Source organism: Excalfactoria chinensis, chromosome 5 (genome assembly GCF_039878825.1).
Source record: "Excalfactoria chinensis isolate bCotChi1 chromosome 5, bCotChi1.hap2, whole genome shotgun sequence".
NCBI lineage: Eukaryota > Metazoa > Chordata > Aves > Galliformes > Phasianidae > Excalfactoria > Excalfactoria chinensis.
In genome coordinates this window covers 31,762,416-32,023,601 of record NC_092829.1, presented here as the reverse complement: position 1 = coordinate 32,023,601, position 261,186 = coordinate 31,762,416, and the positions used below count along the sequence as shown (strand labels likewise).

At 42.0% G+C, this 261,186-nt stretch overlaps 9 protein-coding genes across 27 annotated transcripts; 1 reads left to right on the top strand and 8 right to left on the bottom strand.

The window, feature by feature from the left end:
* Positions 1 to 1,428: 1,428 nt before the first annotated feature.
* Positions 1,429 to 14,085, bottom strand: DNAL1 (dynein axonemal light chain 1). 3 transcript variants are annotated; one of them, XM_072339047.1, is made up of 8 exons: positions 13,953 to 14,085; positions 12,052 to 12,090; positions 9,698 to 9,807; positions 9,197 to 9,252; positions 7,228 to 7,283; positions 6,224 to 6,350; positions 5,675 to 5,821; positions 1,429 to 5,233 (listed from the first exon to the last, which is right to left on the bottom strand). In XM_072339047.1, the coding sequence occupies exons 1-8, from the start codon at positions 13,953 to 13,955 to the stop codon at positions 5,181 to 5,183; spliced, it is 591 nt and encodes a 196-aa protein (XP_072195148.1). In that variant the 5' UTR covers positions 13,956 to 14,085; the 3' UTR covers positions 1,429 to 5,180. The 3 variants fall into 3 exon arrangements, with proteins under 3 accessions (XP_072195148.1, XP_072195150.1, XP_072195149.1); XM_072339049.1 differs by lacking the exon at positions 13,953 to 14,085 and adding an exon at positions 13,413 to 13,936 and having other exon boundaries at positions 1,686 to 5,233; XM_072339048.1 differs by having other exon boundaries at positions 1,692 to 5,233; positions 5,675 to 5,818.
* Positions 14,086 to 16,803: 2,718 nt separating this feature from the next.
* LOC140253450 (acyl-coenzyme A thioesterase 5-like) lies at positions 16,804 to 21,517 on the bottom strand. The gene is made up of 3 exons (XM_072339046.1): positions 20,944 to 21,517; positions 18,208 to 18,410; positions 16,804 to 17,379 (listed from the first exon to the last, which is right to left on the bottom strand). The coding sequence occupies exons 1-3, from the start codon at positions 21,476 to 21,478 to the stop codon at positions 16,804 to 16,806; spliced, it is 1,314 nt and encodes a 437-aa protein (XP_072195147.1). The 5' UTR covers positions 21,479 to 21,517.
* Positions 21,518 to 21,759: 242 nt separating this feature from the next.
* Positions 21,760 to 26,859, bottom strand: LOC140253448 (acyl-coenzyme A thioesterase 1-like). Its single transcript, XM_072339043.1, has 3 exons — positions 26,182 to 26,859; positions 24,432 to 24,634; positions 21,760 to 23,231 (listed from the first exon to the last, which is right to left on the bottom strand). The coding sequence occupies exons 1-3, from the start codon at positions 26,771 to 26,773 to the stop codon at positions 22,626 to 22,628; spliced, it is 1,401 nt and encodes a 466-aa protein (XP_072195144.1). The 5' UTR covers positions 26,774 to 26,859; the 3' UTR covers positions 21,760 to 22,625.
* A 3,663-nt stretch (positions 26,860 to 30,522) lies between these two features.
* Positions 30,523 to 35,510, bottom strand: LOC140253449 (acyl-coenzyme A thioesterase 5-like). The gene is made up of 3 exons (XM_072339044.1): positions 34,845 to 35,510; positions 33,244 to 33,446; positions 30,523 to 32,790 (listed from the first exon to the last, which is right to left on the bottom strand). The coding sequence occupies exons 1-3, from the start codon at positions 35,446 to 35,448 to the stop codon at positions 32,209 to 32,211; spliced, it is 1,389 nt and encodes a 462-aa protein (XP_072195145.1). The 5' UTR covers positions 35,449 to 35,510; the 3' UTR covers positions 30,523 to 32,208.
* Positions 35,511 to 37,068: 1,558 nt separating this feature from the next.
* Positions 37,069 to 42,572, bottom strand: RIOX1 (ribosomal oxygenase 1). Its single transcript, XM_072339042.1, has one exon. The coding sequence runs from the start codon at positions 42,202 to 42,204 to the stop codon at positions 40,399 to 40,401; it is 1,806 nt and encodes a 601-aa protein (XP_072195143.1). The 5' UTR covers positions 42,205 to 42,572; the 3' UTR covers positions 37,069 to 40,398.
* Positions 42,573 to 48,707: 6,135 nt separating this feature from the next.
* NUMB (NUMB endocytic adaptor protein) lies at positions 48,708 to 142,599 on the top strand. Of its 9 annotated transcripts, none has more exons than XM_072339032.1 (13): positions 48,708 to 48,800; positions 56,306 to 56,606; positions 94,754 to 94,869; positions 104,525 to 104,668; positions 115,980 to 116,054; positions 121,182 to 121,214; positions 128,570 to 128,644; positions 130,505 to 130,645; positions 132,110 to 132,311; positions 134,203 to 134,502; positions 136,124 to 136,273; positions 137,117 to 137,260; positions 138,072 to 142,599. In XM_072339032.1, exons 4-13 carry the CDS (start codon positions 104,543 to 104,545, stop codon positions 138,779 to 138,781), a joined length of 1,956 nt encoding a protein of 651 aa, XP_072195133.1. In that variant the 5' UTR covers positions 48,708 to 48,800; positions 56,306 to 56,606; positions 94,754 to 94,869; positions 104,525 to 104,542; the 3' UTR covers positions 138,782 to 142,599. The 9 variants fall into 9 exon arrangements, with proteins under 9 accessions (XP_072195133.1, XP_072195139.1, XP_072195140.1 ...); XM_072339033.1 differs by lacking the exon at positions 48,708 to 48,800 and adding an exon at positions 48,844 to 48,960; XM_072339034.1 differs by lacking the exon at positions 48,708 to 48,800 and adding an exon at positions 49,271 to 49,378.
* Positions 142,600 to 142,791: 192 nt separating this feature from the next.
* On the bottom strand, positions 142,792 to 186,324 carry PAPLN (papilin, proteoglycan like sulfated glycoprotein). 6 transcript variants are annotated; one of them, XM_072339026.1, is made up of 28 exons: positions 186,133 to 186,324; positions 177,589 to 177,651; positions 169,383 to 169,498; positions 168,058 to 168,118; positions 167,657 to 167,759; positions 166,686 to 166,816; positions 166,232 to 166,355; positions 165,487 to 165,567; positions 164,880 to 165,052; positions 164,174 to 164,297; positions 163,153 to 163,279; positions 162,410 to 162,475; positions 160,207 to 160,414; positions 158,414 to 158,590; positions 156,949 to 157,105; positions 156,247 to 156,333; positions 155,445 to 155,733; positions 155,197 to 155,314; positions 154,382 to 154,511; positions 151,475 to 152,129; positions 150,756 to 150,893; positions 149,247 to 149,374; positions 148,200 to 148,338; positions 146,642 to 146,779; positions 146,136 to 146,263; positions 145,501 to 145,609; positions 143,980 to 144,155; positions 142,792 to 143,627 (listed from the first exon to the last, which is right to left on the bottom strand). In XM_072339026.1, exons 1-28 carry the CDS (start codon positions 186,139 to 186,141, stop codon positions 143,452 to 143,454), a joined length of 4,131 nt encoding a protein of 1,376 aa, XP_072195127.1. In that variant the 5' UTR covers positions 186,142 to 186,324; the 3' UTR covers positions 142,792 to 143,451. The 6 variants fall into 6 exon arrangements, with proteins under 6 accessions (XP_072195127.1, XP_072195128.1, XP_072195129.1 ...); XM_072339027.1 differs by lacking the exon at positions 186,133 to 186,324 and adding an exon at positions 185,378 to 185,562; XM_072339028.1 differs by lacking the exon at positions 186,133 to 186,324 and adding an exon at positions 185,400 to 185,562.
* An 18,547-nt stretch (positions 186,325 to 204,871) lies between these two features.
* PSEN1 (presenilin 1) lies at positions 204,872 to 228,803 on the bottom strand. Of its 3 annotated transcripts, XM_072338459.1 has the most exons (12): positions 228,699 to 228,803; positions 225,934 to 226,068; positions 224,111 to 224,149; positions 221,139 to 221,395; positions 219,784 to 219,925; positions 217,058 to 217,125; positions 216,152 to 216,372; positions 213,867 to 213,965; positions 211,855 to 211,941; positions 210,912 to 211,085; positions 209,236 to 209,354; positions 204,872 to 208,960 (listed from the first exon to the last, which is right to left on the bottom strand). In XM_072338459.1, the coding sequence occupies exons 2-12, from the start codon at positions 226,015 to 226,017 to the stop codon at positions 208,805 to 208,807; spliced, it is 1,446 nt and encodes a 481-aa protein (XP_072194560.1). In that variant the 5' UTR covers positions 226,018 to 226,068; positions 228,699 to 228,803; the 3' UTR covers positions 204,872 to 208,804. The 3 variants fall into 3 exon arrangements, with proteins under 3 accessions (XP_072194560.1, XP_072194558.1, XP_072194559.1); XM_072338457.1 differs by lacking the exon at positions 224,111 to 224,149; XM_072338458.1 differs by lacking the exon at positions 224,111 to 224,149 and having other exon boundaries at positions 221,238 to 221,395.
* Positions 228,804 to 230,607: 1,804 nt separating this feature from the next.
* Positions 230,608 to 260,958, bottom strand: RBM25 (RNA binding motif protein 25). Of its 2 annotated transcripts, XM_072337846.1 has the most exons (19): positions 260,760 to 260,958; positions 254,858 to 254,978; positions 252,725 to 252,774; positions 251,589 to 251,759; positions 251,228 to 251,285; positions 250,087 to 250,247; positions 247,605 to 247,787; positions 245,384 to 245,437; positions 245,040 to 245,123; positions 241,218 to 241,504; positions 240,134 to 240,332; positions 239,736 to 239,825; positions 239,029 to 239,102; positions 237,835 to 237,985; positions 237,187 to 237,511; positions 235,965 to 236,239; positions 234,949 to 235,047; positions 232,727 to 232,774; positions 230,608 to 232,118 (listed from the first exon to the last, which is right to left on the bottom strand). In XM_072337846.1, exons 2-19 carry the CDS (start codon positions 254,961 to 254,963, stop codon positions 232,026 to 232,028), a joined length of 2,508 nt encoding a protein of 835 aa, XP_072193947.1. In that variant the 5' UTR covers positions 254,964 to 254,978; positions 260,760 to 260,958; the 3' UTR covers positions 230,608 to 232,025. The 2 variants fall into 2 exon arrangements, with proteins under 2 accessions (XP_072193947.1, XP_072193948.1); XM_072337847.1 differs by lacking the exon at positions 245,384 to 245,437.
* Between the last annotated feature and the right edge of the window lie 228 nt (positions 260,959 to 261,186).

The window sequence follows — 261,186 nt, the reverse complement described above, 5'->3', positions numbered from 1 at the left end:
TTCTGCTTCTGATGCTACGGAAACAGCTGCAGAGCTGAGGCAGCATGAAGTCAGTTGGTGCTTGAAGGGTGTGCATCAGATCTGAACTTCTGAGCAGCTCTAGGTGGGACAGAGGGCAGTATGTCCAGGTGAAACACATCTGGAACTGCTGGGAAAAGATGCAGCACTTCTTGCTTGAATTGGCTGCATGTAGAAACAGCAGTGGGTTATAACTCAAAACCAGTTGTAATTCATATTTTATCATATTTCTCGTTTCTAATGTTTAAATAGACATGTTAGTGAATACTGTCTTAAAGGCATGTGTCTGTTACCTGGGTCTATTTCTATTTTTTATATAGATTTGGTAACATATCACTGATCTAACTTGTTTCTCTGGCAGTAGCTGGAACTCTCGCTGTGGGTTTTTAAATATCAATATCCTTCCCTCAGTCCTCAAAGCAGAGGTTCCTTTGTTTTGGAAGCTCACTGGTTATGCTGTTTACCCATTGCTTCTAACACCTGTGGGTGCAAAGGTTTCTAAAAGATGCTACCTTACAGAGAGTGTAGAAACGTGCATCGATAGCTCGCTGATCTCCTGCAGGCTCTCAGTTAGGAGCTAAGAAGGGCTTACCTCAGGGAAATTTCTTCTTGGTTGTTTGTTTATGCTGACAAACTTGTATTTCCAGGATGCTGGCAAGGATGACAGAAGGATGTATTCGAGCAGTGCAGGAGCCCCTGCTTCAATTGACTTCTGCAGATATGGATGTTGATCAGCAATATCACGTGAGAAAGTAAGTGGTATTTACTTAGGTGGCAAAGAAAATAATGCACTTGCCTCACTATCACAGCCTATGGGCAAAAGAGTTACAGGCTGACTGCACTAAAGCTGTGCAAACAAAATTTGGATGATGGAAAATTAACAATAATAAGCTTAGGACAGTTTGCTTTTCATCTTTTTTCAGTGGGTGGATCCAAGGTTATTTCAGCTACTGGGAGACCTTATAAAGCACTTCTGTGATTTCTGAGCTCAACCTCATTTCGAGGGAGCAACATTATGAGGAATCTTGCAGTAACTCCCAGAATGTTTGTTTTTCAATAGCCCTACAGCTGTCGGTGCAGGATGATATTCTTATTTCTCCTGAGGGTGACTACTGCAGGGTAGGAAGCTTTCTCATTTACATCTGAGTTTTGAAACTACTTTTTGCTGACACTGCTTATTAAAGGCTGAAGTTCCTATTACAGAAGTTCATTAACCAGCAACCTTCTCCTGAGCTGGCTGAATGGAGCTGATTGTGTACTGCTATTCCCAGAGCTTACATTCAAAGCAGAACAGGGGTTTTGTACTGAAATAAGACTTACCCTTATATAATGTACTTGTGGTCTTTTTACCCCAAATAAAAAGAGCAGACTTTTCTCTTAGGACCTAACAACAAATCTGACAAGCAATGTCTCTATTAAAAGACTGGAAAAATCTTTATGTATCAGATGACAACAATCACAATTAGATCAACATTTGTAAAGCCTACATTATTTTCTATTCTAAAATATAGGGGCAATAAGGGACAGTGTTTCTGTGCTATAAATACATTGTTCCCGGAGCACCTAGGAGAAGTTAGCGAGAACCAAAATTAATTTCCGGACGCTATTCCATTGCACGATAGCCAAATACTTTTTTTTTTTTTTTTTTTTTTTTTTTTTTTTTTTTAAATATAAAATAGCATTGTTATTTTTAAACAAGTTTCACAGAGGTTCACTTACAAACATCAGCCTAAATAATTTAAACACAGCAACTTTAACAGTTTGGTCATGCTACAAAATTACATTACGGTATACAAAAGGTAATCAAAAGTAGATGTTAAAAGTGCTCTCTTGCTTGAAGGCATTCCTAGATGGGTCTGTTTCTGTTGTAATCTGAATCAGCTGCTGGTTCTCAGGTCTCCTCTCACGTTTTTCCAGCCGTTTGAAATATAACCACTGCATGCATCAGCTCTTTGAAGAGAGGTCGGTGTGGTAACAAGCAAGTAAAATACCTATTTTCTATCTCTAATTCAATTGTAGGATATTTCTCTATGTAATTAAGTGGATGCTACTCCTCCATCATTTCTGTGGGAAAAGCAGAGTTCCACATGGCTTGCAAGTTTTACATGGGTGCTCTTCTCATCCATGAATAATAATGTGCTTCGGACGTTATTAGATGTGGTGAGATGTGGAAGCGTAAAGGATAATACAGAAGGAATTCTTTCAGGATCTTACTCTGCTGCTCAGCAACTACCGTGGGCACGCAATCCGATCTCTGATAGTGTATCAGTGACACAGCGCGGCTCCATCGGCATGCAAATCAGCTGCTTTAATTCTATCATCTGTCTCTTCCACCACATCTAGTGCATAATTTTAAAGTGCAAATTTTAGAAATTTATTAAAACTTCATTTATTTGGGGCTAGCAAAGTTCATGGGGGTTTGATTTGTTTGGGGCAGTAACCCGCAATTCATCATGTATAACAACGTTAAGCAAAAACTTAGAAAGGGGTTAACTTACATGCAAAGGTTCTGCAGTATGGAGGGGGAAAGGCAAAGGAAAAGCTTCTAAGTGTACTTCACTGCTGCTACAATAATGCTGAGACTGGATGCCCTGTTCCCTTCAGTAATGATTGTTTTTATTCTCATATTTATAACACAGATGCAAAAAAGAGAATTTATGCTGTTAATTGCTGTGAAAAGAGCTGATGCCAATAGGCATGTGCTATACACAGCTCTACCGGTGAGCAACTGCATTAGTTACTGCTGGACTGATTAATGGTAATTAATCCACGGAGCCTCAACTTGTCACTTACAAGAGCCAGGAACTGCTCTTTTGTGCTCCTCAAGCCTTGACAATGGAACTATCTCCACCTAGAACGCTAAGATGCTATTTTGTTCTCAGACTGTCCCCAAATAGAGTCTCTGCTGTATCTAATGCTGCCTTCATAAATGTATGGACTTAGACCATATTTAGATCTTACTAAATTAACCAGTGGGATTATGTAACACTGGACAACATTCTCATCTCCATCTCATTTCTTTTGAGGAGCTAATTAAGCTATATGTACCGTAACTGTACACACTGGTACAGGGATTTGAACACACTGCCTCTTGGCCAGATTTCATGCCAAGAGCACTGTGTATTCTGTCCTGAAAACAGCTCCACACACAGATGAAATTGACTTTTCTATTTGTTGCTAATATTTGGAAGTTCTTGTGGCAAGCACACATTAATTACTGTAGGCAAGGGCCCAAGCCTATTCCCTGTTGCCCTAATACAAAAGCTGGAGTTAGTAAAGACCATGTGTGCCATAAGCTAGGTACTCTTTCAAGTCACATCTGCTTTTCCAAAGCTGATTGGCTGCAAGTGAACTGAATTGGTTTTAAGAGGCCACCATGAAATGGTTGTTGGCTGTATATGTACTCTCCCTTCGTGCTTCTTAGTCAGTGATGCCTTTCCTAACGATAAAGCATAATACTAGGAGATATTACATGAGAATGCATCGTCTGTAAAATACACCCAGCTTTTGGCATTGTTCTTCTGATCTTAATTTAAGAGAAAGATCCAAGTCAAACTCTAGACTTATCTGTAACTGCCAGTTTAAGTTGGAATGCTTAGGAATTACTCTAAAAATCAAAGCATAACAAGAAAGAATATATTGAAACCAGGCTCTGATTTCCTTGTAATCTTCACACCCGTCACTTAGATATTGATGAGCAATAGAGTTATCTTATACTAAAATTATACCTGGAGTTTGAGATCAATTCCACTGCAGCCTGGGCCATTTCCACCCTTTTTATCCCTGACCATGGCGCTCCAGGATATCAACCCCTGCCACTCTTTCACAAACAAATTAAAAGCAGTGTTCTGCCTTCATCCCTTATGTGTCTGTTCTAAAACCTGCAAGTACACTTTTCTAGTTTAAACAAAGATAATGCATCGAATTAGAAGAAAAGCTTAAAAACAATAAAAATAAGCTGCCAAAAAATCTACTTAGATGACTTCTAAAGGAAGTAGGGAGGGAGGAACGTCATTTGCATCCAGTGGTGCAGCTATGCCTGTCTTTAGCATTACATAATGCTTTTTGCTAAAAATAGTTACCTGCCATCTAAGGAGGTTTACTCAGAATGGTTAACGTGCAACAGAGCATGTTTAGTACCTCTTCAACGCTTGTTTTCCAATGCCCGTTTCTTGCCTTATCCCACCTTCCTCAGTAATCACATACACATTTCACTCCCTGCTTACATCTGTGCTTTAGAAAAACATTAGTATTGCAAACCCAGAATTTTACATCTCAAGCCCAGGTCTCTTGTTCACTGCTTGTTTCTGAGTTAGTATCAGCCTACTTAGTTACAGGAAAATTCCAGAGCTGAGAAAGATTACGTCCATCAGTGAGCCAAAATAAGACTAGGAGCAGGAACCAGCTGTAGGCTAATAGTCTACATATTCCAATCAAAATAATTCATTAAAAAAAAACAAAAACAAAAACAGATATTTTGGTCTCACTGAAACCATGCAAAAAAACTCCCACTGCCTCTTTAAAATAAATAACATCATATAAGTTACACATGGCCTTCTAAGCAATGGAGTTAAGAGGCCCAATTCAAAACTTACAGTCCATAACAAGAGATCACAAGCCCGTTACCTTTCTTGTGCATATGTCCACAACTTCTGGGTCTATTTGGCATAAAATACTTAAGGGCAAGAAAAGGCAAATTCACATACTTAAAATATTAAGGGATTCCCATAACATAATTAAACACAACAAAGTCCATAACGTAGTTCTAAAATGTAACATTGTTCCTTTAGCCATGGTGGTTCAACTGAATGTTAGCCAGCTGCATCTAACAAGCTAAAATTGCTCCGTTGTAACACAAGAGCAAACAATAAGCACCACTAATCAGGAATTAGGGATAGCTGGGTATTAGATCAGGTAAAGATCTCTCGCTAACCAAACAGTAGATGAACTCAACTCCACTGGTCTCTGCAGAAGGTGGCAGAAGCTTGAGAAAACCGGCGTGCCTGAAGTTTGGTAAATAACTCTTTGGGTAAGAGACTGTGGAGATAAGCTGGTCTTTTAAAAATTGCCCAAAGCTTTTCTTCAAAACAAACATTTATATCAAAGTTCTGTGTGCTGAGCAATCTGGAGATACTTATTAAACACCCAACACAGAAGTCTCATCAGTTTCCTCCTCCTTCTTCTTCTTCTTCTTGCTGTTTAATAACAAGGGTACCTACAAGGAAAAAAAAGAAAAAAAGAGAGAAAATCTACTCATTTATGAAGAGATTATGCAGAGAAAGGTACAGATAATGCTCATCTGCTTGAAAACTGATCTGGACTATCAAAACTAGGAAAGAGTCAAGCTGTCAGAAAGAGGAAATAATTCTATTTCCTGCCACTGGCACCACACAGGACCACCCTAAAATCAGAACATGTCTGAGAGCGTAGTCCAGATGCTGCTTTGCATTTCTTTCTCAGTGTGGGGAATACAGTGATGTGCTAAAACTATTTGGTTGTGTAACCTGTGGGCTGCACACCACATGGACAGCTTTTCAGAAGATCCTGCAGCTGGTGCAAGGTCACACAGATGAGTTTTTGAGGTTACAATTTGTTTCCCTGATCTTTTTTCTACTAAGCTTCTCACTTAGATCAATTGCCTCTTGCTCGGACTCACCATCCAGCTTTTTCAGCTTGGGCACTCGTTTGGTTGCTTCTTCAATCCAATTGTTCTTCTGCTCAGAGGCGTATTTCTCTTGCAGTGGATTGCCTACAAACACCAGATCCTCCAATAATGGCAGCTCTGCCAGTCTCGCAAACTCTGCTGCAACCATAAACATGAAAACACCAACTAGATTGTTGAGCAAGGAAAGTACATCCACACCAAACCTTTCCTTTCAAACTCTGCACATGTAAGTAGCTTGGGATACAAACGGATAGCGATGGTTTGTGCTTGAACTGGTAGCAGGTTAAAGAACAGGTACACATTTTCAGAGAAGTCCAAGCAAGGTGATTCAAAGAGGTGATTCAGCTCCATTGAGCTTAGAATTTAAATTCAATTTCCCATTTTTAATTTCTTGCATGAAATATTTCAGGATTCTGTGTACTTCTGCAGGCTTAGCAGTAAAAGGTAGGCCCCAGGACACAGATAACTACTTTTTGACTTGCTAACTCACGCATTCACCATAATCCATAGGAAGCTGCAGAACAGACAGGAATGGCTTACCCCAGTCTTTCACCAAATTATTGGACATATAAAGAACCTTCAGCTTCTTCATTACGCGGATACCCCTCAGTTTCTCAATGAAGTTGTATGAGATCCACAGCTCTTCTAATGTATCTCCAACTGCTTCCTGGAAAACGACAGAGCTACACAGGTAAGTGAAAGTAAGTCCTTATTCTTCAGACTCTCTCTTCTTCAGCCCTGCAGGTCACCTCACGCAAGAAAATACTAAGATATATTGGTCTTCATTTCCTTTTAAGCAGGTTTCTAATTAAGCATTACAAATACTCACGGGAATCAGAGCAAAGGATATGAAATATATTTAGAAGGTCAAAACCCACAGTATTAGAATACAAGAAGGAACAGCAGTGGGGACGGCATAGGGACAGAGAAGACAAAAGTGGCTGTTTGTGCACAAAGTGGCTGCTATTCAGCAATTCTTTCATAAGGGTTTTTATGCAGTATTAGGGAATGGTCTGTCTCAGGTACATGCATGTTTGGATCTGGAGGACGGAAGTTACAACTCCCTCAAAAAGGAGTGCTTTTATAAACCAGTCATTAAAAATTGATTTCATTTTACGCTTAAGAGATAATGGAATCTCTGAGGGTGGAAACAGTTTTAAACAGGAATATTCTGCAGGAGAAACAGGTGATATCTGTCGAGGAAGAAAATAATATCTATATTCATTTTTAATGAAGTTGGTTGAAAAAATATTCTGCTTTAACACAGATAAAATAAAACTGATCGCATTTCTTCCCCAATAATTTTTCCTATGCCTGGTACATTCAGTTTTGCCACCATTTTCCCCCCAAAAGCAAACAAACAAACAAAAACTACCTGAAAATTCGGAAGCAATATGAAAGAGAGTAAACAAACCATTGTGACGGAATAGAATGGAAGTTTGGGAAATAAGGTAAAATTCAGCCAAAACTTATAGGGAAATTATCCCATGTCTTGGGTAGAGCTCCATTTTGTTAGTAGAGGGTTGAGATTAAGGTGCACGTACCAATCCATTCAAGTTCTTAATGTTATTTCTTCCCAAAGACAGAATCCTCAGATTTTCTGAAATAGATGACAGAAAGTTGCTCATTCGTGATTTCTTACGTGTAAGAAGATGCTGTAATTCAGGTAAAACTCCATACTCCCAAAAAACCTACGTTCCAAAAAGCCTGCCTTAAGAAAGGATGACATGACAGAAATAAAAACTGACAGTGAGTGGGAGCTGATGCAGAGGACAGCTCAGAAACGTGCTCACAAGTACAAATCTGTTCATTTGTAGGTTACCTCACTGAAATTCAGGCCACATAAATACTGAAAACAGCCTAGAATTTCATCTTGCACCTGAGCTCTAACTGCTAGCTTGCTAGCTTTGATTTCACACAGTTCTTACCCCTTGCTTCTCCAGCTAAAATAAATAAATAAACTGATCCGACTTCTAAAATAGAGGTAGCATAGAAAGCTGCCATACAGAAGCCCGATGAAAAATATTTCAGCTTACTGTAGCACCCAGACAAATATGCTTTTGAAGTGAGCTACTCTTGCTGGAATTTAGTGTAATATTAGTGTAACTCAAAGCTAAGACAAAACAGCAGTCTTTCCAGAAAACTCCTTTTCAGTATCCACATGAGCTTTGTTGCAGGTATAAACAAGCAAATAACTAATAACTACAGTAACTTATGGTGAGGCTAATAAAGTCTAGTAGCAACAGGCTGCATAGATAGCAGTGTAGTGGCTGGAGACTGCTATGGATAAAAATTCGAGGCTGATCTAAAACAGGTAGTTGTGTGTTCTATCTATAGGAACACAGGGACAAAACCACAACTGGTAGATGTTCTAAAACAGAAGGACTAGTTAGGATTAAACATTTCAGGCACAAACGGAATTCTTTTTCTCTTTAAATGCAACAGCTTAACACCTGACCATGGCTCAAAATATGAAAACTCATCCTCAGTAAGTCTAAAGTCAGCTACAGCTAATATTCTCCAGACTATCCCTACAGTTCCCCATCCACAGCACGGAGACTAGCCGGCTGCCCTCATTCTCTCTGTACTGCGTGTTCAGGAATTACAAGTCTGCACTAGCTTTAGAAATTCCCAAGGGTTGAGAGGAGAGTTACAAACACAAAAATGAAAGACTGTAGGAAACGTCACACCTTCGAGCCATTTCTAACTGCTGTTACTGTTCTTTAGTCCTCCTGTTCAGAGATATTATATATTTTGGAAGCAATAAGTTACTCAACCTGTTGCTATCATCTACGTTCTCTCACATGCATGGATGCTGAGGTGTGGTCCTACACAGAATTATCTACTCAGCATGATTACAGTATCACATATGCAACACTAATATTAATCTTTTCTATCTGAAAATAGAGCTGGACGCATAAGAGGATTTCTCAGCATCCTCTTTGCAATGAAAAAAGGCAAATATTTGATTGTTTTTCATTGCTGTAAGCATTGATTTCTCTCATGGAAGACAACAGAAACTGTAAGTTCCTTGCATTCTGTACCTTAAAGAGACATACCATGAAGTTCTCTTTTGTCTCACCTCCAGATTCCATCCAGGCCCACAACACTCTGACCTCAGCAACACACTACGCCACAACTAAGTTGTTGAACTGCAGACTCTCTCCATCATCAATGTGGAAATCAGTTGTTAAATCATTCTAGAATCACTTACTGTTGAGTATCATAACTCAAACCCACTGGAGATTACAAAGCTACTTCTGGATGGATTTTTTTTTACTATTCTTGCACAGCAAAACAACTGCCAAGACTGCCCAGAGACACATGCTTTAGTGCGACTTTACTGCTAACATGTGTTCTCCAGGAAGACTGATAATTTTAAAGTCAATTGCAATCTCCTAAGAGTAAGAAGTTAAAAAGGATTAGAAAAGGTATAAAGCTAGACACACATTATAAACTGTAGTATATTTCCTATCCACACGATGAGGAAACAATCACTGGTTTGTCACTTACTTAGGCTGTTCAAGTTGGCAATTCTTTCAATGCAGTTTGTAGACAGCGAAAGCTTCCTTTAAAAGCAAGAACAATCAACTCTCAGAACACAAGGGATCACTGTATCAGAAGAGTTCTACATCTGAACACTAATGCACTAGAAATACTTGTCTATTCTCTCAAAACATCATGATTTCTGCAACTTTGTTTAACTTCCAGGAAAGTACCGTGTGTTACTGACACCATGTACGGAATGACCTTTTTAAGCATAGCCTTAACAAATGCACGGAAACTTATTTCTGAAATGGTTCTAATTTCTTTTGGGAAGCCTTTTTTTTCTCTGTCCCATCACCCACAAAGACAACACTTCATTTTCCTCAGCTAAACAGCAGCTGAACTGACTTGTTACCCAGAGCTAATTAGATAAACTGCATGCCACTCCAAGTTGCCACTTGGGCACGTTAACCAAATTAGTACAAATAGAGAATGCTTGATTTCCAATTTGTCTTTAGCGTAACTTACTCGCAGTTAACAAGAGTGGAGAGAGATTCATCCATCTTCTCTACAGGAGGAATCTGGCCATACAGTTTCACTTCTTTTGCCTCTGAAGCCTTCTGGCCATTTTTTTCTTCCTAAGGGAAAGAGATGGTAAAGAATACGCTCACTGCACAAAATCACTAAGAACTGCTATACTGGAACATTCCCATAAAAGTAATTAATATGGAGGTAATTCCAATATACTACTAAAAGAAAATACTGGAAAGAGAAAGCATTTTGAATACCACGCTTCAAAAGCCTTTTTTTTTTCTTTTTCTTTTTGGATTTGAGTTACACTTAAACTATTAATTCAGGTGTCTTCTCCTGAAAAGAAATGGAGGATAACGGGAGGTCTGAAACTCTGAATCAAGGTGAAGACTGACATGTGGGAGCTTCAATTAGGGTCAGAAGCTTATGTAGCAGAAGCACACTCTTAAAATCTCACACGTAAATCTCCTTTCCTCTTCACCCAGACAACTCAGAATGCCCAGCACAAACTCAGAAGGCAGAGGAGTACACTGTGGGGGAAAACCTCAACAGCGCTTTCCTCAAATCTTGCCTCAGCTTTAACCATTCTGTATAGCTCCCATGTATTCCTCCTCCTGCAATGGGAGCTGTGACTGCTAGTCCCCTGAGGTGGAGCTGGTGCCCAGCCTCAAGCCTGTAACTCAGCTCTAGCTCCTCCAGAATGCACATGAAAAGAGAAACTGATTACACTCTTCATAAAAAAATGGAAATGAAACTCAACCACTGGAGGACAGAGAGCAGGGAGCTCTGAGTCTGGACTGGTAATATTCCACCTCTGAATCAAAGGCCAATTAGAAATCAGAGAAGTTGTAAAGAAAGTAATAAATCCTTATTGTTCGCAGAATTCACTAAACAACAACAAAATCACTTCTAGTTAGTCATTAGGAAGGAGTGGAAGATTTCACACTTCAGAGGGTACATTAGAAAACAGCTTTTCTATTTACAACCTAAGTTGATGATTTCCTAGATTAAATACTTTATAAAGTTCAGAGATTTGGAAGACTTGTCCTAACAGCAGCATTTGGGTGTGTTTATTAAAGAAATACACCCCATGAAATGGTTTCACATTCTGAGGTAATGGTAATTATCCACTCAACACTTGGACCGAGTATCTTTTTCAGCAGCAACGCCAGTTGTGACAGCTGCTTCCCCGACAGCACAAAGGGAATGTTCTGTCGACTCACTCGGCATTCAGTGCGGGGACTGGAGCTCTGTTAACAAAGGAGAAATCTGTTCTGTGTTTTCAAAACAAGGACTCTTGTTTTCTCCTCCATTTTTATGCAGCTATTAAAAAGTGAGAGAACTGAGGTCGGTTCTATATCTTTACTTGAGAAGAAAATGAATTGCATCCCAGAAACATGTAAGGATAGCACAGCACAATATCACACATCATTTTGTCTTGCGTGCCCAAAATACTTCAGGCAACTTAATTTAATAGAGCATTATTATGTTGCCACGAGCATTCACTTATATTCCAATTTCCGTCCAAATTGAGTATGATAGGATTTTTATTCATTATCAGCCATTTAGGAAACGAGTGTGACCCACGTTTTGCTAGAATATGGTGAACTGTTCAAACTGAGTCACTACACAAACCTGAAACTTCAATTTCCTTTTCTAACAACAAGGATAACCCTGTATCTACCTGCATTTCAACTTAGCTTAGAATCTGATTGATAGTCACTTTAAGCCAACAGACAAAATGACATTATCTCTTAAAACAGGACAGAGAGGGAGCTCCAAACATGGCCTGTGGTGGGGAGTGAGCAGTTGAAAGAAGATTCCTGCAGCCTGCGACCCACCTCTGGAACAAACCTCAGATGGAACGCCACCATACGCATAGAGAAACCACAGGTACAACAGCACTTTTGTTAAGATCAGGCTACCCGATTGCCAAGTTAAACGTTGCTTTGATTTAATATACTCCATTCTGACTGTAGAGCACAGGTAAACCCTTATGCCAAAGGGAAGAAATACATCTGGAATGCAACACAACAGCAGATCCAATGTTACAAGTCATGTGGATACAGATTAGCAGCAGTGCAGGGAAAATTTACCTCCTCTCAAACAACATGAACAGAACAGCGCAGTCAGCACTTTGTAATTAACAGAAATGGAAACTCGCTGACATGGATCTGTTACTTCTGAGGGACATGTGACAAACCGAACACATGAAGTTCGGGGTTTGGAGGGCAGGAGGAGTGAGAGGGGAAAAGGAAAAACACTTCTTAAAAAAAAAATGTATATTAAATATAGTAAAAATCCACAGCACTGAGTACTGCAAAGCAGCTGGATACTCTTTTATTACTTACCCATCTGGCTAGAGCTTCTCTGATAGTCGTTGCTTTCGCCTAAAACAAACAGACAAGTTCAAATGAACGCTCACTGCAAATTTTCAGCTGGCTTCTGCATTTCTCCCCTTTTTCTTTTCCTGTCCTGCTTTTCTCCTCCCCTCCACCACTTTCCTGCAGGATCTTCCTCCAGCTGACACTAAGAAGCCAGGACTCCTGGAGTGGCTCTTCATTTTATTTTCTGGGGAACTCGGAAGTATTTTCAGAAGGAATAAGCTGGATTTATGAGAGCACATCATTCTCCTGACTTTTTTCTCTTGTCCAGCTTGGAGCACAATCTGGGCACCGTCAGCTCTGACAGTGAAATTCAGCTGAACTCAAGGGTATTAGAAATTACTGCACTGAGAAATGTGGCCTGACACTCTTATGAAAACACACAATTACTGTGCACTAGTAATTTCCTGCCTGTCCGTGAGTAGACAGAATGATAAAGCCTGTTAGAATTCACCAGGGAAATGAAGGTACCGCCTCCCAAAAAATCAAGAGCAATCTGAAATGCGTGTATTTCCTTTTTCCTAACAATGCTGTCATCAGATCACACAGCATGACCACATACGTTATCAGCTAAAAACAATCTGAGTGCTCCTGAAGGAGGCCTTTCAAGGACTGGCTCGCTGAGCAACCTTTAGGTGCTACAGGCACAGAATGCCCAGCAGCAGCTTAGACCTGCCCAGAAGAAGGACTTTGAGCGTCATCTTCTCTGTCCCACACAACAGCCAGCTCCAGGCCCAGCTGCAGTCAGGGGGTAAACTTCTGCTACGGCACAGCCTCCTTGGTGCCCAGCTGAAGCGATCGCCTCCTGCTCAGAACACAACCCAGCTCCTGCTCCAGCAGCCTCCTTGAGACTCCAGTTAGCAGCCATAGCAGTGTGACGGCCAATCCAACTGGCTTCCAGTTGCTTCTTTTTTCAGATGGGAAGTTTCCATCACTTTTCCACAATCCTGCTAGCCAACTACCTGGGGGCACGAGCTCATTCCCTCACAGAGCCTCCTCCTGCCCCAAATCCATGCCTAAATCCAGCCTAGATTTGAAGCTGAGAACCGGGTGTGCATGGAAACAATCAGCACAGGGCTTATCAAGAGAACGCATGCCAATGACTTTGTTTTGTGCAGAAAGCACTGTGGCTTATGGGGAAGCATCCCTGAGAAAGCTGTTTTTGGGGTCCCCAGGCAGACACTGAACAACCTCCTGCAGGGATGGAGATTTAACGAAGTCACAGACACACTTCAAGAGCCACCAAAGGCTGAAGCGGCCACCCTGAGACATGGCCATCAGAGCTCCAGGCACAAGGAATACAACATCTTAGCAGAAAGCAAACGTACTTAAGCTATAATCACTGGAATATTTTCCTTCCCAAAAAGAGGGCGTTTGGGTCCGGGGCGTGATGACACCGAGCATTTACAAACTTCACTCCCTCCAAGACACCAGTGAGGCGCTGCCTTCGTTCGCATACATTTATTGGTACATCAGGAGCGGGTCGGAGCCTCCCGGCAGGAGGAAGCAGGCCGTGCGCTACGGCAGCCGCTGCCGCCCCGCAGCCGCGTGCTGGGAGCGCCTCTCACACGGCGGCATCGCGGCAGCCGCGGGCGGGATTCTTCTGCTCCCGCCGCCGCGACCCTCCCGGAGCCCCGCTCCCCCGGGCACGGTGAGGCCGCGCCGCCCGCCCCCGGCAAGCACCGCTCGGGGACGGCGCTAAAGGAGCCCCGCCGCCGCCCTCCCTCACTCGCTCTCGGCCCGGAGCTGGCTCCCCCGCCGCCGCATCTCGGGGCCGCCCCCCGAGCCACAGGCCTCCCGCGCGGCCGGCGTCGCGGGCCGCCCTCCCTGAGCGTCCGCCCCCCCCGCCCGGCGCTGACAGGACCCACCATCGCCGTTGCTACCGTTGACGCTCCGGTTGCTATGGCACGGCCGCCTCCCGCGCATGCGCGGCACCGCAGACGCGTCGGGGCCGGGGGGGCCGAGCACGGCGGCAGCCACACCTGGCGACCATGGGGCTCCGCCGCGCGCAGGCCCGGCCCGGAAGTCGCGTAGGGGGCGCTCCGCGACGCATTGTGGGACGCGGCGCAGGGGCTGCCGCGCTTTCCCGCTCGGTCCCCCTGAGCGGCCCGGTCCCAGGGCTCCCTTCCCCCCCCGTTCCGGCTCCGGTACCGCTAACAGAAAGGCCACGCCCCGCCTCCGTCACTGTGCGCTTTTTATTGAATTAAATCACTCGGTGAAAGTTACGGCGATCGGCAGGTGACAACCCGTGCCCGGGCCGCCCCTCACAGGGACCGGCTCCCCCCGGTTGCTGCCCGCGCTCCTTCAGGCGCGGCCCCTAAAGCGGGTCCGGAACCCCACGGCTGACTTCACCTCCACGCTGAGCTCAGCAAGGGAATCCAGCCGCCGGAGAAACGCTACGGGCCGGCTGCCGCGGAAGGCGTGCGGAACGATGTAAGTAATGCGAGAGCCGAGGCCAGAGGCAGGCACCCAGCCTAATGTTCGCTTCGGGCCGTAGCTGCGCCTGTCTTTGCAGTGTCTGTAAGGTAGTTTTGGTCTCCCAGCAGCAGTGTAAAATACAAAACACTAGTACAAAATCTGGTCGGTTTCCCACAAGCCATCTGGTGAAGGGGTATGTTCACAAGTATCCTGACCTGTCCACCAAAGTATCTCCACAGTAAAATAAGCCAATTTATTTAAACGAGGGAGGAGAAATAAGAAGATACCTCATTGCCTACTACTCAAAACAGGGTCTAATTCTCACACTGTCTTTCTTTAAATAAGTGCTTTACTTGTCTTTCAAATCACAGATCCCTGATGATCTCTAACATTGAATTATTTTAAGGGTTTGAAATTTTGAGACAAAGTTTGGAGGCTTTTGAGCTACCTGTTGTGATTTGGGTTTATTTTTGACCATTTCATTTCCAAGCCACTAGCTTGCAGTGCTGCACTGCGACTGATGGACCATGGTCAGACTGCAGTATGGACACAGGTATCAGCGGGTCAGGAGGGTTAAAGGGGGTCATTTATACTGGGAGCTCCAGTTGCTGAAGATACACTTGGCGGGGACAGACAGAACAAGAAACCTATACTTAACACTCTTCTCAGTAGCTGCAACTTGGAAGCAAGGGCAGGCAGTAAGGATGAGCAGCACCTCAAGGTGCGCTGAGGGACTCCTGGGGCAGCCAGGATGAGTGGAGGTTTGAGCACCAGATAAGACTCTGCAAAGGCTCTTCAGCCAGAGAGCTGAGGAAGGCTGGGTGCGAGGACACCTTCCTGGGAGTTACGTGGATGGAGTTTATCTTGTAAGGAGTGTATGGCAGTGATCGTTGGCAGTGATGGTGCGTGGAGAACAAGCGACTTCACTCAGATTATAAGGTGTAATATGCATTGCAAAAAGTTCATCAGGCCTGAGAATAATGATAGTTAACTGGAGAGAAAAGATCCCTGAGAGCAAAGCAAAATTCACTATCATATATGAGGGTTTTGTTTCTTTCTGGGCAATTCTGAAACATTGACAAAGCAACCTTGAAAGGCGAATTTTATCACTTGAAGCCCTTATTAAATAGGCCTTCAGCATTGGCAAGACCCTTGTAAACAGACAAGAATCATTTAGGAAGAAATTGTTTCTTTCTGTCTATATGGTAGAGAACAATAAGGTACTAGCTACAAATTAATTAGGATGAAAAACAATCTCAGTCAGCCTGGGTCAGAAATCCTAGATTGCTCTTTTTTAGTGTTATTTTGTATTATGATCATTGCTGCAAGAGGACAGCTTTTTACAACCTTAGTCTTCTACTTGCCAGCTCTTCTGTCTCTCCCCTTCCTTCCTAGTAACAGCTGCCAGCATCTGTTGACATCATTAACAAAGAGTTCCACACGTAATTAAAATCTAGCTTAACAACAAGCGTCAGTTATTTAAAACAAGTAATGAGAGAATTTAGATTTGCAGATGGTATAACTGCATTTAACTGTGCTATGTAACAGAATTTCAGTGCTCCTAAGGGTCAACTGCCAATCCAAGGCACTATAGGAACAAGATGGTTACATTCCCATTACAGAACAGCTCTGGTGCTGCCTTTCTCCATAAATGAAAGTACTCTTCACTTTCTCAATGTAAGCATAGCTGTTGGTGGAAAGAGACAAGACTGTTTCCAATGGAAGACCACTGTCTCTGGCCAATGTATAAGAAAGTTATTACACGTAAAGATCCCCATCTTTGTGCAAGTAGAAAACATGTGCAAAGTACCAAAGTGTATGGCTATATAAATCAGAAAGTTCTAGGCTAAAATAACTTAAGACCCAAAGCCAGAATCATTCATCATTTTGATATCAAAGTTCATGGCCCACAGGTTGCCATTCTTCTCCCAGGAGAAGAACTATCTGTCATTTCTAAGGGCACGGGCTGGCAGTGAAGTTCTTTGATTCATAAATACTGCAAGCAAGAAAGCACCTATCGGAAAGCACTTTCTTCAGACGCTTGTTTCTTGATAGCATGACCAATTCAGACTCAAATTTGTACTATAGTGCAGCCTACTTATTATCGCTCCACTTTTCTTCTGTGTACCTACTTAAAATAACTCGGGCTCGTGCAAATCAATCCCTTTCTGTCTTGATTTCTATATGTAACTATCATTTGGCTATTTCATATTGCAGACCTTCTCTCAGTCAATACTTCCAATTCTCCAGTCCTTTTGGCGGCTCAAGCTCAGCAGCAGCAACTTACAGGTGCTGAAGTGTTCATCCCAGATGCAAGTGTAGAAACTCCTGAATCTTTCCCCAGGAGTGTTCCTGGGCGTATGCGTGTGCTTTGCTTTCCCCACCCCCCAGAACGGGCACCCCCAGAACACGGTCCAAAGCTACCTGACAAAATGGAGTAGAAGGAGGATCGATTCTGTGGCCTGCTCCTGGATAACTCAACAGTTCGAAGTTTTCTTTCCCATGCTGGCGGAGGCGCCCTATTGCTAGCTCAGCATATAAGGAACTCTTCCACATACGATCAGCTTCCCCTACTACTAGGAGAAAGTGACCTTCTGCTTTTTCTATGGGGATTGTGCAAGAGGAATTAGCAGGATTCGCTGGGTCATCCAGAGCTTCAAAAGTGTCAAAAACACCAGTGTCAGAAACGCTGACCTTATTCATATCAAAACGCAGCCCGGGCAGAGTTATCTCACCATAATGGAGGTCTGCAACTGTGTTCGAACTACAGCCGGAGATACAGACAGCAGCCACTACTTCTGGTAGGAAGGTGATCATGGAGAGTGCTAATTCTGCACCTTTCCCAGTCCCAATCACTCCAACTCCTGGCCCTTTCACCTTCAGATTAAGATGGGGGCATGGGGAAGAGAGGAAGAAAGGAATAAGTATATGTTATAATAGGGTTAGCCGTTAAATGTCTTTGAAGTTGTGTTATTAAAAACAAACAAAAAAATTAATTCTCAATGTGACCTGTTGGAAAGCTGTAGCCTGGGGCCAGACTTCTCCCAGGTGTCTTATTCTTCAGAGCCAATTACAAATGTCAAACACTGTGAAATAACACTGGTCTCACATTTGTGTTAGGCACAACTAGTACCGTCACTTGGAACTGTATATTTTCTTGCAAATATTTTCCCCCAAACAGGCAAATTCAAATACAGTCAATGGCAAAATATGTCCTAGGCATATAAAGTCATCTCACAAATGACATTTGAGAATTCCATATGTATTCAGCCTCTTCCTTTTCTAGCCAGGAAAGTAAAACAAAGTAAAAACTTAGGTTATCAAATCACTTCATCTGTGGCACTGAGCAGTGCTGTGCCATCCTCTTGTAAGCTAATTGCTTTCATTAAAACAAACAGAACCTCACAAACAACACCACATATGCACTTTGCCACTGCTCCTCTCTGGAGGCTGTTCCAGCACTTCACTGTCCTTGTGATCAGGAACTGTCAGTTTTCCAATGTGAAGTTACTTAATGGCCTGCTTGTAGCAGAAGAAACAAGCTCTGCAGTGATGCACATAGCTACCTATGTAGAACCTACATTTTTTCCATGATGAGCCCTAAATCTGCCCAAAGACACTCCAAGAAAATCACTGCCACCACATGAGCGTGACTACCAAATCTTCCCTAGTGCCTTGTCTGGAGAGGTCTCTCCTTACACTCACCTTTGGGTGACGCTGTAGAAATCTAGCTGCCTCCTCAAAGTACTCAAGCTTAAATTCTTTCATGACCTTAGGCAGATCTTCAAAGTCAAAATATGGCAGAGAAAGAGCAGCAAAACCACGGGTAGCCAGGAGACTGGATCGAAATTCAATCAAACCTCCTTCATCACCATACATGTCAATCACTCCTGGAAAGGGACCATCCCCTGGATTGAGAAGAGGCACAGAGCACAAGTTATCAAACAGGTCTCTAAGGAATATCTAGCTAAGTCTGAAAATCAAAATATAGAAAGCATTAGATGTTCTCTATAACTACTCATCAGTTTTCCATTTGCACAGCTGAGACTAGAGATTGGTGCAGTACCTGACTTCAGCTATTTCAGGTTCTGAGCCGAACGGGTTCTGAGCTTCCTATGAAAATATGTGAACAGCTAAACACGCTTTTGTTTAAAAAACTGTTTTCTCAGTGTATGATCTTAACCTCCCACCCTCAGAACAATCATACTCCAGATCAGCTCTTTTCCCCACAAAGAAGCGATTCCTTAATTAGCAAAGTGAAAACACATTACTAATGAGACACTAGCATCAAGGCAAAGGACATTCAAACCCCTAAATAAGGCACACCAAGAAAAGCACAGCAGAGACACTCACTGCAGGATGAAATCAGCTCAACTTACTCCCTCTATCTCGGCATCAGTGCTGTCACAGCCAGCTGCCAAATCGCTATTGCAAGTGTGAAAAGACAGAATAAAACAGAGCTGTGTGGGTGCAGTTAGGTGTGTGCGACCGATGCGCAGATAAACATGCACACGCATGCATGGCCTGTAAAACCACAGGAACTTTCAGAACCACAACTTCAAGCAACTGTGTTTTTGCAGTGAAGGCTGCGTTGTTACATTTCAATCTGATATGCCAGAATATTTAGTGTTAAAGGCTGTCGTAACCATAAAGAGCCCAAGTATTTTTTGTTTGTTTATTTTGGGGAGGTGTGAAGTCTGCCCACCAGGTGTCACCACTGACGTATTCAGAGCCGGATGACAGCTCTCAGCAGATAAAAGTACCTATTGGTGCAAATGTGCATCGAGCCTCTGGCATCGTTTATATGCTACAAAGACAAGAGCTCTGATGTTTCAAGGTGCTTGAGAAAGGAAGCTGCGGACAAGACATGTTAGATGGTAGAAACCTCCTAACGAAACGCAAAAAAAGAAAGGTCAGAAAAGTGCTGAAACGTGCTTTGGGGCTCTTTCTCAGTTTTAAAACTCCTTATTAAAGAGGAGAGGAAAAACAGTAGCATTCTTTTATTTCTCATCCCTACACATTCTAATGAGAATGTATGACCTGAAGGCAGTCAAGAAGGGCTGCATTTCTCTCTTTCATGAAGATAACCAGCTTACACAAGGTCACCCAACTGCCTTCCTGAATGCCTGCAAAGCCCAAGTGTAGTCACAGCTCACAAAAAAGCAGGATAACTTTCTAGACAGCTTTATTACTGCTTGAAAGGATTACAGCCTGTAACGTTATACCCGAAATGAGAAATATCTTTCATAGCACAATTGCAGCATGAATCCATTTGCGTAATCTCACTTTTACTAAGGATGGTTGACCTTTAAGGTTCCTTTCTTAACAATCCCTGAAGCAAGGAACGATGTGGTAATCTTGGAACTGGATCCTTTATCTAAAAGGATGCCAGCATCATTTAAGCAACGATCTCTGGCTTTTCCATAATGTTACAACACCAGACTTCCTAAAGGGAAAAATACAGTTCCAACTTGCAGGTCTCTGGATTTCCACTGAGCTCAGCAGAAATTCTGCTCGTTCTCTAAGGCAGACTGTATCAACCACATCGCAGGTATTTCAGAATGCTGACTACACATTTGATCCAAAATTCAAAGTCCAATCTAGCTCAGGTTGTTTTTGTTTGGTTGGTTTTTTTCCTTCTTTAGCAGACTTTGGATCCGTATCTAAACGGTTAATAAAGATTATTGGTTTGGAAATCATTCACCAAGATTTTAATCCCTGATAATTGTAGCAGCACTTAAAGGATTTGCAGAACCAACCTCTTAGGGAGGCAGTACAGATGGCAGTTCTCGCAGTACAACAGCCAGTGAAATACGGAAGTTTAAATCATGGCTGAAGCGTTCCAACACCGCCAGCAGTGTAAGGTTTCAGCTTTCAGCAGCAGCAGCAGCCCATCGGAATGTCACACCTCACAGAGCACAGCCATCCCACGAGAACAGGCAGAGCTTCTTGCAATAACTATTTTGTACTTATACGCAGAACAGAACTTGCTAAACTAGCAGCTTAGCTTGAGCTCTGGTGTAACAGAACTGTAATACATTATTATAGAGTCTCCTGCACCTCTGCTTATCAGGGAGAAAAAATGCCTGTTAAACTTAATCCTCAGGCTAAAATCCCAAGCAGAGGCTCACACTGTGAAGCCTATCACCTTTTCTGATCGTTACGGGTTCTGGCAGCTCAGGAAATAAAAATAGTCCACAGAAACTCCAAACCTGAGAGCAGCAACGTGGAAAACTACCAGCCTTTGTCTCGCTTAGCTTCCACCCAGGCCAGAGAGGCACCTGCCCACGCCCGTGCTGCTGACCAGAACGGAGCAGCATCCCCAGAAGACAGAAGACGCCCCAGGGAGGCGACCTGTCCGTGGGCGGCCTTCAGTTTTGCCGTGGCACACGGATGCCCCGGGCGTCCCCCGCTCCGGGCAGAGGTCGAGCCCCGACTCACCCGGCGGCAGGAAGAGGGAGCCCCTCACGCCGCCCTCCTTCAGCCGGATCCTCCTTACGCCGGGGGCCGTGAACCACCTCTCCACCTCGGCCTTGGCCATCACCGGCCCGTGGATGGCGCCGGGCTGGCTGTGGCCCTGGTGAACCAGCATCTCCACCTTCATCGGGGTGCCGGTGCTGCGGGGAACGAGCCGCTGGTACGGGCTCTCCATGCCCGCGGGGGCCAAGCTCCAGAAGAGCCCCATGGGCTCCACGCCGGTGTAGTTCCCGCCGTGCGAGGCGTCCGTGCCCAGGTGCAGCTCGCCGCGGCCGTCCGCCCGGTAGTGCGCGCATGATTGGAAAAGGCAGCCCCGCTCGTCGGACACCACCGCCCGCAGCGTCACCGGCTGCCCCGGGCCCAGCCCCGCCACCCGCGTGTCCACCCGCTCGTCCGCCAGTCCGGCTGCGGGGGTCACGGCCACGCTGACCGCCCGGCGCGCCGGGGCACGGCACAGCGCCCGCGCGGGGGCCTTGGCGGCGACCGCCGCCCTCCACATGACTGCGGCGCGGGGCCGAGGGCCGCAGAGCAGTCGGCGACGACGGCGATAACGGCCGCCCACGCCAGGCAGCCTCAATCGAGAGCGGAGCCCGCCCGGCGGGCGTTTCTGCGGCGACGACGCGGCGCCGGGCGGGGAGGCCTCGCTCACCGCCCGCCTCCACGCCGCGTCCCGCCCGCCCGGCTCCGCTCTGGGACCTCGGGTGAGGGTGCGAGGCAGAGCGGCTCCCGGAGCCCTGCCCTCCCACTGAGTCCCGTCCCGCGTGCAAACCAGGCTCTGCTCGAGTTAACGTTTCACTTTAATGAATTAGAAAAGCGCGGAGAGCGCAAGGAGCACCGTGGAACTGACGCGCAAGTCGCTCGCTGAATACAGGCAGCTAGCTGCGTGCGCTCCGCCTGCCTTTGTAAGGCACCGAAGGGTTCTTCAGGGAACCGAAGAGTCGCCGGCACTTCCCAAGTAACAGTCAGTGCTTTCTCTGTCGAGTGCGTGCTCGGGAGCCAAAAACTGCTCAGCATCTCCAGAACAGAACCCTGCTGCTCCCCACTCCTCCCAGAAAGCCAGAGAGGAAGCCTGTTTTCTCAGTTCTACCAGGTGTGCTCAGAAGGCAGTTTCAGGCTATGGGCTGCTGTCATCTCTCCACGGGAGACTTGCTAAGTGCTAGATCTCAAAATGGACAGTTAAGGCAGACATACAATTTAGTGATGTGAGATAAGATTACTGGACGTAGGTAGAGAGAACAGCTGCTTCCAGATGGAAAAAAACAAAAGTGCACTTTCTCCATTAAGGACAGTGGCATCCAACACGCTTCCTCTGAGGAAGACTTACAAGGTAAATTAATTTTCATCCCACATCTCAGATGATTTACCTTCCACTTAAACTCACATTCGAAACAGACCCAGCCTTGCCATCATCACGTTTCCACATCTTTCCCGTACAACGCACAATGGGAGGCCAAGATATCGCTGATTGTTAGAGGAAGGTGTGGAAAGGGTGCAGCTCTCACCCACCATCTGCTCAGAGAAAAACAACTTTATTCTCTGATGTTCTTTGCTCTCATTCAAAGCCATTTAACAAAACAAATGTGAAACACAGAATGTGAAAAAACATGAAACACTAGAATCTTCTCTGTACAGTAACCCAAATCACATCACAGCCTATTGGCTGTCCTGGAAGGCTCACCATTGAGGTGTCTGTGGAAGAAGGCCTGGATCTGCTGCCAGGAATCTATCTGTGCCTCACAGTGTGCCTTGGGCTCCCCACCCCATATAACAGGCATGCCAACCAGGAGGTGCACTGAGGCAGAACACATTGGGAAGAAAGGGGGTTCAATATAATGCCCTGCCCCAGGATAACAGATTATCTCGGGTTTTTCCTTCCCATGAGCTTGCAAACGTTTGCTCCCCTCAGTTGCAAAGAATTCACTTTTCCAGTTGTGATCATCCTGGCCTACAATAAACAAGAAGCGGCACTCAGCTTTCTCCAAAGGGATAAAGCTTTGGCGGTCAGGCCCTTCTAATGGATTGTTAAGTGCATCAATGATATCACCAATCCCGGATTTATTGACCTTGATACGTTTTATGTTGTAACCAAGGGGTGGAATGGTGATATCCTTATAGCGGAGCACTGCACCCACGTTCGCCACCGAGCCATTGATCACAGCGGTGGCTGTGATGCCTTTCAGGAAGGAGGCCATTGAGATACATAAGTCACCCCCCTTGGAGAAGCCAAGCAACCCAATTCCGGGACCTTTAACCTGGAGGGTAAAGAAACAGAAATCATAATCAACAAAAAATGCAAACCATTTCTTGGAAGTGCTGCTGTATTAGCACAGCCTGTCCTGATCTGCACTCCAGGTATACGCATCTGAGGTCCTAACAAAACTACAAGGCCTTGTACAGGTTAACTGTTCTTTTACAGTCAAACTATAATAGGAAAGCTAAATGACCTTACAGGGTGCTGAAATTCAGGTTGCCAATGTCACAATGGCTCCAATGTTCAAAGACTCTCAGGGCTCAAAAAGGCTCTGAGAAAGTGCTGAAATGTAACATCTTTTGTGCCTCGTCACCAGCATGACAAGCTCCACACCCACCGAGGCTGAAGCACAGAAAGGGGGAAATTTGAAAACACGGCTAAAATTTTGCCAAGTGTTAAAAATATGGCATGGGAGAGGCATCAGTGAAAGCATTAACAAGAGTCAGCAGTACTGTTCTCAGGGCAGAGAAGAAAAAAAGTGCAAGATTTGGGGCACAGGGGTAGCATAAGCAGTTAAGGTTACTGTAATGGAAAGGCAATCTTTCTGAGGAAGGTGTTTATTTTGAGCTCTCCACAGAGGCCAGACATCGCCATGTGGAATTCCAGCTATTGTCATGTGCAGCTATTTGGAAGAAGATGCAGAGCTAAGCAGGGATCTCTTCCAGGAGGTACAGCTTAGGAACCCTGACTGCTGAGTTTGCAGCCAGCTACCGAAAACTACATGCGCCACATACCAACGTTTGGAGTGACTGTAACAGCTTACTACAATACACGGCAACAAATGCGTATTTATAGACTTCCTTGAGCCCTAGATCACAGAAGCATATCACGTGCTCCAAGGTTAAAAAAGACATTTAGTCCTCAAGGACATTCTATGGAATGTAAACTTAAAAGCCCCGCTGGCAGCCTGATGTGCCTCAAGGCAGCTGGTTCCCTTGTTAGGACACTGGGTTGAGCGAAGCAGAAATAACTAGTATGTGACTCCATGTCACTGTGTCACCTGGCCAGTACAAAAGGAAGACTCGGAATTATCTGCCAGAGAACCACTGTAATGGGATTTAAGGATATGAAAGGAATTATTTACAGCTGACCTGAACAGAGATGCTATTCTAAATACAACAGCTTTGCCCCACCTGCAGGCTGATAGGAGCTGACTAATGGCAGTTCCCTGTAGTGAGGCTGTGTCAGTGTCTAAACCAACCTGGTTGTGTTGTAACATAAAGTTAATAGCTTCTTCAAAATATTCCAGGTTGACCTCCTTCATCTCTTTGGGGAGATCTTCATAACTGTAGAAAGCCAGTGCCAGCACAGCAAAGCCATAGTTGGCCAGCAGGCATGCCCTGTATTCGAGGAGTCCTCCTCCAGTGCCATACAAGTCAATAACTCCTGGAAAGGGACCGTTTCCTGAAAGAGGCCACAAAACAGAACACCTTGACCCATCATTTCTCATTTATATCCCAAATTCATAGGCCCGGGAATGTGCCTTCAAACAAACAAACAAAACCAACCAAAACGCACACACAAAAGCACAGAGTGGTACTAAGCATCTCAAAGTCTGTGCCATGTTTCAGTACATGGCTGCATTGCTTCAAGATTAAACATTAAACAAACGTACTAAACAGTCACCAATGTTTCAGTGATCAGGAGAAAAACATGGCTGGCAGGGAAGGGATGACAGTCACAGCTAGCTGTCCCTATCATGTAAACTCACTGCTGTATGGGAGATTGGTAATCACAGCCTGAACCTCTGATTAATCAGCTGAGGCAAGTATGGGGTCAGCTGTGGGAGCACAGGTGAGAGTGATGTAGCTGTGCTCCCGGGAGGGGTGGAGCTCGACTCCATCCCCTCTGAGACCTCATTTAAGGGCTGACTCCCACTGGAGCAGTATCTCTTGGAGATTGCTCACCAGGGAGGACTGCCCCAGCTTCTTCAGCCAAGGCACCACCATTGGTGAATTTTTCCTTTACTTATTCACTTATACCTTCTGTACATTTTGTTACCATCTGTACATTAAAAACCAATACAACTGCCAATGTACAAACCCGCCTCCAAAAGTACCCAGGAGGCTTTCCCCCTCTGCACTGCTCAAAAAACTGACTCAAAAATCCCATCTGCTGTGGTTTCAACTTCTTAGTTTCAGTGTAAAGGCACTACAGCCCATTTACTCCAGCACTTGCCATTCTCATTAGGGATGCTGAGAGGGACTGCAGGAAACTGATGAAGAGTATGGAAAGGAGGCGGCCACAAGGAAGACTTTAATTTCTGCTTCCACGCATAAGTGTGCTGAACTTGGGCAACAACTGGAAACTCACCACCAGCCACAGGGAGTGTGAAAGAAGGTGCTGGCTGGGATGTGTGTATGATTGCAGTGCTACAACAGGAGATACCAGGGACAGGCAGGGAAAAAGGAACGAGTAGGGGAAAGCAAGGTATATACTATGGAGCAATGCTCCTTGACCACGTGGGGTTGCAGTGCAAAACCAGACACCTGCCTGGTGAGAAATGGGAAGAGGCTTCCCACAGAGAACTAGCATAAGCCTGGGCAGCTGCTGGGAGGACAACGCAGGATTTGTAAGGCAATCAAAGCTCTGACAAAAATGTCATAATGGCAAATGTGTGTAATGCTCCGCTTGACTTTCTGCTCACAAATGGAGAGAAACAGGGCACATCTGGCAGCAAAAAGAAGGTTGGGCTGCAGCAACTCTGAAATGACTGAGCTGGGGATCTGGAGAAAGGTTGGGAAGGGAACCAACGCAGTGAGGACTTAGCAGTTTTGGAGAACAGCCTGGTAGCAGAGGTACACGAGGAGGAGCGTGGCAAGCAGATGAAAGTGGGCTGCGCCGATCGCGTTGCGCAGGCCGGCAAGTTCTAACTCCGTGCTGCGCCTGGCACCGCGCCGACGGGCCTCTGGGAACGGGCACCGCGGAGGACGGACGGGGCCGGTACTCACCGGGGGGCAGGAAGAGCGTGGCCCGGATCCTCCCCTCTCGCACCGGCACCCTGCGCACCCCGTCCCGCAGGAACGCCCGCTCGTGCTCAGCCTGGGCCAGCAGCCGCCCGGGGCCGTCCCCGTGGCCCTCCAGCACCTCCAGCTGCAGGCGGAAGGGGGTCTGCACGTCCTTCTTCACCAGCCGCCAGAAGGCCTTGCGGGGCTGCAGCGCCCACAGCAGCCCCGTGGGCTCCAGGCCGCTGAAGCTGCCGCCCGGCAGCGCGGGGCAGCGGGCCAGGTCCAGCTCCCCGTCGTCCGCCGCCTGGTACCGGGCGTGGGCCTCGAACAGTTCGCCCGCCTCGTCCCGCAGGGACGCCCGCAGGGTGACCTGCTGCCGCGGGCCGAGGCCCTGCACGGCGATGCCCAGCGGCTCATCGAAGAGGCTGCGGGTGGACGGCGAGAAGCGGATGGTGGCGGCCATGGAGGAGAGGCGGCGGGCCGGGGACGCCTCGGGGACTCGCAGGATGCTGCCCTGCTGCCGAGCGGGGCCGACCCGGGAGAGCCACCTCTGCCAGCAGCGGGAGCTCCGTCGGCACGCGGTGAGGACACCCATTTGCCCCGCGGCACATCGGCGTGTCCGCCTCTTTGGGCGGGCGCCGAGGCGGGCCGGGCCGCGCTGGCTTCCGGGGGGCCACCCGCACCGGGAGCAGTGGGAGAGTACGTGCCGGCAGGGGATGTTGGGTGTTTAATACGAGTATATTAATATTGAATACTTGTATTTGTAGCGCCGCGCTCTGCCCCTATGGCTTTAAAGCCTCTCATACACTTGGCATAAAGCGCAGCCCTCAGGTGTCCGGTTCCTGGCGCTTCGTATTGAAGGCTCCAGCGGGCCGTGCTGTCCCACAGCCTGCCCCCGCCTTCCTGCCAGGGCGTTGGAAGGGGCGGTTTGGGACGGGATCCACCCACGGTGTGTGTGTTCCTCCCCTCCCCTGAACCGGAGCTACTTCTCGTTTGCGTGCCTTGGGTAAACCCGGTCTCCCAGCTGCAGAGCGCGGCGCGGTCCGAAGGAGGGCACTAGAAGAGCTACAACTGAAGATAACTGAAGATAACTGAACCGATATCCCGTTTTTTTAGGGATCTGCAATAATTAATGTTAAAACGTCTGCCAATCGCAGGCCAAGTTCATGCTGCGCTTCAGGTGGTGAATGGTACATAGGCCATCCTGTAAGAGTATCTTGAGGAGACAGGCTGTGCATCCTGTGTGCTCTGCTTTACATATACGTCAGCAGCAGTGCTTCTGGCTGCTTCTGTCCTGTTTCTTAATGCACCTTGGCCAATTCACTTCTCAGGTCAGACATTCTTCCTTCTGCGCTGCTGGGCTGAGGCATAGCACAGGTATTGCTTCATGTTTAAAGCTGCACAAATACCTTTAATCATTTGGCTTGTGAAATGAGCACCTTGATTACTATCTGTAGCAAAAAGATGTCAAATCAAAGTATCAAGTCTCTTCAGAGTTTCTTGGCTGCAGTAGCGGCATCAGTATGTTTGCAGGCATAAGCCTCAACCCACCCTGAGTACTCATAAAGGGCTACAATCACGTACTCTGGATTACAGCATTTAGCCATCTGGAGGATGTGTATCTGCTGTGTTTGGGATATACTTCTATCTGAAGTTTGGGATGTGCTGCAGGTGTTAGGTTTGTATACTGGCCTGTGTTACGGACTAGGCAGCTGTTATGGACAGGTAGTGCAATACTGCTGTGCTTTACAGAAAAGTTTGGAACAAACCAGTCCTGCTGAATTGCAGCACTAATCCTCTCTTGCTAGTGTGAGTCATGGGGTATGACACATAAGCAAGGAAGGGTAAAATGGAATGAGGCAAGCCCAGAAAGAATTTGGGTATAGCTGACAATCACTGCAGAGCCAAGAGTCCTTCACAGTTATCGGTTCATTGTTCTATGATAATGACAGTTCTGAAAGAGAAGGTGAATCTGAGTCAGAAAGACAATTAGCAACAAAATCCTGAGCCTGAAGGCAAGGTCATCATGATCAGCCGGGTCATCTCCCTGTGCGGCATCTTCGTAAGAAGTAGCATGGGCTTGCATCGTGATTTCCACTGATGCTTTGTTCTGGATTTAGGAGGAACATAATGTTGATAACACAGTGATGGTTTCATTGTTACAGGGTGGTGCTTACACGGAGCCAACAATGTCTCGGCTTCTCACACTGCCCTGCCAGCAAGGAGGCTGGGGGAGCACAAAGAGCTGGGAGGGGGCACGGCTAGGACACTGAGTTTGGACAGAGGGATGTCCCGTATTGTATGGCATTGTGCTCAACCATAAAACTGGGTGAGTTAGTTGCCATTGCTTGGGAACTAGCTGGACATTCTTTGGTGAGCAGTAAGCAATTGCATCGTGTGTCACATCTTCTGTGGTATTTTTCATGTCATTGTTTTTTTCCAGTTTTATTTCTTTCTTATTAAGCTGTCCTTATCTCAACCCACAAGTTCTTCCACCATCCTGTTGTGCATGGAGCGAGTAGTGACCAGCTGTGTGTTGCTTAGCTGCCTGCTGGGCTAAACCACAGCAGACCAATCCTATTACATTGTCTCTTGCATATGTCTCTGGTTTTGTCTAAGGTTAAATAACTATTTAAAAATACTGCCCAGAAATCTGCAATGACGCAGGATGGTTACAGGTAGCAAGGTTTCTGGGAAGATACAGTGTATGGGATGTAGGTATCTGTCACAGTTGCCACCTCTGGCAGTTTTCGACTTCATCTCTGAAGAATGATGGAGTCCTGCAAAGCTGACAAAATGTTTGAAAAAGGTACATCCTGACTCTGGCTGTGTCAGAGAGTTACAGCTCACCACATAGTGCTGGCGTCTGGCCTACACCTATCAAATAATCATCGTGTTATTCAGCTGCCTCAAGGAGTAGAGAATGTCTCTGGTTCTGACACAACTTGTGCAACAGAAAGTCCTTATTTTGGATCCTTTCTCAAGAAACTTGGTATGGTTTAATCTGGCAGGCAGCTCAGCACCACACAGCTATTTGCTTACTCCCTTCCCCCACAGGTTAAAGAGAATTGCAAAATCTCATGGGCTGAGATAAGGATAGTTTAATAAGAAGGAAAAAAAAGAGGGAAAGAAACCAAGAACTGTGCACGCCCATGCTCCACACTGGTGAGACAGCTTGAGATGCCAAAATATCTTTGACTTAGAGTAAGCAGTGCTCAGCAACAATTAAAACGTACGTGTGCTATCAACATTATTTTCCTCCTAAATCCATAACACACAGAGCACGGTACCAGCTACTATAAAGAAAATTAACTCTATTCCAGCCCAAACCATGGCAGACTAACAGTTAACAATAGCTAAAGAAGTTAGTAGCAAGGCTTGTAAAAGATCATCCACATAACAACTACCCTTCATATGGGAACCTGGTGATGTAAGAAAACCATGTTGTTTCCAAAGCTGACCAAAATCATATGCAACACCAAACACAAGGCAAGAGTTGATGTACATAGCTGTAGATTGACTCTGTACCATAACACAGGCACAGATAAGAACAAGTTCAGCAGTTTGTACAGAAGGAACAGAGGAAATACACTGCAATATGTCGTGCATCACAGACAGCATAGCTGGAAGCAAGTTTTCCAGTCGAGTCTCAGAGGCAAGAGCCATCTACAGAACAGATAGGATCTGGATTGAGCAAGGGTACATTCTGGAGATCAGGCCATGGGATAAAGGAGCTGTTCAATAAAAGATGGTCACAAGATTCACCATCCATAGGAGCTGCAATAGAGAATCAGTTACCAGTCAGATACCTTCCTCAGCTTTCTTTGAGATAGGATAATGAAGAACACACAGGAGAGGCATTTCCCTATTTTGAGTATGAGGTTCAGCACTTGGGACGTGACCTGCTTAGTTACTGGGAGAAGACAAATCTGGGAAGATACTTGCACCAAAATGTCCTGAAGAAAAGAGGAGTCTGGAGAGACAGGTGCCTATGCAGGTTCATGCTTCCAGACATGGAGTAGAGAGATGAATTCTTCATGATGCACTGGTGGAACATCAATAAGTGTTCAGTTTGGGTAACAATAAGGTAACAGTAATGGCACATTCAAGTTTAAATGAGAAATCATAGAATTATCCAGGTTGGAAAAGACCTTGAAGATCATCAAGTCCAACCGCAGCCTAACCAGTACCCCATCTCTAAGAAAAAAAAAAAAAAAAAAAAAACAAAAAAAAAAAAAAAAACCCAACCTCTGCTAAATCATATCCCTGAGTACCACTTCCAAACGGCTCTTAAACACATCCAGGGATGGCGATTCAACCACCTCCCTGGGTGAAGATTGAGAAATCTTTTCTCAACAAGTGAATAGGAGCAGTAGGGCTTAAAGAAAAACAGAATAATCAGAAACAGGGCCAAGTGAAACACTTGGGGAAGTTGTAACAGGAGGTGGGACGGATTATCCTGCAATACCCACACCTTCAGAAGACAAGGCAGTGTGCAGAAAGTCAGAGGCATATGAACTGGAACAAGAAGTCCCAGTACCAAGGAGACAGGTTGCAGTTTCCTCTGGAACAGGGCAAATCAAATAGGGTTCATTTGTAGAGCTAGTAGTGGACTCAGTTTCTTCCCTGTTCATCCAGGTTATCTAGAAGAGGGCTAGATGAGAAAAATAACCTAAAGATTTAGGGTACTAAAGCTCATCCACAACATCTATCTGTACAGGAGCAGCGGTATGTGTGACAGAAATAAATTGGTGTCGAGATTGTTGATCGAGCAATTTTGCTTTTGAATTTTCATTGCTTTAGCTTTTCCTGGGAGTCTTCTAGGCTCTGAGTTTTGTTATTTAGTGCACTGTTTGGATGCATTATCTTATCAACTAAAAAAGGCATCACACTGAGCGTGTGCTACTTTGCTTTTGGTTTTATTTTTCCTGCCTCCCCCTCCCCGCCAATGTTTTATCAAATTTGAAAGTCTCGAACTGTTCATGGGATCATTGCAGGTATAGATGTTTCATTATTGAAACAAAACAAACAGAAAGACCAACAACCTTGCCAATTTTAGTATAGTAATCTTTGTGTATAAATTGGGCTGCACCCCCATTAAGGGCAGCCTCCCTCACTTTGGACAGTCCAGTGCCCGTCTGTACTCAGTCTCACACACACACACACACATGCCATAAGGTCAAATTTCAGGGTATCCCAGCCTGTGTATTATCCTCACCAAAATGACTTTTGTCATCCTGTAATTTTAAAGGTACTTTCTATTTACTTGTAAGGCTTACTTTTATACCCAGATGTTGATTTGCTGTTCAAATCTCAGCCCACATTTTAATCATACTGATTGAGATGACAAACCTCCCACTCAGCGAGAGGGTCCCTTGATGCCTTTGGTTCCTGTATGAGCTGCTCTGTCTCTGTTCCCTCATTAGTCTGACCTCAACCAGTTCTAATAACAAAGCTGAAAAGTTTCCATATTTTATGGGAGAAGATCATGATGATTGCAAACTTGTTGTTTTGCATTAGATGTTAGAGCTGGAAGTATATGTGAAGCAGAGCCCTTTCTTCTGAAGGGGAGATGGAAACAGAAGACAAACAACCCTTCCAGAGGGCTAACCAGAGACACCAAGACACTCTTGCTATAACATCCATTACTGCACATTTCCAGCATCAGAAACATTTTCATTTATGATATTTACCATAACAGTAGTGAAATCCATGCACCAAAATTCGTATTTGAAAGGTCTTGTTTTGAAGTATGAGTCGTGGATAGCATATGCAAGTGGAGGCCACAGTAACGTGAAAAGCACGGTCGAATATAAAAATAGAAAACACATGAGGAAAACAATGGGATATTTTTCCTATCCAAAAATGTAAAACAGAACACGAAAACCAATTCTTTTCTGAGTTATAGTTGTGCAAAGTCACTGAAGACATTGTAGCTGCATTGGTACAGCTGGGAGAGGGAGCTGACCTGATAAATGTAAAATAATTCATCAGATGTTTGTTCATAGCTGTGCGTTCCCTGTACTCGCATCACTTGTCATTTAAATGTTTGTGGAAAAAAGCCTGTATCTGTAGCCAAGCATGAACCTGTGCTTTAGAATAAGCTGTGAGCTCTCCACCCAGGACAGCTTTTTTGTGATAAACTGGATGGTTTCCTATTGGGTAAAAAGGGGAAAAGGGAGGGTCAATGCAGTGCCCTGCTCCAGGATAAATGAGTATCTGAACATTTTCCTTCCCTCGAGCCTGCAAATATTTGCAGGCTTCGGTGGCATGATGCTTACTGTTGACAATACGGTCATCTTGTCCAGCAATTAATAGTAAATGTGCCTCAGCTTTCTCTATTGGGATCATGCTTTGTTTGTCAGCGGCATTAAAGGGGTCAGATATGACATCAGAATAATCAGTGATATTGTTATAATAAACCTTGGCACGGTTTTCATCACAAGACAAGGGGGGAATAGTTTTATCTTTGTAGCACAGAGGAAAAGCTGAATTGCCCACAGGGCCATTAATGGTAGCTACTGCTGTGATATTCTTCAGGAAGGCAGCCATGGCGAGAGACAAATCACCTCCTTTGGAGTAACCAAGCAGACCAATCCCTGGTCCCTTTACCTGGTGGATAGGAGGAAAAGCCCATCAATACTGAGCTGAAAAACACAACAGCTAATTACTGGAAGGGGATGTTGCGTAATGTTGAGAGTTTACACAACAGTACAAAGGAGGGAATTGCAATAATTAGTTTTTCTGCTGGATAAGTGCTAAACACCTGTCCCGAAGGAGAAGGGAAGAAGGGTAGCGATTCATGAAAGCTCTCCTGCTCAAACCTTTCCACCCAGTTATGTCTCAGCTGTCTCTTTTGAGCGTGCTTTCTCTCTTTGCATCACCTTTCCAGCACATATCTGTTTAGTCCTTCCTTTTTTCTAGATCTCAGATACCCTGCAGATGCCAGCCATTGGGTTGGGCAAGCATCCAGCAGCTTCCCCCGGGGACAGCTCTGGTGAAGGGATAGGCACTCCAGTGAAGAAGCATTCTCTGGATGCCAGAGGGCAGGGAGCGTGCTACTACCTGTGTGTGCTGCAGCATGTAGTTCACTGCCTCTTCAAAATATTCCAGATGGAGTTTGGTCGGCTCCTGAATCAGATCCTCATACTGGTAATAAGCCAGGGCCAGGGTGGCAAAGCCATGATTGGCCAGCAGGCTGGCTCTGTGCTCACAAAGGCCGCCTCCAAGTCCATCTATGTTGATGACTCCTGGAAAGGGGGCTGGTCCTGCAGCAGACAAGAGCAGTGTCACATGAAATTAGTCCTTTTAATTTTTCTTTGATTTAGAACGCATAAAACCAGATGCACAACAGGAACTGCAGAAGAATGTTTTTTGGGGAATGGACATGACAAGTCACTCAGCAAATCAGTGTTAGCTGCTAAAAAGACCTCTTCCATTGCTCTTCCTCTGCTGTTTGTATGCAGGTGACAGCACATCTACTGGCTTTACATAGACTGTGAGCATTCAAAGCAGTGGCTGCGTACTGCAGAGAGCAGGACTGCAATTGCCTGTGACCCACGGCTCAGCTGAGTGTAGCACAACAGTGTGGGCTTACTCTGAACACGCACAGAACATGTCCTAATACTGGGTAAGTCTGTGGGGATGCTCAAGGGAGGTGGGACAGCACTGTAGCAAAAGCTAATTTATGGCTTTATGTTGTAAGGGGTATCCAACTCCTAAATGGCTCCAGGATGAAACTAAAATCCTTCTATGCCTAGGAAACGTTTCAAAGATGGGGACTGTGGCAAAGGTTTACAATCTTAAAACACACTGTTTGAAGGAGTGGGTCTGGGGTCACTGAGAAAGTGAGACAGCTTACTGTAAGTGCAAGTGAAGGGAACCAGGAATGTGTGGAAACAAAATGTATGCAAGTGGCTTTCTTTGTCTCCTGGTCAGCAGGCAGGGGAAGGAGCCCTGGCCTCACTGCCAAGGGGGATGCTGAGGATAAGAAGTCAGTGCTCACACACCCTGGACAGGCAGGGAGGTCTCTGCTTAGCAGCCTAGTCTGTACTGAAACCTGGTGGTATCTTGAGCAAGTCATACACCTCCAAAAGGAAATCCTTTACTAAAGCTAATCAATGTTTGTCTTTTTCTTCTGGAAAGATTTCTTCTCTATAAAAGTTCTCGAGTCCCTCACCCTCCTCCTTTCACATCATGAAGTTGTCCACAGGTCATGGGCCCCAACAGAGGAACTCAAACATAGTGAACCATGATCACCATGGGAAGAGGGAGCATACTCCAAGCCCTCCAGGAGGACTCCCTGGCTCTTCATGTAGAGCCAGCACTGGGCAACAAGGCAGGACTGGCACATAGACTCTTCCCACAGCTCTTTATCTTAGCCTCTTGGCTCCTACTGGCGCCCACATTGCTGGTGGTGCCTTCCTCCACATTTGTACCCTCGGGCTCTTAGAAAGAATGTTTCCTTTGCCTGTTTCTGTAAACCTGTTCTAGCATTCACGTGGCTGAGTGACTGTAAATGACGGTCAGATGAGTCAGAGGGACGGTAGGGAGGAAAAGAGGGATGGAGCTTTCATGGGCTTCTCTTTATGTAGGTCATGAAACAGCTCGCCCTGGCAAACACGAGACTTTTAGGAAAAAACAGGATGGCTACAGCCGGTACTCACCGGGGGGCAGGAAGAGCGTGGCCCGGATCCTCCCCTCTCGCACCGGCACCCTGCGCACCCCGTCCCGCAGGAACGCCCGCTCGTGCTCAGCCTGGGCCAGCAGCCGCCCGGGGCCGTCCCCGTGGCCCTCCAGCACCTCCAGCTGCAGGCGGAAGGGGGTCTGCACGTCCTTCTTCACCAGCCGCCAGAAGGCCTTGCGGGGCTGCAGCGCCCACAGCAGCCCCGTGGGCTCCAGGCCGCTGAAGCTGCCGCCCGGCAGCGCGGGGCAGCGGGCCAGGTCCAGCTCCCCGTCGTCCGCCGCCTGGTACCGGGCGTGGGCCTCGAACAGTTCGCCCGCCTCGTCCCGCAGGGACGCCCGCAGGGTGACCTGCTGCCGCGGGCCGAGGCCCTGCACGGCGATGCCCAGCGGCTCATCGAAGAGGCTGCGGGTGGACGGCGAGAAGCGGATGGTGGCGGTTGCTGTGGAAGCGAGGCCGCGAGCTGTGGGCAGCACGGGGATCTGCGGGGGGCTGCCGCGCTGCAGGGGCTGCGGAGCGAGGCCGGGCCAGGAGAGCCACCTCTGCCAGCAGCGGGAGCTCTGTCGGCACGCGGTGAGCGCAGTCATCTGCCCCGTAGTCCCTGGTCGCTTCACAGTGTTCGCATGCGGGCTGGAGCTTCTTGTACAAGTGCTGCTTCCCACACACGGGGAGGAGAATCCTGGGCAGGGACTGCGTGGGCTCATTCTGGCTGCGAGGTTTTCAAGGCTGCCTGGAGCTGTGGCTGCAGCCCTGCTGGAGTCTGTAGTAGGGCGTGCTCAGTGCAGTCAGCGCTGACACCATCGGAGCATTTCCAAAGGCTGTCAGCTCTGCCCAGCGCTGGCAGTTTTACGGTGCGCAGATATGCTGTGGCGGTGATCCTCAAACCAGACCTGCTGATGGTTGCTCCTTGCAGGACCGGACCCAGTTTCTACCACAGGCTCTCCCTGCCATCTCCCAAACTTGGCCAAGCAGCCGGCTGCCTACAAGACAGACTTCTGTTTTGCTGCCTACAGACCTGCTGACACCGCAGACTGGGAACACTTTGGCGGCTTGCTTCTGCCCGCTCCCCCCATGAACTGCTGCCCAGTGCAAGACACCACTAAGTCACAATCCTATCGTTGCATGGTTGCCTTCTGCCTACTGTAGGCGTGGGACAGCCTTCCACCTCTCACCAGATGATGGCAGCTGGTATGAGAGAGCACATTGTTAGCGTGAGGGCGTTGGCTGCATCTGTCAAGAGAGTCAATTACAAAATACACTGGGTAGGGAAGGGAGTTTCATTTGCCACTAATTCTCTTTTACCAGTTCTGATCTCTTACATAAGGAAGATTTTTCAATCCTAACAATAAGCAGATGATAGAAATCTTCTGGGTGGAGATTAAGGAAAGCAGCTGATTTTCTTGGATGGTCAGAGCACACTGGAGCCAGAAGTGGAAATTATCCGTCAGAGCATGTCCTTCCAGAGGGCAGGCGAACCCAGGGTACAGAAGACACAGCTTTTCCAGAGGAAAGATCTTATTCCCGGCAGCCTGAAAGCTCTTAACTGAAGGCCAGAAGGATGTTCCTTCTAACATCCCACACTGAATGCTTTCTGCAGTTTTGCAGTTGGAGATGATCCCATTTGAGATGAGGCATTCGCTGTATACGTGGTGAAATCTCTGTGCCAAAGAGCTGAAAATGGTATATAGATGAGGACACTGTAGTTCACTGGAAAGTACAGATATTTATCTGAAGTTCACAAACCACCAGGGAGATAACAGCAGATTGCATATGATTTATGCAATTAAGATCGACTCAAATACTATTCCTTTTCTCAGTGCATGACTGAAAAACATTAGGGAAATCACAGGAAATGTAAATGCAATTCTAGTGGCAGCTGTTTGTGAAGCCATGTTATTGGGTTTAAATTGGTACAGGCGTGAACAACACTAATTCCATAAATGAAAAGGCATCTGTTAGCTTAGGTCCTTCAGACCCGGACATGCTCAGAGTAGAACAGAGCCTACATCTCTTACAAGCATTTTCCTGGTCCTGAGTGAACTCTGAGTGGCCTTGTCCCCCTCCTCAGAAGGTCATTTTGTTCAAAATGGACCCCTTACGGCTTGGTACAATGGTTAGAAAGGAGATTCAGCACTGGGGGGTTTCTTTCTTTGAGGTTACAAAGCTTCGTTTGTTTGTTTAATAAGATAATTCCTTTTGCAGAAACAATTTGCCTGTGCAGTGAGGAGGAGGAGCTGCAAATGGACTCGTACCTCTAGAGCCTGTTGAGAAGAATGGTTTTCCCAGTACTTCCAAGGCTGCCTTCAAGACTCAGTCACCTAATGCTGAACTGGATACAACCTGAGCCAAATGTCAGCACGGCTGGACTGCAGAGGAAGGTAACTGGTGGGGATACTGAGAAATGTTGAGGAGCTGCGTAAAATGTATGGGAGTGATGGCATCTGCCAGGTCTTCTGTTGTGTTTGTTCCATGCACCTCAGTACGCATCCCTGCTCTTTGGTTTTGTATTGCTGCACTCCAGCACTTCATACACTAGTGCTTCTGAAGGAACAGGCACATATAACAGGCATCTGTTGGGTATATCCCAGGGATACAGTCCAAGCAAGCCTTGCCTTGCCTTACGCTATGGCATAGTGAGTTTTCCCACCTATTAGCTGTAATGTGGCCTGATTAAACACTTCCCTAGATCCCTCTGTTTTCAGAGGGCTTGCATCAAGCAGCAGGGGGGACAGTCTATCCTACTGCCTGATGGAGCAGGGAAGTTCTGGCTGCTTTGTGAATCCTAGTGCTCCACAGTAGGGAGATCTGTGGTCCCCATCGAGATGGTCCTTGTCCATACCGTCCTACATGCAGGCAGAGTTAATGCAAGTGAGGGACACCTGAGTGCTGATAGACATCGAGGCTGCCTGGAACCATAGCTACAGCTCTGCCAGTGACTACAGCAGGGCAAGTTCATGGCAGCTGGTCCTTTGGCACTGTGGGAGCATCTCCAAAGGCTGTGAGCTCTGCTCCGGCCTGGTGTCTCACTGCCAAACAGGCGGTACCTGCAAATCCTGTCAGGTCAACTGCCACAGGCACTGTTTCCAAATGGCAAGTCCAAACACAAGGTTCCTGATAGCAATCTGCCTTCAGGCTTACTAGTTTTTATCCTTGGAGCAACAGACTCAGAGGAAGGCACAGCTGCAGTCCCCTCCTTTGGATGTTACTGGTATTGTAGTGGCACATCTGTGAACAGGGGTTTACTAGAGAAATATGATAAACAACCTACGAAGACAGGTCATACGCAGCCATTTCCCTGCTCACATGGAAGGACTCAAATACAAGAGTACATCAATCAGGTACCCTGCACTTGGAGGCATGTGTCTTGCAAAAGAAATTCACGGAACAGCTCAGGGAAATATTAAATGGTACACCCACCTCACAATTGCAAAACAGAGTTCAGTTTGTCACTAGGTCTGAAGTCCCCAGTTACATATGTCTACAAATGTCTAAGGTGTGGGAGGCAAAGGGGTGAGGCCAGACTCTTTCAGTGGTGTGTGGTGATAGGACAAGGGGAAGCAGCCACAAACTGAAGCATAAGTTCTCCACAAATGTATGTAGGAACGTCTTCATGGTAAGGGTGATGGAACACTGGAACAGGCTGACCAGTGGAACTGTGGAGTCTCCTCTGGAGATATTCAAGACCTGCTCAGACACCTACCTGTGCAACCTGGTCTAGGGAGCCTGCTTTGCAGGGGGCTTGGACTAGATCATCTCTAGAGGTCCCTTCCAGCCCCTACAGTTCTGTGATTCTGTGATTTAGGCATCTCATTATTTTTCTCAGTGGAAGTCAGTGTGGTTAAAGTGACCAGAAGACCAATGCACATCAAGAAATCAGTGGTACACAATACAACTAACCTGCACACGCAGCATGACATCCAGGCCTTCTAGCTGCAGGACTCACTCAGTCAGCTGTTCTTATCTAGAGAAGCCTGTGAGTAGCTCCCATTCAGTACTGGCAAGTATGCTGCCTACATGGCCTTGCCTGTACAGTAGAATTGGAGAATACTTTGAGTTGGAAGGGACCCACAGGGAGCATGGATTTCATCTCCTGGCTCCACACAGGACCATGCAAAGTTCAAACCACACTTCTGAGAGCACTGTCCAGACATTTCTTGAATTCTGGCAGGCCTAGTGCTGACCACTGCCTGTGCCAGAGCCTGGCCACCCTCTGGTGAAGAACTTTTTCCTGACACCCAACCTAACTCTCCCTGACACAGGTCCATGTCATTCCCTCAGGTCCTGTCATTGCCACCAGAGATCAGAGCTGCCCATTCATTCCCCTTGTGTGGACCTATAAGCCACCACAAGGCCTCCCCCCTCCCCGTCTGCTCTGGGCTGAACAAATCATGGGACCTCAGCCACTCTTCACGTCTTCCCCTCTAGACTCTTCACCACCTGTGTACCCTTCCTTTGGACTTGTAACAGTTTTACAGCCTATTTTGTGGAGCCCAAATCTGCACACAGAGGTCAAGGTGAGACCACACTAGAACAGAGCAGAACAAGACAATCCCTCCCCTTACGTGGCTTGCAGCACTGGGCTTGGTGTATCCCAAGGTACAGTTGGCCCCTCTGGCTGCCAGAGCATGCTGCTGACTTGTCCAACTTGCCATCAGCCAGAACACCTCGATCCCTTTCCACATGGCTGTTCTCCAGCTTCTCGTTCCCCAGTCTGTACATACAGCCAGGGTTGCCCCATCTGAGGAGAATTCAGCACTTGCTTGTTAAATTTAATGTGTTTGGTGATTGCCCAGCCCTCTAATTTGTCAATATCTCTTTGCAAGACCTCTCCACCCTCAGGAGATTCAACAGTTCCTCCCAATTTATTACCAACAGCAAGTACAGCAAGTATCTTGTTAGATATTAACAGTGCACCAAGTTTGAATGCACACATCATTTCTGCTCGATTGTAAATATGATAAATTGAGCTGTTTCCCTTAAGAAAATCCAGTAGTAAGTAGAATGACCAACAGAGAAGGATGTGTGCTATGTGCTATCTGCATGGCATTGTGTACGTGGGTCAGTCCTGTCTGATGCTCAGTATCTAAAGGGATCAATGCTCTTAATGTTAGCTCTAATAGCATTTTTAAATTACGACCTCACCAAGTCTTAGTCTTACTGGGATCATAACCAACCAGCACCTCCCACTGCAAATACGGTGACCATCACCACATATGCATGGAAGTGTTCCCACTGTTACACGGGCTGCTTTACAATACTTGCAAAACACTGACAGTTTATAGACTGTAAAAAAAGTTCACTGCTTTCTGCAGTTACTTAACGTGTAGTAATATGGCTGGCAAAGCTATGCGCAGAGCTGCTCTTAAAGCAGATGCTTATTTTAATCAGAACACTTTCTCTACTCAGGTCAAAGCTCTTCTGCCCCCAGGTCAGATGCTGAGATCAGACTGCTCATTCACACCGAGCAGCTGGAATGTGAAAATAAGAGACAGCGTTTTCTAAACAAATGTATTTTTATTTTGTTCAAAAACAAAGAGCTACACTTGCACCAGTGGCTTCTTAGTAGTCAGAATGCCCTTCTCAAACAGGAGCGTGGCTAGAGAAATCTTGTCCTCCAAGGCATCACAAGGGAGGGTATCCACACTGACGTGGTTTGGATAGGAGGACAGGAGAAATTCAATACTGTCTGTATACTCAGGATCTATCTCAAGGTACTTGGGCTCTTCTTTATGATACACTCTTGAGTTTTCTGTTGTGTAATATAGCATCACGCCTGCTGCTTCGTTGCACAACCTAACAATGCCATGATGGAGAAGACGTACTTCTGTGTCTTTTGTTATTATGATATCGACATTGCGGGGCCCTCCATTTTGCCACCGGGCTGGAAAGCCATACACGCTCAGCTGTTTCTCACTTTGTGTAAGCACTGGCGGGAGACAGTCGTGAAGAAATGACTTGGCCCTCTGATCCATGGCAGCGTCAATGGGTGCATAGTCAACAAGTTTCTTTATCAGGTGCTGCACCTTCTCCACAAACGCCGTTCGGCGAGCATCGACTGCATCTGAGTTGGCAACCCCCATGTACCCCAGGCAGTCCATGGGAAGCCCTTGCCGGTACTCCAGGTCCTCCTCCAGGGCCATCTGCAGGGCAGCCGGGAGGAGCTTCTCCAAGAAGTCTCCCCAAGAGTTCCTCTGGTAGGAGGACACTGTAATGTGGAGCGAGTGCGCATCTGGCAGACAGTCGGCCTGGTGGATAAAGCCCCGGGGAAAGTACAGCAGGTCTCCAGCCTCCAGCACCACTTCCAGCAGGGGCTCACCGAGCTCTGCCTGCGTGAGGTTTGCACTGGAGAACTGGGGCAGCGCCTCTGAGCTCGTCCGGGGGCTGTAAACGCGCCAGTGCTTCTTGCCCTCCAGCTGCAGCACGAAGGCCTCGATGTCATCGTAGTGAGGGGCGAAGCCCTGTGTGCCTGGCGGTGTGAGGTAGGTGTTGGCCCCTGCCATGCTCCCAAAGTGCTCCTGCAGGATGGAGAGGAAGTGCCAGACGGTGTTGGAGAAGGTTTGCGGGCTGAGGAGCCGCAGGGAGCAGCCGTTCTGGTAGAAGTCCCAGACGACAGCAGGCAGCGCCCGGCCCACGGGGTTGTGCGTCTCCCGCACTCCCTCGGCATAGCTGGTCACGTCCAGGTGGGTCCCGAAGTGCACGTCACCACTGCGCAGAACGGCGTCGAAGTCAGCCGTGGAGAACAGCCCCGTATAATAGCCGGGGTCGCCCCGCCGCACGAGCAGCGGCGCCCGCTCCCAGTGCCGCCTCGCGAACTCCTCCGACGCCACCGGCGCCACCAGCCACCGGAACAGCTCTGCCGCCCGCTGCCGGCTGTCTTCCAGCCGCCCGAGCCGCCGCAGCAGCCCCGGCACGCCTCCGCCGGCTGCGCTCGTCGTGGAGTCTCCGGGTGGCTTTGCTTGGGGGCTCCCATTCGGAGCCTCGGCCCGCGGGCCGCCCGAGGTTTTCAAAGGGCCCGCGGGCGGCTCGGTTTCGAGGTTTCCGGCCGGAGCCTTGGCCGCCGGGCCGCTCGGGTTCGTCTTAAGGCCGCCCTGCTTCGCTTCGGGGCTCCCGGCCCGCTCCACGCGGTTGGGGACAGCGGCGCCATGCGGCGGCACGGCCCGCTCCGGGCCGCCTCCTCCCGCCGCGCCCCGCTTCAGCCGCGCTTTGGTCCGCTTACCGCCCGCGGGCAGCGGCGTCCCGCGGCGGCGCCGCTCCAGCCGCCCGGGCCCCGCCGCCCGGCGGTACACCGAGAGCGCCGAGAACCGCCTCGCCCACTGCCGCTCCTCCGCGCCGCACGCCGCCATGGCCCTACGCAGCCCCGCCTCTCCCGGGGCGGCTACTTCCGGCGGGGATTGCGGGGCGAGCGGGAGGGCGGGCAGCGGGACTGGGCGCCGCGCCGACAAAGGGCGCCCTGCCGCGCCGTTCCCTGCTGCCGCGTTCGCTCAGCCTGCGCTCTCTCCGTTCCCCTGTTGTGCTCGGAGCAGAATGGCGCTGCCGGCCCTCTGCCGCCCGGCGGCTGCCGAAGGGGGAGGGCGTGGAACATGGCGCCTTGTTTGTGCGCGGGTGCGTTTCTGATCCATAGCGGCGGCTCACTGCGCGGGGCTTCCGTGAGAGCGAGCTCTGGCGCGCTCAGATAGCTCGTAGCAATGGATTTGCCATGTGAGATGTGCCTCCGGTGTTGAAGGAGCAATTACCCAGGCGTGCTGCTGGTTCATGCAGCTGGCCTTGCTCTCGTGTAGACCCGAATATCGGCGTCGTGCCGCGTCTACTGACCGTAAATCAGCAGCTGATGCTCACAGGGCACGTGCAAGTCGGTTGCGTGCACCACGCAGCGCACCAGGTTTGGGCCGGAAGGAGGATTCGGACCTGACGCGGTCCCGACCTCCCTGCGGCGTTGCCACCGTCTCCGCCGGGCCGCCGCGTGAGCGTAGAGCGCAACCCTGCAGCCGCCCGGGCTACCGGAGCTCCGCGCCGTGCCGGCAGGTGGCAGAGCAGCTCGGAGCAGCTCGGAGCAGCTGGGCGCCCCGCAGTGCCGCTCCGCCCGGCGCCGGGTCGCTGCGCCGCCGTGCGTGTTTGTGCGCGTGGGGAATGCCCTCGGCCGGGTTACTGCTGCGGGGGGGGGGGGGGCGAAGTGAAAGCGGGCTGCCCGTCCGTGTGCGGTGAGGGAAGGGAGGGCGAGCGCTGCGTTTCAAACCGCTCTTTGTTTCCCAAGGTTAAGCCCCGCTTACCAGAATAATCTTATCAGCTGAAACCGTATCAGCGGAGCCGGGCCCTGCACAAAACCAAGATGCAGCAGCTTTGAAATACGGTAGAAGTTTGGCTGTTGTGTGCTTGAATTGTATGTAAGCATGGCTAAGTAGGCTTTGGGGGGAAAAGACCTTTGAAAGCTCCGGGCTTGTGAGGTGTTACTTGTGTTACTGTTTAATTTACTCAAGTGTAAACGATTCTCAGAAGCTGAGTGCTTGTGCGGAGCCTGACCCGAGCTGCTCTGAGCAGCGGCAGAGTCCAGCCGTGCTGTCCTGGGTGTTTACCAGTCCTGTGGGTTCAAAGTCTCACTCTGGGGCTCAGATCTTGGCACAAACGTCCCCTTTTGACTCTGACAGATGACTGCCATTGGGGTTCTTCATCTGTAACGAAGTCCCAACGTGAAGGATGCGGTAGCAAATAAGGGTAGTGAGATCTGTGTAACGTATTTCTTCTCACAGTTGAGCCTTTGTAATAGTAAAGGCTTTCAAGAAAGAAGCGTGTTGCTATTTTTCTGTGCCACATAAGAAAGGATTTTGACCTCAAACGCAAAGAGAGAGCTCGAATATCGCTTACAGAGTACTCGAGGGGTTGTCTAGGAATAGCCAAAAGGTCTCCATGCTGTTTCCATTCATTGTCCAATATTTCAAGGGAATTTGTCATAAAGAGAGTAGAGCGTCACGTAAAGCTCTTTAAATAAACATAAGGAAAGTAGCACAGATCTTTGCATGATTAGGTGGTCCCCAGCTGCTGCTTGCATAGACGTAGTAGCAACCGGAGGCTCAATTAAAAGTCTTAATTAGAATTTAGCACAAAGTCACTCAGATGTTATCAGTATAGAGGCTGCGTTGCCAAGAGCCACACACATTTTATTTAAGAGGATGTAAAAAAATCTGTGGAATACAACTCATTAAAGAGCCACAAATGAGTTCAGATGAAGTAAGGAAATGGCGCCTCAAAGAGATGCAGGGCTTATTTGATGTTTTACCTTTTTACCACTCATGATCCAAATAAATGAAATCTTAACTTTGAAGAGCAGATCAGGTAAGGCCTGATCCTGCACAGCTACCATCAGTCTTCACTCCTGAGTGGAAAAGGCAAAATTCTTTGCACGATGAGGCTTATTCTGCAGTTTTCACTTCTCTGTTCACCACAGTGCGCGCTGCCCAGAACATTCACTTTGTCCCTGGCAAACTGCTAATGTAAATCGGGCACTTTTAGAAAGTTAAACTGGGTTTAATCCTTTTTCTCATGATCATTTTGCTGGCAGCCTTCCTCTTTACACTGTCAGTTTTGTTCTTGTGCCAAAAGCAATACCCAGTAAGGAAAAAGAACATTTCAGGCCTTCACTAACAGGTTTCCTCAACTAAAGCCCTGACAGCCTTTCTCATACAGCCCCAAAGACATCCAGTATGCCATCACTGGAAGGACACTGGGCAGGATTGTGAAGCCTGCTCCTCTTTGTGAAAGCTATAAAGTCCACTGCCAGATAACAAGACTAAAAGCTAATTCAGGAACTGTTTCTCAAGAGCTGTCCTCTGGGCCGCTCATCAGAGTGAATGCACTCACTCACTGAAGCATCTCTTGGCAGAGACTTTGGCCTATCTCCAGCTGTTTCTCTCTTCTCAGTGATTTTCTTATTCGGTGACTGGTTGCGGTCTTTAATCCCGGTTCTCTGGCACACAGAGCCCCACTGAGAAAATAAGCCTTCCCTGCCACGCCGTAGTCCAATTAAAACGAGTTTATAAAAATAATAATGACAAGGTCCAGGCTGCCCTACGCCATTATCTTTTTGGAGGGAACTGGAAGCACAGATACGTCCTCTCATCCCATGTGACACTACAATACACTCTGAAGCTGAAATTACATAAAATATTTGAGTAGGACCTTCTACTGAGCTGGCACCTCATTCCTGCTGGGATCACGGGGCTTACTTGGTAAGCATTTTGAAAGCAATTTCATGAGGGTTTTTTGTGCTCTTAATATATGTCATCCAGCATTTGGTAGCGCTGAGCAGATACCATCTGCAGTGACTCCGTGGGCAGTGACTAAACACAAAGCTGCAGACTCCGAGACTCCAATCTTCTTGCTTTTCAGCAGGAGGAGGAAGGTAAACGTCCATGAAAATCCACATCATAAAATGGAAGCAAAGAGAATCAGAATGAAGTATTTACCCTGTAAGATTACTCACACACAGATAATCGAGATAAAAGGGGTAGTCAGACTGTTCTGCACACATTGCGTGTCTGGTGGTAGAGAATATGCTTTGTAATGTACAGAGCTGACTCTCAGCAAGCTGTTTGGGTGAGGCTTCTCTGTAGAAGAAAGATTATAAAGAATTCTTACTATTCAGATCCAAGACTTATTAATTATGGCAACTGCGAAGCGTTTTACATTACCAATATGTATGCCCACTATTTCCAAAGGAACACGTAGTGGTTGTGATGTATAGTAGTGCCATTCAGCAGTTGGTCCTGTGATACATTTCTCATTCTCAGAAAACATGCAAAAAATCTTCATCTCATCTTTCCATGCAAAAAAAAAGCACCCAAAAGCTGTACTGATTTTTTTCCAAGGCATTCTGGAATCACTCTCTTACCTTCGATGCAGCACGACCGAAGATGGCAATGCCCATACAAACAGGGTGTTTTGGTTTAGAAACCATATTGTTCAGGTCTGCTCATTGAACAACAGGAGAAAGCCTGTGTGCAACACTTTGGTTTCTGCTTCCCGTAGTGGATTTGTACTGCTACTAGAGGCACTCTTTTTGGAATGGTTTTGAACATTTTCAGTGCTCAGTCGCACAAACAAGCTCTCGTGTTTTACCTCTGTTGTCAAAAAGGTGGAATTCCTGCGGGGTGAGTGCAGTTACAGCAATGTAAAAATGCTTATGTTGTAGTATTTATACTGGTATGGCTTGTTCCTAGAAGGGGTAGTATTACAGTGCGATTAGAGAAGGGAGATTTAATCGCCAACATTGTTTTAGGTAGCCAATAGGAAGGAATGATGCTAAGCCTCTGGGTATCTGCGCTGAGGACATGGAGTTTGTATTATCATGAGCGCGTGTGTAATATACTCTCAGCTCCTTAGGGGATAGCAGACTATCCTGCTGCCTCAGTGAGACCAGAAAGGATCTCGTCTACAATGGTACCGCTATCAGGAGCACGTGGGCACGACATACACAGCCAGCTCCATTATCCAGCACATTACCCACAGAATGCTCTTCTCTTAAAAGGAGGGGAAGGGGCAGTAGGGATGGATATCTTTGATGTACTATGATGTCTCTTCCATTTCCTTGTTACTGAAAAAAGAATCAAGCACCCCGAAGCCCTGCTTCCAATATGAGGCCTCAGAACTAATTTTCAATGCAACTCTGTGCATGAAGACTGACTGCACAGGGGGAGACACACAGGCCAGTGTAGCGAATGTGACATTTGCTGTGTTGGGTGCTCAGCAGGTTCTGTTAAGGTGGCTTCTAGGGCCATCTTCCTTTCCTTTCCCAGCAAAGCTACCCCTTTCCCTTTGGTCACCAATGACTATGTGGGGAGTTGGGTAGATGCAAATAGCTGAGCGGATAAGTAGTATTGCAACGAACTAAATTAAATCTCTAATAAATATTTGTAAAAGCTACATACAGCTGAGGCATAGGCAGGAACATCACTTGCAATAGGATGTCCTATCCTTCACTTTACCTGTCCTCAGGTAATTCTCAGTTAAGAGCAGAGTGTCTTTATAATACAAAGATGCTTAGAATTTGTTTAGAATTTGAAGTGTAATGCACCATACTTCATCAAGAACGTCATGGGTCCAGAAGCTGAGAAAATTATGAGGAGTTAAACTAAAGCCACGGGGAATGCAACGTATTCAGAGCTAGGCCAGGTCAGAAATGATTCCAGGTTCTGTAACTATACAAGAGATGTTAGGGCTGGTAGAAACGTCTGCCTAGTCATTCCGGGACACTGGCTGAAACATCGCTGTGTCGTGCTGCCGTCTGGGAGCAGCACTCTGAAAGTATCAGAGGCAGCAGTAAGAAGGAAAGCTGCTCTCTGCTTTGGTTTTGCTTTCTGAGCAGAGTGACGAGATGTAAGAATATATATGTGTTTTTTCTCCTGTTTTATTCTCAAACATGTGGTGACTTGTGGGGACAGAATGTCAGTCTGAAGCTCAGAGTTTGTGTCATCCTCCTGCTTCTCTCCCAGCACCTCCAGTGTAAATGCTTTTTGCACATCATGTTTTGCAATGAGCACCGATTCCAGTTCCCTTATGTTCTGTGCCAGGTGTGTGCCAGTTCACCTTATAGCCTGTATTCTTTGTCACTTTCTTTGCTTGATTCAGGAACAAAGAGGAGCAAGGGGTACTGGTGCATGCAGGGAAGAGATAGCGAGGTAATGATACAGAGTAACCGTACGTAATCTTTGCATTTCAATTTCCTGAGGTGTTGTGTTTGTCAGTTTGTTTTTTATTTATTTTTACTTCTTTATTTTCCATCGGGATGCTCCAGCACCTATTTCAGCTTGCAGTTTGGAGCAAGCAGTTCAGATGCTGCTGAGAGCATACAGCGGCTGGGAACAGGCAATCCAGGTAAAATGCCTCAGCCCGGCTGGGTAAAAGCAGTCAGCCTTGGGGTGTTTGGCGTGCTTTGAAAGCAGCGGCACGCCTGTGCTTCTTGGCACTGGGTTAGGAGGCCAGGGGACAGCATTTTGGGCCTTAAGAGCGGACCGCTCACGTTTTGCCTGTAGCCCGGCCTCCGGCTGATGGGAGACGCCTGTGGAGAAAACGGCACATTTTATCGCAGCCTGCGTAGGAAGCGGTTCATTGGGGCGGCTGACCGGGGGGGAACCGAGGCACCGCCGTGCTCCGGGAACGGCACCGGGCCCCGCCGCGTGTGGACCGCGGTCACTCGGCCCCCACCAGGCTCCTCGCCGCGAAGGCACCCGGCCTGCCGAAAAGCCTCGACAGCGAGGGGTGCTTCTGGCAACACGACGCTCCTCAGCCCTCCCTCCCGCACAGCTCCGCGCGTTTCCACGGCTGCCGCAGCTGACATCTGCCCGCAGAGGTGACCGCTTTTGTAGGGAGGGAAGAAAGCCGACGGCACGGCAAGACCCGCAGCTGTTCTATGGAAGGCAGGGCCCTGCTTGCGGGGCGGCCACACCGCCACGAGGGTCTTCAGGCCTCGACTCCGAGGGCAGGGAGCAGATTTCAGCCCGGACCGCCGCGACGAACCCCCGCCTCGGCCCGGCCGAAACCCGCCCGGCCTCCACGCACCCCGGCCGCCCCCCGCCCCAACGCGGCCTAACGCCGAGCGGGGAGGCGGGCCCGAAGCCGCAGCTGGCACCTCCGGCAGCCTATCGCGGCTCTCCCTTTCGACCACTTCACCCAATCAGGAACGGCAGAACGGAGCGGGGGCGCCAAAGCCCCTGAGTGAATAAAACACTCGGGGGACCGCGGGCGGGGAGGGGCGGGGCCGGAGCTTTGACGGGAAGTGCCGCGCGGCCATCCCAGCGTAGAGCGACGGGAGGGGCGGCCAATGGGCGGCCGGGATGGGCGTGGCGGGCGGCGGGGACGGGAGTCGCCGTGGGGAGGGGGGAGCGGCGGCGCTGCTCAGTGGCGACGGGCGGCTGAGGAGGCGCCGGAGGGAGGCGGCTGCGGCCGGCAGGTGAGCGCCTCCGGGCCGCGGGGCGGGGTGAGGCCGGGCCGGAGCCGCGGCAGGCGAGGGGCCGCGGGCGGAGCCCCCGGGGGGTGGTCGGATTACGGGCGCGGGGCGGCGGAGCCTGAGGGGATCGGCGTGGGGCCGCGGGCGGCAGCGCCCCGGGGAAGTACGTGAGGGGCCGAGGGAGGCGGCGACGCCCTGCGGCGTCCGCCCTGGGCGGGGGGCGGCGGGCCGGGCCCGGCCCGGGGTGGGGCGCCGAGCGCGGCGCAGGTGGAGCCGGCGAGGGCGGCCGCGAGGGCCCGGTGGCGGGTGGGGAGACCGGGGAGAGCCCGGAGTGCCCGGCCTCGCGGAGCGGTCCCCGGCGCTTCCTGCTCCTCCGCCGCCGGCTGCCCGAATCCTCCTCCAGGCCCCGCGCCTGGCCGAGGGTCCCACGGTGCCTCCCGGCTCGCGCCGCTTTGTAGCGGCCCCGGTGCAGCCCGCAGCCCCGGCCCGGCGGGGTGCCTCACCGTGGGGAAATCCTGTGGGGCCGAGGCGCCCGCCGCTCGGTTCGGTGCTCGGTGGGAGCTGTTAGAGCGGCCCCTGAGGTGAGGATCGTGTCTTCCCACCTGGGAGCGCGGCTCTCGGCTTCGCCTTTCTGCGTGGAGCAGCTGCACAATGGGAGCTGTTATCGGGCAGAAGGCGGCGGGGATGGGCGAGCAACAGCGTGCGGCTGGGGCCGGAGGGAGCAGCGGGCAGACGCAGCCCGGCTTCGTTTTCGGGAGGGTTAAGCACGGCTTCTGACTGGAATGTGCTTAACTCGTTTTATTGCACCGATGGAAACGAGCCGGCCTGGCGCGCGACGTGGTGCATCCCTCAGAGGAGAGCCCCCGCTTCGCAGCAGCCCGGCTCTGTAGCTTCCTCAGCCCGGTGGATTTATGTAACCTGCTCATTAGTGCTCCGTGAAGTGATAAGGGAGCTCTTGCTCGGATTCCTATTCGGTGTGTGTGGTACTGCGTTATCGAGGGTCTTGTCAATGCTTCTCTATCAGCCGTCTGGATTGGGAGACGCTTCTAACCACCACAGCGTCCGGCTGTCATGTTGGTTTTGTGGTTTTCATTTTTGGCTTTCTTGCCTCTCCAGCTGGGGTCCAGCGTGGGGGGGTGAGACAGAAGGCACAGTCATTCCCTTTGGCCAGAGTGCTACTCTAGCTATGGCTTGTAAAAAAGTGTAAATATTGAAATGCGTTTCTGACTCATCACTTCTCTTTGACTTATTGATCTATGGTTACTGCTAACGTGCTCTCTACGATTATGCAGAAGTTAATAGTTACCATAGAGCAGCCGTATTGTTTTTCTGCTTGTTAGTGCGTTTTCCATTTCTTCATCTCTTGGCAATTCTCTGTGGAAATGTTGCTTTTTTTTTTTTTTCTTCCTCCTCCTTCCTAGCACAAATCTCATGGAAGGGATACAAAAAATAATGTGAGCAAAGTCCAAAAGAACAAATGTGAGATGCGTTCATCCTTGCCTGTGATTCTTAAGTTGTTTTGATAGCCTGGGTTATGTGGCGGTAAAACTGTTTCATCTGTAGCTGAGTAAGGTGTTGGTTTTAAGGCTCGGTGAAAACTCTGATGTGTGCAGCTCCAAACATAACACATCAAAGAACTTCTCTTTCTTTCTAAAGAAGAAATGCAGTTCAGATAAAACATTTAAATCCTTATTAGCTGAGAACTTATTTTGCAGCCTGGGAGTGACTTCTCTGCACTTATTACTGCTCTTGAATGCATGGAAGATGAAGGTGCATGTAAACAAGGCAGAGTAGACAAATCTATCTACTTATTTTGGTGTTGTAAATCCCTCTGGCACTGTGCTGGTAGCTGACAGCATTATGTGTTTAGGAAGAAGAAACACAAACCGACAAGCTGCACTGGGCTCTCGGAACTCACAAGACTCCCAGCATTGCATTTTGTAGCATGGTTTAGCTGCTTGGTGTTGGAATGATCTTTAAGTACTTTTCTTTCTCCTATAATGGGAGTGGTGGGTGAAGAGCTTGCTGAAATAACAGTAAAAATCCATGGACAAGTACTTACCTCCCCACTAATAGGGGCTAGAAGGAATACGTACTGTTGTGCAGCTTTAATAGTGCTCTTAGCAGCTTGCTTCAGCACTCCATAGGGCTCTTGAGTTCTGCCTGTAGCTGGCTTTATTCTGCTACTGATATTGGTGAAGCCGCATAATATAAGAACAAGAACAAACAAAAAACCCAAAGCACCACGCTGTCCTAAAGTTATAGAAAAAGGAGTCTTCTAACTCTGGAGAAGATGTTCTGTAGAAGCTTGATGGTGAGGGATCCTTGTGGCAGCCTGAGCTCGTGGAATTGCACTCATCTGACCCTCTGACCTGGTATTTTTTTCTTTTTTAGAGTAGATTAGATGTTATTATAGTAGTTTGGTTTAAGCTTATGTGAAACTGGGGCTTTAATTTTTTGCTTTTTGAAGTTCCTTCATGAGTGATCACATTGAAACTACAGATACTTGTTCAATCCAGGGATCTGGATTTTGCAAAGTGACATCGGAGCCTGCTGTCTTTTCTCTTTCCGTAGAAGGCTGAGCATGAACTTGCTCATGCTCAATCTTCTAAGGTGCCCTCTGGGTCACTGCCACCAGAGCAGATGTCTCTGGTGGTGCTTTCACCAAAAACAGTTATTCTTTTGTCACTCCCTGTTTGCTGATCCAGCTGAAAATGGTGATGCAGAAAAGTATTCGGCTTCATTTGGACCGGCTGCCTGAGCAGACTGACTGCGTGGCTGTGTGAATGTTAGTGCCGGTACGGGGGAGGAGGTTGTGACCTCTTCTCTGAAGCAACTCTCGTAGGTTTGCCCAAGCTCGCTTAGAAACTTGGCAGTTGAAACTGGGGCTGCAGTCGTTCATCCTCCTTCCTGTCCGTGTGTCTTTCTATGCTGGCACGGGAGTCTTTGTGTCTGGGAGTTCAAGTCCGGGAGTTACGTCAAGTTGGTGTAATGAATTGCTTCTTGCTTTGTAAGGTTCTGGCTGGATTGTGTTTGTGACCATTGGGTCGGTGAGGGTGGCGGTGGGAGGTGGGGCCGTGGACTGATTTAAATTTGCTTGAGTTTTTTTTGGATCTGTCACCTTCTGTCAAGTCACCTGGGTTAGTAAAGGCCTACGGCAAATTATTTTACGTTGGCTTGACTGATGAAAACTCAAACTGGAAAAAGTCCTTCCATTTTTCCCGGTGACGTGTTGGTGTGGGGGCAGCAGCAGCGAGGGGAAGGGCAGCAGCCTCAGAGTGACGGGGCTGTGTCTGGGACAGGAGGTGCTCATCTCAGCGTTGGGATCTGTCCATTACCCATTTCGAACTGATGTTCTTTACAGCGTGTAGTCAAGGCAGACGTTGCATCAGGAACGAGAACTTTCCTAACAAGATCAGGAGGATTATTCTACTGTGCAGTAGAAAACGCTCTTCCTTTTCTCATTGACTGAGATTTGTACTGATAAACTCATGAGCATTAACAGTCTGCTATCAATCCAGAAGTACAAATGGCATCACGTCATGTTAACTGCTGTTATGCATCCATCCAGAGTCCTTTTAGCTGTATTGGAGGAGGAAGATATGCAAGAGCTGCAGTTGCTCCACTCAGCACTCGTCTTTGCTGAGCCGTTTGCACGGTTGTGATGTTTCATAGTTACCAAACCTGATGTTTCTGTTAGTGATTTATTCATATACGCCTTCTGTTTGTGCAATGTTGTGACTGAAAGGCTGTCAGGACAATCGATTTGTATATGAGATGTTGGCTGATAGAGGATTGGGGGATGCCAAACTGTGGAGGTGCTCTTGAAGAAAAAGTGGAGCCACGTAGCAGAGTGTGAGGGTCAGGGTGAGTTCTTGGCTTCCTTGGCTGCCAAGCTGCAGGATTCTTGGGATTTGATGTTGAAGCCAGACCCAAAATTCTGAACCTTCTAAGTAAAATATTATTTTCAAGTGTTCTAAAGCTTGGATCCTAGTGCTTGGATTCTTTACTCATTGGCCCTCCTTCTTTAGGAAACATCCATCTGGAAATTCTTGATGAATTGGATAGTGAGAGCAGTTCTCTTGAATAAAACCCCTGGGCACACACCAAGATTAATCAGGGTGGCTTTTTGGAGGCACTTGGTCAGTGGCTTGTGCTTCTTTGCTGCACGCAGATCTAGGAGATACCAGGGCTCTCAAGAAGTAGAACCACACAAAGCATGAGCTGATATACCTGGCCAGAAACATTTCTGCTGTACACTGACTGTTCTTGATCTGAATATGACCACTTCTATTCAGTTTACTTTTTTTCCTAAGGGGGGGGGAAACAACAAACTCGAAGGGTCTCTGTTCTACATTTCATGTTGTTCAAGCATGATTAATTCCATCATTCCAGCCTGGCTTTGCTCTGAACAGTGAACTGATTTTAGTGCGTTAAAAACACTTGTCTCAGAGATGCGTTGACATTCCCAAGGCTCGCAGTTGGCTGATGGGGGCACTGCATGTGTAGCTGCTGAGCTCAGACTGGCTTTGCCTTGTGAGTGTCTGCTTCATGGCTGTTGAACTCCTGGGTCTTGGTTTAGCTACTAGCTGTGTTGATTTTAGGCTTTGAGTGAGGGTAGACTGCTGTCAAAGGCACTAATTCATCAGCTGTTAAAGTGAAAATCTGGAGGGGTGTGGGAGTTGGTTCCCTGGTACAGAGGGGTGGCACAGATAGAAGCTGGGTTGACAATTCCATTCCAGTCAGTCAGTTCTAAACTTCTAGTAATGGTAAAAGCACTGGGCTCGTGCTTTGCTTTGTATGCATGAGATGAGAGGAAAGAAAGTATGTACTTTTCCTTCTAACGTTCTTAATGGAAATCATCCAATCTTGTTCTTGGATGTTTCTCTCTGGAGCTCGGACAGTTTGTTTTGTAGAAACTTCTCTGCTTCCCTTGCTTTCTGTTCTAATGTTTGTCTCTTGCTCAAACCATCAACCTGAGTTCTGTGGCTAACAGTCACGGGGTGCTCCTGCTCACCAGATACCAGGTGATGCCCACTTGATTGGTGCGGATCCCTGTAATTGCTGCTGAGCCATCTCAGCAGGGAGAGAGATTAATTTGCAGCCTTTTCTCCTGCCATGGGTACATGCAGAGCTTTGCTAATATGTTTTTAGGTATGTACTTTTCTTTTTTTTCCCCCTGGTTATTTTGTTGTCAAAGGCTGCTTCATGTGATCTTTTCTGCTGCCCAATAGTGAATTATCAGTAGTCTTGTTAATGGTTAGATGTAATTGTTCAGTGTCTTCTGTTAACGGTCCTTGAATGTTATCAGAAGTTAATGAATATTAAGTGTTCAGATTTGCTTGTGCCTCTAAATGCTGGTTGCTATATCTATATGAGAACAGCTCTTACACTGTGTGTTTTCGGTAACTATGAATAGTATTTCTTTACAAGTTGGGATTGCTGGCTGTTTATGTTTTCTTGTTATTAGTTTGTGCTGGTCTGGGGGGATGGAGTGGCAGTTTGTTTGTTCCAAATGCCTCTCAACTGTGTGCTGTGCATGGATTTTTCCTATGTAAAGAAAGCCTGTAAAAAAACCTCTAGGTCTGTGCAGCTGGGCAGCCCAGCAGAGTTATCCTCGTGCAGGCAGGCGAAGGGCTGCAACTTAATCAGCCTCTATCTTTTTGTCCAGGTATTAATCCATATACTTCTGTAAACTACTTGTTGCAACAGCCTTTTCATACTTGATTACATGTTCTACATTTAAGCTGTGTTTTGGGTTTAATATATGCAGTCAGCACATAGAAGGCAGTCTGAGTGCTGTGTAGAAACTCTGGATGCCCTTTGGATAAAGGCCCCGTGTTACTGTAAAATCTGGACTGCTTATCATTGTGTTTACATGTCCGTAATGGGGTTATGCAGGATCAATTTTCTCTTTAGGCTTTGATTTGTTTGAGTAAATTCTGAGATGGCCTGGGGCCTTTTCTACCCGTTTGGGAGGAGCAGGATGGTCCCTGCGTGTGGCCATGGCTGTGCCGTCCCCGGGAGCAGTGGCACATTGAGGACTTGTAGGATTTCCCGTGGCCCTTTCCCAACCAGAATGCCTCTTGACTTTGATTTCCATAAGAAGTTCTCAAAGAGCCTTCCAAAGAATGTCACCCTGATTTTTGTTTTCCCCAATAAGTTTATGGCTGCTCAAAGGCATAAAAGAAAGGCTGTGAGATTGTTTTAGCACAAATTTGAGCAGCCAAGATAGGTATTTATTTGCTGTGTGGTGCAGTGGAACTTCCCTCTCTAAAGAGGCATTACCTGACTGCTTTCCTCTCAAGCACAGAGTTTGTTCCTCAGAAACAGTAATTCTTGCTTGAAGGTGAGATCTCCATTAGCTGTTGGAATGAGCGTGATATCATTTCATGTTGGTTACCTCACATTTCTGACATAGCTCTTCAATTTTACTTTGGGATGAGATCAGTTTTTCTCTGTGTCATCCTTGCTTTGGTCTTCATTTGCTTTGCATACAGGAGGTTGTTCCCCATGTAGTTTGAGCACCCACAGCTTATGGGATTTTGCCCAGGCGCAAACTGGAAATATAGCATCTGCCTACACTGTTTGTTGACTTTTTGTTAAGTGAGGACCCATTTCCGCACATCTTATAGAGTAAACATTATTTGTCATTCAAGTGAAAAACAATTTGGCTCCAGCACATTGCAATTTAGAGGTTGTGAAATTGGTGTTTTAATGCTGTAGATTGACTTCTTCCCTCCTTCTGTTGGAGGCAGGCGGTGCTGAGCGTACAGATACACTGAATGCCGCGGGGTCCTGGGAAGCGTTACTGTTGTCACACAACTGTTAAGGATGATAAATAAGTTGATCAAAACAATGTGTTTTTTCTTTTTTTTTAAATGAAATCCAGGGCAAAAAATCTGAGTCAGTCTTAATTTCCTTATTCCTCAATTTCCTGTCTTAATTTCCTAATAATGAACTGCAGTTCTTTGCTAAGAACCAGTGTGTTCACTTAGTAGGAAAAAGATTTTCCACACAACAGCTTGCCTTCTCCTATTGAATGTGTGTCTCATCTGCAGGAATTTGGCTGATTGAGCAGTTTATCACCCTTTTATCTCTTATGTTTCAGGAAAAAAACCCACAAATACTTAGAGGCAGAGTTAGGAAACTTAGGAATTGTGCTGTGTGCTGGAATTGTCCAAATGCTGGGCAGTGGCTGATCTCTGGTCTCTCTTGCTGATGGCTAAGCTGCTTGCCCAGCTGGATTTCCACATTGGAGCATAACTCAGATCAGTCCTGGGATTCTTTCTTGAAACAGTTCCTGTCTAGAATATGTCTGTTGCTTTGGCCTGGTTTGCTTTCCACATCATTTTTCTTGTTTGCTTTGGTGGTTAGTTCTCACTCTGTTTTTCAGGTAAGGCCCTGAATAATTAGTAAGGGCCCTCATTAAGGTTGTTCCTTTGCACATGTGAATTTGTAGGAAATCAGCTTAATAAGAAATGGTTTCTTTTTTTCTTTCTTTCCAGGTTTGTTTTCAACAGGATCAGTCCCCTGTTTCCACTTCTACAAGCACTAATACTGGAGCTGTGGGTGGGGGAGACAGCGCAGAGGGGCTGTGCTGTTGCTAAAAGGAAGTGACACGGATCCGGTGTGTACTGCCCGTGGGGCTGGGAGCTGGCTCCTTCTGGAAGTGGTCCTGCCTGCCTCACCCTCATCAGGGTCCACCCGAGGTGAAGACTGTGCATTCAGGAGCTCTTCCCTTGGCATTTCTTCCAAATGCATAAGTGATGCCTGCATAGGAGAGAGGCCACTGATAACTTGGTACAGGTAATGAAGGCTGCTTGCCTCTACAGTAGAGGATTCTGTAGCTCTATTCTTGTGGGCAACCGACTAGTGGTTATCTTGCTGTAGGACATGTGTTCTCATCAATGAAACCTATCTCATAAAATTACTGCAGTGCTCATGACTATACCATTATCATACCCGTTACTAGTAAATAGCAAGATGTTATCTGAACTAGTGGGGTTCTGTTCAGAGCTGTACTGTTGGTTCCTACTACAGTGTATCACAATCCATTGACTTGCATAATATCTTGGGAAGTAGGGATTTCTGCAAGTAAAGGTTGCACAGCCCTCTACCCACGAGTGAGTAGCAGTAATTGCATCTCTCTTTTTTCTTTTTTTTTCTCCAGCATTAGATGACATGGGAAATGGAACTGGTTGGAGTAGACAGAATATAGCCAAGTGATAAGATAATTGGTGATTGTCATGATACAGTCATACGTTGCTAATGATCATGTTACTATATGGGGAAAGAAAAATCTAGTCATGAGATCTTTCTACCTTTATATTTCCGACAGTGAATAAAAAGCACATTCCTTAAAGGAGCTAGGCAGCGGGGTTGGTTTTGTTTTTTTCTTTCTCTCACATATACACGATTGCCTCTGGCTCCAGTTATATCTGCAAGTGTACAGACATGCTTATTCCAATCTCCTTAATGTGGCTTTTACATAAATGATTGCGTGTTACTCAGTTTACTGCTTTGGTGTTTGGTTAGGATAAATTCTACATAAGCTTCCCTTTTCCTTTTGAAGATGGTCTTTCAGCTTTCCTAATGCACACTGTTTGCTGTAAGACCTATCGTATGGATAAAAACTGATTAGTTGCAACTGCGAGCCTTTTAGCTTTGTGAAATAACTAATGATTTGTTTACTCATCTATCTGAGAGGGCATTACATCCGGTCTAGTTCTGTGCAAAGAGATACGAGATCAATCTGCTGTGAATTGCTGTCCCAGTTTCTTCAGTGGGAAGGGACTGGCATCTGCCAGCCTTACGTCATATCACCCCCACATCCTGAGGACTGCTGCTAAGTGTTAGGTGTAAAATAGCTGCAGCTGCTGTGCTTGGAAATTCTGATTGGCATCACTTCCATCTTCCATGGCTTGTTTTCAGTAACACTTGGTTACATTTTGGAATATCACAAAACTACAGTTGTGTTTTTTCTTTTCTTTCTTTTCTTTTTTTTTTTTTGCGCTGGGGTTCCTTGGTTTACCCTGTGGTGCAGTGTTTGCAAGGCAGGTATGTCTGGCAGGACCTACAGCAACACTGTCCTAAAGCTACAGGCGTAATTCTTGGGTCATACTGTTTACAGAAAGTGGGGAATGGTGCCAGTATGAAGTATGCTGGGAATTGTTTCTCGAGGCAGCTGTTTCCATGTAACTGTGACTCGCTCCTCTGCTCAGCACTTTGTAGCTTTCTAAAACATAAGCGAAGCAGTCTGTTGAATCCTGGTCTTAAATCTCCACTCCTTATAGGTGCACCAGAATGACTGAAGACAGGTATTAATGTAGGAAGGTAGCAAGGGCGGTGGTTAGTTTTTTTGGCATGTTTGTTTTTTTCCCCACAGAGAAGCACGTTAGGGGTTTTCTTCCTTTGCAAACATATAATAGTCTCTATCAGGTGCTGCTAAGGAGTGTTGTCCAACAAAGTCTCGATTGTGCATGCTTCTGTTTTTTGTTTTTTTTTTAAGGATGTAATGTTCTTCTAGTAATTCTGGTATGGAGTATACTGGCATTGATCTCATTCATGCTTAGGTGCTAAAGTAAACTATGTTACTTTGCTAAATTAGGTATTCTGTAGTTCTCTGGTCGAACATCTAATTATCTGCTGTTGTAGGTTTGGAAATAGGATAGAGGTGTTCCTGGATTTTAATCCCAATTCTTTTTTTCCCCCCCATACAATTCCTTTCTAAAACATAAGAACTTGTGTCCCCTCACCACCCTTATGAGACCCAGTAACTTTTACAAAGGACTTAACCAAGAGAAGTGACACTAGTGTATGTTTCTTTCTTACAGTTGTTATTCTCTGATGGGGTTGGGATCATTTAAGGTCAGATACTCGGAAAATGTGTTTAGTTGCTGATTAGATTGTAACGTGGTTCTTTATGCTCAGTTTTGTCCTGAGCAAAGTTAAGAAAGCTCTTCACATATGTGTAAATTTTCTTATGACTCATCTTTCTCTGAACCAAAATATCATTTACTGTTTATCTGAAAGGTGTCACAATATTTCCTTTTAATGTGCTTGAAATTCTCCTTTATTTTGTAATCAGTCTTAGTGGCCTTTAAGCAGGTAGCAGAACTTACCTTCAACTGTGACTAGCAGAACATCTTGATATGTAAAATGCATGTTAAGCAGCAGGAGAGGTAGAACAGCAGCAGAATGAATAATTTTGTTTGATCAGTTAAACAAATCCAGGGTGTAGCTGATTCAAAACGGAGTTTTTGTGAAGAATGTTCAAGAAGAATATGAACGTTGGGAACAATTTTGGAGAAAATCCTACATGCTTCCAACATTAACTGTTAGGCTCCTGGCATGCCAGACTCAGAGTTGGGAGTCGTGCTTTGTTGGGTTTTTTTGTTTGTTTTCATACATAATGGAGAGTTATGTGTGCAAGAATGTCATTGAAAAGCATATTTGCTGCTCAGCATTGCAAATAAAATACAGTTCTCCAGACCTTACTTTCTATGGTTAAGGTGCCATGCTAAGCTGCAAGATGCTTATAATCCTTCAGATTTAGGGTTGCAAACCTCATTTGAAGTTTATAACCTTTCTGTGGTTCACTGGTTGTTCTTTCTAAAATACCACCGAAGGAGGAGGTGTGGGAGCCTCTACACAAGGCAGAAGTATGACATTCAAAGGAACCACCCAGGATGTGAGCGCTAAGCTCAACATTGAATTTCCCCAGCAAATTTGGTAGGTGAACAAAAGCATCTTATCCTGGCAGTTATGCTGTTGATGATGTCCGAGGGTGGCCCTAGTTAGCTCGTATTATTTTTCAGCCCATTTGCCACCGCTGAAGGAGATCTCTTTGCTGGTCATGTGCCCCTGCAGCATCTTTTGTGTTTGACTCCTTGGTAAACCAAAACCATTCATTCAGCCATCAGGGAACTAAACCAGGGAAGGAGCGAATGTTTTGCTCTGGTGCTGTGAACTGAATCAAGAAGGTTGCTTGCAGCTGGTGGTTAAAGCTGGTTCTCATTCCTATGTAGAGCTGGCATGCTGCTGATTTTGGGGATGGTAGGAGAATCATAGAATCATAGAATTACCCAGGTTGGAAAAGACCTTGAAGATCATCAAGTCCAACCGCAGCCTAACCAGTACCCTAACTCTAAAAAAAAAACCAAAAAAAAAAACCTCTGCTAAATCATATCCCTGAGTACCACATCCAAACGGCTCTTAAACACATCCAGGGATGGCGATTCAACCACCTCCCTGGGGAGCCCATTCCAGTACCTAACTACCCTTTCTGTAAAGAAGTTCTTCCTAATATCCAACCTAAACTTGCCCTGACGCAACTTGAGGCCATTTCCCCTCGTCCTGTCACTTGTCACTAGTGAGAAGAGACCTGCCCCACTCTCACTGTAAGAACCTTTCAGGTACTGGAAGACGGCAATAAGGTCTCCCCTCAGCCTCCTCTTCCTCAGACTAAACAGCCCCAACTTCCTTAGCCTCTCCTCGTAGGGCTGATTCTCCAAGCCCTTAACGAGCCTCGTTGCCCTTCTCTGGACCTGCTCCAGTACTTCCATATCTTTCTTGTGCTGAGAGTGAGAAGGTTGTTTATGTTCTGGGAGGGAAATTGTGCAAAGCAGCAAACATAAGAAGGAATTGCCTATGGAAACAGTCTGTATTTCAGTTTTTCATGAGGAGGAAGTGTTTTATGTCATCATTTTGAGGATGTTCCTCGTTGCAGAAAATAGTACAGAATTCAGTGGTTTAGGAAGGGGGTGAATGTGGCCTTTAAGCAGGGCACCCTTCTGATGGAGGAGAGGAAGGTGATGGTCCTGTGGACTGTCTTGAGAACTGGGTAGGGGCTTTTTTGGGGTCTTTTTTTATGTATGGTTATAACTCTGTTCCTTGGCATATGGGTTTTTCATTTTGAACGTGGCTTCTTTAGTCACAGGGACGTCAGGATGGTGCTGGTGGGCAGCTACCGGCATTGAAGAGATCAGCCAGATGCCACAGCTGTTCAGCCATGGCTAAAGCCAGCAAGTCTGGGGCTTGCATGGAAACAGGCAGCATAGAGAACTTGTGTTACACAAAACCCCTAGCAGTGGCAAACCTAGGCCATGAGCGGAAGGAAGTTATTGCTTGCAGGTCCTTAAGGTCTGTTTTCATCTCCCTTCATTGCTGCCTGTCATTCCCTGTGCTTCTAAGGAGGGGGAAGAGCCTTTTGTCTGCGTGCCTGGGAAACCTCATTTATTTCAGGAACTGGTTCTTAAAATGCCGAGCTCAATGAGCATTGATTTTTGAGACGTTGAAGTGGAAACAAGCGCTTTATGTGTACGAGCATTTGAATCTTTTTCTAATTTTATCAGCTCCTGTTTTCAGAAAGATTGAATCAGACCTGATGGGTTTTGTATTTCTGTACTTCAAACCCTGAGATACTGTGCATGCGGGTGCAGCCACTTGCAGTAACTGCTCGGTTCAATCTGTAAAATTCTGTGTTTTACTTCTTAAAGTGGGAAACTGCTCAGATTGCCTGTCTGTTATATTCAAGCAACTCAGTGTTGTTGTTTTGTGCTACTAAGGCATCAAGTCAGTACCTTTTCATGGTGAGCCCTTCTTACCTGTCTGGCAAAAGGCTGTAGCAGTGCCAGGTACCACGCTGGGACTGGGAGTGCTGTCAGGCTTGAGTCCCCAGGGCAGCTCTGCTCAGTGTACAGAATTCCTGACAAAATGAACTTGAACCAACCTAAGCAAGGAGACCTGAAGTACAACTAAGCTCTATTCAGTTTAAAAATACATTGCATAGACCAGTTATTATGAGGTAAACACCTTTGTATTTGTGGAAGAGCTGAAGAATTTTAGTCACGAAAGCAATGTAGTATGATTATAGACTCAGAAATGCTTATTTGGGAAGGAGGAAGTGTTTAATTTCAGTCTGCTCCTGCCAACTTTCTGTAATGCTCCGTGCTGCCAAATGCCAAGTTGAATCATTGCTTTTAAAAGTTATTTCCAAGTAAACGTGCATTATACCTGTGACTTAGCAGAAGAAGCTGAATATTAAGAGCACTTTGACTGTTTTCCTGATGAAGATGGCTACTGTGTTTACTCAACTGTACTTCAGTGCTTGATCCTTAACATTTGCATGGAGTTTTCCTGCTGTTAGTTGGCACTTGTTTTCTGTAAAGAGTGGTGATTGAGCGTTGCTGAGTGCGAGTCTGACTTTCCAAATAGGCAACAAACAGCAGAGGTGAAAATCTGTGGTTTCTCGGTTTGTTTAAGCTTTATGAGGATGGCTGATGTAGAAAAATATTAATTGGATAATATACACTTTGTTTTTATTATGAGTCTGGTTTTGCCCAAACCTTGCAGCATAACTGTTGTAGGTTCAGTTTCCTTGTGCGTGCCATTAAATGACAGCTATATACGCCATTACAAAGTCCATGTGCTCTTGCTATTTAAACACTGCCGTTGCTCTGTGCTTTAAAAGCCTCTAAATTCGTTAGTACTCATAACTTACTGATAGGATGTTATTTGAGCTTGCGTTGCAGTAGCAATGATCGATTTTTTGAGAAGGGAGCATATACTTTTCTCCCTACCCCTTTGGTCTGGTGCATGGCACCAAGGGACTAGTTGATTAGCTGTGGCACAGCTGTGAATTGGCTGTTCTTTGACTAGTAGAGTTGTCAGTTTTTCTGTGCAGTAATACTGTAAAGGCGATCCACTGCATTCTGCGTATTGGATAAATATTTCTTTGTGCCAGAAGTAATGAGTGTTATTTATACAGTGATTTCTTCAAAAGTGGATGTTCTGGTGTCACTACAAAAGCTCTACCTGTTTTTCTAATAGCTCATTATTCTGTCTATATCAGAGGCTGTATCAATCCCAAGCGAAGCAGAGACTGTTTTCCCATTCCCATTTTGCTGGAAACAAAGATCAAAGCTCTTTCTGTATTTGGCAAGTAGCTCTTGCCTTGTTTTGTGAAACTGATTTTTTTCCTTTTTAATTATTATTATTATTATTATTATTATTATTTTAATGTGCCTAGATGCCCTCATCTTCCCAGAACAGGTTGGGCACAGGCACTGGGGCACTCCTGATAGGTGCTGGGGTGAGCTGCCTTGCAGTGAGGTGCGGGATTGCTGTTCAGATAGTCCTGCAGATGGATCTTGGGATAACTGCAGAGAAGGCAGCTTGTGGAGGATGAAAAATAACGGGATGTCTTTGAGCACTCTTTGATACAAAGGAGGTTTTAATGGTAATGAAAGTGATTGGTAATCCAGGTTATTTGCTGTGACATCCTCCCCCTTGCAATGACTACTTATGTAATTCCTCTAATTTTCTTAAATTGTAGTGAGAATGAATTGCCTTCTGTCAGCTGCTTTCAGTCCAGCTAGTTTTCCAGTTTGTTTAGCTCTGATAGCAGTTACTTCAGATTCTAACTTTACAATTTGTTTTGGTGCTCCTTCTCTTAGAACAAAGCTGTTCGCTAGGAGTGTGAACGGGTTTGTTTCAAAGCGAATAGAAATTAAACTAGGAAAAAGGCTGAGAGTCTTCAAAGTGAGAATGTTTATTAGCAGAAACACTGCAGGCTTTTGGAGGGCCATTTTTGATTGATTCTGAAATAGTTTGGATGAAGTCGGCCTTCTTGAAGTTGACTTTGAAAGGTGTGTTTTTTCTATTCGTTTCATAAAACATGAGCATTAATAAAATTCGTTTTCTCCTTGTCAAACCCAATTTTCCATTACTCTTCAAACGGGAAAGCTTGAGAGTTAGGAACTTCTGAAAACTTGAAAGGGAAGTTCTTATCCTGGAAAGCCAGGCTTTAATACTGAGTGGATGAAACAACATTTTGTCCTTGTTTTCCCATTGGAAAAGCTTGCTAAAAACAAATAAATCATAAGAGAAAGCTTCTACCTGGAAATGGCTTCCAATTCTCATCCCACAGGTGCTTCCAGAAGGGTTTGCTGCTGTTGTAGGCTGAAGCTCAGGTGCTGGCTTCAGGGTGATTGGTAACCCGGGGACTGTGAATACCTCAGATTAGATTGTGCAGGTGAAGATCTTCCTGCGAAAGCACCAGAGGACTGCATTGTTTCAGTACAAGTTGGTTTTTGTTTAAGCGGTTTATTATTACTTTTAGCACAGAAATGATGCCTCCACTGAAGAAGTATCTGCAGTAGGAGTAAAGGAATGTGCTACTTGAACAGCAGTGTGTTTCAAGGTATGTTTAACCTTGTGGCTTTTAGGGCCTGAGCTTACTTAAGCAATGATCCTGGAGCAGGCCTGTGTAAGACAACCTTTTTCTTCCTCCCACGATCTTACTTTAAGTTTGATCTTTCTTAATTTTCAGGTGTTAAAAAGCACATTCTTTCTTCAAGGTGAAAGGTGTGTCTGAAAGACACTTCAAGGAGGAAAATAATAGAAGAAATTAAGTAATTAAATGTTACAAGTAGGCAGCAAGGACTATCTGTTTAAATAGAAGTAACTTGCATAGCTTACGTGGTTTCTTCTTTATGGATGCTGGAGTCATAAGATCTACCTTGATGCTTTTGAAATCGGTTCTGGGTACAGATGCAAGGGAAGTATCTCACAGTTAGGGTAAGTCACGTCTAACTTCATTTTGCAGTTAGTTCTGTCACATTGACAGAAGCTTCTTAGACTTGTAAATTTATCAGCAAGCCCAGTTAATCTAACAGTTAGAATTTGTTTTAAAATACATAGACTTTAACACCCAGAAATCCCCTGTTACTGCAGCTTTGCTGAGAGTGAAGATGAACTAGATAGTGTGATTGTTAGATACTGGGAGAGCTGGTTAACAGTGACTGAAAATGGGTAGTGCTTTTCAACTCACGGAACTTAAATTGCAAAGCCTTGTGTACAGCAACCCTTCCTCCAAAGGCAGTTTCCATGCAGTTGCTAGGAGAACCTCGTGTCAGCTGGTAGTGGCAGAGATGGAAAATTGGCCATTTCCAGTTTCTCTCTTGAGTCTCAGCTCTTCTGGGACTGCAGCAGTGTTAACCACGGGTGCCAATCTAAAGCGCTTAAAAGGTGTGTGGTGATTATTTTTCAATTCTGAGAGAATGAGTGCAAGCTGGTGCTCTCAAGAGAATGTATTTATTAGCAGCCTCGAGAGCTAGCCTACCAGTAAGTGACATCAAGAGCTTTCATGAAAAGGGCTTTCTTCTTTGAGTAAGATGATTTTAGAGATCAGAATTTGTCTTAACAGTACTAGCAAACAAACACAAAGTCTGTTTCTCTAGGTGTGTTTTGTAATCAACATCTCTGTTATTCCTTGTACGGCTTTTAGCGACAAAACAGAACTTGAAATGAAACAAAAATACTAGCAATAGTGAAAAGATTAGGTATGTCTGGTAATTGGTTAATATGTGGGTACTGAAACAGTTTGGTATTTGCTGTCTTTGCATCTCACACTTCTGGTAGAAGCAGTTCTCCACAAGGTGGGTTTACCAGTAAAATTTGAGTCTAGAAGTCCTGTAGACTTGCAAAGGAGGGTCTCCTTGCTGCTAGAGTAACTGGTTGTGGAGGCAGTGTGTTCTTCACAAATACACAGTTTGTAGAGTAGCTTGGGTGTATTTCACCAGTAAAGTGAAAAAGGGTATTTATTCATTTTCTTTTATTACACTAATAAACGTGAAGGTAATTTGGGTGTCAAGAACAGAGAAGGCTAAATTTCTCACAGATTTCTTTTTCTTTGTTAAACTAGATGTTCTTTACAATGTGCATTCAAATGAAAAACTGAGATGAGGTCTAGTAATTACTAATAACACCACCAGTACCAAGGTCCAGTTATGTACAGGTGTTCACTTAGAACTGTGTTAAAGCAATCTCTACTGTTTTTTTTATCTTAATTATCTTAAGGTTTATGGTTATTTCTTTAATGTTAAATTTTGTTAGTAAATCTACCTAATAGAAAAACTGCAGATATTGGAAAAAATAGAAAAATTGGTGCTATTACAGACACAGAATGGACAAATGAAGACAGACTTTCATCATTTAACATCTGTCCCCTGAGAATTTATGTAGGCATGCAGAAGCAATTCCTAGCATTGACAGCATTGCAGTTAACCCTTGTCAGTGCTTTACGTTAGTGCACCTTGATTATGGTGAAACACAAAGTTCCAAGTGGAGTAGATTTTGTTTGCAGTGGAATGGAAGTCTGAGCGTGCAGACTATAGGTTGTCCACTGTGCTTTCTGGTGGAAAAATATATCACCTTCAGTTGAGTTTGTTCAGTCTTGGTTTGTTAAGCTATTGGTGGCTACTGTACTCCAAAGCCTGTTGGCTGTATCAGAGATAGCTAGCTGTTAGCATAGGGTCTGAATTTGCTTTTAAGACAGATTTCTCTCTCTTGATTGTTCTGTGCACTGTTTTCTTCTGACCCTTTGTAATGCCTAAATATAGTCAGTACTTTTCTTTGGGGATTTTCTCTGGGTAGCTGAGCAATAGATGCATAGCAGCAAAGTCAGCTCACACCCTGCGAGGTCTATTAGCTGGTGCTTATTACCGTGCCTCCAAACCAGTGATGCTTGCAGGTCCCAGCTGGTCTGAGGAGGCAGCACAGCTGCTCTCAAGCTCCATGAGGAATTAGTTTCCACCCAGAGCTGGTTCTGCACAGAGCAGGTGTGTGCGCCATGGTACTGCTGTGCCGTGCAGCTCTGGGTGTGTCACAGAGATGCTGCTTTTTGTGAGCTGCTCGCACTGTCTTTTTGCTGGGCTTTTTGCAGAAAGTGGGGGAAGCAAGAGGGAGCACAAACACTGGGCCCTGGTTAACTCTGCATTGCTGTTGAGCACTGGGCTATGCTGGGCCTGATGCAGGAGGAAGGTTGATTGAGGAGGTTCTGGTTCTGATGCTCCCTGGTGTTAAGGGCAGTGGCTCTGAGCTGACTCTGCTTGGGTGGACCCAGGCTTTGTTGCAAGGGATAATGCTGCTGTGGCTCAGCCTGCCTTTGTCCTAGGTAATGGGAGTCTGTCTCTTTGTATTGATTCAGTCTGCAAACAGTGGGCTGTGTAAAAGTGGGTCCTGAGTTGACTGAGTTATCCACTCTTAAGTACTGCAGCTGCTGTAACTCTTTTTCTCCTCTATGTTTGGAGAAAGCAAAACAAACTTTGCATTGTGGTGTCTCATTTTCATCCCGATAGACAGAGTTAGAAAGTAATAATATCTTCTTAACAGTGGAGCATAGCATTCATTCCCATAGCTCTATAAAACTATCTGGTGTGAAATATATACTTTAGCACATCTCCAATTAAATTAATCTGCTTCCAGTATACTTTTGAGTATACTCAAAGGGCTTTTTTAAATTAAAAAATAAAATCAGCAAAGGCAAATCCTGAGACTTTCAGTGAAGTATCTCCTAGTCTAGAGTTTGAGTCATAGGTGAAACTGTTTAAATAAAAGATTGGTGGGACCTGGAGTACTGATCTGTTGGAATTAAATGCAGCTGGTGCCTCCCTTGTAGTCTCAGATGTTTGTGATTGAGGCTGGAGTGCAGGTGCCCTTTGTCTGCATGAAGCACACCTCACCTGCTGGCCTTTGTGAAATTTATCAAGGTGGTATGGTTTGGGGTTGTCTCATTGCCTGGAATAAAGACTGTGACACTTGTAAGGTAAGTGTGCTTTATCTGGAAGGTTCGTGTGTTTGGGTAGATGTCCTTAAAGAGCTGGCCAGTCATAGGACTGAGAGTTCGTCTCGAGGATGACTGCTTGAGAGTTGTTTAGAGAGAAGAAAAGTTAAACAGAGGTGTTTTAGCTTATAGAAGGGCTTACTCCACCGAATGGTGACCTGATTTGGCAAAGAGGCTTTAGGCACTTATCTGTGTTATCTAAGTCTGGGTCTGCCCCCCAGCCCTACTAGGAAGGAGAAGGATGGCAGCTCTGAGATGCAGCCAGTCTAATCTTTGGGGTGCAGACATCTTTTCCTGCTTCTGCATTTACCTGCTCAGTGTTTAGATAATGCCTGCATTGAGCATCAGTTCTCCTTGTTTTTTTCCCTTTTGGCAACATTTCAAACTAAGCCAACTAAGTCTAATGGTGTACCCCTTATTGGGACGTTGTAATTAGACATTAGATACTATGTTTTCTTTTAGTGACTGTGACGAAAGCTTACACAAAGTTGACCTAAAGCAATAAAGCCATGTTACGTTTGAACTATCCCTTATGCTGTTAATGAGTTTTCCTTACTTTTTTTTCTAAACTTCAGAAGTTGGATTTTTCCTTGTGTGCCCTGGCAAATTATTCCAGTGGCAAGGAGGATGCAAATCCTAGTCTAGTATCAAATAAAAGCTACTTGATCTAGAAGGAAAAAAGCAAAAGATGAAAAGTTTGAAGTCTTTGTGATTTAGATTGAGCAAGTTGTTGCTTAATTTTTTTTTATGTATTTCAGAAGTTGATTGTCCTAAGTGTAAAAACTCAATATGTGTGTTTATGTTGAGGGGGAAGGTTGGGCAGGAAGGCATTGTGATGTTTCAAAGCTTGTTTTAAAACATGGACACTGGAACTCTGGGCAAAGCTTCAGTGATTAGCATGAGGGTGAGTGTGCTGCTGGTAGCTCTGCCCCTTCTTCTGTCACACAACCCTTCCGATTTTTGCAGCATCCTGTGCTCAGCTCTCTTCTTGGCATAGTTAGTAGCTAGGGTAGTCCCAATGATGGAAGTAGACATTGATGTTCCTTCCTGTGTGTATGTGATCTTACTTTTGGTTTGCCATATTGAAGTCAAATCACTGTTAGGAGGAACCTCTTGCCCTAACTAGACTTTGATCACCTCTGAGCTTCGCAGTTGCTAATATTTGCAGATTTTGCCTTTAATTGCTTGGTCCCAGGCACAGGTACTGTAGAGGCAATGTTAAGCCTAAAGCTAATCTGGGCTGCACGCAAATAGAATATTACCTTCTTTCTCTTTCCCTAGTGGGCTCCTGTTTATCTAATTAGTTATGGGTACACAAATAGACATGTAACCCTCTATAATTTCAGATGATGCAGCTAAATATTATGAGTGGTAGCCACCTTTGTGAAACATGTGATTATGGTGATGCTTGTGACAGAAATAGTGAGACTGTACTTCATTATTTATTTGTTCAATATTTGTATTATGGCAGTCAGGGGACTTCTGAATACAGAGAAAGAAAGAATTGCTTACTGTATGATCTGCTTCGTTTTCAAGTGAGTAATGTAAGAGATGTTAATAAATAAGCTCCGGAGTAATTCCTTTAATTTTCTGATTAGCTTCTGTGGCTGTTGCAAGAGCTTCCAAAATGTGAAGCAAATGTGAAAATCCATGGAGTGTTCCTTTTAAAAATGTTTCCTGAATGCAGTAGATGTACAGGAGAGAAGGCAGGAAATAAAAGGAAGTATTTCTGTACTGTGGATCTGACTGAATTGTGCGTGTCGAGACTTGCTCTTTCCTCTCTACCAAGCGTGAGCTGGTGTATATTTATTTGAAATAATGCATAGGTTGTGTTTCAAGTCAGCCTATTTTAAGTTGTTTAGATTAACTTCCCTTAAAGTAGTTCTTAGGAAGATGGAATTTAGTACTGCACTGGAATGTTTAAACATGCTCATTTTTTCCAAGGAAGCTGAAAAGCCTATTGCACCTAACTGCTATTTAGTGCAAAGTGCTGTCCAAACTTTTGGAAAGGAAGCCAGAAACAGCAAACCAGAATCATTTAAAGAATATTCCATTCCATACATCTGAAAGCAGTTTATGAAAAATGTTGTTAGAAACCTCAGATGGCACCCTTCAGTTTAAAGGGATAGTAAAGTGACTCATGCTACAAAATAAAACTGATCTATAGTGCTTTTTGTCTCAGAATAGGAAAAGGGATTGACTCTGGATATCAAGTGCTGACCTTTATTGCATTTGCATTAGCCAGAGTTATTAACATTGTATTGTAGAGGCTGTGGCACATTTTTGGCAAGCTGGTACATTCCTCTCTTTCTCTGTAGCTTCCTCCCACTCGGGAGCTTTTGTCTCTCTCCATCTGCTTTTCGGAGACAGAAATGCTGTACGCATGCCGACCTCTGAAACTGTAACTTGAGTTTGGGTTTGACGTAAAGCTAAATTGTTACCATAAATTCAGACTACAGAAATAGGCAGAATTAGAGAGCTCTGTTTTTGTATTTAGATGGGAACAAATATAGTTGAGTTGTGGGATCAGCCTCTAGGAAGTGAACTGCCCAGACCTTTGTAACCATTACCCAGCAGAGCTGAGAAACATTTGCTGTGCCAGTTGATTGTGCTGCGTGGGTTGTGTGTACTGCTTTTCTCCATCCAGAGAGGGTGATAGGAAAGGTTATGTTAAGTTATATATATAAAATAAACGCTAAAAAAGCTATAGGGATGTGTACATAAGCCACTCGTATTAATACAGGTGTATGATAGTGATGCAAACCACTTTTGTTTTTAGCAAATAGGAACTTACTCTATGTTATTAATAAAAGATCTTAGTCTGTTGCATGAGGTTTTTATTGAAGAACAGCGGAGTCAATAGTTGTTAATGTACGTTGTCCATGTCAAACCTATAGCTGTGGTACCACTACACTTGAAAATAAAAATGGCTGTGTGCCATGAGCTGGTACTTTGGAGGATTCTTTAAGTGTTGCTGTATTCAGAACCCTGGTAATGAGGAACTAGGATGATCTGCGTGCTGCAGACACAAGAGGTCTTGTGTGAACAGCTTTGGAATTTTGTGTGTGGTTGTTTCTAAAACAAGATAGTAGCTCTTCCCCTCTCACTCTGTTTGTATGTAAACATACAGAGTAATTGAAAAGCTTGATTCATCTTAGGCTGCTTTTTATTTTTTGAAAGGTATGTGAAAAGAGGCGTTCTCCTTTAAATAGATATTAAAGTGGTTTAGGACTAGTATTTAAGCAAGTGTTTTGATAAAGCAAGAATGAATTTGTTTTTAAAGGCGTTTCTCTATGGAGTTTAACACAAGGCTGAAAAATTGCATCTCAGATGAGAACTGAGAAATGGAGGTGGAAAACAAAACCCCCCACAATCAAATCAACTGAATTTTCATTGCCTAATAGTTTAAAGATGGGACGCTATCAGTAATAATACTTTTCTTATTCTCTGGAAATTTTATGTACTACTAACAATAGAAAGTGGGTCTAATCCTCATTAGGAGGAAACACAAAGTGTCCCCTCTGAAACAAGGAGAGATGTTCTTGTTCCCTCGTGTGTTGCTGTTGGTCAGGCTTTGTGTCTGCGGTCTTACAGGGCAGAAAACTGTTGTGTAACATGTCCTGCAGTTCTTGGACCTGTGTGCACAGCAGCACTGAGTCACAAGCGGTTACTTTCAAAATGAGTAAACTAGATACTCCTTAGGAAAGAAGGGGGGAGAAAGATTGCATGCATCCCCACGGAGCAAGGTTTCTGGCTATCACTGTTCTTTTAGTCATTGGAAGTTGTTGTCCATGAGTGTCTTTATCGTTGTAGCAATTATGCCTAGTTACAAAACTTCTGAAGCACAAAACAGCCAGTAGGTTGATAATGAGAGGCATCTGGCAGCCTTCAGACATCGATTTTTAACTGGCAGGTATTTAAAAATAAAAAAGGGAGTGTCAGAGTTGGTAAATGTTCTCTGAGATTGACTTGGAAGTTCAGTGATGCTTAAGTGGGGTTCAGCCCTAGTGGGGAAGCATTGCATCATGCTGGCTCGTGCTACTTGCCGAAACTATTGGTGTAGCCAACGGATTTCAAATTCTCGGCTATCACATAACCCTTTTAGCTGCATTAAGTTCACGTGTTTAATGATACACTAGCATTAAGGCTTTTCTGTCTAATCTATTGTCATTGTCTATACTGACTAACCACTGTTCGCATTTTATGCCTTTTACATGCTCATAGAAGTTATATTGAACTTGAAGTCATTGGCTTTTTGTAAGGAATGGACTAAGTGTTTTGTTCACTTCAATAAAGCTGGGTAAGGGAAACTTTCCTTGGGCATGTCTTGCTTTCTTTTGTCCGTGTGGGCAAACCAGTTTTTCTTGTTCAGTGGTAACCAGCATAATGTGAAATGCACATATTTGCGTGGCAGTTCCTTCTTTTTATTTGCAATCAGTGTTTTGGGGGGATTGTTTCAGTGTTCTCCCTTTCAAACTTATACCAGTCCTGACGTTTCAAACTGTGAAACTAATGAAACCAATGTATGCCCAAGGAAAGCTAGCAAAAAATTCCCGTATTCAGCAGACAAAGACCTGTTGTGCATACCAGTTGTAGTACACTCCTGTTCAGTGTAATGTAGACAGGTGACCTTATGGGGACTTGAACTGTAACATTTAGTAGCATTGTTCAGATTGTACCAATTATTTCTGAAAGCACAATGTCTGTTAAGCCCTCTGAGAAATTGGGCTGGTACAGCTCCCTGTCAGTGCTCAGGAGAGCTGGGCTGAGCTTGTTGCTGACTTTCACATTGAAGACTGACCTATGGTATTTCTAGCTCTGGAGGGGGATTCCTTATTAAGGCTGTATTTTTTTTCCTTAAGTAGATGGATACCTGCAAGACAGAATAAGAAACTGTTGGTAGAGCCACAAGCCATTGAGCTCAGTTCTGGTTTTAGGGAATACTGACATTAAAAACAATTAGCATGAGAAGGATTCTCGAAACAGAAAGTCCTTTGATTTTTCTCCAGACTCATGCAGCATCAAGGAATTCTACAGCACGTTTCTTTTTTTTCTTTGTTGATGGTTGTCAGCAGTGGGCATTAAGTAGGGTGAGATCTAATAACAGATGTGGAGATTTTCTTTGGGAAAGAGGTGAGAACCATTTCATAGAATTACAGCACGGAAAAGATAATTTATGTTAGTTAGTCCAGCCTTTGCAGCTTTGTAAGCTAAACGCTGTCTCTTTAGATGTCCAAGTGGACTGGGTGGAGCTGCCTCATAAGCAGTGTCTGTCCTGTAGTTCACTGGTAAAGAAAAGTGTTCTGCTTCACTGTGCTGAAGCCTTTTCTAAATGGATGTTTTGCTAAGGAACTACTGCAACTCCGTTAGAGCTGTGTATCTGCTTAACTGCTGAGTGCTGCTAGCTTCTGGAGGAAAGAGTTTGTCAATAAGTCTTTTTAATAAAGTGCTTCTTGTTAGTGAATAGCACTTTTTCCTTGGATGTGTGTGGAATGAGCTTTTAGTGGTACAAATGAATCTGCTTTCTCTGCTTAAATGCCTGCTTTAGCCATAGGGAATATTGGCTGTTGGGATCCATAGTCTTGTTTCAGGTCAGATTTTCCTACGCTTGATCAGAATGGTGTTGATAAGTACACAGTTTTGAGTGTTGTGGTCATTAGGTAGGCTTTGGGATGTTCTTGGTTTCATGTTAGTACCTGGATCTTCACTTCTTCTATCAGGTAATGTTTATGCTTTTTGAATGTGTGATAACAGATGGGATTGGTGCAAATCTTTTCATTCACTTTAAGTGATATTCATTTATGTAGAACCTCATTTTTCTTCTTTACTCATTTGTTTTTGGTATTTGTTTTGAATATGAGCTGAAAAATTGAGCAGGTAAGATGCATTTTCACTGGTAGAAATATTTGCTCAGGCGTAACTTAATGTATTCACTAGCACGCTCAAACAGGCACCAAAAATCACTGAATTGTTTCTGAGGATACCACTCCCAACCTTTCTTCGTCTGGCATGCTACTTTGTTCATCTGCTTGTGGAAATGAGTTGAAGATGGAACAGCTGCGTGCTGGCTGTTTCAGTTTTAGTGTGGTTTAGGGTCAAACACAAATAGCAGTGCTTAAGTTGGAAATAGGGAGGACTGCACTGAACTGATTAAAATTGTAAATACGTTAGAGTTTTACCCAGAGCACTGAGCCAAGATGGTTGCTTGTTTTGGAACAGAGTTAATTAAAGTTTTGTTCAAAGGCTTTTTTGGTTAACTCATTAAATCTGTTTGGGAGATGCTGATTTGTAGGAAACCAGTTAAAGATGCACTGTTCTTTCTTGTTCTTTTTTTTTTTCTTTGCCTTTTTTATTGCTGTTTCTATTGGCCTTTAAATTCCTTGTGCCTTTAACAAAGACCACAAGACTCACAGGTAAAGGATTGTCCAAGGGAGCAGAAACAGTTTGGCACAGCATGTACCTACTTGTAAGAAGAAGTTGAGCTGTAGCAGAGGAGCATGCATGTCGTGTTGATTACTGAGTCATGCGTACATGTGTAGATGGGTTACTTGTGAACATGAGAGAGGGAAGTTTCTGGTGTGGAGTTCTATAGCCCTTGACTGCTACCCTGAGAATTAGCTTCTGATACATGGCACTTCCTATCAGCCTTTGTCAGAGGCTTGCTGAAAATCCAACTACTTTTATCATCTTTAAACAACGCAGCTAAATGTAGTTGACAAATTCTGATGGATGGCTAAAATATATTTGGATATTTTTTGTCCTTCATATTATGAGGTTCAAAATTTATTTTGAGAGGCTAAAATTTGGTAATAGGTTATTTTCTCTAATTGTAAAAGTGTCAGATATCAACCAATTAATATTGGCTGTCCTGTGTGTTGCTGAAGCTCTCACTGCTGTTCTTTGTCCACAACTTCTTGTGAATGACCTTATCCTAAATCAGGGGTCACAAGTTGTTCTTAAAATTGCTCCTAGCACCCATTTAATGCAAGTGCAACATTTACTATCCTCTGGTATAGAAGCTGGCTTCTGCAGGTGCATATTAGTAGTTTGGTCCTTTGCTCTTTACAGTCAGAGCTCTTTAATGTGCACTGTCCAGGCCCAGTGAGTTGCTTGTGTTATTTGTACCAACATTACACCTGCTGACATGTGTGATGATACTGTGCCCTAGAAATATGTGAGTGATTTAGGTTGGATGACAGTAGCTAAGATGAAAGAGCCGTGTGTTCTGAAATATCAACGTATGTAACCATGGGGATGCATCATTTCAGTTTCCTGAAAGTAAGAATTCACTTTCATCACAGTTATAAACAGGGAAGTTGTGCTGCTGTTGAGGAGACAGCTGTCTCCCTGTCTGATCACATTCATTCCAGTGTGTATCACAGCTGTCAATCAGGCTCTCTGTTTTTGACTGCAGGAGCAAACTTAGCCATCATTAGCATGAGTCTTGTGTTGTAAGGTTAAGCAGGGGAGAGAGACAATTTGCAACTAATTCTAAACAGCTGGTTGAGGCTTCCTTGCTTTGTATTGCATTTAAAAGGTTAAATGCACCAATTAAGGAGGTTTTCTGCAAGGAATATCATTTCCCTGATTTTGTTCATTTTGAATCTGAACGTAGCTGCCCCTCCTGCTTGTGCACACAGGAGGAATGGTAGTGATGTGGAAAAGGTGTGGTTGGCAATAACTTTGGACCTCCATGTTCAGGTAACTGTTGCTTTGTTGCAGGTTATTGGAGGGAAAGAAGTATGACTCATGTTGAGTAATGCCATGCTGCCATCCCCTGCCAAGAGATCTGTGGGCAAATGATTAAGGGACACTTCCTGGGGTTGGGGATGTTAGAGCAAGACTTGCTTTTGTGCTCCCATCGCGCTGTTGCAATTTCAAGTCTGACTTAAGTTTCTTGCAGATCATCAGTTGCATGTTTGTGCACTTCTGTCGGGGTAACTTAATACTGCGTTATGTCCTCAGGAAAAAACAAAACAAAAAACAAGTACTTCTGCAGCTCTTTTCCTGTCCTCTTCTGATGGATGTGTATAATGTGGTTGAAAGAGCCAAATCCATTGATGCTTTGGCATATAAGGGCTGCTCCAGAAATGTCTCCTGTTGGCCCAGTAGGTTGGAGGCAGCTGTAGGTGGTATGGCAGGAGAAGCTGAACCCTCCCACAAATTCCGTTATATTTTGTTGCAGTGTGACAGATGGCACCTTGCTGGTGCAGTATCAAATAGGGTTATTGTCCTCTTTGTATCTGTTGCAGTTTCCATGGAATCAAATAGGGGGCATTACTTTTGGAGTGACCTACATAAGGAAGGAACCCTAAGCAATAGTTAACTTAAAATAGAAACTAGTACACAAGATAGCAAGACTATATTATGTTAGTGCCTGAAGGCATCCATTTAGATGAAGTGTGAGGTGAAATAATCCTCTTCAAACCAAGCACTTTCTTCATTTTTACTGGATTCCTGGAGCAGAACTTAAAATTACACTGGGTCAGTAATTGCTTTTATTCGTGTCTGAATCAGTGCTATAAAACTCTTGTCCTGCAGACTGTTAACAGTGACACAGGGGAAGTATCAAGAGGCTGTCCAGGTATGCAGTGACAGGGATAGGAAAGTCAGAGACCACTAAGCTGAGTCTGTAAAGAGATGCAGAGAAACAAAATTGCACCAAGAAGGGCTGCTGCAAGTGTATCAGCAGACTAGGGGAAATGTAGGATGTGTACATGATACCTTTTTGTCTTGGTCTTTACTGGTAAGATTTGTCTTCAGGAATCTCGGGTCTCTGCTGATGGGAAAGCCTAGAGCAGTGAGGACAGCCTCGGTAAAGGATTCGAGTAAGGGACCGTTTGAACAAATTGTGCAAGTCTGCGGAACCTGGACTTAGAGTGCTGAGATAGCTGTCTGGTGTTGTTGCAAACCTATTCTTGACTACCTTTGGAACATTGTGACAATTGGTTAAGATTTCTGAGGCATGGAAAAAGCAAACATTAGTCTTCCTTCCAAGAAAAAGAGAGCTTTTTATTTTATTTTATTTATTTATTATTTTCAAGAGAGAGTTTGGAGGCTTACTGATTGATTGGCCTCCCTTTACTTGAGCAGGAGTGGTGAGACCTGACAGTCTCCAGAGGCTCCTTCCAATGTAAACCATTCTGTGATCCATGGGAGAGTGATGGAAGGAGGTCTTCTGGAAACAATTTCCAAGTGTATTAAGGGCTAGAAGGTGATTAAGAGTAGTCAGCATGGGTTTATGAAGGGTGAATTGTTCTTGGCCAACCTTGTGATGAACAGCTAATGCTCTGATTTTAACACTGACTGGTGATGTTTTCTGCCATAATGATATACTGGAGTTACTGATAAACTGCTGAAGTAGAAGCTTGGTAAGTGGTGAGGTAGACTGCAAGCAGACTGAGCTGCTGTGCTCAGGGGGTTACAGCTGTTGGTGTCCAGTCCAGACAGAGTTGTGGGACTACTGGTGTTACTCTAGGGGTTGTTAATAGAGCATGGACTGTTGAACATCCTTTGTAATGGTCTAAGTAATAGGACAGAATGCGCCCTCGGCAAGTTTGCAGATAACACAAAATTTGGAGGAATGGATGACACAACAGATGGTTGTCTTGCCATTCACAAGGACCTTGACAGGCTGAAGGAATGGGTTGACAGGAAGCTTATGCTCATCAAGCCTCTGCAAGCAAATCTACTAGCAGGTGTCTGCATACCAGCACTGTCATCCCACTGTTCTTACCGTTGGCAGACTGCTTGTACTCAGACTGGGACAACAGAGCCATTAAAACACTGTGGCTAGGCTAAAAATATGCAGAACTGTTTGTAGAGAGCTATCAAAGTCCAAAAGAAGAATGTGATAACAAAGCATTTATTTAAGGGTATTTTGAAGTGTTGAGAAAATTATTTTCTCAGCTCTAAACAATTATTAAAATGAAACTTGATGCTGAAGTTCAATAAATCAAGGAATGTGAAATTACCCAGTGTCCATTTTATGTAAAGGTTTGTAAGCTGAAATTTCTACAGAGTTGCTGCTGCCTGACCCCATGTTGCTGAACCCACTATATATTTTGCTTTCTTGATACAGTTTTTAAGTTATTCTTTTGTGAAAATGAAATACTTTTTCAGATGTGTTTGTGTCTTCAGAACTAGTGTTGCCATTCTGTGTTTTTGTTTAAGCACATCTTTTTGGGTTCAGATGTTCACAAAGTCTTGCTTTGCAGTTCTCATCTTTAGAAATGTTGTAGCTGGAGCTAACAGTTGCATGAAAAGTTGATTATGAAAAGACAAGGCAGTTAAGTGTGAAGAGTAAGAGAAGGCTAAATGGTCTGTGAATAACTAAATAACAGTAACAGAACTGCTGGTATTTATGTAAAGCATCTCGTAAGTGATTGTATTAAGCATTTGATAAAAGAAATTGCAAACCAATGGAAGGATTTGAAGAAAGGTGACCTAAATTGGTTGTCACACATAACTTGCATAATAACAAAAGACTGTATGAGTTGTGGAAGGTTTGCATAAATTGTAAGATTCTGTTGTGACCACGCTTGAAGGAAGAAGTTTTATTGCATCAGTGCTGAATCAGGTCTGAGAAGCAGATAATAGTTTATGAGCTTCCAGAGAAAAAAATGGAATAGCAATGAATGATGCTTGAAAAGTGCAGTTTATCGCGTCTCTGCCAGTTTGTTGTGCATCTTCATCACAGTCTGAGAGTGTGACATCTTTCCATTGCTTTGTGCTTTAAGGAACAGTGTTACGTGACTGGAAAAACATCACAAACCTCTAATTCTAGGTTGTTTCTGGAATGGAGACTCATCAACATAGTTAAGTCAAAACAACAGTACCAGAAAAACAGCTCGCCTTATGTGTTTAGGCAAAAAGAGATGTGAACTTGCTGCCAATAGTACTTGAGGGTGTTAATCTATACCCAGAATGCCTTTGTGGGCTTTGTGGATACCTTTTTACTTATGGCTGCCTGGCAGATTTATTACAGGTGAGAGTGGATTTTAATGGTGCATCAGTGTTAAACGTCCACTTGTACTCAGGTGGTGAAGTTGTACGGTGTGGTTGGTTTATGTGAGAAGGCAGAAGCAAGCAAGGCTTGTGGGATGTTTAACTAAACAGTTATATCTCCATTAGCATGTTGGATCTTAAAATAACATTCCACAGGCTGCATAGATTCTAAGTCACTGTTCTACAGCCACATTTAAAGGCACTTCTCAAGCTAATATAAAGTCTGAACTTCTGAAGACTTAAATATGCTTCAGCATTTTCTGTTGACAAATGCACTGAAGTGTCTATACAAATCATAGCGCAATCAATTGCGATCAGTTTGGGAATTTCTTAGATAATCCTTGTCTGGAGGAATGTGTGAATGGAAGGAGGTTCCTGTTTTAATCCTAGTAATGGAAGCTGGAATGTGTGCTGTCTGCTGGATTGTTATTTGAAGTGGATGCCAGAAATTCTTACGATAAAACAGGCGATAATCATTCTGCCAATTTAAGGAGATGTCAGTTCCACCTGTAAAGTTTGTAGGAAACAACCTGGAGAACTTGATCCAGAACGAGACTCTGTGTTGGTCCCGGAATACCTCTCACTTAACCAGAGTTTGGATATGTGGCTGTCAGAAGGCAGTCTGACTGCATGACCTCCATTTTGTTGGTTGTTTTTTCCTGTGAAATTGATCTTTGAATTTTGAGATGCTTTTGGCAAGGAATTGATAAGAAAAATATTTATACAGTTGCAGCTGTATGGTTCTTACTCACAAAGGTACTTGATTCCAGATGTCCAGATCCAAGCAGGAATGAAATAGGGTTGATTTTATTATTAAAGGCATTGCAGTCAGTCAGCTTCCCTGTACATGCAGCCGAGTGGCCACTGGGTACATGTGAACATGGGTACACTTGGTGAACATGCTGAAGTTATAGTGTAGTTAACTAGATCTTAAGAGATGGTTTTGTTTTTCCTTTTAAAATAGGAATGATTATGGCAGTGCTGTATGTGAACCCCATAGCCTCACATCACAAGTGGGTCAGCAGTCCAGGAGGCGATAAAAATCGAATGGAAGGTTTTTGATGAACTTTGTTCAACCTGAAATTGGTCCTAAATTTTGCTCTTGGATCTTGCTGAATTCAGTTTAAGCTGAATTCCAAGTGGAATGAGAGCAAAACAGTTTTCTAACAACTCTTTGAAGAGCTGATTTTGTTGCTACAAGCTTGCACAAAGCTGGTATAGTGGCTTGTACTCTAGCTGCATTTTCTGAACACTTCACGTATCAATCTTTTCCGTATATTAACCTTCTATCACTGTTGACAGTAGCACTTGTGAATGTAGCAATTTGTTTTCTGAAAAACAGATCTTTAATCCTGGTTTTCTTTATAGTAAAGAGTGCATATTTTATGAGAAATTTAACTGGAACCTGTAAATGTTGACATCTGATTAATTCAGTCTAGATTATGTGATTTGCTTTATCATTGTCTGAAAAGTACAGTATATAAGTGCACTTACCGTTTGAATTAGACTTTAATATAAGCAAGCTCAAGTTTGACTTGGTAAATTGTCTATGTGTTTTGCTTTCATTTCCATAGTGTTCTTTGTTATCTGATAAAATGATAACCTGTCTCTCAAAAATTCATAGCTGTTATTCTCTCTGTTCTCAAGTAAGATTAAAATGAGTTCTATTAAATTCATTTAAAAACTTGAACTGGAAAAAAAATATAGGCTGCTTGCGATCTCATCTACAAGCTTTTTTTTCTTCCCCATCTCACTTTCAAATGCAGCTATCTAGAAATACAAACGGATTGCTGACACTCGATAACTGAACTAAATACAAGAGCAGGCTCATCCAACCGTCTCATTCAAGTAAACATTTTCAAGGGCTCAGCACTAAAACAAATCTCACTGAATGAGGCTTTAATGTGGTTTTCAGTAGAAGTTTTCCTAAGAGATGATTGTTATGTTGTATGTTGCTGTCCATTTGCATAAACTTTGAGGAAAAATATGGAGGTCAGTGCTCCATCTTGGGGTGAAATGGTAACTAAATATCAAGGTTAAATAAATAAAAATTAAAAACAAATTAAAAGCACAGTGAAACTCTGTGTAACATAGGCAGTCAAGTAGTTGGGCCAAGTCTTTTTGTCAGATGTATACTTGAGAAGATAGAATTTTGACCAGTAAAGCAGTAATTTTGTTTAGAGGTAGGAACTGGTAAAGCCCACTTAGGAGCTCTGCACTTTGTTATTGACTTGCTGGGCAGCTTGTTCCCTCTGGACTTGGAGCCAATCCTCAGGAACAGGGAAAATGAGCCTACCTGTTCCTTATGTTGTAGTCAATCCAGGTGGGTTTGGGGACCTGGTCCTAAAAACAAACAAAACCCTTGAAAAGCTGTAAGAGCATCAGACGTCACATATTTCCTAAGCAAAAGAATGCAGCTTTCTTAGTGAACAGACCTAGTTATATTCTAATAAATTCTGATTTTCTCTATTGGAAGAAATAGCAAATATTTTGTTCTAGTAAGCCAATTGTGGGAACTTCAAAACAGAGTGGATATAGCAAATGAAAGCTTTCACGCGGGAACATCTATAGAGCTTAACAAATTCACTGCTTCTAGTTTCCTGGAGCTGACGTGTTCACTGGGATTTCTGAAATGGGCTGTACTTGGTTAGAAAAGCTTCCATGTTCTTGGGCAATAATTGTTCTAGATGTGTATTTTGAAAGCTAAATAAGTAACTAGTAAAACTGCATTTATTATCCTGATCTCCAAATCTGAATGCTTGTTACTGCTTTCCTGACAGGATGTTTTGAAGGACAGTGTGTCCCTCCCTTTGGGTCAAGGCAGGACAGGGAACGGATCTTCATCCTTAGGAGCTGGAGCCATTTTAAACAATGATGCACCTTTGATATATGCTTGCTTGAAGAGGACAGTGGTATCAGCTAGACACTTCCTCATATTGTTGTTTACTCAGAAACACGTCACTCTGAAGGCCTCAAATCTTTACAAAGTCCATGTTGCAATCTGGATTGTGTGCAGAGCTGTAATTTGTGAAAGCTTGATTTCTTGCAGACCTTTGTACAAGTCAGTTTCAAACTCTACCCTTGCCTTACAGCTACGTTTAGCAGGCTGATTTACACAGCTGTTTTATAAGTAGCAAGATGAATGCTGATTCTTTTTTCCCCCCAATCACAGCTAACATCTCTCACATCTACATAGATTACTAGTAAACAGCCTTGTAGTAGAATCAGAGGTTTTGTATATTTTACTTTTAAATATAGTATTTTTTTGCTGAACTTGTATTATGAATTGACTGCTGCTGAGCACCTCCTGCCTTTTTTCTTCATGGGGGTGTGTGTAGGTGCTAGGCAGGCACTGCTGCTGGATTACGTGGATTACTGCTGTTTATTGCTTTGGTGGTTTCTCAATTTGAAGGAGTGTTGCTAGTTTAATTTCAGTGACATGGATGTAGCATTTCAAGAACTACTGGACACAGGGAATGCAGGCAGTAAGTATTGTGCCAGCTGATGAACGTCAGTTGTATTTGCTCACACATCTGTATGCTGCTTTCTGAACCAACAGCGGAATGGCTTTTCCTGTGTGTAGCATTCTGCTTTGGGGATCTTAGACTAGAAAATCTGTCCTGAAACTGTTTTCCAAAAGAGCTGGATCCCATTTTGCCTGTGGCACACAGTCGTCTTTCAGATAATGAGAAGGAGCCATCTTTGTGAATTAAAATGAAATGGCAAAGCATTGTGAGGAATTGTGCTATGTTTTTTTTTTTTTTTTTTTTTTTTTTTTTTTTCCCCTTCAAAATCTGTATATGAATCTGAGAGCTGATTACAATTAAAAGAGCTGTAAGAATATCTAATTGTGTTTTGGTAAGTGGTTAGCTCTTTTGGGTGTGGTGTTGTGACTGAATATCAGTTTTCATAAGGGGTTAGCTTTTTCTTGGGGGGGAAAATCCTGCTGTACTCAGAAAAACAATCGTGTCCTTTGAAGCATGAATTCATTGATGTAAAGCTATCAACTTCCTTCAAAGCAGAAGTTTTAAGTATTGGTGCTTACCAGGAATTCAGGATTTAATTGAATTGCTGACTGTGAGAAAGCCATGTGCAGCCTAAGCTGAATTTATAGAATTGTAATAGAAAAATGATGGAAATCTAATAATGGCTAGTAATTTCAGCAGCGATTGTTACGAATTTGCAAGTAATTCTAAATAAATTAGAAATTCCTTTGGTGCTCTCATGGCTTCTGTAGAGCAAATCTTTAACCTTTCAAGGGATGCTGGCGAAGGACAGCAGAGGGAGCCCCGGGTGATGGGGCGTGCAGTGATGAGAATCACTTTTAATATTTGCAGCATAGTGGTGTGTTGGCTGCTGGCATGGAAACTTTCTGTGAGTACTTTCAGGGAGGTGGGAGAGGGGGTGGTTATAACTGTGACTTGCCTGCTGAGTTTTTGATTTTGGTTTGTACGGAAGTGAAGAGGATGATTGTCCATAACAGGGCTTCTCTGAATATAACTGTGCTGTTGTCTTTCACTTGCTGGATTGATACCATTTCAGTTTATTTATTCTAGCTAGGAATTGCTTTCTATTCTCTACTATTCTTAATGGAAAGGAAAGCAAAGCTCAGTAGTAGTAAATGTTCTTGTGCTCTGAATGTGTGTGGAGGCCCTGTACTCTGCACCTCATCGTGTGGTCGCTGAGGTGATTGGAGGCAGCAGGGCAGAGTGTGCTGCGCTGAGGCGTGAGGGTGTGTTGCAGCCTCTGCTGCCAGCACTGGGGTTCAGAAGACCTTTGTCATCACTGTGATGAACATACAGTCCCAGTCCAAATTCCTCTTTAAGCCATAATCCCAAGTATGATAGCAATGTGGGTTGATTCAGTTCAGGCAGCTTTGTAATGTGTGGGTGAAGGAAGTGAGATAACGTTGTGAGAGCTCAGCATTATTTTGCAGTGCAACTAGAGGTTACAAGTGAAGTGAGGTACTAGACCCAGTGTACCTTTCACTGTTAGAACTAGGACTTGATTTTTATACTTTGTTTTCCTCAAGTCTGGCATGAAATTTTTCTATCCAGCATTTGCCTGTAGGGTATACAGATACTTCACTATGAGTGAATGTGTTCAAAGCATAATGCTTTGATATATGTCTAAATACTAATTGATTGTGGGGGTGGGTATTTCCTGATATCTAATAATGGTTTAGAAGATTTACTCACCAATGGTCAGGAAATACCAACTCCAGATTAGACTGAGTTCAATTATCTGAAAAATGTTTTAAAGGTATTTCAATGTCCATCTAAACGTGGTATGTTGACAGGGATGTTATGTACCTAATGGCATCTTGTTTTGGTGTGTAATTTTAGAATAAGTACTGGAACGTGCATTCTGTGTGCTGCATGTTTGTTGTCTTGCTATCATTGCCTCCACCTCTTGGGAAGCAGCCCCACTATGTTGCCTAAAATCTGATGTGACTTCTGTAACTGGAAGAGTTGATTTTGTATTCTCAAGTTAAAGGATATTTGCCAACATTCCCCCTGCTGGCAAACAAATTGAAGACTATGTAAGTAGCACAGTATGTTTCAGTGCAAGTTTAAAATGTCTTTTCAGGTTGATCGGGTTCCTTCCTCTGTGCCCATGGCAGTGGTCATTGTGTGCATCCATTGGGAAGCATTTTTTCCCCCCCCCCTCAAGAGAGCTGTGAATTGTTTTATTCCTAAAAGATCTTTAGGATATAAACATTCTTCAGTTTCTGTATTGATCTGATGCTTGTATGTAGTTCTGTGCCATTGACAGAAAGTTAAAGTGTTGGTGGTATCAGAGAAGAATTTTGTTTTCTCCCCCCCTGTATCCAAATTGAAGGAGGTACTTGTTTTGCTTCTTGTACTCTTTCCTAATGTAGCTAAAATGCCTTTTAGACGTGCACTGGGTTTTCACAGAAGCTTGCAATTTTTTTTTCTTTAAGGTGGATAATCAGTCTTTTGATATGGTTAAGCAGATGCCATGATAAACTTCAGATGTCTATTTAAGAGATCTTGAAAGATAAAATACCAGGAAGTCTGAGTAATGTTTCCTTTTTGATCTCATTCATCCTGCTTAACTCCGTTTAGATAAAGATGTGCCTCCTCCTTGCAGGAAAGGGCGCAGAGATGATAAGGCCTTCTGTACCAGCCAGTAAAGTAAACTGGTCAGATGAACCAGATGTGAAGAATACAGTAGATGGTGGCTAATGAACTTAATAGCTGTGGATATAAAATCAAAGCCAACCCCCCAACATGCCCTCAACCCAACGTGCTGGTGATCACTGTGTTATTGTTACTGTATGGCTTGGCTTTTTTTGTATGTGTGCTGGGTTTGTTTTGTTTGTTTGTTTGTTTTGATATTGAGAACACTATCAAAGGGCCTGAAATTTCAGATACTCTTTATCGTGCAATGTAATGCTATTTAAAAGCACTTCCCAATTTTTATTTATGAGTATAAATCCATTAGTTACTGTTCTGCAGATAAGTACTCAGAACTTGGAACCTGTAACATGTTTTTTGTATATATATATATATATATATATATATATATATATAAAAAAAAGGAACGGTGAGAAAACTCATTGTTTGGTGCAAGACTGGAGTCTTAATCTTTACTTACATTCAATACCTCATCTTATTTTTAAAGATCCTTGCAAAAGACTGGCTTTGATACAATTGAAAGGCAAAATCAGTCGTTCATTTATACACATAAATGCCTTTATGTGAGAGGCAGTAATCCAGGGAATCGCTCTTGTCAAATATTTGCATATGCAATTGTAAAGGGACGGGGTGTTTTGCAGAAAGTATACATAGAAGAAGGGAGTGATGTGATGCGTCCTTTTTCTGTGTTTGCAGTGTGCTTGTTAGTAAGGGTGAAGCATATTTTCAGGGGATGGTAGCAGAATGTTGCTTCCTGCAGTAGGGTGAGCTGCTGCATGGCTGTCCTTGCTCTTCTGCTCTTCTTGGTGAAGCAGGCTCTTTACAGCAGAGGGTGGGTGCTCTAATCTTCAGGTAGGTATTCCAGTAGTGTTCTGGCTCTTCCAGCGTATGTGCATGTTATTATTTGTTTCTAAAACCAGCAATCTTTTGGGTTTTTGTTAGGAATCCACTCTTCTCATAATCTAACAGCTCATGGAGGTTTTGTATGTTCATACAGGGATCTACTCCTGTGCTTGCAATCCATTGTACAGGCCTTAGCATGCATCTGGTGTAATGAAATAAGTTCAAGAAAACTGAATGAAAATGCAAAGATTGACTTATACTGAGCATTCTTATGAGTTATTTTAGAGCTTATATCTGGCATTAGAACAAGTCTTTGTAAATTCTGTGGATGTTGCTGATCCTTTCCCAGAGATAATTTAGTCCAGATATTTGCTCCTACTTTATCCAGCCTTTGCAGTTTAGGGAAGCCATGGTGAAGGAATATTTGTTGGAGGTTGGGGCATGTAGACATATGACAAAAAGCACAACTGACTGTTGTAGATCAGGATTGTTGTGAGAAATTTTAGGACTTTTCCTGACTTCTGCAGTTCTAATCTCTTTTTCTGCCTTTTGACTTCTTTTCAGTATTGGTGCTTTTCTGTTTTGTTTTTTTTTTTTTTCTGGCTGTAGTCTTGTGAAGATAAATGGGACCTAACTGGTAATTGCATGCATCTGTGCTCCTATGAAGTATTGCTCTCTGCTGGAATAGGCTGAAGCTTCTTGCTGTTTGGGCTTATAGTCCTTATTGGCACACTCAGATATCCTTTCTTCTGTACAGTTGTTTTTGTAGGTGTGTGCTGAACAATAAAGTAGCTTTATCAATACAACAAAGCTGGGTATTGCAGATGAAAGGATTTTTGAATAACACTTGATTTATAGAAGTAAACATACTGTTTTGTGAGAGCTTATTTGAGAGCTCTCTCTTGCTCTGTTTCTTGCCAGTTGTTTTCAGTTTTTTTTTTAGGTTATCAGCAAACGCAGCTGGAGCTGACTAAATCTTCCTTATGACTCAAAGACAGTGGGAAATGAGGTGCTGTGGTGTAGAGAAACAGGTAGCTTGCGGTGGCCTCTTCTGCTGATGTCATGATCGTTGCATTGCAGAAGAGGTGTGGTGGCATGGATGGCACTGCATAGGTCATAGTACTCAAGAAGAGGACTGTTGTTGCCTGCTAAAATCCACTGGTTTCTGTTCTCCATCACAGAAGAACAGAGTTTACTGCAAAACTGCAAAACTGTAACATGAATATAATGTAGTATATTTTTAATGTTGTATAGGCAATATAAGTGCTACTTTTGGTGCTATGTTGTGAATGGCTGTTGCTGTAAGCTGTGCTTGTTTTTGTGGCGTGGGATGGCTGCTGCTTCTGATAGACATCCTCATGGATTACTATGATAACACTGTCTTTGAAAATGTTTGCTTGTGAATCGGGTCTCTTAGAACTGATGTAAATGCTACCATATCCTAGGTAAAGGCAAATAGCTGGTGTCTGCTTCGGTTTATGTGTATCTCGTGGTATCTTGGAGATGTGAGATAGGCTGCAGCTAGTCATAGCTGGCAGCACAGTCAGTGTAGCTATTATTTTTTGACCTGAGGTCACGTCCAGCTTGTTTAGGCTTCCCAGAACTATTTCAAGGAACCTGACCCAGAAAGTAGACTGGGAAGGCCCTTCCTGTTGTGTGCTGCTTCTGTGCACCTAGCATGAGGGGATGTGGGCGGCGTAGGGAATGCAAAGGGAGTGTCTCAGGCTGTTCGGCACAGTGTGTCATGGCTGTTTTCGCATTTTGCTCTAGCTGTTTTTTTGCTATGAATATTGAGGATTATATTACCTGTTTTTATTTATATGTAGAGCAGCCAGCCCAGTCTGTGTGGGGAATAATCACTGAAGTTCTTAAAACAGCAGACACTTTTCACATGGTAAGTTAAGTACTACAGAAACCAATGACTGAATTTTATAGATAAAAGTGAGAGTTCATTGGAGGTTTTTCTTCTCAAATCCTGGGTGTGTTGGATTCAAATCATGAAGATATTTGTCTGCCTTTCTGACTGAACTACTTACAACCGTGTACTCTGTTCAGCTGTCTTTGACCAGTTAAGCACTGCTGATTCTCTGAACTAAGTTTGTGAATGTCTCCTTCATTCCTGAAAAACTGAATGACCTATTTTGTGGGAGTTCTAAAGTTAGATTCTGTGGAAGATTGATTGTATGTGAATTTCTAGGCACTGTGAGGAAGTTCATTCCTTATTTTAAATGGGCATCCTAGTATAGCTGAGGGGCTTGGCTTTTCATCTGAAGATGCCTCTACTGAAAATTGAATTCAGTAGAGATCATTAAATAATATTCATAATTGTATTCTTAGTGAGAATATTTAACCACTTAACTGTGTAATCAGAAAATCAGTTTCTGGGTACTGATAAACTGAAGCAGTTTGGATCTTTGAAATGTGTTAAATTAGTGCTTTGTCTTTTAACATTGTATTTAGAAGGGCAGTTTGAATGTTTGTCCAGTCAGAAAACATGGGCTTGGATTTTGAACATGACAGAATATATTCATTATACTAATCCATGGTTCTGTTCATGTTCCAAACCCCTTTCTTTGTGATATTTGCCAGTAGTTAACCTCTTTAAAACTGTTTAAGGTGCCACTTTGCAACAGCTGTGCTGGCTGTGAAGTAGCTCTACTCTTGTTTTGTCTGTATTTCTGTAGGTTTTTCTCCTCAGACCTAGGAGATAAGTGAAGTCAGTAATGTGTGCATTGGCTGCTCCCATAATCCACAGATAATCTATATTATAGGAATTCAGAAAGCTTGTTTCCTTTCTTCCCCATTCCCAAAATAATTATATGAAGGAGAATTGGAGCCAAAGGACTTGGTTCTGGATAATAAGGTTGATCAAATCTTTTTGAATGTTTGGCTTTATTAGACAGATGTGGGAGGGTGGAATTGCTTTATCTGCTCAGCAGTGGTGTTCAAATCAACTTTTATCTCACGCTGTTTGAAAACTTGTGAAGATTAAGCTCAGTTATTTTGGAAGTTGACTTGTGGATGTTCGTTTTAATGAAATGTATGGACTCAGATTGAGTGTATTATCAAGTTATTAACCTACAGTAGGATTTTTTCTTTTTTACTACAGAAACAGGGTGGGAATGAGGTGGGGCAGCTGCTGCATTTACAGCCGCTCCCTGGCACAGAAAGCATGGAATGGCTGTTTGCAGCTGATGCAGGTTTGTAGCACAAAGACAGAGCTGAGGGCAGGCTGATGGTACTCCGTAGCCTCAACAGTGTTGTTGAGCACATCCTTGTGCCTTGTCTTAAGAGGCAGCCTGATACCAGTTCATGTGGTTTTCTCTTTTCACTCCCCCCGCCCTGCACACACAAATACTATTTATGTCTAGAAAAGATGAATTCAGCAACAGGATAGCATGTGTCAGTATGCGATACATAGGTAAATTTGCCTCCAGCCCTAACCTCAGATTTCTGTCACAGCCTCATCTAGCTATTGGGCAGCTCTCTGTTGGGTTTGGAGTGTGCAGACCTAGAAATAAGCTGCTTCCCATATCTACTCCTCTTCCTTAAATTTATACTGCTCTAACCATATGTGCAGTTATCAGCTGGGACTCTTACATATGGCTCTAATCTCCTGTATCTACAGAACTAGGTGTTTATAGCAAGTTGGCTGAAGTAGATGACTGCAGTGGTGAGAAACTGAGTGCATACTGTGATTCCTCTTATGTCTATGTCAGTGAGCAACTGTAGAGTTTTGGCATGTGTTGCATTCCTGGGTGTGGCTGTAGCACAATGCAGGGTTGTCGTGGTTATCTTGGCTTTGTTACAGCAGCTCATCAAAGCTCAGAGGTTCACATTGTAGGCTCTGGAAAACTATGAAAAGCCTTTCATTCTTGACTGAAATTTTGGTGTCCTTTATCTGTAGCTCTTTTTTTTGTAAGACTTGAGAGAAGTTACATGAGTAGTAAAAAACACCTCACTGTGGTTTGTTTTCTTTTAAATCATTGTGGGTAGGAAAAAATGGTCTCGGACATAGTTGTGGTTGTTTTTCAGCTTCGAGGTTTAGAATCCTAGTCATGCTGTTTTCTCTGGTGTGGATTCAGGATTAAGGAGACTTCATTTTATGATGTTAGGATGTATAGTCTACTTTCAGTCATTGCAAATGTTGAACCTTGAGAAACGTCTGAACTGTAAATGTGTTGGCCAGCACAGAACTGAGCTGTGAGTTAAAATTGAACGCAGGACTAGATATGAGAGAGAAAATGAGGAGTGAGCACAGAAAACGGAAATCCACAGTACCTGTCAAAATGACGCATGGACTGCAGCCCCTTCTTGTAACAAGGAATTCCCAGCAGGCAGCGTGAGTGTGACTGTGCTGGAAACTGCTGTCACTTAGTAGTGCTGGCATCACTCAAACTCGAGATTTGCAAAAGCTAAGGAAGTTTGTGTTGTCATACACTGGTACTTCATGGAAATGCTTCTACGTAATCCTTGTGTGGACAGAGTTCTGAGTCAGCTCCCCATGGTCTTACTTCATGAGAGACAGACAGAGGAAGATGGAAGAAGAGAATAAGATGTTTTCCCATGTGGCCTTTTCCTTTATGGAGTTTTTTTTTGTCATAGACAGTGAGGGAACCATGAAATAGAAAACTGATTCAAATATGTAAGCTCTTTACTAGCCACAAAAAAATAAAAATTGAGTGACAACCTAGGCTGCCCTTGCAAGTTCTAACCTTACTTATTTTGCAGTTAAGGCTTCTTTCATGAAATTTATTTATGTATGGCAAAACGTTGAGTGTAAGTGACTGAAAAGCACGTTATTGCATGGATGAATGATCTTTCTGTGTAATATTTATAAGTTTGCACACTTTGCCTAATGGCTGGAAAAAAACAGTTTGACGTAACTCCAAAATGTCCTTGGTGTGAAATCTGAGTAAAGGCAGTTTGTGGCTTCCAACAGTCTTTCTGAGACATGCAATTCAAATGTCTGTAGTCACTTGCATAATTTTACTGTCATGAGACTAAATTGGCCAAAGAAACATGTAATAGATGTTTAGATCTCCTAATTTTTGCCAGCTCTCTGATGCTGCTTTTTTTTTTGAGTAGGTTTCCGTACTCTCAGTCTTGATGCTGGGAAATTATTGTGATAAAATGCTTATATTTACAAGAGAAGACTTTATATAAATGCTTTCAGCATCTGTGCAACGGAGAGCAAGGCTAATACAGATGCTGAAAGAAACCTATTTTAGGAGATGAGAAGCTCTGTACTTCATGTCTGAGCATTGCTGTCCTCCCCAGGAATAAGCGCTGCCATAAGCAGTGGTAGCTGGCTGGTGCAGTGTGCCTGGCTCTTGAAGGCTGCAGGGGAGGTGTTGCTGTGCAGATGAACTCAGGAGGTGAAGCACCCAAAGTCAGCAGCTGGATACACAGCTTGGATGCAAAATTCAGACACACAGCTGTGTCTTCAACTTTGGAGCTGTGCTCCAGCAATCAGCTCGGTTCAGCAGTAGCATACCATCCAAGTATGTATTCAAGCTGAGAAGCAACAGAATGAACATGGAGCGGAGTAGGGTGGCACTGTAATACTGCTAACTGGTTCCTGGTAGACAGCCAACCTCTGATGCAATGGAGGTTATTCTTTTAGTAGTGTGACATGTATGCAACTGTCTGTGCTAGGATACGATCTTGGAGAGAGTGTACCACATCTGCTGTAGTCATCCTTTGGTACTTTGGCCATGTATACTTTACAAGGTAGTAGTTGCTGTGAATTGGGGCCACGCTGGCATCAACAGCAGTGCAGTTTGTGTGGACCTCTTGCCATGTACACTTATGTTTTCAGGCCAAGTGGGATGTGACATCAGGGGGAGGTAAGGTGGTGGTTGTTTCCCTGGGTTTGTGGTCAGGATCAACTTGTGTCAAGCTTGCTGTTGAGAATGAATTGTGCTAGAACTTGAGAAGATCTATGGGGTTTTTTTTCTTTGTTATTTTTTTGCCAGAGTGGAGAAAGTCGACTTCTGATTCCATACCTGTGTCACTATCTGTGTGCATTCCCTGCTCCCAAGTTCACTCCTTGAGACTAGTAAGGTAAATTGTAATGTACATAGAGGAATTACGGGATAACTAAGGAATGAATAATTGCGATTCCCTGTGAAGGGAGGTGGTGTTGTCTCCCACGTAGCTGTAATACCATTCTAATTGGTGCTGTCCTTGTTACCAGTGCCCTACACGCTGCCTAACATGTGAAGGACAATTGCATGTTCTGTAAGGAACAGACTGTTTTATACGGTTTCCAGACTTAGAAAAGGAGAACAGAAGGCACTGTTGAGAATAGTGAACTATGAATAGAGTAGTTATACTAGGGTCATCTGTAAGAATAATTGAGTTTATTCAGTGCGCTGCAGAAATGAGTGGACTCTGTGACTAGTCACTGGTGGAGGTAATGCAGTTCTGACTTCTCTGCTGGTTTGAATCTGGCAGTGTGCACTTAGTCCCCATTGTGCCTGCCTGCTGCTGGATGTTGGCTGTCACATCACAGGCATTTTTAGCCTTTCCTGCTCATCCTGGTTTGTCTCCTATCAACTGCCACCCCAGGAAGCAACTGTCAGCCATGGAAGTAAGTCTTGGTGTTAAGAGCAGGCAGTGACTCTGCATCCCACCTCACAGCAGAGCGAAGCCTGTGCTGTTTCTGTTTCAAACATTTTAGTACCAGGAGTGCAATGTTACTTGCTGCTGCAGTTATTCATCCTTTGGCAGTGTGTGATATGGTGATGGTAGAACCTGAATGTTCAGGTACTCAGAGGAAGCTATCAGAGGAGATCCAGTAGCAATGAACGGTGCTGTGGGTGTGGGGAGGCAGCTGCTGGGTGCTGGCCAGGTGATATTTCTGTCTGTGCTGAGCCTGAAGCTTCATTGATCGCTCTAATGAGCATGAGGCAGAGTGAGAAGGAAGGCAGTTTTCCTGGGTGTTTCCTGTTTGGCTTTCCATGCTTCTCTGCCGAGCAATTTAGAGCTGGGAAGATGACAGCTATCTCTATGATTCAAGAGGTTGCAGCAGCCACATGATGACCAGCATGCATTACTTCTGGGCCGTGCCCTCTGTGGCACGCTGTGCCAGCAGGCTCTGTGCAGCACAGGGTGGGAGCTGTGTGTATTGCAGTAGATCACTGTAACTGTCGTATGAGATTAGATGTCTAATTTTCAGTCAGCTTTTATTCAGGTCCTTTAAGATAATCAGTAATTGCTGAAACCTGAAACATCAGACAGTTACAATGCTGATAGCTGCCCCTGGTTTACTACTTCTCCAAAGTAACAGGCTAGGCCTGACAATATACCTTTATTTAATAACATCAAGTAAGAGAGAAAAAGAACAACAAATCTACAGAAGTTTTTCACTTCACCTAGGTCTTTCTCTTTGTCCTTCTCTCAGGCAGCGTGGCATTTTAAATAAAATTGGGAGGTGTTCAGTGGCAGTCCACTAGGTGCTATTTCTGTAGATCTCTCTTGATCCTAGCTGACAGAATCTGCTTTAGGTATGTCTAACTTACTTCAGCAGGCGTTCCTTGTAATTATCTTTTCATTTGATGATGATGTGGAATAAATAGCACCTTATTCTCTTCTACTGTTGTTTTTCTTTAAGTTTGCCATCTGTCAGTAGGTCAGTGCCAAAATAAATGTGGTGATTTAGAATCCTGTAAATGGGAGAGCAGCTGACGTGTTGTGATAGCTCAGGAGCTTTGTGAACGTCCATAGCTTGGGGATTGTGGCATTGGTGGATGGATCTCAACTGCTTACATGGATACACCAGGAAACTGAAAGTGGGCAGCAGCGTTTTGAGCTGCATGTCCTTACTTTCTTCTGAACATGTGATTAACTGACTGTTAATTGCTGTTGATGAAATGTCATGTCAATACTGAGTGCTGAACTAAGAATATGGAAACATTTTTGTTAATCCCTGGATCTTGCAGACAATTTCAGCTCAGGTTGTTTATTATGTGAGAGTTAATTTGAACTGTTAGTGTCAGGAGTCACATTATGGCCTTTTCTTAAAATTGATTTGAATGCCAGTACGACATGCAAGGAAAACAAACGTGCAAAGACTTACGCTGGCTTTTAGAACATGTTTGTGTGTAGTAATTGTCTGTATCGTAGTACAAGTCCATGCTGATTTTGAGAGATAATAAAGCTTGGTTGTTAAGAAATGGATTTAATATGGGGAGCAGAAAGGTAACAGAAGAAAGCTGAAGATTCCAGTGTCTTGTGACCAGCAAGGTCGTGCAGCAGGGCTGAATCCCTTACTCTCCCAGGCTAAGCCAAAGACCTGGTTTCTATGTTAATTTACCTCAGATTTAATTCTGAGCGGAAGTTGAAATGCTGTTGCAGTGCACTTGGTAAGCAAGGCAGTTTTATTACTTTGAAGATGTTGTCTTAGGTAATGAAAGGGGATTTTATTCTCCCCCTTTCTCTACTAGAGGTTGTTATAGTGGACTAACTGGTTTAAATGTGGTCTGTAGACTGGAATTAAACTGTTGTGATGCTGGGAAGGACAAGTATTTTGACTAAATTGTTAGGTACTCATGTTGCTCCTGTTTCATGATTAATAATATTCTTTTCCTTAAAAACAAGCACAAATCCACTTCACTATCATGGAAGAGTTTTATAATTATTAATTTGATATTGTGCATAAAGATTAGAAATTATCTGGTAACGTTTGTCTACTTAGGTGATAGTGTTTTCATTTTTAAGTATGCTTAAAGTAGGTATGTATGACTTTAAACTGCTTTTTCTCTCCACTGAGGCTAAAGGGGCTCTAAATAACTATTTGGATGTGTACTCCTGGATTTAACGATGTGTCAAGCTGTCTTGATGGTTTTCAATGATTATTTAATTGTGGATCACAGTATTAGTGTGTATTAGCAATAATGTAATACTCATGTTAGTGACTGTAGTGAAACTGGTAACTTCTGTGAAATGAAATGTTCAAGTGTGCTATCAGTAGTTCAAACAGTAGTGATGGTGAGGTTTTGGTTGTAATAGCAGTTAAATTTATGCCCTAGACATCCATAAGCACAAACATTAGTATCTTCACCAGCAAAAGGCCATAAACAGCTAGAAATAGAGAGGGGATGCATTTGTTTATAAGAGCCAATCTGAAAACCTTAATATGGAGGGTTTTTTAATATTAAAAACAAAACAAACAACAACAACAAAAAAACAACCCTTAAACTCAGTCTTTCTGTCCGTTAATTCTTTTGGGCCAACACCTTATTCTTTGTTTGCCCCATTAGCATTTTTAGCCCATATTGAGCCTGACTTGATCATTTCTGTTTCTTTCTCAGCCTACAGGTTCACATCTTTTCCTGTATCCATGGAGTCAGGATTATAGCTCCAAGAGAAGAATTTTGCAAGAGGAGTTTTAGGAGAAGTACTACTGGTGGACCTGAGGAAAAAAAACGTAAGTTACCCTGTCAACATTTTCTTGTTACAATATGAAAGTTCTGTTCTGGTAACCTTGACTCTATGGTACTTGGGGTTGAGGAATTGTTTTTGTCACAGATTATATAAACCAGATTTTATTTTATTTTTTTTAAGATAAACCCTTTTGAAATACATCATCTTTCCTCAGTTCTGTTGTTACATCTGATTTTCCAAAATCACTGTGTAAGCAAGCCATTGAAGTTGCACTTGGATCTTCTTACAGTTCTCACAGTAAGCAGATGTGAGAAACATGAGGCATGAAATGAAGTTTTATGTGCTGTGTAATCATAAGGAATACGAATTGTGTATGGACAAAATGGTACTGAAAAGCTGGTATTGTGTTGAACAATCCTGATTAGACAGTTGGAACAGGGAATATGGTGACAGGTTTCTCAGAGAGCTTGTGAGTTCTTGGCAAAGGAGCATATGGGTTGTATTAGAATCTAGAGAGGATGTGGAGTATTTTTAAACATATTTAACTGGTTGTGACTTCACCGGTTCTGTCATTAATATCAGGAGAATTCAGAAAACTGCATCCTGTGTGCTTAAAAGAACATGGGTTTAGTTCGTATCTGATTTAATTAAGCTAGCTTCTGATTTGATTACATTTGTGTAAAGCAAACAGATTTGAGAAGTAATGCTATTAGTTCCAGACGATGTTTTGCAAAGCGCTATTATGAGAAAACAGTTATGAAACAACTCAGACTTGCAGTGGACAGGTGTACAACTGTTGACACGAATTCCTAACATAATAAATGAGAACTGTATTTCTGGTGAAGGAAAGTTTGTTCTTAGCAGCCTTATTAAGGGGTGACCAAAAGTTCTGGCTGCGAGACACAGTGACTATATCATTTCTCTGGGGTCATTTTCATTATCAAAAGCTTGACAAAGACCTTCACAATTTCATTTTGAGTATTAAATTAATATTAAAAATGCCTTTGGTAACAGTTAATCTTCTTGTTGCGTTGGCTGCAGACAAAAGCGTGGCTGATTTAGTGTGAACAAGCTGAAGAAAATGTAGAGATGAAAGGATCTTAGTTACATTTACTCAACTGCTGGAGGATGGGAGCAAATGAAGTGACTTGAATTGCCCTACAAGAGCTGCCACGTGGTGAAGATTTGAGTGCTTGTGCCTTAATAAAATGGAGGCCTCTGTTGTCTTGTGAGCATACTTAGAGCTCAGTTTTTCCTCATAAGTGCTTCATGGCAGTTTAAGCAAACTTTGACTTTTCTAATTGAGACTGACTAATACATGTGGGGTTTGTTGCCATACTAATTCAGATTCAGTGAGCTATCTGTAATGCACAAATTCCTGTGCTTGTTTTTGCTTAAATGTGTTTAGCTGTGGAAACTTCTGCTTCCGTGGGCTTGGGAAAGAGAATTTCTTACCTCATACAGTGAGCCTGCTCCTGTTGGTCTCACTGTGGCCAAATACCAGCAGCTCTGGCATGACGCTGTGAAAGATGGAGCACAGAAGTGTGGCAAACTGAGTTCCTGGTGAATGGACATGGGCTTGTGAACTGGGCTGGCTTGGAACAAGGGCTCTGCAGCTCAGTGTTCCAGTATTCTTAGAATTCTCAGGGAGTATTCCCAGGGACGGTTAAGGGTAAGGGTGATGTGAAATAAGCCTTCCCAGTATGTTAGACTGGACAGGACTTTCCTGAATGGGCATTTCAGATGTCATTGCTAATAGCCTTTAGAATTTTAGATCAAACAATTATTCTTTTAAAATCTGTTATGTTTTTTGTTTGCAAAACATCTTGGGGCAGGGAATAGTGCAAGTTAATTGCATATCATGATAGTATTCCTCTTTTATTTAGAAATTTGGACTGCTGTAGAATTCAGTTGTTTGTCCCCAGTTTCTAGATATTAAGAACTGGAAATTTCATCATTACCTCAGAAAAGCAGCTTGCCTGTGGGAAGAGCTACAGGAGGGGTAGTGCCAGAAAATGAGCAGGAAGGACCTTTGTACCTCACCTCTCCTTGTCCAGAAGCAGTCATGTAGTTTTAATTCTTGTTACCCTTTTGAACCATTTTGTTTGATTTCGGGAAGGATGAAGTAGCTACAAGATCTGTGCAGTATTAAGGATGAGTGTAGCCTGTTGGCTTTTTTGTGTGTGTGTGGTGGCACCTTTCCGGTTTTATTCTATTCCTGTTAAAATAACTTGTAATACCATTCACTTACTTGACAGTGACACAATCTATTTGTAGAGGACTAAACTACCAATTCCAATTCACTGTTATTTACAGTTAAGTGGTGTTCTCTTTTTTTCCATGTGCTTTGCACTGCCTTTTTTATCACTGTTGTTCCTTCTTATGAAATCCTCTTGTCCTCTCTACAATCAGTCTTAACTAATCTACTCCAGAGCATTTTGCATCAGCCAAAAAGTCATTTAACTATTTGCTTTTGAGAGCATACATGAATTTAACAAAAATAGCTGTTTACAGCTGAGATCCCTGTGTTGCTTCCTGTTCTGCATCCCAGCATGCTGCTATCCTTGTAGATTTACCTGGTTTGATTTACCTACCTTTCTGTAGATACCATTCTTGCTGACAGATTTGTCAACACTATGATCCATTCCTTCTGTAGATGTCTCAGAGTCAATGAAAATGTGTAGCTTACTGGTCTAAATACATTCAGGATGTGGGCTGTGCAGGCTGATGGACTGGACTTCAGGCAGTGCAAAGCACTACTGCTGGATCGCTTGTCCAAAATGCTGTGGCTTTCACCTTCATGTAGAGCACATCTATTCTCTGGAACATAAAGCCTCAGTATGGGTATACCTATTTTTACCCTGATGAAATAGACTCTAGAAGTAATCTGATTTAGTGTTTGGTTTCTTGCAATTTCTGCTGTCACTTTTAATCCTGAACCAAAAGAATTTGTGCCTTCTTGTGTTACTGACCTAACAGTAATGATCAGATCAGTAGTGCAGAAGTATCATTTGTTGTTATTTGACCTTTCGTGCTTGTAAGTAGGGGATGTTTGCCATACTGGTTACAACTCTGTCTGTTCAAACATCATTCTCGTGGTTGTGAAATACTCACTGGTACTACTGAAGTAACTCCAGTGCAAAAACCTTAGATTTATGCAACCTATTTACCAACAAAGTGTGTTTGTTTAAATTGTGAAAGATATTTTCTTTCAGTAGTGAAATGCATTTGTATTTGTTGGTGCTGACAGTTTCAGACTTTGGATTCTTGGACATGCACAGTTAAAAGAAATCTTGTTCCATTTATTTATTTATTTACTTATTTTTTCCAGAACTTTAAGTTCTTTTTCTTAAAAGCAACGAAGAAAAAAAACAAAAAAAAAAAACAAAAAACCCAAAACCAAACAACAAAACAGAAATATCTAGTATGTTTTGTAAGATTGACATGTGCTTGGAAAGATGGTTTTTGAACCTGGAATGTTCTTCTTTCAGAACTGTTTTGAAATCCAGGAATTAGCTGCCCTAAATGTAAATGATTTACTTGGAAGAGGAATGGCTTGGTTAGTTAGCATTCATCACATGCATCCTGATGAGCTGCAGAACAGATCTGCATGAACTGCTTTCCACAATGCACAGCTGGTGGTTTAGAAAACCTGTGCTTATTTTCAGTTGCTTTAGGTGGTGTGATCTGACTAGCTTTGTGTAGCTTGTTGAGGAGATGTGCTTTTTGCTGTTGGTTAACAGTTGGTTGCAATGTAATCACCTGTAACAAAATGATTGCTGCCTTGTACTTCTGCACCAAAACCTAGAAGCAAATTGGATGGGGATGTAGTCAGAGCTTGCATTGCTTGTGGAGTCTGAACTGGGACATTTGTTTTAGAATAGTCACTACTGGAGAAAATGAGGATTGTTTTTCTTGTATTTGTTGAATTTCTGCACAAGGAGGGGCAGGTGGTTTGTTTGGCTGGTAAGAAGGAGCATGATGCCTTAGGAATACCTTCAGTCTTACAGCAATCAAACTTGTATTTCTCTGTCGCTCAACATTTAAGAGTCTGGAAAAGGGGGGCTGCTGTGCTGGTACTTCCGTTGCAGGCTGTTGTGGAACACTGAACTGTATTGCTGTGGCATGCAGATAGCTGTTTGAACTGACTGGCGTATGACCTTAAAATATTAATTCTGAGCTGTAGGTCGGGATGTGCAGTAGCTGGATGTTTTAGCCACCAACTGTTAATAGTGCGTTGGAGTACAATTCATGATTTCATTTCCTGGTATTTCATAAGCTGTGTGCAATTTTTAACTCTGCTTTTTGCCAGTAAGACCATGTTGTTTTAACATTTTCTTTTATTCACCCTCAGCTGTGATGCAGGAAAAAAATTAAATGGAGTGCTTGGAAGCAGATGTAGATTTTTCATGTGATGGATTACCTAAGCTGAGGTGTGAGAGCACAGTCTGATAGATACTGGCATCTTTATGGACTGTTTCTGAAGTGATCAGTTTGACTGTTTTAAAGGCGCCTACTTCTGCACCCTGAGGACAAATGTCAGCTTTCAGGAGATAGCCAGTACCTCAACTTACGTGATGTCAGAACATCACGGTTTCTAAGAACACCATCAGGTGAATGGATGTGATGATTACAACCCAGATCCCTTTGGACTTGTTTAAGTCGCTGAAGGCTGCAGTTTCTGTTGTATTTTCAAACATGGTCTAAACATTACTTAAACTGGAAGGTGTGTCACAGAAACTATCTGAAGTTTCCCAGGCTGTGACATGTGCAACATTCTGCAGCTGATACGCTTATTTCAGTGATTGTTTTTAAATTGCCAAACACTTTTATTTTTCTGCAACAAGGAAAATATCCCAAACTCAAGCTCTTATTAATAGCAATAACGAAATATATTTATTATGAGCTCCTATTTCATCTTTGTGTATTTTTGTGTCTTAGAATACTTACTTGTGTTACATTATTTGATCTTAATTGGGTAATGAAAGGGTAAATGGGTTGGAAAGCCACGTGTTGAATAATGTGGTTTAGTCATACTGGATTGCGTAAACTGGACTGTTAACGTTTTACTGAGAATGCTCATATGGTTACATGCCTTCATCTGTTTTAGTGTGACAGTGCTGGATTTAATTAGATATTGTGGGATCTAAACTTATAAAAAGGCTCAACGCTCTGTATTCAAAACTTGACACGTGGAATGACCTTTTCTTCCTTAGAAGATAAAGGTACTCTGTGTTCTCGTGCTGGTGAATAATTGCAGCAAAGCTGCTGCAGCAAGTTTGGCTAACCTTTATGGTAGGGTTTGAAGAGATAGAACATTACAATAAGGATTTTTCAGAGAAATAAAACTTCATTCTTACAGCTTTATAATAGTCAGGAGACGCTATTTACCTTGGCTGCAGTATGTTTACTTGTCTGCCTCACCACTTGTAAGTGAAGCATTCTTATGCAATCATCTTGACTGTGCATTAGAAAGCAGAATAGATCTGAACTTTTAATATCATTATATTTGCACTCCTTCTACAGACAGATACGCCTGCCAAAATTAAGTCTTGTCACAAGACTTGAAATAAGCACATTTCCTCATTGATGTCATCGTGTCCTGGTTCTAACCAAGGTTTTCAGTAAGGCTAAAGTATCAACAGTGTACTGAACTTTACAAGAAAAAGCAATGCAGAATATTATTCTGAAATGTGAAAGTTAGGGCTATTTGTACTTCTTGCTGTGGGTGGACTCCTATGAATTTCATAGTAAAATTAATGTTTATGTAATGCTAAAAGGTAGCTGTTAGATATGAGTCTTAGGACAGGTGTGACTAGGATGCACTCACGTGAAAGTACAAAACTTCTCTAAGAAGTAAGTTGAGCAAGCATATTTTCTTTTATGATATCAAGGTAACTAACATGTTCTCTTAGGTCTAAAATATCAAGTAAATCTGGAACAGTCTTATTCACAAACTTGGATATGAAGACAAAAAACTAATAAGACAGTGAACCTGTTGTTCTGGATTTGGAGCTCTGCTTGGTTTGGTATTAGTAATAGTGGATGCTTTTCACTGGGAAAAAGCCCATAGGGGCTGATAGTTGTGCAGCTTCTCCTTCCTCAGCTTCATGGCGTTTTTCTTAATAGTCTGATTGTAACACATTTATTAAGTTCATTTTATATGGAAGCTGTAGGAGTTATTATTAATGTTAGGATGATACTTAAATGCATTGCTCTTATGCCTAGATTTCTCTGCTATTTGGAACGTATACCTCCAGGAATTCTATAAATGTGTGGTTGAAGTCTGCTTGACATGCTTTGTGCTAGCAGGAGGACTGCAGGGCTGGTTCTATCTCCCAAACCTTGGCTATTCCATTTGTTGCAGGCTGTCAGGAGTGCTTTGCCCTTCTTTGACCTGTGACTTTTTTCTTAATTTGATAAAATAAATAGGGAACAGTACTTGGTTTTCAGAGAGCACAGCAAGCGATCCCAAACTACAACACCTGGCTCAACTGAGGAATTGCTTAAAATCAGTTTTTATCCCTTTCTACCACAAACAAAAGTCATAATCTAACAAGTGCAGATGAAATAACCTTTATTAAGGCTGGAGCGAAGAACAACATTAAATGGACTTCTATTGGTTTTGTCTCCCTCAGTGTTGAAACTGAGTGGTTGCTTCAAGTATGAAAATCTGTACTAGATAGTGCCGCTAGCCTAAAGTCTAACCAATTTAATCTTGTGAATGCAGCTCAGGTACCAGTTGTTTTGCCTGCGGATGCTTTACTTTGAATCAGCTTGTAGCAGCAACTGCTCTCAGGGAAACATTTATGCAGAATGTAAATGAAGCGCTTATCTGAAGGCATGGCTGCATGAGTTAACTTGTGCAAGGCAAGCCAAGCTCCAATTTGCATCATCAGCAACTCGCATGTGATCCAGCTTCAGTTAATGTGCAAGTGTGCTCATCTCGCATTGAAGGGTAAATTATTGGCTTGCATTTCTTGGAGGATAAAAGTAAATACATTGGTAAAGCAGAGTAGCTAATAAGGCATGAATAAACATGCGTATCTATCATGTAGTAATTTGTTCTGTAGCCATTACCTGGTGGTGCACAAGGCTGCGAAGCCAAGAAGATTTCATCCAACATGCATTTTTCTCGGTTTTTCTGTCTCTGTGCTGCCTTAGTTGTCAGTGAACTGAGTTGGGTTGGAATGAGACCTTTACGAGGGGTGGCAGAGAGAACAGCAGTACCGAAGCTCTCCTCAAATTGTTCTTCCTGCAGAAGAATAGCTTTTTAGCTGTGTTTTCAGAACATTAAGTATATATCAATGATTTTGAGCATCAGATATATCTAGTAAGAATTTCAGCATCTAAGTGCAGCAATTCATGTGCTTTTCTCCCGAGTCCTCAAATGTGCATCCTGTGTGAATTGTGTGACTTAATGCTTTTGCATCAAGTGACATGTCCAGTTGTACAGGGATGACATCCATGCTGCCAGCAAAAGAGTTGGTTTGGGGAGAAATTATTTCACAACCCACTTACAGCATTCTGAGTTCTCAGGAAATCAGAGTGTGGTGGCTGGAGAAAGCTCGCTGGTCACCTGACCAGAAGCTAATCTTGCCGTTTGTCAGCACTAATATTAAATAGAAAAGCTATTTTTAAAGTGCTTGTTGCCAGCGTGACTGCAAAATTAGAACAAGTAGGAGGGTTTGGTTTTTAGTAAAAAGGAAGTACGTTGGGCAAAATGCCACTTCAGCTTATCATAGGAAGTATATATAGCTCAAGAACGCTTATTCTCAGGCTTCTCTGTGGAGTGAGGTTCTTGATAGGAATAACTGGCTGGTAGTGTCTCAGTCCATGGGTAAATGCTATGCTGTGTGGAAGAAGCAGCTCTGAGCACACATTGCGCTGCAAAAGTTGAAGTTTGCTTTGCCGTTTTTCTAACATAGAAATATGTTGTGAATTATTCCATGTGCTGAACAGTGTCCCACAACGCTACAAGTCCAGGTAGCACTGCATTGATCGCTGAACTCTTGAACATAAGCAGCAGGCTTAATCACGACTTCAGATACAAATTTTGCTATACTTAAATGTCCTGATTTTGATGAAGCAGTGCTGTTCTTTACCCACACTCCTATCTTGTTGTTTCTTGAAATAGTTAAGTGCTTAATGAGATGTGAAAACAACTGACTGCCTTTAATTGAGTTGATCAGCAGGTGTTGGTTTTCTATAATGGTTTTCATTTCTGGCTTGTGTCCAGTTTTGAAGTTGTTAGATCTTGAATTTAAGCTTCTTAAATGTCAGATACTGTGAACATGAATGCAGATTTTTTCTCACCTGTATCGAGCAGTTTTAACTGGGCAGTGATGCTGTTCTTTTTAAGACTTAAAATCAGCGTTCGAAGTGATGTTAAAAGCTACTTTTGTTCCAGGTCTACCCATTGTCACCCATAAACTTCTGTGTTCTGCAGCTTAGTTAATGTTATGGGAAATAAGCATATATAATCAAATTAGCTTTTGCTGCCTTACATTCTGCAGCATCTTTGTTGTACCAAAATGAGATGTGGTGTTTCTAAGGAGGTTTTTTTTTCCAGGGAAGAAGAGTAATATAGCAAAAAGCCTTTTGACATGTTTTCTTTATTTTCCACGTTTTATGGCGTATCATCTTATTTCTGTAGCTGAATATTGAGTCTTTTTATTAGTTATTATTTATTAGCTGTTACTAGGATAGCTTATTTGTTAATTGTAGTTTTGGTGCAGTATGTGAGCATGTCTGTAAAGTTTAGTTGAGTATACAAAAATCGACGTAGGATTGTATAGTGTATCAAAAATCGTCTTGAGAGTGTCTTTGGGAGGGTAATTATAGAACTACCTTCTTCCTTTGAAGGGGCAATTGTTTGGAGATTTTCAGTGCTTTCCTCAGATGTATCTAATATTTTAATAGGAACTTCCACCAAGACTAAGCTGGGCCTAGAGCATGCCCCTCAAGACCTGGGCTCCAATCTACCGCTCCCTATTTGTCACTGTTACGCTTCTGGGACGTTGTTTCTCTAGTTGGTGGCTTCCTTTGCACATACACACAGACGCATGGTGCTTGTAGACAGAACAGAGGTATTGATATTCCCAGCTCTGTACCTTGATTGTAGCTGCTGGTAGAAACTGGCAATTTGTCTTGTGTGATCTAAAAGCAGTGATTTCCAGTTGTCTTCTGAACAGAAAATGCTAGCTTGGTTACTGCATATAGAGCTGGCATCATTTACATCAGTGAGCCTATAAGCAGTAAATTGTAGGGGTTGTTTTAAGGCTACAAATCCTTGTCTTGCATGGGTGCCTTAGAAACTTATGCTACTCATTCACTGCGTGGTTGCTCTAGGTGTATAAATTCAAGGAGACAGGATTTCAAGTCCATCACTCTTCAGTGCTTCTCTATCAGCTATTTTAGGTAATTTTATGCTCAGAGTAACAGTTATTTCTGGGTCTGATGCTTCAGTTGCTGTGGAAAGATGTTAAATAACATGGATTTGTCTTCTGCTGTAAAGTGAATATTTCTCCCCCTTTTCTCTTAATCTTTGTCCAGAACATTTCCCTTTCACAGGGACCTCTATTCATATTGCAGAAGTTCAGAAGTTTCACATGGTTGTTTGTGGTGATGCTGATTAACCTGAAGCAGCTAAATGTGTTTGTTGCCTATTTGCAATAATTCTCTTCTTCTTCTTCTAGGATATCAACATCTGAGAAATGAATAAATTACGGCAAAGCTTTAGGAGAAAGAAAGATGTCTATGTGCCGGAGGCCAGTAGGCCTCATCAGTGGCAGACCGATGAAGAAGGCGTTCGTACTGGCAAGTGCAGCTTTCCTGTTAAGGTAAGAATTTCGGCCTTTCTTTTGGGTATCCATGAGGTACTTTTCCCATGAATTATCATTTGGGTTTTTTTGGCAAGCAAGAGCCAGAAGGATGCTTCATTACACATTGACCTATTTTACGGTCAGCCTTCATTGCAAAGGATGTGGCTTTTTTTTTAAAGCCAGATGAATCATCTTAACAAATGCCTTGGAAAGTCATTGTCTGATGTATCCTACGTTATTATTTAGTTGAAATAAATCATGTAGCTAGGAGTAATAGGAGTACTAGGAGTAATAAAGTTTGTCTTCATTTCTCTGGAAGAGCAGAAATGATACGTCTCGTGGATTGCATGGGAAAAGTACAAGATTCTGTCAGTTAAAATGAAGTTACAGATACGGTTTTATTTGTAAGATAAGCGGTGGATTATACTTGAAAAGTATAACTCCTCCCTTTGGATAATTGAAAATATTGTAAAGAAATGCCCTGGTTTCCTGCCAGTGCTTGAGGTATAAGCACTTAAAATTTTGAATCTCTTCTGTTAGTTTTTTGGTATGTTACAGGTTATTCATGAGTGGGAAATCAAACTTGCCTTTATCAATTCCTTGAACTCATTTGAAATTCTCAATACTTTAAGTGCATTTTTTCCTTCTCCCACCTTTTCCAAGAAATAGCACTTTTATTGTTTATTTTATAATATTCAATGTGAAGAAGAAGAAGTAAGGAAGGAATGTAAGGTGTCTTGCTGCATCTGCTCAGCTTGTATTCAGAAACTCTCTTCCTGATAGCATGCTAATTCTCTTTCTACAGTAGATTGTTAACAGCTTAAATAAACATCATCTGTTAATTGTTAGTTTTCCATACCTGTGCATGAGGAAAACACTGTAGGTGGTTTTGACACTTGAAAATCTTTTATTGCTTGCATAATAATAATGTACAGTTATTAAACAGGAGGTGTTGCTAGATGGAACTCTTGAAGTTAGCTGTGAAATATTTTTGTAAAGCTTTGGGTATGTGCAGGTGCTTCATAAAGGTGGAATAACTTTGATGCTATGTTCATGTCCTATTTTATCTTGTATACAGTTGCTTGTATGTGCTTCTAACATATTCTCTGGGATATACAATGTACAGGGTAACTTTCTAGTTTGTTATGGTTGCCTGCCTGCTCATTTATCTCTGTCTTACGTTAGTTTTCTGCTAGAATGAAGGAATTGTAATCTAATACTAAAGAGAGAAGATGGTATTTTGCCAGAGCTTTGAAATTGAGTAACTGCTTTGTGGAAGCTTGAACTTAGATTAGGCTTTTCAAAATGTTAATGCTGTATGGGAGAGAACAGAATTGTGAGCTTGGGGATCATCGTTTCAATAGCTTCACAGTAGACTACAGTCTTAGACATAAGTGCTAGATCTAAAATATTAAACTCTTAATATTTAGGCATTTAGTTTAACTTGAAGTATTTTCAGTCCTTGACGGAGCATAAAGGATGTGAACCACTTTAAAAACTGACTTTTGTGTTGGTTTTCCTCTATAAACTCTTGGTCAGGACTTGCACTTACAATGACAAATGCTTCCTGTATTTAAATGAAGCATTCGTCTATTCTGGGCACATGCACCCAAAGTTGAAAAAGGTTTTGGACCATTCAGTGGTGAAAAGGCTTAGAGATGGATGAGTCGTTGCATCCTGTCCTCAGATTGGAACTTCTTTAGCCCTATTTGCCTGCTTTGTATTAGAATTCACTGAGTTAATTAGGTCGCTGGAAAACAACTCTGAAGTAAATGCATCTTTATTTGTGTTTCATGATTCCGTCAGAATGTTTGATGCTTGTATTTAACGATTTTGTATTTAAATGGAAGCTTAAAATCAGAACCATTCAACACTGAGGTGCTTCTTAAAATTCAGTTTGAGTCTGTCTTCCAAACTTCTGAGTCTTGAGATGGGCAGTCGTGGAAACTGTTTATGGGGCTTGAGATGCAAAGTGGGTGTTAGCTGGTGTTTTGTAGATACAGACAGGAAGTACGGCATTGTGAGTGAACAAGATAAACCAGATGTAGAGTCAGAGGTTTAGTGGGTGGTACTGCATTTTGCTCACAAAAAGAATGGAACTTTGTGCTATTGAAGGAGAGTATCCTGTTACAGAGTTCTTGGGTATTATTCAGAAGTGTACGTATTCCTGGAAAAGTGGGCTGTTGCTTGTGTCTTTAAATATCTGATGGAGTGTCTTTTCTTCCTGATGTTCCTCAATGGAGCAGAGTAAAATGAGATATCGTACTAAGAATAGTCAACTAATAGGAGTGCGTTCTGAAATATAGTAAAAAAAAGAAAACCTTTTTTTTTTTTTTTTTGTAATTCCCTATTTAGCATTCCAGCATGGTGCTGTAGTTGCCTGTAGCTTCTCAACCACAGTTTAATGTGTGTCTGTGGGGATTAATCTGTCCTTATTCTTTATGTTCTGCCTTGCCCGCGCTCCCTAAAAATTATCTGTCCCAGTTCTTAAAAGCTCAGAACTTAGCTGAGTAGCAAGATGAAAGTCTGACTTCTGAAGCAATGTCTGAGGCTTTAGCTGGTGAAGGCCCAAGAAGTGTTAACAAATATTTTGTAGCTGTCTTTAAGGTTTTCTGCATGAAAGGACAGAACAGAGAAGTTCTGGAATAGAAGCCTTGGTCAGGGGTTTGTTTCTTATGATGACCGCTAACTTATTTAGGTAGGATTTTTATTTTTTATTTTATTTTGAGAAAGAAGGCTAGTGCAAACTAACTGGGGAATGCTTGCTCTTAGTTTCTCCTGTAAAAGAGATCATGAAAGTTTGATGTGAGAAAGATATATCACCCTCTTAAAATAGCGTTAAGTTGGTGTGTTTAACTTCTTGCCTTCAGGCATTTTTTTTGGCTCAGACTTGGGGTGTTTGTGGAGTGTTAGCACAGATTTATCCTTTTTTAGATTTTAGAGAGCATGTGGAGCCACTTTGAAAGTCGCGTTGCAAATAGGATTTCTTTTTGCCTCCAGGCTCTGTTCTGTTAGTGTTGGACAGGACTTCAGGAGCTGTTCATTCATTGTGCCTTGAGGATGCTGTACTGCAAACAAGTTTGAGGTTACTAAGTTGTTTTACATTGGTACTTCTCTTGGAAGTTCCTCCTGTGCTGCATCCACAGTGGATCCTGGCTGTTAATTACAGTCTGCAAGCGTGGTAGTGGGCTTTGAGCAGCTCTGTTACATCTATTGTACAACTGCATTTTGATAAAGTGCTCTACAGAAAGTATTGGCAAAATCCTGTGGCGTTGTTGCTGTAAAACTCAGGGAGGTAGATTTGATGCAAAGTTTGTTCTCTTCAGTGCTCTTTCTCATAAGTTGAGAGTGTGATCTGAGATCACACTGTTACTTCTAGGTACTGACACTTCGTTTTTACAATCTGCGTTTATCCACTGCTTTCAGATTGTCTGTGTTGCATGCAACAAGCTGCTGATCATGTTTTCTCAGTTGTCCAAGTGTGTGTAGGACCTTACAGCCCTTGTCTCTATCTGGAACCTAACCACTCCTGAGGAGGTAATCTGACACATTCAAAACAGCACCTTGGAACAGCTAGTGACCTGCTTGCTCTGCTCTTTCATCTGTCCTCTTTTGAATCAGCTGAAGTTGCATTGAGAAAAGAGCCTTTGTACTAGAATGTGAAATGAATGGTTTTCTGCACACTACTGCATCAGCAGAGAGACAGGTGCATGTCTGTCAGCAAAGGTACAAAAGGGTGTTAGAGTTGTATTTAGACAAAGGTAGCTTGCAGACTTCTACTACCCCATTACACAGTCATTTTAGGGCTGTCCTGACTCTTGTGGTGCAGAGACGTGATAGACAGACTGCATGTTTTTTAGGTATACTCAGAGCCATGTCTTTATGAAGTGTGGAACTGCTAAAACTGCTGATAAATCTGTACACAAACATATTTTCAGAGGTGACAGTCATCTTCCTCTCTTAGCAACTGGAAAAGTTACTACTTTGTTTCAGTAGTGAAGCTTCTGGAGGGGGGGGAACTGTGCCAGATAGATATAATGTGTAAGGGATTTAGTTATTTATAACTATTCAGAAGATGGTTCTAATAGGCGTTAATTTTGGTACATTTTTATACAGTCTTTATAAATCATAATTGTCAAAAAAGAAGTGCACTGACGAACCCATTTTGAAACTTGTGTTCTTGCTGCAGACACTACCTCACTGAGAGCATGCAGCTGTTCTATGTTTTAATGACTAAAATATTTGACACTAGGGCTTCTTTTGTCTGAAATGCCTTTTCAGATGTCCCTCTGGGTACGTAGTTTTTGTCCGTACTGATAATCTGTAGAGTAACTGGCCTGTTAAATTTGTATCAGAAAATAAAGGTCACTTTGCTCTACTTAAGGGAACTAAACAAAACATTTTCAAAGTTCTTGGTAGCTCTAAGCAGACAGACATGTCAGAACATCTGCAGCTGATTCCTCCTACCCATGTTTCTGAAGGATGCAACAACAACTAGATATAGTTGTGAGTGGTTGAATTAGTTCTATTCTGTCACTCCCAGGTTTCTGGGGGTCTGTCTCTTTTGACTTTAATTAAATGTTGCCTATCACCTGCATGTGTGTTTGTGTGTATTTCAGTCCACTTATTCCAAATGGAAGACTAAAGTTATCAATGAAAAAAGTCCTTGGGGAGGAGTAATGTACCACATCTGTGACCCCGGGTTTGAATGTATGATATCATGTGAATTAGCCTTTCCACTGAGTCTGGATTTTCTCTGGTAGTGTTGACAAATAAAAGCCGTTTGGATACAGTTGTACAGTTGTTATGTTAGTTCTTGCACATTTCAGATCAGCACTCTTCAACTGTTTCCTTTCTTTCCCTTGCTTTGATGGGGGATGTTTGGAAGGCCATGTATTGCATTGTGTGAATATAAATTGATATATTAATTATAATTAAAAATATATATATATTAAGAAATGCAGAAAAGAGAGTAGCTATCTCTGAAGTTTGTAGGATATCACCACTGGGACTTGTGAGTGCCAGCTCATGTCTCTGGGATCCCTATGAGTGAGCAGTGGCATGTATAATTAGCATGTACGTGGCCCACCAGAGACTAGGCCATTGCCTGCCCCTTTGCTGCCCGCTTTCATGCTATTTGTAGTAGCCAAGTTGTCCTCTTTAGTTTTGGAATTTACATATTGCACCTTATTGTTTAGTATCTCATATATAATTATTTATTTATTTTTGTGGTGGTTGTTTTTAGTTGGTTTATAAACATAATTTGCATGCCATTCTGCTCTTCCAGATTGGAAAGGCTGGAAATCAGCGTAGGTGATGACTGTTATTTTGTGTTACTAAATGTACTTCTAGTTGTTTGAAATCATAATAGCTGTGAAGGATTTTAGCAGCATGTTGATGCTGAAGTGCCCTTAAGTTAGGCATGTGGTATTTTTGACTGTGAAATCTTGAGAGGCTTGAACAGTCCTTGGGAACTATGTTAAGCATTTCTGAGACGTTAGAGTGGCAAATCTGCTGCTTTCTGAAACGTTGCAGAGCCTTACACATGAAACAAATCCCTACCTCTTAAGGAACGAATTGGTGTCAGCAATGAACGGTAACCATTCCTGTGGAATGCTAGCCCAGCAGCAAGCAAATGCAAGATTGAAACTCCTGCAGCATTTAAGATCACAGGAAGAAGACGACTAATTGTGACAGAAGGTGTGTGCGCAACAGGAGGTTACTTTAAATAGAGTCCTATGTAACTTTGTCATGATTAAGGGAGTGTGATTCAATCCTTAAACTTTTTACATTTTGAAGAACCTTTCAGTTTTGTCTGAATAGCTTGCAAACAAGAAGTTTTAAATGAAGCTTCTTACTTTAAAAACCCTTTTGTCTTTGACGAAGGTCAGATTGTTACATTGTTTAATAAACTACAAGTCGTTTCATAGATATGAGTATTCATGCCTACAGCCAAAAAAAGATGTAGATGCCCTTGTAGAAGTTTATTTTTAAATGTAATTTAGGTATTGGAAATAAATATATATATATACTTATATAGGCATTGTACTCTTTAATTTTTTCCTAAACTAGAAAGTGTCATAAATTGAAACAATTTTTTGCAGAACTGGAATGAAAGTTACAGTGTGCATCTGTGCACTGTGTTTATAAAACCACTATCAACACTTGATAGTCTTTTTTTCTTTTTCCACATGAGAGCAAGTAGCTGAAAACCCCAGTCTGACAGAGCATGCATGAAGGTGAAAAGGGGTCAGGTGGGGTAGTGACTGTAAGGTCACCAAGGAAAAGTTAGGATAGATGTTCACAGTAACTCAGCAAATCAACCCCCCCTTTCTAACTGTATGGCAGTTAGAAGCTATAGGATAGGTGGCATTACCCTATTGATCTCCAGTTACAGAAATGATGTAATAGTACCAGGCTGCCTTTTCTGGTGTAGATGTGAAAGCAGATCCTGCCTTGAGGCAAGTGCTGTCCTACATAACCTCCAAGTTCCTCCTCAGCTGCGTTTTAGGGATTTGTGAGACTATGGAGAGCAGAGCATTCCCATGTCCACATTGAACTTCGTTACTTTACTTTCAGGAGTCTGAAGTTGTTTTTTATTCCCTCTGCATTGTTTCTTTTCACACCAGTGAATACAGTATGAGAATCAGTAAGTGATATGCAGAGCATGACTCACGGATGGGTGTGATGTGCGGTCACACCAAGACGCTGTAACAGCATGTGTTTGAGGAAGAGGGTAACAAATCAATGAGACACCTTTCTATTCTGGTGATATAGGGCAGTGAAGAAGTTGGACCCTAAGGAAATGTAACGGATCGTAATTAACCTGTAGTTTTGATTAAGGAGAATTTAAGTTTGTCTACTAACGATTATATATAAAGAGTTTTTGTCACTGTACTTCTACAGTTGTTTGAAACAGATGTTTGCTTACTAATAAATTAAAAAGCAGCAACATGAATTTGAATATGTAAATCTTAGAGGTCAGTGGAAATGTATCTTAGCTTCTAGGCACATCCAGGCTTCTTGGGTTTAAGCTTGTGTCTAGTAACAAGACAGAGTTTCACCATGAAGCTGTGGAATTCAGGATTTGATTCTTGAGCAGTACCTTTTCTAGAAGCCTATCTACTCATGCAGATTCCAAGTATTCACTCTTACAAATCGGGATATTATTTTAGCAGTAGAGCAGTATTTACACATAGACAAGTGGGAATGTCGCTGTGTCTAGGAAAAGTATCAAGGAAATGGTGGTTTCCTGCTCTCTGGCAGTTAGCTTGCTAGCGCAGGACACCTTGGCCAAGACTTCTGGTAAGCTCTTCTCTTGTGTCTGTCTAGTTTAAAATGTAATCTGAAAAGCCTAATCTGTTACTGTAAATAGAACAGTCCAAGTGAACATCTGCTGATACAGAGAAAATTTCGGTAATTTGTTTATCTGCCTCTGTTTGGAAGAGAGGCTGTAACAGCACATTACTGTGTTCCAGTAACTGAAAATGATGGAAGGAGTTCTGGGGAAGGTCCTTCCTTTGGGCCGGCAGCTGTTGAGTCAGTGCTGTTGAACTCGGCTTCTTTAAAAACAGAGATAGCTAAGTATTTGTGAAAGGAAACAAAGATGATGAAGGTAGTATTTCTTGTACTAGGACACAATTGGCAGAGTGATTTCATTGCTGCCCAGCAATATTACTGCCATAAAACATCAGCCCATGGTGTTTTATTAGGAACGCTTTCAAAAGTGTGTGTTTGGGGAAGGCAGTGAGACAGTTTCACCAAACATAGTCTGACTTTAAATGAAATCAGAAAAAGCTTAAAATACTGAAAAAGAATGAAGTTTTTCAGGTTCCACATGCATTTTGCTTTGTGCCAGTTTGACTTCTTTCTGTGTTGATTGCTTTGGAGTGTGTGACTGAAGGGTGATACTGAATGCCTCAGGAGATGTTCTATCTGTGAAGACAAAGTTTGTTGCCTTGAGGTAGAGAGTTTCTTATATTACCTGCTGTACCATCGTATAATCTTTTTCTCTGAAAATGCTAAAATAAGCAATACCTTTCTTTAAAAATGTTTGTTAAGGGGCTCCCCAACAATTCTTGAAGGAATTTTCTTCTATTTGGAACTTTTATTTTGTGATCATCTTTATGTGGACTCTGCCCTAAAGGATTTTGCTCTTTCTGTCAAAGCAGTGTTGGCTGATTTCTGGTATAGTGGTTAAATCTCTCGCAGAACATCTTATGGCTGAGAACTGCTGATGTTGTGGCTATCGCTAAGTGGTTGCTATGGAAATTAAGTAGGAACGCATTCAATATTAATACTGCATTCCCGTTATCCCGCTTCCATGATGGAAATATGCTTGCTTTCTCCAGTCATGTTAAGTTGCGTGACTCTTGTGATGAGGATCTCTCTTTGCAGGTAGGCTTACAGCTCTGTGAAGTCTCCAGCCACCACGGTGTGCCTTATACAGTTTTGTGTTATTCTGTGTCCCAGTCACTGCATTTCTTTGTGGTGCCGTGCCTGGATGGATTTGTTAGAGGTTTTGTGTTATGTGTGGCCTGTCTCTGCCCAGGCACTCTGCATTACGATTCTTCTCCTTTCGTTTGAACGGGAGATTTCTTTCGAGATATTGAAGAGTTGTGTGTAGAAGCGTGGGTTGTGTGTATCTGCTTTTTAAAGTGGTTTCTGTGCAATTTCTTTGACATGGCAGAACATCAGAATTTGTTTTTTTGTCGAAGAGAAGCTAAACACCAGAGTTCTTAATCTGATTAGCAGCTGTATTTCTCTTATTCTATTAAATGTTGAAATTCTGTTCTTAACGTGCTGTGATAATAGCAAGTAGAGCTGATGCTTCAAATTTAAGGTTAGGTAGTGATATAATTCCAATGTAATGCTTCTCATTAAAAATGTAAGCTGGGAAGGCATCAGTCTATAGCAGAGCTGGTTGCCAAGTATCTTGAAGAAATACTTGGGCCTTTGTTTATTACTGGCTAGAGGCTGGACAAGTAGAAGTTGTGTAGCACTGCTTCAGTACAGAGGCAGGTATGTCTACCTTTAACTTGATGGGGGAGGAAGGATTTCAGAAATAAACCTGAAGACATGGAAAAGAACTTGCTGCTTAGGGGAGATTTAAGTTGATGTGGCAAAAAGAGCGGACAGGAGTGTTCTCGCCATGCAGCTGACAGTTAGTTTTAATAGAAAGAAACCTGAAGATGTTTGGACACAGAGGGAACTTGAACTTAAAAAAAATAAATCAAAAAACTGTCCAAACGATGTTCAGGAAGATTTGTGAAACTGCCCATATCGTGTACGAGGGCAGGTTCTTGCGAGCTGTGAGCAGCTAGCTTCTGCAATAGTGGTGTACTGGGAAGAATAAGTTTTTTGATGAAGGGCTTTAAGTGCAAAGTGTAAATGCAAACAAAGCACCTTTTGTACTCATCATAAAGTAGTATTGTGTGGCAGCATAATTTCTTTTATAATTCAGAATTGATTGATGCTCAGTGAGGTCTGGGGATTGTACCCTTTTGCTGTGGGTAGATGCACTTGATATGTGCAATAATGTCCCCATTCATTGGAGTGGTAGCGGTATTGAAAACTGCAGCTAAACTTGCTGTCTCTAGCAGTAGTGGCATGACTGATTGCCGAAAGTCGGAGCATGTGACTGAATAGGGGTTTGGCAGCACATGGGGAAGCAGTTGTCTGGTCTGGAGTGCGACAAGAGGCAATATTTACCCTGCTCCATTTTTCCCTTTTCCAAGTAAAAGGCAGGTTGCCAAGTACAGGGGCTGAATGGTTTGGATCTTCAATTTGGGGGCATTTTGCCTACACTTGGGTTGAAGAGGTGTGCCTATAGCTCTGTAAGTCAAGAAGTTGTACTTAGTAGTAATGAAAGCTAGATGGCTCGTTCCACACATGTATCTTTGTTTACCTGCCTTCTCTAGACCTCAGCCTGGTTCCTCTTTATATTATCCTTCTCTTTCAGCTGACAAACTTTCTTGGTCTTCCAAAACTGAAATTTTCTCACGCTAGATTCACAATATTTCTGTGTCTCTGGAACTTCCAGCGTAGACATGGCAGAAGTACAGATGTATTCCTGATGGGTGTGCATGCGAATGTGTGCTTCTGGACACAATAGTAAACGTGTTTTCAGTTGTTACTGTTTGTGTAGTTTTAGGATTAAATTAGGATGAATTCTCCCCTTAGTGTTATGGGGAAATGAACATCTTGTGCAAGTGTTCAGAAAGTTCAGCTAATGGAATACAGTCATTGTTTTGGCAACTCTGGTATTCAGTTTTAGGGCTTCAGCCACCAAGAGCTCACTTTGGAAAAGCTGTAAGATGTTGGATCTTCATTATTTACCATCTAGCTTCTATGCAGTGCATTTTTCAACCTGTTCTGTGGCTGTTTGGGGTGGTTTAAGTGAAATTCTTTCAGAATTGTTCCATCCGGAGTTACTCTATTTTAAAAATATCACATAGTGAGACTTAATGTTAAAGCCCCCAATCATTTGAGGTCTTCTAAGTCTCAGCTGTTTAATGATAAGAACATTGGTATGTTGACAGCCTTTTCTAGGCATATTGCCTTGCATTGAAAACCCTCACCTTAAACCAAAATAACAGCATGCCTTTCAATTTGCTATTAAATCTTTAAACAGTCTTTCTGAGTGTGTCCATTAAGCTGAATCTCCTGTTATTCTGGTAGAGCACTTAAAAATGGAACGAAATCTCTTTGAGCTAATTAGACTTGGTATCCTAATTATTGAAACAAATGCTGGGAGAATGTTCTGTGGTAGTATAGGACATCTCCATCGATAATTAAATCTCACTTTACTGCTTAATCATGCCACAAATATTGATTCTGATGTTTTAAGACCCTTTCTTTCCTCTCTAGCTACTCCAGAATGAATAGTGACTTGCATGCAGTCTTATAATGTCATGTAAATCAGGGTAAATGTCTTTTAAGTTTTGTAGTAAGAAGTCAGAGAGCTTTTATCTAATAGTTTCCATGGCTTTCTTCAAGAACTGAGCGCTTTGAGTAAGGATATGAATGTTTCTAAGAGAACGTTTCCTTCCCCTATCAAAAAGAAGCATGATTGGGAAAGGCAGGGGGGGAAATGGAAAGGACAACAAGCTTCTATTTTTCCATTATATAAAACGCAAGTATCCAGTATTTTTTGAATTGCTTCCTCTGTGGCCTAATGTTATTCTGGGTCATGTTGTTAATTTAAAAAGCTTTGCAACTCTTGATTTCAGTTTGGATGGTTTTAAGCACTCTGTGGTAATAAATATGCAGAAAGCGTGTTGTTTTTAAAGCTGTTACAATTCTTACCTTCCTATTCTTGTTCCTGCAGTACTTGGGACATGTCGAGGTGGATGAATCCAGAGGGATGCATATCTGTGAAGATGCTGTGAAGAGACTGAAATCTGTATGTATGCTTGTTTTGTGAAAAAGCTGCCTTTGGGGTTGTGAGTGTTACTGCAGAAGGTCCGTTGGGCAGCAGTGCTCCAGCTGAAGCCTGAACTTTTGACCCACTTTAGGAGAACAGTTGGCTGGTGTGAGAGTACTGCTGTGGCCAGGGGGACGTGCTAATTTGATGATGAGAGGGAGAGAGTTACAACTGTTCTTTCTACTGGCAGAAACTATTTGCAAAACAAATGTGTAAAAATCCTCTGTGACCTTTCAGACTAAGTTGGTACCCATATGGGCTTCAACCATTGTTTTTTAACAGGTCTTTCTCCCTTTCTCTCTTTCTCTCTCTCTCCCTCTCTCTCTTCCTCTCCCTTTGTTGCCTGCCACTTCAATAGTGACTTAATTCACCTCTATTATACAAAATATTATTTGATTTAGGCTGCTTTTTTTTTTTTTCCTAATGCACTGCAACATTGTAGTCATGCATGAAATAATCTGGCTTGCATCTGCTCGAAGTGGCCTGCCTGAAGACTGCCTAATTCTGGTATGTCATGAAGTGGGCTGTTCTTAGTTTGGCTTCTGTGAACGTTTGCTCCTGTAAATGGCACTCGTTCAAAGCTCTTGGTATTCCTACGGCTCATTTCAAGGTCTTGTCATCTCTTCCCTGTAGAAAGTCAGTGGTCAATCTATTAGAATCTGAGGCTAGAACAGCACTGAAGAGGAGGAAGAGAGGATGTTAGAATTTGAAGTCTGATTGAAGATGGAGAACTGCTGTCCTTTGCCTCGCTTCTCATGTCCTAGCTATATATAGTCTTCAGTAATGCCTTTACCACAAGAAATTCTTGTATCCTTCTAGCTTAGCCAAAATTACTGGAAGTAAATCAAACACTTCTATTGAATCTTTGCTAACTTAAGATATCTTTGTCTGGATATGATTTTCTTTTTTTTCCTCCTCACCAAATGTGAGAACTAAAATATCTGCTGAATAAACCTGTTCTTCCTAGCACACAACAGAAAACTATAGGTTATCTTCCTTCTGTTGTGCTGTAAAGTTTGTGAAGTGCTTTACTGCTCTGATTAAAATCAAGTCTTTTCATTCTTTTCTCTCTCAGCCAGTGTCTAGCAACCTGTTCAAGCCGCATCCCATCTGTTCCCATTCAGTCCAGCAGTGATTGGTGACAGATTTTTATTAAAAAGGACCACACAGAATGTAAATTAGTTTTTGTTCTATGGATTTAGTTTATGTAGCTAAAAATGCAAGTACTGACCACGTAATGAATTGCACCCATTTTTGTCCTGTTCTGGTTTTCATTGTATCAGGATACTTTCTGTTAGTACACCAAATAATGTTCCAGTATCTCCTTTTTGCAGCTTGTCTCTTCGGCTTCTCTGGGGAGCTGTGCTGTGAAGTATTTGCTCTCTAGGCTTTTTATAAACTTTCAGCCAATTAAGCCTAGCTAAGCTTATAAATGATGAGACCCAGTAAAAACGTAGCACCCAATTTCCAATGGATTCCACATAAAGCTAGGATTGTGATTCTTGATCATCTGAGTTACTGATTGACATGTAAGGCATCGAACTTTTACAGCACGTTCCCTGGAAGTAACTAACTGAATTTCTCTGTCTGTGCTTTATGATTATCTGAAATTCTGAACAGCATCACCTTGTTGCCCATTCTCATAAATGCAGCATTTTTTTTTAGATGATTTTTATTTCTGCTGTTTGAAATTTTTTGTGTTTATGTGCAAAGTGGACACAGGTTTCTGTCTTGGCATTTCTGCTTGCGTTATCTCGTGTGTCAGTGCTGGAAATGGAGGAGCGGATATGGGATTCTTCTGGGCCCCAAGAGGAATATTCAGATTACTGAAACTGCTTTGTGCACTTGAGCTGTTAGACACCATCAGACCCAGGCTTCACCTGAAGCCGCTTGTTGCGATTCAAACCTTGTCCCCATTCTCAGATCCCCACCGCATGTGTGTGGGTTTTAAACCAGGAGCGTTTCCTTAGGATTCTCCCATTTCTGAAAGCTCTTTTCTGTACAACATATTCTCTTAACAAGGAAGAGCCATGCCACTCGATGTTGTTTCAGCATGCAGGGAATGAGATAAGAAAGTAATTTGCTTCCTTGGTTGTCTGTTCCTTTCACAGTGCTTGGTTATTTCAGTGGGCTTTCTCTTGGCCTTGAAAGAACTTGAAAGAGTTTGAGGTGCAGTGCTCAAACAGAAAGAGCAGCTTTATGAAAGTTGAACTTCTTTTTTCGTACAGCTGAACTACATATGAGTGTATGTGGCCTGTTTTAATCTTCATTTTCTTGGCAGGCATTGTATAGTTCTTATGAGTCCAGGCTATGAGTAAATAGTTCAGTTATCTTAGATGCAGAATTGTTGACATGCTTCTAAAACTAAGTTCTCTCTGTCTTTTACTTATTTCAGTAGATACGTTTTCCTCTTAATTCTTATTCTCCAGCAGTTGGCTGTTTATTTGGGGAACTGAAATACGATGGTCTGTTTTTGTTTTTGTTTTTTTAGGGTTGACTATTGGACTTTAAAACCTCTTAAGATTTGTCAATAAAAATACAAAACTTGACCTTCATTGTAGGGATATCTTAATTTCTGCTTTACAAAGAAATGATGCAGTCAAATTCTTTTACCTCTTTATTGTGGGGAAATATCCTTCCAGGTCCTTTATTATCTGCTGGCTTAATATGCCACAATCATTTTTGAGCACATCTTGCAGAACTTAAAACAAATGATGGTAAACCTTTTGTTCAGGGATTGTTTAATTGACAGCTGAATAAAAGAAGCCATTTTTTAGCTAGAGAGCCATTTTCAAGCTCTGGAATTGATTCAGGACAACACTGTAACGTGCAGGTTATGATTTTTCTTGTGATGACTGAAGAGAATCTGATGTCCCTATTTTCTGTCTGATGATATGGTGCAGCAGTTGCATGGATGGATCAGAAACTGGTGTGTTCAGGTATCACTATCTGTTATAGAAGTGTTACCAAAGGAGCATACGTTTTTCCCTTAGCAGGGTTATATTACTAACTTCGGATCCTCAGATTTGGATAAAAGCATTGAAAGGGTTCTCCAAAACCATTTCCATGAGTTAGTGTTATTTAGTGCAGACTGGAAAGCAGCTTTCTGAGGACCCTGTAAGGTAGCTTTGTAACCATATTTAACTCAGGTATGGGGAAATGGTATAAAGACAAAATTATACTCTCGTATCGTGTTTTGATTTTTTAAATCAGTTTTAGTGTGTAGTGTTGGTTTCTAACTTGCCACTTCTTGTTTTAAATGATGCATTTGTTTTAATATATGTTCTTGTTTTAGCAGGTAAAGAGACATAATTTAATATTTTAAAACATGCATTAGTTATCTCTAAACTACATTAACTTAGTGTTGTTTAAAATCCATTTTGCATGATGCCTTTCCATTAACATTTCTAGCTTATTAAAAACCACAGATCTTGTTTAACAAGCATTTTGCTAAGAGCAAAATTAACCATCACCTAAAAATGAGGTAGCTTCTGGTGTATCTCCTTTAGCTTTTGCTATCTTTAAGAGGCTGTTTTTAGTGTAATGCAACAGTCATTGCTCAACTTGGCAGCAGCATCCAGCCCCTTCTCATTATGTGCACAACGCTGTGATTAATCCATTAGTTCCCCTCCCAGTGTTCAGCATATCTTGTCCAAATACATGACCGTTCTTGCTGCTAAAAGCTATTAAGCCTTTCAGCTGTCTGCACGTAGAGATGTTCTTATATAGTGCCTGGGTTGACGTAAATATCTTATAGATACTTGTTGAAAAGCTCTGTGGAAGGACATTGAGCAGAGAGAAGCACTCAGTAGCAAAAGCCAGGAAATGCAGAGTCGAGATTGACACTCCCTTCTTAGCTTTGCTTCCTGGCTTTTGTTGGTTTGCGTCAGAACCATAGCTTTGTTTTAAATAGAACCTTGTATATCAATCAATTCTGGAGGCACTGCCCCAGGATATTTGCAATAATATTTTTGATATAGCATTGTTATCAGCGTGGTGGTACTTTGGGGCCAGTGGCTCTCAGAAACCCTTACTTAGTCTCATGGGGATTCTCCATAATCTGTTACTGCTGTACTTGCAAGTTAAATTGGAAAGATAACAAGAGCGGGGATATGCTTCAAAGCCAGCTTCCTTCAGGTACTGAGCAGCATGTAGTTGTGCATGCAGGACATCGGGGCCCAGGAAATATCCTCACATCAGATCAGGCAGATCTTGCAGTTTCCTTTTCACAACCTGGTAACAAAACAAAGCCAGTAAAAGTGGCATGCAAATATGCTTTAAACTGTGTTCTGCTTTTGTGTTAACATGAATTGGGCAATCAGTATAATCACTTCCAAGCTGAAGACATTTGGGAACTTGCAGTTCAGCTTTTTGTGCCTCTGCCTTGGTCTGATTTCTCCCTCTCAGAGGTGACTTTAAAGGGGATCTTGTTCAATCTATTAATCCAGCATTGTAGGATGAATATTTAGTAGTCATATATTGTGGAAGAGGAAGAGATCTCAGTTGTGGTTTAGTTTAGGTCAGAGGAAATTCCTTGCTGGCCAAAGGTTGTATAAGATGCAAAAGAAGAGTAGCACATAAGCCAAAACAGTAAATAAATAGAATAAAATGAAGCACAGAATCCTGCATTATGCCAACTGCCGTATGTTCTTCAGTGTATGGAGCACTTGCTTTGGGAAAAAAACGGTCAATGCAGAGCAAATTTGACTGTGACTCTGAAGTTGGAACTTTGCATTTCACGCCCGTACACTATTTTAATTGTTCAGCCACCACGTCTGCTGCCAAGTTTGGTTTATAACCTAACTAAAGGGGACTAAACGAGGGAGAGTGACAATGAAGTAACCACTTTGCATGAAATTGGGGCCAAGGTTCTCTTCTTTCCACCAATTTCAGGGCAGTAGCTTATTAGAATTGTGTGTGCCCTTTGATCTGCATTTTCATGGGATTATTTTCACATTTGCCTGTCGCACCTTCTCATGGATAACTCTACAAACCCCTTCCTTTCCCTCCAAACCCTATTCTTGTGTGTGCTTGTTGGTTTGAAACCCTGGGACATTTTAGCTACCTTCAGTAATAGCGCTCGACTTGTCCCCCCTGTTCCTCCAGGAAAGGAAGTTCTTCAAAGGCTTCTTTGGAAAAGTAAGTTTAATGCCTCATTTGTGCTTGCACTATAAGGAGTTACATCCCTGGTATAGCACTGCTGTAAAATCAGGGCGTTGAGAATCCCTTAATCTATTTCAGAATATTTACTTCTAAAATCCATTTCTTCCCAGACTTGGAAATCTATGGATTAAATAAAGAATATGGTTAAAAAGGTGACCTGAAACAGAAACCGAACTTCATATGGACTGTGTCAGAAATGCAGCGTTCCAGAATGATTTGGTCTTCCTGAAAAAAATGTGACTTTTTATTTTGTTCCCTTTAAATCCCTTAAACTTGTGCCAGCCGACATCACGTAGACAAACACCTATGGAACAGTTGGGGTCTGTGCTTGTAAGCACTGCTGGATTGTTGGCCACCTTGCACCACAAGCTTGCCCAACTGTTAGTGTGGGGAGAAGGCAGTGAGCCTACGCCTACCATCTCCTAAACCTTTCTTTTTTGAGCATGGTCCGGATTCAAAGGTACATGAAGATGAGACCAGGCATTTACCTGCTATTTGTTTTTCTAATTGCAGTTCTCTTGTATAGGAGAAAGCTTTTCTGCTCGCTGTTGCTCTTGTTTTCCTGAGGACAGTGTTGCAAAAGGAAGCAATTGTTTGTCCTTACTAAGTGCTGTACTGGAGACTGGATTGGGGTGGGTTTTGTTGTTGTTTTTCATTCCTGCTGTCTGCATCTCCATAAGACAGTGTTGGTCAACCTCTAAGAAAACCTCCTTTGCTTCCCATCTGTTGACTGCTTCTGCATTTAAAATTCCTGTAAAACCCTTCCTATGGAATAAATTTAAGATGCTGCTTTTCAGGGATCTTGTTACATGCTGAATCTTGGTTTAAATAGAAACTAACAAGTTTGTAACTTGCATCACAGAATCTTTCAGAGCAGATGATTTTCTGGTCACACATTTGTCTTGGCTTTACTTAAGGAGTAAATGAAGCTTTTTCAGCTGCACCTGTGTCACTTCACACTCACATTGTAGTGCATGTCGTAGAGGAGCAGCTATTTCCCCAGTTCAACTTTCTTCCCGTGATGTTGGAAAGCTCACCAGTGAGGTGAGTGTAGTAATAGTGAAGAAAGAAGCTCTTTTTGTAGGGTCAAAATGCTGTACGTAGGGGATCTGCCAGATTAATCACATCATTCCTATGTATAAATGAATTAAAGGCCGGAATCTACAAAGGTTGGAGTGAAACGTGTTATTTGCTGTGCAATATTCTAAGTGTTTCTTGGAATTTGTTTAAAGCCAACAGGAAAGACCCACCTCAACCTAATCAAAATGATATGTTAGTTTTCTTTTTCCTTATTGGCGTTCATCTATGCCTGTAGGAAGGGCACTCGGGCAGAATGAGGCACATTTGGAGTATTTCTGTGCTAGTGCTTGCAGCATGAGGAACAGTCAAGAGAAGCTAGAAGCCTTCGGTCTTTCCCAGAGTGAAATGACAGTGACAGGGATAGGCAGGGCAGGCAGAGTGGGGTGCTGTGTGTGAGGGAAGGGCCGGGCTGTACAGAGCTCACAGCTGACAGTGAGTTGTCCCAGGTTTCCAAAAGTGCAAGAAAGAAGACTCTGGAAATTACAGCTCTGTCAGTGTCAGTCGAGTGCCTGGCAAAATGTTGGAAGTTATTGTTTGAGGAGTTACTGAAAAACACCTCAAGGACAGTGCAGTCATTGGTCACAGCTAACACGAATTCATGAAGGGAAAGGTCTGTTTAATGAACTCTTATCTCCTTTTTATGACAACATCACCCACCCAGCTGACCAAAGGAAGCTCGTTAATGTAATTTTTCTGGATTTCAGCATTGCTTCTTGTTTCTTACAGTGTCATTCTGGACAAAATGTCCAACATACATCTAGATAAAATGTAATGCAGTGGGTGAACTGTTGGCTGACAGGTTGGATTCATAGGGTTATAGTAAACAGAGTTGCATCAGACTGTCAGCCGGTCAGTTGTGGAGATCCTCAGGGCTCCATTTTAGGGCTGATTCTCTTTGATGTTCTTATCAATGACTTTGGATATAGGATTTGAAGATATACTAAGGAGGCTTGCAGGTAGCACTTAACTGGGGAGAACTGATGACTCCTTCAAGGGCAGAGAGATCTTGACATATTAGAGGACTGAGCAGTCACCAACCTTATGAAGTACAAGCAGGTCCTGGATTCTGCACCTGGGATGAGGCAACCCTGGCTGCGTGTAGAACTTGGCAGACTAGGGGCTGAAGAGTGGCTCTTTGGAAAGGATTCTGAGGGTTCTGGCTGATGACAAGTTGAATGTGGGTCAGTAGCACGCCCTGGTAGCCAAAGATGGTGAAGGATCTATAGAGAAAGCTGTATGAGAGGAAGCTGATGTCCTTTGGTTTGCTCAGCCCAGAGCAGAAGAGCTGAGGGGAGCCCTCATGGCAGCCTGCAGCTCCTTGCAGGGAGTGGAAGGGCAGTGCTGAGCTCTGCTGTCTGATGACAGCAACAGGGCCTGAGGGAATGGAGCTGTGTCAGAGAAGGGGCATCTGGCAGATGGGGACAGGTTCTGCACTGGAGGGTGGTCAGGTGTGGAACAGAATCCCAAGGGCAGTGGGCACGGCCCTGAGCTGCTGCAGTTCAAGGAGTGTTTGGACAGCACTCTGAGAAGCAGGGTTTGAATTTTGGTTGGTCCCACGTGGAGCCAGGAGTTGGATTCAGTGACACTTCTGGTTTCCTTCCACTGCAGATGTTCTGAGCTTCCATGGTATACCAGCTACCCCGTTACATTTGCACAGCTTTTTAATGAACTGCAATACTTTGTTTCAGCCTTGTAGTTTTGCTTTCCTTTTTATTATCATGTTTTGCTGAAAAAGACTTGCTTCTGCTTCAGCCAGCAAAGGTTTGCTAGTTAGCACTGAGAGTACTGCAATCCATGGTATTTAAATGCCCCTGCAATGTTTGTAATTTCTCCCTGGATATCTTGTTTTGGGGTTAATGTATCATTCCAGACCAGAGTTGTTTTAACTTGCTACTTGTTTTCAGCTTGTTTTCACTGTCTGTCTAGACAGGTTTGCGTCTTTCCCTGTTCGTTTTTTCTTTTTCCTCCCCTAGAAAGGTAAATCTGACTTATTTGTGTCAGGAAATGTTCTAGTGCTTAGTCACGGCCTGACATTGAAAATGCTTCAGCTTCAAGTAAAAACGAGATGTCTGTTGCTAGCTCCAGGTTAGGCTTTTGCTGGTTTATGTTGTTTACGGAATGCAACTGAATCAACTGCCTTTTTGAGCAGCTCTGCATATTTTAATACTAAGCCTTTTGTGTGTTAATGAATAGTAGTACAGGTCTTTCTCATCTTTTGCTTCTATCAGATGCGTGTATTTCTCATTCTCTGAGAAGAAGATTATGTTCTTGTACGTCTCAGGCTCCAGATACATCTTACAGTTGTTTGTAATGCCCTGAAAAGAGTAAAAGAGGCAGATACTGAGAAACCTGCAATCAGCTGAAAGACTGGAAACAATTCAGAAGTATTTAAAAGTGCAGTGTTATGCAACATTCATTCTGTTGGGCTGCCTTTAAACCTTTACTTTCCACCTTTTGGTACAGTTGTTACATAATTCCATGTTGCCATCACTTCTAAAGGCCCGGTCAGCAGGACCAGCACTGTTGCTCAGAAGAGATGTATTTCAGCTTCAATCAACTTCATTTTCTTTTCTGTGATGCCTGTGTTGAGGACACCTGCTTTTGTCTGAGCGGTTTCCCATGTGTTTTGTTTTCAGCCTTGCCTTCTGTTCTCCAGGGTGCCTCACCTGCCCTCCAGGAGGCTTCTGAGGACTCTGAAATGAGTCAGGAGAACAAGTGTTGTGCTGGAGCAGATTACCAGCCTCCTAGAAAGTGCTAAGAAGTGCTTTCTGTCACGGCTGATTCACACCGACAAATCGGGCTCCTGGGAGTCGGTGCCATGAGTGGCTCCCCTCCAGCAGTGTCGTCATCCAAGAACTCTTGAACGTGAAGACAAGCTACTGATAGAGAAGTCTGGAGGAGTCCCTAAGTAGTAGAATTTAAGACCACTCTATTGCAGTGGATGCCATCAATTTGCTTTAAGTGTTTTTTGTTTGAAGTCACTTCTGTCTGCCAGACACTGTGATCCTGCATCGGAGATCGCTTTGTATGCAGTAATTTTACTGTCCGCTGTATGTCAGGAGTGAAAATGGATTCTACTTCCTAATCACGATATACTTGGCAATACCCAACCTATAGTAGAGTAGTGTGTTGATTTGTGTAGCTGATATGGACTTATTTGGTGACATTATGTCTGTTGTGGGGATAGATAAAATGAGGATTCGAGAGATAAAAGAATTGTATGTTTCCCAATGGAAGTAGCCATGAGTTTGGGATACAGACTGTAAGAACTTACATATTCTGAGCATTACATCCATAATAAATCTAGAAGTAAGGACTGGGAGATAGCTGTGTTTTGTTTTGCTCTTAGAGTAGCAAACTTGTATTAGGTTATCGTAGAATCATAGAATTACTCAGGTTGGAAAAGACCTCAAAGATCATCAAGTCCAACTGCAGCCTAACCATAGTACCCTAATTCTAACGACCCTCTGCTAAATCATATCTCTGAGCACCACATCCAAACGGCTCTTAAACACATCCAGGGATGGCGACTCAACCACCATTCCAGTGTTTAACTACCCTTTCTGTAAAGAAGTGTTTCCTCAAATCCAACCTAAACTTACCTTGGCACAACTTGAGGCCATTTCTCCCCATCCTGTCACTTGTCACCAGTGAGAAGAGACTGCCCCGCTCTCACTGTAAACACCTTTCAGGTACTGGAAGACGGTGATAAGGTCTCCCCTCAGCCTCCTTTTCCCCAGACTAAACAGCCCCAGCTTCCTTAGCCTCTTCTCATAGGGCTGATTTTCCAAGTCCTTCACAAGCCTCATTGCCCTTCTCTGGACCTGCTCCAGTACCTCCATGTCCTTTTTGTGCTGAGGTGCCCAAAACTGGACACAGTACTCAAGGTGAGGCCTCACCAAAGCTGAGTACAGGGGCAGGATGACTTCCTTAGTCCTGTGCAACACACCATTCCTAATACAAGCCAGGATGCCATTGGCTTTCTTGGCCATCTGGGCACACTGCTGGCTCATATTCAGCCAACTGTCCATCAGTACACCAAGGTCCCTTCCCATCATGAAGCTTTCTCATAAAAATCTTACTTGAGGAAGCTGACTTGTCCAGTGGGATATTCAGCTCTTCAGCCTTTTATTTTTGCTCCGAGGTTCTGTGGTTTAAAATATCAGATGAGAACCAGCTCTGCTGAACTTCAGCACTGCTTTACAAAGTACCAACCTGAGTTAAACCCACGCTGATTAATACAAACTTCAGGAACCAGTCAACATTTGACTACAGAAACAAGGTTGTTGTGGTTTGCTGGAAAAAGAAACGTCCTAGATTCTATAATGATAGTCTAAAGCAAGCAGCTACCCACAGGTGTTGCCTTCTCTTCATTTTCCTTATTTGCTTGAAGTGAAGGTTTTAAGACTGCTAGTGGCTTTTAAGAAACTGGCACTCCTTCAGAATGTTCGAGACAAATCTCTCCAAGCCAGCTCTTGCTGGGATTGATAGGGATTTCTAGGCCGTGAAAGCTAAGTGGGCATTGAGAAGATAGAATGTATTTTGTGTGCATTCATATTTACTTCCTTTTAAGACCAAAACAAGCAGCTTTTAAATGCTGCAGTATTTTTTAATGCACATGACAGTAACTTTGAGTCCATCTTCCTATGTGAAGAATGCTTTTTCCATTAGGCATTCCAGAAGGTTTTTCTTCAGTCCTTCAGGGATATTGAACAGGCTGGATGGGTTCCTACAAACTTGCTTCCGCCAGCGCTTCAGTAGCTTGCTTTCATACTGTGCTTATTTTTGTTCTCTTCTCCTTTACTCGCTGTTCTGTACAAGTCAGTGCTGTTCTCTGGTCTCACCAAGCATTCTGAGAGTGCTCTGGTTGTCATCGCTGCTTCAGAAATTGGGACAGATAGTTCCTCCCCCAAAACCAGCACAAGTGCTGCCAGGCTGGTTTTCTTCACGCTTTCTGACTTCTCTGAGAGTGAAACTGATGTGATACAGCAGGTGGCTTATCAGTCCGAGATAAAAAATACACTTCATCCTTACAATGTTAAAAGCAGAGTTGCTAATTTGGAACACGCAGTAGCTTATGCCAGAATGTGTCCTTGCTCAGATACTTGCCATATGAATATAAATTATATACATCTGTACCGAGTTATTAAAAATGAAATGCAGTCCTTGCACAAAGCCATGAGCTGATACACCCCACTCCACCTCCCATCTTTTGTTGCCTACAGCAGCCGCAAAGTGTGTGAACACCGTGCTTCTGCAAAGCTGTGGGGAGAGTAGCCTCTGAGGTAAAAGTACAGGAGTCTGAGGAGTACATTAGAAATAGTGTGTTGGGTTGTCTTGTGGTAGTACTCGTAAAATTATGGTGATGTTGCACCTGTTTTGTTTGATTGGTTTTATTTCAGAAGAATATTGTCTTGTGTGCATACTGTTTTCTGCAACCCTCCTTTGAAAAGCAAACAGCTCAGAAAGAACCTGCAGTTGACATGGCTCCCAGAGCCTTCCTGTGTTTCCCACTTTTGCTGACCCTCAGCTCGTGGCAGCTGAAAGGTTCCACAGTCTCATCTTGGAGGAAAGCCATGGCGCTCCCCTGCTGCTGCACTCTGCTGCACAGTGCTTGTCAAGCTACAGTCGAATGGTTAACGTATCGTATTCGTCTGCCTCTCTTCCAGTGTGGGGCATTTTGCTCTTAGCAGATCTGTAGGATGTGTTTAGATGGTCAGTCTTAGCGTTAAGCCTGTAACGCCATAACCAATGACTTCTGGGTGCTTTTAACACTGGTTTAAGGTGATGCCATGATTCTGCCACGTGACTATTGGGGCTGAGGGTGGTGAGGGTGGTGGAAATACCAGGTAAGAATTTTCTTGCATTTAAACTTGTGCTCAGGAAGCTACCTGGGGTGTAACTCCTTATGAATCAGTGTTATCTGACTCTTTGGTGGAATTCTTCACCCACTTGGTCAGTCTTGAATTCTTTACTGTACATGGATGCACACCCTATTTATGACTCTACCTGTTCTGTGCCCTCTCCCCATGCCCATGATATGCTCTCTCTGGAATACTGGCTTTGGCTTGGTTCTCTGAGTGTTTTGCAACTTGGATTGAGATATCTGGCTTTGGGCACCTTACTGAACGTGGACTTCATCTACGCTTCATGTTGTGATTCTTGGAAAGGGGGAATGGGTGCAGTGTGACGCTGTTAACAGAAAGCGGGTGGGTTTTGTTCTTATTTCTTTTTTCTTTCTTTTCTGAAAGACTGGGAAGAAGGCGGTTAAAGCGGTTCTGTGGGTATCGGCGGACGGACTCCGAGTTGTCGATGAGAAAACAAAGGTTAGATTTCCATTAACTAAAGTTCAGAGTTTCTCTATAATAAAACACATGTCCTAATTTTAACCAGACTCAAATCTCTATCTTAATGTAAATGTTGGTATCTGGAAGAAAGATTTAAGCATCTAGTTGGTTTAATCATTTCTTCCTTGGAAAACGTATGTATGCTTATTTCTCTTTATTAATGCCACAGTACTTGATAAACTGAGACAGGTTAGCATGAGTGTGGGGCTGCCTTTGGTCCATTTGCCAGAAGAGCCATCGTTTCCCAACAAGTTCTGCTGACGTTGAAGTCGCAGCGTCCCCTTGACTTTTGTCCTGCATGACTGCAGAGGGATGCAAGAGTAGCACATGGGAAAACTGACATTAATCGGTGTGGATTCCAGTGCATCCAAATCCCAGAATGGGTCTGAATGAATGAAAGCTGGCTTCCAAAAACATGGCAGAGGGAATACAAAGAAGGTCATTTCCCTTAAACATCTTAAAATTCCTTCAAACTTAAGATGAGCAGCTGCTGGGTATCAGGTTCTGTAATTGGAAGCTGTTGGTCTCAAATGGAAGGCAGGTGTATTCCTGGCTTCCTTCTGGGCTGTTTTACAATGTTTTATTGTGAAATAGCGCAGTGCGTAGGTAAAAGCAAACAGTTTGTGTGTTCAGCTGGATGTGGGCAATTAGAAGTGAGAGCTTAATGCTTATCTCTATAACATTACCTGCATTTTAGAAGATGCCACAGCTAGCAGAACAGTTTTTAGTGTAATTACATAAAATGAATTTATCTTCATGTGACCTAATGCTTATCTTGTTGACCTAAAAATTGATTTCTGCACGCCAGCACTGAGGAGCAGGTACAGAAAATGTCCCTCTGCAGTGTGGTAGCGTGATGAATAACTGCTGTGGGGGTCGGCACCTCCAGGGCTGTTGTTGGGGCGTGCTTTGTCAGCGCTGAAGTTGCCCTCCATAAGAATTCAGTATTTAATACACGCATTAAGCTGCAGGTGAATTCAGTCTGCTGGTTGCACTAAAAAGGCTAATATGTATATGCTTGCACATGTAGAAATGCATTGAACGTGCATTATTGAATCATACATACATATGATTCAACATACATACATACATACACTAAAATGAATTGTAATAACTTTCGCAGACCGTAGAGGTATGGAAAGGAATGGTGCTTAAAAAGGGAATGTGATGTTGCCTCCTGGTGGTCGAACACAGCAGCACAGGTGCCAAGGAGCAGACACCAATTGAAACATATTCCGAAAAACATCAGGGGAAGGAAAGTGCAGAGGGCAGTGCAGTTATTGAACTGTACCGCCTCCTTTTTAGGAGCACCTCTCCCACCGTCTGTAGAGACAGATTGGGGTGTTTGATAGCACCAGCGCCACTGGTGCTTTTCTATTCCATCTTTGCATCGCTTGGTGCCACGCGAGCTCTTTCTTTTTTGTGCAGCAGCTGCTAAGTGTCTTCACACGAGCAGACTTCTTCACAATAAAGATTCTTTGATTGCTAGACTGCAGTGAAAATAAAACCCACATTCCCTTTTTCACCACGCTAAGTCCATAGTCTAGAGCAGAGATGTTCGGGATTGCTCGTGGCCCTGAATTCGGAACTGGCCGCCTTGTCTGGCTTCTGCCAGGGATGGCTGGTGGAAGGTGGCGGCTGTTCTTTTTGTTTCACACTGGGAATGGTTTCTGAATGGCAAATGGACTTGGTAGAGAATTGCAGCCAAATCAGCTTTTCTTCTTTGTAGCACGGTGCATCCTGCAGAATGATTTGTGCATTTGTTTCTCCACGTTTCCTCACGTTTTTTTCTCTTTCTTTTCTTTTTCGGTTGCCTGGAATGGATTCTTTCCCCCCCAGGACCTCATAGTTGATCAGACAATAGAGAAGGTTTCTTTCTGCGCGCCAGACAGGAACTTTGACCGGGCGTTTTCATACATCTGCCGAGACGGCACCACCAGGCGCTGGATATGCCACTGCTTCATGGCTGTGAAGGACACGGTGAGTGCCTTGCGAGGGCTGCCCAGCTCCTCTTGCTTCCACCTGGGAGTTACGCTGAGAAAATGTAACTACACAGAACACTGCGGTGCGCTTAAACTTCAGCTAAAATACTCCTCCTTCCATAAAAACTACCTTAGTTCTAGTTCTGTATGTCGGAATTATTTGCCATCCCTCTCTGCTGTCTCCTTGTGCAGAGAAGCAGTGCGCAGTGTGGTGTGTAAGTGGAATGCAGTCAGCCTCTGATATGGGTAGCAGAAGGGAACCACTCTTCTAAGAATAGACAGAAGATATTCTCATCTGAAAACGTATACAGCCAAAAACTGGAACAGCAGTGACAGTTTTTCCAGGATAAGATCATAGCGAATAGGGTATGAATAGCAGGCTGGGTATGAATGTAGCCTCTTGTATGCAAATGCTGTCTTGAATGGAAAGTCATCTGAGTGCTGAGGGATGGAGCTAGAATGAATTACATCAGGATCCTGTTTGCTTCTAAATGTTAAAGATATTTTTGCAGTGGAAGGTTTGTAATCATGTCTTTTCTGTCGGCCTTGCTTTGTCGACCTAAGTCATGTAACTCCCTGATCCAGCCTTCTCCCCTTGTGGCTTTTTGTTGAATCCTGCCTATGTATTACACAATGCAAATCCATTGAGATAACTGCATGTAGCTGTGTGTTCAAAGCAATCACATTTGTTAATTGATCGTGTTTCCTTAAAGAGAAACAGTGATGTTGAGCATTCCCATTTAAACTCATGTCAGAGCTGCGTTCTGCTGTTTGCGGGTCAGTTCATTTACCAGTGATAACAGATGAGTTGAGCTGCTGTAATAATAGCACTTGTGACTCAGCTGCAGCCTCCAGATGAGCTGGAGTGCCAGACTTCCTCTGACTTGAACTTCACTTCCTCAGTGCAGTCACTGGGCAGTGGATCCTTTTGACCTCACTGGCTGATAGTGGAAGTGCCTTCTGGAGGGCACTCAGTACTGATTTGTGCGTTTGGTCAGAGCCATTAAGAGCCATTAGTTGGCAGCTCTGCTTTTAAATTTCACATTTGCACACAACGGTAACTGCCTTCCTGTGTGCTCTCTTCCATTTGAGAATAGCACTGTTCTATCCCTTGGGATTTAAACCTAAGATGGCTCCACAAGCACTTTCTTCCTGCACAAATGCATCCAGAGAAGAGGAGGGAGCAGTGCCAGTGCGTTATCACATTGCTATCGTAGTAGCAGTTAAGCTAAACAGATGGACAGTCTTTCATTTCTGGACGGCCTTCATGCTTGTACAGTGATAGTTGTGACCCTTTATGTGTCAGGTTTAGTTTTAGAGCTATACAAAGAGGCCAATTACAGTAGTTCTTTTTAATGTCTTAATTAGAGTCCTCTTGTAAAGGTGTTATCGGTTTGCAGTGCTTGAAGTACAGGGACGCTTCTGTTCCAGTCACCGTATGATGCAGTGTTGTCTTGTGCAGGGGGAAAGGCTGAGTCATGCCGTGGGCTGTGCGTTCGCAGCGTGCCTGGAGCGAAAGCAGAAGCGAGAGAAGGAGTGCGGAGTCACTGCCACCTTTGATGCCAGCAGAACCACATTCACTAGAGAGGGGTCATTCAGGGTCACTACAGCTACTGAACAAGCAGAAAGAGAGGAAGTTATGAGACAGATGCCGGATGCTAAAGGTAAGGGGTGCAACTTACACCATCATCCACAGTGAGCAGAATCAGCACTGGGATTGAAGTGGAGCTCCAGCAGGGATTGCAGCTTAACATCCGTCCAGAATTCCCTCTCTTGAACCTTGTCACATACAAATCATATTGCCAGGTGCCTGTCGCTTTGCAAGATGAAAAATGCTCCCAGATTCTTATATATATATATGCTTATAGGGTATTTTTCCCTTAAGAAAAAGTACAAGGGGGCTTTATGCGTGAAAGCAGCTGGACAGAGCTGCTCCTGCTCTGCTGCGTCAGCCTGCTTGATGGTAGGGAACATCACGGGCACCACAGTAAAACAAAAGGCCTTATTAGAAACACGTTACTAAAAATGTCAGCAGACTGCCAGACTCAAGCAGTCCTTTCTGTAACCCAAAGACTATTGTAAATGAACAGAAAATTGAGTGTTTTTCTTACAAAGCAGTGCAGTTTTCTTTTGATTTTTAAGGCGGGTGATGGAGTTTACATACAGGTACGTTGCAGGAGGGAAGAGGAGGGCAATCGGTGTGCTTGCTAACAATTGAAAAACCAACAGCAACCACCTGAAGGCACCTTGTATTCAGAAATGGTAACTGGCCGATTGGTGAGGAGTGGCTTTTACTGCTTGGCCGTTTAAAACTTGGAAGTGTTCTCAAATTCAGTTGAAAGTGGAACTTCTTACCTGGTTTTGTTACCAGAGATAGCATTGTACAGCTAGCAAAAAGATAAGCGTTACAGATATTACCCACAGCTCTCCTCACAGCAACGTTGGGCTTTTCTTTCAGAGTCCCACAGCAAGTTTTGTACCGCCACTCTTGTAAAACTTTAATCTCCGTTTTCATCATCCATCTGCTTGTTCCCATACGTTAGTTTTAGAATGTGTTAAATGAAGCTTAAACACGGCGCCTTTGTTACTTGAGGGCATGAGTCAAAGTCTTGACTCAATGAAGGTGTGTGAAATCCTTTCCAAGAAAGACTGATTAGAAAAGTTTCACTTGAACGAGCAGCTGCAGCTCCTGGGTACTGAAGCTTGCAAGACAACATAATTAGTTCCTCTGATGGTTCCAGCTCCTCAAAGATGCCTACTGTGAGCCTTCTTTTTCCTGACTAGCAGTTATTTTGTTGATGCATCAACCAAAAAATAGTCCCTGTTTTTAGTATGAAGTTTGGAAAGTCTTCAGGATGCGGCTGGTGCCCGGCAAGGCCTGTCAGCTCAGGGTCAGGCCCTGCCTTGCAGCACGCTTCCATCTCTGCAGTGCTTTCCCTGGAGTTGCTGGGGAGCTGCTGCTTGAGCACTGAATGCTGCCTAACCTGTTAAGCGCACGCTCTGTCCTGCTGGAGCCTGTGTGGGCTGTTTGGCTGCTGCTTCTGCAGGAATGGGGAGAAGGGGGAGAACTTTTAAAGGAGGTCCAGAAGCCGTTCTGTTCCCTGCAGCTGCTCAGCTGTACCGCACTCATTAACTGTGAACAGTCAGTAGTAGTAGTTTGGCCTTGATCTGTTTTTATAGTTATGTGGGAGGCAAAGTAAAGGTCTCAGACACACAGCACACTTTTCAGTCTTAATCATAAATGAATTGCGGGTGTTTCCAGAGCAGTGTTCTCAGGAACTGCAAGAAAAGCTACATACATATAAGGCCATCATTTCTATGAGGCAGCTGGCCTTCACAAGCTGCGCTCTGGGGGCTGGGTGTATGTAAAGTGGTGTGTGTGGTGAAGACTACGAAAGGAGAAAGAAAAGATTTTTCTGCAGTGGTGTTAGAAACCTTTTTGCCAGAAGAGTACTGGCTGTGCAGTTTTTCCTTACAGAACACACAGGAGTAAGGGGCAGGCAGCTGAAAAAACACTGCTTTACTCTTCTAACCTCACCCTGTTTCCTCCGACAGCTGAAACAGAAGTGAAGACAGCAGCACCAGGTGCTGCCCCAGCTACTACTGCTCCCTCTCCTGGCTCACCAGCTTCTCCTACTGCTGAAGTCACTGCCTCTGTGGAGAAGGAAATGAGCAACCCCCACGCTATCCCTCGGAGGCACGCCCCTATAGAACAGCTTGCCAGGCAAGGCTCTTTCAGGGGCTTCCCCGCCCTTAGTCAAAAGATGTCTCCTTTTAAGCGCCAGCTGTCCTTGCGAATAAATGAACTGCCTTCAACAGTGCAAAGGAAGACAGATTTCCCCATGAAAAACTCAGGTAAAGCCAAATGGTGAAACATTACCTTAAGTTGCCTCTTCCTCCTTTCCTTGTCTGTGACTTCCAATAATGCAGCAAATTCTTCTTCCCTCCCCACGTGAATTATTTCTGACAAGCTTACATCAGCAGGTCAGCAAATTTCTACTTCTGGAATATGCAAGAATTTCAAATGCAGTATTGATAAGCAGAAGATAATCAGCTGTAATAATTGAAGTGTGCAGGAACAAGTGGTGCTGTATCAGTAGGTTCCGCTCTTCCCTCTGAGCCACTGATCCAGGCCCTCTGCTTAATGCAAGGGCATCTAGAGAGTCAAACCTTGTCAAGGTTTTGCAGTGTGGGATCACTTGACATTTTTCTGCAGTCTGTGCTTCTGCCCTTCTGAATTCTTCTGTTTGAGAGGAATGAAGCTGCTTTTCAGCTTTGGTTAAAGGAAACGTTACTGTTTGGGCAGTACAACTGCCTGTGTCAGTAGTGAGCGGTACGGTTTTCAGATGGCAGAGTTGTGGTTTTGTAGTCATCCCAAAGTAAACATCTGGGCCGATGAGTACCTTGCATATCATTCTAGGATGCCTTGAGCTACGTTATCCTGCACAACAGCTGTACTCTCAGTTGGCAGCAGAGCAAGCTTTAGGATTCTGAGTTTTAAAATTCAAATCTGTGTGGCAAGAAAGAAAACAGCAGCAATACGTAATCTGATTGAGCTTATGGTGCTTGTTTGGTGACCTGTGCTTTAAAACCAGCACGGAGTTATCAGTGTAACACTAACAGTGCTCTGCATGCTGGTGTGTAGCTCTTGTTGTGCTGCAGGGGCTGTGTTGGAATATTCCTCAATCAGTTACTGGGAATGCTCCCTCCTTACATTTTCCATATTGTCCTTGCCATATCCAGCCACTCTATTGTATTTATACTGTGTCTGTTTAATTATGCCTGCCCAAGTCAGTTCACTGCAGCGAGGAACTGGTGATCAGTACTTTGGAAGAGCAGTGCAAATGGAAATAATGAGCAGCTCTGGTCGCTCAGTAGTCTTACTCCAAGCAGTGCTTTATCTGCACTGTGCTGATGCTTGCCTTACAGCTGGGCCTCCATTTCACTCCAGCAAACAGCTTTTGTTTTTCATAATTTTAACATGGGCGTTGGGGCTTTCAGCTGCCACTGACCTGCAGTTAGCAACGTTCTGACTCCAGGCTTAACTTGCTGCTCTGTAGAGCTGGCAACACGTTTATCCTTCATCTGGTTCCTGTGGAAGTGCCTTGTTGGAAGAGCTGAACCTATCCAAACTATTTTCATTTCTCAAAATGCCAAATCCTTCATGTTTTTAGCACTTAATACAGAAAGATTTACAACTCTTAAAGCTATAGGAAAACCTTTTCTGAAATGAACATTCTCTTGCACTACCACAGAGAAGCGGCAATAACCGACTTGAAGCCTGGAACACTGGCCCTCTTGACTAAGTCACTAAAGGCTTCATGTTCGTTGTTACTGTCAGGTCTTCTATACCCGATTTAAAAGCCAAGCCATAAAAGCTGTCGTACACATCTGCAGTAGGAACGCCTAAGAGAGAAATATATTTCAGTTTCTGTGTGCCGTAGGCGTCATTTAACCAGTCTTGTTGGCATTGCAGTCCCAGAGGTGGAAGGGGAAGCGGACAGCATTAGTGCCCTGTGCTCACAGATCACCAGTGCGTTCAGCACGCCGTCGGAGGACCCTTTCTCTTCAGCGCCCATGACGAAACCTGTGACGGTGGTTGCCCCCCAGTCTCCTGCCTTTCAAGGTCTGTGATTTCTTTGCTTGCTGTGGTTGTGCTGGATGAGGCTTGAGTGCACATAATGTTGCTTTCCGGTGACATGTGGCCTTAATGTCTTGTGTAAGCCTTGTGTCAGTATTTTGGGATAATGCATCTTGTTTTGTTCATCCCGTCTGTTTAGTTTTTATGTGGTTTTGTTTTTAACAAGCTCACACACCTACCACACGATGGTTGCCTGTAAAAGGGACTGGCTTTGAGGTCGTGGCTGTTTTAGCCAGTCTGCCTCCTGGGCTGTAAAGATCTGAGCAGTGGTGTCACAGGAACCAAATCCTGCATGGGAAGGAGCCTTTGTGCCACCTGATTACCATTTTTCACACAAACTCCTGAGTAAGATGCGGAGGTGCCAACTGTAGCGCTCTCGGTAGCGCTAACCTTCACTCCACTGATGCAGTTTTATGCAAATAGTGTGGAAAAGAACCTCTCCTTGTTAAATGCAGTGATTATTTTGCATCCCAAATCTGGTGTTCTTTGGAATCTAAATTTAATCGTGCTGTAACTTCCTTCTGGTGAGCCATCCCTCTTTGCTATAAAAGCCCAACAAATTTAACGTTGGTTATCAGCGCTGACAATCTCATCAACTAAATAAAAATCCACCATCCCACAGCTGTTAACAAGAGTTGGCTCGGTGAGATGGAATTCATGTGCATCATCAACTGTCAGTCCAGGTTGGCTAATTTACGCAAACTGCTGTCATGTGGAAGTGTTCGAAGTTGTTGGATGTTAATGGTTATGACATTGCCCACTAATACTCCAGTCATGTGCATGCCTTGCATGAATTAATTGCACTGATGTTGTCTGCTCCCATTTTAGTTAATGGCACTGCCTCAGCCTTCTGTGTGCTTGCTGCTAAACCATCCCAAGCTGCTGTAGTGTCCACAGCTATGCCAGTTCGTGAAACCAATCCCTGGGCTCATGCTCCTGCTGCTAATACTGGAGCTGCAGCCATGGTCTCTGGTAAGACTGGAAGTAGATCCTGTGCATTGCTATGAGAGCTTGGATCAAAAGCGTAATTGAGCTCCTGAGCCGCCTGTCTGTGCCACTTGGTGAAAAGGGGAAGGAACAGGAACAAAAGCCGGAAGTAGCAGCCTTTTGCATAAACAGATGGAGGGAAGCTATGAGCTCGTAGGTTCTGGGTCTATAAGGTAGATGGTTTCTTATTTTGGCAGTGTTTTAGAAGAGCCGATGCTTTAAAAGGAAGCTCTTTTCACTAAAATAGTGCGTGTTTGAGGATGAAGGGATCTGTACATGTATGCCAGGTGGGTTTTGTGCATTGTTTCCAGTCAGAGATGAAGTAAGTTTGGTACTTATAAGCTTTAGAAATTAATTTCTTGTGTTTATTAAGTTTTAGTTTGAGCCTCCAGTTGTCCTTGTCCCATCCAGTGTAAAAACAACAGAGAACTGAGAGAGTTTTACCTAGCTGCGACAGTTAGGCTGAAGGAAGAGAGTTCTGAGCAGTTCTCCACTTCCTCAAAACACTGAATAACTGTTTTTCTCCTCGCATTGAAAAGCTGGTGAGGTCCTATAGGAAGGAATGAGAGTTTAAAAACCACAGGGAGAAAGAAGACTGTAGCGTTCAGCCAATGGAGGATGGTTTTGAAAGGGGGAGAGCAGTACACTGGATGCAAAAGGGCACTACAGCTATTAGTAGTGGTCTCAGCTGTGGAGGGAAGAGGCCTGGCTGCTGTTGAGCATCCTCCGGTCTGTCTCCCTGATAAAAGGGTGAGGAACAGAACCACTGATTACTTCCCTGTGCTTTCCTCCCCAGGCACTGAATGGAACAGCAGCACTCCAGGCACAGCCTCGCCAAGTCTCTTCCAAGGAAATCACAGACGTACTCCCTCGGAGGCAGACCGCTGGTTGGAAGAGGTCTCAAAGACTGTCCGTGCCCAGCAGCAGCCAGCGCCAGCCGCACAGCCGCCACTGCAGCCCCCTCCAGCCGCTTCCCAGGCAGCAGCTGCCTACCCCGTGAGCACCTTCATTGCGCCTCAGCCTGTGCCGGTTGGCGTGGTACCGCCCATGCAGCCGCCCTTTATTCCGGCTCAGCCCTACGCCGTAGCAAATGGGATGACCTACGCGGCAGCCCCAAGCGTACCTGTGGTGGGAATCACGCCTTCCCAGATGGTAGCCAACGTCTTTGGCACGGCGAGCCACACTCCGGCCGCCCATCCGCACCAGTCCCCCAGCCTCGTCAAACAGCAGACGTTCCCTCAGTACGAGGCTGGCAGCGCTACAGCCAGCCCTTTCTTCAATCCGCCTGCGCAGCACAATGGCTCTGCAGCTTTCAATGGCGTTGATGGTGGCAAGTGGGCTGCAGAGGACAAGCACCCCCAGCCTCCTCCCGCGGCCGCTCCGCAGGTAGACCCGTTTGAAGCACAGTGGGCAGCACTGGAGAGCAAGGCAAAGCAGCGCACGAATCCCTCCCCGACCAACCCCTTCTCGAGTGATTTACAGAAGACATTTGAGATTGAACTTTAAGCGGCCCCGTAGGTGGGTGGATAACTTGTACATTAGGCTAGAGGGATAAAGGGAGCAGAGGAGACTGTTTCTCATCCGTTTGCTTTGATAATCCCAAAGGTCCCTTCGAATGAAAATGGGTTAGAAAGAGGGAGCAATGATGGGGAAGGATATAAATGTACACAGAATTTCACACGCAGTTCTCAAAATGAACCCTGGAGCCACCTCGGTCTGCGTTCCCTCTTCACTTGGAAAGCTGGAAGTTACACAGCAGAGCCGGGCGCCCGGTCCTGCAGAAGCATCATGTATCTCAGAAAGGACGGCAGATCTCATACCTGCGACCTTCCGAGGCCCCGTGAGTCCTGGATGTTCCCCCTCAGGGAAAAAGCAGGGTTGGGGTGGGGGAAGTAAGGAGGGAGGTTGTCACCTGCTTAGCAGAAACCAGGTATGTGGAAAAAGTTGAGCTTCCATTTTGAGTAACAAAGTGAATATTATATGTAAAGACTAAAGTAAAGCCAAAATCTTTATTTTTATGCATTTAGAATATTTTAAATAGTGGATATTAAAAGATGTATGAGTTGTAAGTAATCTTGCCAAAGGTTTAAAAAAAAAGAAGGGGGGGTGAATGTAAGAAATTGTACATAAGATTGATTTATCTCCAATTCTTATTGTAAGTAACGCCGGGGGGTGGAAAAAGGGGCTCTAGCTTGTTCTTGTACCTGTTCATTGTAAGTAGCATATTGCAACAACAATCACAACCAGTAAGTCATTATGTTGTAGTTTTAAATAATGAAAATTAAGGAACAGTATTGTCATGGTCTGAAAACCATGGGGAAAATTAACTGTTTTTTTATTGGAATCAAGCTACATATTATATATATAGTACATCGGTTTTTTCTTTCATGTATTGCTGCAGTTCTCTTGTCTTAATCTATCGGTTCTAACACTACTGTGACAAACTTACTGTAACCATATCTAACGTCCCGGGGCTGCCCAGGAACCCATTTTCTGTTTGTCTGTCAGTAGATCTTAGAGGGTTTTTTTTTAACTTTTGTTTTTATTTTTTTGGCGGATTGTGAAACCTTGTGGTAAGGCTGCAGCTGCTCCAGGTTCTGCCTCTGGTGACTTGTGGAATCCATCTCATTTTAACTTTACTTTTAAACTTTGGCCTTACAAGCAAATGTAAGTTATATATATTTGTACTGATGATTTATAATCTGCTTTAACAGAAATAAATGTTGGTGGTAGAAGCACCGTCTGTGAAAGCTTTATTTCCCCTCTCCCCATTTGATTTTCAGGCTTTGCCCTTCTGTTTTGTACCCCACGTTATGTTACCTGGAACTTTAATACGGAATGTGCAAATATCCATTTGACCTGTAGCTATTTAGAGCTATAAAGATAAAAGGAGGGTTTTATGGAAAAAAGCGGTTTCTGGGTTTGCAATGCTGAATTTTCTAACGTTGAATGTTTACAAAGATGAAAACACAAACATTCCAAAAGAGGTGAAAGGAATACTCACTTGGGTTTTCTTTTCCTTTGCTATTAAAAGGAGTGAGGGTCCTAAGAGCTGCCTGGGATGACACCGTATTTTCACTCCTTTCTGTTCTCCCAGGAAGCTGATACCCATCCTGTCAGTGTGGTTGGTTCTTACTGCACGCTTATGTGCATGAAGTAGTGGTAGACACATTAAAAAATACTAAGTCAGACTTTGAACCTGAAAGGAGAGAAACGCTGCCTTGCATTGGCCCTAGCATTTAGGCCTGCCAGCAGTTTCCATTTCCAGGCAGGTTCTTTCTTACCTTAAGCATTCCTGTGTGGAGCACAGCACCAACAGTAATCCCCAGCACACTCTATGGTATTGGAGTTGGTATCTGTGCTTATTTGCTAGCTTTCTGAAGGTTAAATACTTAGTCATATATGCTTAGATATCTAATGCTTATAATGCTGTGCTGTACGCGATTGGATTTGTGGGTTTTGTGTCTATTTTTTCTTCTTCCTTTCTCCTACCAGTTCCTCAGTCTGTCAGAGCAGCACCCAGAGATCAGATGGAAATAAATAGCTACACCCTTCCTCTACCTGGGAGATGAAGGGGATAGAGATGACCTTCCTATGATGATTTGTTTAGAGAAGAAAACCGCTGTCTTGATTCTCAAATCAAATACAAGCATTTGCTCAGGAGGTTACGTGATACTACTCAGAAGAAAATTCTCTGCTTCCAAATAGGAAAATACAAACTGCTTTAGTTAACTGTTAGAGCCACAGCATGTATTTAAAGCAACGAACCGCCTTCAGATCCCATCCTTATTACCATGGTTACACATCTGAAAGGAGGTCAGGGAATAAATGAGAGAGAAAAAAAACAACAAAGTACCTTCAGTGTTAAAGTCCAGTCTGTCAGAACACAGGTGCCCACTACAGCTCTCACCAGGTTGGAGACAGAGCTCCCTGACCGTGCTGTGTCTGATCATACGGCCTAAATGAAAGCCGACTGCACATACTATTAGGAAACAGGGCCCCTGACACAAAGAAAGGGATGATATTACAGAAATGATGGCTTATTCTTGGAGAAAGGCATCTGAAATAGGCACCATCCACTTGAAACCACCCTCCTGGGGGGGCTCACAGCCCCTTGCTGCCCTCTGTGTCCGCCACATGGGACTGGAACTTACACAGCCTCTCATCAGTGCATGGTCTCAAAATGCAGAGTGATACCACATTGTAAAACATCCTGTACTAAAAAAGTGCCATTCTGCAGATTTATGTACAAACACAGAATTTACCTCAGTGGTTTGGTCCTTAAATAGTCAATGAGCACAACTTCACAACCCTAACTGTAATGTTCTGTGACTTACAGCAGAGGAAGTTTTTCCTAATTACCAAATTAAAAGTCTTTTGCTGCAAAATGAGGCTGTCTTTTCTAGCACAATCTATCACTGACCTCCATTTAAAAATAAAAGAAAAAAAAGAGCTTTTAAGCTGTCTGCAACCTCTTGCTCCTTTACTGGATTGCTTTTAGACAGTTCGGTTTGTTCACATCTTAAAGCACCATGTTCAGTACTGAAGCCACACCTGTGCCAAAGGGAGGGCAAGCATTAGGTTGGTAATTCTTATTTTTAGATGCAGCTGAACAGATTTACTGGATTTACTGATTTAGAGTTCAACCAGCTTTAGGCTGCCAAGCGTGGGGATTTACACCCACATATCATTGCTGCCCTGAGTGCAGGTTCTGGACTGAAGGAGAGTGGTGTGATCACAGTCCAGAATTAGCTTCCTTCCATAGAAGCCTTAAATTAGAGAAGCAGAAGTAGGAAAAAAGACATCTAAAAACAACACACTAGAAAAAAGCTGTCGCAAAAAACCAGTCCTTACTACCCACCTGCAAACATCAACATCAGCACTACACATCAGGAGACCGGCAAGGAAGTACATCCATACATCCAGTGAGTGGTGCTAATTAATACCAGCGATCGACCCAAGACTCAGAAGGTAGCGCAGAAAGAGGTTTTACAGGGCTAATGCTATGGAGAAACAATACCCAGGCTGTAGAAAAAACGGTTTTGCTGGAAGGTCTAATTCTGTTTTGAGATACTGAAGATGCCACGTGCCTTTGCTGGGTCAACAAAGCACCCCCCACTTACCATTCTCCACACATGCACATCAGAATCCCTGGGGATTTCTCTTTCAGTACCTCACGCATGCTAGCTGCCACTGTGCTCTGTGTTAGTCTGGACAGGAGGGATGCTTTTTAGCTGTAACTGCTTTGCCTCTGTATCTGGAAATCCCTATTTGTTAGCACATAACAGCAAGAATCAGCCCAGGCCACATGCAGACCCAGGTGTTTCTGGAGTTTACTGACAACACAGAAGATCACTGAGAAATTTATTCTAGCAAGACAAGTGTCCCTACACCTATATATGTGTGCATTTACTCTCCTCTCCAAGCTGATACCCAGTACAGTGCTACCAAGAGCCCGTATTTGCATTAAATTCAACAGCGTGGTTCTGGCTCTGGAAAAACCAAATGAACTTCATATTACTTCCCCAAGATTTTTAATCTGCATCATTTCTGAACATGCTATAGTGTTATTATGTTAACGATCCCTACCATTCAGAAAGGGCTAAACATATTCTTCCATTTTGTCCAAAGCTTTATGCAGTGTTGCTTCTGCATTCTAATCCAGAGCTGAATACATTCAAGTGGAAACCAAACTGACCCAAAGATAAATTCTACTTAGGAGCACTGGAATAAAACAGGTACAGTACATAGCTGCAGTAGGTGACATCACAGCTGCGTCCCTAGAGCTGGTAATCTTACAGGACCTGAATGCTAATTTGACATGTATCAAGCTGTTTGTCATGGCCAGATTCCTTTGCATTTAGAGGGAATGTGCTCCTCAGTCATTTAGAGAGGGCATTCCCAGTGCTACCTCCTGTGAAAAGCAGCAGCTACCATTATGTGGAGACATGGATGAGTTACTGCAAGGCATACGGGGGTCAGAGGAAAGAAGTTTGCAATAAACCTGAGGATGGTGGTTCTGCCACCTCTTGGCAATTATACCCTACACCATTAAATCCGCCCCCTTGAGCGTTCAAGCAGGGCAGAGCTCCCACAACAGTTTCATGCAGTAGAAGGACAGAGTTCAAAATTCCTGCCTTGTCACCTGTTGTTCCACGGGGCCTTGGCTGTGTCTGTCACCCACTGCGACGAGGAGGGCTGGTGTGTGGTTGGTAGCGGGAGCAGCTGGCGCAGCAGAAGCTGGCGTAGTACTCGTTACCACAGAGCTGGGCCTGCACAATCAGGCCACAGTTGGCAAGGTGCGGCTGGTCCACACATTCTCTGCTCAGGTCCGCAACGTGATTCACAGTTGCTGCAGCCAAGTAAAAGGTAAAGCCAGCTGAAAACACTGCTAGGGCTTGTCCCCAGGTTTATTTTCCCTCCCCAAAACCACAGTGGGTCCCTGTTTTCTCCATCCTTCCAGTTCTAAGGGGCATTGTTTAATTACATTCCAAATCAAGGACCAGAAAGAGAAACTGACAACTAATTTAGATAAAGAAAGAGAAGGCAGTTTCTGGGACTGATTCCCAGTGCCTTAGTGGGGGGCCGTTTCCACCACTCTGCTCTCACACCCACCCAAGAGGCTCCTGCTGCTCCCCGAAGCCTGGGACTGGTGGTGGATGGGTGCACAACATGCAGAAGTGGGGAGGACAAATTGTACTCACTGCTGGGCCTGCTCCTCAACACTTTCACCTCCGTGCTGGCACTGACAGAGTTGCTGCTGCTGTAGGCGCTGCATGTGTAGGATCCCTCGTCAGCCAACTGAACGTTGCTTATGGTCAGGCTTCCATCCTGGGAGAGGTGGATGTGGTGGCCATCTGCCCGCACTGGGACTCCATTTCTGTAGTGAAAAATGTTTTGTACCACTGTTCCCATTCTGGTAAATAAAGTAACTAAACTCTGTACAATTTGGAAACTGATGCTCCATGAAAGGGGTCGGTTAGTACCAATTCAGCACAAAGGAAGAAGTCTTCTTTCACCATAACCTGCCTCTACAATTATGTAGGAATATGAACCTGAGCAAATCTACATCCATTAGTCCACTGCCTCCGTGGGAGGTAGCGAGCTGTGTGCTCTGTATGTGGACTTTGTCCTTTCCAGTATGACACATTTTTGAGGTTTGAGGAACTAAAAGAAAAGCCACAGTGCCTTTCCCTCTCTCCAGGTTGTGGTCTGGCAGTCTTGTTTGGTTGGCACTGGTAGCTTATGCACACTGCTTGATGAACATATGGGGTAGTAAGTAGTGAGCAATGCAACCTTTTTCCCTTAAAAGCCTGTTTAAAAAAAAACGTTAAAATATCAGCAAGATCGTAACCGTTCTGTTCTTCCTGGAATACTCCGTGCATGGCAAGAAAACTGCCTGAACCATGAACTTCTTAGTTACCAAGGAAAGTAAACTTTGTTCACTGAGAAGAGCTTCATTCATAGTCTGATACTTCAATCACTTTGTTGACTCAAATACCAAACTTACATACGGAAGAATAGCTCTCTTTGTGAGACGGCTCACTTCATTCCAACCCCTCGGACCAGAGGGATTGAAACAATTGCCAATCCATGTCTATGGATCCTTCGCAAGAAAGCTCCAAAATGGAACTGATTATTTTCAAATGCAAAAAAAAAACCAACCAACCCCACACCAAACACACTACGTGCTTGGACATATTTGGTTTAACTATTAAAACGGCATGAGGAGAAGACAACTTCTCCCTTACTGTTACCAAAACACTGAATTGCCATTCACTTCCATCTGCCAATAAAGAGAGAGAACTGTCACATCGTGAAGCTAATAGGTGCTGTTATTGTTGGGGCTAAAATGTTCACTAGGGTTAGTCACAGAAAGTTTTCTAAAGACCAACCATAAGTCATCCACTGGTTACTCACTTTTGGTATTTTGTTGTCATTAGCTTGCTAGCGTGGAGCTCCTCTGAGCTCAGACAAGTCTTATCTTAAAGTTTGCCTTCCTGCTCATTTGACTGAAATGCAAACTTGGTGACCACTGCCCACACAGACTTTGCTGAGGATTTAGGTTAACCATCAGGTGGATTAGGAAAGGTTAGATGATGCCAGGTAGAGCTGTGAGCCACAGCTCTCTCCCTTGCCTAGTAGGCATCCTGCATTACTGCTTGGAGGAGAGTGATGAGGTTCAAGAACAGGCCAGACAGAAGTTTCACCTTGCTTTTGCTCACCTTGACCACCTTATATTCACATTGTTGCCAGTCACTGTGCAATGAAGTTGAGCAGTTTCTCCTTCAGATACTTTGATGCTTGGCAGAAGACCAGTAATCCTCAGCCCTCCTAAACCAGAAGGTAAACAGTTACTATCAAGAATACAATGCTAGGCTACCCCTGGTAGCAGAAGCTTCTAGGCCTTGAACCAGCATGTTTGGAACTACTGCAGCTATTGCTAAAGGAAACGTCTTATTTCCTAAGGGCTCTAGCCCAAGCCAGGGCAAGAAATGAGGTTTCAAAGGGTTTGTTTGTTTGTTTGTTTTTACCCTAGTTAGACAAAAGTACACTGCACAAAGAACTGCCTCTTTATTGCCTCCTGCTACTTCCACACCTGTTCCACATAAGAAATGAAAACCAAGAGACACTCTCATGCTAGCAGTCCCACCTCAGCTCTCTAGAGCACCGTGACCTACTACGTACATGAGATTACCATTGGGAAAATCAACTCACTCTTCCCTTACCCATAAGCTGCCCGTCAAACATTAGGTGTGAGGTAAAGAGGCACGGCCAGAGGAGAAACCCAGTCTGCCCCACCCTTCCTGTTCCACACTCCTGTGCACAGCCATGCAACACTGCTATACCCTCCTGGTACCTAGAGGTCGGAGCAGGACCTGGCGCTGATCCTGGTCACGTCCATTCGAGGCGATGCAGGTAAAGAAGCCGGCGTCCTCAGAGCTAACCCGGCTGATCACCAGGGCCCCATCTGACTGCTGTCTGTGTCTGAAAGACAAAACCAGAGACCTCCTCAGATTGTGTTTGAGCCATGATATGATTCCAGCCACCAGAAATGAATCTGAGCTTTATGCACAACTTCGCAGTAACACTAAGCAAAGGTATAGCAGCAGCTCAGTTCAATCCACAACACAGCCTCTGGTCTGTAGACTCTGTATCACAGCTGTTCAAATGAGAACTTAAAGCCCAGCTCCAGCCTGTGACTGAAGCTAGGGCAGTAGGACAGCATTGTCTGGCCCTGACAAATAAAACCACCACAAAGCAGAACAGGCCCTATCTGCATTGGCCAGCACCAGTGTTCCCTTAGAATGAGGGTCTCCTCCCCACAGCCTGCTGCGGGAATAGTAAAGCCAGCTGGGAACTCACCTGGGAGGGGAGAGGGGCTGCCCATCTTTCTGCCACTCAATGGTAAGAGCTGGAGATGCTTCCACTGTGCAGGGCAGTCTGACTCTCTCCCCGACCTTGGCCTCCACTACCGAGGGCTCGCTTTTGTCCATTCTCAACCTGCAATGTTGACAAACACAGCAAACCATGCAGCAACATCCTTGTTCAGTGTCTGATCTTCAGCACAGGGCCTTCTTAATCACAAGCCTTGTTTTTTGCCTCCAATGGAAAAGGGCAGTCTCCGTGCTCCCATCAGAATTTGCCATTAACATTCACTCTCTTCAGAAAAAAACAGCCTCTATCAAATTCTGCTACAGATCAGCACAGCTTGGTGCTACACTCCTGACTGACAACTTAACCCTTCAGAGACAGCAACTCAGAGCATCTCTGTTACTTATAACATCCCTCAGGCTAAAACCCTAAGGAAGTGTCAGCAACACAAAGATACAGCAGATGGCCCAAAGCCCTGGACAACAAGGCTCCAAGTAAGCTCCCCTCAAGGTGCAGAGAGCAAATACTTTCTTGGGGTGTGAAGAGTCCACTGCAATCACCAGCCCAATTGCATGCAAGGGCATCCAGTGCACACTGCAGAAAGGCTGGGCATTGGCTCTCACACCATCCATCCTCTTGTGCTCTTTGCTCTCTTTTGACTGCAGATAAATACCATTTCAGAAGGGAACTAAACCACGATGTTCCCGGAGTCAAAGAAAACATCATCTCCCCCACCCCCATTCTCTGACCTGAATTCTTGATCTCAAAAAACAAAACCAAAGAGCCTTAATTCAGTGCTTTTATAATTCAATGAAACACTTCTTTCTGCATTTAGGCAGAAGCAGCTAACGGGGTTGATGGGGATTCAGCAAATTGGCTGGGTTTTAGGCTGTGAACTCAAAAGAAGAGAGAGATCAGATCATAGTCCCATTTAGTCTAGTGCCTCAGTGTTCTGCATTTAAAGTGAAAACAACTTTTAACCTTTTATTTCTGCAAAGCCTAGAAACAACCAGAGAAATATGCAAGAAACTACAAAGTATGCCAAGTGGTACATGAGAAGATAGCTTGGAGTCAAACTGTTTTGTTCACAAAATACTTAAAACAAACAGGCAGGGGCTAAGGTATCTGAAGGGTTGTTTTGTTATTTATTTTGTATGTACATATGTCTATTTGGTAGTAGTTAAGCAGTTTCCTCTTGCTTTGCTTTTTTCCAGGATGGGTTTCTCTTTCTGACTACACTAACTTGAACAGCTAAGTTCCCCTGGCATTTTTGTATTTGTTTGAACCTGGATGCTTTGTTGTCAGCCTCCCTGGACACATTTGTTCAGGATATGCTTCTTCCAAGGGACACTTGGGAGAACAGCAGACAGCTTGCAACTGGGATTTTTGCCTGATCCTATTGTCAGCAGTTCAGTATCCCTCGCCTCCCAACCATGCCCAGAACAGCTGACCCAGGACCTTTCCAATCTTCAGTTTTTCTACATGAAGAGATGCCATATGGTTCATCAGCTGGGCACGGTGGACAAACTGTTGCTGTATGTGAACTTACCTATATGTGAATTGCTGATGCACAGAGGAACCGGCTGCCTGTATAACCTTCCTGCCTCTGGGTAGCTCTCGGTGTTGCTGATTTTCCTTGTGAAGGACCTGACCTCTCTCACCCTCTTCCAGAACAGCACTCTGGTACTCTATTCAAAATAAAATGCCATATGTGAATAAAAAGACCGTTCTTACTGTGACCTCTTGCACAGGGCTTTCTGTGAGCTTGGGAGAGCTCGCTGAACTGCAGCCAAAGAGCCCTTCAGCCATCTGTTTTCTGACTGACTGGTGCAGTAAGCCTGTGCTGCCGACTAATGAGAGTCACAGACCTGCAGGCAAGCAATTTTAGACTCTTTTATCTCCTCTGTTATTGAACATGTTGCAGTATTCCTTAGGCCATGCTGCCTTCTGCCCTGTATGCCATTGCTGTGACAAGGTACATCTCAGAGACTTAAGGCCACCAAGAGTTGCTTACTGGTCCATTTTTTTTGACTGATCTTTTGTATTTTTCTGGATTTTCTTCTTAAATATGGCATGTTTTTTGAATCAGGGAGTAATTTGTTACCTGGATGATCCTGTTTGGTCAAAACAAAAATGCATCAGCATGAACAGCTATGCAAACCAGTCACACCATATTGTGAGACAGAGAGTACAGGAAGCCTCTTTTCTGAAGCCTCCTGTCTGGGCCCAGGTGGCAGCTGATGGCTCTCAGAGAAGACAACATGCTTGCTACACTGGAAATGGTACAAGTTACAGATGGGCAACAATTCCAGGTAAGGGGTAGCACTGCAGGTGGGAAGTGCTTCAGGGTAAGGACTTTATTATAGTGTAACACCAGAAGAAGCCCTGCTACCCCCACACCCTTGGCTCTTGTACTGCAGAGATCAGCTGATGTAACTTGCCCCGGGAACAGCACTGCTATGGGGTAAAGGTAATGCTGCTTGCATAGTGTGGCAGCAGAGGAATTTTGCCCCTGTTGTCAGTATCTGCTATTGAGCAGCGCTGAGCTACTTCTTTGGTAGTGGAAGTTTTAAGATTTAAGTGGAAGACAAATTACCTGTGATCTGTAACTGAATCTGCCGCCGTCTCTCTGTCCTCCCATCAGAAATGAGGCACGTGTAAGTCCCAGCATCCTCCAGCTTGACATGGCTGATAACTAAAGAGCTGTCAGACTGGTAGGTGTGCCTGCAACAGGAGCAGGAACCAATTACCTCTGCCTGGCCAAGGACAGCAACTGGTCGAGGCAGAGCAACCCTTCCTGCTGATGTTACATAAACATCCACCATGCAGTGCCCTCCCCAGCTTAATAAAAAACAAAACCCTGTTGACCACAGCAGGGTCACAGGCAGGGGAAACAACTGCAATAGAAAGGGGGTCAGGAACAGAGAGGCATGGGAAAACAGGGAACTGCTTTCAACGATCCTCTCCCATGAGAAGGCAAACTGCTCTTCCAGGCAGGAGCCTGAGCCCCAGCACTCATTTGCAAACAGAAAAGCAGAACTGAGCTTTTATTAACAACTGTGATTTTCATAACAAAAACTGACTCTCTGAATCCAAGCTGTTGCAGGAAACAGACCTCCCATGAAAAACAGACTTTAAAAATAATTTTAAAAGCATTGCATCTTAGATGGCAGTGCCAGAAACTTCCAGCCAGGGGAACTCTTGACTTACTTGGCCACAGGCTTCATCCTGGACTAATTAAGTAGTGTCTCAGGAAAAATCCTGCACAAACAACATTCTTCTGCATAACTGCCCACATGTTGGTTCCTACTGGTTTTGGGGCAGCACCCATTCTGTCCCATAATGCTATCTGGTGCCTCAACACAGTTTTGCAGAGTATACCTATTTCTGCTGTTTATAGATCAGGTGGATAGCTCATTTTCAGAAGTGTTCCTAGGTTAATACACGGGCTTGTTTATTTATTAATTCTTTTTATCCTCTCCAAAGAATTTTACCAATCGGATTAAAAAGAAAGTGGGCAAATGTCACGGAGTTCTCTCTAGAGCTCACTCCGTGACAGCGCGAACAAACCCGGGGAGAGAAGGAACAAAGTGCCTCCCCTCTCTAACAGCACGGTGCGGCGCGGCCCGGCCACGTGCCCTCCGAGAGAGGGGGAGATTGAGAATGGGGCTAGGAGGGAAAAAATGAAAAAAAAGAACGATCTGAGAACGAACGGCAGTTTAATGAACCCAGTAACACTAAACAACAACGAGAGAGCTTCAACAAGGAGAAAACCAAGTCTAAATCTCACCGGCGGGCGGTGGGAGAAGGGAAGTTCCAACCACGCTGCCTCCTCGCAGGGAATCGGAGGAAACCCCGTCCCCTTCCCGACCTCCCCTCCGGTGCCGCCCCCTCCCCCCATGCCCATTTAGGGCAGTCCACAGAAAAGAAGAAAAAAAAAAAAAAAAAAGAAAAATCTTGTCTCCTTGACTCCTATTATCCCACATGATGCTCTGATGTGGAATAGCAACACCAACCAACTTACAAAACCATAACAGCAAGCATATTTGGCACTCTGCTCAGCAAGGACTATGAAGTGCCCTGTAATGAAGAGAGCTGAGCTCACCTGTCAGAGGAGACTGGCTGGCCATCCTTCATCCACTCCACCCTGGAGAAGGGAGACATGCTTGCCTTGCAGACCAGTTGGATGTTTTGTCCCGTGACTGCTGTCACAAGAGAGGGCTTGGCTTCCTCCAGAATGGCTCTGAAAGAGAAAGGGATTCCAGGGACCTCTCAGCTGCATTTCCCTTCTCAGGGTCTTCCAATGTGACTATGGACAGCCAAAGTGTAAAGCAGGACCAGCTGCCCACTTAGCTCTGAGCAGAGGCAGCATGTAACACAGCAAGTCTTCTCTTATATGGCAAAACACTGTGACACTGTCTAGATCCTGACCCAAACTGCATTTTAGAGACTTCCCCAGAACAACCCACTGCTTCTCCATTCAGCACTGAGATAAAGGCTGCAAAGCCAGAGTCAGCTACATCTACCAGTCAGAACAGGCAAAGCACCTACGGATTTTCATTTACAGCATTGCCTCTCAAACAAGGGCCCCAGCATCCTGCAGTCTTTTCACATTACTTCCAGTGCTGTCAGAGCATAATGACAGTGCAAGGAATGAGAAACCAGTTAACTCCAAGGTCTGGATAATATGATTTACCAAAGCCAATATATAGCCAATCTGTTACAGGGTCAGCTGGGCTGGGCCTACATTTCTACTGCAGAGGGAGCTGCACGGATGCTTCACAATGAGCAGGCTGAAATGACCAACAAATAAAATAAAATCACCTGTGCAGTTTCTGTGTTGGGAAGGAATCTGCAGACACCTGGTGCCCAAAGCCTTCTGTCATGGAAGCATCTGTTCCAGAAGCCTTACGCCACTGCTTGCCTTCATGTGGCAGCACCTGCTGGCCACTGCTGCTCTGCTTTTGAGAGGGCCCAGGCACTGCTGTTTCCCCTGTCGAGTGCAGCTGGCTCGGGCTTTTCAATCTGCTTTGCTGGGTGCCCCATTGCTGGCTCTCCATCACACCAGACCTTTGCAAAGTCTCTGGCAGCACCTGCCTTCTCCGGTAGTTCTCTCCATGTCTGTTCTGTGTGAGGTGTGAAGCTCCATAAGCTCTTCCTTCTTGGCCGTGACTCACAGACTCTCTTGGCAGGGGCTGCTGCTTACCCTGTGCAGTGCCCATATGAAAGCGAGAGCCAGTGTCCTGCTGTTGCAGAGCTCCTGTGCCAGAAGAGGGCTGGTGCTCTGAGGGACTAATCCCCACAGAGCTATGACACACTCTCATGCATTCCTCCTCCGAGGCAAAGCTGTTTTTATTGCCATGGCAGCCGCCGTACCAAAACCGGTTGCACTTGCCAACAACAGTCACAAAGTACCAGCGAGTGGTCCAGTTTGCACAGGGGCCGTGAGCACTGGGCAGCAGGCACATGACAGGATATGCTGCCAAAAAGAACAGAACAGAAGGGCACGTGAGGGTCATGAAACACAAAGGTCTGAGTGCTTCAAGCCACCTGCCTAAATGATGGGCCTTGCAGGCAGAGTGTTGGTGGAAAGGCAGGACACCTGAGTTTTGCACCCAGCTCTGTTTTGAAATAGGACAGCTATTCTGATGTTTTCCTCCATCTTAGTTTTCCCACTAGCAGAGAGAGAAGCCACCTCAGACATTTCTGAGGCCAGATACTTATGGTCTTTCCAGGGAATTCTGCAGCTATAAGGTTGGTCTTAGGGCTTCTTCCACTAGGGGCATGTGGCCATCATTTGCACATTTCCAGCCCACAAACAAGTGGATTAGACCCAGTTGTGAAGATTCATGCATTACAGAATACTCCTGCAAGTGAACAGGAGCATGGCCAAAGGTGTCTGCAAGCTTTCTTCTGTGCTCTGAGTCACAAGTATCAGAGTCACACACTGACAAATACTGATGCAAGGCTTGGACTGAGAGGCCCTTTGCTAAGCTGTGGCAGAGCAGAGAGGACAGGCAGACCTTTCCCTTTCCCCAGGGCAGTCTCACAGGGCTGGTGACCACGCAATCCCTATGCTCCAGCAAAAGGGGAAAGCAATGCAGCAGCAACCTGCCTGCAGAGGATACAGCTGGGAACTACAGGAGCAGAGATGCATTTACCCAGCACCTCTAGCATCCTTGTGGTATAGGAAGCACTGTCCCCATTGATCTCTGCTGATTGAAAGCTTCCACAGAGCCCTACACAGCAGCTCCATCCTTAGCTGTAGGTCTTATTCCACCCCTGCCCAAATGGGGCTGTCTGAAGGCAGAGCATGGCTCCAGTTCCTCCAGAAAAGGGCCTACTTCACCTAAGCCCAGGTAATGAATTTGAAGAACAAAGCTATACCAGGTTGCCTTCCCAGGGTGAAAGAGGCCCCTATGCACTGACAGAGATGACTCACAGTTCTGTTCAAACAAAAGAGGAGAATAAGAACTTCTGTGGTAGCTAACTGAGCCACTTAACAGCTTTCCTGCATTCCTTCTCTCTAAACTGGAGAAGTATGGATTTGCAGGATGGGCTGTTCAGTGGATTAAGAATTAGCTGGCTCATCACAGCCAAAGGGTTGTGAGCAATGATTCTATGTCTAGGTGGAGGCCGGTCATATCGCTGCTCTTCAACATCTTCATCATGACATAGATGACGGAATTGAGTGCAATTTTGCAAGTTTGCAGATGACACCAAGCTAAGCAGTGCAGTCAATACAGTAGGGGGAAGGAAAGTCATCCAGAGGGACCTGGACAGGCTGGAATAGCGAGACCATGAGAACCTAATGAGGTTTGACAAGGTCAAGTGCAAGCTGCTGCACTTGGGCTGGGGCAATCCCAGTTGCTGATACAAACTGGGGGAAGATCTCCTTGAGGGTAACCTGGCAGAGAAGGACTTAGGGGTCCTGGTAGAGAAGAAGCTGGACATGAGCCAGCAATGTGCACATGCAGCCTGGAGGGCCAACCATGTTCTGGGCTGCATTAAAAAAGGGGTGGCCAGCAGGGAGAAGGATGCAACTGTCGCCCTCTACTCAGCTCTTGTGAGGCCCCATCTGGAGTACTGTGTCCAGGCCTGGGGCCCCCTGCACAACAAAGACATGGAGCTCTTGGGACAGGTCCAGAGAAGGGCTAGAGCACCTCTCCTGTGAGGAAAGGTTGAGGTAACTGGGCTTGTTTAGCTTGGAAAATAGATGGCTCTGAGGAGACCTCATAGTGGCCTTCCAGTACTTGAAAGGAGGATATAAACAGGAGGGGATACGACTGTTTATATGAGTGGATAGTGATAGGACAAGGGGGAATGGTTATAAACTAAGACTTAGGAGGTTTAGGTTAGATATTAGGAGGAAGTTTTTCACATAAAGGGTGATAACATGCAGCAACAGGTTACCCAAGGAGGTTGTGGATGCCCCATCCCCAGAGGCATTCAAGGAAAGGCTGGATGGGGCTCTGGGCAGCCTGGTCTAGCGGTTGGCGACCCTGCACATAGCAGGGGGGGCTGAAACTAGATGATCATTGTGGTTGTTTTCAACCCGGGCCATTCCCTTTAGCCTTCCCTATGCAGCCATGAGGCAGAATTTGTTTTCAAGGAGACCATTCATTACAATTTCCAGAGAACAGAACTTCTACACAGGAAGTTTCCAGATGGTACTGATTTCTGTGTGACTCCTCTTATGTTTCTAACCAAACAAGTCAAAGCACCACTTACGGTAGTTGGGCCTATTGAGACATCCTTCCCCTTCAGGACCTGAAGCCGAAGCGACATTGTCAAAACAGCAGCCGTACACTGAACTGCGGCACTCACCAGAGGGGTACTGCTGGGACAAAGCTTGGCTTGCCTTAGAGACAGGAATTGAAAGCCAAAAGTTATCATGCATACATGAGGGCAGTAGCACATGCAAAGCACCGTGTCCAAGCTGTTGGCTGCAGGAGGCCAGCTGCTAGAGGAATCACTGCTCATTTGTTTGCCTCCTAGAGGCTTTCATGCTGGCAAGGGCTGGGAAACTTGGCTGTTAGCCATGAAGTCAGTGCTGCACTTCTCTGCAAAATACACTTAGCCAGCCCAGTAGCAGATCAGATTTTTCAAATGGCCCCACCAGATACCCCAAGATATTTGAGACAAATTTCTCCCCTAAATATTTTATTCTCAACCTGCACAGATGACATACAAGGACAATTGTTAGTGGCAATATTTTTCTGTATTTTTTTTTTTCTCCCAGAAATTGGATGGCAAGTTTCTGACAGACAGAAATTTCAATATTCAGGATTATTCAACCAGTTCTACACAGGATGCTTCTCTTCTTCTCAGACAATTCCCAACCACTCCCTTACAGAGGATCACAAGTGGATGCCCCATACTGAACAGGAATGGAGTACACGGAAGGGCCTCATGCCATACATGGAGTATTGGTCCTCCAGCATTACTGGGATGACGAAGTACAATAGAAACACTGAGTCATCTGGGTCAAAACTGTATCTCCACATGTAATGGACAGCTAAAGCCCAAAGGATTTTTGTACTTACTGTTGGAACAGCTGCAGCAGGCTGACTTCTTCTCATATGAACATCACTGTCATACTGTGGGCATCCCATGTTGTTTGGACCTCGGGCAGCTGATACTCCATCAGGACAGCATCCATACCTACAGGCAGAAGGCAGAAAGGCTGCAGCAAAATCTGACCTGCTTGGTTCAGCAAGCACAGGCGGTAAATTCTAGTAAGCCTCCAGGAAATGCAGTGCCTCCCTGCTCAGGCCCATCTACTCACAGCTACCTGTTTTGGTGACAGGTGTTGAAGGAACAACCTCTCCCCAGAGGGCCTGAAGCTGGAGTGTGTCCATCTGGACAGCAGCCATGTGGGGTCTGATAACAGTTCTGAGATCCAGTTCCTGCAGTGGGGTACTGAGTGATGCTGAGCTGATGATAATTTGATGATCGTGACTGGGATTCCCAGCGAACAGGCAACAAGTTGATGCCATAGTCCTCAGTGGAGTTGATGTGGTGATTCCCAGAGCTGCTGTGGACTGTGGAGCTCCCAGGGAGCAACCTTCCATCACCAAAATCTGTGGAGATAACTCCTTACAGCATGTAGATGAGGGTCTGTTCTCTTTACCCGCTCAAAGCTACAAGGCAAGCTTCTCTGTATCAAGGTTTCACCTGAATCTGCATCTTCTGGCCCTCCCTTCTGAAACTGGTTGCTCTGAGGCTCTTCTGCTCATTGCCCTAAGCATTCATCCTGCTGATCCGTAAGAAATCACCTGTCACATTGCTTTTGTTCTCCTGTAGTAGGATTCACAAACCTTTTTTCTATCTATGATCTCCTTTAGGCAGCATTTTTCTCATCCAGCACTTATGTCATACTGCCAGAACCTGGGATATCTGTACAGCCTGCTACATACATGGACTTGCATGTAGTTCTCTATTGGTGTAAAGAATCTATAATTTATCCCTGACTCCAAGAGTTCTGGAAGTCCATGAAAAGAACAAGAGAAAGGGAGAAAAGAAGGATCCTTCTCCCCACCATACCCTGTCCAAAGCCCACCATTACAAAAACCCAAACAAACAATATTCTGAACCTGTGGGAGGGCTGTTTGGGTTGTAACGCGTCAGCAAGGACTGTCGACTGATATCATATCCCATAGTGTCCTGCATACTGGGAACCTCTGCAAAGAGAAAGATATACAATATAAGTGCAGCTAGTCCAACTATATTCAAATAATTGCAAACACATTAGATAAATAAAAGGAGATTAAGGTTGACAAAAATGTGTTTGTTCTCCAGGAACAGCTGCTGATCAGCAATTTGATTCAATGGATTGGCAGGACACTACCTGCAACAGGTAGGCAGATAGAAGTCACCATTTCAGCTTTGGCATGAAGACTAAATACAGACAGCAGGTAAAATCTCCAAGCAGTTTACAGCTGGTCCACAAGGGGATGAGAGTTGGCTATAGTTTCTAACTACTGAGCCTCTCCAGGGTGTTAGTCCTTAGCTCTGTGAACTGTGGGTTCAGTCTGTAATACAGACTGGGACAGAGTCAGGCAAAACACTGAATTCATAATGGACACACAGCAATATCGCTCTCAAATCCATTACATGTACTTCAAACAGCACAGGTACTGGGACTCTGAAGATGCTACGGTTGTAGGTGCAAAAGCATAGGATGGAGACAGGTAAGCAGGGAGCTGAGAGCACAAGCTTTTGCAGAGACTTGGCAATTTCTTACTTCTAAGCAGACACAACTTAGAAAAACTTGGGTGTCTAACAAATCAACTCACGCTGTGGCAGGTAGCAAGGCTGCACGTTGCAGCTACCCAGGGTGGCTGGCTTCTGTGGTTGGATAGTTTTACATATATCAGCACTGTAGAATTTGGAGTCACCATCAGCACAGATAACTTGTCGCGTCCGGATGCCTGAATTGCAGCTCTTTGAACACTTGAGAACAGAGACAAGACAAGTGAGCAGGAACCAGAGTCAGAATGCAGAAACAACGCAGACCAGGAGCATGGAACAGCTGTGATTAGCTGCAGGCCAAGCACAGCTTCCTCCACCAAGATAAAGCAAACAACAGTCCAGCTGGATTCATCTGAACAGATATGCTCCTAATCATTTTGCCAAATGTTGCACCCAGATCTGAAGCATTAGGTTCCAAACTATGCTTACTCTCTAACATCTAGATTTGCTGCTCTGCCAAGGACAGTTGTATGGCAAGGAGCTGGAATAAGCAGCAGCAGGAGTGAACTGTTCCAGCCTGGCCTGAAAGTACCTCAGCACTACAAGGATCCACCAGTAGTTAAAGGATCAGTTTTGATCTCTGAATTAACAAATAACAGGTAGCACTTTAAAACAGGAAAGCAAATGGATAGCTTTCTTGTAGGCAGCTAACTGGAGTTCCTTTCACTGGAAGCCATGAATGAAGAGAAATCAACGAGCAGCAACTCTGGGCAGAGAGGGCAGTGGAGAGGATGAGATCCAACTTGTTCACAGAAAGTTTTAAGACACTGGAAGAGTATTCCTTTCTTGTGTTCTGATTCAAGTAGGAGCACTGGAAAGCCTGAGGCCAGGAAAGATCAGATTAATGTATGCAGCTTTCTTAGCTGTTACTAAAACTCAGCTACACCACACAAAGAACCAGAAGCAACATGTTTTAAGCTGGTCTCCTTAGCATGGAAGAAAAACAAGTGTGCTTGAAAGTCACGTGGTAGATTGGATCTCCCCCATCTCCTCCCCCGGGTATGTTTCCCAGGCTGAAAACAGCCTGTCTCCCTCCATCAAGGGAGGCAAGATTAATCCAGCTGAAGAACAGTTTATCTGAACAGTTACAAAAACATAGTTTATATCATTTCACCAAACATGATGACCAGTTCTGAAGCCTGAAGCTCTAGACCATATTCAGTCCAGGAGCTGCTTTGCCTTTCACAGTACTGGAGCAAATAAATGAGAATAAGCAGCAGGAGTGGATCGTTTCAGTTTATTGGCTGCATTTTGCTGCTGTCACAGAAACTATAGTCTCCCCCCTCCAAGAAGGATTTATTTTTATAGCAGCTGCAAACAAAGCAGGCAACAGATTAACTGGAGCATTACTAGTGCCAGTTACAATGCAACTGTGAGCCAAGGGACTGGTAATGAAGCAGTACATGCTTTCCTATTCAGCCAATTGCGGGCTGCGCTGATTAAAGCTTGTTTGCAAGGAACACAGCAATATAATCAATTATTTCCGATGCATGAAAGCATGATGCTTACCAGGCCCCAGTCTCCAACATGCCAGCCAACTTCTTGGATGCAGTTCTCCTTAAGGCACGGCTGGGTGGCTGGTGGCTTTGGCTCCATTAAACAAGCGAAGTCCTGAGCCTGAGAGCCCTGCTGTGTTCTGCAGGTGACAGTCCGGGTCTGGACACCTTCCCCACAGCTGGCTGAGCACTGTGAAACAAGGCACAACAGTGAAAAGAAACCATCTACTTTACACTTGCCTTTCCAGGCTGTGGTACCAAGGCAGAGTATAATTTTAAGAATTTCTCAAACAAGCAACCAACATTAAAACTATCTTCTTGGATGGGAATGAGCAGAGTAGTTGTTTGTGCTGCAGAAGAGAAATTATGGCATGTTTCTCTTGCTTTCTAACAAAAAAGACAAGGAGAATGAATGATTTTGGAAAAAAAAAAAAAATCCCAGTAGTACAGAATACACTCAGAACAGGATGTTCGAAAATGGCAGGAGATACCCCCGAACTAGCGATTATCCTAATTAAAACCAGCTCAAGGGAAGATAAGATAAGATAAGATAAGAGAGAAGGTTCTTATATTTTTCAAGTCTTTTTCCTGAAGACCTCATGCTCCACTTCATGGTGTCGAGCTGTGAGACATCATCTTTCTATGCGTGTAAATGGCCTTTTGCAATCCTCTGTTAAATTCACAGTGATTTTGTCTGGAACCCAGCTCAGTTCTCCAGGAATTACCAAAGTCTACTACATAAGAGATGACCTGAGAGCTGTCTGAGCTACTTTGAGCTTCCCAGCAGAGTTTCTGCTACTTGTTTACCAGAGTGACCTTTTATCTCCAATAACACATAGGTGAAGCACAGTCATTTTTTTTTGTAACCCCAGAATGAATCACTTAGGGATCAATTTGCAAGAACACGTCACTTAGTGCTTTGTGCCTTTCCTAAATAGTGCTCTCATTCCACAACCCTAAATTATCTCAGTATTCACACTCCACATCTCGTGAGAGTGCAAAAACAACAACAAAAAAACCCTTACAGTCCTGCTTATCATGCCTCAAATTTGCAATTCATGATACTGCTGCATCACTCAGACAAATATCACAAGACTGTAAACCAAATTTCGCAAGCATACAACACGCTTCTTTCCAAAGAAGAAAATTCACTCTTGCTTTAGGGACTGAGTAGATGCAGTTCAATGATATGCGCTACCTTTACTTCCTATGACTTTCAAACATAAGATGCCTTCTAAATGCCTGGCTGGCAGTGCTGAGTACATGTAGTTTGGAGGATAAATGCACACTGCAGCTGTCCAGAGAAGCCTTACACTGATACACAGCAGCAGGTCACCAGCAGTTCAATAGCATCTTGCTTACCGATTGTTGTGATTTAGCACTGCCATTGAGGGGCTAGTAGTGCTAGGGCAGCAATACACATGAAAATAAGCAGCAGAAGTGGGAGCCATGAGCTCCTGTTTTGCACAAGATTAGCTGCAGGACAGCAGCTCTTAGCCTGCCCCCCCAACCTCCACCAGGCCTGGCTCAGAAACTGACAGTGGCAAGGTCTGGTAGATCTGATGAAAATACAGGGGAGAGAGCATGTGGTGAAAGGAACAGGAATACATTTATCAAAAGGCATAGATGCTATTTGGAGAACTTCTATAGAGGACTGCAGGGACAAGTATTATTATACATCTGCACCTTGCCATGGAAACACACACCTTATACAGTCCGAGAAGGTGCCTGGCTTTTCACCCTTAAGCTTTGGCAGACCCTCCTTCAGTGGATGCCATGTGGCAGTTGCTTCTCACACAAACTCACCTCTGACCAGGGCCCCGTGCTCCAGGTTGCACACTGTCTCCTGTTGCAGGGCTGACTGCTGTGAGGCTGCTGTGCAAAGGCCATACACTCAGCGTTGTCCACAACACCTTGGGAATTCTGACCATCAAATGCTACACAGTAAACAGAGCGAGTCTGGGTGCCTCCACCACAGGTAGCTGAGCAGGGTCCCCACTCCCCTGTTTTCCACCTGCAGGTCACAGAATCAAGCAAACAAATAATGGCCCAACTGAATTGACCAGAGGCACAGAGGTCAGTGTCATGTCTGTGTTGCAGTCAGACAAGGAAAACATCTCTTTGCAGAACAGAATCAGAGCCAAGTTCCTATTTCACCAAGCGCTGCCTAGTTTGATTGGCAATGCAAAGCATGAGTCCTACTCCAGAGGCAAATCCCCAGCTACAAAACACTTGTTACTCTGGAGATGCAGAACTCTCCCTGAGGGGAAGATTTATTTCCATGGCTTTTGGTTTCCTAACACCTGCTAAAATATTATGCCTGGAATGAAAACTAGAGAGGAATTAAAACAAAAAACAAAAACAAAACAACAAACAAAAAATAAACAAAGAAGAGAAAAATGTCCAGATCAGCCAAAAGTAGCTCACATAAACTTAACAATCCATCATGTTCCAGTCACCATCCAAAGCAGAAGATGTCACCAAACTGAAATCTCAACCTGCCTGCAAACTATGCCCAACTTTCCTAGAAGCACTTACGAAGTTTTAACTGCCATACCAATAGAAAGATGGTTTATTCCTCTCATTGGCTGGATTATCTAACAGAAGCACACAAAAGTAAAAAAAAAAAAATCCTTCAAACTGATTTTGCATTTAGTTGATGAAGCTGTCACAGAAATTTATGTCCTTGCTAGCAGAAGGGAAAACATGCAGAACACAGTTGCAGTGGATGGTAGAATCATGGTAGAATCCTTCCCTCATCCGTTCCTGTGTCTCGGTGTTGCCCATGCAGCTGGGAGGACAGTTTGCATGGCCTGACTTCAGGGATTTCAGACTCCAGCATGGGGTGGGAGCAGTTGAAAAGCACTGGTGATGGGGGAGGGGTGGTGCATCATGGTGATCTACTACCTCCCTCTTTCAGACATATAAGCCCCAGCCAGGAAGTAATTTTCTCCCCTACCTTCCCAGTTGCTTCCCCTGGACTGCCCTCATTACTGAGTTTCAGCCAGCCAATTCACATTCATACCCTATCAGAAACTCCACAGCAGACTCAGCCAAGAGAAGACATGTTCATTTCCTTACAATACTTCTTTCTGCTATTAAAGAAGCAGGTAGCCTAAAACAGAATACAGTTTACCACTAAGTAAGATATTCCCTTTGGAAAGTGAACAATTACAGCAAACTGGAACCACTTAGAGCAGTGCGGCTGCCGTGCTCAAAACAAATTAATTGATGGAGCTTTTACAAAAGTTCCAGAGGGTATAAAAACAGGAGTATTTTGCCTCCTGTGAAGAAAGCATGAAGTTTTAGAAAGGTTGTATCAACTGGATGGACTCAACTACAGATTCCTTCAACTGCAGTCAAGACATCTCTGACACTTGTTTCATGTCCTTTGTATGGAAAGATTAATCATAACAATGGGACCACTAAGAGGCAAGTCCCGTGCTATTAGCAGTCTGCTGGGAACAGTTGTTTTGATTTTATTATACTTTACTTCTCAGTGGACATTCTAAGTGTTGTATCTGTGACAACCTTGCACTCAGTATGTAATTTTCTACCTGATACAGAACCAGGACGAAGAAAGAAGAGCTTTTGAGGAACTTTGAGGTTTTTGCTCTGGCACTCTGGAGTCCTGGTCAATGATTCAATAGACCTAGTCCATCACATTCTCTTTTCCTGTTTCTTATCTTGATTAACCAAACAGAAATCTTACAAAACATGCCTCCACCACTCTAGTCTTAAGTAACAACTACCAAGCCAAAAAAGCTATGAAGAAACTGTCTCCTCCTCAACTCCATACCAGTCAAGTTACTGCAGCAGCACTCAAAACCACCTAAGCAAAGCTGCCAGCCAGCACCCTCCACCATCATTTTCATTGGCAAGAATCAAAAGCAAAGCACTGCTACCATCAGTGTCAAAGGAAAGACCCCAAGGCCCCACAGACTCCAGTGGGCAACTAGACGGAGAGCAGAAGATAGCAGCTGCCTTCCTGTTGTCTCCTCATTGTTACCTCTTAATCTCAGAGTTCCGTGCTCCACCGTGGCTCCAGGCTCGTGGCGGAGAGATGTAAGAAGTCCTTTACACACAGAACAAAGATTTTAAACAACTTAAAGCAAATAGCTATGGGTTACCACAAATTCAGAAATGTTCCCAGTTTTCCAGGTACTCCCTGGCCCACAAGAGTACTCTCAAAGGTCTCCACTATACCAATCAGAAACACAGTAAGATGTGCAGTTAAGGCTCTGGTTACAGTTCTGGATGCTTATAAGAGACAATTTAAGCAAGTTGCAAGGCTGTGTAATCAAGGGACAAGGGGGAAATAGTTGATTAAATGGGTCTGAAAAAAACAGAAAAGGGGAAGATTCCACAATTCATCAATTTCAAAGAACAAGGACTCTGAGAATGAAGAAATGACAAAATTAGACCAGCTCAGATCTACTCTTCTTTTTTGGCAGGCTCCAGTTGAAAAGAACAAAAACCACAGACTCTCTTCTGTCTGTATGGGCTAGAAGACTATCTTCCACAATTATGCTAGAAAGAAAATGTAATTGATCTATGAAATAAACATAGGACATATCAAGTCCATTCCTTGTGCACATAAAAACACTTGTCATGTAGTTATCAACCCCAACTTTGTCTTGGGCTTTCCCTAGGAAGTGAAAGATTTTCTTGGAAAGCATAGTGCACTGTTTTCCTGGCTCTGAAAGCACCTCAGGAGGAAGACAGAGCTCAAAAGCGGAAAGGAATTCTTACCGTTTTGTTTGGGGACAAGTCTGATGGCCACATGTCCGGTTGTTGTCTGGTTGTGGTTTGTTCCTGCACATATAGTCTGGATAAATTTCATTGTCTATGGTACAAAACACCAAACGGGATTGGAAGCCTGAAGGTGAAACAAGAAAGTATACTGATCAGCGTAGGGTACCCAGGACAATGCACTGGTATTTGAAATGCACTGATGTTGCTAAGACAAGATTCTAAAGTGGTACTGAATCCACACCTGCAACTCATCAACCTGGCAGAATCAGGTACAGCTCTGTGATGACACCCCCTGGAATCTGACAGTCTCCCTGTTCAGAGAAATGGAATCTTACAGGCAATAGTAGAGGTATACAATCCATACAATCCAGTTTTGTAGAACAGGTCAGCCTTGAAAGTGGTTTTAAGTGTTTGAAAAGGCATGTAGAGGACATTAAGAACTGAGGTAGAACAAAATAAAATGCATCCCTACAATCCAAGATCCAAGTAACAATTCTGAGGACTAAGACATGTGTATGGGAAATTGGTAATCACAGCCTGAACCTCTGATTAATCAGCTGAGGCAAGTGTCGGGTCAGCTGTGGGAGCACAGGTGAGAGTAATTTAGCTGTGCTCCCAGAAGGGGTGGAGCTTGACTCCACCTCCTCTAGACCTCATTTAAGGACTGACCACCACTAAGGCAGCATCTCTTGGAGACTACTTCAGCGTTTCTCAGCAAAGGCATCCATATCGGTGAGTCTTTCCTTATAAATAACCTTTTGAATATCTGTTACCATCTTTGTATCATTCCACCTTATAGATGTGTAAGATTAGACAGGACAATGCAAGGAGCACAGTCCTCTTGTGATTCTATATGCGACTCTCCCTTGAGAAAACCTTAATTGCTACCAGCAGATATTTGTGTTGTCTTCCAGCAGGAGACTGCTAAGAAGCAGCTGCAGAGGCAGCACACTGTGTCTTCATGGTGTGGATATAAACCTTGAACCATGTTGCCAGAGACCAGGTCTTGCCCCCTTACCTCCTCCACACTCAGAGCTGCACTCGCTCCAGGAACTGTAGCTCCAGCTGTAACCTGAGGTCTGTCTGTGCGTAGGCAGGTAGTATTCATACTGTATTCCTGGGTTTGGCTCCTGACTGATGAGCTATGAGAGCATAGGATAAAGTCATGAAAATAGCAGCAGCGCTTCTTCCCTTCACAGCATTTCCCCACTGTGCCTGAAACTTGGAGCTCACTTGGTCCCTCCAGTTCAAAGAGGTCTTTTTCTCTAAGCTGTATTTTCTCCTTGCTTTCTCTGATTATGTAGGGAGTATCATTGTTCAGAAAAGGGTGCATCCATCTCTCTCATAGGTAGAAAATCTACCTGGTCTATTACAGTAATACATTGACGTGGTCTACAGTACACTATAATATGCAGTACCCTCAAGCCTGTTCCTGGCCAAACCCATTCTGTGAGGACTCATCTCAAAGTTAGAGCTCAAAGGAATACATCAGGCCTCGCTCTGCTCCTTTTTGGGCCTCAGAACCACAGCGTAACACTGTGTTTTCTGCAAGAAAAACACTGTGGTCTAGATTAAGGGCCTACAGCTTAGCAAGATTCCTGGAGGTCCAGCTATCCTTCAAGAGTACTTCCCATCTGGTCTCCACCAATGCACTCCCACTGCACAAAATGAGGACTGCTATGCAAAACAAGACAGTATTGATGGGAGCAAGCATGACCACTTACCTCAATGACTAAGGGCTCTGTAGTGGGACCCCTGGCATGGAGGAGCTCTGGGGCCAGATCACCTTCTGAGCCACGATCATAGTGCATAACTGTGCTAGCTATGTGTAGTGTTCGGCTGAAGTCAATTGTCCAATGCCCATTCAGATAATAATCCCCTTGCACATTCTTGACAGCTGGATAAACGCACATGCCAGAGAAAAGGCAATACATTAACATTTATGGCATGAAACCTGGTTCTAGCTACTGCAAGACAGCGTTTGTTCTAGACTTTCAAGGTACTGGCAACCCACAGAGTTTGTAGTGTCATCATTTGAGCATCATCTCTTTGCAGAGAAAACACTTATATGCTGCATAGCCAAATTCCTCAAGCTTATCCCTGTCCTGACTTCACCGTTTTCAGTGAAAATGAGGTAAATCTGAAGCCCAAAGTTGAGCATCACTAATACTTCAAAGATACTCAGTATTCAGATCCTGACTTTCAAAGAGTTTTTCCCTCTGGCAGATCAAGCTATCAAGGCAAACCTCCCAAATCCTAGTGTACCTGAAAACCAAAATTTAATGCAGTGGCTGGAACTGACTGAAACACACATGCTCCTATCAGTCTTACCCATAAAGTTCCTGCTGGGCATAACCTCCTTGATTTGGATGCTGGTGGCTCCCACAGGGATGATGAAAATTTGATTGTACCCTGAAGAAAAATGAAGGGGATTATCCAGTATCTATCTGTTGATAGTACATAGTCACATCTGTGCATAAATTTTTCTTCTAATTTCATTGGTATCTGAACAACTGGATTAGCTTTATGATGGTGGCACTAAGCATTTCAGTTGTCATTTTATCTGTTCTCTGAATAGCTTCACCAAAAACTCCCCAGATGTCAGTCCATGCGCATACAGTTGCAACCACACACCTCAGAAAATTAAGCACATGCAAAGTCATTTTTATTTTTTTTTTAGATTTTAAAATCTAGGATTTCAGTAACTGGTAAATTGGGTCTTGACTAAGACTTGATCACAGCACAATTGCCTTGAAATGACTCAAAACTGGCCAAATGCAGGAGATTCAGTTCCATTTATAGCCTTGCAGAAATTCTAGTAGGGCTTACAAGACATTGCATATGGGGATAGTCTTATGAAAATGGTATAGAGCTATATTCACATTGCACAATTACAGCACCTGTTAGAGACTGAACAGGGAGAGACACCAGCAGCATTTAAAGTACATTTGACTCTTTGGAGACTGAGGAAATGATTCTCTGGGTAAAACAGTCAATACATTTTCTGATGCTGAAGTGCCACATTAGTTTTAACCTTCCCCTTTCCACCTGCCTGAACTATACAGATCATCTGTACCTCTGGGGAGGTTGGGCACATCAAAAGTGCCCTTCACATCATAGCAGGTGCTATTATCTCCTCCACACTGCAGGCACTTGTCCTCCTTCTTAGTAGATTCTAGTATGTTATCACAGCCAACAGCCTGTCAGGGCACAATGAATAATATGAATAAACCATAATGACAAAGAAAAAGAAAGACAAAATGGCTAAATGATGGACTGTTCTTATGACAAAACCTGAATCTAGGGAGTGTGGTATAAATATAAATCAGAAGGTAGGAAAGCTGTTGTCAAGAGGACAGAACTGACCTCTTCCCTTTCACTTCCAGAGACAGGGAGATAAATGCTGTTGATATCCTCCTCAGCATCTCAGAAACTGAATGAATCCATTTTTTAGATGTTTGATTACAAGGGAACAACCTGGAAGACTAATAGATGCAATGGCAGAGAAAGGAAGCAACAGGATGACTCACTTGACAAACTCCTTCTACACAGATATCTCGCTTGCCAGGTTCACAAGTAGTCCCATCTATCACAGTTTCCTTGTGTCTGTAGTAGAAGTTTTCTCCCTTTGGAATACAGTTTAACTCACACTTATTGGGTGCTGGTAGGAGAGAAAAAAAACAAAACAACAAATAGTGTGTAACATGGCTAATAGCTTGCTAATGCATCAGAGTCCTGGTTTTAGATCACAGAAGCAGAAAGAGGAGTGAACTGATATTAAGTGGCAGACATCGAGCAAATTTCTGGGTCACAAACTTCCTGGGAAAGCCTCACTGTATGCATCCTTTTCCACAGGAACCCTGATTGGTGGATATTAGAGAGGTCATGTTGGCCCATGGGGATATTTGGTTGATCCTTAGTAGAACTCTTCTTACGCCCCATGCAGTGAGTACAAAGCTTTTTGGAAAGATAACAAGTGTTGGTACAGAACACAAGAAAGCTGTTATTTTAACAGACATCAAGCCACTGGGAATGACAGCAAAGATCAGAGTGAGGGACTCTCATTCCTAAACCTGTCTTCTGAAGCAGTTTCTCAAGAAAGTGTGGGCCAATTGCAAATATCTCATGTTTTCTAAAGGACTTATACAGCAGAGCTGCAGCTTCTTTAATACTTTATGATCTAGCTACAGCCAGTTCCAGTTTTCTTCAGCAATGTTCCTGAAAGAACAGCTGTTACAAGAGACAATAATGTACTGCTGCTGTGGTAGGTGTCTCTTTGCACATATATTCAGCATCTTCATGTCAGCAATGCTTTGCTACTAACAAAAAGATTATTTCCATGCCCCAAACCCTCTTGCTACTACAGTTACGGAAATATCTACTGTAAGAATACAGTCTATAACATTATTTTTAATGATGTCACTCCAAACATATAACTTTAAAACATACTGTTGATAGTCAGAGACGAAGAGTAACTCTACTTTGCAAGACTTATTATTACCTCCATAATATGGAAGCCACTTGTATTTCTTTCCTTGAAATTCTGTCCCATCAAACTCTGCACACTGCTCTGCCCGGAAATCTCTGGAGCCTTCTGGGCAGCTCTGTTTGGAGGAGAAAACATTTTCACCAGGCCATCAGGAAAAGGAGGGGAATGTGCAGCTAAAAACCATTCCTCCTGACTCACACATAAAATCTTAGGATAAATTCTTGTCTGGGATCAATATTCTTTTTAAGAGGTACCACTGATGAACAGGATTCATCAGTAATGCCAGAGAAAGAATCTAACAATAGCATGTTACTTCTGAACATGAATGATTTGTCTCAGGAAAAGAAGCAACAGAAAAGCAAAAAAAAAAAAACAAAAACCAAACCCAACAGAGTACAAACACTGTACTCTACCTGAATATTGCATGAGCGATAGTTTCGAGTTGGTCCAATGCAACTGGAAGCACTTTCTGTCCTGGAAGATCGAAAAAAAACATTAAGCTGTCTGAACACAGGAAAAAAAATCATCTCATGGAAGATATCCCAAATAACCTTCACAAAGAGCATATAATATTTACACAGTCTACTGAAGCAGCAAAATAATGAAAAAGCACTTTTTCTTACTAAGGGAAGTTTGCATTTTACAGTGCTATTTTCTGCTACAGACTGTGATCTGTCATAAATGAAACATAAAATAAGAACAATTACAGGATAGTGAAAACATAATGCTGAAGAGCTAAGTAATGGAAGCAGAGCTTTTTGTCCTTTGTCCACTAGCACATAGTTGACGTATCCTTACCAGACCTAGATGCATATTCCGAGAAAGACAGCAGTGACTAATTCAGAATAGGTAAGCACATCACTTAATGTGCTATTTATATGCACTCTAAGCCCATTCCTAGGGAGAGCTAAAGATGCCCATGAAGAGTGTGCAACACTGGTTCCAGTCAAATGTTTTCAGCTGAGAATTATGGAGAATAACAGCCACGGAGTATATTTATCTGAAAAGTCAACAAAAATCTAACATCTCAGCACTTCTAAAATGGAGAGACAAGTCCCCAGGAATTCTAAGCAGGCATCAAGACATGAGTGTATACCACGACAGGCAGACTTCAAAGATGATCTTTCTTTAATCATGGTGAGGTGGTTTCTTTCCCCTCCACATTGAAGCTGAAGGTTTGTTCTTTTTTTTCTCTCCTTTTCTTGCTTTTCATGCAACAGGTCCTCTCAGGGTCATAATTCCCAAGTATACTTCTAGTCATTGTCATCACTAATCTAACTAGAGATGTCACTGCATTACCATTGCTTGAGCCTCCTCCACTCCTGTACCACACACTGAGGCAATTTATCTTCCTAGAAATCAAAATCATAAGCCTGAGAAAATCTTGGCATAGTCACTGTCTCCTAAGAAGCAAGCAAATGCTCCAAATCCCCCAGGTCTCCCACACTAGACCTGATTGAATAGGTGCTGCCATGCCAGTCACCTCATTGTACAGCCTCAGATCTCAAAGAGAGATCACTGTATTCAAGCATAGGAGTCAAAGCAAAGACATGTTAAAGATAGTCTTCTTGAAAAGAGCAGTGATGAGACTAAAGCTAAGGACTGTGTCAAAGTGAACTTAGATGACTTTTTCCTATGGAATCATGACATTTTGGTTCTGAATGGATACTAAACATACATGCAGGAGCTTGGTAGCAGAAGAATACATTTAAAGAAAGAAAAATAGGTTAGACCTCACCTTTGGAAGTAGCAGCGCCGTTGCCGAACACTGACTCCGCCACCACAGCTCCGACTGCACTTGCCCCATTCACCCCAGCTTCCCCAAACACCAGCCTGCCGCTTCATCCTCTGGCCCTGTAAATAACACAAAACACAAACATATCAAACAGACATAAGGAAAACAACAAACATACTCAATGAAAATGAAACAGAATACCTATCTGTTCTCTTGCAAAATAGACTGTGTTGCTGCCTTGTATGAAATGTAGCAGAGAAAAATAAATCAGAGAATCCAAACTTCTAGTAACTAGCAGTAGTAGACACGCAGCAGCTCCAACTTCATAATCCCAGTACTTTGAAACAATCATTTGAAAGATAACAACTCCCTCTCAGCAAGGCAGTAGAAACAAACAGTTAATTTAGGAGCTGTGAGCACTGTCACTCTAGACCAGATAAACACAACGCCTTAACTCTGTTCAAATAGCATGCAGTGAGACTGGTAAACTTCAGTAGGTCCAGGCTGCTCTTGCACAATGAGAAGCAGCTCCTTGTGAGAGCTGAGTACTGCAAGCAGGCACCACTTCACGATGTCATTATCTATTTGCAGTTGTAGTGCAGTTTCACTAGTTGCTGGTTCAAGCAGGCCAACACCAACTTGGCTAATTCAGATTAAGGCTGTTATTTTGGTGTGTAATTACAATGCATTATAGAAAACAAAAGGTTAAAAAAAAAAAAAAAAAGAGAGAGAGAGAGAGAGACAGTCCAATTCTCTTCACCCACACACCCACATTGTGTTCCAAATCTACATAACCTCTGGGTCTGGCTCCCAGCCTATCCTCTAGACTCACAGAGCCACTTTTGTTACTAGATTACTTCACCTCACAGCCTCACCCTGCACATCTCCCTGCTTGTGTTCTGTTACCATCCCTTCCTGTTATCCCTCCTGCATTCTCATGTAAATTACTCCCTGATGATCAGCCAGCTGACTTAGTTGTAAGAGTTTTCTACTGGAGTGGAGGAACATGCTAGAGATGGAGAAATTCACTATTGCAGGGATATTACCCCACTCAATTCATACCTTGCACCCACAGAGGGTTGCTTTCCAGAGCCTGTAGGCTCCACACTTCTTGAATGTATTTTTCACTTCAGTTAATCATTTTCTCCTAAGACATACAAATCTCTGCTAGAAATAGGAGCTATCCTAATAAATTATCCAATGAATTCAACTTGGGCAAGATGCATGAGTTAATCCTACCTTGTCATGTAAACACTTTTTGTAATTTTATGCACATACTCCCTGCCTGATGGCAAGTTCTTGAGTTATAGTCTTGTTTTTCTTCCTCTTGGCTACTTTTACGAAGTAATTCCCTGCTACAGACAGAGCAACATATTCAGAGATATCTTACCATATTTATGCTATTGCTACGACCATAACCCACACCTATCATTCTCCACAGTCATTCTATTTTCTCCTTGCCTCTACTGTTTTAATGCGAAGCACATTTTTCTTGGCCTGTGCTATTTGATTTTCTTCATGTAAGTTTTTGTGCATTTCTTTCTAACACCTCTGCAAGCAAAATCCTTCAGGACAAGTTTTCTAGTTCAGACTAACTCTGTTTGCCTTCTCTCTGCTCAGTCAATGGCACTACCCAGGTTACAGCCACTTCCACATATTTTCTGTCTGCCAAATCAATGTCTCTCTGACCCCTTACCAAACCTAGCTACCATTGTTCTGTTCCAAATATTCAGCTCAGTGTTTGTCTTTGGCATTCTCATTTGCCTTTCCGGGAGTAATCCCATCAATAGAGTTTAGCATTCAGAAAAGTGACTTATTTCCCCAAGTGCTTCTTTCAGGCACCTAATTCTGCCCCCTTACTCCCAAAAGAATGAAACACTTTACCAATCTAATTCTCTGCAGTCTTATTCCTCTATATCAGCTGACTGATTTAGGAGCAGTATTAGCTCACCCTGGAAACAAGGAATCTTTCAGTCAACATAAGGGTGAAGAAAACATGTAGATAAAAATCCAAAGGGGGAGCATTTGAAAGTCAGATTACTGGAAGGCAATTAGGACAGAAAACCCTTCCCTGACACACACACCAACATGATAAATATTCCAATATGCCTCATACAGAAGTAGCATTCTCTATTCCTTCTACAGAGAGCAAAATCTGCAGGGATTCTTTGTTAGAAGGCTTATACATCTGTGGAGTGCAGGAACAATCATTTTCTCAGTATCACTCCATTTATGTACACCCCAAAAGGAGTGTCAGACAGAAGAATCCTTCCAAAGCTGTATGGTAATAGAATATAGAATATATATATATCCTTCCAAAGCTGTATGGTGATAGAATATAGAAAATATATTTTTTATATTCTATATAAAATATAGAAATATTTTAATACGAACCCAACTTCCTCATATGTCAGTGACTGCATGCATGCATGCACAAATATAAATAACATAGTAAATAAGGAATCTATTATTATATAATCTGATAACAAGATGTTTTAAGATGCTATCAGCTAATTTCTGTACCCAAAAGCCTCTTTATGCTGTGCTCTGACTCCAGAATGCTTTTATCTATTGTCAGCCAGAATGACTAAATCCCAGGCCCCACTGGACTCTGGAGCTAAAGGCCTTAAAATTTAATCATTGCTATTAATTCAATTGGTTACATTCCCCCCTCCCCCGCTTAAGTTTAGCATGCATACAAGAATGTAAATCCTCTATCTGCAGTAAGTATATATTTTAATGTTTCAGGAGAAGCCAGAGAAAATATACAACCATCTGACTTCCGAAAACTCCAGTGAGGACAGACAGTTAATGCCTAGCTTTTCTATCTCATTTTATTGCCTGTTAAAACAATGGAAATGTTTATCTTCAGGCAACAGTGATGAAGAAAACACGATGCTGGAACCACATGTTCACGGGTAAGCAAGCTGTAGTGGTCCAAAAGTTTAGAAGGACATTTTTATGGACAGTGCATTGCTTTCATGAATTTCTTAATAGAACAAATAGAAGACCTATGCCTCTGAATCGCTACAGCTGCAGTCTTTGTCTTTAAAGAGAATTTTAGTATGTATCTTACTGCATGTGTCTGATAACTCTGGAAAATGGCACTAGATAGTATAATACATATCATATAATATATATTTTTACATATGAAACGTTCTGGAAAAGCAGCTATGAATGATACTTGACTCAGAAAGCCTGAAAGTGCTGTTGGTATGTGGGAACAACTTAAAGAGGGCCCTTGAAACACTTTTCAATCAGTTAGATGAGATGGATAGGGAACTATGAGCAGGCAGAGAGAGTGCATCCCAGATGTGCACTATAGGGATGCAATGATCTACAAAGTTCATATAACTTAATATGGATTATGAGTCAACATAAGTATTTTCCTAATGTCTTGACACAACTCCAATATTAGTAATAAGCTATGAAAGCAAACATGCATTTACTACAAAGTCCAAAGAGAACAGTGAAGATTTGCAATCACAGGTTCAAACAAACTAAATTCTGGTCAAAATCTTCCATCTAGTGTTTCCCTACTCATTGGGCATCTTTGATGGCCTACTCAACCTTAATTATTCCATGACTCTTTATGCTGCCTTTCCAAATAGGCAAGCAGCCATAAAATAACACATTATACAGCTCCAACAATCATGATCAGTTTTGGACAAGACTACTGCTCAATTTTAGCTCAGCAGGTCACGTATCTTTGTTCCACTGAGCTGCAAATGAAAGATCTTTCTGGTTGCTGAAAAGTTGTTATTTTGACTTTGGAAACTACATCATGCAGTTAAGAGATTCCATTTAGACCCAGAAACATCTCATTGCCAACATCGAGACTGGTGGGAAACTGATGCTGTAAGTTTACATTGGAAATTTGTTACATAGGAAGTATGAACAATTGTTCACAACTCTGAACATTTGTTACCTGCTGAATTTAGATACAACTTCCAATGATAACTTGAGTAACGCGAAGTTGAATCCCCAGATGTAAATGTCATTTTATACAGCATTTCTCTGGTGTAAAACTACAGCAAAAATCAGAGTGTCTCTCTTTAATCTTTCACAGTATTTCTCAAGTAAATAACACTACATTACTGTTGCTTGATAAAAAACAGCTTCCTGGGGTCTATATTTTCTGAAATAAGGTTTATCTTAACACACCTTGAATTATAGCCTCACTGTTGAAACATCTGTGAAATAAAGGTGAAAACAGAAGAAAGCTATCACCACAGCCATTTATTCAATAATGGTTTCATTACCAAAGATTGGGCTAATAGAAGACTGTGGAAAAATGTAGCTTTACTAAGTCTGAGTAATAATTGCCTAGAAAAAGTTAATTTCTTAAAGAAAGATTAATGAGGTAGACAAAAAAAAAAAAAAGAGAAGAAAAAAAAAAAAGAGTTGTCAAGGTGCCAGGAGGACTGGCTGCTCCATGGGAGCTGGGGTGCAGTGGCAGGATCTCCCAGGGGCAGCAGAGCAAGGCTGGACTTTAAAGCCAGACCTGTCTCATGGCCATCCCCAGGCATTGAGTACCTCCTTGGGGGTTGGGAACAGGCCTGCTATAGTGCTACTGTTGTGGGGCTGACAAGTCTGAGGGCCCAAATGGCATCCCAGGCTCTGGGAAAGGTGGAAGGAGACTGGTCAGGGCCTGTAAAGCCTAGCAATGCCATCGAGGCTCTGAATAACAGTACACCTGGTACGTACACTAAAACCACATGCTCTTCAGGATGTGAGCTATTTCTTTCTCCCTTCTACGTTCAGAAGACCTGCTCTGGACTACAGCGATGACCACTTAAAATATTTCCATGCAGCTAAGCCCTGCATGATGTGGCATTGTTCACACCTAGCTGTCGGGGGGCTGAGAACATTCAGTATATCTCCGACATTTATAATGCAGTTTTATGCTGTTATTCCAAGAGATGCATTTTCAAGATAAATCCATCTGTAACCAGCTATGCTATTAGCCTAAAATGCAACAAAAAATATAGGCAAATGAATCAGAAGTACATGAACAAAGCATTTTTTATAATTCCCTCTTAACCATTGATCTTGGCTCAGACACAGCAGGCTTGCAAAGAGCTTTGAAGGTGAAGAATGCCAAGTACCATTTTTATGAATAATGAATAAGCAATCAAAGAACTGCATTTGAACAAACCCAGGAAAAAAAAAAGAATGAGAGAGAACAAGATGGTGACAGCAGCAAGTGAAACACAAAATGATACAGAAGAGGAGAGCAAGCAGCTTATTAAGATAAACTGTTTCTCAAAGAGAAGAAAAAAACAAGAAAAAAAAAAAAAAAACAAGTAAAAAAAAAAACCACCATTAGTTGGAATGGCTTGAGGTTTTCACTCACTGTGTCCATCTTCCATTCTCTTCTACCACTCTAACCCTGGTGTGTTAGCATATCCTCTCTAACAAACCCACTAAAATCCATCCATTTCCCTAAAAGTTCAGCTCCTTTAGATACTTTAGGTTCTTCCTAGAGTACTTAGCCTAGTCCCTTACAGTTCCCAATTCATTTCCATATTCCCTATGTTTACCTCCCTCAGCACACCTCACTCTTTCTATCCCATTATGGGCTCTAGCACAATATAGCTGTCTCTTTTCACATCCCCTGTTTTTCTGTCAGCTAGACAGAGTGTAGCACCTGCCTCACCTAGCACAGAACTGGGTAGGTGCTGCCTCACTGCACTAACTACTGGCTAGTGGGCAGAGCAGGCAATAGCTACTATTCAGAAAAGGAAAGCCTTCCTGAGGCTCTGGGTGGCCAGGAACTGACTAGAGTATAAGAGCAAGCTAAAAAGACACAGCCACTGCAGAGATGTTAAATTAATTACTGAAATCCCTGAAGAAGAAACAAGAGACATTCAGCTCCACAAAGAAGAGGATTGTGAGAACATTTTATGACCACGGACTTATTTTGGAAAAGTGGTCAAAACAAACAGAATGAAGTCACTAGAAATTGTTTATCCAAGTGACCTAACAGGAACTCAAAGGTTGAAACAGACAAACGATCACATACTGGCAAACAGTTCTTTCAGCTAAAACTGCTTCAGTATGTCATTATTGAGAAGTGGAAAGTCTGACACCAATTTACAAATGGGTCCCCGGAGAACCCAAAGAATTTCACACCCACATACTATAAAATTGGCATCTACTGCGTAAATTAATAGAAACTATAACAAAGAACAAAATTAGCAGCTACCTGCATAAATACATTTGGGGAAGAGTAAACTAGGCTTCTTTAAAAACAAGTCCTTCTAAGGCTATTGCAGTTCTTTGAGATATTTGTAAATATATCAACAAAGGTAATCTGTCTGATACATTCAGACTACCAAAAAGGTTTGTACAAAATCCTTCACCTAAAGCTCTGAAGGAAGCTAAGAAGCCACAAGGAAAATCCTTGCATGGATAATAAGCAGGTGGCCAGAAGTCAAAAGCAAATGTAGAAGTGAAATCTCCATTCACTGCAAAAACTGACATTAGCAGCAGCTGTAAGGAGCCTGAACTGCTCAACACATTCAGAAGTTACACCATAAACACGGAAATAAGAAAGATGAATGATAAGTGTAATAAAAAACTGAGAACTAGAGACAGACTGCAAAGAACTACAGAAAGACATTATAGGATGAGTGAAAGGTTAGTACAATGAAAACTGCGATTCCATGTACATAAATTAAGCGATGCACAGGGGAAAAAAAAAGATAAACCCAATCCTAACAAATACAATGATGACACATGATGTAATCACTAAACAGCAGAATCTTGGTTTTGACAGATGTTGTGCCATTAGAGGTCTAGGTTGCTTCAAGGAGGCAATGAACAAATTTAGGGAAGAGAAACAGAGATGACTCTAGCCTAAAGAGTTCATAAACCACACGTGACTAGACAGTGGAAGCATATTGAGGAAAACTGTACATATGTATCAATCTTCAAATAGATTTTTCTAGACATCTGCTTATGATGTAGCTGGAATCAGAATATATGGCAAAAAAAGCCTTTGGTTCGACACAGTATGCTATGGGGAATCACCACAGCAGAATGCCTCAGTGCTGTTGGATCTTCCCATCTTTTCATAGCTTGTACAGATCCAGTATGTTAGGGAAGCAGAAATAAAGTGGTGGCCAAGCAGAACCTTTTTCCTTCATTCAGCATGCCTTCAAGAGGAGCTACTGACTACATGCAGAGGACAGTCTAATGCTAAAGAGAAATGTCAGCATTTGTATTTGTATATAGGGTGTTTCAGACATTTCCATTCCAAAATATCACCAGGCTGCAGATAGGCAGGCAAGCAGATAAACTGAATAAAGTATATTCTGCCTGTGGTTCTTTCAACACAAAGCATAATCTTCTATAAGATGCAAGACAGAAAGATCTTATTTAAGCATATTTCCAACTCAAAAAGTCTATGACAACTAACAAACTCGGCTTGATTACTGGCCTCTTGTCCCTGATCTTCAAAGAAGCCTACAAAGCACTTGCAAATACTGAATATAGGAACAGAATTTCCTAATTGCTTGAGAGATTAAAAGTTATGGACTCATTAATTTTAGTGGCATATTTATAATTCCTCACAACTCTCACTAAACACTTATCTCCAGGTGATAATTACCTCTTCCCATCCACCCCTCTTCTGTTCCTTAATATCTAATAAACGTACCACTTCTTCCTTTACTAAGACTTTCCATCTACTTGGCAGGTCACCCTTTACCTCAGATAGCCCAGCTCATTAATATAATTGAAGTAAAATTCAGAGAAACTGCTCTCAAACTTCATTTACTTCAGAAAAGTCCCATTTTTCCCTCAGAAAGGAAGAGGAACCCAAGTTCCTAACAACTGTGTTCCTTTTCTGACAATACTGAATTGCTTTAGTATAATTATTACATCCCCCCTTAAAACCTAAACCATACAACTTCTCTCTTTCGTGTAGTCTTAGAGGTTTAAATCAGCTAACCAAAGATTCATTTGTCTTCCTTCCAGTGTCAGTTCTCTAAAGCTTTGAAGCGGGATATAGCAATTACTGCTTTGCAGACAACAACTCCCAAGCCAAAGGCACTACCAGAATTTTCTTGTTTAACTGTCGCATTAGACTTTTCTTAATGTACCACAGTAGGCCTGATGACTTCAACCACTTAGTTCTTTTGGAAATACTTCCTACAAGTATCTTTAAATTCTTGCAAAGGTATTCAGAAGAGCCTTTACTTACTGAAAATCCAGGAGGCAGCATCACTGCTAGCAGGAACAGAAGGAACAAGTTCTTCATCTGTGTCTGTGGGAACACAGGGATTACTGATCAGAACTGCTTGCTTCTTTGCTACTTGTATGGTGACAAAGCTTAGATACTATGCAGAAAAAAAGTGAGGTGGAACTAAAAATCAAGATGAGAGAAGAAAAGCAGTTTTATCACTACGCTCCCTGGAGTGATGAAGGTAACTGCAAAGACTGAAATTACCTTGCACAGAAAGCCAGAGTGTAATTACCAAGTACAAATATTTCCCTGAACTTTCCTCTGGTATTATGAGAACACCATCCTCAGGCACAATGGAAGATGCATGCTGCTGCATGTCTGCCCTCCCACCCTTTTACACATACACATGATAAAACACTAAGATTGTAACGACTTCAACCAACCCAAGGTAAGAATTTCCACAGTTAACATTTCTGTGCCCTATAGTCATCCTGTGTGGCTTGATGAAGCTTCATGCCCCTCGTGTGATCTTGCATGTTTAAAATCCTACAGTTTGTCATAGACAACTATAACTTGATTTAACCATCTGTAGTTGCAGTCCCTCTGCAGAGCTTGGAGGGAGATTAGGGTCACACAGACTATGAAGACAGGATACAACTAGTTGTTCCACATTAAAAAAAAAACATAACAAAACAAACAAACAACAACAACAACAACAAAATCAAGGTATTATGCTAATTTGGGACCTCAGCATTATACTGGTGCATTGCCTCTTGATATTTTATCCTTCCTCCTGTGAGTTGCAGAAACCAAACCCACACCAACCACCATTCACCAGAGTTTACAGCTGTGAAAAATGGCACTTTGCTCACTAGATACTTCTTACTCTTTATGGCCCCTTTCTCAGGACCTGCTGACTGAGCCCAGAAAGAAGAGATTCACTAGATGCCCCTAGCATAGTTTTTATCTAGACCAAGTTTCTATCAAATTTGGGGAAGGGAAAGGAAAAGCCTTCTATTTACAATGTATTTAAAAAAAAATTTAAAAAAAAGGCAAAAATGACACTTTTTAATATTACAATGTCATATTTTGTTCCTTTAACCCGACCTATTAAATACAGACAAAATGTAAACAGATATCATGATTTTATTGCTATAAAATCATAACACCATATCAAAAACAAAATGAAACACGCTTGATACAGCATTTGGATCTTTCAAGTAACTTTATAGTGGGCAACTATATTTCTTGTAGTGCTACGCCTCACTGAATTCACTCTGCTCATTACAGCTCCATAAATCCATATGTAACATGAATGTTTACGTTTCCAAATTCAGAGTGGTGAGGATGAAAAGCTTGTTCTCTAGTATTTTTCCTTTGGAGCACTGAAATTAAGTGCTGGAAACCCAGCTGGACCATACTCTTTGCGTAAAATATCAGGGAACTGCAAAGGAAATGTAATGAGAAAATAAGCTTCTGTCACTATATTCTGAATGCCAATCATATGATTCCTAAGAAAATGAAGCTTTTGGAGCTTTTTATATGAATAGACTTTCATTCACTTTGGATTAGATTTCTTAAGAAACTGAGAAAAGACTTTGTAGCCTCTACTGCACATATGAACTATTTATTCTCTTTCAATTAAAATCAAAGGAAAAAATTATCTAGAGCTGCCCTCCTCAGCAGGTTAAATACACTCTGGGTGCAGTTGAGGCCAAAAGCTAGATCTGTGTCATAGCCCAACCTAACAATGACATTTTGATAGACAGGACAGCTGTGAGAGACTTAGAAATAATAGAATCATAAAACAGCTTTGAGTAGAAAGGACTTAAAGATCAGCTAGTTCCAATCCCCTGCTTTGGGCAGGGTTGCCAACTACTAGATCAGGTTGCTCAGGGTGCCCTCCAACTCAGGCTTAAACATTTCCAAGGGATGGGGTAGAACAACACTTTTTCCTACAAGTCACACACACAAAAACATCAAAGCTCTTCTGAAGCAGCTTATAATGTCCTTACATCACTGGCAAAAAGGCATTGTAAGAACAACATTTTTATTTATTTTTATTTTTTTTAAAGGTATTGATGTCAAACAGAGATAATTGAGACTGCTCAGCTTCTTACTGTCCAGAGAAAAATCTCTCTTCCCCAGCATTCCTCTCTCATAACTTCCACTACTTGCACTTCTCAGGTTCACATGAACAGCTGTAGGAATCGCATCCATTGCTATAGCAGCTAATTAGCACTGCTGCTAATGCACTGACCGCTCCTGAATGTGAACCTAGAGGGAGGTAAGAAGCTGGGCCAAAACCATGATGCTCCTGGAGAGAAGGCTAGGGAAGCAGCTCAGCCAGCAGCCAGTACCCAAGAGCACCTTGAGGGTTTTAGCCAGACAGGGTAAAAACATTCTATGAGCAGACAACCAGAAACAAACATATCAAACATATGAGACAATCCCTAGCAAAAAGCGGCAGGTTATAGCTCTCATGCTCCCTTGTATATTTGTGCCATTGCATGAGCATGGAAATTGCTTTCATATGTCTAACATCTGGCCCAAATTTAGCATTAAAAAGTTTAGGCCATTCAGCCCTATTAAACTAATCAAGAGATTCCAGGAAAAACAGTCAGAAGGAGGAGCGGGGACTTTTTTAGCCCATTAAATGCTCCACTGCAAGACAAATCTTGTGGCCGATTCTCTGAGCTTCAACAAACTTGTTATTTTGAAAGCTTCCTCAGATGTTGTATTCACCACTGATCCTTTTAGCCTTAATTCCAACTGGAAATTACACAGATGGGACCTGTGAATCTGACTGAAACCTTCAAGAAAAAATGGTCAAGTTATGCAGTTATGCTTCTGGATTTAACGGCTCTTTTATTCCTTGCAGGACCTGAGATACGGCAACATATGTTATTCTGTTTGTTTTGCCATTCTTCTCACCAAAGCCTGGGTGTGCGGGGGAAGGAAAGAAAAGGACAGTGTTTCACAGTGCTTTCACTTGTGACAACAGCAGCTGCTGCATTCTGTTCCTCCTGCCCTTCTTTAATTCTTTTCAATGCTCCCCATCTACGTTTTCCCACTGTTAGAACAGCATCTCCACCCCCCTTTCATTCAGAAATAGTAGCAGGGCCTGAGGGGAAATCATGACTATACAGCCCAGATATGGAACATCTGCTGGAAAACTAACAAGGAAGGATTCCTGCCACAGTGCTAAAATCTGAAGTTACATCAGTAAGAGGGAGTATGAAAATCAACTCACAATAAGTAAGGAGCAACCAGGATCTTCAACCAGAACTAGAGGCGGGCCCAACTGAAATCTCTGTTCAATGTAGCAGAAGAGATTCAAGTTTTCTAGCCACTGCATCTGCTATTAACTGCTCAGGTTATATGAGTAAAAGGCATGAACTGGTGACTGGTTCCAGCTATCCCTAAGCTTAGTCAAAAAAGGGTATGTCCATAGCTGGACTATGAAGCTCTTTTCTCCAACAGGGGCCAACCCAAATCTGATTAAGACTGGAGAAGTTTGACCTTGGAATTGAATTTAGCAACTAAGAAATTTACTTCTGTTCCAAAACAATAAGGATCAGATTATATTAAAAAAAAAAAAAGTCAAATTTTTACAGAGGTATTTTATTTTTATCACCAATACAGATTTATTAATTCACTCTGAATACTTGCTAGGAGTTAAAGAAAGCAATCCTGTAGAGATGTACTTTCAGCAATAGTATTCATTTTAATTTTTCAGCTGAGTAACTCTAAAAATTTACCTTGTTAAGTTAAAAAGTTAAGAAAAACATGCTAATGAGCACAGCAGCAGAGCACCAGCTGAATAACAGTAACATATGAGCTTCTTCTAGAATGCTGTATCAACAGCCTTTCAACTCAGCTTTCCGCCTGATTCATAACACGCACAAAACCTGAACTGGAGCACTGCTTAACACTGCTGACTCTGAAGTCCTCTGCAAAAACACTGCCAGTATATAGCAACATCAAATTCAGCAACATCTGCGGAAGCTATAGAAGACCATCTCATACAGTTCTATACAGCAATCACACAAAACATAAGCTGAAAAACCATTGCGTAAAAGAGCAAGATTAGACTGTAACACACTGAAAGCCTAAGAAGAAACCACACCATACCCTAGCAGGGGTTGGGGAAGAAGTTGATCTGCTTCCTTCCCAATATCCATGTTGCAGGAGATGATATAGTGCTTAATGAGGACAGCTATCTTTCTACATATTAATAGCAACCGTGATTCAATTTTCTGCATCCAGCCTTCCACTATTGAGTTTGCAGTTAGAAATTCATTATGAGAAGATAGGACTCTGCCTTCTATTCAGTAGTCTCACTGTTCTTAGTTGTTAATTAATTGTGTGAGCATGTAGGGATAAAGATAAGAGCATGCAGACTGCTTTAGACAGTAAATATTGCAACAAACAGTCATGCGCTGCATAGAGAAGATGCATGACAAGGATATCATGTCCCAAACATTAACAATTGAAGAGGAATGGCTAACAACCTTCTAGGTCAATTACTGCCCTCAGTAGCACAGTCTTCACATAAATGAATTATTTAGCCTGATCTGAAATATTACCTGATGCTGAGCTCTACTGCTAGCATGCCAGCTGGCTCAGATTAACCCTTCCCAATTCAAAATTTGAAGAAACCTTTAGAAAAATAAGGGATGCTGGAGAACAACTTCCAATTTCATTTAACTTCGTTTCATCCTAAACATAAATTGTGGTAATTCTGATCTGTGCAAAAGGTTAAAAAAAAATAAATACAAAAGTGAGTGCTATCTTAAAAGGAAACGTTAAAATAAAAAATACAAATTATTTTGCGTCTTTGCAAGATCTACATCTCTTCTTTGACATTCAACAGTGTACTCACTAAACACTCACGTGTTTCATTTGGTGACTAACAACAACGTTGGTAGAAAACTAAAAATATTTACCCTGACTCTCAGGCACATTTCAACTGCTGCTACCTCCACATCTAAAATAACCACTTAAAATTAAAAAAAAAGGTTAAGTTTTACCTGCATATAGGTGCAAATATGCCAAGCACAACCAACTAGTGTGGGTACATCTATTCCCTAAGCAACTACCCTTTCAGACTACGATGCTGACATACCCTTGGTGACATGAAGCTGGAAATCCCTCAGAGAAATCAGTGGGTTCATTTGCATTGCTATGCAACAGAATGCTGATTAACACAAGTAGAAACAAAAGACAGGGAAAAATAAGAATTAAAAAAAAAAAAAAAAAAAGAAAGAAAAAAAATCAAACACAACTTTCAGCTAACTTAGGAGGCAGAACCTCAGCTAGTGGAAATAGGGCCAGAGTCTCTAAGGACACCAGCCAAACATCTTTCATCTGTCACTAAAAATTAACTTCATAATAAAGATCTTAGGAGAGTGTGATTGCACGGCAGCGCCTGGAGAGATCTGAAAGGAAGCACGTGCTTAACTGTGTGATCACAGCAAACTTAAGTGGGATCTAAATATAGATTGGCTTCTTGCTCTAAAACTCTTTTGTCCCACAGGTGCCAGAAGCAAAACCTTTAGTTACTTCTTTAAGAGTTAAGCAGAGAAATACACAATCTTCTGACAGTACTTATTTCCACACATCGCATCTGTGTGTCAGGAAAGCTTGAGCTTGTTACTGTGCAGGGAAGCATAAACATTTGTTTTGTACAGAGACTAAGTCTTTAATGTTGAAGTGTCTCCTCACACATCTAGTAACTTTCGTTAGTCATCATCAAAGAAAATATATTGGACCACAACAAATCCCATTTCAAAATCCAGTATTAAAGTTAAAAGAAAATAAGACAGTGAAACTGCATTCAGAAGACTATCCTTACCAGTGAGATAAGTTTTTTTGACAAGTCCATCCTACCATGGGCATAACTGCAAATGACTGTTCTAGATCAGATAAATCATCTGTCAGTCATCCAAATGTCTGGTCTTTGTAGTTATGATGGGTACACCAAGGAGTTTATTCCCAGTTCTAATGCTTCTCAAAGACCTAAAAGGAAACCAACTTACTTCTTCAGTCCTTCACTCAGTATCGGAATACCAGTAGAAGAACAATTCCTCCTTGTATCAGCTAAGGACAAGGCTCTAATACCAATCACGAGAACACCTCTAATTATATCCGATGTATTCCAGGTGCTGTTCTTATACAAAAATAGCATATCTCACCCTCTTACCAAAAGAAGAAAAAAAAAAGCTTTTCTTTTTCTGTTCCTGTGTACTGGTGAGTCACAAAGTGCATAAACGCTAATAGAGTGTTGACCATTTTATGATATCATGAAAGACCTTCCTCTGAACAATGGGAAAGCCATTTGGCAGCCTAAGCCCTACCTGTTACAGGCCACAGAACATTAGCTTGTCTTATTTATATCACAGTCAGAAGGACATCTCAATCAAGACTGGACACACACACACACACACACATATTATTATTTTTGCAGGTTCCCTATTTTCTAAAGAAACTTAAGTGTTCATTTAAAAAAGATTTGCTCGTAACCAAGCTTGCAACCATTTTTCTTGGTAGTACCAACAAAATACCTTTTTCCCCTGTTTCCTAAATCTTTTCAGCACGTTCACATTGACTCCAACCAAATCTTGGTGACAACTTTGTAATCCCTTAAGTAACAAGATATTTTACCAAGCAAGATCAGAGGAAGATCTCCATCCCTAAAACAGAGATACAGGATTTGCATCAGAAGATTATCACTTACAGAAGATCAGCAGCTCAGATAATTCATTCTACAACTATGATTGCTTCCTTCTCCTTAAAATTTAAGCAAATTAAAGCACACGCAGAGAAAGAGTAGCAAAGAGAAACCTACACCTTTTCTCAAACATCCCTTCAAATCATTTGTCAAAATCCTTTCCTCCAAAGCTCCATTCAGACCAGACAGATCACTAGGGATTTAGAAAATGCATATACTACAGAGTGACTACCCCAAAACACAGCATTTCCCTAAACCATCAAGTGTTTACACTCATGAAACAAAACATTTCTAAAGCAAACAGCTCTGAGGTGCCAGGATGCTCTCTGGTGTGTGGGAACCCCAAAGTACACTTGAAGTCTAAATTATCTCACACAGAATAAAGAAAATACACTAAAAGCAAAACTTCTGAAGACCTCAAGTTTACTTTATGCTTTAAATTTTTGCATTTTATTAATCAATCATTAAGTTCACTAACCTCAATAAACACTAGTTCCAGCTAGTAACATTCCAAAGATACACAGTACTACCTACTTCTGTTGCACATCACACGCTTCCCTTCACTCCTTTTAACATCAGAGTTTATAGTCCTAAAAGTCCAAGGGTGAGGCTGCCCAACACACCTAGCTGTGTAGCACACCAGCTCATCAACAAGGTGCACCTGGGAAAGGATGGCTTTTCACAGCTGCTCCATTTACAGACCCTGGAAAACACTCTGGCATTAGAGAAGATAATGGTGACCAGGAGAAAAACATACAAGTTGCAAGCAAGCTTGCAGAAAACCTGGTGAAGGGCAATTGTAAGTGCAATACAGAAGGCATAAGAGAAATTCCTAAGGCTTGTAAAGATCCAAAAGTAATAAATAAGGTGTTCTTTAGGATCCCTGTAGACAGACTTAACAAAACTTAAAATCTCCTTGATCTCTTGTACTAAGATTAGTTATTTCTAGCAACAGGAACTCCATTCAAGATCATTAACTTTATCAAAGCTTTGAAACTTAGTTATTAAGCAAATGTCTCTCCACCCAACCTCCCACAAGGAACACCAAGACATCAGACTGATCTACCGCCCTACCATGTTGCCACCAGTTTGTTACCATCTCTTTGACAGCGCTGTTCCCTTAAGCAGCTTCTTGGCCTTCCTCATGTATCAGACCTCCTTCATACTGAGAATCCATCCTCCAAACCATCCTTTTCACAAGCAGGTTTCCTGATTCAAGCACTATTTATTGTTCAGCTGGGATCAGACCCCAAAATGGATCCTGCCTCACACAGCTGAAAGCAACGCAGACTGAACAGGAGACACTCCCTCCCCCCTGCTAGAACATTAACAGAAGCAGCTGAGCACTCCAGGGATAGTGGTCATCAGACTTAAGAGTCCTAACACCTGGGCAGGGTTTTTTATTTCTACCAGCAAAAAGTATATTTCTCCAGTCAGTACCCCTGCTACGTGTGCCACGGTTTCTGTGTTGTTTTTCTTGGTGATGCACATGCATCTGATCCTTCCACCTTTTTGTTTCTCCTCACTCACAGTGTCAGGAACAGTTTTGATTACATTAAGTTATAGTGTAATTAACTGCGAGGGAAAGGGATTAATGTTCACCAGCCACATTAAGTGTTTTCTTCCCTCCCTGCCAGGAAATCCAATTTTGCAGTGCATACAATCTGGTAACTCCACTCTCCTGCGTTCTTCAAACTGAAGGAAAACAACAGTGGAAAACCAAAGAGAACTTAATACAAACAAACAAACAAAAATAACAGCACAAAAAGGAAACAGATGTCCAGGTGGAAGAATAAGGAGACAGCCCAGGACACAAAGACAACTCTTACCTTCTGCATGTACCTGTAAAAGGTGAGTGCAAAAGCTGGAGGCACTGACACCACTCTGTAGCCAAGCAGCAAAAAAACACTTTCCTATCGTTCAGGTTCAAACAGTGGCTTCTAACCCGCTCTTTTCTCCAGCTTCTGTTTGGTTGCTAAGCCTTACAACACAGGAAAAGGAGAATTGGGTTTCATTTAACCCCCTCAGCCTCCAAGTTTCTTCACAAGAGTTTTCTTTTGCTTAGAAAGGACAGAGTTCTAAGCATGCATACACACATGCAAAACTCTAGCTCCTGTAGTCTGTGTGCGAGCACACACATTGGCTCTAAATTATGTCTTAAGTTACTGAAGGGGTGGAGCCCTTTATAAGTAGTTGTGTTTTAGCTGTAGGCAACATATCAAAAGTGAAACAGATCACTTTGGTATTCCATTTAGTAAGTTCCTAACTCTAAACCAAAATTATTTCCTTTAGAGCTAAAGCTTGCACAGTTCAGAGATAATTTTTTGACCAAATAAAGTGTGGACTTAGATACAATTACCAGCTAGCTCTGGCTATAAGCAGAGTTAATCAGATCCCTGAGACTTGAAAATACTACTACTTTGGATACAGATACGAATTTAACCGAATACAATGGCAGCTCAGGTTTCTCTATTTTCACCTGAAACAAATATCACGCAATTTAGATGCCCTCTTAAAATTCCCAAGAAGGAATAATTTAGCAGTAGAAAAGCTGTTGAGGGAACACAAATATAGTTGGATGCATTACAAGGAAAACTTGTGTTGTTAATCATGTGGATACTGGGGAAGTCATTGCGTAACAACTTAAACGATGCTGTTGTTTTATCTAGAAAACAGATCCTTTTTCCCACTATTGATTCTATCCCCTGCTAAGCATAAAATACTGAAATACAAAGATCACTGATCTATAAAAATAGGTTCTGGATCAGCAACTATAACAGCTGTCAGCATTTTCACTCTACTTAAAAAAAATAGTATGAAATAGTATCTTCAAGATTATGACAACAGCTTTAAAACTTAAGTTTGGGTTCTTTTTGTTTGCCTTCCAGTTTGAGAGCCCTTCTTCATCAGTAGTTTATTTGAAACTGTGAGGAACAAAACCCTACTTTCAAAAGGAAAGCTGAATCTTCTGCTTTCAGGTAACTCCATGTACTGGATCTGCAAGGAAGACATCAAACTATGCAGTGAAATATCCAGAGCTGGCACTGCTGGTCTCTTGTTGGCTACATTACTGCTTTACCCGATAAGAAGAGACAATAACCTTGACAATTGCTGACATGTTTACACAGCACATAGCTCCAAACTGAAGCTTCCAACAATGGCATAAATGCTCCAGGTGACACAGAACCACAAATATTACAGCAAGCGATTTTATTCAAAGGCTACAGCTGCTTTAATCCCTGTTGGTTAATCCCTGTCTGGCAACTAGCTACAAAAGGTACATAGCCCTCAAATTCTACAGTTACATATCCCACATGGGGCAGAGTTCAAATGAAAGTTACATCTTTTCCACATGCAAAAACAATCCTGTACTTTCTTGTCCAAGCTAGCTCTGACACAATAAACAAAGTCTACAGGACAAACTAACAGGAAAACCAACACAAAATGTCACCACCTCCACCAACAAGCAGGGGAATCTCAAAGTTTTAAAGATACAACAAACTCCAGTGCTGATGCATGACTATCTATGTTCCCCTTGTAAGAAACAATACTGGAACACTGTTAATGTCTAAGAATATAGGGATAATTATTGTTGCCATTTAGAAACAATTTTTTCTTGGGCCAAGCTGCAGACCTTTCTTTCTTTCAGAAAGATGTTCTCTCAGCCTACCCTTTTTCTTCACCTACCTTGTACTCTCAACTGGCCAGTGGCTACTGCCATCCTGCCAGCTGTCATGATTATATCCTAGGCTTAATGATATTTGATCCTCCACAAATAAAAGCCTGAATGCCAGGTCTTACACAAATAAACCACACTTGCAGATCAGTTTAAAGATTTTGGCTTGTATAACTTGAAAGAACTGAAACTGAATCCTAAAGATTCAAAAGCTAATAGAACAAAACACAATTCCAGATGAGTTAATAAAAACCTGAGTCTTAAAGTTTCTTCTCACAGCAGTCAGACTCTTAATGATTTTTTGGAAATACCAAGCACAGTAACCTACTTGTGGTTCTCATGTTTTTGCTGACAGTTTAAGCTACAAAGGAGTTCAGAAACAGGGAAAATACTACTGCCTGTGTTGGAATCTAGCCAGAATACATCCAGAAACAGTTGTGCCTACTGCATTAAAGCAGACACTGCGCAAACACATCTAGATTTATTTTAACCCCATAAAGCCTTAATAGATAACCTGCTAAGATGTTGAAATAAACCAAGAGGTGACCAGACTTTTACTACAACTAAGCAGCGCAAAACACTGATGAAAATCCTTTTATTAACATAAGAAATTAAGAAGTATGCTCATACTTCCTAGTTCCAGCAGGGACATGACAAGATCAGATGCCATTAATGTGAGATTCAAAACGAAGGCCAGTTCTTGCTGGGAAAAGGACAACACAGTATGAAGTAAACAAATCTTTGCCCTGTAGTTCTAAAGAATGTTTTGTGTTTGTGTCTTTTCTCTGTCAGCAAGAACATTATCCTCATACTGCAATTATTTTCATCACCTACCATTTAGTGAAAGCATGATAATCCACTTATTCAAGACCATTCTTGTCTCTTGGTAAGACAACTACAATTCACTATGGAGTGAGTACATTCAGGACCTGAGGCATTTCTCTCTTGCCACCAGCTCTATCCAGTGTCTGGCCTGGAAGCAATGGCATCTAGGTGTCACATATGAGATCATCAAAAAGAAAAAATCAAGATGAGTGCATATTAAATGGGTACTGCTGAACAAGATATCACTTTTAAAGTTCTCAATTAAGTGCTTTTGTTAAGAAGCAGGCATTCTCTACAGAAGCTTCAATGCTGGTATTTCAACAGTTACATGGACAGAGGTCTGCAGCATAACTTCCATTCTCAGGTATCTCATGACTTGCTGGGCAAAATATTTTTCCAGTTACATTAATGCCCAGTTTCGTAGATACCTGCAGTAGCCTACGTAAAGGAAATCAACAGCCATTTCTATACTTCAGCCTAGTACTTTAGAGCACAAAATTCAGGCATATCTCCAAATCCTTCAGAGCACATGTTAACACTGAACTGTAATGTAACATTCCAGGTAAATGTGCTGATGACTGAATGACATGGGAAAAAAACAAGTGCCTCTGGGATGTCAAACTAAGTCCACTGCTATCAGGTACACTAAAGCACATAATTCCTTCTATCAGATGTGCAATGGTCTGAAAACTGCACTTTTTTTTTTTTTTTTTTTTTTTTTTTTTTTTTTTTTTTTTTTTTTTGCATGCTATTGATTCTCTTTTTAAAGATAAGGCAGAATAATAAAATTTGATTAAATCTGAACTTTTCTTCAAATTTGGATAAAGTACTGATAACTCAGTTCTTCTCAGACTCCCACTCAACATCACAGGTCAGGCATGCCATTTAACCCCCTGCATTACAGTCTCTCATCATATGGAATTAAAACCTTTCTTAATCCCTCAGGAAAACAGGTTTGCTCTCCTGTGCTGGAAAGCCTGTTGCAAGGCTGCACACCAATCAGCTCTTTACAATGTAACTGCATCAAAGGCTTCTGCACTCTTGTAATAACTCATGTACTCCTCTCTCCCTCCTCCATGCAGGAACTCTTTGAAGACTTTGTAGAATATCTGATCTAATCTATCTTCTGTAAAGGCACTGTTACTAGCACAGTAATTTTTTATTATTTTTTTTATTTATTTATTTTTTGCAGTTTGCCAGTGCTGAGTTCCAGAATAGTACATGAGTAAATTGTAGTAAGACACATGGAGAACAGGCTCCAGTGTTCATAAGGTTATTGGTTCACAACTCTGAATGCTCTAATCCAGGACTTTGAGAACTGCAAACAGGCAACTGGGCACAAACAGACCTAAACTTCTGAAAGAGTCACCTTCTATACTGTCTTCAAATTCCCCCGTGATTTTCAATCTAGAGGATTAAACTGCAGCTGCTGACCTTAACAAATTCTTCAGGAGATACTGTACTTCTGAAATCTGGAGATCTTTCCAAAGGCAGAATTTCATGAAGCACTGATATGTAAGGAAATAAGTATCACATAGGGTTCTTTCACTTCTTTCATGGAGGAGTGTTAGAGCTGTGATTTGTGAAGTTTTGGGGACTTGTAGGTGACTCCTAGGTTTTCCTTACATTTTCATGGCTGCACAGAAGCAGTTCACTTTTGCTTGCTCTAAGGTTCAGTATGCAAGCACTCCCCAGCGAGTTTGTGCTCTTCTTTGTTTATACACTCAAAAATCCCAGGATACATCTAGCTATTGCTTTCAATTCAGCAACACGGTTTCTTGTTCAGTGTGAGCTACCAGCCAAGGATTCCTATCCATCAGCCTGTGTGTTCATGGGCATCAGTTAATTCCCTCCCGTTCACCCAAGCACACTCACACTCAGTGTCCAAAGAAGAGGTTTCCTGTAATTAAAGTATAAGCTTCATTCCTATCCAACCTTCCTTCTTGGGTACTTCCATTTAATACAGCCCAGAACAGTGAAAACAGTAATCAATATTTTGCTATAATCTGCTCCAAGAATAGACCAATTCACAGACACATGGTCTGATTGGGTCTCTTTCTCTTACACTCTTCTGGGCAACTAAGCCAATTACTGTGCTCTGCTCTCCAAGACAGACTTCAAATAAATTGGCTTTTTGTATTCAAAGAATTAGATACCTCTCTTCATCCCTTTCCAAGATGAAGGAAATGGTAAGCCTGTCACTTTGCATTTATCTTGACTCTCTTCCAAATCAGGCAAAACTTCTATTCAGATCGTCTATTTATGCCAACTTTCTGAACAAACTGATGTGCTACACACACACAAATACACACACACACACGCATGCACACACAATTTCAGCTCCTCATCCTTAGGCCATTTAAAGAATAATAGCACACACAGATAGTGCTGGTATTCAAAAAGCAATAACAACTTCCAAGTGCTGTGACTAATTCCAGAAAAACATTGTTTTGAAAGGCACTCCAAAATACTGCATCTCAGGATCCAAGCAAAGGCACCGATCCATTGCTACACAAATGTTTGCATATAAAAACAGAGGGCCGGCACATGATAGACTTAGGTTGATTTGAAATCAGTCCAACTATTCCCAGGTTTAACCAGTGTAAGCTAAACCAGGACATAACTGCATCTGTTGGAAAGGTAGAGGGAGCTATATTAATTTTTTCTAACACTGGACATTGTGTCCAGTTTTTCCAAAGTCTTATCTCATATCCTAGGATATTTACAAAAAAATCACAGCTTTCCTTAAAATTAGACACTTGGAATACTAATTACTAAGAAACTTAAGGCTCCTGCAATCCCATTTTCTTTTTCTGCATCATGGATTTAAATATTACGTAGGGTGAATTTGGCAGCCACACAGAGAATCTCATTTAGAAAGATTAACCTGGGATCACAGAGAGATCTGGAGGGCCTCCATTAGTCTATTCCTTGCTGCAGAGCATTTACACTAGAATAACTGCTTTTAGCAAGCATGTGCACACACTCAGAAATAATGTATATATGCATTAAATGAGGCAATACCTTACCCAGAACAGACGGTTCCTCAGCTGTTTGTTTTCTTTTTATTGTTGATTTTACATTTTAATTATATATAAAAAGTAGAAGGAAGCACAGGTGGTAAGCAGATTTGGGATAGAAAATTAATTCCCAGAGAAAACAGTTTTAGTTTTTATACAAACAAATACAGAGATTAATTATTTTTTTGTTTCCCAAGCTGTTACTGGTAAGCAAGTAGCAAAGAGTCAAGGCCGGTCATTTATATTCAGATTAGATTTGAAAACAAAAAGGACAGACTCCAATCTCCCAAATGTTTTCTAGATATTCCAATCTGCTTCACCCAAAAAAAGCAAAAATAAAAGTTTAGAGCATACAAATGTAATAAAACATGTTGTCAAAGCTCCTATTTACAGTGATTCACAAAGCTGTTCCCATTGATGTCCCAGTACTTTGATTGCCAAACAAACAACAGCCCTCTACTTGGAAGGCCTGAACCACAGCTCCGTCAAATTAATCTGAAGATCTTGATTTTCAAAGGCTTTGGATCAGGCCCAAACTGAAGTGGCAGAGAACAGAGCAGAGAAAGAACAACAACTATCTAATTATAGGCCCAATCTTGGTGTTTTATAATCAGTGACGAAATGACAATTATTTTCACTAGTGCTGGACTGAGTCCTAAGAGGTCTTGCTAAACTGTTCTGCCCTTGCCTGAAGCTCTCTGAAATAAACAAGGCAGACAGGCTTCACTTTCCCCTTGGTGATGTCTGCCTGCTCTCAGTATGATTAGTCTTCCCCCACCCCAGCACACTGTGCCGATATTCCTGATAAAACACAGACTCCAAGTCCCTCAGAAACAGATAACAGCATCCCTGCTTCTCACAAATTTCAGCCCTTGTTACAGGAGGGAGCTTGCCTGGCAGTGACAACAATAAAGCAAAGCTCTGAAGGGAAGAAGGAAGCTGACAACAATCCTCCTGGAACTATTCCAGCTCTTCTCTGTTTACATATCCAAGCTTTTTCTCTCAGTAATCTCTCCAGACTCCCCTCAGAGATCTCCTGCTATTCACTGTGCAGCCAGAAGTCACCTGCTCTTAGCTGGACTTGGCACTGACTACACCAAATGCCATTTAGGAGAGACAGGAGAGAGAAAAGTTGAAAGCAAAACTTCTGAAAAGCAATTCCCACCCCCACACCCCACATACATTTATCCTTCTAACCTCCAGTCCACTTATACATATTACTTCTGCTTAAGGAAAGTAATTTCAGTGCCAAAACATGCTCTTAGTTTAAAAAAGTGTTATATTCAGCACAGATATAACTCTAGCATGGTGAACATGGAGTCATTAAGATTTAGCTCTATTGAAATGGAAATTGAGACAGAAACGTTTCTAGTTTTTTACTTCACTTTGGAATTGTAAGAAGACAAGAATGACTGCAACAGTATTAAAAGATCCTCTGGACCAACATGCCCTTGATAGCAAGTACTTGGAAGTTTGAGGCACAATGCTGGTTCCCACTGGTGCCCTTCAGTGTCAGGCAGTGAGGAAGCTGACACCCATCTAAGGACAGCATCACAGTCTGGCTGTGCACAGAAAAAAGCTAGCAATGAAACAGAGCAACAGGGGCTGTCAAGACGATGATCCTTCCCTCTGTCTTGACAAAGTCTCACAGCACAATTCTCTCCAGTGGCTCAAGGCAGAGACAGTTCTTTTCCGGGATTCTGTCCTTGTGCAACCCCCACAGGGCATGAGAAGGTGCCCAGATCCTGGCAGCCATTGCTGTATGCCTGTGGCTCAGATTTCTGACAAGGGATTCTGGAATAAGATTTCCCTCCCAGCATAATGAGGCATTTAGTCATTAACAAAAGAGCCTTCTGGGGCAGAACTCCAGCTGCATCTCAGATCTTGCCTCCACAAAGAAATTTCTTTTTCCAGCACACAGGTTTAGTCAGAGGAGGAAAGGAAAGAGTAGCTTTAAAATACCAATCCAGGGATTTTTGGTTGCAGCAGTTGAAGGTTTCTCTTTATTCTTAGAGCAGGTTCCTTCTTTTTCCTACTGCTTCACAGCTGCCGGTTGAGCTTCTGTGCTTGTCGCTCCTTTGCCTCAAACGCAAACTTGGTGTCCTGCAACTGGGCAATAGCCTCCTTGGCTTCCTTCAGGTCCTGACAGATGTGCTCATACTTCTCTGTCAGCTCCTTGTTCTCTCGGCGCAGCTCCTGTACCACCTGGTTCACCTCCTCTGTCTGCTTGGTGCAGTGGATCTTGAGCTGCTCTACCTCAGAGAGCATGATCTCCATATTCTTGACCAGTGACTCTAGTTTCTCCTTTGACATGGTGTCAGGATCAGTTCTATTCAGTCGTCCTAACCCAAACCCAAAAGGGATAAAGAGAGCAACCCTGTGTAACATGCACCAGGAAGCCTAATACTGACAGTCTTGTGGTCTTTTTATACTCCCTTCTGCTCATCCTCCTCCCTTCTCTTTCCTTTCCCAAAGTGTCTCTAATCTTCTTTGCTTGGTTAATCTACTTATTTTTACTGCACTGTAGAAGGGCTGACAACCCCACAGCAACATATGTGCTGTGCAGCAAAAGCCAGAGCAATAATGAGACTCTATGCAGTCTGCCATAGAAAAACAGCTTTCATCTGAAGAATTCTCTTGGGAGGCCCATTAAAGTACAAAGAAAAGTCTTCAAGTCAGACACCTACTCCTGTCCTGCAAATCCAGTCCCAAGAGTAGAGCCAGTCTTTCATCTTAGATATATTGTGGTAAGCAATCTTACAGCAATAGAAGCCAAGTGTAGGCAAAGAAGAGAATCAGTGTCAGTTTCTTTGCCTCTCTCCTAATCCTAACGTTTGGGTGAGATGAAAGGTACAAAACAATCATCCCTTTTTAAAATTATTTTTAATTTTTTTTCTCCAGAAGAAGCTCTATCCAACAACTAACACCACAACAGCCTGTGCCCCATCTTTTATTGAAGGAGTTCACAAACTTTAGTCCCCTGGTTATCACAATCAGCGGCTACCACAGTTGCCATCATCATCATCAGGAGCTGGGCCAAAGTACCACTTGAAAGTGGCTTGTGCATAAAGGCTAGAGATTATAACCTCTGGTTCCATTCCTCTCAAAGTCACTTCAGCTTTACCTGTGACACTGGCTCAGAGGTGACGTACCACATGACCTACACCGAAGGGCTTTCCAAAATGCTCCCAAAACATAGCCAGGTGCTGCCTGAACACATAAGAATTTCGTCCAGGACATACATGCTACCCTCAATGGTCTCAAACTGTTGTTGAACACTACTGTGAACCTGTGAGACTCAGGACTGAGGCATGAGTCTGAAAATACACTGATTACTCATACCATGCCAGGCAGCAGGATGATCCCAGCAGCCATAAGGTATTGAGAGAGTCTGGCTGATCTTCTAAAGTTTGACACGGACTGTTTTATGCATTCATAAATCTGATGTAACAGTATTATCCTGGAGAAATTAATACAGTTGAAAAAGTGTTATTGTGTGTGGCTCTCCAAGAAAGAACCTATGCAATTAAACACCGATTGCTTGGTTAGAGGGCATAGATCACAGCAAAGACAAGAAAAGTGGCTTTCCCTTGGATTACTCGCAAAGTAAGGCCAAATGAGTATCTCTCTCCTTCTTCCCCACAACAGGAACTCCAGGCTAAGCCTACATACCCATAGAAATGCAGTTCAGTTTGCCATATATTACACACGTGGATCTGCCCTAACCACACAGAAGTTACAGTTAAGTGTACAATATTGCATGAGGATCTTTATTCCTGCCTACTGTTCTGCAGCCAGCTCCCTTATAAAAGATCGTTAGGTAGGATTCTGTAGCCCCATCACATACATCCAATGGGAGAGAATACACATTTTACACGCATAGCTTCTAGAAATACCTTTTTCCTCCAGTCTTTGACCTTTAACTAAAAGATTTCATTTTTTCTACTATGGAGAGGTTCAGATGCTTCATCTCACAATTCAATCCCCTCTTCTCCCCTTTCTAGGCTCAAAGAAATGAAACTTTTTCTTCCGGGAATTTTACATCTCCCTCAGCACTGGATGAAAGCACTGCTGGACACTAGCCAGCTCTGACAGTGTTCAAAGGCCTAGGACTTCTCACAGCTGGAGGTTAGAAAGTCACTCACAAAGACAGCCATCCTATTGCCTCTCACACAAGTGCACCAGTGGGCCCCTCTCCTGCTGGCAGATGGAACGTTTTGCACTGCACTTTTAAATGAGTAGAAAGAGTGACATCCTTCAGATGAAAAGAGTGGGAGAATCTAAACATAATTAGAATATGTCCTAAAGTCCTTGAAGAAACATTTGCACTGGCTGTCAGCCCAGATCCCACGTGATGCACATGGCACTGGAATAGGCTGGAACACATTGCAATGTAACAAAACAGCAGGTCTTCATTAGCGAGGAATCTTCCCTGTCTAAACAACTGTACACAAGGCACCTAAGCATTTGAAATCAAACAGAATTACAACGATGCATAAAGGGAGTGCCATAGAGGTAACTCACTCGGATATTAGTAATTGATATGCCACCTCTCACTGTACTGTTCCCAAAATTAGTTAAGTTGCCTTGGATACAGACAGAATCTTGGCAAGAGAACTGGGTAAGAGACGCTACTAAAATAGCAATGTAACACGAAAACAAGGAGTAACATGACCTAAGCTTCTGATGATGGGAGATGAGAATTATTAGGGTTAGTTTGATTCAGAATCTTTTTCAATTAAGTAAAGTGTAGGAATTAAAAACACACTTGTTTAAATGCATGTTTAAATTGTAATTGCAGAATGATGCAAAAATCAAGCTAGAGGAAAACAATAATGAAAATCTAACACAAGCTGTAGGTTTTTTTTGAGTGTGTGTTTTGTTGTTTGCTTGTTTTTTTACCTTCAGTCAATGCTGGACTCTACTCTTGTAGAAGAACTGGAGACAGAGGTAAACAGCAAGGGTGGACTCATCTGAGAAAAATGCAGAACAACATACCTGGGAAAGACAATTCAAACCACAAGAATTCAATGCACAATGACACGTAGCAAACAGCAGAGCTAGGGGCAGAGGGAAAATAACCAGACTGGCAGACAGGAATTTATGATATAACACAGCAGGGGAAAATTAAGCACTGTTAGGCTCTACTATGTAGAGACACTGCACCCTAAAGGGACGAGGTACCTTCAGCATCTCCCTCCCTTCATCCCACTGGAGGAGGAAAATAATTTTTTAATCTGGATATCTCAGTATTAGGGCTTAAAAATAAGTTTGAAACTGAGACAATGACAGATGCTGACTTAAAAAAATCAGTACAATCTAGGAAGCAGGTTTAGGGAAAAGGAATTAAAACCTAGTGGCAAGATATTTCAAGGACAGTTATCACAGCATCACAGTATCGTGCGAGTTGGAAGGGACCTTAGAGAAGGTCCCTTATGCCCTGGTCCCTTCATATTCTAGGGAAGACATCTCAGCTGGAAGGATGCTTCTATAATAATTAATGGCCTGACTCTGTATTCGGCACTCTAAAAACACCAGTGATTTCTATGCACTCAGGCAAACTGTGCCAGTCTGGTTATTTCAGAGTTATGTGAAATCAGGAAAACTTGCTGTTCAAATTCTTGCTATAGCATAGACTACTAAATTTAGAAACAACATTCCTAAAAACTATTATCCTGCCCTTACATGTTTTTCCCTATAATTCCCACATGCACATGGATCTGAGATACAAAAAAGCTGGAAAGGCAGAGACAATCAAGAGCAAAACAAGGTATCAATGATTGGGAATACCCACTCCTACTATTGTGAATAGCAGGAAAATTGTAGGAAGCATTGGTAAAAGTGAAATTTCTGGTGCTTTCCCACAAGGACTGGGGGCTATCACATCTGACTGCAATACCATACCCAACTATGATGATTTTAGCACTAGAAGCATGCGAGAGTATGAGGCTGCCAAACTGAGCATGGTTCATGTGAGACATAAGTCTTCTTCACAAGTCTCTGGGACAAGAGAATCAATCATTCCTATTACCCAGAGGCACACACAAGCCAGAAATGCAGGTTTCTATCATGATCCTATGTCTGAGAGACTCCCAGGAGGAGACACAAAAAACACATCCTTTAAACATCAGTTTGAAAGCAGACTGCATACAATCCATTTTCCAGATATACTGAGAACATTTGTAGAATAAATCAGTTACCTATCTGACTCTCTCTAGGGTTTTCTCAGCAACACAAGGAGGACAATTCACTAACATAGATTTTTACATAGGAATAAAAAACAAAATGCTAACTGCAACTAAAAAGGCTTCTAAATTACTGGTTGGGCTGACACAGGCCCCCACCCAGTATAAACCCCAAGGAATAAGAAATACAGCTACAAACCAACGCCTTATCTTCTCAGGCATATGCTATCTGTTTCTAGTTTCACCAGAGAACTGTAGCAGGAGATAGCAATGTACTGTCTCATAGCAGCTGTTTTAAGCTTAGCATCCCCAGCTAGTAATGATCAGTATTTTAACAATTTGTATGAACACGTTCAGCGTATCTAGCTCTAGTGATAGTGTTAGAGCTCTCAGTACTGTTTTCTCATGCAGCCTTTTCATTTATCCCTAGCTTATCCCCAGCGATGTCTCTCACAGCCAGTGTAGTATGCATAAGCTCTGTGCTTCTCCAGCTAGGAAGTCCATTTGGGTAAATGCATTACGCAAACAAACTCATTACAAGATTAAGCATAAAGAGCTCTCACCTCTATAATTATAGTAAAACCATTTGAAGAAAAAAAAATACAACACTAAAGACCAAGTAACACCTGGAAGCACTGACCATTTGACCATTCCTCTAAGAGAATGGGAGACGTTTGTATTTAGCTGTTCAATTTGTTTCCAAGAAAAGAAAAATACTGTGTCAAAACACTCCACTGATATAACAATGATCTCATACCATGGAGCTTACGCACAGTTGATAAAATCTGCTCATATTAATGCATGAAATTCATTTAAGCAACTATCATAAGTATTAATCATATCTCGCACTATTTGGCAGAGGTTGAGTTTAGCTTGGTGTAAAATTATGTGATTTGTAAGTTTTAAAATACTGCTCTAAAAGGATAATCATACGAAATTCTGTCCAAGATGCCTGACAAAAATTAAAATAGGATGTCTCAACATTACAATTGTCTATGGAAAAGATATTCTGAATATATAGGTACTTCTCCCATTCAATCACCACTGAGATCAAAACATTTAATTTAGCTTAATAAGGATTAGTAAAGAAAAACTGATACCTTTAGCAGAGTTATCCCCAAATTGTCACATCTGAGAAATCAGCTTGGTAGCGTACCAGTGACAGATTGCTTTTATAAACTGAAGGGAACCTTACTCTACTAGCCTTTTTACCACCCTAAGAGGAGGAAGAAAATGTTCTCATGCCTAAAAAGTACTGAAGTTTTTTGGGGTAAAAAAAATTCCACGTTGGGTGAGAATGTTGAAATCTTCAGGTTAAATAAAATCTGAATTATTAGTTTTTAAAATGTTAAGAATTATTTAAAATAAATGCTTTATTCAGAGCATCAAATTGGAAAGATTCCAAAGGCCCTCTACAGAGTTCTGCTGGGAAGACATTCTCCATTCCACCCCATGAATCTTCTAACAAGGACACTACATACTGAGCAAGCCAGCCTTCTTACTCAGACGCTGCAAAGCCACTGGAGAGGGGTATATGGGTATGGTGCCTTACAAGAGGCTTGGAGAAGCCCTATTCACAAAGAAGAAAATGAAACCCACTTGTAATCTTCAGCATACATTATCTCTGTGGAGGCCAGTGCTGACCTCTATATGCCTCAGATCTTCACAATGAAAGCATATGCGGCACCTCTCAAAAACTGATCTCCAGTCACTCTTACGGCTATCCTAATCCACAGATCAAAGCAAACAGTACACTGCCAGTGACTGTGCTCAGCCAGCTCTGAGGAGGCCAGGGAAGCAGGCATGGAAGAAAAGGTTGAGGAGTGCATGGGGCCTGGCAGAGTCTGAAAGTGGTGGCTTGGGCAAGGGACCACTAAGGTCCAACTGAGAGAATTTCACTCCGTCATGCTCCTTGGCTTGTGCCACAGTTGGGAAGTGGTCACTGTTCTCTCTCCAGTGTCTGATGCCAACACTGTGAAAAGAAGGGGAAAGAGAAAGGAACCATCTTCTCTTATCTCTCAATGTGGATGGTGCCCAGGCAGCCTAAACAAATGGATCAGTGGTAGTACCAATCATCAAACAAAACTCACCAAATGGATATATGGTTATTCCAAAATGATGAAACTACAGCGGCATTTCAGTCAAGAGGGTATTGCAGAGTGTCTGTAGTATCTGGCTCTCCTCCTTCTAATGCCAGCAATTCATCCACATACACAAAGACCTGAGTAGCAGTCAATGGTTTGTCTATTACATATCTCCATGTTATGATGAACTATGGGCTGCTGAAAATGAGGGGAAAGAACAAAATTCTATTACCCGGAACAAAAATTTCTTGGAGGGAAAAGTACCTATTATTTTATGTTGGCAAATAAATAACTAAACTTGTAAACATTCTTTTATTTATTCAGCCATGTAATTTGTACTAAAGACTGAAGGTCCATCTAGTCAAAATATGTAGACTTCAGGAAAGCAAACAAAAGTCCTCAAATTGCTGCCATTATTCAGTACATGTGAAACAAAATACTGGCATAAGCAAAACAAGCGTAGCACTTCTCATTTTAGGAGGGGAGTTTATGTAACCCAGTACTGCAGCCAGACTACACTTAATAAATTAGCAACAGAACATTTTTCAGTATTTACTGAGAAATTTGATCCGGTGAGAAGGAAGGTCTCTTTTAGTTCTGGATGCATATAAACAATCCCTTACTTCATCTGTTCTTTCAAATGCAAAATTCTGTTACAATGATTATTTTGATCTGACATTTAAATTCTCACCACCTACCTAAACTGATAAAGTTGAAGAAGTTGTCCATTTTCCACACATTTCTCTTGACATCACTAGTTGCACATTTAAGAATAAGTCAGTTTATATGATCCAAATACTTCAAGGAACTTTTAATTGCACAAACTTTTCAAAGACTACAGACTTTACAGCAGTATTCAAAAGATTCAGCACTGTTTATGACACCTCAGGAACTCTAAGGAATGGAAGCATCGAGGATGAAAGAACTTCTTCAAAAAGAAGGTTTTTAAACTATGAGGGATCAATGACATTGGCAGCTTTTGCTCAAAATGACCTAGGAACAGTTTCATTTAACCATGCCAACATACTGACAGTGTCAATACAGTGCAAAGAATGGAGGCCAGCTTTCCAGGTGATAGTCCTCCTACTAACTTGTAGTGAGATCTGCTCCTCAGCAAATCATAATTGAATGCTATTGAAGTAGACAAAATCATTAAACTTTCTGGTGACAAGTAGCATCTCTGTCAGTGCTGTATTCCTAGTTCTCTGTCACAGAAACAGCCTTGACAATCTTTAAGTAGATTAAGTACAAAACAGCTTCATCTCCAGAGGAAGTGGGATTAAGAGGTTTACTGCTACTATGACAACAGCCAGGTTCTTAAAATAGTTTTGAAACCTAAGCAGTGACTGGGAATGTATACGTCTCCCCTGTAGGAATCATCATGTACTAAATGCAGTCTTCCAAAAGGAAATCATATTTTATAACAGCCCACTATTTTTAAACATGTGCTTTTATCATGCTGTTTAATCTCTTGTTGTGAGCACTAAAAATAGCGGTAAAAAAGGCACTGTGCTGCCACGTGGCTGTGATTACAGTTTTAGAAGTGATTATTGCTATAGATACCAGGACAGATATTGCTCTCTTACCTCTCCTCCAAGATAGTATGCATTTCGTGTTTTTCTTGTCCTGACAGTAACCAAGCTCCTTACTAAACAGCATGCATCAGGGACCAGCCATTCCACATGCTCAGTGCTGCCAGACAGCAGCCATTTCTGATCTAAGAAATCACCCCCTTGACATCCATAGGTATTCCACTGCATCTCACTTGGAATTAGCTCCTCAGAGGTAACGGATACAGAATTTGCTCACTTGCAAACAGTTTGTGCCTAGGGCATAATTCTGATAACCTGAGGGTAACAGGATGGCCTCCATTTGAGTATACTATTCAATCAGTAATTAGCATTTTCTTGTTGAGTATGGCTAAATAAACAATTGATTCAATCATAGATGCAACTACTGCATATTATGAATGTTTAGTTGAGCTCTGAGGCATTCCCCAAGCATGATCATGTTGACTTGTACAATTAAAACGGTAAGTAGTACAATGCTTAATTCCAATTACAGCACCACTCAGATCAAAGCATGTAACCCTTATCTGAAATTACCGAAATCAGAAAATTATTATGAACACAGAAGCTGATTCATTACTCTAGTCAATGTAGATTAAAGCATATTTTAAAACAAAGAAAAAGTAAGTCTAATCCAATTACACTGGTGCCAAGCTGAAATCATCTTCCTGCAGCGAATGGAATTTATTTATTTATTTTTAAGAGGGCCAAATTCAAACTCAGGAAGCAATAGACTGTTTCCTTATTGCAGAGTTGTTAGCTCCAGTCAATGAAGGGTGATTCTTTTCTCTCTGCAGTTCACAAATTCCTGATGTTTACAGGCCAGAACTGGCCCTTAAGTAATATTTCAAATGCAATCTCTAGGTAATTAAAAAACACTTGGTAGTGACTACTCAGACCAAGCTGTACTCTCTGTGCAAGCTAATACTGTCAATCACATAAACTCCTCTACCTATTCCTAAAAGATTATATTAAAAAATGTAATGGAGTAAGAAAACAAATTGGTAATTAAATTAGAAAATTGGAATCATATCTCAAACTTAAGAACTGAACTTCAGTAAGATAAATCCACATTTTGGCACTGCTATCAACTGCTATCAACTGCAGCTGCACCCTTCAAGCCCCATGGTTGTAGAATTTACAGTAACTAAAGGAAGAAACCTCTTAAAAACAATGAATTTTTTTAAACTTGAATTCAGGGTTTACCTGTTTGTTAAAACAATGCACTCAACAAAGCCAGCTCCAGCAGCAAGTTGTTCCATTTTGAGTGCTCACTCTGTTTCCTGAGGAAACAATCTACAAAGCGCAGATTTTTACTGAATACTTTTCTTCATAGTTTGAAAAAATCTCAAGCTTCCTTTTTATATTTATGATGTAACAGTTGCACTCATGACAGATTAATCACAATTACTGGTTTTGTTCTTGTTATGACACAGTGGAAATTTTATGTTTATGCAGAATCACAGACTTGTTTAGGGTCTGAGCATCTCCACAGAGATTCCACAACAGCAATAGGTTATCCGTTTCAGTGTTTGTTCACACTCCCAGTAAAAACGTATTTTCTTATGCTGAGATCGAATTTCCTGCTTTTTAACTTGTTACAACTGCATCTTGTCTGTGAATGCTATTGAGAAGTCTCACCCTCTTGTCTTCATTCCCTCCCATCAGGAGTTCATATGTACCAGTAAGATCTTCCTGAGCCTTCTCTTCTCCAGACAAAACAGTCCCAACATTCAAGGCTCTCTTTATATTAAATATATACAGTTCCCTTAACCACTTTTGTGGCCTTGCATTGGATTTCCTCCATTAAGCCTTCTTTGTACTTAAAAGCTCAGGACTGGACACACTGCACTAGATTTGGTCCAACCACTGCAGTGCAGACAGGAAAAATCAACTCTACTGACATGTCCTCACAGTGCCACCCCCAGAATACCATTAGTTTCCTTTGCCATAAGGGTGCATTGTTAGCTTATAAGGTCCCTTCCTCCAAGCTGTTTTCCAGCTGGTCATGTCCTAGCAGGTACTGATGTCAAGGGTTACTCCTCTTAAGGTGCAGACTGGTCTGTAGCTCCCTAAGTATTTCTTCTTGCTCTTGTTGAAGATATGAGATATATTTGCTTCCTTCCACTCTTCAGGAACTGTCTCCAGCAGTCAAGATAATTCAAAGACAACTGAGAATGATCTTGCAGTGACACTAGCCAGCTTCCTCAGCATTCACGTGTGCAACCTGTCCAGTCTTCAGTCACCTGGTCCTCCTCCATCACCTTCTTCCAGGTAACCGCTCTGGTCTCAGTGGCGTGGAATTCTTTACGGCCAGTCTTATCAATATAGACTGAGGCAAATAAGGCACCAACATGGCTATCTCCACATCATTTGTCACAAATTCCCTAGCCCTATTCATCTTGGTATGCATCTCTCTTTTTCAGGTCTTCCTTTTGCTGTTAAACGGTTGGAGAATCATTGTTGCCCTTTCGAATTCTTCCCATATTCATCTCAATTTGCCATGGTTTTCTTATCCTATTCCTAGAAGATCAGACAGCAATTCTGTTCTCCTCCTGGGTCATCTGCCTCTGCTTTCACCTCCTATACACATCCTTTTTATGTCTGAGTTCAGTTATGACTTGCTTTTCCACACAGGCCTCCCGCTGCCTGTGCTTGATTTTCTGTATGTCAGAATGGATTTGTCTTATGGTCTTCCATACCAACCTTCCATGCAGAGACAAGGTAATCCCCTAAAGAAACATCTTCAACAGCAGACAGCCCACTGGGACAAACTTTGTAGTGACTACTTCTCCAAAACAAAACTAAAAAAGCTTGTAATGTACAGGACCTTTTCCTATCACAGCTACATGAAGTCAGAACCAAAATGACAATACAGTTTATGAAGCTTTTTATGTGAACAAGCCACATATTTTTTCCTAGGTAACAGTGAACTTCATTGTGAAAGGCTGTGTTTGGATATAACCTCACATAGCTTTTATAGTGCCTTAGATATAATTGGCAGTTGCTTTTGCAACAGGTTTTGATCAACTGTTTAACTTGAAAGATATCATTTAGAACCAAGTATTTCTACAGAAATCAGTTTTAAGAAGCAATCTACTGGAAAATAAATAAGCTACAAATGTGTACTAAAACAATAATCTTACTCATTAAATAGCTACTACGTTTAGGCCTCTAACAGCATTAAATGATGGCTTTAAAATACAAGATAAGTCAAGATCCATGCAGTTTTTATTTTAATAATTAAACAAATACAGGAAATTTTGCAGTAATCTATCAAAAATGTATCTTATTAAGAACCAGAAAGGTGTTTAAAAAACATTCACATTCAATTCAGATTATGTATAAACCAGTGTTTGTAAAAATGAAAACAGCAAATGCTTTGAGTGTAAAAGAACTCCATTCTAGTTCATGTTTCAGCATTTCCAATGACCAAGTTACCACCAAGATGCAATCACAGTGCAGACATGTTCCACAGTCTATTATTATACTCATATGAATAGCATAATTGACAAAAGTAATACTTTTTTTTTTTTAAATAAAGCATTTTCAGAATTTTCTTCATACAGTACCGTCCACCCAAAGTTCACTGTCCAGCATACTTAACTCTTCACTGTAGTAATGGCAGAACAGTCGTTATCTACAGGTCCAGAGTGCATACAAGTACAGATACGTATCTACATATCCAAGAAGCACTGGTCTCCTATGCCTGACAAAGCCAGAATCTATGCTGCACGCTTAGGAGATGTGCCATTTTCAGTAAAGCACAGCCCTTGAATATTTGGCTTAAAGTCATTATAGTTATCTGTTCAGTCAAGAACTGTTCCGAATGTGTTGCAATATACAAATGTGTACCTTCCAGACTCACCTCACATACATCTCATGAATTTGAGTGTCATATTAATAGCCATCCATAGATATGACAGCATCATACACCTTTGCTATAACAGTTCCTGGGGATCTCTCATCTTTTTGCTCCAGATTAAATCCTCAATGCTAAAAAGAGAAATCAAAGTGGCTGTTTTTAGGCAAATCTGCAATTTGATAGTGCTATGTTTTTTCATGTATTTATTTGCAGTAGCTTTGCTGAAGAAGTAGACTAATCACTAATTTAAGCTGAAGAGGGAGAGAAAACTATCAAGATAATCAGTTTCAAAGTACCAATACTGAAAGAAGTCACAGCAGGTACCAGTTAAGTCTGCTTGGAGCACAAAATAGATGCATCTAGCTACTGTGGTTAAACAATAGGTCTTTCAGAGCTACAGTCCAATGTGCTGCAATTACCCAACTAATTAAATAATAGCAAACAACTCTTTCAAAAATGCAGATTAAATATCAGAACTCTTTCAGTTAAGCCAAGCTAACCAAGTTGAAATGGCTCACAATTCCAATTTAGATAGGTGCATGAAGACAAAAGAGAGAAAAGTGATACAACTTTCACACTAACAACTCAAACAACTCAAATGTGAACAAACTCTTCTTAACTGCACCTTATGGACTCAAGTTCTGAGATCATCTTTAGTTTCAAATCTCATTTGGAACGCAATGTACCATGCTTCAGCATAAGGGGACAAATACAAAAATTTCAAATAGTTTTTGACATTTCTTTTTTGAAAATGTATGTAAGGCTCAGTAATAAGCCATGTATTGTAACATATATATTGGTCTAGGCTTGAAAATCAGATTTCCTTCCTGAATTCAAGATTCAAATGCATAAACTTAAACAACAGTTTCTGTTACTATGTATTTTATAGTCTCCAGCACTGTAACATAAGACCAGCTCAGAAATTAAGAATTTGGAATAGCAGAAACAGCTCTAGGAGCAGTAAGACTGGAATTTAGTGTTCAAAGATTCTTTGCATTAAACATCTATCACTCTTCCTCAGGTTGTACATCTAAAATCCATTCAAGTATGTGGAAAGGCTTCTGTGTATTTCTATGGATTCTAAAGCATCTCTTAATGGAGTCAATACTCCAATGGTATATATTTAAAACAGTAAAAACAAATAATAAGGATGACTGCTGATTTTCAGTAACAACTCTTAACTGAGACTTGGCTCAGATATGCAAACAGATGCTAACAGTGCTAACTCTTAGCAAACCAGTTCTGTACAACAAAGCAATAGTTAGGATCCCCAATAAAATACACAAGGGAAATTTTCTTAGATATAATGCTCAGGAAGAGAACAAGTTACAATCACATAAAAAGCCTTTCCGATTCTTCCAAGTGAAAAAAAGCCTGTTTTAAGATAGGCTTAATTTCAGCAAAATATGGAAAATGACTTAAGCTAGAAAACACAAGCAAGTTTGCCTTGAAAAGTCAATGTAAGGAATTTTCATATTGTTATTTTATTAATGCTATCCAAGATGAATCAGCACACAAATGAGATGAATAAAAGTACTTTAGACAAGACAATACACTTTACGCTAACGCTGCAGTTAGCAACTCATACTGGAAAAGACATGTTTCCAAAGATGATCAAAGAAAGTAAATCTTTCTTGGTTTTAAAGTAGATTTATACATCACTGTCCTTCTTCCCTTACTTGGGAAATGGTTGGTGAGCATCTGTGGTGTTTCAGTCCTTTGAATCTATAGGCACTGACACAAAGCCCCAAGAAAAAGGGGCAAAAAGAGTTTGTGTCGGGATTTTAGCAGTTGTCCTACCTGGCAAGGACTCCAGTATCACAATGCAAGTAAAACAGAATGACCATCAAGAGTATCCAAAAAATAAAACAATTAATTTCATACAGATCTCATCTCCAAGCAATTATGAATGAGTTCTTTCAAATGAAGAACAAAATAGAATTTAGAAGTCTGAAGGTTAGATTCAATGCTTTTTCTTCTAAGATGTTCAAAATCTTCTATCTTCTTTTCAGTGATTTTGAGTCATCTTTCATTTGTCCAATCTTCTTTTCCACATAGGAGAGGTAATTAAATTGAAGAGGGCCACAGATATTCTTCCTTCATAACATTAAATAACATCTCAAGTAACTTAAGTATCCTTAGGAAAAAAAAAATTCCCTGTTCAACCTTGTTCTCAGATGGTTGAATGACCAACATTCAGGTCAAGAGAACTATAAAGCACATTTTTTTTTTTCTTTAAAGAGAAAAATTTTAGCGAAACATTACAAGTGTTACTGATAGCACTTTGGCCTCTAGATCTGGTAAGCTCAGCTCCATCTGGAACTGTTGTGAATGTCTACATATTTCATGAAAATTTAAATAGAACAAACATATAAACAACAATCCAGTCTCGGCTGTTAGTGGCTACTCTCAAGAGCAGAGGTTGAAGTGATGATCTAGCAAAATGATTTGCAAGAGCACAAACAATAAATCCTAAAATTGCCTTTCAGTGTAGTTTACCAACCTTTAAGAATCCTACATCCAAATTAGGATTTTGTGAACACTTCTGCCATATAATTCAGTCCAAGTTCAAATAGCTACATAAACTGAAGCAGGTGTACAGAAGGTGCACTCCATGCTTGAGAATACAAAGAAAACCCAGAATAGGCTCCACTTCCAGTGTGGGGGGAAAAAAAAAAGTTCAAATGTACTAAACCAAGCACACCTGGGCACAGAGGCTATGAACTGGTGGAGCACTCTTAGAACACAACAGTATTTTCTCCTTTTGTTGAATTGCTACTAAGTTCTTCTCCCCTTACACAAAGCAGAGTCAGGATCAGCTGTCAATGAATCACTGCTGAAGAAGTTTGAGTTGGCTTAGAGGGACAAGTTCCAGGTGATTTGTCAGCTTCCTCTGTCAACAGGAAGGAAGTCCTGAGCACCCTTAATGCTTTGAAAAAATCAACCTGTGGTAGAGATCACATTGCTGGTGGAAGCATTAGCCATTTACACACAGGTGGTCCTTGCCACAGATATGTATATCAGATTACCTCTGATACGACAACACCCGGTTTAGACCGGTCATCAGGAAGAAACCACTTTTGCACAAGAAAATTCATGTGGTGCCCAGCAGCACTTGTCTCAGAAAAATAACAAAAAACTGGAGGAAGTTGTAATGATTCAGGCTTAGAATCTTGAGTATTAAACTTCAGTTTCACTTGAGAACTGAGGGAAAGATGTTTCTCCTCCTCCGATTTGCTACAAATACAAATATACATAAAATATCAGCAACAAGCGTGCTAGATATAAAACTGATGGAATGCTAGCTGGTCCATAAAGGGCTGCACCAAGTTATCTGTAGCAAAGTAAAAAACTAGCCCAAAAGTAATGGAGATTGGAAGAGCTGGTAAGGCCTTCTTAAAGATGGCAAGAAGCAGAAGTGTAAGGCACAGACCCTGAGGAGAAAAAATAAAAATAAAAAAAAACAGGGAGAGATTAGAGAACTCTGACATGCAAAACCTCACAGAAATACAATCAAATTTCATAACTTCCTAAACTAAAAGGTCTAAGTGACAGATGTACAATCAATGCAAATCACAGCTGAACTCCTCGTTAGTTTGTAGTCAAGTCACCAAATAAACAAATTCCAACTGAAAAAAAATAACAGTTATGACTTCATCCCTGATGGGAATAAGAAACTATCATTAACATCTTGCTACATCATACTTACAATTAATATGGCTACAAAACATGCTAAAGTTGTATTCCAATCCCCGCTTGCCGTTGCAGAGGCTTTGCCAACCAGGACACTGTAGAAAATGAAGTCTCCTAAACCTAGCTTTACTCCTCCTGCAAAAGTGAATATATAAGTGAATATATGGCAGAATTAAGCGTCAAACAATGTACTAATATCAAGTATCTGTAATTGTCAAGGAATAAGACATTTACATTAAGTATCAATACGATTTACTAAAAAGAGCACTTTTTTTTTCAAAACCAGTACTACTCGAATCAAATGATAAAGAAAAACTCTAGTGAAACAAGGTGGCTGAGGAACATTACACTACTTAATCAGTTCATCTTGTAATGATATTTTTTCTGTATTCCTAGCCTACTGTAAATACAATTGCAGTATATACAAACGCAGATTATTTTATTATAGTTTGTGGGGTTCTTTTTCCCACTTTTGGTTGTTGTGTCATGATCCCTCAGCAGAACATGTTAGCATAATTAAATAAAATAAAAACTGATCATGGGAGGGGGAAAGCAACTGAGTCACTTGCAGATTATGTTTTATTTGCCAGTTAGAAATCTACGTACAGCACAATATTCTGATGCCTTGTCAGTTTTCCTACAGAATTCTTACCAAGGTTGTTCTACAAAGCACTTGTGTATAATTGCAGAGCCTAACAAAGCCAAAAAGTGGACATATTTAGTCCAAGATGAGTTAACATCTTTTATTTTGAAATTGTAATTGCCACCATATCAGCAACTCTGGAAGCACAATATTCAATTACATCTGTAAATAAAAGAATAATAATTTCCTGAATGTCACTTCAGTTTCTGAGCTTTCAGTCCAAGTTATTAAGCCAGTGAGGCCAAACATTAGTTCACCAGCTGTTTTTGCTTGGCCTATGAGTTGCTCTGTCACCTGATCACAGTCCAGCCCCAAACTTACTCCTCAGAGTACTGCAAAGAACTCAGATCACCAAAACAGAGGCCTGATTGACCATTTTGTGGGGAGGGGGGGAAATATGCTAAATATGGCACTACCACCTGAGATGATCCGCTCATTAGTCACACAGGTCCTTATTTATTCAGATATCTGCACTTCTAATACTAGATTAAATTCCAACTGAAAATCAAGAGTCTGCTCTATTAGATATCTGAATATTGATACCATTTGTTCTCCAAAGATACTGCAGCTCAGCAGAGTGATGGAGGAAATAATCAGGTCCATTGTGATCTGAATTCATTCCAGTCCCCAATCAGGTTTTTAAACACTGCTTTTTCCGAGTAGATTAAAGTTGCTTAATCTTAAAGTTAAAAAAGTTAAGGATAGTACTTACAGTACTAAAATTCCAAAGAGGTGATTCATTGCAGAACATTGCATGAGAGAGACAGAAGCTAATACAATGGAGTGTATAATGTCTAAAAGCAACTTTACATTGCTTTTTGATTATGCTGTTTAAGTTTTCAGTCTGTGTACAGCATGGAAGATCAGTTTGGCCAATAACCTCACTTCTGCAGCAAAAACATGTTATTTCTGCAAAGCATGACCATACTGACTATAAGCAAGAAGAGCTCTTCAGCCTGCTATTAGCTCACAGCATATCATCTCAGTCACAATGAATAAAATAAACTAGCTTCAGACTAAGTCTTTCAGAAACAGTATTCCATACTCACGTTCTTCAGGGTCTTCACTGGTTTGAGAGTTACTAGGTAGAGCCTGAACAGCAGCACGTGATTCAGGCGTTGATTCAATGGGTCCTATCCTATTGTCTCTTTGTTGCTGCCACTCCTGGCTAAAGCCACCGTCATCTGCTTCAGCATCTTCATTCTGAGGCTGGTTTGCCGGAGCTCAAAGGAAGAAAGGCATTTCAAATCTTTTTTTTTTTTGTTTTAAATGCATCTTGTAACTCATAATGCTCTCTCCACATAAAACATCATAGAAGAGTGATGGGAAAAAAGATATTTCATAAGATTTAGCAACATCTAATATTAGAACACACCATTACAAGAGATTCTCATGATTTTAAACACTTTTAAACACTCTGGAGTCAACATGCACTCTGCAGTCGCTGCATCTAAAAGCTGCACCCAAGTTCTAGTACTTTGATATAACAGACTGGAAGTCCTGTGGTGACCTAATTCAATGATCATAATACTCTAGTCAGTGTAGAATTGACAGTTTAATCTTCCAGTGAAACAGAAAACATTACTGAAAATTACATACTACATATCAAACTCAGAAATTCTCTTGAGATATTTGAGTAAACAAGTTCTGTTTTTAAACACTAATTGCATGGCATTTCTGTTTCATACCAATATACATATGAGTTAGCATATGCTAGATTAACCAAGTTGACAACCAATTGAGCTCAGTAAATAGTTGTCTACTGAGAGTTGTATCATCACCAATATCCTGTGTTCCAGAATAATGAGTGTAAGAACAGTCATTGCACAATAACTGAGGAATTTTTTCAGTCTTAATTAATTCATTGTTCCTAATAAGGCTTCTGCTTTTCCACTCTTCTACAATAGTCTAAACACTTAGAAAGCTAAAAACCACGTATCCATAAACACATACAAAATGACAACTATAAAAGCTTGTCAAAGAAAAACTCACCTTGTTTATCGTAAGTGGAGTTTTTAGAAGCTTTCCGTTGGCCTTCTGGATCTTCCTCAGCCATGTTCACTAGCCACACCATTGTTGCTATTAAAAACAAACAGTACAGCTAATAATATCTTGTAATGCATGCAATTTTGAGCTGGTGTTGGCATCAACCCATTATTTTTTCTACCATTTTGGTATAACTATCTTTTTCATGAGGCAATTCCACTCTCATTAAATCACAGTAATATCTGGAACACAACCAGTACCAACTACAACATGCATTTGCAGAATTTGATGAACACAAGTTTTATTCTTACTAAATGCTGAAAAAAAATGGCAGCATTATGTCTATATATCAGGTCTACTCTGAAAGTATGAATCAATGACTGCTTTACTTTTTTTCCATTAATTGGCTCTTCCAACCGCAAGTGAAAAGTTCTACAAAGACTGGTAGAAAGGTAACTTGAAATCAGAAGCTGCCTCTACAATGTTAATTGTTCTGTGTTCCCTCCCACCACTAAGAATTCTCCAATCTTGAGACAAATAAATGCTGTCACACTTCAATGGCACATTTTATATACCAGGCATATTTTATATGCCATTTCTCATCATTAACGTTTACTCCCACAAAAAAGAAAAATATGTAAGTATGAGTACTATCAGTAAAACATAGTAAGAGTGAAAGATAAAGAAGTCCCTCCCACTTTCTCCACTGTATTCTTGTCCCCTAGGTAGCCAGTGTGGAGGTTACCACGCAACACACTTCCTGCACCACGACACACTTTTTTTCAGCACCAGGAGAGTAATTTATGATTAACACATTTCATTATTATCCGTGTGATTCTAACTAGAAACGCGGAACATAAGTAATTATATGAGACAGCTTTACTCACATTAATTTACAATAATACCTGGAACACAACTGGTACCAGCTACAAGTTTTATTCTTGTGGATACCAAAATTATCAGCTGATTGATACTCAGATCATAACACCAACTTGTGCCCTGTAGGTTTTTTTTTTCCACTACTGATAGCAGAAACAACATATTAAAAGTCAAGCCTTGCAAAAAACACTTTTGCCAATGAATTTCTCCATGTCAATCTCAGCCTTTTCTTTTAGCAACACATAGGATATTTAAGCACAGGAAGTTGACAAATACTTTCTGAAGAAGTGATACCTCCTTTTGAATTGCTTGATTCATGGCCTAATTACATATTACTTTGGTGTATTACCATTTTTCTTTCCTGTTCCTACTTTGTAAGAATAAAACATGCTGTTTTTTATTCTGAAAATCTGAAGATGCTTCACGTTTTTGAGTAAAAAGCAAAAGGAAAACTGAGCCCCAGATGAACTGACTGGGAATTCCAGCTGTAAAGAACATGTTAAAACAAAGAAAAAAGAGTAAATCATTTCAGCTCAGTGTGTGATTTTAAGTTTGAAGTATTTAATAAAATCTGAGGACTGCTCTGAAAGTAATATCTACTATTTTTATTATGTTGGCCTATGACATCAGAAGCAGATGGTGACATGGCAGTAGAGGTTGAACATTCCCATCAATATTCCAATACATTTTGTTGGTGTGACAGAAGGTAGCAGAGGGGCTGTCTGAGTACATGGCATCTGACATGGAAGTACATATGAAGCAAAGGTGTATCAGTGAATTCCTCCATGCAGAAATAATTGCACTCATTGACATTCGCTGACACTTGCTGAACATTTACGGAGACCAGACAGTGGATGTGAGCACAATGAGGCAGTGAGTGGTGCATTTCATCACTAGTGATAGCAACAGCAGTTCTGGTGCAATATATATATATATTTATTCTTTTCCAAGCATGGCATACAGGCTCTTGTTTGTCGCTAGTGAAAATGCATAGCTAATGGTGGCGACTACACTGAAAAACAGTTTTTGTAGCTGAGAATTTGCTCTATCAAATAGTACTACTGTGCTTTTTTAACTGTTGTAGTCTCCACAAAAATCAAGATGAGGTATTACTTTTGGAATGATCTACATATACTTACAGGAGTAAATAAGTGCTGGGAAGAGCGTTTCATTCCTCTCCTGAGCTGTTTCAACTAACATACGAAGAGGACCTTTAGGACATAAGACAGCAACCAAATCTGGAAGGAAGAGTAAACAACTAACATCAATGCAGACATACTTTTAAGAAGTGTTTTGTTTTGAAGTAAAACAATTACAGAGACTGGCAATGAAGTAAAATGCCACCACATGTCGATGAACATCAACTTCTGAGAGAGGCAGTCAGTGAAGTCAGCACCTCACAGAAAGTTATTTTTTGCCTTGAACTGACACTTACAAGACTGTCTAAGCACACATACATCACTGCAGGCCACTGTTATTTTTCAGGCCCCTATTTCATTTTCATTTGCTTCACCCTTCCTAGCTGCATGGCAAAATGCTACAAATGTAAGAACATGCTCCTAGTTTCTTGTCTTGCACACATGTAATGCATGGAGACCAGCTAGACAAAGATCATCATATAAAACTTAAAGTGGTAAAATAGTTTAGTTGGTCCTGTTCATACCCTCTAGGTATGTTGACGTTTTTTAAGTAGTTGATCTTTCCCTTAAGTACTAAGTCGTTCTCTGGCTAACTGAAACCCAGAAGCAATACTACAGACATTTAGTTTGATGTTCCATCACTTGCAGTTCCCCATGAGCTTGGATAGGTTCAATAAGCCTGAGGGTTTTTTTTTTTTTTCCATCTGTTTCTTGTTTTTTGTTTGTTTGTTTCTGAAGCCATAGCTTTAGCAGACCACAAAACAGTGAACTACTGTTCTTCGGGACAAATTTAAAAACACCCTATTGTGGAACTTCCATTGCTTCCCAGAGTTTACAGATAAAAAGTCAATGAAAGAAAGAGCAAGTATTTTAGTTTCTAAGAACATAAAACTTTACAATATTGGCTTCAGAAATATTAAGTAATGCTCAAAACTATTATTTATGTGCTGCTTATTTTTTGATTATCAAAAGCTTTCTCTGTAAAAGTCAAGATAGTTCACCAACTTTAAGAAAGCATACAACAGCCATTCTCACAACTTCATCACTTTAATCATTGGTTTAGATAAATCTTACACTAACGGTATCAAAAGAACAGTTTATTAATATTCTCTGGTTTAAAATCTATTTTCCGTATGATTGTGATATATGAATTAATTATAAAATATGACATTTCTCACCTAACATGTTATGCAACTGCAAACACCACCGTATATCTATGTTGATTTGCAAGTTGAAAGCAAATAATTCTCAAAAACTCTGATTCAGTTAACATCTCTGAAATACCCAGGTTTGCTCTCTATTACTAAAGCCCTTTGTCAACCCCAGCGTAATGCTAAAAGAAATTTTAAGACAACAGGTAAATATACAATTTTTATGGATTAGAAATGATCGCTTAATTATTTCCATTTAAAGAAGGAAAGAAGTGCAAATGTGAAAAAGAAAAAGTAGGATTATAAAGCTTTGCAGGAAGAAAAAACTGTGAAGTATTCAAAGCACACGTTGTGAGAAAAAGAAAACAAAACAGCTTTTTTCCAGTATCCAGTGCCCTCTAAAGATTTATGAAAAAACTACATCAAGGTATCTCTATTTCCAGTCTCCACTCTGAAAATGCTTAATGTTCAATAATTCAAATTAATTTTCTTTTTCCTTAAAAATCATGAAAACAGTAAAATATATCCTCCTGTAAGTAAAATGACTTTGAACAATGAAAACTGCCTTGAATCCTTCCTTGATTCTTCATTTTCTTAGATACGGATCACAGAGTGGTTCCTGTCTCTGTAAACATGAGTTACATGTAGGCTGGGCAGATCTACACTTATACAGTGCTACATCCAAACTAGAAACTCCTAAATACTGAATATACAATCATTTCCAAGGATTCTGGGTAAAATGAGAAACAGAAAACCACTTTCACAGAAAAGAACAATATGACAACATAGGTCTCTTATCTCCTCCTTTCTTGAATTACTTAAATTCTAACCTCTCTTCCTCTCCAAAGGATTTACAAAGTTCAGAAGACATGAAGGAAGATGGCATCACACAGTCACACAAAGCCGTTAGCTGCAGGGTACTTATCTTAGTTTAGATAATGACTTTATTTCTGTAGTCTGTAATCTCCTTACCCACTAGTTTGGATGAGTTTGGATGATCTCTTCCCTGCCTCTCTGCCTCCCCCCCCCTAGTTCTTTCTTAAGGCATAGTCAGACAAAGGGAAAATGAAAAATTAGGAAATAGAAGAAATTCCTTCTATAGTTTCTGTTACAATGGCTTGCCCCAGTTCTTACCGTACACTGAAATCACAGCCAGGATAAGCCACGCAGTCCATTCAGGAAGATACTTAATGAACACCAACGCCATGAGAGCACTTATCATAATGAGATATGCCTGCTGAAGCCGAAGTGGGCCCTTCCAATGAATACAAATCATTCCCACAACACCAAAGTTCCAGATGATGAGTGCCACTGTAATGTAGTCCATGGCAACGTTATACGTCTTGAAAACCTCACTAAAAAAATAAAGAAAAGGAAAAAAAAGACTATAGACTACATTTGCTTAAAACAATGGAAACAAGTCTTCTGGTTTTTTGTTTTTCTCTTTTCCTTTTTTTTTTTTTTTTTTTTTAAATCATCTTCCTACTCAATGTAATAACACAAATGTCAAGTAGTATTTCCAGTTAGTACTTAATGAGAAACTACTCTTCACAAAGGGGACATTTTTACCAGTGTTTACTCAATTCAAATTATTTCACCCTTCCACAAATTTTCATCCACATTCACTTTTGAGTCAAACCAGAAATGGGCAGGAGAGACATTACTAATAAACAGACACTTTGATCATGCTGGTGATTTTTTAAAAATAAGGATTTGGGAGGTTACAATGAATCTTTAAAGGCACACAAAGACATAAAGAGCTACTCTTCAGTCATATGCTTATGAGAAATCAAATAATCAGAAATTGTAACAGTATAAGCTAATGTGAGTTATGTAACTGTCCTACTGATCAGTAGGACAGGAGTAGCATACTTTAAGATGCATTAAAATCCATTGATCTCTCTATGAAGCTATATATTAAAATCAAAAATTTTGCTGCACTAGCAGTAGATTATTTGGTATCATTCTTGTTAAGATTCAGGGGCTAGTTTGAAAATACTACGTGAAAAACAATACGTCATGATGCTTTTGTTCACTTACCCAAGGTAGATGAAAGAAAAAAAGAAAAGCAGCAAAAGAGAAGAAATGATAAGCCAACCGTGGATCACCTGGAAAAATACATACCAAATTTTTTTTAGGTTTGGTATTTTTAAGATAATAGCTACTTAAAAATGCTTTTAACTCTACCTTCCCTTTTGATTAAAGCAGGAAAATGATATTCAGATCTCTCTTTGCTTTTACATTGATCCTACACACAAAATTGAGTCTCAATTTACATTCATTAATCTTAAGCATTTTCTGATGTTTCAGCAGAGGTTCTAAACAATGCAAAGTACTTCCTGTATATGTGAAGGTTACCTTGATAACAACAGCATTCTAACAGAGCAGAAACATCCCTCACTAACAAAAATGGGAAAAAATGATTAATTTTTGCGCTATTAAAATGCTTGTCCTCATTCTGAGTCATTTTCATAATTCAGCTATAGAATTAAATGCTAAAACTCAGAAAACCTTCAGTGTTTATGTGTTTATCTGCCAGAATTGTAATTTCACTGATGATGACCATATTAGGATTTCTATATACCACTTATTTGTACACACAATCCCTTAATATGATATAGCAGCAGATACACAAAACCAACCACTAAAAAAACCAAACACAACAGTTCTGTTTAGTATTGGAGGGAAAGCACAAGGATTTGAACTTGCAAATAATATCAGCTCAGACTCTGCACTGAAGAAAAAGCATAATAGTCTTCTATATTGTTGTGCAACTTAAAAATGAAGATCAGTGAGCCCAAAGGTGCACAGAACATGAAAACTGAAGACTGATGGATATCTGAAACAGAATCCAGCTTTCTAACAACTTGCATCTAACTACTCATCTGACAGCAACTTTATTTTTCCATAAAATTAGTTGAAAACATTTGGGAAAAAAAAAAAAAAAAGTAAAAACTAGCTGAGACATTTCTCTCATTAACTTGTCCTCTATTTACAGGTCTTCAATTATCTCACCACCTAAGAGAATACTGCAATAGGAACATTTCATTCTAGTACTGTAAAATGCTAAAAATATCAAACTCCAAGGCCACGGTTCAGCAAACATTTACACACTTATGCATAACTACCGTCAACGGTACAAATGAAGATAGTCATCACAATTGACTTAGGTTGGCATTTTATGAACAGGTTTATGTTTCATTCTTAGTTTGCACCACATTTGTGCACACACATTTTCTAAATCACTGGAAAAATCACTGTTATGAAAAGAGGATGAAGTATTTCCTACGAAAAGTTTCAGTTACCATTTTGCAAACAGCACATCACAACGGCTTTACTGTCTTCTAATTAAAGAATTTTCATTTTTCATTTGACAATGGCTCTAACACTGTTGGTTGTTGGTGCAGAGCCAGCTGCCTGCTACAACTTGAAGAAAACTAAGGACTGAAGAATGAACAACAGCCAGATAATAGTTAGGCAGACCAGCACAGAATGCAGATAATAAAATGGGATAAAAATTAAAGCTAATCAAATACAATCACTGAGGAAGATATTTTTTCTGGTTAGACTTAGGAGCTCTAACTGGGATCATGCTTATCTTTCCATGTAGAGGAATAACACAGGATGCAAACAGCAATAAAGCTCCTTTCTTCAAAGGAGTTTTCAGATGAAGCCTTGAAGATAAGCAAATTATCACTACCAGTTGGAGGCCTAACATTCCTTCATTACAAGATAAAATTCCTCATAATACACAACACATTCTACATACAGAACTGCACATAAATAAAATTGCACAGGTAACTCCATTTTACAGCATTCTCATATAGCAGCATAGAAATACTCTGTTAGCAATCAAATAAAAATGTAATGGCTTATACAAATGTAATGGTCTATTTCAATTAGTATAAAATACACAGAAAACTTCTGTTGTCTAATCAGACTAATTTTTAAGTACAATAATATATTTTGTAATGAGAATGTCCAGTGCTTCCTAAGGTCAAGAGCGAAGCCAGAAGCGTGAAAAGCTTAGTAAAAACAAACTGGAGAGATCAGCAGCAGAGAAGTGAGGGGCAGTTAAGGAACCGAATAAATTGAAGCAAAGCTGTGTGCCAGTGCATGGATCACATAGCCAGTACTACAATTCTTAACCTGATTAATTGCATACTGGGAAATTCTGTTATGCCAAGCTTTGCCAAATGGGTCATTAAGACCAAAAGACAACCACAAATTTTCATTAACACCTCTCAGGCAGGTGACATTGCAGTTATTTACGCTAAGCCTGGACTTGCCTAAATCACATCATTATTTGATTGAAGTGTTTCACAGAAGAGCCTTTGAGTCTTTACATTTACTATAAGGATATCACCCTACATGTACAGCCATGCACATATCAGTCCTGGAAGGTTTGTATACCGAGGGCAGGCTGGGGTAGAGGAGATCCCTTAAAGAGTCCCAGAATTCTTCAAGAGCTTTCATGTTTCAGGTCTGCGCTTAGTACTTCTTGAGTACAAGAAGATTCCAGTACGTTCAACAGGAGTAAGAAACAATTCCCAACCTAATTCTAGCTGATAAAACAAACCAGCAGTGCTAATACTGGGTCACTAACTCCTCATTCTGTGAAAGAAAGAGAAGTCACAAAATTTTGAAACACTGAAAATCCCTGCATTTACTTTTCCTCACTCACCCTTGAAAACCTTTCATTGATTTCATCCTTGATAATCTGTACTAATAAAACCAGCACAGTTAGTCAAGTAAATTACACTCACCTTGTAGCACCTATATTTATAAAGCACAACCAGGAGTATGGTCATGACAATGATGACACTGATCATGATTGCAGCGTTGAGAATTGAATTCAGGGCCCTCTGTCCAATGGTATCTGTCTCTTCTGTGAAGGGAGTGTAGATACTACAACAACAAGGAGTCAATTGAAACACCACTGTATACTCCACAAATGTTTCTGATACACAGCGCCAACACAAAACAAAATTGAGGCAATCTTTAAATTCAAAGCTGTGCAAGTATTTTCTGCTTAGCCAACATGTGAAAGGCAACATAGTATATTCTTCCTTAGAAGACTTGCCTTTCTTATATTCTTAGACTACTGCCACAAAGCTTTTCAGCTTTGTAAAACAGACAACGAAAAAAGCAGAAATCCATGTTGCTTAATGAAATTACTCACAGGCTATGAATCATTACTATTAGTGCAGCTAGACCTTTATAAGCACACCATCTAGTGGATTTACAGTGAAGTATCTCCCAATGACAACAACAAAACAGTGCATGAGCACTCAGCTCTTACAGAAACGAGCTGGGAAGAAAAACAACACTTAATTACTTGACAGGAAAAAAATAAAATACTTACCATAAATAAAATCCCAAGAAAAATATTTTTTGATTAACAACTTTCTTTCAACAAAAGACCAAGTTCTTTTTCACTATCATTTTGTGACATTCTTATAGTGTATAAACATTTCAAAGCTAAATGAACTTTGAATAATCTTGTCTAAACGTTTTGCTGGGAAACATTTAGATCGATTTGCTGCAGGTTCTGACCAGCCCAGTGCTCTTCCATTGCCTCATTCAGCTACATTATTATTATTATTTTTTTAATATTAATATTTTGAAGAAAATATTATGTTCAGGAAATCTTCAATGAAAGTTTCCATAACTGCAACAGTAGTGAAGCTTAGAATACTATCCTCCTCTTGTATTTGAATTTCCGTCTCAAACATTACAGACATACCAGTATTTGGCATATAAGGCACTTCACTTAAATGAGTACTAGTAGTTCTCCTTCCCAAAAGCTTTGTATTCTAGCAGAGTATGGCTGAAATTGCTTTGGCTACAGACTGAGTTTATTTTATGAATACCATAGAGCACAGCTTTAAAATAGGGACCAAGATATCCTGAGTGGTCACCAGACAGCCAACAAACGTCCATCCATGATGGAGAGTTTGATTTCTAGAAGTAATAAAATAAAATTATCTTTGGGCTGGTGAAAGGGAAAATGGAGACAAGAGGAAGCACACTGTTGCAACTACAGTCCTGAAGAAATGGAAATCAGAAAAAATTATCTGAGAGAGTCCATTGAAAAGACAGAGAATAAACTGATACATACAGCTGTCCATCCTTGCGCGTATAAAAGCTGACAGACTTGATGGTTGCAACAACGACCACCATGCAAAGTGTGACAGGTACAAACAACATAATCACATGCTTTGCCCCATATTTCAGTGTCAGCTCCTCATCTTCTTCTTCGTCCTGATCCACCACTTGCTGAATGTTGTTCTGTGGCTGCCCATTGGTCTCAGACCCAGGATTGTCGTTTCTTCGGCGCTCACTATTATCATGGCGGCGTCTTTCACTGTTATCATTCTGCAATATATAAAACACAGTTTTATCAGAAACTATCCATAATAATATTCCCATGTATTAAGCTAAAGACGGAAAATGTGTTAAGTGACATTTACTGTCAAAAACAAGATCTAAACCAGAGTAACTAGTTGTTTCACATTTATACTAAAAAAAAGAACAGCAGCTGATAGTAATTCTGGTTGCATCTAATAGTCCATAACATCTTTTCTTCAAATTGAAGGACTAAATGAAATAGATCCTTTTGTCCAAACTACAGCTGATACAAAGGTACACGACAGCAGATTACTCACAGCTGACAACAATTCATTGTATCTGCTTCCAGTAATAATGCCAGAAACATTTATTATCCTTATTCCATGAAACTCCCAAGAAAATTAATACTTTCCTTGCCGTGTAGCTCTCACTAAAGTACATCAACTACAAGATATTAAAATGAGTTTTGCAAGGTATTGCATTCATGCATCCTTAGCAAGAACAACACAGAAACAGTGATTGAACTCAGATAAATTCTTATTTCTTTATACTGAGATTTGATCAGAAAGTTTTAGCATAATGATGAAGATTCTTCTCCTTTCCCAAGGATATTACTGATAAATTCCTTTGCTTGCATTGAGGAAATTCTGCCACCCTTGTGTCAATAAATACAAAAGAGCCTCCAAGCCTTCCTGATTATGCTGATTCAGATGCAAGGACAGACACTTCCCACATCATCCTTGGAGAAATTAAGATCAACCAGAAGCAAAAACATAATTCGGGAACTCATAAGGAATTCAGAGTTAAAATACTGTCTATGAGTAAATAATCAAGCCTGCATTCTTTAACAAGGGTTCATTTAGAATGTTATGTTGTGTGCACACAGAACAAAGTAGAAGAGCAAGCTACATTTCACCTGTTCTGGGATACAGAGAATCTTTTAATGTTTACCCATCACTCTAAACAAAACTCTAAAATTCACCAGCTTATACAGACTAGCCTTTTTTTTCCACCCCATCTGTTATCATCTGTAGCTGATGCTGTACTGTTCCAATTTCTGCCATGTAAGAGGCTTCACACAAATGAGATGTAATACTGGTTCCTTAAAAAGTGAGTCTTAAAACTTCAGAATTACTTCCTTTACAAACAGTTCAGTGTCAGTAAGTGTACTAGAGAAGCTCAGTATGAAAAAAGTACAGCAAACTAAAGAGAGATATGTGTTGCAATGCCTTAAAAATAGAATTAAGTAAAATTGGTCTAGACATAGAATAAGGCACTGAATACAACCTAATGCATTTCTATTTAAGATCCGTTATACAAGTAATTATTTTCCTTAATCACACAATGTTTAAGTTCCATTACTTGTTCCTAACAGCATTCACTGAAGCTTTTTTGATAAAGTATTATGTATTCTGAGGAGTCCTCATACAGAATTGTCTCAGTTTCACTCGTATCAACGATGTTAAACATGCAGTCAGAAACTGATAGCGTGACTTCAAAAACACTTAAGTGATCAAGGAGTAAAAGTCCCCGGACTTTGAATTGCAAACACTGACAAAGCAAAAATCCTGGTTGAAGCTTTACAGTTTCCCTAATTCAAGACAAAGCAACTTCCACAAAACTTTGCACAGTAGAAATACATACCAAATGCCTGTCTATTTGTTGTTGTTGTTGTGTATGTGTGGTATTCACAGGATCAAGCTAAGCACTTCAAGTAGTATCCTCTAAGAAAATTTGCTTTTTTTTATTTTTCAAAGAAGAAACTGAGTATAAGAAAACAAAACAACTAAAAAGTAAAATTAAAGGGCAACCAGATTTTTTTAAACTCAGCTTTTAGCCTAAAATTAAATTTCATATCATCAACTTAATGCATACCTTAAGAAAAATTTCAGACTCAAGATTATTTCTTACTAAATTAAAAGATTCATTATAAACCATGTGGTATTTTGTGTGAGGTTCTTATGCACATTAGCACAACTAGAAACAGGAATACTGGAGAAAACAAATAAGTGTAACATTTAGTGGTTGTGAAGCTTCGACTGTTCAGCAGACTGCCTACACCTGAACCTCCTTCTGTAAAGATCATAGCTCGAATCTAACATTTTTCACTTTCATTGTGAAAGTGCTCCATTTCTCTCAGTCTACAACATGAAAACATTAAGATTACCACTGCTAAACCGCCTAAGATGACCACAAGTAACTACACTGAAGAGGATCAGAGATTTTGAACACAAGTAAAGCAGAATTAGTATTTAGATTTATGCATACCTGTAGAATATGTTGCTCTTTCTCTGTGGTAGCAGCAGTTCTGTGTGAGGGAGTACCTAGCCCTGTCTTAGGCACAGAAACATAGAAACTAAAATAAAAATCTACAGTTTGCAATGCAAACTTAAAAACTGCCGAAGGGAAAGCCTGATCGACTACACATTACTATACCACTACCAAAAATCTGCAGAAATTAACTCAAAGGAAAACTGAAGAAAGTGGACCAGTGTGTGCCATTCTGTTCCCTACACTAGTGAGGGACAAAGACACAATGAAAAAATGTCTTCACGCATTAAAACATAGTCCATAAAAATCTGAGCAGAATTAAAAGAGATATTGTAAGTTATTATTTGAGCTAATCTCTCACTCATCAAACTGGAGAAAAGTTGTACTTTCTGTCTAATGAACTAAAGCATTACTAAACATGACATGCATGTGCCCCTCTGCTTAAAAGAACGAAGTGCACTGATATCCTACCTGATCGGTATTAAACAGAGCAGAGGCCATGGACTCCTGCTGAAGTGCGAGCAAAGGAACAGACTCTTCACTTTCCTCAGACATAGTTAAAAGTGAAAATTCTGAAGCTAAAAAGTCAGTAACACCTGTTGTAATACCGTAAGCAAACGTAAGTTATGAACTACGCGCTTTCAGGTGAATAAACAACATCAAAAGCAAATGATCGGTTTTTTTTCCTATCAGGAAAATAGTTAATAGCAAACCCAGATCAATGCCCCTGAACCAACAGATAGAAAGCTTGCATATTTGATAACATATTTTTGTTCCTTGAATCTTAATTTATACATTGGTAGCAGATCCTCTTGCCTGACAGTAGGCATAGAGTTCTTTAATTCTCACATTCACCATTTAAGTTTAAAGGTGTCATACAGTGACAGACACTGAAGCCTAGGCTGAACTCCTAGCGTGTAACTAAAAGGGGATGGCAGGTGCTAACCTGGACATTTCTCACACTGACTGTTAGCCAACAGAAGCTAGGGATACTGAGGGAAGAAATTATTTCTGCACTCACATACAAAAACAGTGCAGATTGATGCAGGGGAGAAAAATTGCTGTACCTAAGTATTGAAGCCACACCTTCAGTTACACTTAATAAATACGGAGAAAAGAAAGCACAGGCTGTACTTATTGATCAGTATAGCCTGGCAGTGAGAAGTAAATAAAAATATCAGTCCCCACTGCAGGGAAGGAGTACCAAGAAGCATTCTGTAAGGACAGTGAGCCCAGAGCTAATGACAGAATTCTGCCTTTTCACCGAGCCAGAAATACTCAATAAATGTTCATCTCCCACCTGTCAAAGATGAAACTAAACTTTTTTCCTTCCCTCTGAAGGATAAGCAAAACCCATGAAACAGGACAGTTTCCACTTTCCTATATTAGTAAGAGTTTCTACAATCAGCAAGGTCTTAAATCATTGTAACTTCTTAATTTCAACACGAATTTTCAAGGGTTCTACATGTTTACAGCACAATGTTGCTCTGAGAAATAAACACAACAGTTTCTATTTAACGTGTTGGACTGCACGGAGAAATTAGAACAAAGATCAAAATACTGTCTTGAATCACTGCCATAAACATGGCTAGGAGTGACTTAATTGCAGAGTATTTCTTTGTCATAAAGAGCTGCAGCAGGAACAAAGAACTGAGTGTAACAAATCCACCAGCCTGAAAACCACACCCATGTGGATCATCAAGATTTGGCTCTACTGTACAATAGTTTTGGCAATAATTGCACAATTACGCCTTTCAAAGCAATGATTTATAAGTTAAAGGTTTGAGTTTTTACCCAGTCCAGCCCTCAAGAACTCTTAGAATACCCTGACAGTTATTTCAAATTAAGCCAATACAGCGTTGTTCCTTCTGCACTGGAGTAGTTCTTCAACAATAACAATGGCAAAACTCAGGTCCTGAAGCTCTACTACGCTAAAATTAACTATTATAACTGAAACTTCTGAATTGAGCAGATCAGGGCCAGAGCTCAATCCATCTCACCACCTGGAAGTCAAAGTTTGCTATGAGAACATCCCATGCCATTTTTTATTTTTCTAGAGGGTCTGGTCACTCCAGAATCACTTAAAACTGGGAGAAGACTATATGTGTATAAAAGTGAGTTTAGGACATCAGAAAATTCAGAGTAATTCTTTCAGCACTGCTAATCACAACAGTCAGGCAGAGAAAATAACCCCCAATGAATACATTTCCACAGTTCTGAACTGTATGTTCATCCACACTGATTAATCCTCCTAATTGAATTGCTACCAGGTGATAAAATCGTTTGTTACATACAGTGTTGCTGAGGTGGTTATCAGGGAAGTTTTCTGTCAGCTGCCCATGCTGAAACTGGGGTAAATGCGCAGACAGTTCTGTCATTGAGGCTGTCCTCTGGGAACCACTTATTTCTACGCAAAACAGATCTTGATGCTGAAAGGAAAAAGATGTGTGAGAAAACTCTTTTCTTTTATCACCAAATTCACCATCCCCTCTTTAGCCCAATTCTTAGAGCTCACACAGACCAAAGATAACTATTTTCTCTCTTTACAGCGGTACCAAACTGTAGCATATCTTTTCAGGCAGGTCGTAACAGGGATTTTCCAGAACAAAAATAAGAGTATCTGGGTGTTATCAAATTAGTTCATCAACCACGGAAGTAAATCAGCCGCAAACTAAATATTCAAACAGTTCTCCATTCTATCTTGTGCAATAAAAGAGAAGTACTGTATACTTGCTCAAAGCGTTATTGGCATGCTTTCACCTCAGAGTACAATTGATGCCAGTTCTTCATTTTTGGATTACTGCTAAGCTCAACCATCAGTAAACTTCAAGCAAGGATGATCTGATCTGATTTAACTCGATCATTTAAAATCTGAACGTAAGACATTTCCTACTGTAGTACTCAAAAAGCAATCAAGAGCCACATAAAAAACAGTATTTCAGCTGAGCATCATGAACTCGCATGCATAAGCCTAGTGGTAGGTTTCAAGTATTAGCTAAGTGGACCTGAAAGTTCCCTATGCTTTTAAAACTTAATATATCCTTACATTAAAAATAAAAATAAAACTGCATGTTAATACTTTAATAAGAAATCGTGAATAAATAGAACTAGACAGCTGTTCCATAACAAAAGAAAATAAACAAATATAGTAAAACATGGTAGCAGAGTGATGTATTTCAGAAAAAACACAATTTTAAGAACAGTGGGTAGGTCTGGATAAGTCACAGGTTTGGCTGCAAAAAACACAGTGAACGGAATTAACAGCCACTGCTGCTAACAGGGAAGTGCCAGCTCCCACTTGCACCACAAGCCACTCTTGCTCTCCAGTCTTTTTCTAGTACATTTAACTCACTGCAATGGAGGAAAACAAAGCCAGGGAAAGACAACTACAGTATTTTTCTGCTTTTATAGTACATTTATAGGCAGTGTTTGGAGGGATCTAGAAACATTTATAGAAGGATGACATCTGGGTGCTGTACGAAGCAAGGCCTCTCACTTTCGGCAGCAGCAAGCCACAAAACAGCACCTTACTTAAATGGACATTCAGTTGAGCTTCATAAGCACAAAGATGCAGAAGGCGTTTCTTCACATACAAAATAAATCAGCACCTCACAAGACCAGTTCACAATGGTTGCCAAATTCTGCAAGGATGCAGATTACATGGGAGGGCCATTAGAATGCAACATCAATTCAACAGTCTAGTGGGAACATCAAACCATTTGGAAAGCCAATACAGCAATCACCCGGAGAATGGTTCTATTCTGTACTTGCAATTGAAAGCAAAGCATGCCTAGTTTAAAATGCAATGAAATGTAAGACTAGATGAAAATAAATAGGCATTGCATTGCTTCTACTTTCCAAGTCTTTGCTCTAATTCTTCAGAATATAAACGCTGCTGTTGCAAACCTCAGTGCCAGTGCCACTACAAATTGCTTATGTTTTTATTTCCAAATGTGGATTATCAACATGAGATTTTTTACACAGCATCGTGTCAAAACTCTGAACTACATAAAAACAATAACAATAATAGGAAAAAAACAACAAAGAACACCCTCACAGAGTCCCACTTAAAGGCCAGTACAGACGGAAACCACCTCAAACCCACCGAACATGGATCCAGCTACCGAGGAGCAGAGAAAAAGCGATGGTAGGAGGGGGTGGTGCCAGGAGCGATAGCAGAGGGTGAACAGCACTAAGAGGCCCCAGAAGCCAACCTTTGTTAGAGAAAGTTCTTTTCAAAGCTCAGGAAAACATCTTCAGGGCATCATCAAAGATCATTTTATTTTTCTAAATGAATGCTCCCAAGCTGGAAACTTAACTGCAAATGAATGAAACCTGGAAATACATCAGGTGCAAGCAGAAACAAATTCTGTTTTTGCCTGCTTAACCTGAAAAAGACTTAGCAAAACTTTCTGTTTCCTAAATAAACTACTAGAAAACACCTGTTTCAAAAACAACAATAACAAAACTTGCTCGTTCCTTTTGCCTTTCATACATCGTGGCGTTTGTGCATTATTTGCAGCCATAATAACGGGCCGCAACGTGCAGGGAGGCTTTAGAGCCTTTTCTCGAGCCAGAAGGGAACGTAGAGTCAACACCGAGCGGGCGCGGTGCGGCCGTTAACCCACACTGCGCCTCACACAGCAACAGGTGCCTGCAACGCCGCAGCGCTCCGGCCCGACCCGGCCGCACAGTGCAGCTGAGGCGAGAAAGCAGCGCTCCCGGAGTCCGGCTGTGCCTCAGCGCGCACCCCCCACACCCGCCCCGCCCGGGGAGCGGCCTGGGACCCCGCCCCAGCTGGATGGCGCAGGTTGCTCACAAACACCGGCGCCGGTGCCGCCAGCCCGGCCGGTCCCTGGCGGCCCACTCCTACCTCCTTGGGGGCCCCGCAGAGCGACCCCGGCCCGGCTCCGTACGCGCAATCCGCCCGCAGCGCTCTGCTACCCGCACGCCGGCTCGAGCGGCCCGCGGGAAGATGCGACCCTCCCCGCCCCGACTCCCCGGCTCGCCCTCAGAGAGTGGCGCACCTGGCGCTGCCCCAGCCCGGCCCCACACCGACCTGCCCGGAACCGCTCCGCGGGATCGGCCACCGGCTCCTCAACGCCCGCAACCCGGCCTCACTCGCTTCCGGCCCAGGCCCCGCCTGGGCCGCGACCTCACTTCCGACGGTGGCGGCGGGGCCGGAGTACGGCCTTCGGGTCCCGGCGGGACGGAGCGGCCGGCTCTCCTCAGCGCTGCGCGAGGCGGGAGGAGGCGGGAACGTACACGCGCGGGGGCGCGAGGTGCGGGGGATGGAGTTGAGCTGCAGGGCGCGAGGTGGGTTTCCAGCAGCACAGACCAGCAGCGTCAACTGCGCCCGGCGCTTCCCTACCGATACTGACACCGCTTGCTTGGACCTGTGGTGAAATGCCCCATAGCAGCACCTTAGCCTGGCTGCACAGGCTGTAATCTGCATTATGAGATCCTGTGCTCCTGCCAAAGAAAACGTAACGAATACTGAAGTGACGCTGGTGGCACAGCTTCCAGCTTTAAGCGTAACCAACTCCTGATATACTTACCTAGCACTGCCCTTAATAAAAGCATAAAACGCAATGTTTTTCTAAGAGAAATACTGGTAATAAAAAATAGAAAACTAAACAATGTTAGTGGCCTTCTCTGGCCCACAGTTGGACCATTACGGTGTCTGCTACTTTAGTGCAGAGATGACAGGAAGCCCTAAATGAGAAGCACTGAAAGACTACATGAACATGCAAATACTGTAACAAAAAAGTCTAAAATTAACAAGAATATAAAAATAGGTCATTCTCAGTAATTAATTTTATCTGTGGTTTCTACGCTTCTCTCCAGTGCCCTATAATGGAAACAGTATTTCGATTACATGATTTGGGAACATGTTCCCAACAGTACCGAGTTAAAGGGGCTCACCCAAGACGCAGGCAGGTTAAGGGGAAAAGCCCAGCTCCACAATGAAGCCTAGATCAGTGCCATGTACATCCAGCTCTTCTAGGGATACACTGCTACTCTTCCTCTACGCACAACCAGAAATACTTCATTTATATCATGGAATGTATTGTGGCATATGCAGCCATATGTGCCCCAACCCTGGAAGGGCTCAAGGTCAGGTTGGATGGGCCTTGGGCAGCCTGATCTGGTGGGTGGCAGCCCTGCCCACTGCACAGGGTTGGGACTGGGTGGGCCTTAAGGCCCCTTCCAACCTAAACTCTTCTATGATTCTCTGACATTGTACCCAATACAGTAATCATTCCTACTTCCTCCCACTACAGACAGCAAATCTCAATTACCTGGATAGTTAACATTCCAGCTTAAGTACTAGATCTTCCTCATGCAGATGCTGCCTTCAGTCTCCTTAGAGTGTACAAGCTTGCATCCATTCCACAAATAATGTAATAGACAAATATAGAACTTTAATGTAGGGTAAAGGAAAATAAGCTGACATTTCACAACTAGAAATCTTATTTAAGTATCTCAAGAAGGCATGATGCAATCTGTCTCATGGTAGCATTACGGGGCATTTGTTGTATTTTGCTTGTTTAAATACCATTGACAGAATGCTGTGTTAGCAGAACAAAAAGCACTCATGAAGTTCACCTCTCCTCTGTACTTCCTAGGAACAGGGCAAGTTCTGAACTTGAATTTGGAGAACTAGGGGAGGAAGGGGGAGCTGGAGCATGGGAGCCTCACACAAATTGAAGCACAACGTAATGGTAACATCTGAGCATTACACTTCAAGTTGAGAAAAGCACGTAGCGTATAACATGACAGGGATGTGAAAGAACGCACAGGGATCACATCTGCATTTGCAGGACTCTAAGGACCTCACAGAAACGAGGTAGAAATTTAGAAAACCCCAACACCCTCATTAGTGAGCGCGTGTTGATTCACCGATTCAGAAAGCAGTGTTTAAAAAAACCCCAAAATCGCACGCTGCACAAGACTCCAATGTCAGTCCTCAAATCAAATATATACATTTTTAATATTTGAAATATTTACATGGTGGAACCTTTACACGATCCCATTTGTTAAGAACAGTGTTTTCAAGTCTCCTCTCCAGATACAAAGAACTAGTAACTCAAGGTCACAGTTATGTCTTCTGAACAGGTCAACCTGTATCCTTCAGTTAAATACAATATAGAGATATCGGAACACCTTTACTTAATTTGTTTGCTATTAAGAATTTCATTTAAAAATTAAAAGTGTTTTTGAGACAGTTTGCTCCCTGGAACACAGTCCTGCAATCAAAACAGTTCATAGCACATTATTGATTTGTCTTCTTACCTGGGTATGAGATAAAAAAAAAATGCAGTTTACAGTACATCTCATCATTTATATCACATCAGCCTATTTATAAAAATCCATACAAACAAGGCAGTAAAATACAACCCTCTTTTTGTGGACAACAGACTGCTTACAGTAGAAAACAAAAGTCGGGGCTAGTTTTAACAGTGTGGATAAAAACAAGACTTCAGTTTTGTTTGAAAACTTACAGGGTTTGGTTTTTGTCAGCTGCTACACTCAGTTACAACTCTGAAGCTTCCCAAGCACGTGTGTTTTCTTTTCTCATTACACTCTAAAAAAAGTTCTTAATAATAAATATCATAAAGTTAAAAAAAAAAATCAATTACTTTGGAGATAAGGGACTACAGAGAAGTGACAAAAATGAAATCAAGGAGAAGATATACAAGGCTTTTAAAAAAATTAACAGCGCTCATTGAGGTCCTGTGCTTGTTTTAACTGAGCAAATTAAAAGCTTCCTGCAATTTGCACTTCCTAGGAAAAAACAGAGCATCTGCAGAAAAATCAGCTTCCAGCTTTATTGGTAGCTAAATGGACAATGATACACCAACACCAGGAATGGCGCATGTCAGAACCAGAAGTCTGAGCAAACTCCCTTTCCAGAATTAGTAAGGAGACCAGAAAACACACAAAACTGTTCTGTGGAAGCAGCTCTAACCACTTAAATTAAATTTTAACCTGTAACTGAGAATAGTTCCATATTAAGTGCAAATATTTTGCAAAAGAGGGTTTTTTTGTTTTGTTTTGTTTTTTGTTTTTAATATTTACAAGAATCAAAGTAACATAAGATTACCAGAGAGCGTGTACAGTAGCTGCAGCTTATAAAACATACCGGTAATTGTACCTGGTGAATTATAAAGAGAACCAATGCAGGATTTCAGATGGCTAACTGAGAAGGGTAGAAGGGGCCTCTAAGCAGAGGACAAAAAAAAATAATTCACATTTTCTACATTAAAAAAAAACGAAACATGTCTCAAGTCTCTGAGAACAGAGAAGATTTGAAGTCCTTGGATGATGGGGGGGAAAAATAAAGCAAAAATTGAAATGGAACCCTAGAAGCAAGGAGAGTGCTTTATTTCACTAGACCAATCTTCTTGGCTTCTGTCTCGTATATCAACAACCTCCACATTTTGACTATGAAAACTTCAGCTTCTTCATCTAGTACCTGTAGGAAACACACATTTTATACATTATTTTTTAGGTTAGGGATTCTAGTAATGATGATTAATTCTAGTAGACATATCACAATCTGCAGCCAGATGAAAGATCACTTAACACCCAATTCCAATGCAGTGGAGGTGATAAAATCGATGCTAACGCTCTGAGTGAAGCGCTGGATAAACTTTCAGGGATTTTGTCCATCCTGCACTTCCCACCTGATTTGACCTTACACACTAATACTCACTAATTAGGAACAGACTCACCATAGAACAAATCAGAAAATGTAGTTACAAAAGAGTAAAGAGAAGTTAACACTTCTGGTACAGTTCTGTTATTGTCAAGTCTTACCTCTACTGCTAGGGACAGAATCTTTCTTCTAAATTTCCAAATACAAAGAGTTTCCCAGCAGAGATCACTATTTTCCACCATAACTAGAATGTCACATCTGTGCTAGCATAAACTGTTTAATCAAAACAGCTTTCATGTCTACCTACAGTATAAAAATTCTGTGAACACCAAATAGTTCTGTTACTGACTCCTACTAATTCACACAATTGACTACTAGCTTCTGTGCAATGCAGAATTTACATCAGTTACACAATTTCTGCTTACCATGGCAACGTCATCCAGTATGCTCTGTGGTGAACTGTGAGCCATAACCTGAAAGAAATAAACGTTTTTGGTCTGAAAACTCGAAGTAAACCATATGAATGGCTTTGGGGGGGGGGGGAAAGAATTGCTACTTCCTAAGAATTTTTAATACTTTGCACAGACAAAAATGTTTCCAATTCATTAGTTTCTTGCATTAACCGGAGCAAAATTTAAAATTTCATTAGATTTAATTACAGCAAGTGCAAGTTTATGGCTTGTTACTGAGGAACAAGTTCTAGCAAGCTCCAAAGATTCAACACAATCTATATTTGCTGGCTATTTGGCACCTTTGGTAAACTCCTCTTCCTTCAACAATGAATTCCTACTGGAAGAATGAAGCAAAATTTGCTCCATCATTCTAGTGCAGTTTTCATTCTTGAAAAGATTTTAATTTTCTAGAATTATAAAGCTATCCTTCAAAATTATAAAAAGATATTCTTTACATTTCTTTTAAATATAACTTAGCATGACAAATATTTTCTGTTTTTCACTATTAATCACTCATGCCATAAAACAATCACTCAATTTGCTTTATGCAGTAGCCCTTCAGATTGTTAAGAGTTGGAAGGGACCACAAAGGCCACCTAATCCAACCCTCCTGCAATCAACAGGGACATGCACAGCTAGATAAGGCCATGCAGGGCCTTATCTTGCCTCATTTTTAAAGTCTCCAGGGATGGGGTATTAACCACATCACTGGGCAACCTGTTCCGCTGCCTTACCACACTCACTGTAGAAGATATTTTTTCTCACATCTAACCTAAATCTAATCTACACTTGTCCTGTCAATCCACAGATCCTGCTAGAGCCCAACCCCTTCATTCCTGTAGCAACCCTTCAGACACTGGAAAGGCCACTATCAGGTCATCTCATAAGCTCTCTCTTCCCCAGGTTGAAGAGCTCCAGTTCTCTCAGCCTGTCCTTGCACGAGATGTGTTTCACTCCACAGATAGTTTTTGTGGTCCTTCTCTGGGTGCACTCCAACAGGTCCACATCTCTCCTGTATGAGGATTCCACACAGTACTCCAGGAGAGGCCTCACCAGTGCAGAGTAAAGGGGCAGGATCACCTCCCTTGACCTGCTGGCTAAACTTCTTCTGATAAAGCCCAGGATATGGTTGGCTTTCTGAGCTGTGAGAGCACACTGCTGGCTCATGTCCAGCTTCACACCCACCAGTACCCCCAGGTCTTCTTCAGCAGGGCTGCACTCAATCCTTTCATCCCCCCCAGCTTGTACTAGTAATGGGGGCTGCCTTGACCCAAGGAGCAAGATTTTGGATTTGGTTCTGTCAAATCTCATGAGGTTTGTCTGGGCCCAACTGCTCAAAAGCCTGTCCAGGTCCCTCTGAATGGCATCCTGTCCCTCTGGTGTGTCAACTATACCACACAGCTTGGTGTCATCAAACATGTTGAGGATGCACTCAACTCCAATGTCAATGTCACTGATTAAGTTATTAAAGAGTATTGTTCCCAGCATCAAACCCTGTGGGACACCACTCATCATCAGTCTCCATCCAGACATTGAAACGCTGACCAACACTCTCCGGACTCAATCCTGCATCCAGTAAAACATAAGCTGAGGGAAGTCTTTAAGAATATACTGTGAAAGCAGAATCTAATTTGATGAAATAATCTAAGCGGAGTTTAGGTCAAACAAGTAACACATGAATGAAAGGAATGGGAGAATGTCTTCTAGTGCTCAGTCTAATACCTTGGTATTTGTCTACAATCAAAGAAATAACAGTAACTAAGAAGCTTTCTTAAGAAGTTAATTTAAAACTCATATGATGCCAGCCTATCATCTTCCCCTGAATCCATATACATCCTACTCTGTAAACTTAAAAATGTTCATGGCAAATTAAATGTTTATCTGAAATCAAATGGTAAAATTATCAAGTACAACAGCTGCTTTTGTAAACTGCTCACTTCAGATGGCTTCACGGAGTAGAGCGCTAAACATGAATGTCTAGTATGTACAAACTGAACTTAATCATTCAAGGAGGTAACTTGTAAAAACAGTGTACATACAAACCTGAAGTACATCGATCATCTCTGCCCACCAATATTATAAATTACAGAGAAGGTAAGAACAGACTGCCTTCAAACAACAGATACTCCTACTATTCCTGCAGCTTTAATAGGCAATAAAATCCAGACTTTGAAAAAGACCTAGAAGATACTAACCTTAGAACAAACAAAGTCAACTAGCGTAGCTTCTTCTTCACCAATATATTCTATTATTTTCTTGTTGATCCACGGTCTGATCCGACGTTCCATTAGTGTCTGAAAGAAAAATCACCATTATTCCCATAAACTTTAATCACCCTGAAAAATTACTGTCAGAAAGCTGCTGTTTTGGGTATTCTGGCTACCTCAGTGAAACATGAAAGCTCCAAAAGTAAATTTCTCCTATTTTATTGGCTCACAGTGTCAGAGGCGATGTTGGTGGTACAGCAGTAGAGGTTGAACCTTCCCACCAGTATACTGTTCTACAGCGTTGACGTGCAATAGATTACATCAGAGGGGAAGTCTGGCAAAATGGCATAGGATGTGAAAGTACATGCAGTGCAAAGATACGGAACTGAATCCCTCCAGGAGAAAAAATCTATACCCAATAATACTTGCTGAACATTCTTGTAGACCGTGTCAGCTAATATAGATTTTTATTATTATTTTCCTAAACAAGAACAGCATGCAGGCTGTTGTTCATCACCAGTGTAAAATGCAAATCCAGTGGTGATGACTACGTTGAAGAACAGTGTATTGTAGCTGAGAATTTGTTATATCAAATAGTGTTCTAATGCTCTTTGTTCTGCTGTTTCTACAGAAATAAATAGGAGGCATTACTTTCAGAGCAACCTACAAATAATTAGGTATCAACTGAGAGCACTCAGTGATTTGGGCATCAGTATTTCTGACAGCTATTTAGAAACTTTTTTTTTTTTTTAAACAAGGCTTTCCATTTACAATATTACTAGAAAACTCAAGAGAGTTATCAATTCAGGAGACCAAACAAAAGTAAGCAGTCACCCTTCAGAATAAGAACTAGACATGGGAAAGAAATACAATACTTAAGTTCAATTCCATTTAATAGTGCTGCTTCAAGCCACCGAGGTACTAGGAATGCTACACCTCTATTCAATTCCAAGGTCTGTTTAGAAAAATCAGGCTTTCAGAGCATGGTTAAGAAATCAACTTACCGAATCCACAATTGACCAGTCAAGAGGATATGCAAAGAGCTCTGGTTTTGCTGTGGGAATCTTCTCAATGAGACTCTTAATATGTTTGCGTTTTTCCTCTGTATTAACACTGCCTTTGATGTTGCTTTTATCTTCATCTCCATAATCCAGGGGGACAAGTTTCCTTTTCCGGGGCACATCATCACTGTCTTCATCATCGAATTTATTGAAAACACTATCCACAGCAAGCTTCTTCCTTTTTACAGCATTGGGCTGATTAGGACTATTACAGGCACCTACAAACCATAGGACAGAATCACATATTCATGAACTGCAATTAAACCTAATTTGCTCTTCACACATTTTTTGATGAATATCAGTTTGTGTTATATAATGCCAAATCTCAAAATTTGCTATTAAAATGTCTGGTTCAAACTGAGCTTCTTCAAGGTTCCAGAAAAACAGGCAGCTCTCCACTCCTACTCTAAAGCCAATTAGCATCCCTTACTGAGAGAGGGAGAAAATAACATGAGTTCAAACCTTGGCAGTGGCAAAACAAAGTGAAAATTAACTATGAATCCAATTGTAGGAAAAACATTAAATTTGTAAGACTAATAGCACACAGTTGCTTTTCACTCATGTTGTAACATTAGTATGAGATCAACCTACAGTCTTAGTATAGTTCAAAATAATAAACAAACAAACTCCCTTGAAAACAAATGTCGTTAGTTCTGCTACTCTCAACAGAAATGTTTTGTTTTTTTCAACACTAGGAAATTGCTAAAGAGCTAAGGAACTCTATCCTCATGCTCCAACTGCAATTGTTACCAATTCATTGTACTACTTTAATGGGGGGAAAAAAGCCCTCATTTCCAGTTTCCTTGTTTTGAAAGGGTCTTGGTGAATAAATATGTTAATTAAGTCTTAGATAATTCTCATATACTTACATTAATGAAAAGCAGCAAAGAGCTTTACAAGAGACACTTAGAAACCTTCAAAGTAAAATAACTGATCTCAGCTTAGAGCATTCTTAAAATATTAATCCTTTAGGATGACTAGACTTCTCAGCTCTACATTTCAGAAGAGAGATCTATGTATTTCATATGCAGAGCATATGGACAACAACACTTGACAGAACACGTCGAAACGTACAATATATAGAAAACTTTGTGGCTGGTCATCTTGCCATATTTTTATTTCATTGCAAACCCATTTCACCATTAACATAAAACTGTAAACTCACCTAGTTTGAGGCTAAGTCCTATTTTGGGCCGATGTTCCTCTGGCTGTTGCTGATCAGGTGAATTTTCATGGGGGATAATAATGCCACAGGGAGATTCATCACCAGGTGTGTTAGGGGTTGCATTTCCACTAGCAGAAGAAACAGACGGGGCAGAACTAATTGGTCGTAATGTTGGTTTAAGGCAGGGCTTTTGCTCAGGCTCTTCCTCTTCTTCCTCTGGTTCTTCTCTTTTTTCTTCTTTTTCTGCTTTTTCCTCCTCTTCTTCCTCAGACTCCGGCTCCTGTTTGATTTGTGGCTGCCTACGGCGCTCAGCCTCCTGCTCCATCTACAATGAAACAATTAGCAAATAAGCTCTCTAAAAACAGCACTGTTAAAAAAAAAATACACATTAGTTAAGAATTAAACATACATCTACTGTCATTTTATTGAGAATTACTGGATAATCTAGTTTTCTAACTCCATCTAGAGAGGCATCTGAAGCAATCTTTCACTTGTAGTCTTACTGCTTGCTTGAATTTATTTATTTTTAAGAAAAAGTGAATAGATAAAGTATTAGTCATTCAATTGTTAGCTTACTAAACACAATATCACTTAAGATGAGCAGAGTATCAAGATTTTTTTCTTTCTGTTGGACTAACATCTACTTACCCTCTGGAGTTCCGCATCTGGATCTGGGTGTCCTTCTGCCAGAAGGCGCTGCCTGATTTCTTCTAATTCTTCCTTCTCTCTCTTCCTATCCCGCTCATCTGCTTCCATCTCTTTCTCTCGATCTCGGAGTCTCTTCTGAAGAGCACTACCCCTACAAAAAGTACAAAACTTGTACTTTAAAAGAACATCCCAATTATAACCTTGTACGACAACACAAGAAGTACCTGATATTGATGTACTGCACTTAATAAACTAGAGCATAAAAGCACATTTTGTCCCCAACTTTTTTTAAACAGAGAAAACAAAATCCCTATGTACAGTTGTAATTATACAAAGGCAAGGTAGATGGTCAGCCAGAGGTTATATAGGAAAGACTCACCAACGTTGAGCCTCACAGTCAAGATACTCGCCAATGTTAAGGCTCGCTGTAGAAACTCCACACAGGAGCGATCTGAGTAATTCTATGATCTCCAGAAAGAGATACTGCCCTAGTGGTGGTCAGCCCTTAAATGGGACCTAGGAGAGGTGGAGTCAAACTCCACATCTTCTGGGAGTACAGCTGAATTACCTTCACCTGTGCTCTTGCAGTTGACTAATCACTTGCCTCAGATGGTTAATCAGAGGTTCAGGCTGTGATTAACAGTTTCTCTTAACACATATAGTATAGAATTTGCCTCCCATTACATTAAACAGAGAATGAGACTGCTGATCTCTCCAGGAAAATAACCAAATTTTACAGAGCTGTACACAACAAGAACCAGTTCTGATATCTTAGTCTGATGCAAGTTTTAGCTAGTCCCAAACTGAAGGATCTTTCTCATCCCTAGTATGCTTGTTCTTGATACAATTTGCAGCTTCCTTGTAGTGAACTATTTAGAAATAAGTTTCATCCTGTCTTCTTGCCTGCTCTAACATTATTTTGTACTTACAATGACCCGTGCTGTGCTTGACTTCAAAGTTAAGCAGCAGGAAGGAATAGCTACTCCCAAGCACTAGCAAACAGCACTTAGGGACTTTGCCTTTTCCCTCTGGCACTTAAACGATGCTGAAATAATTTGGATACTTATATGACTGTTACTTCACCACTTAAATCACCTATATGTGAAACTCCATGAACCTCTGCCAACAAACCCCACAATTTTGTTAAAATGGTTGGTGAATATTTTCTTGCTTGGGATCAACACAAACACACACCTGTAGTATTTTGGATCATCTCTGTCATCATCGTAATCTTCTAAGAATTCTTTTAACCGCTTAGCTTCTTTTGCCTGCAAGACATCAAGGCATAAACAGTATTATTTCTGGTTTAAAATCTAGTAACATTTTTAGCAAGTAAATGCTTAAAAAAAAAGAGGAAAAATATTAAACTATTAAACTGCGGAAACTGCGGAAGCATCCACCTTCTAAAGCTGAGGTTTCAGATGATATTTCCAGGTGTTATACTGGCAACTGGCTTTAGTACATCAGTTGTGAAGTTACCACAAAAATTTATCAGTGCTTAGCTATTACATACATGTAAGAAGAATAGCTCAGGCATGTGAGAAGGCTGGAAGCAAAAATGCTGCTCTAGTTCCATTGGTATAATACAGAAAAGACAGATTTTGAAGAAATCTCATGAAAAATACAGGTTACAGAGAGAGTTGTGCACAATGGTCAAACCGTAGTGCTTTTACAGCTGCCTACTCCTCAGTGTCTTATCTTCACAAGATCAAGGCACTGAATTGCTCAGGACTCTCAATAGTAGTCCTTCTATTTGACATCTTTTTAACTCAAATTTTTGGATATGTGTGTATACAAAATAAAAGCACTGAAGCTGCATGAAGATAGCAGGAGAACGTTTCCTTTCTGAGTGGGACACAAAGAACAAGGGGAAAAAAATTACAGGTAAAGCTAAGCCTTACCATTTCCCTCCTTCTTTCTTCTTCTCTTTCAGCCTCTTTTTCATATTCTCGACTTTTCTTCCTCTCTCTGATTTCCCAGTTTTTAAGACGCTACAACAGAAGGAAAAACATACAATCCAGTCTCAAGCAAATTAAAAGCAGAACTACTTTTAAGATAGTTCATATTATTGTTTAGAAACACATCAGAATTAAGTAAAATTAGTTATAGTTTAAGACTCTGGAACAAAGAATCCAATGTTGTTCTGACTGAAATACTCTTCCCCAATTCATGCTGTCAAAAGATTTAAAGTGTATTTAGAAAAGGGGAGACAGAAGGAATGGCATATTTTGCAGAAAAACAGTTACTAGGACCCAGAAGTAATTTTTATTTTCAAGGAATCTTAGAAATTCCAACCTACCTCTTGATATGCAGCTTCCTTTTCCCGCAGTTTCCTCTCTAACTTTCGGCGTTCATAGGCATCTTCTTCATCTTCCTCTCGGTCTCTCTTTTTATCCTTTTCTCGTTCTCGTTCCCGTTCTCGTTCCCGTTCCCTTTCCCGTTCCCTTTCACGCTCTCGCTCTCTTTCCCGTTCTCTTTCCCTGTCTCTGCTTTTTTCTCTGAAGGAAGCAAGAAGTCCAAATGTAAGTACAGAGCCCTTCTTGTCCATTCAATGAAATGATGTACATTTAAGTGTATAATGATCTACTTACACCATCTTGCAAGTTGTCTTTCTTGTGCAATTATACAGGATGATTAGCCAATACAGCAGTGGACATAAATCAGGACTTTGAGATAAATAGTTCTTGAATATATGTAAGTAGTTGTTTGAGCACTGCAACTATTTAATAGGAATATCTACAGAAGTTAAGCGTAAGCACACAGCAACTCATTTATCAGGTTACATTTGCAGTTCTCTATGAACAAGTGACAGCTAAAAATGCCACAAAAAAAAAAGTATGCTTAATAAACACTTCACATGTTCACAGCTTACAGATATTATAAGCCCCATTTACATGAAAATGTGAAGTGTAACTGCTATTTTCTCCTAAGGGGAAGATGAAAATGGTAGCACCTAGAGACTCACATAATGAGTCATAGTTTAAAACTGGAAAAGGAATTCCCTTGTTTTAAAAAAAAAAAAAATCCATATATGCAAGGAAGATGAAAACTATTTACGGCACAGAATGGTGAAAACATCAGAGAACTTCAAGGACAAACAAAATTACGCATGAAAAAATGATGACTCTTGATCAAGCCTGTTTACTTAAGACACAGTTGGTGGCTTGCTGCATATTACACTCCTTATGTTTCTATGTTATGCAGGAAATCAAGTACTCTTCTGATTAGTATAAATATAATCTTTAATATTTCAATTTCCCTTTTTTCATTCATTCATTCAAAAGGACCATCCTTATTTTGAATGGCAGCTTCTGTGCTGAATTACAGTCTCAGCAAAAAACACTGGAAGTAATGGAAACAGATAGCAACCTCAAGAGTACTACCTTGATCTGCTCCGATCCTTGTTGCGATCTGAACTTCTTTCACGATCTCTGTCCCGATCTCTGTCTCGATCTCGGTCTCTGTCCCGGTCTTTAGTTCGGTCACGATCCCTATCTCGTTCCCGTTCACGCTCCCGTTCCTTTTCCTTCTCTCGTTCACGCTCCCGTTCCCTTTCTCTTTCACGCTCCCTCCTTTCTCGTTCACGCTCCCGTTCCCTTTCTCTTTCTCTGCGTTCTTTTTCAATTTCCTGTCTTTCTTTCTCCTTTTTGCCTTTTTCCTCCTCCAGTTTCTAAAAACCAACAAGAGAACTTACATAGTTAATTTTGTAGTTATACGAACTGGATATTCCCGACGCAACACACAAGGCAGGTAATGGAAATACCAAAACCGCCACTGATTTTAAAATATTAAGGAGGGTTTGGTGGGTATTTTTTGAAACTCATAAGTATGAAATCAAAATGCAGCAATCACAAGACTAGATTTCGTGCAAAAGCATAGATCTACACAGACCAGCAATCTCCAACCTTAGCAGAGCAGGGCTGGCCTCAAATAAGCTGACTAAACTGCACGTATGCAGTGCATTGCCAGTCATGATTCAAGTGGGCCACAGATTCCATTGGTCCTATAAGCCACTTGGGTACAAGCAGAGTGAACTTCTAGCTGACAAAATTTAATCCTGTTCAACAAGGAATATATTTGAGTGGAATGCTTACTGGGACACTGTTTCGCAAGAAGTCTTGGCAGACCGAAACAACCCTATATGAAAAGTTGGGTAAAGAAATTTTTTCCACTTACACATTGTGCATGTGGTTTAACAGTGTAGAGAGAGCTGCAACCTTTCACCTCCCTAAAAAAAAATATCTAACAGTTCATTGGTAAAAATTGGACTCTACAGAATGGAATCCTTAACTTCCACCACTGCAAGATGGAGAGAGTTAAAAAATAAAAAGGTTGGAAATAGCTCTTTTGAAACACAGAAACTAAAGGGTTACCTGCTACAGTTTTACTAAAAATTGTGCAAAATTGCCATTTTTAAAATTTCACTTAGAAACAGTTCCTATGACCAGAATTCCTATAAGACAATAGAAAATACATCAACAGAATGATAGATAAATCCATCCTTGGAAGCAATTGTTATGTGTTAACTTACAGATGCTGTGCTAGGACATGGACCGCCAACACTGGATTAACCTTGCCTACAAGCTATGTTTCTGGGAGGAAGAGCAAGTACACGGTTCACAAATATACCAAATAACAACCAAGTACACCAAATTTCAACCTGACAGATGCCAGAATACTTTTTTTTTTTTGAAAAAATATTGAGCAGAATAAACACGTTTATCCCCTTTGGCTCCACGTTTACCATCACTGAAATGAAATTAAAATCTGGAACAATCAAACAGCATTCTGTTTTTGTTTTTTTTCTTTTCTTTTAAACAAAGCATGTAAGACAACTTTAAAAAGCAATCTTACCTGATAAATGATCTTCTGCCATAGGCACGGGGACCAAAGAACCAACAAAAGATTACAGAAATAAAGCTAATTCACTAGTGATTAATGTATCCAGTGAAACTACTCTGCATCGATAGCACAGTACAGGCAAACCAATATTGGATACATTAAAATCACAAAAGGAAAAAGGGACTAAAAATGGTAGGAAAAAGGTAGAAAACTGGTATGAAAAACAAAACTTGGATTCTACAAGATACATGGGGCTGAAAATCAATTTCTGAAGGACCATACTTTACAGAAGCTTTACAGTACTAAACCTCAGCCTAGTCAGATGATAAACTAAGCTGCCAACTTCTAAAAATCCAACTTACCTCAAATTTCATATACTTTTAAAAATGTTTATATACTGAAGTGGTTGATACTTACAGGTTATCTTAGATGTTCCAATAGAAATTTCTTTTGCAGAACTGCTTTTTTGCCACTCAGACTTAGTGGTGAAAAACATTCTCATGTGTTTGGTTTTGTTTTTTGTTTTTTTTAAACAATGTTTACGCATGTGCAAATGCACAGCCTTATAAATGAAAGCCCATTATTTAGGTCCGCTTCCTTAAAATCCAATTGAAAAAAAATAAATCAGCCTACTTCACAATCTAAATCTGACCTCAACTTCTATCAGCCGAAACAAGAGGATCTGAAAGGGTAATGGGATGGGAACAGTATCTGATATACTGAAGTAATGAACAGAAATGAACAGGTAGAAAAATTATAAATCTTACCTTGAGCTCTCTTCAGACTCGTCCGTGCTGTAAATGGACGCCCCCTGCAATCCTGATACCCTGACAGTCTATGGTTATTGTTTTATAAACTCATACCAAAAACATGCAAAGGTTCACTGTGCTCACTAACCAGCTGCTAAAAATTCAACAGCCCCTTTTAAAGGTATCCAATATATACAGTGACTATTTTCAGTTTGATGTTAAGTAACAAGAACAGCCCCCCTACAATAAAGATTAAAGGCAGAATACGCCCAAAAGCTTCTGGAACAATGAAGCACTTTTTGTTTGCTCTTGTTTTTGTTAAGCATATTACTTGTTTGTATCTTAAGAACAATGGCTTGTTGGGGCTTGGAATTGAACACAGTTCTACTGAAGTTCCACTGTGAATCAGTTTCATGCTGAATTGCTGAGCTTCTCCAGATGATTTCTTCTGGAATTTTTCCCCCTCATTTCCACCTTTAACAACTTTGATCAAGTGAAAAACCAAACACATACATGTCTAACAATGTGTAGTCACTCACATTTGTACAGATTAAGTTGCACAAAAACACAGTACCATCTTTAGTAACTACACAAGTAAAGCTGAGTAGCATGGGCATATTTCACATTGATGTAGCTTCAACATTTTCATTAATGTTGATTACAGGATATTTTGAGACATGAACGTGGGCTCAAAAGGAATGTGCTGCTATCCCCCTAAACCAAGGGCCTTTCCAGTTTCATAGGGGAAAAATAATATCAACTTCAAGCTAAACATTAAAACAAGAACATGACATGCATAGCTGTGCTTTATGATATATAAGTTTCATTTTACTAAGCAGAAACATTCACAGATGCAATAGCATTAATGGAAACTTCCTTAAGTGAGAGCTAAGGTGGGATTTAATGTACACCAACATTTCCAAGCCAGTTACCCCTTTGCATATTTTTCTGAGGGGGCATCCATAAGTATAATAAAAAACAGAAGCTCATACTTACATCCTATTCCATGTTACTTTCCAAGCTGTGAGTTTCATCTTGCATTAGTCACCATATGATCTCTATCATAATGGTGGGGGTCAATGAATAGATTAGCTTTATGGGAATTTACAGTTCTTCCATGCATCTAAAGTTTGGTAAGTCTGGTAACCACTGACCTAGTTTTAATCTTTCCCCCACTTTTAACTTAGAACTATTAAAATAAAAGACTTAAATTTAATTCAATTTTCAACTCTTCGTAAAATCTTGGATTATGTTATAAATCTACCTACAGAAACACACTCAAGTGTATGTCTTACACTTCAGCCCCATTTAGCCTTTAGCTATAAACATCTCGACTTAATGTTTGTGAAGAAACTTAAGCTGCCTTTATTCATGTTAAAGTGAGAAGACTGAAAAATAATCAGTAGCAATCAAAAGCCTTAGCATAAAGATGTCAAGTGCCACTTTAACGTGGTAATTGTCTTTTTTTTGACTGGTCAAGAGTTACATGTATATTAAACCTAACATAAGCATCATTTTAAGTGATACTGCAATGTACTGCTACATTTTATAATAGTGTCTTTTTGGATTTTGAAAAATTCTAATTTGTATTAAGCGCAAAAACAAGAATACTACCTTGTGTGTGTCTCTGAATTTACTGATCTCTCTTGATATCAGGTCTCTTTTGTCTTCCTCCATTTCTATAGCATTTATATCCTCCTAAAAAACAAGGGGGACAGGAGGAGAAGCATTAAGAGCTGTTTGTACAGACATAGGAGAACAAGAGAAAAGCTGAAGGTTAGAATTTTTCAACCAGTCTTGTAAGAGATAAATAAAGTCCTTCTGCAGTACCAAACCTGACAGTCTGATGTTAATGAGTGAAAAAAAAATAAAAATAAAAAAATCAGATGGACAAGAGTCACAAATCTGGCAACTAGCAGTAAACACAGTCATTGTCAAAGCCTACAATGTAAACGAACCTTGGTGATGAGTGGATAAGGTATCAGTGGGGCCACTGGAAATCTGCGGAAAATCTGCGGAAAAATCCACGGAGATTTTTTTTTTTAAAAATAGATTGCATACTACTCTGAAAAACAATGTTTTGTATGTTTGTACTACAAAGCAATATCGTATTGCTGTGATCTCATTTCTTGATTCAACAAAATTACAGAAGAACCTCGCTAATTCTCCCTTCTCTGAACTACTTCAGTAGACAGTGATGTCTCATATTATTAAGACTTCACTGAATCATCACGTATACTACAGGACATTAGTATGCTATGAAAACGTCATGAACAAGACTAAGCTACACTTGCCAATACAATCAGTATATTTGTGGTGCACGAGTTTGATTTACTCGCTAATTCGCAAAATTTGATAAGTTGCACCTACTAACTAGTAGTGCGAATTAGCGAGGTTCCCCCGTGCTCAAAATTGAAAAACAGATTCCACTCACTCTCAGTTCCCCACACACATTTTTCAACTCCCCCATATCAGACATGCCTTCATCCCTTCATCCACAGGAACTAACACCAGACTCAGTTTCTAACATCAGTGGGAGCTTGCTTCGCCCCCATGCCCTCCAGGGCACAAAAGCCCCAAAGCTAGCAAGCTAGCAAGCTTCCCCACCCCCCACACATACATATCTGCATCCATCTTCCCTTTCCCACCAGAACACAATCCTCCTCTCTCTTCTCTTTCATGGCCTAGAGACCAATGAGCTAGGACCATCTCTTTACTCCCACTTCTATCAGCACAGGCCAATGATGGCAACTTCAAGTTTCCTTTCCTTCTTCCCAATATGGGAGGAATGATGGGATGAAATTTCAACCCACAAGAACTACGAGCATATTTTATCCACTTGACTAGCTCAGATTGGTCAAATTTTACATCACAGAAAACTAGCAGAATGTCTTTCTGTCCCAGTGACATACTCAGCACTCATCTCTCAAGACTGATGGCTACTACCTGTCCTTATTCATCACCATATAAATGCACTCACAGGACAATTTACATTTCAACAATGCATCTAACAAAAAACATAGCTGATACCATTAGACAGTGACTCATTTGTTCATTCTCATCCAAGAAAGCATCTTCTCCCAAAGGAAGGGAGAGAAAAGAAAGACAAATTCTCAGCTCAGCACTCTTACGCCTTAGGTTAGCCATGGCTAATAATGTTATGGGGAAGATACGTTCACTCCCTGAGGGAGATGTTACTTCTTGCACCACACTTAAACCCCATAAATATCTGAAACTGCATTATTGACTTTGGAATAGGTACTTTACAGAAGACTTAAGTGCATAAAAATCTTGGTCAAACAATTTTCCAATCTTTCATATTAGGTGCAGAATGGCAAGCGTAAATCTCCATTTTCCCATGGTTAGAAATTTGGCTGGAAAAGCTAAGTCTGAGTTTGTTCATTCTTAATCCCTCTTCTCCAGAGTTTGTTTTAAACCATAAAAAGGTCATTCACAGAAGCAGGTCTAAACCAGAACATTCATTCCTGCTTAACAATTTTTTTGCATTACACAATATAGTAAAACCAGCTGATAAATTCCAGCCAAATTGACACATGCGTGTAAAAGTGATTTTGCAAAGTAGGAAGATTATAATACGCCTTTCATCCCTGAAGGATCCTTCCAAAATTTGTGAGGCACTCACATATGTGGCTAATGAAGTTCATCCACATGTGGAGAAACAGCTGCAATCAAGTTGGATCACAGTCCACTAAAATAATGCATACTATAAGCAAAGAGAAATTTGTCAAAAACTACCAGAGCAAATCCCTACCATTACAGAAGTGCCCTGGCATTATTCACTGGAAATGGCAAAGTATGCAGAAAGTTTTTAGACGTTTTTAAAGTTCTCATGTGAAAAGCCTACATGCACATACAGTTTAAACTGCACTCAATTCAGTATTTCCACCTTCAGAGGGATGAAAGGTCAATTCAAACCTGCCCAGATTCAAAGCTGTTGTTCCAAGAAGTTTAGATGTTTAGATCCCTAAACCATCCTGAAAGGATAGTTTCTATAACTGACTAGTTTTCAGCATAAAACATGAAACTGCTGCTGACATCAATGCTTGTTGATCTGGTTTCTCATCATGAGCTTAGGTTAAAAGCGTTTGCACAAGGTTTGGCCATTATATAAAGCTGAGTTGAAGAAAAATCTGCTTTGTCCAAAATCAAAACACATACGTCCTCCTTCTTTTCCTTTTTCTTCTTCCTGGGGTGAGAGTCAGATTCCTGGGAGGGGGCATTGAGCTCGCTGGAATATTCTCGTATTAAGACATCAATGGCCCCTTTAATTATCTGATCTCTTCTCTTTGTTTCCTCATCCAGTGCTTCATCATCATCATTTGTAGTCTCTGGTCTGGAATTCTGAGGAAAAAGGCCAAAGTAACAGAAATCAACAAATTGAGAATAATATTAGTGTTATTTTAAAAGTTCACCTTCCATCATCATTAATACATATACATATTAATGTATATAGCTTTTACTAAAACAACCCCCAAGCAGTAACCAACTGCTTTATTTTTACTCAGATCTTCTCACACTAGCAGTAATAAAGGGAACACAGTTTTACTTGTGGAATGACAGCTAAGAGCAGACATAGGATTGCAAAATAAAACCCAGATAGTGAGTGACTAAAGCAGAAGAGCACACACAGAAAGGCGATCATTATAGCTCCACTCATGGTTAAAAGCTTCTGCTCCATTTCCTTCACAACCTTTAAGCTGTTTCAGAATCAGTTCCTCAATGCCTACTGAGCTGCCATGCAATATAAGTATCTATAACTTTAAAGTTGCAACTTATTAAAGGAGAATGATATGAAACTGCCCCCAAGCCCACAGGAGCTCATGGAACATAAAATTCATTAATTGTACAAAAGCTTCACTGATGTTTTAAACCCAATAGTATTACAAGTGATGCTAAGAGGAAAGAAAAGTCTGAATGGAAGAGGGCAAATAAATCTTTATCTGTGCTCACAGTTAATGGATTACTTCATTTAAAACTCACCACGTTAGTAGTTTGCTTTACAGAGCATCTACTGCATTTATTACTGTACACTAGGTACATAGTCAAAAGCATCTAGAGTTTCAGGTGATGACTATGCCTCTATTCTCATCAAAAAAGAAAATAACTGTCATTAAAAGGAAGTCCTTTCGTGTTTGCAATTCATTTTACATACCTTTATTAGCAAACCTAAACCTCCTAAAAACTGATTTTCTAATGTGATTAATAGTTCCCTGAACAAGAGCCTATTCAATTTCATTTCATAGAAAGTAATTGTTTTAAATCTAAATATCTTAAGGCATCTATGGTACTTTAAGACAGTTACAGAGCAAGCTCAACAACTTGTGACACAAGATGCTATGAAATAAGATTGATTTTAACACACAAACTTGACAGATGACTGCTCACTGCCTGATACCTGCATCATTTACTGAATCATGAACCTCTTTCCTTTTCATTAATTTGTTCCAGAAGATTTGTCAATAAAAGGAAAAGAACAGAGTTACTCTGCCAGAATTTGCAAACTAACAGATCTGGAGTTTATAAACTTAAGAACTATTAAACAAAACTGAAGCAACAGAATCACATGCTACAGCTAAACTCTAGAATTAATTTTTAGTTGATTCCATAGATGCAGTTGTATTTTATAAATAAGTGTGAACAGATTAAACTTCAGTTGTGATGAACAATACGCCCTAACAGCCAAAGGGGCCAACCATATCCTGAGGGGCACCAGGCACAGTACAGCTAGCTGGTCAAAGGTAGGGACTGTACCAGTTTAATCAGCATTTGTACAGTCTCACCTTGAGTACTGTGTGTACTTTCGGGCTACTGTACATAAGATATTTAAAAAACAGTACAGTGTGTCCAAGGGATGGAAACAAATGTGGTGAAACAATTGCAGGACATCACCAAGGAGGCTCAAACTGAAGACACTTGGTTAGTTCAACTTACAGAAGCCTAATAGATGACCTCACTGCTGTCTATATTTTCCTCATGAGGGGGAGCAAAGAGGGAGGTGCTCATCTGTGCATTTGTGACTGGACAAAAGAGAATGGCCTAAAGCTCCATCAGGGAAAATTCCGATTGGATCATAAAACACAAAGAATTTTTTAATGGAGAGGGTGAAAGGCACTGGAACAACCTCCCAAGGCAAGTGTTCATGACTCCAAGGTTCTCAGTCTCAAATAAGCATTTGGACAGTGCTTGCAGATACACAATTTAACTCTTAGGTTGCCCTGTGCAGAGTCAGGAGTTGGACTCAGTCCTCATAAGTCCCTTCTATCTCAGGATATTTTATGATTCCGTGACTGTAGAAGTTTAACAAAGCTAACTTGTACATAAGTGTGTTTGTGTTAATCTAGAATGCTCTGTAAGTTAACCTAAAAGGGGTAATAAATCTTAAATAGCTCTAAGTGGGTTAATGCAATCATTTGTAGTAAACATGGTAAAAGTTTTCAAGAGTACTTGTGAATTAAGAGCTTCCACTTCATTTCCTTTCATTGCATCTTCAGACTCATTAATTCGATTCTGGCAAAATCCTAAAGTGAATTAGTGGCAGAGAAAAGAAAAGAAACTAGGAGACTGGTTCACAGTCTGATCTAAAAAGCACATCACATTGCTCTCCTGACAAAATAATATAAGTCATATATTATATACGCACCCCATTAGAGGCCTTTTTCTTTGCTTTCCATTCATCTAGCTGAGCCTTTGTCTTTGCATCAACTTTTACTAGTAGCTTCTTCTCTCCTATCTGGAGGTCATGGAGTAGTCTCAGTGCCCGTAGTGTGGATTCTGGTTCTTTGTATTCACAAAATCCAAAGGCTGAAATAGATGATTAAAATGAGAAGTGAACATGTTAAAGCTCTTCTGGTACAAACAAATATGTTTTGAATCAAACTTTGAATGTAGATACTTCTTTATTTAAAGCAAACACACAAAAAAAAAACCAACCAGGAAAATAACTGCATTAATGTTTGATATAAGGAGTAGCCCGGTAAATAAAGCCAAAGCAACACACAACACTGTAGTTTGTAAAGCATTTAAAATGATCTTAGCTAACAAATGTAACCTATATAAAGAGGTGTCTCATATTTACAACTGTCTGAAGATTGATAACATCAATCAAGAGTACAGCATTAATCTAGAGTATTTCACAACAGTTATGGAAAGTTGTGAGGGGAAAAGAACATTGTGAATATTAAATCATGTATCAGAAAGATCAGAAAACAATTACTATATAATTATATTATTATAATATTAAATTATAAGAAATATTAGAAGAATATACAAAAACATTAACAGTAAAGAATAACCATAATTATTTCATATATCCAATGGACAAAGATTATAGGAAAAAAAAATAAATCAATATAATCTGGGGATAGGAAAGAATGAAAAACTTTAAATCAGGAAAACCTCCTTAACAGTTAAAGACAATACACAGTAATGGAAGTGACTACCAATGGTGCTGCAAATCCATTTCCCTGCAAGTTAAGTCCAGGCTGGTAGCTATCTTCAGAAATGGTCTATAAACACAGGATGTAGCCTCATAACAGAAAAGTGAACATTTGTCCCCTCAAATACAGTTTTGCATTTTTAATCTTTTTCAATTTTGTTTTTTTCTCTGTGTTAATTTCAAGGACAAAATACAAACAGTGTATCGGGATGCATTTTAACAGTTAAATTCTGTATTCATTATCTTGAAACATTAAGTATTAAAATAACACTGCCAAACATTTCATAATCTGCCAAGTAATAGAAACATTATTTTGATCAGAGATTTTGAAAAGCATGAACATTACCTTGAAGTTTTCCAGATGCCCCTTGCACTCTCTTCCAACTCAAAACCAAGCCACATTTCTGCATTAAAGATAAATAACATTTGAGCATTATTTTGTATGAAACATTACAAAAGATGTTGCACACAAAGATAAGTGAAAAGAATAAGCTCTGCTAAAAACCAGCTGCATCTATATTCACTGACATACACAGCTAAAAAAAATTACCCTTCCCTTATTTACTGACTGTAAGGTCAAAGCCACTGGACTGCCGATCCAGTGAGTAGGACCAACCCTGCTTTTAGTTTCAGTTCCACTACTTGGAAGATCACAACTTTATTTATTAGCCAGGGAATAACAATAACAAGCAGCCCACTATACTTACTGCTAGAAGCTGCCGTATGAGCATGTCCGAGGCCTTCTCAGAAATGTTGCCTACAAAAACAGTGGTAGTGGGACCGCTATTTTCATCATTTTCTTTGTTCTTTAAGCCAGGGTGATCTTTCCTCACTCCTAAGTGTTTTCCAACCATAGACACTGTGGTAGGAACTAATACCTAGGAAAGAGGAGGAGAGAACATAAAATAAAGCACCTCTGCTGGTTGTTTTTTTTCCCCTTATATTTAAATTTTTAAAGACTAAGTAGGATAGACATTAAGTTCAACATTCATTCAATGATTTAATTTACGGAGTGAGTAAATAAACATTTCACGTTTCGATATCCATTCAACATCAAGAGAATGTCATTTTCTGATAGAGAGAAAAAAGGTGTACCTGAACATGGCTACTGAAGGTCTCACGGCAAGCATGCAGTAATATTAAACATCATTTGTTTTACAAATTACTCATTTGTGACATATGAGTCATGGGAAGTTGAAGCACTGCACCTAACAGTGTGCTAGATGCTTAAAAAAAACAACAACCTGCAAGCGCAAATTACTCTGACTTAAATCTTAAAAGGCTTCACTGGACGTATGACAGGTCTTAAAAGCTTTCAGAGCAAATAAACACTACTCATTTAGTTGGTCAGTACACAGCCCTTAGTCATTTGCCTTCAGTTAAGGAGCAACTACTTGTAAAGCAAACTGTACAGAGACAGACAAGAATGTTTGTTCCAATTTGCTGCACCTCTCCTTCCACTTAAGAAGAAAGATTAGACGGTTCTCCTCTCAAAACTTCTTCTAAATGTGTCAGATTTAATAATGTTATCAGGAAAGTGAATAATGTATTTGTTCCAGCATTATTCCCGTAAACACCACTGGTTACCACAAACATATCTTTCCATAACAGATAACACAAACTATCAAAAGAATAAATTGGTATTTTGAGGAGATTTCTTATGCAAAATCACTAAAATGCTAATTAACCTACATGTCAATAAGTGGCTTTTATACTTTAATTAGCATAATTGAAATAAATATTAAACATTTCCTTCCACAGTATGTCTTTTAATGAGATAGTTCAGAAGACAAAAATAACTGTTGAAATCTACTCGTGAAACTCATCCCAATGCAATACTTACAGTTGGAGCAGGAGCCATAATGCCCATTGGCACAGGAATCATAGGGGTCCCTGAGGAAGACAATACAGAACATTAATCTGTCTAGTTAAGATTACTGATAAACACAGATGAATTGCTCTCAGTCATGATTACTAAACAAGACAGCAATTTAGATGACAACACTCCGTTTCACCCTATGCACCCTTCCACTCAGCCACCTTTTATTTCTTAGATTCCATCATCTATTTCTTCCATCACTCAATTCTTTCTTCCTCAGATCCTCCATTTAAATCATCCCTATTCTTCCAAACCCTTCAGAGAATCTGCTCTCCGTTTTAATGCACCACATCACGTCTCAGACTAGAAGAACCACCCCCAGAGTCTGGTAGTGCAGTTGTAACAAACTGATGTGCCTAGTGCTCAGCAGAACCCAATAAAATCTAATAAGATGTTGGACGCCATCAGTAAACATACTGATGATCAAGACCATGGGCATCATTTTGCTGCTCTATAAAAACTCAGTGTATCTGTATCCTGACTAATATCTACAGACTCAGTCTGCAATGCAAAAAGAACATGCAGACTCATAAGAGCAACTACATGACTGGAGTTTTGAAGCAGCTTCTTGGCAAGGAAAGAATTTACACTCTGAAATACTCCAAATGCAAATGCTTGCATGGAGCATGATGAAAAAGACCAAAAAATGCCATTTGCCAAATGCTCACATCACAATTCAGGAGGACGGGTGGTTTAACAACAGACATAATAAGGAAGTAGCACTTTTACACAGCTGGTAATGCACTGCTGGAACTTGGAACAAGAGGTAACAGTTGAGACAGTATCAACATGTTCAAAAGGCATAAAAATGTTCAAGAATGGTTGAGATCAGAAGCAGATATAGGAAGTGCAAAAGATGACACTAACATCCTTAACTTATCAGTTGTGGAAACTTCAGTTTTAGACAGGAAAAGCTGATGTGCACACACACATCTAAATATCATCTATTCCCACAAACAAAATATCAGGCCATATGGACTGCTGATGTGACCTCACAGAACATTTCTTATATTCAGAAAGACATTTGAGTTTTATATCCTACTCGTACCTGATTTTCGCAGAAAATGAGAGATACTAAATCATCTCCCTTTTGAGTCATTCACATTTCAAGATGGAAATGCAAGTTCTTATTTCTACCTGTCATCTTTCTAAGCAAAGCAAAACACTCTTCCCACCTTCATTCTTGCACAAGCACACTGTTCTAGGAGACTTCTTTTTATAGGTTAGATAATTACATATTTTCTTTTTTTGCTGAACACCTGGTTAAACCTATTTTAATTGTAATTCTACACATGAAATAACTTTAGAGTAGAATTCCAAAAAGTCACTGTGGCATATTCAATTCTACTCATACACTTATGCTGAGAAATTAAGCCTATATCTTTTTTTCCCTCCCTACCTCTCCCTGTCCAGACTCCAGACACCGTTATCTATACTGACAACATATAGGAAAAAATAAGTGGTTCCAGATCCATAATTTAAAGTCTCAACACACACACTAAAAAAGGAAAAACTGACCTTAAAGATAAAAAAAGGAAGAAAAAAAGGGAATTATTTCTGGGAAAATTGTAAGGAATGAGCAACACAACTAAGATAGCAAGATGTGTGGAAGGAAGTATGTAAAAAGAGAATGCAAAGAAATGATATTGCTGAGATAGACTTATAAAAAAAAAGAGAACACAATGTAAGAAGGTGAAGCTTCTCTGAAAGTTACTCCTGTATTCTCACACCGTGCGTATTTGGCACGGATAAGTGTTTCCAAAAGCTACTACAACAGCTTATTTGAAAGTAATCAAAATCTGTATACTGCCAAGAAAGTGACTCTTGAAATACCTAACAAAAATGACAGTCTAGCTTCAGACTTAAACAAAAGGACAACAGAACTGGTACTGTGTCTAACAGATTGATTTCTGGTCAGAAGTAAGCAGACAGTGACAGACCAAACAGAGTTTGTGCACTTGACGTGTTGTGACTCAATTGCAATGAACACAAATCAGTGTTACTGCAGTACACTTAAACCCAGTAACTCCTGGAAAATAGCAGCTTATAACAAAAAGGAATCTCTTTCCGCAACAGCATCATACACTAAGAACTTACCAGGAGGCACAGGTGGAGGAAAACCAGGAAACTGTGGAGGTGGAATCCCAGGGGGGAGAGTTGGGATTCCCATTGGAGGGCGATTCAAATGAGGTGGGAAAGACATTCTTACAGAAGCAATCTGTCAAAAGGATAGAAAAGGAAAACTGTATTAGCTCCCAAAGATAAATCACAAAAGCAGACAAAATGATACATATCTAATGACTTTCAAGCTTTATACAGACATTCACCTACAAATTAGAACATTTTTAACAATCAGCTGGGGAAACGTTTTCTTTGTAATACAAGTATTCCTTACCAATGAAAAACAGCACTAAAAAAACCCACCATAACCATTATGTGGCTCATCATATCAATGTTTTACAAAGAACATGAACTAAACAGCATTTAATAGCATGCATGTTGTTTCTTTAAAATGAAGGTTTTCTTCTTTGCAGTATGTGAAAGCAGAAGCAAACTTGGAATACCCTCTTCAGTAAAGCAAGTGGTTCTCCAGAACAAGAAATGATCACATAATACAACCATAGCACAATTTCAGACAGAGAAGTGGGGAACCCTCATGTACAGCACTGACAGGAATTGAAGATAACCACACAGACAGTGGAGAAAACCCCAGTGTCTAGAATGGAGGCAGTTAAACACTTGGAAGAAGGTCCTCTGATCTATTTTCAGCTTCCCAGCTCATAGACCTTCTAGACCCATCAGAGGGAGCTGAGGGTCAATGCACTATCATAGAGAATAGAAGATTTAACATCATTTTCCTACTCAGACAGTTATTCTTATGTAGATATTACTGACACCACCCAATAGGGCTCAAGATCACCCAAAACTAATGCTCTTGCTTTTAGTATTTTACCAGCAACCTTACATAGTTAAGTCTCGGCTCTCACTCTGTAGTACCAAACGGAGCTCTGGCTACCAGCACCCACTGCAGGTCACACAGTTTGAATCTCTGGGCCCTTTAAATCTTTTAACACTTGTTAAAACACACAAAATTACTGAGCAGTAACTCGTCATACCTATATTTTCTTATGAGTACATAGGTACATACATACCATGCTGAGGAAGCACTGAAGCTTCAAACACCCTGGATCACATAGATAGAAGTCACAAAGACTATCAGATAAGAGCCCAGTGAGCTTCCCACGTACATATCTATGTTTCCTAAAAGACTAAGCAGTACTGTAGGCTGCAGTGCAGTTTTTTTTTCCAAACAGGCAAATGCAAGTCAGAACCATGACAGAAGGCCTTGAGAGCAAGAATTACAACAAATAAAATTTGGATAACTAAAACAGATCTGTAGATAGGATGATGCATACCCGGTTTCCTATCACTGGACACAAAACAGGAGGTGAGCTTGCTGGATACAAATGTGACTTCCACACCTGTGAAAGAGCAAGTACCTAATGACAATCCTAAATAGCAGAAGTAAGAGCTAATATCAGTACTTTATCATAATAGCAGATGCAATTTAAAGAGCTCAAAATGAAGACAACCCTGTAGCAAAACCTCACTCCCAAAGAGCCCATAAACAGCCACGAGGGACAAGGGCATACAGCCTACTGGAGAGGATTTAAGAGAAGCCTAGATGTACTTGGCAGTATCTTTGGAACTCCAGAAATTATTTGAGTACAAGAGCTCAAGTGTGACCCCATAGCACAATTCACCTGAAGATACTGCATCGGTCACAAGAGGTTCATGATGACTGCATTCACTAATTGGCCCCAAAGAGCATTCATCCACATCTCACCAAGAGAAAAGATACACTCCTTTTACACAAGGTCTCTAGGATGGCATGAGAAACAAGATAACAAATCTTTCCTCCACCAGTTTAATGATGATTATTTCATACAATGTAAAAACAGAAAGCCTTTTTGCTCTTTATAATGGATACACTTAAATAACTATCGCTTGTCACTCCTGATTTCTTGAAGTGAACCTGCAAAAAACAGCAGCAAAGATGTACTGCCAATGTATTTTATTTGGAAGAACACTGTTTATAGAATGAAGAGTTTACACAACAACAGACTCTCCTCTAAAATGCGAAGCCTGGATGATATGGAACAGTCTAGAACTTCCTTATTATTCATCTTTGTATGAAACTAGGCAAAAACTCAAAGCAGCTTTGAAACAGGATGCCAGAGTAATTATCTTGTGGGTCTGATGTTCCATAGTGGCTACAGTAGAGTTATGTAATTTGAGGTCCACAGGACATAAAGGAGAGGTCTGTTAAACAAAAAAAAAAAGTGGGAATTTTCCAAGCTGCCAGTAGGTGCAACCTCTTCTTGTTCTAAAAAGCACTTTACTTAAGGCACCACTTTAGGGAAGTATAAAAAAGCCTAGGGATTAAGAAGTGAAACAGTCCTGTGAATTAAAAAATGTTGAAACATACTGAGCTTAATGGACATCTCACATGCACACAGACAGAGGGCATTTCCTTCAAGTTTTTTTTCTGAAATCAAAAAGCAAAATGCCAGCAGACAAGTTATCATTACTCCACAAAAGTAACAAAGCAGCAAGCAGAGATCAAATTTAATCTTTAAAAGTCATCTAGTCAGATGGATGTGAAACATACAATTATCTGCAGCATTTCATTTTACTTTGAAGCACTCTTTCTCCCAATATCTGTATGGTTCTCTTGACAACATCTAGTAAGCCATTCTGCTCCTGCCTTAAATCTTGCATGATCCACTGCTAGCACCTCTGCTGTCTGGGACACTGGATATCAACAGCAAATAAAATCTTGGTCCCTTTCCTGCTACTGTATGTAAATACTAATGTGAAACCAGCTAACAAAACAGCAAGCGCTACACAAGCACAGCTACAATGCTCCAGGTTCAGCTTTAGTCTAAAGGGAGTTTAGCTGCTTTCATTCAGTGATCTTCCAGTTACTAAGTCCTGAAGGAACCAAATGTTGACAGCAGTCCACTGCACCAACCTTCTGAAATTCACAGAGTGCAGAAATACCCTCACGGCCCAAAGGTCTGGTAAAACCCTCTGAGACATATTAACTCCGAGTGTTATGCCCATGAGGCCTGAGCTCTTCTGGCCAGCCACATGCATGCTCTGAGGCACACAATGAAATGAGTGTGCAGGGCAGAGAACTGGGCATATGCTGGGCTCCTGTACAAGGCCACACAGAACTCAGAGGTACCGTGAAATGAGAGTCACCATCATTCAGGTACTGTTGCCCCCATGCATTATCTTTAACTCCTAAATTTCCCAGTAAGAGGAGAGTAACCACAAGTAGACCACATTGCAAACATTATTTTTTTAAAAATAGAGCATTCTTTTAATGTATTTCTGGTTTCCTCTATTTTTTTTGGTAAGTGGGTGAAAAAAATACGTCATATGCTGAACACAGTTTATTGAAAGACACTGGCAACTACTGTATTTGGAAGTGGCAGCTGTACCACCTGCTCAGCAGCATCTTAATTCCACCCAGCACACAATTCACCTCCCTAGTGTTTATAACTGTGTTAACACATCGTCACTTTCATTGAAGACCCTGTGAAATATTCTCATTGTTTTCTGAAGTCGTTCCCCATAGAACAGACAGTTATAATACTTACTGTTCAGCTACCAACTAAACAAAGCTAGAATCAACCACAGAAATCCCAAAGTCATAAAGCAAAGCTAAAATTAATGCACTTTAAGAATAAATACGATATCATAACAGCAGCAATAGCACAGCTGGATCCAACTTGATTTCAGCTTCTCTGATTACAATTTGTCACCAACACTTCCCAATGCAATCCTTCTGCATCGCAAGTAAAGCAATATTTACCCCAAATCATACCGAGATGTTGCACAGCCTAACCCCTCAAGTAAGGGGGCAGCAAACAAAAAACACGTTTAAAGAAATTTCAACAAAGTCCAGCTTTGATTACAATCTTAACTTTCAGACGATTAAGAGCCGTGACAACATCCACACTTATTGCACAACACCGTGCTATGCAGTAACACCCTGAGTCACAAAGGCATTTGATCCCAAAGTTTCGCTGTAATGTTCCTATACTGTTTTTTTCCATTGTTTCCTCTGTGTTGTTGCCTGCATGTAATTTTACAACACAATATTTCACATATTTTCTGCCAGGACGGGTGCAGCTCAGCAGCTCAAACGCTTTCAAAAACAACTGGAGAAAACACACACAACAAACCCGTCTACTGAAGTCATTACTTCCAGACAGGCTTCTAACATCAGTCTTCACTGATGGTGAGTGGACTTTTAAGACTCTCCACTATAAAAATAACTCCAAAATAAAAATAATCTTTAACAGTTTGCCACTCACTGGAAATACAGCCTATATTAATGCATCTCAAAAAGTGCGTAGGCCCCTAAAAATAAAGGCTCTTTTCCTTCAGACTATCAGAGCCTTTCAGTGATGATTCCCAACACATCCCTATAAAGCTTTACAGCTTTCTCCAAAATTACCTTGAGGCAAAGTGATACATCAGTGGAAAACATGACTGACATGTCAAAAGAGAAAACAGATTTTCTAACAGTATTTCTTTCCAAACAAAACTAGTATTTGCTTTAGCCTGCGCACTGATCTAGATGATCTAGAAAGATTTCAGTCATAAGTAAGTTGCAACCCAAATTACTGTAAAATACCAACTGAAAAAAGCAATTTGCTTACCTGAGCCAAACCCTCAGTCTGAAAGCTCCTTACCCAGAGCTCTACTAATCACACCAACAGAATTTTAACACCTTGGATTTCATTTTTAATTCTGTGCTCATATTAAGCTCTTGTCAGTAAAATAAATGGCCTTCCATCTTAACTTTGCTATCGACTCTTCCCAAAAGACAAACAAGGCTGGGACACTGCTAAATGTAAGGGAACGTCAAGAGACAGAAGTGAGAAACGTGAAGCACTGCGTGCAAAGCAGCTCCTCCCAAGGAGAAGGAAGAAACCAGCCTGTGCTTCCCTACTCAAGCTGTTCTGGGCCACCTTCAGTAAATGCTGATGCAATAGTAGTAGCAATACTTTGCTACTTCACGAATAAATAAAGATTTGTGCGCAGTCATTTTAAGTAGAACAGACCAAGAACGACACAAGCTTAAGACTCCATTTCCTGTAAGGCCACGTAAGATCTGTTGTCATGAAGAAAGAAAAAAACAACAAAAAAACTGAACTAGTTGTGATCAGGATGTCGCTAGTCCGTGTTTTAATAAATAAACCAAAAACTGAAACACACACGAACAAAACAGTCAAAACAAGTTTTTCCTCAGACAGAAAAAGATCTTTCCCCTTTAGAAGGGCGGAAAAAATAATAATGATTAAAAAAAAAAGACATGCTATAGAACGTGCCTATCCGCATAACACAGGTGGTACTCACGGGGCTCAGCCCGATTGTCTGGAATACAGGCTTACACGTGCCGTGAGATGACCGCCGCGGACCGCGCTCGGGACGTTACCCTCCGTGCCGAGACACTGCCTTAAAGCGCTTCCTCGCAGGAAGCGGTACCGACGAATGAAGCCCCAGTGGGCCGGCGAGGCCAGGAGCGGGCCAGGGGCAGCTGCAGCGGCCACCGCCGCGGGCTCATTCCCTCTTGGCTTCGTCTCCTCTCGCCTTCCGCCGTACCGACCCGTGCCGCGCCGGCGGTCCCTCCGCGGCCGCAGGGGACGGAAGGGCCCACACGCCGCCTGGGCGGGAGGGGAAGCGAAGGGCCCCGCCGCCGCCCCGTGAGCGCCTCCCCGAGGCCGTTCTCATTCCCCACCTCGGCGCCAGACCCGCGCCGCCTTCCCGCCGAGAAGCGATCGAGGTCCGAAGAGCAGGAGGGCGACGCAGCGGCGCGAGCCCGGCCCGGCCCCAGAGGCGCCTCCTCCCAGCGGGCGGCCGAAGCACCGCCGCCACCTTCCCACCCCCCTTCCGGCCGCCGCGGCCCCGTGTCGCTCACCCTTCCTCGCCGCGGGGCGGGAGCCGCGTCCGGAGCGCCGCCGCGGCCCCTCCGAGAGGCGCAGGCCCGGGATGGCGCGGGGGAAAGCCGCTAGGCCGCCGGAGATCGGGCTGGAGGGCCCGAGGCGCCGCTAGGCCGCGAACACACCGCGCCGAGCCGCCTCCGCCGCGCTGCGCGGGGTCATGTGACCCGCCCCTTCCGGCAGCGGCCCGACGTGCACCGCGCCTCTCTACCATAGAGATGGGTTTGCCAGAGCGCCCCCTCCATCTGCGCCTAGATAGCGAGGCGCCCAACCGCAGAACGGCGGTGGCTAGAAGGTCGGCGTGAGGGTAACGGAGTCTGTGCCGCCGCCATCTTTGCTGGGGGCAGGCGCCGCGGCAGCCTGACCTAGCGTGGAGCTCCGCCATCTTGAGGTCAGACAGCGGCG

What these genes read in the sequence shown, in the direction of transcription:
- DNAL1 (XM_072339047.1), bottom strand. An exon ending in TCCACTCTTGTTAACTGCGA is followed by an intron (nt 9,253 to 9,697) that starts GTAAGTTACGCT and finishes TTGCTTTTAAAG; the next exon opens with GAAGCTTTCGCTGTCTACAA. An exon ending in CAAGCTGAAAAAGCTGGATG is followed by an intron (nt 5,234 to 5,674) that starts GTGAGTCCGAGC and finishes TTTTCCTTGTAG; the next exon opens with GTACCCTTGTTATTAAACAG.
- LOC140253450 (XM_072339046.1), bottom strand. Translation starts at nt 21,478, where the DNA reads ATGTGGAGGGCGGCGGTCGCCGCCAAGGCCCCCGCGCGGGCGCTGTGC. An exon ending in CTCCCTCTTCCTGCCGCCGG is followed by an intron (nt 18,411 to 20,943) that starts GTGAGTCGGGGC and finishes TTCTCAATCCAG; the next exon opens with GGGATGGTCCCTTTCCAGGA. An exon ending in TTCTACAGCGTCACCCAAAG is followed by an intron (nt 17,380 to 18,207) that starts GTGAGTGTAAGG and finishes CTTAATCTGAAG; the next exon opens with GTGAAAGGGCCAGGAGTTGG.
- LOC140253448 (XM_072339043.1), bottom strand. Translation starts at nt 26,773, where the DNA reads ATGGGTGTCCTCACCGCGTGCCGACGGAGCTCCCGCTGCTGGCAGAGG. An exon ending in CACGCTCTTCCTGCCCCCCG is followed by an intron (nt 24,635 to 26,181) that starts GTGAGTACCGGC and finishes GGCCTCTTTCAG; the next exon opens with GAAACGGTCCCTTTCCAGGA. An exon ending in TTATGTTACAACACAACCAG is followed by an intron (nt 23,232 to 24,431) that starts GTTGGTTTAGAC and finishes TTTACCCTCCAG; the next exon opens with GTTAAAGGTCCCGGAATTGG.
- LOC140253449 (XM_072339044.1), bottom strand. Translation starts at nt 35,448, where the DNA reads ATGACTGCGCTCACCGCGTGCCGACAGAGCTCCCGCTGCTGGCAGAGG. An exon ending in CACGCTCTTCCTGCCCCCCG is followed by an intron (nt 33,447 to 34,844) that starts GTGAGTACCGGC and finishes TGTCTGCTGCAG; the next exon opens with GACCAGCCCCCTTTCCAGGA. An exon ending in ACATGCTGCAGCACACACAG is followed by an intron (nt 32,791 to 33,243) that starts GTAGTAGCACGC and finishes CCTATCCACCAG; the next exon opens with GTAAAGGGACCAGGGATTGG.
- RIOX1 (XM_072339042.1), bottom strand. Translation starts at nt 42,204, where the DNA reads ATGGCGGCGTGCGGCGCGGAGGAGCGGCAGTGGGCGAGGCGGTTCTCG.
- NUMB (XM_072339032.1), top strand. Translation starts at nt 104,543, where the DNA reads ATGAATAAATTACGGCAAAGCTTTAGGAGAAAGAAAGATGTCTATGTG. An exon ending in TCATGGCTGTGAAGGACACG is followed by an intron (nt 130,646 to 132,109) that starts GTGAGTGCCTTG and finishes TGTCTTGTGCAG; the next exon opens with GGGGAAAGGCTGAGTCATGC. An exon ending in AGCTGCAGCCATGGTCTCTG is followed by an intron (nt 137,261 to 138,071) that starts GTAAGACTGGAA and finishes TTTCCTCCCCAG; the next exon opens with GCACTGAATGGAACAGCAGC.
- PAPLN (XM_072339026.1), bottom strand. An exon ending in TGCTGCCTCCTGGATTTTCA is followed by an intron (nt 169,499 to 177,588) that starts GTAAGTAAAGGC and finishes TGTTATTTACAG; the next exon opens with GGCCAGAGGATGAAGCGGCA. An exon ending in GATTCAGTTACAGATCACAG is followed by an intron (nt 148,339 to 149,246) that starts GTAATTTGTCTT and finishes TATTTTGAATAG; the next exon opens with AGTACCAGAGTGCTGTTCTG.
- PSEN1 (XM_072338459.1), bottom strand. Translation starts at nt 226,017, where the DNA reads ATGACAGAACTGTCTGCGCATTTACCCCAGTTTCAGCATGGGCAGCTG. An exon ending in GGCTGTGATTTCAGTGTACG is followed by an intron (nt 213,966 to 216,151) that starts GTAAGAACTGGG and finishes TCTTCCTTCCAG; the next exon opens with ATTTGGTTGCTGTCTTATGT. An exon ending in GTTTTGTAGCCATATTAATT is followed by an intron (nt 208,961 to 209,235) that starts GTAAGTATGATG and finishes TTTTCTCCTCAG; the next exon opens with GGTCTGTGCCTTACACTTCT.
- RBM25 (XM_072337846.1), bottom strand. Translation starts at nt 254,963, where the DNA reads ATGTCTTTCCCACCTCATTTGAATCGCCCTCCAATGGGAATCCCAACT. An exon ending in AGGAAGCTGCATATCAAGAG is followed by an intron (nt 239,826 to 240,133) that starts GTAGGTTGGAAT and finishes CTTCTGTTGTAG; the next exon opens with CGTCTTAAAAACTGGGAAAT. An exon ending in GATGATCCAAAATACTACAG is followed by an intron (nt 237,986 to 239,028) that starts GTGTGTGTTTGT and finishes TACTTTTTGTAG; the next exon opens with GGGTAGTGCTCTTCAGAAGA.